This window comes from Oryzias latipes, chromosome 20 (genome assembly GCF_002234675.1).
Source record: "Oryzias latipes chromosome 20, ASM223467v1".
Lineage (NCBI taxonomy): Eukaryota > Metazoa > Chordata > Actinopteri > Beloniformes > Adrianichthyidae > Oryzias > Oryzias latipes.
Genome location: NC_019878.2, coordinates 13,197,078 through 13,441,169, shown reverse-complemented (window position 1 = coordinate 13,441,169; position 244,092 = coordinate 13,197,078). Strand labels below are relative to the sequence as shown.

The following is a 244,092-nucleotide window of genomic DNA, read 5'->3' as shown; positions in this document are numbered from 1 at the left end:
TGGCCTTAATCTGATTGGACAAGACCTGTCGTGTCTGTTAAGTGATTGAATAATAAGTAATTGACTGACTGGCAGCATGCGTGCCAAAGCAGATGCTAATTATGACTTGAAGATCAATCTTCATCACAGTGTCAGAAGTAGTACTTGGAGACTTATATGAACCACTCTGTAGAAAGCAAAATATAAATACAGTTCAAACTTTTTTTTACCCTATTTAAATAAAGCTTCTATAAATGCATAATTAATTTTGTTTCGGCAATTACAAACACTACACAACACAACAACCTTCTAGACTTGTATTCAGAAACACATGAACAGAACCTTTCATGCCTGACGAGCTTTTCAAATGCTCTTCTGTGCATCAAGTATGACTGCATTTGTGACGGTGAAGTCAATGACAAAACACTTATGGGTAATTGAAAAAAAAAAGGTAAACACATGAAGGTTGAGATGCAGTGGTAGTATGTGAATTATCACGTTTATTTAATTAAAATTACTTCTTTAAAAAAACGAGAGAGAAAAAACATCCCTATAGGAGATAGGGCGATCTGTTTTATTTAACTGATTTAACTGTTCAATTCATAATCTGCAAGAAACAAAAATTACTAGTAAAAATGTTCAGGAAAATGTACTCTTAGGAAATATAGAACTTTTTCTAAATAATATTTTCATATTGTTGAATTTCCTGCCTTAAACTTTTTCATGTTTTGCAAAGTTTACATTATTTTTTTTGTTCATCAATTTTTGGCTAAAGAAAAACTGCTTGACTAGCTGCATTTAAAGGCAACAAGCACACAAGCCAGTCAAGCACAGCCACAGTGAAAGGGAATCATTGAGAGACAGGGAGTATGGAGTCCGGGCTGGTCAAACGTGTGTCTGGTAAGTCAGTTCTACTAAAAAAAACATCTTCAGTCACCAAGCCCCACTTTTGTTTTCATGTCATGGCTAAAATTGTTGGTGATGGTAACCGATGAAAAGGAGAATCCTTCCAGTGATTACAGATATTCTCTTTCTGTGCAAATAAGTACCGGTAGTTAATTTTTTTCCCTAATTAAATCGGAAAGTAAAACAAAAATTACAGAAGAAAACATGGTGTGCGGGAATGAATAAGAGACAGAACGAGCTACAGAGAGAATACAGGAGAAAAGATGAATGGGTTTGACAAAGGGTAGATCACCACTCCTCTCCAGCTTATCTCCTCATATCAAAAAGCCTTGTGACTTTTTATCCTTCTCTTTTTCGTTTTCTACATATACTTTCCTGTCATGTCGCTTCATTATCACTTTCTCCCTCCCCCTCTCCCTCATGTCTGTCTGTAGCTGTTTTCATTGTTCCGTGCAGCAACCACACAGTGAAGAGAAAAATCAATACACACTCTCAGTGACATGTTCCAGCTGGGAATATGAGCTCAGGAGGTTGAATAAAAGTGAACAAAGGATTTAATGAGAAGAATGAGAGGCGCCAAATGAAATTGACGAACATGGAGCAGCACACAGGGAGAGACAATGGCAGAAAAAAAATCAGTGTCAGTACTTCAGCATTTCTAGTAAATTTTGATTAGAATATGCAATTAAGTCATATTTCCTATTGGCTAAAATTGGCCATGCTGTTGTCACCATTGTGAATTTACAGCAAACAGACTGCTGCTTCTTTGGCTTAGGGTGTCTAGGAATATTTTATAAGCTCTGCCCTGAACATTCTCATAAATGTCAGAGTGCGTGGGGTTCTCCTTTGTCCTTGGTGATAGGCAGGTGACCTGCTCAGGGTGTCAGGCTTTGGCGCTCTGGCAGCTGGGACTGGCTTCCAGCCTCCCCCCAGGGCTGTTGTTGGGATGAAACAGAAATGGATGACTTGACAAATCGAATGCCATCATAGAAAATACAATTGCTTCAATTCTTGTACTGATTTTTTTCATTGTAGTTGATTTGTAAAGAGGCAATTCACAAATATTAAACAAAGCAAACATATTTTTATAGTAAGATTTAATAATTGTATGTGAAGTGTTCCCTCATTTATTACAGGAGTTGTGTTCTACAGATTACCTGAAATAGGTGAAATCTTTAAAATAGTATTATACTGTAGACATTTTATGATTTTAAAACTCCTCACTACACATTCTAAGTCATGGACATTTTTCTCTCTTCTTTAAACTCTCAAAGTTTAAACCCTCATAGAAAAATAAGTCCAGTAATATATATTTCATTCTGTACAGAAGAAGCAGTACAAAGAAGATTGATTCACAATGTCTACAGCCAATCAGGATGCAGAACACAATGTGCTGTAATAAAAGAAAAAACATGCTTAAAAGAACTAAAAAAAAATCTGCAAAACAGCAAAAGATGAATCGCTATATATTAAAGGAACACTATGATTCAAAAGTTTCACTGTGCAAGTTAGTCCAAATTATTCAAATACAGATCAAATTGTTTGATTCAAGGACACTCATGAACCTGGTTATTTTGTATTACTTAAAGTAGTCTCTGTGGTTTAGTAGGCTTCTCTAAACATAGAGACACAAATTAGTGTGACCATGGAGCAAATCTGCCAAGATTTGGAAACCATTACACCTGCTGAAGTACTTGCAATTAAATGAATATACAGGATAAGATGCTTAATCGAATAGGACATTAAGCTGGGTGACAGGTTTTCATTTATAAATACATTGAATGGAGCCATGCATAAACCTTGCACATTCAGTTTAGGGACACAAAGACTGTATTCAGTCTTACAAAAGCCAACAGCAAGGCATGCTAATACCAGCAGAAGTGCTTCTGTTGCATTTAGCGAAGGGACTAAAAATACACAAATTTGCTCCCATATTTACAAACACACATGCTTTCACGTAGTTAATGCATTGAATTTGCTGAACAGTCATTTTCATTGTGGTGGCCTCCCATGGCACAGTGCAATTACTGCATGTTTACACAAGCAAACAATAGGCCAGTGAAACATATTCTCAAGTCAAACATTCATTAGAAGGGCCAAAAGAAGCTGGGCTGACCTGGACCTGTGCTGTATCTCACACTACTCTCATTAAAATAAAGCTCTGCAAAGTGCAACACAATGCAGTCCTAGCCAATAATCATTATATATCTTTTATATAACGCTTATATATAAGTGTTATAAAGTCAAGTAAAGTAAAGTATATAAAGTCGGGTAAAACTAACCTGTCTCACGACGGTTTAATCCCAGCTCACGTTCCCTATTAGTGGGTGAACAATCCAGCGCTTGCTGAATTTTGCTTCACAATGATAGGAAGAGCCGACATCAAAAGGATCTAAAAACGACGTCGCTTTGAACGCTTAATTGCAATAGTCAACAAGACTGGCTATGGATACCGACTCAGAAATGGGGCCAACATCAGTCACCTCCTCTACATGGATGACATCAAGCTATATGCTAAGAGCGAGCGTGACATTGACTCCCTGATCCACACCACATGGATCTACAGTACTGACATTGGGATGTCATTCTGGCTCGAGAAATGCAGCCCGATGGTGACAAAGAGAGGCAAGGTAGTCCACACTGTGGCAGTGCCAAGCGATGGGAACATCAGGAAGAAGGAACATAAGAAACTCGAGAAATACCAGGGACTCAGAGAAGAACTGGAGAAAGCCTGGAAAGTGAAGGTGACAGTGGTGCCTGTGGTAATTGGAGAACTCAGGGCAATAACCCCCGAGCTGGAGGAGTGGCTACAGCAGATCCCTGGAAAGACCTCAGACCTGTCAGTCCAGAAAAGTGCAGTGCTAGGAACTGCTAAGATACTGCAGGACCCTCAAGCACCCAGGCCTCTGGTAGAGGACCCGAGCTTGGAGGAGAAGGGCGTTTTTTTAATTATTTTTTATATTTAACACACACACACTCACTAGTTGACAGTCCTATTAATATTATTATTTTTTTGATCAACTCGAAAAATGTAAGACTGGTAGCCACAACAATATCATACATATATAGAAAATGACATTATGGCTTCTTTTAACAATAAATCTTACATAAAAAAAATTCTACATGTTAAGATAAAAGAACAAAAACCGCATGTTAAATGTCCCTTAATCATTTCTAAGACATTTGTACCTTAACCCCTCTTTGTTCCTGTTGTTGAACAATAATTCTTAATACTTTGCGCAACACGTTTAATTTAAGTTATTATCTGGTCAAATTAATAAGCAGCAGCCTCGTGGCATCTGTCTTTTAGCTTTCAGATTACTAATTAATTTCTCCTTCATCACACACTGAACCCCAACATTACACATTCACATTCATCTGCTTAACCAAGACGTCAGTCTGATACAAAGACACAAAACACTCCACACTGACAGTCATTTCTTTTTTTTCATCATGTTAGCTGGTGTATAATAAATTCTGGTTGATGTTAGGTGGCTGCTGACTAGGCCTTGCCGAAAAATCGATTGAATGAATTAATTTTGCATTTTTTGTTACGGGCGATTTAAAAAATAACTAAATCAAGTTTTTGTGTAATGCTGCATTTTTGGCTCCCCAGAGCTTCCATAGCGTTAGTTTCACACAGCCGTAAGCGCAAGCGACAAACAACAACATCATAGCACACACGAAACAGCAAGTGACAACATGGCTAGTTTGCTGCCACAGACGGGGTGGAAGAGACCCCACACTGCAACATTTGCCTAAAGCTCATCACAGTCAAAGGCTCTCACTCGCTCTCACGTGGCACGTGCTCATTCCTCTTACAAACACACGCAGCACGTGTATCTAACTATCTAACTTAGTTAGTCAGTTGTTACTGTTATTTTTTAATAAAGAATACTGCATTGAAATTTTTACTGGTATTCATTTGCGACACAGCCGCCAGAGGATTTTATGTGGAGGAGGGTTGAGCGCGACTCCTGCTGCTCATCAGCGCGGTGATCAAAAATCCCACACCGTCACAGCTCTAGTTTATATCTTGTGGGGCACATTTGCACATAGCCAAAGACATGCTACCCATATATACCGTGGAGAAGACGGGGTTTATTAGTTTAAATAAAACCTTAGACCCCAGATATGAGCTGTATTGTTAATCCTTTAGAAAATGGTACTACTTTCAAGGTGAATGTTTGTCTCCTTTAAGTCTAGACTACAAAGTGTGACTTAAAACACAGCTGGGACTTTGATTCCAAGAGTGTGTTCATTTATTTATTATTCATCCCAGAAATGGGGTTACATTTGTCTTGCGTTTGATTAAATCAAAGCAAAATTTGCTTCAAGTTTACTGCTGTTTGTACTTATTGCTTTCCTTAAGTATGGGGGAAAAAAAAATCGGGAAAAATCGAATTAAAAAAATAAAATCTGAGATTTTATTTTTAGGTCATATCGCCCAGCCCTACTGCTGACCTCCCTTTACTGTTTACAATCACTTCCAAAGTGATTGTAGAAGTAATTGTGACTCAGATAGATAATTTGAAACAGTCTTTCGGTAAAACCATTCCCCCGAGGCCTTAAATTTGTTGTATTGTTGTATTGTAATGATTTTTTATTTTTTTTTTATTTAATCACATATCGGTTAACAACAGCCACACAATTGGCCGATCAAACCTCCTCCGTCAACACTTAGCCAATCAAAGTGCAGGTCCACGCTTAAGGAGGTAGATGAAGAAGAGCTTGCTCAAAAATTACAGTCCCATTGTGTCTTAATTTCAAGCTTTTACAATCATGTCGATGCATCTCCTCTGGCCTCTGAATAACTGATTTGAGGTGAGCTATTTTTAGAACGGCGACTGTGGTAACGAGGAGGCGGTGTCCATGTAATACCCATAAACTATCCAGCATTACTCTGCTATGTGAGCTGCAGAGGAATAAGGTCAAACATTTATACAAACAAGTATCACTACCAAATCCATATTACACAGAGACCTTTACTTTTGAAGTTGTGTACCATTTTTCTACTTCATACTGTTTAGTCCTAGAAAATAATGCTTGGTAGACTCTGTCCCTAACATACACCGCAACAAACACTAAAGGCCCCTAAAAAAAAAAAAAGGCAGCTCTAAGCCTGGATAGTTTTGTAAGTTCATTCTCCAAGATTTTCTGGAATTAGTGGACGACATAGTTTGGGTAAGTAGCTCCATAACTTGTTTTGCTAACAGTTTGCGAACCAATTTCCTCAAAAACGCTTTAGCAACTTCAACAATGTTTCAAAATTGTTACTTGCTTGTTCAGGTATTTTTTCCAAAATTACTTAATAATTGTAATACCATTTAAAAAGCTGATTTGATTTCCCTAAAGAAACACAAGCAGCTTCTTAGCGCCAAAGCACAGAGATGGCAGTTGGTTAAGTGCTAAACAACATCTTGTCAACACAGACTCCTGAAAAAGCATCAGTTTCAGTTTGAGTGCAGCCTTTGATGCAGTGGACCAGGAAAAAAAACATCTAATCAAAACATCTGAAAGGTAGCTAAATGTTATCCATTTTCCTTAACAGAAACTGATGGAATGTAGAACCTGTTATAGAAGTACCTGCATTTTTACCACTGATAGTTTAATAGTCAAATTAAATGGCCAGATTAAATGTGAATTAAAGATTTAATTTCTTTAGAAAGAAATGACATCCTTTGAGTCTGTAAATAGCTTTAGCACCACCAGACAAGATACAACTGGAACACCTATATCAACATCTGCACATTTATATGAACTTTATATTATATTTGAATTTGAGTTTGCCACAGGAGGTCCTAGATAAAGAGGATGATGCAGTAAGGCCTTCTCATTTAGTTTGTATGTAAAAGGAAGGTCTGCAAACTTTTTGGAAGTTTCTTACCGACCAAAACCCAACGAGAGCTGCAGAACCCCACTTTACTGTTTAAAAAATACACTTCTTTTTTTGTGTGTGGGCACTAAGCCATTTATTTATAAATATCTAGCTTTGAAATATCCACAATAATTGAATTATAACAGCTTTACATTTATCTATAACCTTTTTTTTTACTTTTAGTTAGACAGCAGCACATACAAGTGTCTTTCAAAATAAAATACATCTGGAGTCTAATAACTAATCTTTTGCTTTTTCAAAGCATTTGCAATTTTCTTTGGAGCCAAAGAGGCACAATGGAGGAATAAAACGACTGCATTTGGCTCCACAGCATAAGGTTGCAGACCCCTGGACTAGGATGAGCTCATCTACTTGAACCTTCTTTTTTTTTTACATTCAGCAAGGTCGCTTGATTTACTGTTTAGTTTGAGTATATGAGGACTGCATTATTTCATTAATGTGTATGATGGTTTTTAAAATGTGCATCTACACATATTCTTGTTGGTAAGAAAAGATTAGCTGATCTCAAATAGGGTTTTGGCTAAAAAGCTATTAAGAAAAAAAAAACACATAATTAAAAATTCTTAGTACTTAAGTGTCTATAAAGCAATGACCATTTTTTTAATGATGAACAGTGACTTTGTGATGTTTAAATTCTACATTTTTTCTTTATTTCCTCTTGATTAGGGGCATTAATCTAAATTGACATCCAGACTGAAGAAGTAAGGTGATGGAAAAGATAAAATCAATTAGATTTGGTTGTAATTATACATTTCAATGTAATACCACAAAGCATGAAATGCTAATTGCAGCAAATTCTACATGATTAGATGTCCTATTTCCTATACATGCAAACTGCAATTAAGTGCTTTGCTTTTATATGAAAATGTAGATTATGACAGTACATAGGTACTACGGGAAAAAAACTACATGCACATATACAACCTGCCAAAGTAGATTAGATTGAAAGCAGCTCTCCAACTCAAACAGAGCTGGAGGCAATACACACAAAAACACAAACAATTAAGTAAATAAGTAAAATGCAATGGAAATTTTTTTTTGTCAGAGCTCCAGGGTGGCATGAGTCTCAGAAAATGACATACTGGATAACATATTCACTCTGGGGTCTACCACATAAGAAAAAGAGGAACCCCATCAAAGATTGCAGTCAGCACTGGCTTTTATCCTTGCAGGAATGTCAATAACTTCTATTTTATTTCAATTTCCACACTGGTGATTTCTTTTAAGATCTGCGTTTGTGTTTCTTTGCTGTCTGATATCCAGCATGCAACGCTTCGGTGACACAGATAACTGGATATTCTTGTGTGGTACAATTTAGCAGAACATTTCTGACTTTATTAGGTCTCAGCCAGATAACAAACTAATCCTGGACTCTAACAGAACATTTGAGATTTAAAACTACAGTATAAACAATATCCCATATTTCAGGTTAACACTCTACTTTTATGGTTTATTTAAACAAGAAACTTAGCATATTAATGCTAAGAAGTATATTCAATGCAAGACAGTGTTTTTTAGTTTTTAATTATATTGATTTTTCATGATATGCATAGAAGCACAATTATCTGTAATTGGAAACTTGGCCATGATAAATGGTACTGTATTTCAAGGCTACAAAATCACCAATGTGATGCAAAAGAAATAAAATGCATGCTGGGGAAAAACAAACACCGTCACGCATGAAGTCCTTTACTTACTGCACTTTGCATCAATGCCCACCCACAGGCAAATGCTCAGCACTTTCACCTTCCTTGAGATCAGCAAGATAACGCCTACAGGCTTGTGCAATGAGACTCAGACAGAGGCCTTATTTCCCAATTCATCATTCCTTTTTTTTTTTTTACTTTTCCTTCCTCGTCATACAGTTGTTTTATCTAGATTAGTGTTTACCTCAGGGCTCAGTAGACAGAGCAGCTCGCTGTCACAGTGGGCTTTGTTGGTATTATGAGGTGAAATAATTTACACAGTCAGAATCACAAACAGAAACATATACCAAGACCCAGATGTATAGAAACTCCATTGTTGGCATGGTGGAATAATTTCACGCAGCGCAGAGTAAAGGAGAGGAAAAAAGATTCAGAGAGACAAAGAGAGGGGATGGAGGTGAGGGGATTTGGAAACAGAAGAAGAAACCTGCTACCTAAATAGACACAAAGGCTGACAGGAGGGAATGAGGGAGAACTCTGTGTTTAGACCAAAAGCAATGGGAGAACACACTTCAGACGCTGGTTGAATGCCTGTGCCTCCTCTCCCCATTATCACTGTCAAACATTCTCTACCTGCAGAGGTGTGATGTAGCGATGGAGAGAGGAAGCGGCGGTGCTGGGAGCATGATGGAGAAGTGTTTCTAATTTCAGTCAGGACCCATGGGAGGAATCACTGCTGTTTGGTTCTCACTCAGAAAAAAAAACAATTAGATTTACTCGGAAGATCACAAGTGGTCAAATCTGGAAATTTACTTGGCAAGAAAATAACAAAGTGATTATTTCAAACACCAAATTGCAGTCGTGGGAATTCTAGACAGTTACTCTTTTTTTTTCACTGTGTCAGTGACAAATTATTGCTTCTGTTCTCCTTGTGAAAAGAGTCAAATAAAACAAAAACAATCCTGAGAGCTTTGTTTTCATTTACAGTGTGATTACACGGTGCATTTTACCACTCCAGTCTTTGACATTAGTCCATTAGCTCTCTGACTGTCTTTTGATCTATTTTCAGTATTCCAAGTGGACTTTTAATTATAATTAGGCTATTTTTGGTCAAAATGTAAGTAGTCCTAGGACATAGTTTCTGCAGAGCTGCAGGAGTTCATTAGAAAATTGCCTTTCTCTAAGTTGTGACCAGAATTGTTGCCTCGGAGGAAGCCAATTTCCCATCATGCAGCTGTCTACAGTCTCTCCTGCTAGCTTACAGCCCCTCACAACCCCAACATAACATTATCAATGCAACAAAAATGGCAAACAATATTGGAGCTATCCAGCCGTACAGTTTTAAACCAGGTGCCAGCTCGGACAAGTAAAACAGAGACGTACATTTTTCTATTTGTCTACAAGTGGATGCATTAAGACTGGAGCAAAGCATTGGGAGCTTGTCGATTGGAGCAGTCACTGCTACAAGCTTTTTCCAATTGCATTTTTTCATCTGCTCCCAATTTACAGCTATTTAAATAGAGAAAATTTCAGAAATTTTAATCTTCATTTTGTTTATATACATCCTCCATCATCATCCTCCATTTTCATAGATTCATCACCAAGAAAACTTATTTTTTTTCTCCATTCAATGCGTGATGCTGACAGCAGCTCTAGTTTTTAAGGGCCTCGGAAGGAATTGAGTTTCTCAAAAATTTTGTTTGATGGCTTCTTTCAAAAAGGAGAAACAGAAAGCACGCGGAGTTTGACAAAAGTTGCATGATACTGGAAACAAATAGTCAATTAAAATGGTTTCTTTTTGCCACATTGTTCTCATAAAATGCTTGGCTCATACCTGGCAGTCTAGTTTATCATTATTGCAAACAGAATTTTAGATCAAAAGGAATATTGCTGCGAGTCTCTGTGGGCATATCAGCACTTGAGTGTGAGTGGGCATTAAGGGTCTTATTTTAGTAAGCCCACTTCCACTGGGACGTATGAGGAAAGGACTAACATTCTGGTGCTTCTGCATCTCTGCAGCTCGAAAAAGAAAAAAAAAAATCAAACAAAAAATCTCAACATGGCTGAATATTAACACCCTAGAGAGGAATTCTTTGTAAAAATGAATTAAAAATAAAAAGTTGGCATTTTATCTTTGAAGTGATTTTTTGTGAACTTGAGTTCCAATTAACTGCTATTGATGGGGTCAAAATTTTCTTTTCAGTACCTTTGCTTTTCTTAATCCCGTTTTAATTTAAGCTTATGGTCATTATTCAGTCACAGCAGGTTCGATAACAAGTGCTTAAAGCCTAATTTCCTGCAAGCCGCTTCACGGAAAGGTCAAGATCCCTCTTCTGCATTAGAGATATAAAACCCACTGACCTTAACTTCACCATCCTCATGGAAGAATACGTCTTGTGCAAAGGGCCATTACAGGATACTTGACATTATTTACAGGAGTGGTTGTTTATGAAAAATAACTCGAGGCTTTCCATAAGCCTTCGATAGAAGAAATGTCGGTACAACCGGTACCCAAATTTTAGGCAAAATGATTTAAATTATAAAGTGATCAATGCACATTAAACTGTAGAGTCCATGTGCAAAGCAGTACACCAAATACAAATAGGAATTTTTCAACTGTTTCAATTCTAGCAGATGGATTTCTATATTATCAATAGAGTTGTTTCTGCCAGTGTGCCAACACAGGCAGATCTGCAGAGTGACTGAGTTGGTAAGCTTTAGAAGAGGGGAAACGTAATGAGATGTGGTGAAAAGAGAATATATACAGTATATCTGCTGGGCTGACATTTTCCCATAATCCCCCTCAAACGCTACTGGTGGCAGCAGGCAGAGCAGCACACAGACTGATGGAGGAGGAGGAGGAGGAGGAGGAGGAGGAGAAGGAGAGATGGAAATCCTCTATTCGCACAGATATGTTGAGTAGCTGCCAATTTCGCAAAATTTTTACTTTTACATTGAGGTTTACTTGCTTTTGTAAACTGTGTTCAAGTAAAACTGATCTAAACATTGTTGTATACATATATTGTACAATGACAACCCTGTGACTGTTGGCTTTATTTTGTCCGTGACCGTCCTTAGATCCTCATTTTTAAAATGAAGCTCTGTGGCATTGAAGACACAGAGACACAGGTCTGCTTTCATCTCAAGGTCACACACACCTACCAACACACACACTCACAAACAGATAGGCCACCTCAGAAAAGGAAAATAACTACAATGGGCAATTTACCCAGAACAGGCAGGGATGACGACCAGGACACAGATGCATGTGAGCACTCAGACACACACACAAGCAAGCACACAGCTGTGCCTCAGGGCCAAGGTTCTGGCAATGCATCATTACCCTCCCTTGGAGGTGATTTCATATCCCAGCATGCATTTCTTATGTGTAGAGGAAATTACCCCTGGGCCGCGCTGAGAGCCAACAGTGTGTGGCTCCTTTCCTCCAACTGTCTCACCCTTTCCCTTTCTTCAAATCCCTTGTTCACCATGACTGTCACAACCCACTCCCTTCCTTACTCTCCCTGACTCTGTCATGCAGTCGTCCACAATATCCTTACATCTCAGTCTTAGTGAAACTTTGTTTTCTTTATTAATATTTTTTTCACTAGAAAAAAAAATTGATAAGAAAACACTAAAAGCTAGTATTTCCTATTCTTGTTTCAGTTCTGTGAATTGGACTTGGGGAATCAAGGGGTAATTATATCATTCAACATTTTGAATTGTGCTCCAGACAGGGAGCTGAAAGAAAAGAGATAATAGTCTTCTCCTTACTCATAATTAAAGACAGTGATTATGGCAAAAAAAAGTTACTTCCTCATTTGTTTCTCTCAGTAAAAACATAAATTTATCAAAAGTGGCTATGCCAGTATAGGCACATACTTCTAAGATAAATTAAAAAAGGTAAAGAAAATGGCAATACAAAGGAGCCTCTTACTGTGTTGAAGAAAACTGTTATCCTACAGAAGAAAACAAAATGAAGTAAGGTCCCCTCAAATATAATTATTTACAATAGTACAAAACTATAGAAAAAATTATACAAGACATCAGATAACAACACAGCATTAAAGTTAGATAAAATAAAATTTAGGAAACAGCTAAGCAGACAAAAAAATCAAGACAGAAAAGGAGGAACAGAAGAGCCCCACATTCTGTCTCTAGTTTCAATTATAGGTTTATTGGTTCACTGTCCATTACTTCCTTATTATCATAACCAAAACATGTTTGTCCTGGAAAACCTTATTGGGATGTTTTGACTGTAAAATGTTGTCTCTTCTTGGAAAGAGAGTAAAAAACATGCATACAAGTTCACTTTTAGGTCTTATCCGAAGATGTTCTTCCAGGCTCCCCGTGTAAGAAAGGAGGCTTTCTAATCACAATAGCTGCTTCCACAGGATCAATAAAGTATGTCTAGAGCTGCTGAATTTAAGACTCTAATAATCTCATTAGCCATTGATATTGATAAATGCACAGGTTCCGGGTTCTATGAAGCAACTCAAAATCAAGTGATAAGGGACATCAGTCATCAAATCACTTTTGAATAAAATTGCATTCTCTCTTCAAAAGAGAAAATTTTGAATCACATCTAGACACCATTAAAGTAAATAAAAGACTGATATGGCGTGCTTTAATAGAAAAGACAACTTCTATCTTAGAAAAAAAATAAGAAAACACAATTTAGATTATTTTTAAATATGAGAAGACAAACATTATGTTGTTTGGCTGTCTACATTCTAGTTTGGTTAAAAACAAACAACCTCTATATAGTCTTAAACAGAGTAGTGGGTGGCTGATGAGTACAATGTGCAGCTACAGAGGCAGTGCTCAATAGAACAATTGACTTAGTTTACATGCATGCCAATATTCCAATCGCATCCGGACCAAGTTCAGATCCATTTTTTTTTTTTTTAGAATCTGTTTTTTTTAATGGAGTTTTTCCTTACTGAGAAGGAGGGTCTAAGGGCAGGGATGCCAAGTTTAGCTTAGTCTCTTTAGTTTAATTTAGCCATTGCCTTTTAATTCTATGACTTCATGTTCCTCATGATTTTATGTTCATTATACAATTACCGGTATGAAGCCCATTGAGACGACCATTGTTGTAACATTGAGCTGTATAGATAAAATATAATTGAATATCCTGAATAAGATATTGTCATGTACACACTTGTTTTATTCCCTTATCTTGAGAATGGTTATACTAGAAAACCAATAATCAAGCTAAGGGAACACCTCATTCCAAATAACTCGGAGCAACAAAAGTAACATGCAACTCCTCCAATTTTTTTCTAAAGGTTGTATGACTTATTATGGTCTGATAAGTTTATAGGATCAAATGAAAACTTTGTGAACCTTATCAAGCTCTTATTTCATATTAATGGCAGGCTAATCAATGTTATGGCTCCATTTATAAAATCACTTAAAACATGCTTATTATTTTCAGCTTTTAATATTATAGTAAAAATAAATCCTTAAAATGAGTCATTTTTACTGACCAGGATAGGAGTTGTTAAGAAGAAACTACATGCTCAGGTATTTGTAATACAATGGAAATGTACTCATAAATATCCCTTCGTGTGAAACATGATGTAAAGTTGATCTAGAGTATTATCTTATCCAGGAAAAACTATATGTTCTGTCAAAAGATTAGAATTGATTTACAAGGTCCTGGATAAGTCCAGACCTCAACCCAACTGAACTTTACAAGTCCTCTCTAAAAGCAAATTTCCTAAATCTTCATTGTTGTAAAGCAAAACTGTAAAGAAAGTACACCAAAATCCCTTAGGTGTTCTCAGAAAATAAAACAAGAGACTGATAGACAGACAGGAAATGTCATCTTTATGCCAATGCAGCTATAGGTGGACCTACAAGGTATTGCATTATGGAAGTTCTTGCTTCTTTGTAGCTTCATTCTCCTTTAATAAATAATGACACTAAAAAAAAACTCCTATATTAGAGTTCATCTGATGTATAATATATCTTATTTCCAACAAGTAGACCCACCGTAATTAAACATTGATCTTGTGATTCTTATTTTTCCCCCATATAGGCTTTTATGCAATGAGCCTACTAGCAATGCTGAATGCAGCATATGAAAATTATTTATGTTTGGATGCAAATGAACAATGGCTGTTAATAAAGAGCTGTGTCGAAAATTGTTTTTGTTTGACCATGTTAAAATAGTTTAGAGTTTTCCTCTCTATTTATGATTACAACAAAAAAGTATAAGCAAATGTAAACTTTAAGATGAACCCATAGTCATACAAGTAAAGCAGCATTAACGCTCACTGTTTGTCGCTCTCCATGGTGCTGAAATGTTCATTTCCAAGCTTCAGTGCTGTTGTGTTTTTCTCTACTACATCGCACCGTAACACAATTTCACATAATCAAAATGCAGAATTGAAAAACTCAGTTATCAGAAATATTAAATTTTGCAATTGTAAGCTTGTTCTTTACAGAAAAAAAATCCCCAAATTTATATAGGTTTGACATGGAAGCTATATTTATTCATCTTTTGAAGATAAAAGCACAATTTTATTTTTTCCTATCTTTGTTAAAAAGAAGTGTAAATAATTTTGTTGTTTTGATTTACAGTATAGATTTTTATGTCAAGCACTACAAACATTTAAATCAAATTCCTTTCAGTGATATTTCTTTGTAGTTTTGAACCTTTCCATGTACATTTTAAATGAAAGTCCCAATACAGCTGCTTTATAACTAATAAACCTTTCCCACTTTTTTATTCAGCTTAATCTGACCTATATTGTAACTAACATATCAAAAAAATCAATTTGTTTTAAAGGCTGCAATTAAACACACTGTAGTATTAATTTACTCAATAACCATACCTCATGTGTCAGTGCTGATGCAACAATAGAAAGAGTAACCCAACACACAAAGGAAAATAAAATAAACCAACGTGACAATTTTTCCAGCAGAACATGGCGACAATCTTCACAGATAACGGCAAACAAAATAATCCACAAAAGTGGTCCGTAAAATCAAGGACAGACTTTTGTTTCCAACAAACGTCAATAATACAGTTTGTCTCCAGATCACTCGAGATAAATCCTCTGCTCCTTAAAAGCTGCAAACTGTGAGTGTGACTGCATTTCCACTTTGAGTGTTTGAAGAAATCCTTTTTTTTATCTGACTTGTATTGTGTGGTCAAGACCTAAAACTCATCTGCACATTTACACATGTACTCATCAACACACACATACACACATACAGGCTGTTATTTCTTTGCTCTCCACAGCATTTGATGTGAAGTAACGGACAAAGCATATCTAACACACAGCGGTGCACTGATGTAAACAGAGAATGCTCACAAGACAGGAACAAAGGCACTATTGATCTCACTTATAGTTGTACACATAAATAAACCCGAGTAAAAACAGCAGCAATCAAGGAATAAAAATTATTTTACTCTCCGTTTGACTTTTTTCTTTAGACAAACACAACTACATGTCATTGTCTTTTGGAGTTTGAGACACATTGCATAAAATCAGTCACGCTCTACCACATATGTGAAGATCAAGCACATACAAAAAGTACACACACATGCACAGAGTCACCACTGGCCACTTCAGACTTTCCACAGCTCGAGTGACATTTTTGGGCTGTGAGCCAGCAGATCCTGACAAACACAGAGCAGTGACAATGACACGTCAGACCAGATCATATCAAAGTTCTGGAAATAGCAATTTCATGTCAACACCACAATTATATCCAGCAGATAATGAACAACAGGAGGCAGTACTTTTATTTATTTATTTCATCTATTGCTGTCATTACTTTGCACTTCATGTGTTTTGTAAAGGAACCTGTTAAAAGTGGCACTTCTGAAAAGCGGTCATTCAAACTAAGCAAGTCTTCATTTTTGATGTATATATTGATTGAAAGAAATTTAAATATGCATTCTAGTTAAAAAAAAAAAAAAAAAGGTTGGTCATTTTTAAGAGTAAAAGTTTTGTTTAGGGCTGACAACAAAAAGAAAATGAATTCCCACAGTGGAAACAGCTGCATCTTCTTGTCTTTAATCAGTTTTTTCCTTCCTGTCAGCCTTAACTGAAAGCCCCCTGGGCAAAGATATTCTCTCTTTATGATGTTTTGGACCCTCTGAATTACATGCTATTCTCACCAGCTTTGAAAAATAAGCAAAGCCGCCTCCTCTATGCTCCCTAACTCCCATCTCCCCTCAGTTATTGCTCATCATTCTCTCCCTAATGTCTAGCAGGGCCCTCTTCCTTCTTTCCTTTTCAGACTCTTTCTCATGCTTTATCATCTTCCCTAAACTAAAGTTTGTGTCTGCTTTTCTCACTTAGCATTCTCAATTTTCCTTTCATTGTTCCCCGTTCTTTTTCTATTTCATTAGTTTCGGCTTTATCCTCCAGCCTTCTGCACGTTTATTGGTTCAGTTAGTGAGTGCTCATCAATTCACTCCTTACATTGTTTTTAGTATTCATTTTAACAAGGAAACCCAGTGGGACTGAGGCTCCCCTTTCACAGTGACTTCTTAAAGGGGAAGACAAACAACGCTGGAGACAATCATGAGCAAAAGCACTTTTCTGTCATTTCTCTATTTATCAAGTTACTTTTTTTCCCCGTCTGGTTTGGTCCCTTTTTTAAATCTTCCCTGCGTTTAGCATTATTAGTTCGTACCTTCTCCTTTCTCTAACTTCCTGTTTTTCTTCCCTCCATGTTTTCTCTCCTTTCTCACACCCTTTATATGTAAGGTTCACTCTTCGTTTCATTGTCATCCTTTCAGCTTAACAAGCTCCGTCTGCTGCAACTCCAATGGCCTCTATTTCACACATGCGCATTTCTGGGAAAGACGCAAATTAGACTTGCTCTTAAACTATCTATTTGTACGGCACCATCCTGAATAAACATTTTGTTCTTTTTCCTCTGTTCCGAACACACATGAATACACATACACACACAAAACCTCTGCACTCACTTAAAGCGTGTCTTGTCTTTAATAGCTGCTAACTCATTTCGCACTTCATGTTAGCTCTGCTAGATCCAATTACAGCAAGTGAGAGACTGAAGTTTGAGTAGGAGGCCAGTTAACCTTCTAACAAAGAGAGATGTAACAAATGGCTCATGTTCGGTAATATTAACTACACTAAGATGATTGTGCAGAAAAAAGTGAAAGTTTAGACACCCCTTCTGCACACAGCCAGTAAAAGGTAATTTTTAAACTGCTTATTTATGGATACAAGAAAGCATTCTTAGCTTTCCTAAGTGACCAGCTATCAGAGAAAACTGAAAAAAAAAACATTTTAACTGAAATCTTCAGGCAAAGTGGTGTATTCAAAATCACATTTTAATAACTACCAGTGGAAATTATGATTTGATCTAAAATAGCAAAAAATACTTTTGTTTTTTAACCAATACCCTTTATATGTTTCTACCTAAATGAGTATTTACTTTGAAGACAGTCCTTTAACATGAGCTGGTTTTTATGGTAACTGTGAACTTGATAGCAAATTGCGATTTGGATTTTCTTCTTTTTTTCTGAAGAAATTTCATAAAAGCAATACAACATGGGTTTGTTAGATTATTCTGGTGGGAAAAAGTCATATGACATTAAATGTTGCACCTTTGGAAAGCCTGTTTATTTCTTCATTTGTAAGGACCATGTGTTTGTGGTAATGTAAAGCCTTTGGTTTGGTTTTCTTTGGTTAATTTTTATGTTTTCTTTTGTGGTTTTGTCTCAGCTTTACCTGGTTTCTTCTATTAATCACCCACTTTTGTGTTCAGTTAATTCAGTCATCCTCAGGAAACATCTGATTTTTGCTCACTTATGTTTCTTCCAAACTTTAATAGTTTTCTCTACAGATGGTTTTGTCAGGTTTTTTTTTTTGTTTGTTTGTTTATCATATGTTTTTGTGCCAGTCACTATGCCAAGTCTCTGGTATTGTGGGTATAACACCACCACTGCCAGATAGAATAACCTGACCAACTTGGATCCAGCAGGAGATTCTCTGCTGCAGTGGCAATTCTCTCACCACTGGAGTCTTTGCCATGCCAACCCAAGCCATATCAAAAAAAGGCCTTCCTGCGGCCTTGGACCATGCCAGGCTTCTCCATAACCATTTTTGCTGGGGTTGCTCCTGTTCTTAAGAACATCTGGCACCCTCTTTACATCTTCTGTCCCTGTTGAGAGCCACTTATATACCCCTACCACCTGTTTGGCTGCAGGAACCTGAAACTGATTTCATTTGTTGCTGTTTCATCCTGACACTCTGCATAACGTTGGACATTTGCTATGTTTCAATTATTTTTAAATTCTATTCTACACTGCAAAAACAGGCACCTGAAAAATGAGTCAAAAAATTCATACCTTATTGGCAGATTTTCTTGAAATAAGCAAAATGAAATCTGCCAATGTGGTAAGAAAATGGTATTACCAAGGATTATTATTTTAAGTAAACAATTCATGAAGACATGCTTTCTCAAACTGAGATTATTTTTGCTATAGAAATACTCTTCTTACAATTATCTATCCTGCAAGACAAAAATAAGACATTTTTTCTTTAAACAAGGGTCTTTTTACTTTGTGAAGATAAAGGTTTTGCTGTGTATTTCCGGTGTATTTTACTTCCTGGCTTTGGCTTCAGCTTTGTCGAGTCACCACCCTTTGTTTCCCCCCGCTGTATTCATGTTTAAGTTTAGATGTTTTTGTTAAGTCCCTGCCACCAAGTTCAGTAATGTAGTTCAACACCACAAATTTTCAAAAAGCATCAAGTAAAAAAAGGTAAATTTTCCTCTAACTTCTATTTAATAACTACAAAAGGCTTTCCTATCCAACAGGAAGTTGTTTTCTAGTAAACATTTTTTATTATTCTTTAAGATCATTTCTTATGCGATTCTTGTTTGATTCTAGTTAAACATTTAGCATAAAATCCAGAACATTTTAAATGTTTTATCCAAAACGTAATACATTTGTTTAACCCTTTAACTTCCTGCTAAACCAAATGGTAGAGCACATCCATCCATCCATCTTCTGTACCTGTTGCATCCCTGTTGTATCCCTTTCAGGGTCAGGATGCTGGAGCCTATCCCAGCTACTGTTGAGCAAAGGGAGGGTACACCCTGAACAGGACACCAGTCTGTTAGGAGGCTACATTCATACCCCTAGGGACAACTTAGAGATACCAATTAACCGATGCAGCATGTTTTTTGAACTGTGGGAGGAATCTGATGTTACAGGGGTCAACCCATGTATGCACGACAAGAACAGGCAAACTTCACACAGAAAGGTCCCAGCTGGGATTTGAACCAGTTCCTTCTCACTGTGTGTATTATTTTGCCAAGGCAATAAGCACAAGGTTTTGTTTTATTGATTGATTTTATATATGTTTGGTAGGTAAAGGGTCAGTGATATTGAAATATAAATCAGCTATTAGCTTGGTTTTTTTGGTGATATGCTTCATTAGAAAATAAATTCCGCCCATAAAATAGTTATAAGACAAAAATGGTAAACATTTCCCACATTTTCTGTCTGTAAATGAAGCAAAGAGTAAACAGAATAATAAAGGAAAGTGGATTTTACACCAATGCTAAAAACAGGTGATGTACTGCAACATGACTTTTTTTTCTTGTCTAAGTGAAAGACAAATCTGCAAACCGTTTTCAATATTCTTCTCACCTTCTAGTGCAGTATTTTAATTTTCTTGTTCATTTAAATAGGCAGGCTTATTTACAGTGTTTGCACTTGGATGGGCCACTTCCTCTGAAGCAGTGGAGTGTACTCTAACAGAGCTACATAAAGTGTTTCAATTTAGCGTTGCCACTTTTTCAATCAATCTCTCAAAAGCTACCTGTTATATTTCTGCTGCTTCCTTTTAACACACAATATGAAATAATCAAACATGCGAGGAAAGCTTTTATAGGACCCAATGTCACCAAGCAAATTTAGCAACATTTGACATTTTCTCAGAATGTAATATTTTTTTGGCAAAAACACAAAATACGTTTTAAGTAGAAATGTGACTATTTATTTAAGATCTTTGTAATGTAAAAAACCTCACTACCTTCAAAAAATCAATAACAATCATGATAGTATCATGAGTGAAATATATCTTCAGCGGACATTTGTAGGAGGATTAAATATTAATTTGACCGTGTGCATGCAGTTCAATCTTCTTTCCTTTGTCTCTGCTGTTCATTTGAACAATTTTAGTCCTCATTCTTGTGTCCTTTCATCCTTTTCAGGCTCTCCGTTTCCATTCTTTTCTGAATTTCTCTGACTGATAGCTGCTTCTAAGACTTGATCCCATGTCTCAGCCTCTCTCCCTCAGTAATTAAAAGAATTATACATCAAGAGACTTGTGAAATGTATATCGATAGAAAAGGGGAGAGCAAGCTTTGCTTAATTCTGGAGACAAGAGGATGGGAGTGATCACAGTCCAGCAGGGAACTTTTACGCTCAATTGGAAATGTGTATATATATATATATAAAAAAAAAAAAACGCCCCTCTCACCCTCCGCGGGTGGTTTCTCCTCAACGCTCGGGTCCTCTACCAGAGGCCTGGGAGCTTGAGGGTCCTGCGCAGTATCTTAGCTGTTCCTAGCACTGCGCTTTTCTGGACTGAGAGGTCTGAGGTCTTTCCAGGTATCTGTTGTAGCCACTCCTCCAGCTTGGGGGTTACTGCCCCGAGTGCTCCCATTACCACAGGCACCACTGTCACCTTCACTTTCCAGGCTTTCTCCAGTTCTTCTCTGAGTCCCTGGTATTTCTCCAGTTTCTCATGTTCCTTCTTCCTGATGTTTTCATCGCTTGGCACTGCCACATCCACCACAACGGCTTTCCTCTGTTCTTTATCCACCACTACAATGTCTGGTTGGTTCGCCATTACCATCCTATCAGTCTGGATCTGGAAGTCCCACAGGATCTTTGCCCTCTCATTCTCTACCACCTTCGGAGGTGTTTCCCATTTTGACCTTGGGGTTTCCAGCTCATATTCTGCACACATGTTCCTGTATATTATTCCAGCCACTTGATTGTGGTGCTCCATGTATGCTTTACCTGCCAGCATCTTACATCCTGCAGTTATGTGCTGGATTGTTTCAGGCGCCTCTTTGCACAGCCTACACCTTGGGTCTTGTCTGGTGTGGTAGATCTGAGCCTCTATCACTCTGGTGCTCTGGGCTTGTTCCTGAGCTGCCAGGATGAGCGCTTCAGTACTGTCCTGTAGGCCAGCCCTTTCTAGCCATTGGTAGGACTTCTTGATATCAGCCACTTCAGTTATGGTCCGGTGGTACATCCCATGCAGGGGTTTGTCCTCCCATGAGGATCTGTCCTCCAGCACTGTGTCCTCTGCTCTCCATTGCCTGAGACATTCACTGAGCACACTGTCATTTGAGGCCTTGAGCTTGATGTACTTTTTTTATTTGGGATTTCCATCCCAAATATATATATATATATATATATATATATATATAGATATATATAGATATATATAGATATATAGATAGATATAGATAGATATAGATATAGATAGAGATAGATAGAGATAGATAGATAGATAGATAGATAGATAGATAGATAGATAGATAGATAGATAGATAGATAGATAGATAGATAGATAGATAGAGAGAGAGAGAGAGAGAGAGAGAGAGAGAGAGAGAGAGAGAGAGAGAGAGAGAGAGAGAGAGAGAGAGAGAGAGAGAGAGAGAGAGAGATAGATAGATAGATAGATAGATAGATAGATAGATAGATAGATAGATAGATAGATAGATAGATAGATAGATAGATAGATAGAGATAGATAGAGATAGATAGAGATAGATAGATAGAGATAGATAGAGATAGATAGAGATAGATAGAGATAGATAGATAGATAGATAGATAGATAGATAGATAGATAGATAGATAGATAGATAGATATATGACCTATTATGATTCATTTTTAAATATATTGGTCTAATAATATATCATTAAATTAAACATGTAATGTAAAAAAAAGTTGTATATCTTTTTGCAGATGTACATACATGCTTGTCCTAAAAAATATCCTACTTCAAACGCTTCAACGACGATCCTTACCAATTAAAATATGAATAAACCAACACATTTCAAGATGGTGAATGATATGCTTTTTTTTGTTATAGATATTACTTAAAATAAGAGGTTTTCAAGATCAAATAACTCAAGTTGTTCAATATTTATTAAAATAAGATGTTTTCAAGATTGTGAATGACGCAACAAGTTATTCAATATTTGTTCGAATAAGTTGTTTTCAAGGTAAATGACTGAGCAAGTTGTTTCAGATTATTGAAAATTCACTTGTGAGGTAGTTTTGTCTTATTGCTTGTGTAAAAAAACTCTTGGTGATATTTTGTGTTTTTGCCGTGAAAAAGGTTTAAAGAGCTTCAGCTGGGGTGCGGTTGGGCAAAATAATTGAATAATGGCAAAAATTAGCATTCAGTCATGGGATTTAGAGTTTTTAGTCTGTGCAGCCTACTTTACAGCAGCAGTTATAGTGGTCTATCATGAAGTTGCTATGGAAACAGTCATTTCCAAATTGAGAAACATAACACTGAGGCTATTGAAGAAGCTTAGGAGTATTTCTTTACCTCATTAGAAAACTTCTGTCTTTTGTTCCTGTCTTTGACTCAAAGTGTCCGCAAGCTTTAAAGGAAGTGTAATCTCCCAGTTCTGCTGAGGCATGAGTATAAAGTGATGTGAGCAGCATGGAACAGAGCCCAGAAATGGTTTTAGCTTCTTTGTGTAAAAGAGTATAGTTTGGGTAAAAAACTTGACTTAGATTATTCACTACTGGTGTGCTGATGGAGCCAAACTTTTGAATTGCTTTGTACCTGAAGACTCTCTCCTGTAACAGCAATGCAGTCAAATGTCATATGTCTGTTAAAAGTGCTTTTAAGCATTCAGTTATGTCCTGCATGCTATGGTACAATGAACCTGTCAAAAGACAAATACATACAGGTGCACATAATACACTCTGCTTCACACTTTCCTTCCTACCTGGGGTCTTTTTGAATTGAGTCAATGGAGGGTGAACGCTGAAGGCTGCCTTCAGGCGGCAGGGCTGGACCAGACTTGCTATATGGAGACTCCACCACTGACGGGCAATACTGCAGGGTGCGGTAGGGGTCTGCCACATAAGGGTCCGAGCCATATACATCTCCACTTCCGCCACTTCCGCTGGAAGTGTAGCCTGGCCCCACAGTGGCATAGTTGTTGGTCCCTCCGCGGCCGTAGCTTCCTGTCCCCGTTCCGTGACTTCCTGTGCGCTGTAAAGGGGCGGAGTCAACACCAGGGGAGGAGGGTGCTAGGGTAGGAAGGTAAGGACAGAGGACATAACTTAGGTCATGGACCTGGTTGTGGACACGTACAATCAGGTCTGAACAAGAGAGTGGACAGAAAGAAAAGGAACACAGGAAATGGTGCAAAACCCAATGCAGGAAAGGTGAGGAAAAATAGAAGGCAAATAAATTAAACAAGGCCCTTGAAGAAATAAAGCTATATAAGCTTCTATAGAGAGAATAAAACAAGAAATGAAACTACAGACAAAAATGTAAGATTTAAGGTATACTTGAGGTGATAAAAGTTTGTAATGACTTGGAATCTTAACAAGCATATTTGTCAAATCTCTGTTCAGATGAAAATATTACACCTGATATAAATACATAAAATGTAATATTTTACTGAGATATATTAAGTTGTTTTTATCTGGTATATATTAGATATACAGATTTTCTCCCCTTGTTTTTCTGATATTATCATATCGTTTCATCTTGTTCTTTAAACTGAGAGTTTTTAAGTTACTGCAAATAAAAAACAACCTGTTTTTAAGATGTATTTTGTAAAAGCAAGTCATGGGTTCTTAAAAATTACTATTGCTTTTGAACATAATGGTCTTTAAATCAAGGATAAAGACTATAAAATAGACAAAAATACTTGTTAGAGCAATATATGTAGAGGAGAGGAATCTTGACAATTTTAGGGTTTATTCAAAATACGTTCCGGTATTTTAAAGCTCCATAAGTAAATTATGTTTTTGTGTGTTGTTCATCTAAATGTTAATGTAAGAATTGTTAACTTTTTTATAGAAACCTTGCATGTAGGGAAAATGCAGCTTCAGAAAAAAACTTTTTGTTTCCAATAAGCACAATAAAACATGAAAAGAGACACTAAAAAAAAAGAGAAACAATATAGAAAACATCTGTGCATCTGCAGTATTTGTTGGGAATCTGGACGTTTCCTTGGGGGTATAAGCTGCCTTCACACACATGGCTGCTTTCACCTTCCCTCCCAGTTGTGATGAATTGGTGATACATCAAAGTGTTAACATGGCTTTGGGGACCTCATTTTTTTAGGTGTACAAACAGAACATGTCTATAGAGCGGCTAAACCTATGCCCGAAGCCTGAGTAATGTGCAGGCTGACACAAATATATGCAAAAACACTCAGATTCTTTTATTTAAAGCAAAAGTCTTTACACCAATAAGATATCAAACTACAGAATAATGTATTAATCTCATAAGTCATGTTAACCCTTAAAACATATCTGTGAGGATACACAAAGACGGAACTCACACATGCATTTTACAGCCATGCATGATAAATTATGAAAAGCTTGTGAATAAAATGGGATAAAAAATTAAAGAACCATAAGTAGTTTGAGCCTCAGTGTGTGCCGGGGTCGGGTGTCTCATCATCATGTGGCCGACAAACTTGCTCTTTAGCGATGTCTTTAGTGCTGACATTTACATGACCTTCACAACCCTCTCAACACACTCTTTGTCATCCTTCTCCTCCTCTGCCACACTTGCATTGTGAATTGTATTTGATGTAACCCATCGATATTGTAGATGAGAAATACTAAATTATACAATAACTCTCATTCAGTTCAGCTCTTTTGCTCCACTGAGCATGTGAAGCACGCTCAAGAGCACGCCAAAAGGTCTTCCTTGAGCGCACGTTTAGTATGTGGTGTTTACACTGCAAAAGCAGGGAGGGGCTTCTTTTTCTAATGCTATCTACTAGCGCATGTCTGCCACCTACATAATAGGATTGGTGCGAAATGTCGAAGTGGGGTCAATCTCGAGAATCTTGCTCCAGGCTTTTTCTTTCACAGCTCTATTCTAATAAATAAAAGAATATGTGTCATATGATTACAGCTGAGAAAAACCATACTTATTCGTTTCTCCTCCATGATCAAATTTTAAAAGGCAATGACTGTATAGTAGAACTGGACTGAGTGAGTGCGACATCACCCATAGAAAAGGACTTGCTTTTGGTTCCAACAAATTAAAGTAAATTCAGTGGCAATTTTTTCCCAACCTGGCTGTTGCCATTTTGTAGCCAGAAATAGTCAGCAAGCAGTGATTGGTCCGAGTTGGTATGAGTCTACATTTCTATTGCAACCACTCTTGCCAGTCAGGAGTGAGCATGTTAGAAGACCACACCCCTTCCACTGAAAGCAGTCTCGGGGGAATACCTCAACGAAACGCTTCAAGGTTCAGCATAAGGCCGCCTACATTTATTGAGGTATCTGATTGGTCAGTTTACAAGGGCGGTGTGAACGTGGCTTTACATTAACTTCTGGTGATAAGTTGGGTCAAGCAGTTGAGCAAAACAACATCTGTGTATTTGAATATATGATAATATATTTATATATATCTTCTTAATGTGATAAATCTGAACAAAAAACATTTCAAATATTTGCATAAACCTTTTTTTTGTTCAAAACGCATACATTCTCCTTATTTCAATGTATTAAATAGATTCTTTAAATTTGACTACTGTGAAGATTTAGGCAGAAAACAGTTAAAAACAGTAGATTGGAGTTTATAGACCAAAAACATCCAACAGTGAGGGGAAGAAAGGAAGGACATAAAAAGGTAATGAAGCAAAATTACTTCCATTAGAGGAGACCTGCCTTCTCAAGACTCTTTAGATAGTGTCTTTGGAGAGTCTTTCCTTTTTATCGTCTCATTAGTTGCCAAGACTTTAGGCTAGCCCTATGATGTCAGCGTGAGCTCCAAGAGAGACACAACACCCAAACTGGACAAACCTTTGAGCAAGAGGAGAGCATGAGCCCAAAAAAACACCAAAGGAAAGGGGAAATGGAATGACATGAGCAAAAGAGTTCAGATTTTAAAGACTAAAAATGTAGTATTAAATGTAGTAAAATCTTCTAAAAAAATAGTTATTTAACTATTTATATATTTAGTTTTCATTATTTCCTTGTTTTATTTGACTGCTTTCCCTTTTGTCAAATAAATCATATGCTGCTGTATTTACCTTTTGCTCCGGTTATAGTGCATTCTGACTAATGACTTGACCTTTAAGGCCAATTCAGCCAGTGAGCGGAGGTGTATATCTGTATTCGTGCACCCGAAGATGGCTGCTGCTTAAACCCCGGCATTTTACCGTGCCAACAGACAAACATTTTGGTCCACGTGGATGTAAAAATGGGGGTATGGTTACAGCCAACCTAAAACAAGTGTGCAAATGTCAGTGGATAAGTGGTTGAAATGGGTTTCAAATCCATTATGCGATAAACACAGTACGAAGGTATAGCTTGCCATAATCAGTGTCCAAATGTCACAGCTCCAACACAACGTCAGACACACAAAAAAGGTTTTTAAAAAGACCAAGCATTCGTTCAGATTGACATTAGTGAATACTTAAGTCGTAGTCACAACTACATTATGGGTGGATGTCTGTGAAAAATTGACAAATCTGTACGGGGAACGCAGGTGACCCGCAGGAAATTTTAAGACAACCCAAATGAGCCTGTAGGGCAAAAAGGTTCTTGAACATGGATAAGTAAGGGGGAAGTAGATTAGACATAGGCACGTTGTATGTATTTTTGTCCCTTGTGCACAGCCTGGCCGTTAGAACTGAGAAAATGAGACAATCAGGGCCAAAACAACCCAACAACCTGCAGCACCCATACAGGTCAATCCCTCTGCCTTTTGTGGATTAAACATATATCATGTGGTGAAATTCACCACTGGATTTTGCTTGCATTAACAACATTATTGAATCAACTACAAATAGTGCAAAAACTAGAATTTTAATTTATAGGGAAATAAATAAACTAGTGTTAAAGCACATATTTGTTTCTATGAATGCTACAGACAAGACAAAGGCATCCTTTCACTGATCATACAATAAACCAATAGTCCACACGAGGGTTTTACTGCATCTCACACCAAACGCTCCCACAGCATTTGAGAAAAGATAAATAAGCAGGTGTGTCTTTGTATTCCCTTGCTCCAGTATAGAGTAAACAAATCATGGCTTTGCTCCTGCTGGCAGCTTAGCGATGGGAAGGGAAACTCTATTAGTCATCTGACACAGTGATACCTCCACAATTAGCCAGTCAGCTGGGGGAACGCCTCGCTAAAAGCAGGGCTGACTTTCACTGTGAGCTTCTGCAACTAGGGGACCGTTGCTGAATTTTCAAGAGAGAAGGAGACAAAAACAGGGAAAAAGAGGGAAGAAAGCCAATCCTTCAAGCTTTCTGTGTCGATCCTAACACATATTTTCATCTTTGCCTCCATCTCTTTCAGTTCTTCATTGTCAGTGTCACTCTTTCTTTCCATCACTCCTTCAGCTTGCCCTTTTTATCTTTCTTTGCTGCTTTATGTCCTCTCTGCCTTTACCTCCATCCATCTTCCTTTCCATGCACCCCTTTGGAAACTTCCCCTTTGAAATACTGCCCTCCCTCTTTGACAGTGAATTACTCCCTCCCATGGTCCCATGTTTTTTGCTGTCATTCGCTCTCTGTCACCAATTCATTTCATCTCTTTCTCTCTGTTTCTGCCCTAACACACCTCTGTTTGTCTGTCTATCTCGCCGCCTCTCCAGCCTCCATTGTAGTTGTAGTAGACTATGCGATCAAGGCTGAGGACATGTCCTTTCTCTTGACATGCTTCAGTGCTCAGCACGATTACACAAACCCCTCAGTGCGGTCCAAATCACTGCCTCATACAGTGTCTGCTGTCGCAGAAATACCAGAAAAAAAAACACACAAACAGAAATTTCTTGGTTTGCACATTGCTCACATGTACTGAATATGCATGTGTCACATCTTTTTCTAATGATTTTATGTCAGTCAACGTGTGCATGCAACCTTGCCTAAAGTAGTTGTCCATAAAACACTTTGCCAAGGCCAGCACAATGTTCAGATGTGTATAGGAGACTTGATTCTGTTCTGTGTATTCCTGGGAGAGCCAGCATCCAGCTCTTGATGTTCTTAAACTGCAAGTCTTGAAAAATGTACTCACACAAATGAGTGCACACATACATACACATTGCCTTTCTTGAGCTTTCAGTAAATCTTCCATTCTGTTTTGTGGAAGCTTACTTAACCCTCTCTTTATAGGTGGAGTTGCCTTGTCTTTCACAGAGTATTTTACTTATACACTAAAGATGTCGTTAAAAGACCATGATCACATTACAGATGGAAAAAAAGTCAGAGTTCTGGAGTTTTCAGTCCGACTGCTGCAGAAGCCAGATAATAAATTACAGTATTTTCCGAAATACAAAGTGCACCGCAATATAAGCTGCATCGTCAATGAGTGGTCTGTATTCTAAGTTAAGTTATATATAAGGGGTACCGAACTATAAGGCACATTAAGCGAGACAAAAGAGTCAGAGATAAGTCTGTCAGTCAGTCAGATTGCATTCACAATAATTCCAGAACTTGATTGTGACACACTACACCTTATCTGTGTTGGAGAACTAACAATATCTTTAACTCTTAACCTTGTTTGCAATTAATTAAAAACAGACTGATAGCCCATCAATAAAACAAACCTTACTCTGGCTATGCAAACTCCCAACCTTATTAGTAACTTAATAAAAACACAGTCCGATATCACTACACATTAGCAGTGTAAGCACATTCACAATAACATCCAGCCATATATATCAATCCATAATATATAATCCTTATCTATTAATCCATAAAAATAACAAAAGTTATTGTATTAAGAAGTTTAATTTTTAGGGCCTTAAACTTTTTGCTTTGCTGCTGTATTGTGAATACTGGCCCATCTTGGCTTTTAAGAATGCCTACATTATTATTATTTTTTTTTTTTGCTACTGCTTTACATTTGATGTAGGACCTCAACTAAAAGAACTGCTATTTTAATAATAATGAAAATTTAAAGGACAGTTGCGTGTTTTTGTTCCTTTTGTTTGTACTTTTTAAAACGAATATTTTCAAGTAAGGGCAATGCACAGAGGCAAAGCTTTAACATGTAGCGTGCCCTTAGACACTCTGCAGCTTTCAAAAAAAAAGAAATTCTTCATGACAACCGCTACCTGCACAAATATGAGTCTAAATTTTGTTTTGGTTTATTGAATGTAAACACAAACTCCACTGGATTTGCCCAAAGACACTTGCAATAACTACAACAAGGACATCTCTATGCACTCTTGGTCATAAAGTGCCATAAAATTGACTGCTCTGGTACTTTAAAAAGAAGTGTGAAAATCTGAAAAGAGAGAAGAGGAACCAGATGCATTTTCCATTAACATTACATTTAGGTTGAACGTTTTTAGACCAGAATTATACATTTATAAAAGATAAAGTACAGCTATTCTACAGAACTTTCATCTTTGCAGGATGTTAGCTTTGCTTTCTTTATGGTAAAACTCTGATATAAATGTTGCTTTTAAGGCCGTGCTTTTCTTCCCTTGCTTGAGGACATCACTATGAAATACACCTGCATAATAGTAGCCTCCTGTTCAGCTTGGCTTGTCCAAATCAAAGAGTGCAAAATCGAATAAACAATCAAAGCAGACTGGAACTCAGTGGAGGGCAAACCTACAGTGACAGTAGATCAAAGGCTCTCTCTTTAGATTCTTTCTCTTTATTCTCTTTACTCTATTCTTTATTCTATTCCTAAGACAAATATGGGATGCTGTTGTGATTTACACTCAGTGAGAAATCAAGGTGTTCCTTGAATACAACACAGTAATCCAAATAGAACACAGATTTGTATTAATGATTCTACCGTGAAGCCACTGTTTATACTCAAATCTTTGAAAATTATGAGAGCAGGGAGAAAAACAATCACTTTACACAAGAATCTATAAAAGTGAATGCATAAAGAATCCATTTTAAACCTAAAATATTGACAATTTTCTGATTTAACAAGGAAGAAGTCAATGCTGAGTTTCAACAGAGAAAAAACATCCTATGTTCTCTACGGAAAAAGGACTTTAACAAGTACTCCCTAAAAATGTTGTAAAGCACACTTTTGGGGATATTATTGTGTCTGTGGTAAGATGGTGTACGGCCACTCAAAGTCCCTTTTTATTTTGGAAATTGAAGATGCCTCCCTAAGGAAAGAGAAATGTGCTGATTACTTGAAGAAGTCTTTTAGCATTAAGCTGGTAACTAGGTTTTCTGGGCCTCAGCAAAAGCTCACTGTAAATACTGTACGAGTTTAAGCCACAGCATAAGATGACGTGCTTGACAGTACATTTAAGATTACAGCCGATCTTCTTAAAAACAACTTTCTGCAGAAACACACTTTTTCTTTGGTGGTATATCGTTTTGTTTCCTGCCTTAATCAAGCGAAGATTGTTGATTGACCTTCAATCAAGAATTGGGTGCAGCAGTATTTAACCTGTGCAGCTATTTGCAAAAAAGAGTAAGCATGAGGGAATAAGAAAGGTCAGACTTACACCTTTACTAATTTAAATCAGCCAAATCAGGGTTTATGCATGAAACTTTCAGAAGTCTTCATCTAAAACTGATTTTGGTACAGTAAAGAGATTCAGGAGAGGCTCTAGAAAAACTAATAATCTTAATTGATTCTTTGAGGTAACACAAGTTTATATAGTATAGTAAGTTTATAAGTATAGCACATTTCATATACAAGGACAATTCAATGTGCTAAATTGTATACATAAACCATAAAAATCTATGTAGATAAAACATTAATAGAAACTATTAAAAGACATTAAAAGTAGGATCATTGAAAAAAAATTTAAAGAAAGATGTTGGAACTGAATTTAAATAAAGCTTAAAGTAACCGCCCAGATTTACATGTTTGAATATAAACTAATCAAATGCAGCTGATAACATGTGAGTATTTAACCTGAATTTAAATAACCTCAGTGGTTTAGCTAATCTAAGGCTTTCTGGAAGTCTGTTTCAGATCTGGGGAGCTTGAAGATAAAACAGTACAAAAATTAATAAACTGCTTTTCCAGAGCAACGATTTTGCTTTGACAGCTAATATTGACCATCTTTCTACAGATATTCAAGAGACTTATCTTTATATGAGTTCATCTTCTAAAGTATAATATATTTTATAATGTTAAATCTCAATATTAAATACGGCTTTAATGTCAGTATAACACATAACCTTCACCAATTCTTGTTTTGACTTTTCATGTGTGAGTGTGTTAGTTTTTTTAATAGCCTAAACTGGTTTTCAGAGCAAGTTTATATGATTATTATATTTTTTCAATTTTGTTACCAAATTAAAGTATTTTTATTTGATTTTTTTTTTTTTTTTTTGGTTTTGAGTGTTTTATTTCATTTTATTTATTGAGTTAACTGTGGATTTTATTTTATTATTTGGGGGTGGCAATAAAATGACTTCTGCCCCGCCACCCCCTCTGCCCTTGTCCATATCCAGCCTTGCTAAATACTTCAACAGCTGGTTTTACTGCCACAAACACTGTAAAACAAGCATTCTGTGTCTGTTCAGCCAGCCCTGAACACTATGAGCCAATCAAAAGACAGCAAGGAAAGAGTAGCCATGCCCACAGGGCATTAAGCAACTGAAAAAACACCCTGTATTAAAGAGTGTGGGTGTGTGCCGACAAGGTGGTTATTCATTCCGATGTAATGGAACAATAAGATATGATAGATTTTTAAAATAATGATCTTTAGTCAGCAAACCCGACAATCTCTTCATGTTGAAAATGGGTTCAAACACAGTTTTGTCAGTATTTCTCACTCTCACATCCATGCTTGAAGAGTTGAGCCTGGCTGTCTAGGGGAGCAGTTCAGCAACACAAAAGCCCAAGGGTGGAAAACTGCGACAAAAGGATTGGATTTGGATCAGCTTTATTTTAGCCTATTCCGATCTGTCATGCCTGGATTGGCCCCATCCTTAAGAATGGCTCAAGGCTTCTTTAGTGATTAGAGGTAGAGGTTCTAAATGTAGTGTGGTGCAATGAATGCTCTGATCCTTTACTGTATTGGAGAATGTATTCATTATTTTGCCATGCGCAATTCTTTAGAACCGGCCTTGTTTTAATTATAGTTTTGATTCACATTTTAATGATCAATTTACAAATAATTTTAAAAAAGTTCTCAAACTCAGAGCCTTTGAAAAGCGATAAGTTGTGTACAGTGTTCAGGGATATCAGAAGTGCATCTTTCTGTGTTGCTTCCTTTTGCAGCCACTTTTCTCAATCACGTCTCCATGAGGCGAATCTGCCTGGTTTTGTAACTGTAAAATTCTTTTGTTTTTTGCTTACATTGAAAACCAAATCTGTTTTTGGTTTAAATAAACTATAACAAATATCAAAATGATGAAAATCTAAATAACTGATTAAAGATTACAACACTTGCATAATAAAAATAGTAAAAAAAATACATTTTAAAAAAGCCTTCAGAAAACTGAATCTATATAGATTTGTAATAAGAGTAAAGTTGGACATTTACAACAAGTCGATAGAGAATTACTCTCTCCTGAAACCAGCCTCCTGTAGTCTTTGGTGGAACTGCAATATTGGGACATTAGGTCTACTTAAAAAGGGCTTTTCTACCTTTCTCATAATCATATGCACTTCACCAATTACCCCAAAACACACATTTATACTCAGAAACAAAGTGAGTTTCATTGTCTTGGCCGAGGATACTTCAACACATGAGCAGTGAGACTAGAAACTGCGCCTGCGATCCTCTGGTTACCTCTGTTCCACAGCTAAACCCAGACAGATGGTAAATAAATTTCTCACATGACAAACATTACATTTTCTAGAAAAAAATTTAAAGTAAACTTCCAATAACTTAACTAGTATTAGTTTGGAAATATTAAGAGAATTATTCTATGTTTCCTATTTTTTTTGCACACGACAGGACATGTGTCACTTTGGATTGAGTATCCCTCCTCTGCACTCCTTTCAGGAGTCTATCACATTCTCTATTTAAGAAGAAGCTTCTGCCTTTTGGCTGAAATATGTATGGCAGCACACATGCACCTTTTCTGTAATCCTCCTTGTGTCATTTCTCTTCTGGGCTCATTTTTTTTCTCTTCCTCTACCTCTTTCATCTCTCTTTTCCATTCCCCTCACTTCTGCCCCCCCTTCATTAGGATGTCAGATCTCATTACAAAAGAAAAAACAAAAGATTTAAAGGGTAAGGCAGAAGGGTTTGATGATTTAAACCTCTTGTGTTTTTGTGTCTTTCTTGAGTGTACACAGTTGCCAGAAGAGTTTGCGCCACAAGGCTGCAAATACAAGCAAACATAATCCTGCTTCATAGAAAAAATGATAACAAATAAATCATGTCTTTATGTAAGAGAATCTATCCCCTGTCCTGGGAACTGCATACGTTTAGGGTAGAAAAATAATGGGCAATTATGGGACATATGTGATCAAATATTTCAAACTTTTGCAATAAAATAGTTATGCTTTAGAAGGGAGGTGATGGGCCACAGTCATTTATTCATGTGTCATCGTTTAATAGAAAATACAATACAAAATTAAAGTCGCGAGGGAAGTCGAATGGCCAACAGGTGCTACCCATCCTTGCACCCCCCCTTGGACCCGCCCTCACTGGTTATTCTGCCCGTCTTCCAATGTCCCACTGGTCTGAGCAGCACGACAAATTCTTAAAAAAACACTTTTTTCAAAAACGGCTGCTTTTTTGTTGGTTTTTCTCCATAGCAACCATTTTATGTTTTTGTCGCCTGGGGGTGACAAACAGGTCTACACACGTGGTTTTTAGAAGAATCTCCAAAAGTAAACTTTTGGAGTCTCTTGGCAACAGAGGTTTTTGCCAACTACGCCCTTATTCTCAATATGTTAAATTGTTTTGTTCAGCTTCAGTCAATAATCCATGTATTAAGTTTTCACATTAATTTGCTAAAAAATGTGGAGTAAAAGAACGCTACTTTTGAAAGCTCGCCACCTTGATGATGTTAAATATCTAAAACATCTTATTCCAACGTTCTTCCAAGAGGCTTCCAAATAAGGAGTTAAAAGGCAATGGATTGAAATTCTGAGGGGTTTTTTTTGTTTTAGGTGAACTAAGAGATTATTTTGGGGGTGGGGGGGGGGATTCAAGACCTCAAAGGTCAATAGAACTTTGATTTTGGTTGTAGACTTTAGCAGGCGGCATATGTGTGAACTTTTGTGAAGATCATATAAACAAATGTTTTCCCATTCTGTGGGAAATTGGGAAAATCGCCAAATATCACACTTTAACGCAAAATGGTCACCAAGCTGTAGGTCCTGTGACCATCAAATAACAATTTCAAAATTTACTTTGGACATCCCTGACACGTGTGTAATGGTTTCATTAGTGGATATATTTTTTCCGAACCCCAAGAGATTTTGGACCTGTTGATTTTTTTGACTGATGTCATCATTTTCTGGGGGGGAGGAGTCATTCACTTTGTCTAAAATTAATTTTCAGTGGGTACTGGGTGCATGTTTTCGAGTGCGTGGCAGGGGGGAAGTTTTCATGCAAATGTGCTGTAAGAAAGAAAAATTGCAATAACCATGCAGCAATAATAAAATATAAAATCAACTTCTGTACACAGAATCTTCAGTGCATGGCATATTTGACTTGCACAGCAATTGATGTCCTATTAATATAAGAACTTGTCACCTCTGTCTTCCTCCAACAAAGCATTATAATTGTGTTCTTGTTCATCCAACTATTAATAACTATTATAATACATAATAGCAGAGTAAGACTCACCTTCATAACCATCATTTATCCCAATTTATGTTTAGAATATGGAAGATAATGCTTTTAGTTTGCTAAACTGACAACAAACAAAAAAGCATCTTTATTTTCTCAGAGTCATAAGAGTGTTAAAATACAGTAAACCCCTTATCAACAACAATAAATCAAGTCAGACTTGACAAAAAAGCAGTGCTACTAAAATTACCAGCTTCCACAGCCACTGCCTGAGCTGCGTGCAGGCCTAATGTTAGGCTATAAAAGAGAAAAAGAGCCAAATCTATTCCGAGCCACTGGTATTCCCAGTGGACAGAGTCATTAATAAAAGCTGAGATACTTTTCACGAGAGGATGTGCTAAGGCATTGTGCGAACAAAGATCGGAAAAGAAATATGAAAAGTCAGAGAATGAGAAAGAACTGGAAGATAACATGAAGACAGGTTAAAGGGCATTTACAAAGACATCCTCATAAAATAAGTAGCTCATTAAGAATAAGGAAAACTGATGTCTCTGCAGAGCTAAACAAAATGAGCTGTCTTATTGTAAAGCACATCCGTCATTTTAGGATGTACTGTGAATGTCTCTGTGTTACAGAGACACTGTGGCCAAACAGTAATAATCACTTAAAATAGGCCACATTAACCTGCAGTTCTCTAGGGCGCTGGCCTGGTTTCATCTGAGGAGGAAGCACAACGGGCCTCTACCTACACAAATGCATGGTAAAAATCACCCAAAGACACTTTGTTACAGTAAAAGATAAAACAAAAAAATATTCTCGGTAAATTGATTGATTGTTGGGTTTTTTTTGTTGTGGAATTTAACAACGAGACCGAGGCAGCTGACAGGAATTTCTGATGAAGAGTGAGCTTTAGAGATACATTTGAATAGACTCAGACGCTGATGAGGAAGACATTTGAGAGGAAGTTATTTTGAACTTGAGTTTGAAGACAAGGTGTATTGAGTTTATTGAGACAAATAAAATCCTCAGTCAAGATAAAATGACACAAAGGATTTTTCAAAACTGAATTTCTAAAATAGAAAAACCCAAATGTTTTCTCCTCCAGAGACCTAATATGATTTATCTCGACAGGCAGACATCACTGCTCTATAATGAGGAAAAGCCTGCTATTAGAGGAGAAAAAATACAAATATCTAATGTTTCTAATTAACCTTAAAAGGCATGAAGCCATGCAGGTTTGGGGTAAAGTGCATAAGGGGTATCACTGAATGCAAAGTAACTCCAGCTAGTTTTATTTTGATAAATATGGTAAATAACAAAGGGAAATATGCACCTTTTTGAAAAAAATCAAAAACAAATTTATGTGGCAAGAGCATTGCCACATAAAGAAAATCACTTATTTTGAACTATAGTTCTTTGTTTTTTGTCATTCAAAAATAATTCTAACTGCTTTGTGCATGATTGTTACCACTCAGTTGCTTGGTCTTTGGTTTGCAGAGCAAAAGTATTTTGTTTTACACTAACCTGCCAATTTGCACCTAAAAATAAAGGCATCTTTTGTGTTTACAATCTGTTTAACATAACAATTTTCATATATGTTCAGCTATATACACACCGCCCTCTTAAGTGGCGTTCAAAAAGCCATTTCCACTGATAGTCTATGTAAACATGCATTTTAGGCTTCTATGGAAAAAAACTCTTGCATTCATGCATGGCAATGCAAGTGTTATGACCGTTTTTGGGCTCCATGGACAAAACATGTCCATTGAACGCGAAAAGTCAAATCAGGATGAACTTCGACGAAGATTTGTGAGATTTACACCGCTTAAACATTTTGCATCAAGGCCCTTCCAAATGTAGGCGGTGGATTTACACTAGTATGGGGTAGCAAAGAGCCAGTATGAACACCATGGGCTAAATGTGAGTTCAAGAACACACGCCACATGCCCCGTTCCAACACAGCTTCGATCAGACTAATCTTTCCCAATTGTTTCCAATCCAATGCTTTAAGATGTGAGAAATCCCAAAACAAGACACCCAGGGCCAAAGCATCTTTGTATTGTAGTGTATTTGTCCAGCTTATAAACAGTGTATGACCTCTGTTGCTATGATCCTATCATTTGTAGATTTTCTTAATCTTTTAGGTGTTTTTGCATGTTTTCATTTCTTTTCCCCATTATTGCAGTTCTAAAGTAGCCAAAGAAAGAGGAAATCTCTTTAAATGACAGTCATTTAAATTGATTGTCTTGTATCATGCAGCTTCTCATCAAAATTAAGTGTTGGATTAAGTCGAGTAATGCCCTGTTCTCTAAATGAACAATGTGCGCTTCATTTGACTGTCTAGTACAAGCTGGACTAAAATTAGACCAACACTTTGCACCAAAAATAGACCCAGTGACTTCTTCAGCTTGACAATTTTTTGATGTCTATTCCCCACACAAGCATCTCCTTTTCCTTTCCAGAAAAGGAATGACTTATAGCTTAATTACATTGATCCATGCCAGCTTAATGAACCAATAATGTTAGCTTGCCATTGCCAAGAAAAGGCACTATGACATAATTAATGACTTACCGCTTACGTTGTCAGCACAACCCTTATCAGTTCATTATGCACCATCACTCAGTGAATTAAGAATCCTTATTAGATTACTTCACATTCACTTCACATGCTTTTTAGACATAATAGGTTAAACCTTAACTCAGCACCACCATGGTGTTCTCCATGTATAGTCCACTGATTCCCCACTTTTGCTGCCCCTAAAATACCACCATAGTGTGAATATGGCTCACACTGATACTCTGATAAGACATTTACTTGCAACAACAAAGGAAACTTTATTAAAACTATTTATCAGAAGAGGATACTTTAAAAACCTCAAGTGCTACATTTAAACGCTCACAGCTTAATCTGCAGCCCATCGATTTTCCTGGCTGCAGGGCAAAGTCTTTGCGAGGTTTTTATTTTTTTATTTTTTGTCCTGTCTATTAAAACTGCAAAATCTACCCTCAATGAATTTTAAACATCAAGGCTACTCCACGTATTCTGCTTTGGAACACTAACATCATTTATTTCTGCTTAAAAAAATGACTGTGCAGCAAGAAAATGACTGACAGAATTTTAAAAAAGCAATATCCTACAAAACAAGGCAAACTTTTCTCCGTTTAGGTAAGGTAAATGATAACGTCAAACATTTGCCTACAAGAGCATATTTACTGCCACCATTCTGACCCAAATGATAATGATAGCTATTAAGTCTGGTTTGTTAATGACATGTGAATGTAGTGTGACCAACTAGCGTGTTTTTATGTGGGCATGATATCATAATGGGATTAAGATGGCGTACCTAAACACACATGGAGATAAGGTCTTTGAGGCTTTATTTAAACACACTGCCTGCAACGACGGAGGTTCAGAAGCTGATGGGAAAACATGGATCTACCGTAATAGTTTTGGTTTGACAGGAAGAATGTCCCAAAAAGAATAAAAATAAAGACATTTTCGGTTTATTGATTTCATCAAAGGACACAGTCATAGTTGTCTAGATAAGCATAGATGTAAGCATATGATTCAATGACATGGAAGACGCTGAGCACATTTAAGCAAGTAGACATGGTCAGGAGAACCTGCTGACATTCAAGCAAACACTGAAAAAAATAAAGAGGTCACTATAATGACTCTGAACCTAATATGGCTGATGCTGAAGGGCATGCTTTCCTTTTCTTTTTTTTTATTCTGACCTTGTCATCAAAGAGTCAAAGCAACTCTGAGTAGACAACATTTTTCTGTCCTACACTTTGGTGGGCCTTTGTGAACTATAGCCTTAGAATCCTACTTTCATCAGTCTACTCCTGTCAGAAAAAATAGGGGGATCATTTAGTCATCTGCTACTGCAACACATCTCCCTCGGGTTTGATATGCCATACACTCAAAGACTGACTTGTTTGTATTTAACTGCGATGAGCGGTTTATGTCGCTATAACCTTTGCCCAGTCCCCTCTTTGGCATTTAATGTCCCCAAAGTGTTTGCATAAGAAAATTGCTATTCTATGCATGTTTCTTTTATTTCTTGACTCATTCTGTAAAAATTCTTTAGAGGTTAGTCCATGAAAATCACAAAATATCTTTAGAAAACTTTCAAATCCTCTTGATTTACAGTAGAGATTGGACTCTTTGGACATTTATTGACACAATTCTGAGTGAAAGCAAAAATATATTATTATTATTATTATTATTATTATTAGTATTTATATTACTACACTCATCTATCTTCTTCCATCCGGGACCGGGTCATAGGGGCAGCAGTCTGAGCACAGATGCTCAGACTTCCCTCTCTCTTTTACAAATTTGATATTTACTGATGTATAGCTGTCGATAAAGGTTTATTTATTGTGGGCATTGTATGGGTTTTATACAAATATTTGTGTAATGTCTTGCCTTTGTTTGCAAAATTTGATAATGTTTTTATGTAAAGCACTCTGAGTAACATGAGTTGTAAAAGTGCTATACATACAAATAAACTTTGATTTGATTTCCTCATTACAGGCGTGTTACTTTTATATATCTTAGTATTTGAATTTTGCTTCATCAACATTATTTATTTTGCTAACATTATTTTCAATATGATCATAAATCCCATTATACCCTTTCATTTGTAGTTGTTGTTGTTTTTGTGTGTAGTTTTCAGTTCTTGACCAAAAATGTGACAAATATTGCATACTTTAAAGGGTATCTTTGTGCTTAGTTGTTCAAAACAGCCGTTTCTACAGTAAATTTTGCAAGTTAGCACAGGATGTCATATCATTTTATTTCAATATTACCAACACACTAGAAAGATTAAAAGTAAAAGTCCTTCCTGAAATGAATCAAGCAGTTTTTCATCAAAACAAAGCAAAACGGCATAAAATTAGCAACTTAAAAAAAGGACGAAATTGAAGACCAAAAAATGTTGTCAAACACAGCTCGGGAAATTTCATCAAAAAAAGGAGGAGAACAAGCTAGGTATGAATTTAGGCTTTCATTTCCTCTGATGGGCTTCAACCAGCTTCATTTTTATGTTATCATAAATGGAGATCTGAAAAGGAGATAAACTGTATGATAGCTTCCTTTAAAAGATGACACAATTTCCCTAGGTATTAATAAAATTTCGGCGGCACTTTGTAACCAGAAAATAGCAGAGGGGGAAACTGTAAAAAGCATCCCCTTTCAATGATGTTGTTGCATCTCTGCTCACAGAAACTGGCGTCTCACTTCACCCCACCTCACTTCACCTCAGCTCTTCAGAGACACAGAGGATTCAGCGTGGTTTGATGTTGAATGGGAAAAAAGATAGAGAAGCTGGACTATTTAGCCTCTAATGCAGCTCTGTAAGATTACATAACTCTGCAGATTTGAAGCCTTATTTTCAGAGCTGTATGGCACCAAAGCAAGTCAATATCTTTAATTTTGCTTGTACCTATTCAAATGTCTAACTGAAACATTTGCTGTGAGTCTAAAAGCTTTTTTTTTTTTCGAAGAAATGCACTACCAATTTATAGAAAATATTAAAAACAGTATAGTGTAAGTTATTTATTGAGATTTTAATACCTGTGTTGTTCCTAAAAGGCCCAGAGTCTGGTCCCTGGCTCTGACTGAGACTCCTCATGGTGCCCTTGTTGTGGTACACCCGTTCCTCATAAATGGGATCTATGTGGTGCTCTGGGGACCCCAAGGGACGAAGGGGCTCTTGACTATGCTGACTACTATAGGAACCACGTGAACCTAGAGAAATGAAAAAAAAAAAAAAGCAAAAAGTTCAAATGGACAGGAAAAGAGGATGAAAGAAGAACAGTGTGAGAGGGAACGTGTAAGCGGAAGAAGAGGAGGACAGGCGTTGAGGGAGTAGGATGCAAGATAAAGAATAAAAAGCATCAATATTACAATCATAAAAGCATGTTTTAAAGACATAAAATCCAAACAAAAAGAAGAAAAAACTTCAAATATAATAAAAAGGTTGAAAAAAATGATTACAAATTGGATTCAGCAATGACAAACTCCCATTATTGAATTTGTTGGTGTACCTGTCTGTTTTCACCTTGCGCCTTTATTCTGCTGACTACAGCTCTGTTTGTTTGTAAGCATGTTTGTTTGTAAGCATGTTTGTAGGACTGGCAGCGGGAAGGGAGAGTTACAGCAGCACTAAATCAGGGGCACAGAAAAGAAGTGACAAAAAATACAGACACACTACAAGAAGTAATGAGACAGGATGAAATACGGCTCGGCTGAGGGAGACAAATAAAGAGAATAATGCCTTTTTTTTTTCAATCTCAATGAAACACATTGCCGTTCATCAGCTGGAAAGTAATGAGATGCAGTGTCCTCCCCCCACAATCCTCTCTGCTTGCTCTGTGTTTGGCAGGAATCCCGCAGACACAGGAAAAAGGGGAAAACTGACAGCAGGCACTTGTTCATAGCACAGACGAACAAATGTTAGGCAACGGCCTTCCCTCTGAACGTGCAATCAGGAAAATTAGGATAGGGCAGAAAAAGGCCAAGCTCTGGGAATAACAGACCAGTCAGAAGGGCTTAGCTGTTGGGATATAAAATGAACTCGCATGCAAGGACAAACCTAGAAAGCTTTGCGAAACAGGGATGGTCTAGCGGAACTAATGTCTTATCGTTTCATATTAGGTCTCAGTCAACTGCAAATCGTGTCCCAAGGATTTTCCAAAAGCATAAAGGGACATTGCTCTAAGATTTTATCATTTCAGCTGCAGCTGATCAATTTTGCTCCAACTTTCCAGCAAAACACTGATTTATAGAAAGCGTTGCAAAGAAAAAAAGGAAATCAGGAGGAAAACTCCAGTAGAAATATAGAGCATGATTGTCTTTATTCTCTTTTTATAAAATACAACTAAACAAACAGCCTCCATGGACTGTACTGATATTAATGACAACCCCTTTAACTTTGTTGAATTGTGGCTACAAGGTCACACATTTAAAGCCTGATGTTTTCTCACACTGCAGCACCATGACAGCAAGAAAGGTGAAAACGTTTGTATTTTCTAGGAGTTTCTGACCTTTTTTTAAAATTAGAGTGATTTTGTGGGAAGAAAAAGGAAACAGGAAAAAAACAAGTATGGTCTGAATATGCATGGAAGAGACACAGAAACACCCAATAATAGCATTACTCATCCCAGCACTCTGGTTTTCCTCTCATGTGTTTTCATATTATCAGTATTGGTGAGATGGTTTTATTCCGTTGTTTTGTTTTTTTTGCATTCTCCAATTGTTCAAACCCGACTCGCTTGTAAAATATACTGACCTCATTTCAAAAGAAAGAACCTAAAGAAGAGAAAACATAATGATGCAAAAAAACGGAAAATAAGGCAGACATTTTCACTCCTGATGTTTCACAAGTAAATATTAGATCAAAAAGGAGAACAAGAAGTGTATAGTTCAATTTGAAAAAAAGAAATAAGAAAAGGAAAGAAGAAAAAAAGACAGAAGATAAAGCATAAAAACTGTCAGCAAGGTAAAAGGGATTGGTAGCTTACTTCATGTACTTTACTAACTGAGCAATATTTATTATTTATCATTTTATTGGTTTCTAATGAACTGTTTTAGAACTGTTAAAACCTCAATGCTACTGATGGTATTAGGGAGATTTTAATCATCATTTCCTTTTGTACATCCAGCAAAGGGAGGCCATGCCCAAGTGGCATTTTACAACTGTGTGAAAAAGCTCCATTGTCGAAACACTGCACTAAAAACAGCTTTGATTGGTAATGGATCCCATTCAGATTCAGTCAGTTTAGATTCAAATTGTTGATCAATTTAAAGAAACACACCTCCCTTAGACCTTAATTTTAAATATACGAGAATGGAAAACATGGTATTAAATTATTTTGTGAAAAATTATACATTGCCAGTGCCACCAATTTGTTCCATTGACGTCAAGATTTAAACAGAAACGTTTAACTTTTCTAATTTGTTAAATCTCCAGTCAAAAACAATGATTTCTAAAGTTCAACATTTCTAAGAAAAACAATCTTTACAAGCAGCAAGTCAACAAAATTCACATCAACTTCTACTGTTCAATGGTTTATCAAGCTGTACTTCACCTTTAACATTTGCCATTTCAAGGCTGACATTCAGCAACTCGGTTTGGAAGAGACAAATGGAAAATTGACTTCCTTGTCAATTAAACTCCAAGAGAAAAGTGCGAAGACACATCAATCCTATCCACCTGTTATCAAAACAGAGTGGGTGAAGGCGGAACCTTCCAGGTTTGTGAGGAAATTTAGCTTGAAGTATTCAGATATCCACCAAAATCAATTCACTAATCAATGCACCACAACTCATTGGTCTCTTTTTATCAACACAAGAAAGGAAGAAAAAGGATTTTTGGAGGCTTAATTTTCTCTCTGAAAGAACTCAAAGCGCCATTGATTTTAGGAGAATCACACATAGTTTGGGTTCACACATTTCTGCAAAGACAGACTGATGGGTGAAAAAATGTAAACTCCCACCTGCCAGACTTCCGGGTCTCTGCAGTGTAGCAGTGGCGTAGAGCTCGTGGGAAATCTTGTACTGGTCAGAGGCGTGGTGAGCTGCCAGACGTTTGGGAGACAGAGTGGCATAGCTCCCTATTCCCGAACTCATCTGTAAAAAAAAACAGATTTTCTTCAGGGTGTTTAGAATGTGCTGTAAATGCGATGGCAGTTGCAATAAAAAGCTTAAATTGTTTATAATATTTTGTTTATCGGCTAACAATGAATGTGCCTTCTTTTTTCAGATATAAGTTGACATCGTGCTCAAGGAATCAGGTGATGTAAGCACGTAGCAGTTCCTCTTTTCCATGTTAGTTTCCTAGTAACTGCTGTAAAAAATCTATTCAATCTGTGCACTTTTGATTTCTGAAGGAACCTGCGTTCAGCTGCACAGGAAAATCAAAAGTGACAAGAAGTCAAACACAGCAGGGAAAACATCAGATCGATTTTAATTAGAAAAAACACAGAAAATGAAAATCTATGGTTGCATAAAAAAATAAAAAATAAAAGTCACTATATGAAACTCATCGCCGGTAATCCCAAGAGCAAACAAGCAAGGACAAAATGAATCATTAATACCGTCTTCAAGCAGTGATGAAGAACCAGGAAATAATAACCGTGTAGAAATACCTTTCAATCCAAGAACCCTCATTTTACGTTATGAGTGGAGTCAAAAGTCAAACCACCCTGTTGATACTGCAATCCTATAGAGGAGCTAGCAGTTATTTAGAAGTGGAGGACATTCTCTGTCTATTCTGAAATTTTAATAATTATACGTTAAGGAGATTATTTTTATAGTAATCATCCAAAATATCAACAACTATTACATCCATTTGCTTTAAAAATGTTTTTTTCTGAGTGTCTTTGTCATCCGTTAAAATGTGTATGATTAAGTTTTAGATATCGGGGGGGGGATAAACAGTTTTGATCAAGTGTAAATCATAATTTCTTATGCTGTTCAGCTATACATGCTCTGAGCACAGGTGCAGTTTGTTATCTTGAAAGCAATTATTGCTTGTAGAGCTTTAAAGTGAAGGAATTTCTGTGATGCTTCTCTTGAATGAAGAGGATTTTTGCTTGGTGTAGTACAACATATCATACCTGATGGAGTGGGGATGAAGATGAACTGCCCCCCACTCCTGATGCTGATGAGTTAGGTGGAGATGCTACCCTTAAGGGTGAGCCACACCCTCCCGCTGTTGTCACAGCAACTGTAGTGCTAGGAGATAAAAACAGACAATGTGATGGTAAATGTTAAAGAAAAGTAGCCTAATAAAAATCCACTTTACTACACAAAAACTTCTGAGTGCCAGTCATTAACTGTTTTATAAATATTGCTGATCAATTATTTATTTAAAGATTATTTTTTTTATTATAATAAAATTATTAAAAACAAACAACTCCAATGCACTTACAGTTACCAAAACACAATGTTCAACATACATAACAGAATACATTTATTCAACAAGATGTAAAATAATTAGAAAGACCACATTTATTTCTTTTTTCACGAATGTACTTCTACATTCACCCCTGGAATCCAAGAAACCCCAGTATCAAGCTGTGAAAAAGAGGAATACCTTATTTTATTGATTAAATACTAGGGCTGCTAAGCTGAAAAAAACAAAAAAAGATTTGCAAAACAATGACATGCCGTTCATAATTTACATCACAAACCTTGTGATTATGTAGAAAATAAGATTCATTGAGCCTCTCTTTTTTATAAAGTTGTAGTGCCAATAACGTTCTAAATTAATCAGTGTTTAATAATAATAAACATTCTTGTCTGATACAAATATTAAATCTTATTTCAAGTTGTAATGCCACTAAAAAACTGTTATTGAGATAATTTTATTGCTAAGTCAGCACTTTATGTAGACCTGTAAGTACTTTTGCTTTAACTGTTTAATATTCAACTTTGCCTCCTGGTTCATACTTTCCATTAAGTTATGTTAATGTTTACAAAGTAAGTGCAAAAATGATAAGTCAGGTCCCTTTGTTATGAACTACTGTAAAAAATAAAATGTTGTCTCAAAAAGTAAAAAAAAACTTCCTGTTTGAACAAAACACTTGTATTTACCTGTATGACTTAGCAAGTCGATTTAAAGAAGACTGTTTGCTGGGGGAGGATGAAGAGGAGGAAGGCAGACGCTGAGTTGTAGAGTGACCAGCAGCGTCAGAGGCCGATCCCAGACGTTGGTGTTTACTGGGGGAACTAGATCCGGAGCCTCCTCTTCCAGTTAGAGGCGAACTGACGCGCTGGGAGGGCAAGGTGGAGCTGGAGTAATAGATACCTGGAATTTGAGATTAGAAAAAAAATACCTAAAATTAGGATTCTTTGGTGAGGTAAAGTCAAAAGAAACTAGGAGCTGCATTTCCAGAAGAAAATGCAGGGTTGAATGTTGCTGAATGAAAATGAAACTTAAAGGGTAATAATCGTCAAAAAATAAAAAATAAAATAAAGAAATGATCAAAGTTGACCACGGAGCGTAATATGCAACATGGTAATGTTGCAGGTTTGATTCCCGCCTTGCCCGCCCATGTGTCGAAGTGTCTTTGGGCAAGACACTGAACCCCTCCTTGCCTCTGATGGAAGGTTGGTGCCAGCACCAGTGTGTGAATGTGTGAATGTGTTTGACTGGGTGAATGGGTCTGTGACTGTAAAGCGCTTTGGGCCTTCGAGGAAGGTAGTAAAGCGCTATATAAGTATACGCCATTTACCATGAAGAAAGTGAAAACAGCGGTAACAAAAAATATATTTTTGTGAAAAATGCGGGCGCTTGGTGTCGAACCAGCGAGCTTTCAGCCCCACAGAAAGAAGCAAAGGTTTTCAAGGATTCCCCATGTATTTCAATGAAGGCAAAAATCCTGGAAATCCTGGAATATCTTGAAAAGTTCAAGGATTTGAAGGACCAAAAGTCATAACTGGAAAAAGCTGAAAGAGCTGAACATTTTAATAGTTGAATGGTTAAAATAGCTGAAAAATTGTAGGAGTTAAGTGCCAAAAAAAAGCGTTAGATACTATAATAAATAACGAGAAACAGGAAAACAATGTGTTAATGCTTTATAGAATTTAACCAAATATAAAACTTGAATATTTTGTGTTCTTGTGAGCCTCTTCGGACCCCTTATCTCACTAAACCAAGTAAAATGCTCTGCTACCATAGCTCAAGAAATAAAGTTAAATATATTATAGGTGTCATGTTTTTAGAAAATTTAAATTATTTTCTTAAAGAATACAACAGCAACATTCCAGTGAAATGTGTATTGTTATTGGTAATAACAAACCTTTTTTTTTTTTTTTTTTTTTTTTTTTGCAGCAACAGCTTGTTCTTTAGACTTCAGGACTAAAAATACTTCCCACTAGTAAATAAAATTGGGTTACTTTAAAAAAAAACCTGTTGCCGAATAGCACTTTTTTTATGTGAGTCATCAACCTAAGGAGTTTTGGATTTTTACCATTTACAATATTTAATGCACTACATATTTGGGATGTTGTTTGATGTTGAAGAGATGCTGCATTTTTTAAATGATTTACTATAAAGAACATGTACTTTGAAAAGAAAAGAAAGTAAGTAAAGGAAGAAAATGGTCAGATCATATCCTCACCTGACCCTGCCCCAGTTTGTGATGGTTGCTGCTGGGCTGCACGATTGGACGTCACCTGAAGAAATACAGAAACAAATACAAAAAAATAAGTAAGAAAAATAAAACGATGGCAGAAGGAAATCTATTTTTATAATGTGTAATTGATGGAGTACCTAAATAAAACAATACTGTTTATAAAATGTTTCAAAGTGGAAACAATAAGCAGTGAATCTATAAACCACTAAAACTGTTCCCGACAGGATTCTACTTGACCTGCAGAACAGCTAAGTCTTTCACTGATTGTGCCTAAAATCATCACCTATGGAGAAAGGCTGCCACCTATGCTACTTAAGATGGTTACAGTATATTCATCTTTAAATGTCAATAATCTGTTGTAATATGAACTCAGAGTTTAAAACAAAATTATTTAAATAAATCTGTGTGCATTTTACTATCAATTGTCTTTTATAGGGTAATAATCCATACTAGGAACTCAACAAGAGCCATTAGTCTACATTTGAGCTATTTTTTCTAGTGTGAAGGAGTGAAACGATCTTCAAATTTTGACTCTACCTCTGCTGTGTACCCCCACATCTTTGAATGCAGCAACTTTGCGCGGTGTAATCAAATGATTAGTGTGAGTTCATTTAAACACAAAGCCTAGCACATTACAATACAAATGAAATAAAAAAATGTTTTTTGCTAGATTAAGCTTCAGTTGTAAAATAACAAGTCGTTCAAGGGTAAAGTCACAAAAGCACCGTTTGCTAAAATAAAGAAAAATGAAAAACAAAAACAGAAATATTCTTTAAAGTTTTTTTTTTAATGTTTTGCCATTTGTAGGCTACTGTTTTTGCACAGCGATAACAGTTTTCCTCTTTTTGTGAACAACATTTGTTGTAAAGCATTTTGAATTAACTAAAATACATAAAAACAACAAAACACAAAAGGTTTCAATAACATCAACTATTGATAGAAGAAAAACAAACATACTAAAACAGAAATGAGAGAAACAATACAAATTAGAGCATGTTTATCATTTAGCAGACTTGGTTATATGAATTACTGAGCGGGTTTGTATAAGGAAAGAGATCAGAGAGTTACTGCAAGTCGAGATAATTTAAGGACTCAAAAATGAGCTAAATGTGCAGGACGCCACTGGAGCGGTGAAAAGATTACTACAAATCTTGCCACTCAAACTTGCTCCAGTGAGAATACAACCAGCAGGGTTTTGGACATAGAGGCACAGGAGGGACAACTATCAAATCCTGTTGTACTGTAATTTGTTCAGGTTTGTGTTACATACATTTGTAAACGTTTTCGGTGGTGAATCTGCTGCTGTTCAACTGTGCAGAAACATGAGTAGATAAAAGCATGATGGCTCAGCAGATCTACCTGGGATAACTGTAGTGGAAAGCAGAGACAAACTGTTTCCCATTATGTATTTGATAGCTTTTGCCTGCTTTCCAGTAGGCCAGCAGTCTGGATATCTTTTGAAAACAACAACATAGAACTTTTGAAATATCTATAGTGCATTAAAGAAATGCAAGTTCTGATGACGAACAATTTATGAAAAGATTCTATACTGACATTCAGTTAAAAAAAAAAGAAAAAAAAAAGTCTGTACCTTAAAAGCAGATATGCTGCTGCGTGAAAACATTTACTACCTGAACTAAAATATTAATTTATAATATTATATATATATATATATATATATATATTTATATATATATATATATTTATATTGGATGCACCCCACCCCTTTCTATTCACTCCTCACCCCATCACTGAATAAATATATAAAATTTTAACAAACCACCAAACTTTATTTGCATTTTTTCCCCACTGATAGCATTGTTGTAGCATCATATTTGTCATAAAAACCAGAGAAAGGATAGATCAAAGATACCCTAAACCTGAACTAAAAACTGAATCCAGGAATTACTGTAATTACAGGCATTTGCCACCGTGTGCAACAGTGCACCATCCAGGTCCCAGCGACACCCGTGATGATGTAGGTGTTTCAGAAGAGTGCTAGACTGACTAAAACACACTCAGGCAAACAAAAGATATTTTTAACATACCAATTGTTCCCAATGGCATGTTTGTCATTGTTTTGACACCAAGGCAAAGATGGAGCAAGGCAAGGATAAAGCCTCTCAGCTCCTCCTTTCCCAAAAGCAGGGCGTCCATCAGCTCTAGGACAGACTTTCTAAATCCAGAAAGCTCGAATGTGTACGTCTCTCTGTCTTTGTTTTAGGGGAAAAATTACTTCATTGACATTCAGACCTCAGGTCAAGGGCACAGCTATGCACAAAAAGCCAGTAAGAAGGATTTTAGTGTATTTGCTGGCAACCAAAAGTGATCCTGTGGAAGAAAGAGCAGCTACTTTAAATTTGTACTGCAAAATTTAAGGGGACATTTATTCCAAAAGCACCCAAATTATATCCTATATGAGGCCATGGTGAAGCAGGAACGAGAATTATTCACCCTAACTGCGGTGGATTCGCAGAAGTGAGCAGAACCCACAAACCACGACTCAAACAGCGAGTTACCTTTGGGACTTAACCCATGTTTAGCCCGGAGCACTCCTTTATGAATGTCTTTCTTTGCCTCCGATAGCCCTGAGTTTATACAGAGTCAAGGCACACTGCCAAGTCTGGATTTTGATCGCTTCACACTTCCTGGTGATTCACTGTTTGGCAGGGATACTTGAGCTTCTGCGCAGACATTCATGGCAACTCCCACTGCGCAAGGACATGCAGCCATAGACAGAGAGTGGTGGCTGGGTAAATGACTTTTCATCTACACCCAAATTACTTCTTTAAAGAATTGAGCCCCAAAGTAAAAGTTTAAAAACAACATGGTTACCTCAAAACGTGAAAGACAACATAATTTTAAGGCCAGCTATTATTTACTGCATTTTTTTAAAAAACGTTAACATCCCCATCAATATGTACAGACCTGGGAGTGTAAAGTCTGTTTTCTGTATTTGACATGTCGCTTTAGAAGCAGTGAGAAGCAGTCATAGATGTGCTCCACCTTTGGGTGGTTTAACCTCAATCCAACCTCTTAATGTTGAATGTTAAACTGGGATGCATTGGATCCCGTTTTTAGTCTTTGCTATGACTCAGTTGTGGATTTAAACCACCAACACCTATGCTAAGTTCACACCAAATACACCCTTAGCAGATAATCTTCACGCTGGCCATCTACAGTTGGATGAGGCTTGGTGCGAAATGTTGAAGCGGAGCAAATCTTGAGAATCTTGCTCTTGGCTATTTTTTTCACAGCTCTGTTTTGATGTATGAAAGACTTGGTCTTGCCGGGCACAAACCACAAATATTAATTTCTCCTCCATGATCAATTTTCGAACAGTTTTGAACATTTCTGAGAGTTAAAAGGGATGCCATTTAAATCCGAGTCCCAGACTGGTCAAAATTCAAACCTGTTTTAACTTTCAACAGGCATTCAATGGCTGCACAGTTTGTACGTAGAGCCCCAAACCAGTCATAGAAACCTGTGTAGTGACCCGTGAAATGGGGGAGCTTTGAACGCGGAAGCCCAAAACACAAGTTTACATGTGTTTACATCAACTTTTCATTGGAAGTAGACACTTGAATACCTGCTTAGGAAAGTAGTTTGAGAGTGGGCGCTACGCCACTAGGACACTGAAAGGTAGAAAGGAATGTATTCAAGTAGTGATGCAACTCCACATACACTTCCAAAACGTTTTAAACCCGATTCAGAAAGACATGTATTACACTTGCACTGTTACTTACTATAAAATACGTTAAAAACCCAACAAGACAACATTTTGCAGATTAAACCTTTGTATTGCTCATGAAAACGTTTCTTTAAATGTATATGTGTATGTGGTATTTTGAAATTTCAAAGTGCTTTTGAGCTTGACCCTCAAAGCTGTCACATGTGGATACCAAAGGCTGATTGAACTGAGATCACTAAAGTGTTTGTCTAATGATTCTATTGATCTTGAAAGCTAATTTTCTTTTAACTGCTTATAAACTAACAAATGTGGACTGATAACGAAATGGGATCGTGAGACTCGTAGTCTTGATTAATGGATTTAAAGACAGATAAGTAAAAGGATGTGTAAATAAGTGATGAGTAAAGGATGAATTGCAGGCTGAGGTGAATAACAGAGAGAAAGCCTTATACACTCTGTGAGGGAGTACACTTTCTTGATTCTGCTGTATGTCACCCTGTAGTTCTGCCTCTTTTCTCCTCCAGTCAAACACTGGGATGTTTGAGGTGCCATGTATCCATGCATTATTAAAGCATGGCCTCTCAGGGTTATAAATATCCTACAAAAGAGCACCAACAAGCCAGCTATTAGATGGCTCTCTGCCTCTTCTCCAGTCATTCATTCCAACTTTAATCAAACGCATTGACGTGGTCACTTGAAGAATGCATGTGGAAACCACTCCTCGCGCACACCTAGGTTTACAAAGCAGCAAACACACCACACATATGTGCATATGCAGCACATGTATGCAGGCTAGACCTGCACATCTCACAGTGCTGGCATGCCCAAAGCTATTCATGAGCAACAAGCCTTGCTGACAGCAGTAGCCCCATTACACTGACAAGCCCAAAACATCAGAGGAGAATACACACAAACAGAGACACAGTCAGTGGTCAGAGATGATGAGTGGAAAGGACAAGGAAAGAGGACTGGAAACACAGAAAAAACAAGAAAGTTCATTGTTCTTTACTTGTCGGTATATCGTTATATCTTTTTGTTTTTCCGTCTCTTAAGTTCAAGTTGTTGAAGGAAACAATGCAAGCTTTTATCTAAAACTGGTTCTGCTTGGTTTTCATGCAAATAGACAAACAAAAAAACATTAAATGAAAAGCAAAATATCCCCTCTTGAAAACGCAACCTTAGGGGGAACATCGCCTTCTTGCACAGGTGATGAGGAGATTTTCAAGAGGTGTAATCGAGAGCGCTTCTTCTAACTTTTAATTCATAATCCTCTTTCACAAATGGAACATTTGTTCCAGACACTGGAAATATTTTTAATGAAGCACTGCAGCTGCTCACTGATTAGGCAGATGTGTGGGTGTCTGCTAGTCCATGTGTGTACACGTGTATGTGTGTTTGCAGTATGCATAGTGCATCTGATATGTTAGGGACCTGAAAATTAAGAATAATTGGCTGAAGGCTGTATAATAATTACAGGGGTTGCCTCTCTAGTAACACACTGCTGTGATTAATATATCGCTTTGCATCCAGCTTTACTTGTGAAGTCCTTATGAGGAAGATGCTTTGGTGAGATCTCTCTCTGTGCTTCCTTCCCCTCAGTTTCTGAGCAGTTCTCTTCCTCTGAACAAGTCTTCCTCTGTCTTTCACCTCATTAAAATGGAGGCAAAATGCAAAAAAGCCAGCTGCTGCAACTGGACTTAAGCAAAGCTAATGATTAGGAATTCTTTAAAAATGTGTACTTTGACAGTTCAAACAGCCTCAACAGCTATGATGATAAACAGTTCCACATGCAGTGACAGTGCTGGGAGTTGCTTTCACTATGTAACATCCACCTAGTCCTTACAAGGTAAAATCAAGTAAATTTAGACTCTCACTTCTGTTTTTTTTATTTTACTTTATTTTTTTGTGAAGGCTTCTGATGACAGTTACCAGTGTTTTTTACCGACTCAAACTTAGTACGACTGCATGCTTAAGTTCATGCAAAATGCCAGTTTGTTTGTAATTCTGATTAATCTTCCTGACTTAGGCAAAATCTGCATACTTATTTTCTTTGCATGCTGCTTTTTTTTTTCTTTCTTACCTGATTGTAGCTGCGCACGGCTCCTCCAACCTGCCCGCTGCGCTGATGAGTTGCTGCAGAGATGCTGTCGCTAAGGGCGAGGGTCTGGTTGCTATGGTAGCTGGCAGAGTACTGAAGCGAAGCCTCCGGGGTGGAGTTGAGCTGCAAGGAACTCTGGGAAAGAAGAGCCGGTCCTACCAGTTGAGACAGGAGTGGTGTGTGGTTGGTTTAGAGGTGGGGGGGGGGGGGGCATGTTAAGTTTGTGTGTGAGAAAGAGAGAGTGAGAGATTAAGAGTGAGAAGGAGAGGGGGTGTGAAGGGACGGGGGGGGGGGGTATTGAGAAACGAAGAGTGAAATAGGGAAGAGAGAAAGAGCAGCAATTTAGAGCAGATAGTGCAGCAGTGCAGCACTCTGTGAGTTGAGATGGCATACATAATTTATTAGCAGAGGAAGGGAGAAACAGAGGAACACAGAGAATGAGAGGAGGAGGAGCAGGGAGATGTAGAGAGAGGGAGAAGGAGGGCTCAGAAGAAGAAAATCGTGATGGATAGAAGTTTTAACAAGTTATACAATACCTCCTCAAACGTGTTGATTTTACAACAGATCTACGTTTGACTTTTTATTTTCACATGTCAGGCAAGGAAATGGATTGAGATGCTAATCAATTAGCAGTCTCTCATTTTTTTGTCTTTTAATGAGCACTGCGCGTTAATGGAATTTATTTCATATACCCTAATAGGTTAAGCACTAATAAACTTCACGATGTGAAGAAAATGTGCTTTAAACGGCGATCAGGATGCATTTAACTACATGCACACGCCTCTGGTAATTGAGTTTAAGAACCGCATGCTCCTACCACCTGATTTAGCTGCTGCTGTGTCAACAAATAATAATCCCAGAGCTTGCCGATTCCTGTGCTGTGCAACTCAAACTGATGATCTGGACTGAGAATCTCGGAGGTGCCTTTTAATATGAAACATCTTAAAAGCATATTTAAGGGGTGATGCAGTAGTTTGAAGGGAAACACTTGTATAGTGTTTAGTTAGAGGTTTGGGTTGCATGATATTGTAAGGCATCCAGTGGCAGAGCTAAGGGGGTGGTAAGGGGGGAGGATACTTTGTAGGGGTGGCCAAAATAGTAAAACTACAGTTCTTTTAGCTGAGATGCTTTTCTATTGTAAATTTGCGTCGTAAATGAATACAATTACAATGCAGTATTCTTTATTAACAAATAACAGTAACAACTAACTACTACCTATCTAACAAACTACTAATGAACTAGCTATATAAGTGTTTTAGAATGACTGTGTATGTGTGTCAGCGTACTGCGTGTGTAGGAGGACGGAGGGCGCACAAGTGTGTTGGGCGTGCGTGTTGATTCTTCTGCAGCGGGCCGGTCTCCAGCTGCACGCCTGGCTTCACCTGTGCTCTCTGGTACAGACATCTTCTCAGAATATTATATTATATTATAAACGAGACTACAGACACTTTGTCACCTTTTCTAGCAGCCATGAAGCCTGACACCCATGAAGAACAATGGGCAGGAGGCTCTGCCTTTGTTTATACAGACACGTAACATTGCGCTGCACAAAATAGTTCCCAAACAAAACATGTAGTGATATTCATCGCACTCTAACAGTGCACGTTCATGTTACAGAGTGAAGGAGAACGGTAATAAACCCCTCCCAACACAAAACCCTCCGGCGGGCGGCCGTGTTGCGCACTGAAGAACGCATGCAGCTTGTAATGGAAATGAATACAATGGAAATGAATAATTAGAACACAGGAAATTTGTTGTATTTCATCGCGAGACGGAAACTTCTGTTGTAGAATGAGAATGTGTTTCTGAAACCGCGCGCATTTGTGAGAAGAGGTCGCGCGCCGCGTGCAGCGTAGAGGCAGTGAGAGCCGCGCGCCGGCAAGAGGGAGAGAGAGCTGGCGCAGTGAGTGAAGGAGAACACTTATAAAAGGTTTACCCCAGAAACCCTTGAAGTCTGAGCACAGGACTAGCAGAAAAAGTAAATTATCAGTAAAGATGAATGTGTTTAATATGCTTATTATAGTTCCAATCACAAACCATATGCAGAACTTAAGAAAATGCGGTTATCGTCACACTCCTACGGCAAATAAACAACAGGGGTGAAGTGAATAATTTGTGGGGCTCATAAGATTTCATTCAAAATAATACTTTTATTTTTGCAATGCTTAAAAAAGCTTATACTGATGATTTTTTACCCTCTGGAACAAATACTGCTAATATTGATTCATAAATTGGGGAGCAAGTCTGGAAACTTTTTGCTGAGGGGGGGGGGGGGTCCCATTGCCCCCATGGCTCTGCCCCTGAAACCATCCATCTACACCATCTGTCTTTTTTTAATAAAGATGTGTCATCAGTCTTTTCTCCTTTCCTTATTCTGCTCACCATATTTTAAGGTTTGCTTACCTGTAAAAAAAATAAAGAATAAGGGAAAATTCATCTTGTACTTGCTTCTTATCTTTTCTATTGCCTCCACATTGCTCTTCTTCTCTTACCTCAGACACTTTCCTTCCCTAAGAGTCCGTGTGCTGTGAACCAGGATCAACTCCTCTGCCTCTCGTCTTTACAAAAGACTTGCCTTTTCTCATCTGGATTCATCTCTTGCTTTTTATGAATTATTAAACAACATTTTTGTGCTGTGTTTTGTGACAGAGCTCCCACACTCATCATCACTCAAACTTTGTTTGTTACTTTGCGTGTGCTTCGTGATTGAAGCAGTTTATGTGTCTTTCAGTCAAATTATTAGGTTGACTATAGCTACAAAGCTTGAGAGAACAGTTAAAAAAGCCAAAAAAATAGATTTTTGTTTTTGTTTTATTTGCAGGTAGAATTGATTAGAAACCCCATTTAAATAAATGAAAAAAGTTCCAAACATTTGGGTAACTGAAAATTGTAATATCTACAGTGACGTATGTACTTTTAAAATCAAATTATCTAACCCTGCATATTTGTTTTCCTTAGCTTTACATCACCTTTGCAAAAAGAGTGACCTACAGCTTGGTTGGTTTTCTCACATGAGCATCTCACCTCAGAACTCTCCAAAATGGCCAAAGGACGGCCAAAGAGACCACAGATGTTAAGACACAAAAGCTCTTCAACATACATGGAGAGTTCCATCCCAAATCCAGTATACTGAAACTGCATGCTAGCCGCAAGGAAGGAGGCCGAGGACTAGTGAGTGTGGAAGCCACTAACCAGGATGAAACATCCAAGATCCATGAATACATCACGCTCAAGGCCCCAAATGACAATTTACTCAGCAAATGTCTCAGGCAATGGAGAGCAGAGGATGCGGTGTTTGAGGACTGATCCTCATGGGAGGACAAACCCCTGCATGGGATGTACCACCGGACCGTAACTGAAGTGGCTGATATCAAGAAGTTCTACCAATGGCTAGAAAGGACAGGACTGAAGCACTCATCCTGGCAGCTCAGGAACAATCCCTGAGCACCAGAGTTATAGAGGTTTAGATCTACCACACCAGACAAGACCCAAGGTGTAGGCTGTACAAAGAGGCACCCGGAACAATCCAGCACATAACTGCAGGGTGTAAGATGCTGGCAGGGAAAGCATACATGGAGCGCCACAATCAAGTGGCTGGAATAATATACATAAACATGTGCGTAGAATATGAACTGGAAACCCCAAAGTATAAAATGGGAAACACCTCCAAAAGTTGTAGAGAATGAGAGAGCAAAGATCCTGTGGGACTTCCAGATCCAGACTGAAAGGAAGGTAATGGAACAAAGGAAAGCTGTTTTGGTAGATGTGGCAGTGCCAAGTGAAGGAAACATCAGAAAGAAAAAAACTTGAGAAACTGGAGAAATACCAGGGACTCAGAGAAGAACTGGAGAAAGCCTGGGAAGTGAAGGTGATAGTGGTGCCTGTGGTAATGGGAGCACTCGGGCAGTAAGCCCCCAGCAGGAAGAGTGGCTACAACAGATACCTGGAAAGACCTCAGATCTCTCAGTTCAGAAGAGCGCAGTGCTAGGAACAGCTAAGATACTGCGCAGGACCCTCAAGCTCCCAGTCCTCTGGTAGAGGACCCGAGCTTGTGTGAGTAACCACCCGCGGAAGAGTGAGAGAGGAATTTTATTTAAGCCTTGCTTATTTGGAGTTTTTAAAACGCGAAACAAATAAATAAAAACCGATTACAGTAAACCCTTGTTTATCGCGGGGGTTCCGTTCCAGAAAGACCCCGTGATAGGCAAAATCCGTGAAGTAGAAACCTCTATTTTAAAAAAAAATTATTATACAATTAAATACTCTATTATACATTGAAAAGAAAGAACAAACCATTTTACAGGCTCAAGCATTTGTTTCACAAATCAAAGTACTTTAAAAACGTTTTTTTTTCAACAAATAACTTCTGTACTGTACTGTCAAACAATAATTTTAATCATCAATTTGAACAGAAGGCTTCAAATCGCGGAGATTAGCCCCGCCCACTGCGACCCGAGAGTAATTGAATTAAACGGGAGAAAATTTAAAATGATCATGAAAAAATTACAAAGTACAAACGGACAAATAGTGGCTCAGGTGTATTTCAATGCTCTTCAGTCTGAGAAGCTGCAGTGTTTTCTCCTTCTCAAGCCCGCGGTGCAGCTGTGTGTGTTTGTTCGGGAGAAGAACATAGTGATTGACAGTTGGTGTTGGTCTTTTTCTATGGGTTTTAGAGAAACTTGAAATTGCAGATGATTTGCATGTACGTAATTTGGAAAGCTGATTTACGTACGTGTACATATTAAACTGCAACATTATTGACGCACAGGTAGAGAAGAAGCGGAGTGACTTTTTTAGCCAATCAGAATGCAGAACACAATGCACGATGCAAATCCGTGAAGTAGCGAAACCGTGAAAAGTAAACCGCGTTATAGCAAGGGATCACTGTATTAGCTTAGTATGTGTTTGTGTAAAAGCTTTGAAATCACATGAGTTGATCTTAGCAGGTCAGAAAATTTAATAGGTTCAAATTTAAGCTGCTCAACATATGATTCCTATTCCACAGATCACTGATTTTAATTTATCTGAGCTCCAAATCCTTTTGATTCAAATAAACACATTGCAATACTGGATCAAGAATAAATGAATACTCTTTTCTAAGAATGTATTTGATGATGCTGATTTTTATGTTAGGAACAAAGACAAGAATACAATAACAGCTTTTCCTGACTATGAAGGACAATGTACATTTGGTCATAAATGATCATGAATATTTAAAATAGCCCCTCTGTTGTAAATGTACCACACAGTTTAAGATGTCTCAACAACATGTCCATGTCTTACAGGGAGGAACAACAAAAGGCAAGATGATAACAGAGCTTGCACTTGTTTCATTTGCAATTGTAAGCATGCTCAGATGAAATAAACACTGTGGGGTTATAGCATTATCTTTGAACATTTATTCATGAGTTCTATTAGTCTGCACTGACAACTCACAAACAAGCAGATCATTTTAAAGCAAATGCTTCCTGATATTTGATATTCTCACATCTTATTTGATTATTGCTTGGCAATTTACAGTGCACCCATAAATCATGCACCCACATGAACGGTACATAGAGGAAATGTCAATTCGAGTTCATCTTGGTTCACAAAGTGAATCATTTGCTACACAAGAAAAGCAGCGGAATTTGGATTATAAAAGCAACCATATTTCCATTGGAAAAGAGAAATTAACTAAAACTTTTACAAGTACAATTAAAATTTCTCTTATTTTGAAATCTCACAATCTTTGTCTTAGAAAAGCAAACAGCAGAAGCTAATTAGGCAAATATATAAACACACACACACACACACACACACATATATACATATACACACATATACACACATACACACATACATATATATATATATATATATATATATATATATATATATATATATATATATATATATATATACATACATACAATAAATGCTTATTGTGCAACATGTAGAATCTCATCTTTGCAGACCATCAAACAGAGTCCAAGTTTTGAAAATGCCAGCCATTACAGCAATATCAGCCATCAAAAAGGTCAGCACACAATAAGTGAAATGGGAATGCAGTGTTCCAAAACCAATGACCTGAACAGAAAATGCCAAAGACCTCATACAGTACAGTCTACCTCTCAATCATCTCTGGAATTTGTTTATCAACAGCCAAAGTTCATATCGAATAGAGAAGTTGCCAGGAAGAAAAAAAAAAAAAAAAAAGAAACTTCAGGAGTTTTCTGTTGAGTTGGATTTAATTTGGCTTTGTGCCTGAGTTTTTTTTTTTTTTGCCTTTAACACTAAAAAACAATAATGATCCATCTGCTAAGATTAAAATTAAGAAAGGGACTTACGTTCTCCACTGTCGAGTATCCCTGATTCCTGAAGGGAACGAATACAGGAGTCCACCAGCTCCAAACCTGTGGTCAGCTCATCTTCAATGTCCTTCTGTCCATCTGCTGCAAAGACGAATTGGAACAAAGAAGGAAAGAAGTCAGTTTAGTGCCTTTGCATGTTTATATGCAGTCTATAGGCTGGAAAATTAAAATGCTTAAATCCCACTATGTGTTTGCTCTGTGCACACATGCAGAACAATTTGACAAAGTCACAAAACTCCACCCTGGGTAAGTGTTTTTGGGGTCTCCACATCATCTTTTGATTCATTCAATATACAAGTACATGGATACGAATTCCCAAAAAGTCAATGGCACACAAGCTGAAAGTGGTGTTTAGAATTGACAAAATCCATCAAAAATAAGACTGTCTTTTCAGTCACTTTTCCAATAGAGTCATAAAACACTACATGCACTTTTAAATTCTAAAAAGGCTGAAGGGATAAAGTGTCAGCACATGAGTAGATTGAAATATCTGTAATCTGTATATTCTTGCAGAATTTTACCTTGAGAGTTCCAGCGAAATTGGTCATCTGTTGAACTGTAAGGCAAAAAAATAATATCAATATTGAAAAAATAGGAACAATGACACTAAAAAAAAATTCGGAAGTATTGCATAAAACAATATATGAAACAAAATACAATCTTTATGTAGCCCCTTAAAAATGACCTGTGTCACACTCAAGGGCAGATAAAGGCATGGGCAACGCCACCCATAAACATCATGACTGCCCTTCCATATTTGATGGACTAAAACGATCCACAATTAACTAAAAGATTAAAAATTACAAATCAAAATATTTTTAAGAAAAACAACGCGCCAAAAAAAAAAAAAAACATAAACAAATAAATAAAAAACGATAAAATGTAAGGTTGGATGGACAGAGAGAGAGAAAGTGCAGCCTCAACAAGGCACAAACCAGTGTCCTGCTTGTGCCTGTCCCAAGCCTGGTAAATGCAGAAGGAAGAGCATTCGCACATAAGACATAGAGAGGTATACGAAATCAAAATAATTTTGCAATAAAAATTTAGAAACGCAAACTGCCTGTTTTTAAAATTGGTGCATTGGCAAAATGCGACAATGTTTATGTTTTAAGACTTGAGACTTGACTTGAATTGAAGTGAAATGCAAAGACTTTGGACTTAATTTAGACCTACAAACAAGGACTTGTGAGCATCTTTTCAAGACCTTATCAGTGAAATTCAGAGAGATTCTGTTAAGCATGAATACTTTTGATAGGTTCAAATTTATCCCACAAAGGTTATGTTGTATGGTATGAATGAATGTTTCCCCCTTTTGAGCTTCATAACAAATGAAAATAAGGATTACAATACACACATTCATACAGACCCCCCTGTAAGTTTAAACACAGATGCACCTGCCATGCTGCCACCTGACCGACATGGACAATGAAAGAATAAACCCCAAAACAATACTGGCACCTTTTTCCTCAACAATCAGTTCCACTTGTCAGCTGTAATCTTTGTGACAGCATGTTAGCAGTTTATGTTTTTATTGTGTCAACTCGGCTGAAGGCTGTCAAGCTCGAGAAGTCCGTAGCGCTGCATGGGAGTTTAACCTGAAGCTGTCTTTTTGGGTGCAGCTGTGTCGTCTTTAACAGTCCCAGTCATTGTGTCTACATTTTGCTGGAAATATTGATTTCACACCTATTAGTTAGAACAAGAAAAAAGATCTGTACAGTCTAGGTGCCTGACATCGTCAGTTTAGTAGTTTCCTTTGACAAGTAGGAAATTAGGATAAAATTAAGAAAAAGTATAAGCTTTCGAAATTTTCTTGGCTTCTCATTTATTAAAGCCATCCAGTTTAGCTTGATCAAATATGCTTGATTTATTAGCTATCATCAGATTTTAATATAGCTATGCAATGATGAATTTTAGTAATGAACTAAAATAAAAATGTAAAGAAGAGCGGGTCAAGGTGGATCAAAGCTACTCAATCATGTGTTCACAAATACAGCAGTTTCCATTTGACTTAAGTTTTTACTGCAAAAAAGACAGGAGGAGGGAAAAAAGTATTAGTCTTTTAATTTTATTGAAATGAAATGATGTTGTTGTTGTAACCCTTCAACTTATCCCTTCAGGGATCGCCACAATTAATCACCTTTCATTGAATAGCACAGGTGGTTTTGGCAGAGATGTTTTCGCCGGATGCCCTTCCTGACACAAACCTGTATTTTTATCTGGGCTGGGGACCAGCACAGGGGGACCCAGACTTGGCGTGTAGGGTCTTGCCCAAGAACCCACAATGGATGAAGTCCATCGTGCCCCCCTGAGAAAATAACCCTGGTTTCTCATGAACCAGACATTGAGCCATCCAGCTGCAAAATCCCCCCTAAAGGGACACGGAAGTAAAAAAAAAAAAAAAGTTCCGGTTTCTTGTGTGCACAAGAAAGTATCTAGTGCAGACAAGAAACTAAGTGGTCATTTGACCAAAAAATGACATTATGTTAGAAAGTGGCGATTTTACAAAATATTGACCAAGTTGGATAGAGGGACAACAGTCTATTTAATGTGCACTGCTTTCTGGTGAGCACCAGATACTTTCTTGCGCCCATAAGAAACTTTTTTGTGCTCATTAGATACTCTATTGTGCGCAGGACAAAGTAGTACTATTTTTTTTTAACTTATATTTCCCTTTACTGGCTCCATAATTTAAATACCTCAGAAAGATAGTGAAAAGTAAAGATAATGATGTAAATATAAACATCAATAAACTCATCCGTATTTCACTGTTTTTTGGAAAATGTTGGATTTTTTTTTTTTTTTTTTTTGCGATTCCAAAAAATAAACAACATTCTGTCATTTAAGCTTAAAATGCTAAACGGAGACGTTTCCAATTATGTAGTAATTAAAATTAGCGTTTTAAACAGATGAAACATGTTTGGATTTGTGGATGTACACAGGCTTCATTTAATGTAATTAATTATATGTGATTTGCTTCATACAGTATTTGTGTGGCATATGAGAAAACAGCTTAAAACTCTTACATAGTTTTGCAAAGACTTTGGTAAAGAACAAAACACTTTTCTTAGATAATTTTACTTCAAATCAATAAAAGTCATTTTAGATTAACATGGCCATGGTCAGACTGTTTAACTAATTAGGTTTTATTAACTACCACAAGAAAATCTTCTTTTGGAGAGAAAAGAGAGTGTCTGAAAAAAATGTTTCCATAGTTTACATAAATGAAACAGGTCAAAAGAGGGGCATATTCAAATACCAATCATTCAGAAAAAGTGATTATGCTGTGTGGTATTGATCCCTTTGTAAATGCCAGATTTTTTTTCTGGATCTTTGCCATTATAATTTTGCCTAGATTACATGCATAGAAACACACATCCATTCTTTCAATGACTGTTCATAAATTAGTGAATGAACAGGCAAAACGACAAAGGACCATCAATGACAAATTCATTCATGGGAAAATCAATGACAAATTCATTCATTTAACTTAATCTGCACTGCCAGTCAGTTTTCAGACAATGTTCATTTGTGCCATTTAAACTGCAAGACTATAACTGACTCTTGAATGGATGTTCAGCCTCCAGACCATCCAGCTTGTGGTGTTGTCACTGTCTAAAGTTTTAAATATGCAATTTCAAGTTTTTACAGACAAGAATTATGACTGTAAGCAACTCAAACTCAACTACTCTTATCATCAAAAAGATTAAGGTTGCTATTTATATATGGCTTAAAAGGCCTGATAAGGCTGACTTTTAGGGTCTTTTCCAAAATAACAGTATTTTCAAAACAATGAATAAAATTATTATTATTATTTACTTTTTTGTCTTTTGAAGCAAAATTAATTATTTGTAATTTTCTAAAGACTATATGAATTCAAACTTAAAAATACTAAATTAAATTTCATAAAGTAAATTGGAAACTTGACCATAGTGCAAAACAATTTCAATAGAGTGATACTCTACAAGAGCCAGAAGCCAAAGAGCTGAACCGCCATATTTGTGAAGGTAAAGCAGAAAAACACAGTTGCAGCAAATGCTAAAATATTTGGTTATATTGCTGGTTACAGTGGTAGAGCAAAAGACGCATGAGTGGAAGAAAACTTTGCATACGATAAAGGTGACAGACATGTGGCGGAGATTTAATAAGAGGAGCATTTTTCAATAACATTGCACACTCCCAGCTCTAAAGGCTGCAACAGTACACACTTTAAGGTTGTGTTTGGATTTTAAGACACCATATTTATGAGAGGTTTTACAATTTTGTTTACTGCTCTATGTAAAGTCCCCTGTTGTTCCTAAAAGGAATCTACATACAATGGGGCTAAAAATTATTTAGTCAGCCACCAGTTGTGCAAGTTCTCCCACTGAAAAATATTAGAGAGGCAATTTTCATCGTAGATATACCTCACCTATGAGAGACAAAATGAGAAAAATGAACAGAAAATCACATTTTTAAATAATGTATTTGTAATCTATGGTGGAAAATAAGTATTTAATCAATAACAAAAGTTCTACATACAGTACATCTTTCAACATAACAATAATCCCCAACACACTGTCTGGGTAACCAAGGAGTGGCTTCATGAGAAGGTCCCGAAGTGGCCTAGCTGGTCTCTAGATCTTTAACCCCAGAGAAAATTTTGGGAGGGAGTTGAAAGTTTGTGTTGCTCAGCGACAGCCTCAAAACATCCCTGCTCTAGAAGAGATCTGCATAGAGGAATGGGCCAAAATACCAGCAACAGTTTTTGAAAACCTTGTGAAGACTTGCAAAAACGTTTGACTACTGTCATTGCCAACAAAGGGTATATAACAAAGTATTGAGTTGAACCTTTGTTATTGACCAAATAATTATTTTCCACCATAATTTACAAATAAATTCTTTAAAGATCAGACAATGTGATTTTCAAGATCTTTTTTCTCATTTTTTCTCTCATAGTTCAGGTATATTTATGATGAAGATTACAGGCCTCTCTCAATTTTTTTAAGTGGGAGAACTTGCACAATTGGTAGCTGACTGAATATACATGTACATAAATCCCCCCAATGAACAAACTAATCAACTGTAAATGTATTATTAAATGTGTGTATGTCAATGACAAGAATGATGCACTTTAAAATATATATAACTTGTGTTGAAAGGTTTTATTATTTTATGATTAGAAAAGAATTTACTGTATATGTTTTTCTTTTTAAAGCTGTTGCTCAGCTCTATGCTCAACCTTGCTTTAAGCTGCTGCAAATGCTTGTTTTTGGTGCTTTCTAAACTATCAAACCATCTAAGCATTGATTCCTCCAGCCACATTCTGCACGAGTCATTAGGCCTCAGCTTTTATGATTTATCAACCTCCTGACTTTAAAGGGGGACCACAAAAGGTTTTGCTCCAGTCCTGCAGCTGCCTCTCCTCTGAAGACAGTAACGATAAAGAGTGCTTACATGTGGGGATGAAGCTGTCAGCATGTTCATGTGTTTAAACTCAGTGAGCACATGCACACCCGCCCCTTGCTTTCACATAAGAATGGACATTAAAGCAGTAACTCCACAGGCAGCCCGTTTAGCTGCTGCTTTGACGTATATGCACAGTTTGGTTACTTGTAAATGAACACATTTTCGCACTATTCATCAAAATTAGCTAATCTGAAAATATTGCATTATTAGACTTGCAGAACATGATGGACAGAATTTTACTGTCAAAGTCTGCTAAGAATTTGGAGAAAATTGTCATAACTTTCAAAAATAATATAACCAGTTTGATTTTCATTTAATATGTCTGCAGGAACTTAATGAAATATGTTTCAATGGAATAAAACTTCAAATTTAAGCGGTTCTTAAAATAAATGACTCCTGTTCATCTGGACTGAATAGCATTGACGCATACAATATTGTATTATTAGAATACCATACTACGTTGCAAGTCTTTATTTCTTTTTTTTTATTTCTTTTTTTTTTTTTTAACTTGTTCTGTCCAATAGCTGAGCAAACAGATTAGAGCTGAAGGCTTTTTGTGTTGGACAGGTTTTACTATCACAAAAAGAGGTTATATAGCTTCGAGGAAACAGAGTGTAGATTTGTATAAACCCCTTTTTGTCGTATTTTTTTTATTTTATTTATTTGTTACATTTAGTGTGTGTGGGGAGGGAGAGGGGAAGAATGTGAAAGGGGGGGGGGGGGGTGGAAGAGAGTAAAAGGAAGAAAGGTGAAAAGGTGGGGGATACAAGCACTGATTTGAATAAGTTATTATTTTAAGCTGTAACAATTATACCAGATCTGCTGGAAAGATAAATATTACATCAAAGGTGAAAATCTGACACTAAGATGAACGAAAAATATCTGTCCATCTCTACACTGTAGGTAAGGAGGAGGGATGAAGCAGACAGGGAGCAGTGTGGTAGTGTGCACGTGCACGTGGGGGTGGAGATACATGCATGCTGCCGACGTGAACCGTGTTTTCACAAGGGGAACCAGATCCTACCCAGCCAGACCAGCCAGACCGGGAGAGGGGAGGAGAGCCCCCAGGCCAGGAGCCCCCCCAGCATCCGGACCCAGGCAGCCCGGGAGGGGGGGAGGAGGGGACCGCCCACCCCACCAGCCAGGCACAGAGAAGGCCCCCCTACAGGGGCCCCCCGAATGCCCAGAGGCATAAGCGAACCCAGTGTCCGGCCCCCAGGCCACAGGACAGGAGCGCTTGGCCAGGCGACCAGGCGGCAGCCATGGGGGCCACCGGACACCGAGACAAGGGCCAAAGACGAAGCCAGGCCCCCCAGAGCCCATGAGCCGCCCACCACCCGACCGGTGCCCCGTCTCCGCAAGCCAGCCCAGGCACGCGACCCGAGCAACCCAGGGATCGCCACGCACCCACAGCCACCCCCCATAACCCTACGACCCTACACACTACATCCCCCCCCCCCCCCGCCATTATATCTGAGCCCCCTCCCCAACCCTCTCAGTGCCCTCCCCGCAAGTCTTTATTTCTAATTATTGCTTTCATGTCTGTAAGTGCAACCAACTTCATAGGAAGGAAATATTCTTTTCTTCACTTAAACCTAATTGCAACCATAACATTTTTTGTGAGTAGCAAAATTATATAAAATTAATTATGCATTCAGCCATGTAAATGTACCATAAACAGTGTTTTGTTTGTGTCATGAAATAAACATTAACAATAAAAAAAAGGGCATTACAGAGGAGGCATTTTAGTCTTTAACTATTTAGATGAGCAATTGTAAAAAGCTTGCAGCAACTCCAATCTTTCAACCCGCTGTCAATTTTGTAATTACCAATTATTTGTCAATTAGCATCTTCCGTTGCTGGGAGGAGGATGGCCAAGCTTAAAAATAAACATCAAAAGTAAAAATAAAGGTCAGTCCTCCTTGCAGCCTGTGCAGTTTGATTTCCATGCAAACCATTCAACTGATTCAGCAAACTGTCTGTTTATGCCAAAGGTTAAATAGTTCTGAAAGAAGAGTTGGAAAGTTCAAAGAAGGTTTGCCTTGGTGCTGTCTTTCTACAGCCTTGAAGAAGACATTTGACACTGTCAATCATCAAATTCTTGAACTCTAAGGTAATTATTTTTAATTTTTTAAAGAGGATATCCTGTTTGGCTCCCAGAAAATAATCCATGTGCTTTTATCTATTTTGTAAACCCGCTTAATCTACCATTAGGAGTGAAAGGGTTGCTGGAGCCTATCCCTGGATGGTTCGCCAGTCCACAGCAGGGCCAAATCCTCTCAGGACAATTCTCGGTCTGCTGTTTTTATTTTTACATCTACACATCTGCCCCTCTAGCCCTAACAATTATTTTTCTAGCCTTGCTTTTTAAATACCAATTTATCAGTGTGCATGTTTGCAAAGCAGTAGACATACAATTTGAATAGTACAAGTGCAATTATATAATTTTCTGTATAAAGTAAAGACAGAGTCTCTCCCACCTCTAGCTGTCAATATCAATAACACTATCTTGCATCAGTATCTTAGCATCATATTCAATTTATGGTCAAATAAAATATTTAAGGTCAACAGAATGAATCGAGTTGTGGCACCAGTAGTTGAGCGTTTCATTAGAGGATGCTTACAGATATTATTGGCTGCAAAGTGAGGGGGAAACCATCAAGCATCAATCAGGAGTATTAAAAAAATCACTAAATCTTTTAAGAACATGACCTTGTCAATACTCAAGGACACAAACAACTTTATATTTATCCAAAAATTGACAAAATTATTCTTTAAAATGGTAAGCAAAAAGCACGTATGATGTATTCAATCAGTTTTATCCCTAAAAAACAATGGTTAACTGGCTGAACTAGAAGACATATGCAGTAAAATCCAATACAGTTTGTGATTATGGCATTATCCCATTTGGACTTGTGTAACAAAAGCACTGAACTCTTTCCTTCGGGGTTCAGCAAACTGTTCATGAGTAAGAAAAACAAGAAAAACTCACAGTAAACCTTGACACACTAGTTACGCTCTGTTCCCAAGAGGGAAGCTATCCTTCCACCCACTGAGACCATTACTGAAGAAATTCTTTATCTCCTACAGATTGAAGGCAAACCTTTGGCTCACTTTGGCAGAAGTTGAAACCAGAACTTTTCAATGGTGTTCAACAGATTCCTCTTAGTGAGAAAACGCCCGCAAATACATTTTTGATTGATTTAATTTATAGCATAGACAACTAGTAATTGTCATGCTTTAAGAAAGCAGTTGCACTCCGTTACTGTCAGATTGTGTGACTTTACAAAAAGAATGTGTCAAGGCAGAGAGAAAAAGCTTCTGTTCTGTACAGGTAGTGATGGGTGAGGAGTGTGTGTCTATGATAATGTTTGCATTTGTGTGTGCGTAACAAAGAAATATTATTACAAGTACGGAAAAATGACATTTTTAAAAAAGGATAGGCCTAAGTCAGACTAACAAGAATATTTCAGCGGATTAGAAAACATTTCTTTGCAAAGTGGATGCTTGAAAACATAACTTCTGTGCATATCTGCATATGCGTGTTTGTGAGAGAGTATTCTTTTCAGAAAATGGTCTTTTGTGATGACAACAAAGCTGAGGACAAACTTTTGTGGCGGTGACAGCAGAATGACAGTCCAACAGTTGGTGGAAGACAAAGAGGAGGCCTTAAATAACTTCTGATGCTCAGGTTCTGACAGCTTTAACAAAGCCTTATTTCTATGCAAAAAAAAGAAAAGAAAAAACTAACAATGCAACAATATATTGTCAACTCAAATAAAAAATAATAATTTGAGAGTAAGGAAAAATAAATAATTTAATACTTTGTGAAAACTCAGTGTTTTGAAGGCTATACAGTATTTCTGGCAAATGTAGACTTTTCCAGAGAAAAAAAAATACTTTGACAAAATTGAAAAGTGGATCTTAGTCAACTGGTTAAAACAATTTTTTAGCTGATCAATTTATGTCTATGCGCCATAACCGAAAACTGTATCAAAGGCACACTCAGTTTATCCCTAATTATGTGTAGAAAAATGGAAATTGCCGGCTAAAAGAAGAGGTGGGTTGTTTGTGCTTTGCACCACAGCTAAATGGATAATTATTTAGAATAAGAGGTCCTAATACACCAAACAGGATAAAACAAGATTTAATACTTTTATTAGAAATTTGTTTAAAAAAAACTGAAAATATCTCTAGCTCAAATTAGAATGTCAACTTAATTAAAACTTAGTAATAATTGGTCATTTAATGAGTGATCTATTTCAGCATTTTATAGCCATTTGCAGTAATGGCTTTTTATCTGCATTTACCTGTTCTCTGACAAATGCTTTGAAATTTATACTTAAAAGGTGTAAAACAAAAGTTTAAAAAGTTACTATTTTGTATTCTTAATAACATTATTGTTGTTATTGTTGCCTGTACAAGATGGAGAAATTGTCAACATGGAATTTAACAGCCTCACACAAGAAATTCATTTTTGGACTGGCACATCTTTAGAAGCCACATCAGCATTCTTTTGACAAAGCAAAGAATGTTACTGGTTTCATTTAAAAAAAATGGTAAAGAAGGTTAAATTAGACAGATTAGATTTTAATTTAGAGTGCTAAGTTTATTAGGAAATTATTTTTAAAATTATTCCTTTATTTACCTGGTGCAGACATGTCTATGCAAATTTAAGAAACACGTGTACGGCAATACGATTTTTTACCAGGGGCAGTGTTTAGTTAGCACATGAACAGGTGTGGGCATGTATTTTTAAAGCAGAAACCATTGTCCATGAATTTATGGAAGGTTTGTTTTTGTTGTTGATTGTTCGAAAGGAAAAAATTAAATTTACTAAGAAATTCTTATCCATACCCTGATCAGAATTTGCAAAAGTTGATAATGTTGTGTTTTTTTATAAACAAATATTAAGTTAGCAACTACTTTCCCCATAAATATTTTACAGAGAATGAAGATTCTTTCAAATAAAGTTGTCAACCAGCTGAGGATGTTTCTGAACTGAGGACACTTGTAAACGGGACATTTAGAATTTTTTCCTACAGAAAGGCTGAATAAGCCAGGAATTTTCCAGTTTTTAAATGCGACCCTGATAGACTGAAAAACCTCAAACATTTATTCAAATGTACATTCTTCCGGGGAAGTGTTTGATTTGTGGAAGAAGCTAATGAGGGCTAGTGGATCAACCTTTCATCTAGTTTTCTTGGCAATGTCGGCAGTTGTCCTGGTCGTGTTTCTGTTGTGTGTGTGTGGGGCACAAACAGTTCCATGTGTTTTATGTTATGTAACTACAGTATGGGAATTAATTTGAAGTGAGAATTATATATTAATTACATGCAGATGTGCCACCAATCCTCAGTTACTTAAAAATATATGACACTAAAATAGTTAGACATAATTTGTTTCCCGGACCCTAACTTCAAGGATTTTTTTTCTAACTTTAAATTTTAGTTGAAGTCCCATGCTTTAGAGTAACCAATTAACCTATGAAGAATGTTTTTGGACTATGGGAAAAAGCCACCTGAACAAAACCCAGGCATGCACTAGTAAACATGAAAACTCCACACAGAAAAGCCCCAGCTGGGACTTGAACCAGAGCTTTTTCACTGTAAATACAGCTGAAATACCTAATTCTCACATAAAATACATTTAAGTAACTTTTATTCAAAGAATGCAAAAGCACTACAATTCCCCAAAAGGCATGTCAACATAACAATGACTAAAAACAAAACTCTAAAAAGATTAACTTTAAAAAATAAAACCTGCTATAATATGTCAATAGTTTGACCTTTTTCTTGAATTAAATTGTTTGCAAATGTGAAACTTGGACTTGCTCATAACAAAGCTGAACAATGTTTTCCCAATATTAAACTTTTTTTAAACAACTAAAAAGTCCAAACAGCCGAACGAAGCAATTTGAACCAAACATTCATCTTACAAACCAATCTGGTCGACATATAGTGTTTTTATTTTTTAAAGTAAGGGTTGACTGAAGTTCATAAATCTAGCATCTTCTTTCTGATATGTCACATTTACAGAGTCATGACACACTCTTGTTCAATGTTCTAGTTCTTTATAGATTTTTTTTTTTACCTCTTATCCTCATCGGCACATAGTGTTCCTTTAATCAAAAGAAAGAGGGTACAACTTGTTCAACACACGTTCAAGCAATATTTCTAGAACACAATATGCAGAGTAAGTCTGCTTGCTTCTGTCCGGGAAGCAAAATAAAATGACATATTTTGCAAACTACTGTGCACTAGGAAATGCACGCATGCGCGTGCACAAACACACAGTCAAAGCAAGTTTAAGGATCTCAAATAGAAAACCAACTCTAGTAATGTACTTTGTCCAGTACAAAATAGAATTTTAGGAAATGACATTTGTTTTTAAACATCATTCCAGCTCTTTACACAATTGTAACTTTTTGTTTTTGTCTTTTTTATGAGCAACATAGTATATTTAAAAACATATCAGTAATTACTCTTTGTCTTTTTCATCGTAGAGTCATAACTTTCATTACTGTACTAGGAAAATTCCATTGGCAAATACTTTGATCAATACATAATAAAGTAAAAACGAATGGATCCATGCACTACTAGCCAAAAAGCATTATGCATGATGGTAAAGAGGTACCTTCATATATCCCAAACACGCATGCTTATATTCATTACATGTAAAGGTATTTATGCATGCTTGAGGCTGATTGGTAAAAATGTTCCAGTGTGACACAGAGGGGTTCCCTGGGGTTGGAGATGTATTAAACTGGTTGCTTAATCTTTGGCTTGGAGATCTACAATGCACACACAGACACATTCACAAAGACCATCTGGCTACTGCAGAGCACAGCGAGCTTGTGAGTGATTTTATTGTTTAAGTTGTTAACCCTCAAAACGTTGCAAACTGTTTTACCCTTCCTACATGCAGGTAGGTTTAAAATTATACATGCAAACACCAAGCTGTGACACAGACTGTATATGCTTCAAAGGCTTACAGCACTGCACATCAGCAAAAGCATCTTTTACGGCATCTTTATCCTCTTTTTTTTTTTTTTTTGCTAGTTGTAGATATTATATGTCTAATCAACTTATATCTCACTTTGGTGGTGGAGTTTTATATGAAGGAAAGTGCATCCAACATGCTTTTGTTATTGGTCACTTTTCCTAACCATCTCTACCTTATACAACATTTTTCTGCTAATTATAGAAAATAAAATAATAGAAATCGAAATTTCCTTCACAGGTCCCTGAAGAGAATTTTAAATATTTGATTGAGCCAGACTGAATGTTTCCAGAATAATGGACTAAAATTTGGTGACTAATCTAATAGTAAAAGATAAGAAAACATTCATGATTCTTTAAATAATGCTTTTGCATCACATTTACTTTACTGTTGTACATAAAGTTGAAAAACATCACTACCATCTACAATCATGTGTGTTACCTTGACTTAACATTATAAGGTAGCCCTTCAACTCATGTTTTTATGTTGAAACGTTGCGTTTTACAGTGCAGGAGTGCGCTTAGTCCCCTGTTCATACTTTTTATGGACAGAATTTGTAGGTGCACTTGGGGCCAAAGGAACTCCAGCTGTTAGGAGTGTAGGGTTTCATCTTAACTTTTCGTAGGTGGTCTTTTTTGTTGAAATCATTGAACCAGGATCTTCATTGTACACTGGGTCGGTCAAGTGCAACAAAACGGCTGGAATGAAACTTAGCACCTCCATGTGGGAGACCTGAGTTTTTGACCAATATTTAGAAAAGTGTAGAGCTACATGAGTTTGAACAAGTTAGTAAGCTAATTTAAGTCTAAAGCTATGTAAAACCTTGGTATTTGGCGCAGGTTCAAAAATGCGCTAAACGTGGGTTCTTGACTGTGCATTTAGACCATGGTGTTCACACTGGACAAGCAGGGAATGGCTTTTTTACATTTCCAACTTTTTACTAGCGCATGTCCACCAGCTACATGCAATGGTAAAATGGTAAAAAGTCGCACAAATTAGGCTTTTTCTTTCAAAGCTCTATTCTGATTTATGAAAGACTTGATGTCATATAATTCCGGCTGGGGATAAATCGTAATTACTAATTTCTCATTCGTAATCAATTTTTAAAGGGTTTGCACTTCCGTGAATTAAAAGAGATGGCATCTAAACGTCTCTACCTGGTTTAACTTTCAATGTGCATTCAATGGACACGCGTTTTATAAATAGAGCCCGAAAATAGTCTTACAGCTGTCTTACAGGGAAGGATTGAGCAGGACTCAACCCCTCAAAGCAGAAGTAGAACTGCTCCTCCACATCAAGAGATACCAGAGAGGGCTCGAATATCTCTTTCAGATGCTTCCTGGTTGCCTTCTTCAGGAGAAATTCCTGATATGTCTCATCAGTAGAAGTCCCTGGGGATCCTCCAGGATGCTCTGGAGGGTCTATGTCTCTCCTCTGGCCTGGGAGCACTTTGGGGGTCACTCCAGCTGGACAGTGATATCTAGACTTCCCTTGGAAAGGGAAGTCTAGACATAACTGCTAAGACTGCTGCCACTGCAGACTGGCTCCAGATACGAGTAAGATGATGGTTAAACAAACTTATTTTTGAAAAAGAAAACTTTATGCAAACAAAACTTTTTTTGGCAAACAAAACAACTACTGAATCATTTTGAAGAGATGTTAAAAGCTTCAATAGAAATATATTTAGGGTATTCATTTATGTCTGTTTATGACCTATATCCTGTTCATCAAAACCTATTATGAGAGCTCTATGGAAACATAAATATATGTTGACACTCAATGCATGTTCTATGTTTATTTTTAAACTCCTCAGGGTTTATTATTCATATAAACATCAAATCATTGTGGTATTCCTGTCAGGTTTATTGCTGATAAACATGTCCATATTTATAGCAGTATTTTACCAATGTATACAAAGTTTTACATATAAAAAAACAACCTGTATAAGATGAGCGCTCTTAGCATTCCTTTGCTCACAGACAATGACACAGACAGTTCCCTTTCCATGAGTTTAAAGCCTTCTCCAAAGACAGCTCCAGGCGCTTATTTCAATGGCCTCAGGATACGCTGCTACAAAAGCGCAACCTCTCTTAGATTGTTTCTGTTGCACCTCTCCTAAAAGTCACCCCCATTCCTAGGTAAAGGTTTGGACGTCCGACCCTTATCAGACTATCCCCCATATTATTTTGGGTTAGTCATAATAAAGAAAATAATGTTTCTAAATCATGCATTTTACGTTGTTACGACCCCTGGTAGTGTCTGCTTTTTTTGGGTGTATGTATTTGTGTTCTAGCTCCTGCAGAAGTCCTGCTCCTGGACAGCTACTGACTCCGCCCACTGTGTAGTGCTGATTGAGGCTGCTACCAATCCCGTGGCTTGGAGGGAAGCTTTAAAAGCTCCCAGGATCCTCTGCTCCAGTGGCGGCTGCATTCCTGAGTGGGAATTTGTACCTTCAGCCTGCCCCTGCTGTCTGCCTGGCCTTAGCTCGTGAAAGCCTCTGGTTTCCCCCCTTAGTTCAATTCTGGTTTTGAACTTTTGTTACATATACTCTTGTGGTCTTTTGTTTGCATTTTGAGTAATTTGGTGTCTTGCTATAAAACCTTAAGATTTAATTTTTACCATTATTAATTTAACCTTTGGTGTCTTGTTGGTTATTTCCCTTTAGTTCCCTTTGATTTTTATGTGTCACCGAATAAACGGCTGTGTGGGCAACCTTAACCAAATCAAATGCCAAACAATAAAAAAACAAACCAGTATTTCTTTGAAATGTTCTTTATGTCTTGACTTTTAAGGTACAAGTTTTTTTTGTTTTTTTGTCAGGCACTAATTTTTGCTAAGATCTTTGCATTTGCTAACATTAATTAATTGGTGGCACAAACCACCTGGATGAATAGCTGGATGAGAGGAAAAATTGCTAACTTTAAATTCGTCAAACAAATATCCTCTTTATTCTCGAAGTGTGAAAACAACAACACTTCTTGTCACTGTGTTGACAAGCAGAACTCCTGCTTAGTTTTTTTTTCTTTTGTTTCACCATTCTTTCTCCATTTCTCTGGCTTCTTTCCTTCATGCTTTTTTTGTGCATGAGCGTTGAGTGGATTCCCTCTTCTCATGTCTTCAATCGCTCATCAGCCTACACATCTGTCTACATCCTATTTCACAGCCTCTTAGCATTTTAAATCAATGTGCTCACTGCATGTCAGTTACACCTGCCTCAAAGCTAAATTCCCCTTTTCACTTGACAAAACACAGCCTGTCTTCAGTGCACTTTCACTGTAAGACTAATACCCTTTATCTGTGCAGTTTGGTTCATTGTTTGTTGGATATTAAAAAGTAAGCAATTTATCAAGAAAATATAAATATATAAATGTACAAAATAAAATATTTGCCATAAAAAAGTATCATTCGTATTTAGTAGCTGTAAGTTCAGCACTTTGTCTGGCTCAGAGGGTCCCATAAAATATATTTCTAGTTTTATAAAATATCTTCTTGAGCTATTGAGTAAACAAAAAAAGACACAAAAATGACAGTTTTCGCATATCATGTAAAGAGATTTGCCCTCAGGCTTCAACAAACTAATCATATCTGACTAACCGGACAACAATAAATATATGAACAATTTCATCCAGATTCCCCTGGAGGCCAATCAACAGAATATTCATCACCTTGTTCTGAACTGTAATTACAGCCTAACCCTGGACAATCAAGCAGCAGCAAGATGCATCACTTTTTTTTAACAGTGTGTCACAGCGTGATTAGAACTGTCTAACGAATTACTGACAGGAAAAACAGAATGAAGGTGTAATCACGGTGAGTTTCTCCTGGCTCTATGTAAAAAACAAAATAAGAGAAAAAACAACTGAAATAACCCCTTTTTTGTAAAAAAATAAAATAGAATTCCTACAAAGCTTCTGTAGAAACCATGAAATCCACAAAACGCCTTTTAGTAAAACAGCTGACATATTTAACACTTTCATTGGTACCACATTAAGATGCACAGTTTAAGTTGTGCTATTACTGCTTCTGTTTACCAACCTGTCAATGATCAGGTCAGAAATGTGATGAAGGAATTCATTTTTTCATATATGAATATGTTATCAAGAGTGGACGTTTGACCTATAAAAGCGCTGGTTTATCATTATTTAGGACCCGCTTTGCTAAAATTGTGTTTTTAACATGTTATTGTGGCATTTTTATCATGACTGAGGACATATATAAAGAAAATTAAGCTTAAAATTGTATTTCTGATTATTTCTTTCATTTAAATTGCTGTGAATCTGGAGCAGAAAAAAAATGCAGTTTGAAAAAACTTGTCATGTCATGTTGAACTGGGAAATGGGGGAAGGCTTACTTTGTGCCAATAGCCCCACCTTCAACTCAGAAGGAAATTTGTAATGAACTCCTGGTGCTCTACAAAAACTTTGTCCTAGAAAACAACACAGTTTTTTTTTTTTGTTTGTTTTAGCTAAAATTGGCATAATCATAATTAAAAGACGACTGGGAACTCTTTCAAATAGTTTAATATATTATTGGAGTGGGACTTCAAGCTCACAAAAACCCTGTAAATTAATTTTTTGAATCTAACATCACGGTGTTATTATTAGATTCTAGCATCATAATTAAGTGCTAAATATAAATCTTTTTTGTCACAGCTCACCATCTTTCTTTACCTTACCAACTGTCTCAGATATGTTGGCCGTTTCATATCTATCCTCCCCACTATCTGCTGTAAGTGAAAGATAAGCTTGCATTTGCATGTTTAATGAACCAAATACCCTCAACACGAGCAAATGCACACATGCACACATACAAGGGTGTACATGCATGTATTGCTTTTGGCCCTGAAGGCCTCTGTCTCCTTGCAACTGACACAGAGAACAAAACATGCTGGAAAGATGAATAAAATAATAAATAAAGGAAAATAACCTGCTGTGTTGCCAAGAGGAAAAGAGGAATGGTACTTACATTTGAATTTTGAGAAATTTATTATACATTTTACTAATGTTTACATACTTCCAAAAAAAACATCTATTCCTTTTAAAATAATAGTTTTAATATTTTGTAATGGTTTATAGTTAAATGTAATATATATTTTTTTAATCAGTCATAAAAAGCACACAGAAATGGCGAATCTGGTTGGGTGTGCAGTGTGAAGACAATTCACCCTTTTTGTAAAAAATACAGGTGTTTCAGGAGCAATGGGAACAATGTGGTTAGAAAATGATATGCATTTGACTTGATGTGGTACTTTTTAGCATTGCTTGATATGATGCATGTAGGAGTGGGAGCAGTGGACGCTGATTAGAAATCTAGACTTGTGGCCCTTGGCTTCTAACAACCCTGACATTGGCAGCCATGGTCTATGTTGACTGGCTGGGAGATCATAATGTGCCCAAATAAAACATGTACTGTCTCTTCGGCTTTCAAAACAACACATTATGTTATTTTTCTTTTTTTCTAATACCAATAAAATGTGAAATAGAATTAATTTGATCTATTTTACAATGTGTTTTTTTTCCTTCCTACAATTTGAGAAAGTGAAATCTTGACAAAAGAGACAACTTAGCACCACTTGTAGTGACACACTGATCTTGGAAGCTTACAAACTTACTTTTTTGGTCTCATTTCAAGATATGATATTTTGAATATCTTATTCTGCCCAATTCTCCTGTATAGAAGTGCACAGTAAAGGCTGCCAAACTCTGCAGAAGCTATTATAGTGTAGAACAAAACCTATTAGACATCACAGTGAATCACAGCTACAACAGTGGATCTGACAGATGCAGTATAAAGATTAAAGAAATACTTCTAACTGGAAAACATGCTTCAGATTGTGTGAGAGAAGGCCATTGGAGATCAGCTTTTTGTTCAGATAAATGGTTTGAGTAGCTCTTTAAGCAATCTTTCATTGACAGGACAAAAAGATTTAAGCTTCTAGTCTACTTTGGCAGTAATTCAATGTCTCCTTAGAACAATCAATATCTAATCCTAAGTCTCAAACTTTAGCTGTTCTGTTGACTCTGACCTCTAATGCGTTTGTTGACTTTGGTAAGAAAAAAGAGCCAATTTTTATCACGCAAACCAGTCAACCGGTTTTCAGGTTTTTTGCTACACAACAGGAGCAGGGCTTAATGGTGGAACACTTAACTGATTAAGCTCATTTTTGAATTCACACTGTCTTTAGACAGAAGTCGAAGGATGTATTCTGTTTCTGTGAGGTTTTAAGGCAGCGTGATAACCTGTCCAGGCAGTATTGGCCCCTCCCTGACTGAGGAAAGCTGCAGTCTTTACTTTTCTCAAGGGTCCACTTAAGGTGCTGGGACTCTCTGAGCCAGACAAAGGGCTGAACTTACAGCTAATAAATATGAATCTTACTTTTTATAACAAGTATTAAAATGGATTGCTATCACAGGCTCCAACTGGTAAAATCAGGTCTTACAATTAGACATTAAAAATATGAGGTAAGGATAGTAAAAAGGTTCACATATAACCCATGATCTTAAAAAAAAATGGTGGCAGGATTCTAGTCTTAATCAGATCAATGTTTCAAGGTTTTGGCATGCACAGCATTCCATAGATCTCTATTCTTGTAATAATGCTCATTTTATTTAGCCATACGAGCCGGAGATAACACTCATTTTCCCTATCTGTGCATTTTCTTTATGTTAAAGGGCTTATTGCAAGCTTTCAAGTTGCCATCCTATTTGTGGACCTGAACCCCAATTTAGGCCAACTATTGATCTTGGACTTTCTATTCATTTGTGTTTCCTCTGGTTCTGGACCTCCATTTTTTCCCCATCTCATTTTATTCAAGAGAAGATGCCCCTCAGCCATTTCGACACTATTATCAGCTGTAGCCATCTGATGCTTCGCGGCTCTGGAGGACTTAGTTTCTGCTTCTTAGTCCTGAATTTTTTCCAGATGAACAAATGGCAAAATCTTATAAAGAAACTAAATATCACATTTAAAGACATGCTTCATCCTTTGTGTTTGGGTCTAGAGATTCTCCCCTGATCCAAGCGAAGAACCTAAGACCTTGGTGCTGATCACATTGCAATACAGGTCAAAGTAAAAACCGGTACTTATAGCAAAGGTTCTGTTATCAGCCTTACAAATATCATCATCCTGTGCATTAAAATTGTACCTGCTGTCCAAAGGACAAACCAAAGACCTTCACCTTCATTAGGTGTCCTTGTTCATTTGACTTCTTGCCCTTTCATCCAATCTGCTATCTCCATCCCTAAACTGTCCTTGATTGGCACTAACAGTTGGAATCGTGGGCTATATTTCACTTTCAGTGGAATTAAATGAATCATAGTTCGTTTTTGTTTATTTATTAAATTGTACCACAGTTTTCTTGACCAATAGGTTCTTGGCTTGCAGTTGCTATTTAGAGCATCATTTAAAAAAAAAAAAAAAGAAAAGAGAAAAAACTCAAAGGTGGACTTTTCCCACACCCAGTGAAATGGAGGAAACCAAGACATAATTTAAAAAAAGGAAGACAGATGAGGGAAAATCTGAAACAACACAGGGAGTCACAGCAAAAGATTGACAGTGAGGGTGGCCACGATGTGAGAGATGTTGCCACCTGCCATCATTTTTTCTCCTCTCCTCTTGGAAATGCATCATCAGTCATTAGCAGAGAGCAAGACATGTAGTATCATCATCACTCACACAGACACACACAGGGGCACAAACACAAGGCGTATTTTAAGGTATAATGCAGTATCCTATAATTTGAGCTCTCTCCATGCAGAATTTTGCTGAGCTTATAAAACTGCTTGCAGCTAATGGTGTGATGGATCCCTCTATTATCACCCAGTGCAGGAGAGGAGAGTGAGATATAGTGAGATAAAGGAATGTAATTGAATTGTATTTTAGTTGTGGCAAAAACAGCACAGTGGTCAGGAGAAAAGAGCACAAAAAGCTGTAAAATGATAACAACCTGATTAAGTCAAAAAGCTATCCACATAAGATGAAGCTCAACAATAAATTCACACTAATATTATCTGTGCATTAAACTGCTAAACATTAACTTCCAATAATTGCAGTAGAGTTTACAAACATTACATCCATAACCCTATCATTTAGTCTTAAATACAAAAGACACATGTGGCTATTTTTAAGTTAGTTGCTAGTTTTACAAGCAAAGAGAAGAAACAACTAGACCACTTTAAGGTACTTGTTAAATTTTCATTTAATGCACACACTGATGATGGGTTCCTTTGTGAAATTTGTGTGTTGAATTTGTGCCGGACGCCATTTCCCGCTATAGTCCGAGGAGGGAAAAAAATAAAATTAGAAGAAGTTTTAATTATTGTCGCCATACAAATAACAAAAGTATCTTAAAGTTCAGGAGGAGAATGATCAGATTATCCTCTAAGTTTTTTAGGCTCCACTCGCCAAAGCTGGATCCTTGGTTGTTTGATGTGATGCGTCTTCTTTGACAAAGTCCAGATTTTTAACTCCACCCACCGCAATGCCCAAATTGTGCTGCTGCCAGGCCAACACCCCCCGATGCTCCGGTCAGGACATCTGTTTGCGCCTGTACATTGACCTAACATTGAAACTGGACGGCCCAGCCCTGCGAATCACATTCGGTGTAAATGCAGGAGACACCAAAGTCTGATCATCTTTTATGTGTTTGACATATAATTTTACAAAAACCTAGGGTGTAATTATGCAACATTGATTGAAACCGTATTTAAATGTAATTACTGATGAGTTACAATCAAACATAATAAATCATAAAGATTTAAACAAATTGATTGCTGTTCAGGGTTCAATGCATTAGGGAGATATTTCTTTACTCTTTCTCTGTCCTGCATTTCTTTCTGTCTCAGTCTCTCAGGACTACAGACAGCAGAATCCTTTAACACAAAGCATTACCAAACCATGAAGAGCTCCTTTCAATACAAACTCATCTTGCTTTATTATCTGCAAACCAACTAAGGGACTTCCCAACTCAACTGTAATTGCTGTTGTGAACACATGACCTAACTACTTTGAAACAATTAGCCAGTTAAAACAGCTATTTGACTGCAGTTAGTCTCTGTCACCATGCATTGTCTGTTCTTAAATGTACTAAACTGCAGCAATATCCAGAGCTTATAATGCACAGAAGCTAAATAACCGGATTGATAGTAAAAGTGCTCTTATGCAGGTTACCACGAGACTGAAAACACTTGGTGTTATTTTTTTATTAATATTATTGTGTCAATTCTTTGGATAAAAAATACATGTTTTTACAATTTACTTAGCTATATTAGATATTACATATATCATGATAGTATAAATCCAACATTTTTGTTACATTTATGTATCAGGGTACATACATAAATGCAGCCAAAAGGGGGCACAGTTCAGGTCTTCTATGTATGTCCAGCTACATGCAGAGGGCATCCAATAAACCAAAGACAAATAAAAATGTGAATCATGAAAGGTCAGGGTTACAGAAACTACACAGAAAAAACGTAATGAGTCACACAGTGGAGTTATGGGCGAAAGAGTAGTGGAAACTAGGCTGAGGTCAGATGTAAGCATTTATGCCATGCAAAAGAAGGGTACCACAGATGTTGTATTTCCTTTATATATGCCTCTGGTGAAGTACAGTGAAAGTCGAAAGAGTTGCATTGTGTCTTTGTATAGAAAATGTTTATGAAAGTGAGCAGAGAGAGGAGAGAGTTTTGTGTGTTAGGAGTGATGAAGAGGAATAGGATCTGGAATGAATTGATCAGATGACAACTCCTGATAGATGTTTTGGAGATAAATGCAAGAAAGCAGACTGAGATGGTTTGGACACGCTCTGAGAAAAAAAAAAACTGCGAATATTTTTGTAAAAGGATGCTGAGGTTTAAAATACCAGAAATGAGGCCTAGAGAAAGATTAAAAACAGTTTTGTAGAGGAGGACATGAAGGTGGTAAGTGTGAGCAAGGAAAATGCACAGAATAATATTAAACTGAGGCAAATGATTCACTGTGGCAACCCCTAAAGGGAGGATCCAAAAAGCAAAGATGATATACACACACATAAAAGATATGCAACAAATGTAGTTATATCCAGACCTGCTACAGTGCTTTATTTCAGCCTCTTGTGCCTTATTAACAAAAGCAATCAATACTTCTGACCCCATATTTGCATAAATATTTAAATATAGCATTTTAAGGCCACAGTATCTTCAGTTACTATTATTGTAGTGCAAAAAGAGAAACACTGTTTACTGTCTCCATATCTGCTACATGTGTTGTGTATGGGCTAGATTTCCCTTTCACCTGTATTTTACATGAGCAAAAGTGGTTATTGAACTCCACTCTTACCTTTTCCAATCCAAACACTTGATGAATGAGTCCCACAGCAGGACAGAAAAAAAAATACTTCGAAGTTGCATTACTCTACGGAGCAAAAGGGGGAAACAACCTTGATAGGTGTTGCATGTGCACGTAAAGCGAAGTTACATAATGGGGCAGTCAACGCTGCTGCCATGAAAACCAAGATCACATATCCATCATAACAGTGGTTTATGTGTACAGGTGCACATCCCACAAGCATGACGTGCATATGAGAACTCAAGCATCCAGGTTTGGATGCACACTCTACAACTCTTTAGTCCTACCTGTGACTTTTGTACCACTTCAGCAGATTATACATAAACACAGGCGTTTTAAAAAAAGACAAATACTTCGCATTTAAGTACAAATCTGTATATTTTAACATTGATTAGGAAATCTCTCTCTCTCTCCATAGTTATGCTTACCTGATGCTGCTCATGCTTCCTGCTTCTGATCCCAGCTTGCATCTCTCCAGCTGGGTGGCAACAATCTGACGCTCAGCTTCAAGTTCTCTTGTGAGGCGTTCAAATTGAAGCTCCTGATGTGACAAAGATAGGAGACAAAAAAAGTGCCAATGTTAATATTAAAACTGCTTTAACCGCCTTTTTTCGTTTTTTTTTTTCAAAATATTTAGCACCTTATTGTGTTGGACTTCAATTAGCTGGGACGGAGGGATAAAGTGTACTAAAAACTTCTAAAGGTAGAAGTCATGCACTTGATCAAATTAACAATGCACAAATATTTCAATAAGGAGAGATCTTAGAAACGTGAGCAAAGATTTATTTTTGATACAAAAAGATTTGCATGCAACAAGTCTATAATCTTTGGCGTTTGGCTCTGTGACAATAACATATTGCATGCTTGGGATGAGCTCGGACCAAGTATAAGTAACCCTGGAACTTAGACACAGATAAGGACCATGCCACAGCATCAGTCTTGGTGATTAACAGGGTGAAGGGGGGCCGGCAAAACACTCTAGAAAGCAAAGAGACAACCACAACAAATATGATTGTGATTGTTTGAGAAGAAAAGGCGGCCAATTTTGAAATTAAAATGAAAGCCTAAATAATGATGGTAGATTGAGTAAAGTAATAATCTAGAATACTGGGAATTGAAGTATATCCTCCTTAGTGACTCTGAGGCTTCACTTACATTTTTTGGACTTGCTTTTGGGATTTATATTTGAGAATATAATGTATTTCTGCTTCATACATATAGTTTTCATACCTAATTTAAAGGTTGATAAACAAACACCAAAAATATAAAGTTCAAGTTGAAGTCCTATCAGTTGACATGCACCTAGGTGTGTGAAATCTTCTCTCTGTATTTGACCCATCCCCTGGGGGCGCGGTGAGCTCCAGATACAGTCACGCTCAGGAACCATTTGGTGGTTTAATATGCTATATATGTGTGTCTGAAATCCATTGGTAGAATATTTTAGTTATTAGGTTTACATTAAAAACAGCTAAACTCCTCCTATACGTAAATGCCTATGAACAAACAGCAAATATTTAGGAAACTTTATCTCAAGATTTGAGCGAGACGAGCGAGATTAGAACGTAGGAATCCCTGATTCCAAGTATCTTGCGTGCTCGTGTATCTGTGTGCTTGTATTCCCTTTAGTAGCTGACACACAGAAGCAGATCAATACTGCAGTGAACTCCACCCCACAGAAGATATTTTGGATGATGACTGAGAGCATGTGTGCAAAGATGAGAAAAAAGGGTGTGGGTGCAAGTCGCAGAGAGAGGGAGCGTGCTTTGATTGGTTTTCTCAAAGCCATTTGAAGCTCTGAATGAGCTCATCCCCAGTCGCTATCTCAAGGCTCCAACCTCAATCCTGTCTCCTCCCCAAAACGACACAGCACAATGCTATCCATCTCCCTCTCTCTCTCTCATCTTCACCCCTTTTCTCATGCATTCTTCCAACAACAGCTTACCCGTAAATATGCACTCTCCCTCTTTCCCTGTCTTCTCTCTCAGACTCTCATGTTTTTGCCAAAAGTAAGCCTTAGACATGTACTGTACATTGTACACAGTGCTTTCAGAAGTAATTCAGACACTCACAGTGGGAAATTCCTTTATCTTTAAAGAATTATAGCATGTTATGATATTCTCATTATAAATCTTATCTGCTGAAAGGTTACGCAGATCTCATTAAGAACAAAGACTGTTCTGCACTTCTCAACACCCTTTCTGCCAGTTTTGTTCCATTTCATCAGTTACTGTTTTAGTCCCTGCATTTCGCTAAATTTAAACAAGATAAGTTTCTCATAAATGTGTGATTAAGTAATAGCCATCTATATGATTTTATATGAACTTGCCTGCACTCTATTTTACAAAGATGTGCCCTGCATCAAAGCTTGAAAACAGACTATTTTGCCCCTATGTTTGCCACAGCTTTAAATGGTTTAACCCATCAGAACTCAGACCCATTTCCCCTTAAAAACAAAACTATGTGTATTTTACCACAAACCAAGTGGACACCGGAATCCAAATCTGCTATTTTTCTGTCACACTGATTTCACCATGGGTTCCTATGGGTTAAACCCTAAAGGTGTAAAAATGCAAATCCATTCTTCTAAAGTAGCTTTACGCTAACAGTAATGCCTCGATGTCAAGGTGCCTTAAAAGCAGTTTTGGATAATTACCTCAGAAAATGAAAAGTAAAAATTGATTAAAAATGGGAAAACTCTTTAAAGGAGATATTTGTTCAAATTATGGATGACACTTTGACAAAGGTTTCATAATAGTGTTCTGTTCATATGTTATTGCTATTAAAATGGTTAAGGAAAAGATGAAGAACAGTTTTATTGATTTCTTTTTTTTAATGAAGTGTCTTTCAGAGAGCAGATACTGCAAATGACTTACAAATATGGATCCTATGGGTGGACCTCTTCTGACATAATCCTAACAAGAGTCTGGAAATGATATGTGTTTCTCCCTGACTGTAGGCCGTATTGTAAAAGAGCTAACAACATCAGTCATATTGTTTAAAGGAAAACCCTGAAGGATTAGCCACAAGTGAAACAGAGCTGTTCAATGAAATCTGACTGACAGCTGTGCTTTATTGTGATCATCAAAACAGAAATAACAGCTTGTTGAATAAGAGTTTTGCACAATGGCTAGAGCCATAAAAGCATCTCTAAACTGGATGACAAATGCTTTTATTTCCATATGGTGTATTTTAATATACCTGTAATGTGCCTTTGACATAGAAAATGATTTTTCTTCTTCTTTTAGGTTAAAGTGACTTGATTTGGATAGATGACAGAGTTGTGTGATTATTGAAAATGCTAAAAGTAACATCATAAAGTGAAATCAGAGAATGAATAAAATCGTATTTCAATGTGTATTTTAAGATTGTGTTTGAGTCTTTTCTTGTTTGTTTTTTTTCCTTATAGATCTAATAGCAAAACATTTTTGTTTGAGTCATTAGTCATAGGAATCCAAGCAAAATAAAAATTAATTTTAAAAGAAAAATAAACTTTTATTTAATCAAGTTTTGTTAAATCAGCCGACAAATTGAATTTGAACTTGTGAATTGAGATGGAATTAATTCCATGGTTTGGAAGGGATGCCCAGGACTAGTCTTATGGGTACAAGAAGAGCCGGAGGAGACAGCCACAGAGGTTTCTATGGCAACTACACAGCCCCTCCCCCCTCCATCCACCTTTAGACATTCACATACCTGAGAAGCTCTCAAAGGAATATCTGTTAATGCTTGTAATCGTCAAAATAAAACAAACACTTATGGGTCTGCTAAAGATCCTTATAACATGGTCAATCCTCATACATTAATGTATGGTGTGCATATATTGCCTATATATGATGCATCTATTCTTGCTTTAATATATGCTGATACCAGAACCCAGTAAAAAATTGTCACAATTAAGTAGTTTTACTGCAAAGACATAGTCTAAACTCCCAGTGAAGAAGAGAAAGGCTAAGAGAAACAGAGAAAAAAGTCATTATCCAAGAGCAAGTCTTTCCCTAATTTAAACTCAGACGAAGTACAAAGATTAAATTGAAAAGGAAAATGATCCTAAAACCCTACTTTAAGATGGAAAGAATTAATATTTATGCTTTGGATTTTTTTTAAACTGTGGTTTTATGCACTGTTGCTCTTTGCCTCCATGACTGTGAGATGTGATGCTCACAACTTCACTAAAAGTGAATCATCTGCAACTTATCACTAAAGTTTTATTTCAAAGATTGGCCATCTCTGCTGTTAGTTTAGAAGCAGCAGTTCTATTTCACTTTCTTCATTTCTTTTTTTAAACACCATTAAGAAACTCAATGTTCTTTGCATATATTTCGTGCAGACATAAACACTGCAAGTTTGGGAACTTAAAGCTGCAAGTAAAAACAAAAAATAAATAAAAAATTATTCTCTCTGGACTGTTGGTGCAGAGTAAGCCCGCCCACACTTCCCATCCCCAATCTGTTTACACATTCTCCTCCTATCTTACAGACCATCATTGCCTTAACGTAACATTACCTGTGCAACACAAATTGCAAGCAATATTGAAGCTATCCAGTCATAGAGTTTGGAGCCAGATACAAACTCAGACTAAGTCGCACATGGATCTAGTAGTCTACAAGTAGATGCTTAGAAATAGAGCGGAGCAGGCAGCTTGTGGCCTGCCAAGTGTAGTTTCTACATCATTACAAGCTTTTTCAAATGGCTTTTCTCTTCTGCTTCTGATCCACAGCACTTTGAATAAAGAAATTCTAAAAAGTGCAGTTCTAATTTTCTTTTTCTACTTTTTTTAAATCTCTATTTTAACCTCTATTATGAGAAAAAATGTACATGTTATAAATGTGAAAATTACTAAAAACACGATTTTCATCAGAGTGGGTCTTTAAGAAACTTCTATCCTCCACACGTTATATGTACTAATGGCACCTGTTTGAACTATATAAAAGACACCTGTCCACAACTCTAAAGGATCAAACTGCAACCTCTCTATCTTGGGCAAGACCAAAGAGCTGTCTTAGGACATCAGGGACAAGATTGTACACCTCAACAAGACTGAAAGAACCAATCAACCATAAGCAAGCAACTGGGTAAGAAGAGATTAACTTTGAAATAAACAGTCGATTATTGACTGTACATACTTATTGTATGTATGCATGTAGCTTTTTTTTTTAACCCTGCTGTTTATTTGTATCTTTAAAATTGAGTTGATGTGACTGTAATTGACATCTGAAGCACAGTTTCTGTGTATTTATTGGTAAAAAATTAAAAAGATTGTTTTCCTGAATCTCTCACTTTTGAGCCCTTTTAACTTTCAAAGCATGTTAAATTCAACCCTATCAATATATTAAGCTCTCAAACACACAACTCCATTAAATCAGATAAAATGAAGAATTACATTTTTTAATTGATATATTATCCTGGAGTTTGAAAACTAATTCCTCTTTCATGCTAGCTGTTTAGTCTTATGCAAAGAAACAAATCCTAGAAAATGTGTGTTCCTATCATTAGATATGATAAATATTATAATATAGGTGTTTCAGTGTTACTTTAGAGTACTGTAGAGAATTGCACACTGCGACAACTATCCAACACAGATCATTCATCTTACACTAAAAGCAACCATTAACACAATGAAAAAAAAAACACGCAGGACAGTTTAGTTTCTCTGTCATATTTCCTCATTAATATATGTTGTTTTGAATAATACATGACTCTCTTATGTTGCACTAAAGAAGGAGAACTCAGTCCTGCTGCAGTGATGAATGGCCTAATCGGTAACAGCAACACCTAAAGGGTGCTCTTTAATTTGATTAGGAGGAACAACAGCTGCACAATGGACAGCACATCAGAAGTGATGATAACAGTAAGCGCTTCCCCGGAGGCGATTAAAGCTCATAAACAGAAATACACAACCTGCTAATAAAAGAAAGGACAGGAAAAGGAATACAAGAAAAAAAGGAGGAACAAGACTATTAAGGTCACATGTGTAGCAAAAAAAACAGGAAGGAGAGCAAAAATCAAGTAGAAAGAAATTAAGATGGAGTAAAATAATATGGGGGGAAGGTTATAAAAGGAATGAGATTAAGGAAAAGAAATAACATAACTGTTGGAAAAATATACTTAAAGTATACTTAAAGGATGGGAAAGTTCAGTAAAAACAAGAACAGAAAAAAACGAATTGCAAATAAACTAAAACATAGTGAAAAAAAAACAAAGTGGAAATACAAATGTAAATAGGGAAAAAGAAAAGAAGATGAAAACAAAGGAGGTTTCAAATAAAATAAAAAAAATAAGGTGAAAAAAAATCTAAGTATTAGGATATAAAAAGAGATAAAACATAAGGGATGAAATAAAATGGTCAATATAAGGAAGTTATTGAAAGGGTAGGAACTACAAAAAGATGGTCAATACAAAGCAGCACCTGTGAACTTCCATTAAAATTCTAAACTTAGTTAGAGGTATGGACTGATTTGACTCACTCCAAAGGAAAAAAAAACACTTACAAAATAAAAATCGGAAAAAGAAAACAATTTCTGAGAAGACCGAAAGAACCAAAAAAAAAGAAAAACCTTGCTCCTAAAATAGCAGAAAAGCATCTGAGAACCATGGTATAAACACTTTGGGGGTGTAAAAGTGATTATTAAACCTATGACAACACCTTTAGATTTTTAGACTTTTTTTTTTTTTTTTTTCAATCGGAGCTGACTTCCTCAGCAGAAGCAACATATCTTACTGTTGAGATAGCAGGATCACAGACCAGTAAAACATTCCTGTTGTTTCAGACAAGGTTGCAATTAAAACAATATATCTTATTACACAAATTTTTATTGCAACTTATGGTGGTGATTGATGCAACACACTCTCTGTTGTAGAAAGAAAGATCAGGTATAAACTACACACTTCTGGTTCATAAAAAATGAAAAAAAAAAATTAATGCAATTAAGCAATAAAATCCCTCATCAGTAAAGAATCAGTTTGCCAAATGACAGTTGTCAGTCATTTTAAACAATACAATTTAGACAAGTGACTACCAGTTCTGACAGTTTAAATACATTATAATCAATGAACTCAAATGTTGCTTGATTCTTCTCCTGATTTCTTTACAGACATGCCATGTTAATCAAAGCAAAACATTCTGCCAACACGTTCAACCACCAACCTTAAACATTTAAGAGCCCTATTGTTACTTGAATTACTTGAGAAAAGCTTTGGTCACATCTAAGAATCTAGATGGTAAAAATAAACAATCAAAGCAGATTTACTCTAAAGCATAAAGGGCCTTTTTTAAACAAACTGTAGATCGTTTCCATTGGGTTTGCAGTTTGCAGGTTGCGCTGAGCTCGTCTGACTTTCCATGTGACCTGGCCCTGTTTCTCACTGAGTGCCGCCCTGATGAAACGGGCACAGGTGGGCATGGATCATTTGCCAACTGCCTTCTGTGTATGTTTGAGTGTCTGAGTGACTTTTTAAAAGTCTAAGCGGCTCATCGCCTGCTGAAGAAATCTTCTGCAGGCGAAAAAAAGGGTCACTGCACTCAACCTCATTGACTGACTCGGACTTCTCTCTGCTGACAGAACTTTCTGGCTTACAACCTCATAATGCAAAAACCATACCTTCTTTTGTTGATATAAACCTTAAATAAAACTGCTACTCAAAGCTACGCAAACAAGTCAATGTACAACGACAACTACATGTAAGACTACATCTAAGGTTATGTTGCTTATTGTTTTTTAATTTTTTGTTATTTTAAGTATTACACCTGAAAAAATTCTCAACACAATTATATAAACAAAAAACATACATAAGCATAAAACTTGTTAAACTAGCAAAGTATAACGATAATTATGAAAGACTTCCAGGTGTTTGGAAAGTTTTTAAGTTTTTCATCCTTTTTTTCCCCGTAACTAAATAGTTGCTATTGTAGTGGAGTTTTTTTCTGTTTTCATTTTTAAACAAAAATGAAAAATATAAAACCTTTTCTGATTTTTAGTATAAGACCTTATGGTTGTATTGCATTTAAACATTGGGTTGTATTGCAAAGACAAATTATGTTAGGAAGTGTATATATTATAGTGTAAGAATATAATCATACTTTTTGGTGCATTTAATCAGCATTTGATTAGTGCATTTGTCTTGTAAATAAATCTTTAAATCAGATGTTTTGAGGAGATATTAAAGAGTAATGAACAAAAAATGTCCACCCCACATTAATGAATTTATTGAATGTATTTATGCATCTTTTTTGTTTGCAATTATATGAATTAAACTGTGTGGATTGTAAAGCATCATTTGGAACACTGCTGAATATACTTTATTTTACGCATGTCACTTTGATATTTTCATCTGTCCTTGTTGCCCTCTGGCCACTTTGTTGGAAAGATAAATCATGTTGATTCCAGACATCCCAAAATTTTGTTTATGTCCTGTCGTGTGGTATAATTTAATATTACTTTGACCGAGCCAGTTTAGAAGGAAGCCTATTAGATTATAGCTTTAAATGTTGTCAGTTTAAATCTTTAGACTACCAAAAAAGGAATTAAATACTTTCATGGATGCATAGAATATGTGTAAAGCCATAAGCAGGATTGCCTTGAATCGTTGCTCAAGATGTAGAAGACAGCTTGATTAGGTCCGTGCTCAGTGAGCTTAAGCTGAGCCACAGACAAAATGTCATTTGGAAAATGTCACTGCCTAAATGCCAATGCAGCTTTCTAGGTCTGTGTAAGTGAAAAAAATGGTGCATGCTCACACAAAAGCCAGAAAGGAGATATTCTGCATATTTGATGCAGATCAATTGGCAGAATAAGTAAGGGATGCTGTTGTTGTGTTAAAAGTGTTACTACAGATTTTCAAATGAACCTCCAAAGACTACTGGATGAAAGCTAAAAAAAAAAAATTGAGTTCAACTACATGCATATATGTGTGTAACTTCTTTAGTTGCAAATCCGCCATGCATGTTAAATTTCCATTGCTGTGATGCAAATTGGATTTCTTCAATTTTATATTCAAAAGACAATTCATTTAACTTAAGGTGGTCTCAATAGCCAAAAGATTTGAAAATGGCTTTGACTAGAGGGCTCCAATTTCAAATTTTCTTAGATAAGCTGAAAAAGTCAGAGAAAATTAAACGTATCTACACATACTTACCTGAACACTGACTGCAAGTGCACCCTTGAGCAAAACATTTGCTTTAGTTGGGATAGCTGGAATCAATACATTTAATAGCAGCTGACTGGCTGTAGTGGGAACGCTCTAGTGAAACTGTGCCAAAGGCTTTTTCCTTGAAGGAGGCTGATATAAAAAAAAGCAGCTCAGCAAAGGTTCTCCATGGACAATGGATTAAAAAAACTCAATTATTCTAAGAATCTTCCTGACTTCTCTGTCAGCTATTTCTCTATGTACATCCTCTATCTCCACTCCCCAATGTGACAGGGGACACTGGAATGACCCTGAAGGTTATCCATCCACTGCAAGTCACAAACACTTGTTTTGATAGATTAGCCTCTGTGAGCAAACCCTCTAGGGCCACTAAGACCCATCTACGCAGAAATATGCAGGTGAAGTATGTTTGAAATGAACTCTCTGGATCAACTAAAATAATGGGTTAACAACTTCTTGCTATATTAAAAGTATTAAAGTTTAAAAATATATTAGATAATAGAAATCCAGAAATGCATTTTTGATTAAGTTCCCTGATTTGAAGCCAATTTGATTAAATTCTTACTGTACTTTCTTGTTATTTAATTTAAAAACTAGGACATTTTTAAGGAAGGAAACTAGAAGTGGAAATGCTAAAAGGAAATGTTGGCAGATTATACTGATTTGAATATTTTATGTAAAATCACATATTCATTTTTTCAAGTTTCTCGTGGAAACCATTTGTAGATGTGGTATTACCCTCTTGCCCCTCTCAGCTTTTTATTCTAAATTACGAACTTTAATTTTTGAATTTTAAAGGCCCGGTTTTTTGATTGGCAGGTGGGTTTATAATCTTTTGTGTTTAAGATCATCTGTCCAATGTATGAATATGCTTGTATATATGTCTGTTGGAAACATAAAGACAATCATTACTGCAAAAAAGTATTTGCTAGTTCAGTTACATTTTTTTGTTAATTGTTAATCTTTTTATTTTTTTTTACTCTGTCGGTCAGTTTCCATATTAACAGCTAGTTTTAGTCAAGCATTTTTTATTAAGGGAAATATCTATGCAAAACTTGAAGAAACGTTTCTCTTTTCCTTCCATTTTAAAGTTAAAATGAGTTGTTTCTCTGGATTTTGAGCCCTTTCTCTGAGAATTATAAAATTAGACATTGCATTGAAATCGCTTGCATTTTCACTATTGTAATTGAAAGTTTCCGTATAAAACATAATCCTTTTTATTCTAAACTCCGTTTTAAGAGATCGCCAATTAAACTTTATTGAACTAAACTGCAGGCGGCAGCCATGACTTTACTGTGTTTTTAAGCTGAGTTATTAACATATTTAAGCTCCTGACAGCTTTAAAACATAACCTTTAAATTCCCCCTTCAATCATCCTCTGATCTATTGTAAAAGTGTTCCCAGTGGCCTTTTAATCATGTTTTTGCTGTTTTTAGCCAACAATCAAAATACCTGTGTCGTTTTCTAGCACATAGTTTCTGCAGAACGGCAGTAGCAGTAGTTCATCAGTAACTCGCCTCTGAGTTGGTTATTGGAACGGAAAAAGCCTTCCCTCATCTCCCATCATCCCTTTGTTTACTCTCCCAGCAGTTTACATTCCCACACAAACTCAACCTAACATTACCAGGGCAACAAAAATGGCGAGCAATATCACACGCACTTAGTTTTGTGACAACAAGTGCCTAACTGACAGCCAGTGTTAATAGAGGACCAGCTACTTCTCGTGTGGCTGATTCATTCAATGTGTATGACAGATACAGTACGTAAATGCTGAAGCATAAACTGGAGTATCGAGCATGAGAAGGATAATATCACAGACAGACCCTTCGGCACATTCTGTGATGGATAAAGGGCTTAACAAGCCTCTCTGCCAACTCTTTCATTTGGAGATAATTCATACAGCTAAAATCAAGCATTAACAGATTCAACAAAGCACAAGTGTGTGGCCCATTTATTGTGAACTGAATCGACAGACACAATGCCAGACATGTAATAAGTGACATCCAACATCAAAAGGTTCTCTGCAATTTTCTAGTGGAAAAGATGAAGTAAGGGGCTTCTGATAAACTCTGTGATTGGTACAATCACCCTTCATATGGCTTTTTCCTATTGCTTCTTCGTGAACACCCCACTCCATGTGTGGATAATGGGATGGCTCTAAGTGCTCCTCGTTGTCATAGTAAAAATGTGTAGTGTTTTCAGTCAGAGGCAGCAGTGACGCAGACATTTCCGTGTAAACTTAAATGTCGCTTGAATCAAGGTGGACTGTTGAGAGACTGTTTTTTGATTGGTCCAGTTATTCTTGCTATAATGAAAGAGAAGAAGGAGACATTTTGAAATATGTTGCTTGATTTTTTTTAGTGTCCTTGGTATCATCCATTATAGCTTTTGATTCTTTTTCTTTCAGATCTGTTTCAACAGTTCAAACACATTTTTCAATGTTTTTTAAACCCCTTAAAACATGACAAGTTTTTTTAAACCCTGTGAACCCCACTACATCAAATAAGTGACAGAAAATTCCATATTTTTGGAGTTAAGGTGTATTTTAATCCTTTAATGCAATCCAGTAGAATGATGAACTACAGGGCAGAAAGCATGGACCAAGTTATATACCCCTTGTGCTTTCCTATGGGGTCCAGATGACAATGACGTGTTCTCCCTACCATGACCAAGGTGGATAAAGGTGAAGAGGATTTCATGTAATCCATGGACACCAGTGAATATCACAAATCATTGTAGAAAAAAAGGTTTAGCGCACTGTCTAGTGGGTCTAGATGACCCAACTCCCAATTTTAAAGTGCCTAGGGTAGCACAAGGGTTAAAGTGTGTTTTTAGGGTGGGTTTGGATCATATCAATGAGTTAGGGGTCTGTAAAATGCACGTGACATCTGGCATTGTTAAGATTAAGTGTGTTTCCTAAATTTTAAAATTTGAGCAATCATGTTTATTTTGAAGTTACAGTATTCCCCTCGTATTTGCAGAGGTTAGGGACCAGAGACACCCGTGAATACGCAGAATCCACGAGAACCACCCCCACCAAGAGCCCGTGCCTTCTCCTTCATCAGTTTAGTGTGAGAGGGCATCTTCTTCCAGAAGAGGCCAGTTTTATCCATATTAAACACCTGCTCCAGATGATAATTATTTTCTGCGATTATCTTCGTCAGGATATCAGGATATTTTCCGGCCGCTTATGAGTCAGCTGATGCCATTTCTCCATGCAGGGGCACAAACTTTGGTTATAACAATTCAGGAAATAGCTGCGAAATATTCCTAAGCAGCCTGCAAGGAAGCCGACATGCTCGTAATCTACGCTCCCCTCCTCCCTGGAACACCTCCTATCAGTGACGTGCAGTCAGGAGAGGCAGGTGAGGCTGTGCCTCACCTGTCATTATGGGAAGAAAAGAGAAAAAATAAATTCAATTATTATTTTTTAATCAGTAATTTGTGCTTTGCAGTCATTTTCCATTTAAATGTACCATTTTTGGGTGGTTTTTTTTTTCAAAATCGCTGAATTTCCGCATTTGCCGTTCAGATTCTAAGAAGTGACGTGCGATGAGGCACCAGCCAGCTGAGCCTCACCTTGGATTGCCCAATACCTATGCAGTCAGACGGTACTGCTGTCTCTCTGTATGTCGGTTCAATCACTTGTACTATATGAGCTGAGTTTACATAATTTAGCAAATGTATATGATGTACAGTGTTTGTTTTTATAATTAACTGTATGTGAGGGACGTGTTTCTTGTGCTGAGCGCTAAACGCCGGCGAAAAAGCCGCTGGGTGAGGCCAGACATTCTCGTGCCTCATGTTAGGGGGCGCCGGTGAGCCCTGAGATTATGACGCTAAAAAATAATAGAAGAAGTGATAGCAAGCGGCAAGTCATTTTCTTCAGAAGGAGCGGCATATGGACTTTATTTACAAGTAAAGGTAGGATGATAATAACGTTTGTGCTTTTTTGTATGCTGCAGTTTGTATAAGAAAAAAAAAACACGTTGAAATGATATTTTAAACAAAACACGTTAACTGTTGTCAATCAAATGGTGAATAAGTTTCTCAGTATGGTTCATATGTTTGTAAATCTGACTGATGACGGCAGTGCCTCACCAGCCATTAACCTCACCGCACGTCACTGCCTCCTATGGACGCTAAAGTTTCATACAAGCGTCTTGATCTGCGAATACGTGAAATCGCAAATATTGAAATGCAAATACACGGAAGAACACTGTATTACAGAAAAATGTTATTTTTACAGGCATAACAGTCTAGATATGTTTACCTTTTTACTTTATACTTTCTTTTATTGCAGAGATAAATGCAACCCTTTTTATTCCCTTATGGCAAACAATGCCAAGATAAAGATCTCTACCAGTTTGCTTTGTACTGGCCTTGGCTACATGAGGTGGCACAAATGTGACCATTAACCCTAAAGAAAATAGGTGTGAGGAGGAGGAAGAGCACCTGCACAGCACGTTAAACTGGCAGAATAAATGAGTGGGTTATTTCAAGAAGTCCTTCTCATAGCTATAAGGAGACAAGACAAGCTAAAAAAGAACAAGCCCCAAAGATATCTATTTATTATCATGTGAAGGATCTATACATACACATGTGCATACCAGACCTTTTGACCTTTTCTGTGGGATTCCTAACTATTTTCTGCATGCCAATCATTTACCCACAACGAAGCCCAAAGCAAAAACCCTCAACTACTGAAAATATCCAGATAATCTGTAGCTTGTGCTCTTAAACAGCCAAAACAGGAAAGGTTCAGATGCTATGGACCATGGTCTGAATGGATAGCAACACAAAAAGGCGCACACAGTATTAGGTAGACTGTCATCATGTCATTGATGAACAATATGAGAGTATGTGTGCATGCAATATATCATGGTACATTGATGTATGTTCTATTGTGTGCCATCCGTTGACCCTTACAGCAAACTGTCTCATTTGTGGCTTTTGCAAACAAACAGATGTAATATCTGAGCTGCTGACTCCACCACTAATTGGCAACAGAGAGACTGTCACTGGGAGGAAGAGGAGGACCGAAGCCATGTCATCTCATTAGAAAGAGTAAGTGAGGAAAAAAAATGCCTGGAGAGTAGGTAGGGGCAGAATGAAAGCAATGACTAAGAGCACAAAACTGTTTCTGATGCTGGACTCTGCTTTGCAAACAAAAAAGCTGCCATATCCCACATGTAAAAGAGACCTCTTAAACAGTTAGAAATACAAAGACTTGTGCACTCCTATGTCAAATATGAGCATAGATAAAAACAAAACGTAAATGTGTTTAATATCAATTGTTGGGATGTATTTAATATAGTTTCCTACACAATACACACAACCTCCAAATCATTGGTATTATTATGTAAGAGCTGCCTCGAAGACAGCTATACCCCGGGCAATTATTTATTTATTTGAAATAAGTGGTTTAAATGTTTTATTTTTACATTTAGCTGTCTAACCTATCAAAACCCAGACACACTGGTTCTTAAAAATAAAATTATGTCTATTTTAATCAAACCTAGAGGACCAAAGAATCCATTTCTGATCATTTTCTGTTACAGTGATGTCATCATGTCTTCTTATGGGTTAATTACAAAGAACAACAAAATCTGTTCTCCCCCCATAAAAATTGCAGGATAAATATCTACGTCCGTGTGTGTGTGTGGGTGGGTGGGTGGGTGTGTGTATGTGCCTGTCATATCATTAGGTTGAAACATGGCTTGCAGCCCCCCTTTGAGGAAAGAAAGAAGGCAAAAGGGAGTGACAGGAAAAGGGATAGAAGATGACAGAAAGAGGATGATTAAAAAAAGAGGAGAATAAAGGGGAGGAAAAACTGCAGTGGATGACAGCCAGGGAGTCATGCAGACAAGGTGCAGGAAAGAAAGGTGCAAAGAAGTTTAAAATAGACTAGGAAACAAAAAAAAAGATATGAATGGCAAAAATAACCTCAAAACAAGTAAAGAAAAAAAGAAGAAAAATAAATTGTGTTTTTACCTTTTTCTTGCTTGATTATTTTATGTTTCAAATGTTTAAAATGTAAAGAGAATTTGGTTAGCTTGTTTGCCTTAAATCTGCAAAACAGAAGCTTTAAAGAAGCCCCAAAAATCTTAGAACAGTTTACTAATTTACATTGAACTAGTTTTTTGAAACAATTCCTTGGACATGTCTGTTATTTTAAATGCTCCTCTGTTTAAAAGAGCAGGGTAGCATTTATATAACATGGCAGGCAATTTTGCAATCTCAATAAAGTATTGAAGAAAATATGGAACACTAAACCACCTTAACTGTCATTGAAGCTGAATTTAGAAAAAAAAAAAAAAAAACGCCATTCCTTATGCACAACAGAAACACTTCATGATGTTAGAGTCATCATCTATCGCTAATAGCCGAGAGGATGAGGCTCTGTCAGTGGTTGTGGAGGGGTTGATGAGTCACTGCCATCTCTTTCACACGCAGCAACACATTACATCTGTCTTTCTGTCATGCTGAGAAAAAGCAAGGATAAATAAACAAAGAAATGTGAAAAACAATGTATTAGAATAATTCTTCTCACGTCATAACGTATAAAAATTTAAAGTCACATGAGAGGATGAGACAAAGATAGACAGAAAAGTGGTGGGAGAGCCCCAAAGGTGAAAGTTATACTATAAAGAATGCCTGCTTTCGGATGTCCCTTAGATTTGTTATGTGACACCATCCCTTATACTCAGCACTTTCAGCAGAAAGGGACAGCATAGAGCCTCTACACGAGCAGAGTGTAAAGAACATATATACACCCAAGCAAACACAGGAATGCACACGCAAACAAAAGAAGAAGGCACAATCTGTCGGAGTCTTTCATTTCTAGCTTTCTATGAGGAAGGTGTAGAAACACTGAAAAGATATTTGGCTCCCTAGATGCAAATTTTGTACTTTTGATTTTTGATATTTCTAAATCCAGACCTGCTTTAGGGCTTTAAATCAGCCTCTCGTGGCTCATTAGCAAAAGCAATCAATACTTCTGACCCTTTTCTCAGAAATCACCAATTTCTAATTTTATCTTAATCTAGCTCATAATAGCAGGGCGTAAGATACTGGGAGGGCATGGACAACCATTAGTCAGAGACTGCTTTAGTGTACAAAAAAATCTTTGAGGAGTACGAGCTGGAAGACCCAAGGTCAAATTTGGAACCACCTCCGATGATAGCTGAGAATGATCAAGCTAAGATCCTGAAGAAAACCCAGATACAGACAGAGAAATCATGATGGAGAACAGACCAATGAAAGACCAGTAACCTGGACAAGAGAACATCAGAACATGAGAAAAATAAGAAATACAAATAGCTGAAGCACAGCTGGAAAAACCATGGAAGCTGAGTGCAACAAGGTAATTGGAGCATTTGTGGTTGCGACCCCACACTGGAAAAACTGCTCCAGCAAATTTCAGGAAGAAATCTGAGATCTCTGTCCAGAAGAACAGCTAACACAATGCACAGGACCCTCAAACCAACTCATATTTTACTCAACTTGAAGGGATTTGATGGAACCTCACGGCCAAAATGCCCTCTCTCATGCTAGAGATTGTTCCAATTTGAGCAAAAGCATCTCACAAGAGTTATGTTTGTGTAAATACTCTCTTTTGTCTTTTCACAAGAAGCCAATGACCTTAATACTGCTAAAATGTTAAGTAGAGAGTGAATAGACTATACAAAAGTATTCATTTCTCATCTCTTAACATTTCTCAAATAACCTTAGATTTGAACAAAAATGTGGGCAATTTAGGTAACTTTATTATTTATTAAATGCCAGATTAAGATACAGAACTAAGTGAGACCAGCTTAAAAAAATGAACACATGCAGCATATTTTAGAAATGTGGGGGTTTCTAAAAAAAAGTCAAAATAAGAAAAAAAAGGTGATCTTGCAAAATGGTCAAGGCCAACTAAGCTAAGGTGTGCATGGAGAGAAAAAACTGGTCCGTGTGATCAAATCCAGCAAATTAGTTTTGTAGCTAAAACTGATTTTAATTTCACATCCCACTTATTGGAGAAATAAAAATAAAACTAAGAAACATAAACTGTCAAGCACCTTATTTGTTTTGTTACAATGCTGAGGTAAAGTCAAGATTATTGGTCAAAGCTGTATTAAAATTATGCATACCATTTTTTCAATGTACACACATTTTTACAATTTTGTATATAAACCCAAATTAAACTATGTAATAAACCAAATATTTTTCAACTATATATTAGTTTGAAGTTTTTGCATTTGTGCAAATGTGAGGATGTGCTAATATTTTCAGCACATCATCAACTACCATTCCTCCTCAAGAAGATAAACCTCAAAGACATTTTATATGCAGTGGTCCTTCAGTAGTCTCTTCAGAATGTAGTTTCTTCAAACAGTTTGGTCTGCAAGGAGTGGGGATAGAATTTTATAAATCCTCTCAAAATTAAAATGTGAAGGAGTGGATATTGATGAAAGCAAGTTAATCCTGCTGTGGATAGGGACAGGTGTGGGCTGTGGAAAGTACAAATAGTCTCTGAGTTAAGACACCGTCCACTGTATGCACAGTACGCTAAGAGCTACTGTGTAAACAATCAGACAAGAGAAAGACAAGTACACACTGTCATGCACACCATTAACCCTGTGCAAAAACACGTGTGCTAGCTCACCAAATACACACAATTTAAGATGATGCTGATAACCAGACAACTTTAAATTGTTAAGGTACAGACACACTGGGCATGTGTCGCGTGTTCATGAACATGCATTTAGCCCACTGTGTTTACACTGGACACAAACGGAGGGAATTCTTCTTCTTTTTCTCCTGCTATCGTTTTCTAGCGCACGTCCACCACCTACAGTTGGTGCAAAATGTCAAAACAAGGCAAATCTTGCTCCTGGCTTTTTCTTTCACCCCTTTATTGAGACACTTGAATGATTTTTGTGTCATACAATTCTGTCTGGGCACAAATTGCAATTATACATTTTTTCTCCTTTATCAATTTTCAAATGGTTGGTACTTCCGGGAATTAACAGGAACTCCATTCTTATGTCACTACAAAATCAGAGTCCCTGATTGGTCAAAGTTCTTTTTTTTTTTCTTTTCTTTCTTTCAAAATTGTTTTTATTGGATTTTAGAGCAGCAATATTAAACACATGATAACAACAATGATTACACTTTTTTTTCCCTCCCCCCCATTGAAACCTAGAACAAAAGCAAAAAAAAAAAAAAAAAAAAACCCAAACAGAAAGGCAATACACATCCCATCACTAAGCCTAATATACACCAAAGACTTACAAAAAAAAAAAACTAAAAAGGGTCTTCATAAATAGAGAACAAATAGTTCAGGTCAGTGATATTTTAAAGTAACAATGAGTGAGCGCAAACGAAATAATCGAAATACCTAAAAGTATATTTTTTAGGAAAATGAGAGCCAGCTAGGTGGGTATGTTACGTGATTGTAAGGTGTTAACATGTCCAAAAAAGGGTTGCCAAATTTTAAAGAACTTGCCCGTGGCACCACGTAGAGTAAACTTAATCTTTTCAAGTTTACTATAGTGCAAAACATCCTTGATCCAGATTTCTAGCGTAGGAGGACAGGGAGACTTCCAACACAACAAAATCCTGCGTCTTGCCAAAAAAGTGAGAAATGCCACAAAATCAGATTGTAGTGTTGGCAAGTTTGTCATATTGGGGATGACCCCAAACAAGGCAGTTAACGGCTCAGGTTTGAGGGGCAATTTGAGGGTCTGCGATAAGAATCCGAAGACATTAGTCCAGTATTGTGCAAGTGATGGACATGACCAAAACATATGGGTAGAAGAGGCGGGGGAGTGGTGACAACGATCGCATTCAGGATTAATATCTGGGTATATCCGAGAGAGTCGAGATTTAGTCCAGTGTGTTCGGTGCAAAACTTTACATTGAATCAATCCATGTTTAGCACACAATGAGGAGCTATGGACACGCTTCAGGATTTTGTCCCAAAGGTCGTCCTGGATCACAAAACCCAAATCCTGTTCCCATGCCATTTTGACCGTCGCAGTTGAAGACATGCACATAAAACATATCCTCTCATACAGACATGATATCATCCCTTTTGATAGTGGTGGTGGAATCAGAAGATTGTCAAAATCATGGTCGGGTGGTCTGGCTGGAAACTGGTGAGTGTTTTCCTTGACAAAACTACGGATTTGTAAGTAGCGGAAAAAGTGGTTCTTTGGAAGACCGAATTTGGAAGTAAGTTGTTCAAAGGAGGCAAACGTGCCCTCAATATAGAGGTCCTTGAGCGATCTGATACCCAAGGAGACCCAAACGGAGAATGCTCCATCCACTGTTGAGGGCCGAAATGAAGGGTTCTTTGCAATGGGGAATTGTAAGGAAAGAGATTTTATTTTAAAGTAACGTCTAAATTGATACCAAATTTTCAATGTGGCTTTGATAACAGTGTTATCGTGATATTCAGGGCTCGGTAATTGCTTAGGAGCATAGATTAGTGATTTTAAAGAAGACGAGACACAAGAAGAGGCCTCAAGGCTTAACCATGCTGGGGCACTCTCTAAGCCATCTGCCTGTAGCCAATACCTAATGACGCGAAAATTGCATGCCCAGTAATAAAACATAAAGTTTGGCAGGGCCATCCCTCCTGCACACTTGGGTCGTTGGAGGTATGTTTTACGAATTCTAGGAGGCTTGTTGTTCCAAATGAATCTAGACAGAGTCTGATCAAGCTTACAGAAAAAAAGAGATTGGGATAAAGGCAGGGACGCATTGAAAAAGGAAAGAGAACTTTGGGAGCACGTTCATTTTGATTGTATTAATTCGGCCAGCTACTGACAGGTGAAGTAGCGACCATCTGTCCAAATCACTCTTAATTTTGATTAAGAGTGGGTCAAAATTTGACTTAAAAAGGTTCTCAAATTTCCTGGTAACCTTCACCCCCAAGTATGTGAAACTATCTAGTGAAACCTGAAATGGGAGAACGGCAGTTGGATATGCTTGAGCAGCAACATTCACAGGAAAAAGTTCACTTTTCCCAAAGTTCAGCTTATAGCCTGAAATAAGGCTAAACTGGTGAAGAGTTGAGAGCAGAGTAGGAAAAGAGAGAGTGGGCTTCGAGATATAAAGAAGCAAATCATCAGCATATAATGAAATTCGCTGTTCCATTCCATTTCTTGTTACTCCGGCAATCTGGCAGTTGGATCTAAGTGAGATGGCCAAAGGTTCTATAGCAATAGCAAAGAGCAATGGCGACAAAGGACATCCCTGCCTCGTACCTCTAAAAAGAGGAAAAAATTCAGAGTGAGTGTTGTTTGTTTTGATTGAGGCAAGTGGGGAGGTATACAAAAGCCTGACCCAAGAAGTGAACATTTTACCAAATCCAAATTTCTCCAAGACATAGAAAAGGTAATCCCATTCAACTCTGTCGAAAGCCTTCTCAGCATCTAAACTTATGACAAACTCAGGCTCGATGGTGTCTGAAGAGTTATAGAGAACATTAAACAACCGTCTGAGATTGGAAAAGGCATATCTCCCTTTCATAAATCCTGTTTGGTCCGGACTGATCACTGATGGCAAAATTCCCTCAATACGCATAGCTAGAAGCTTGGCAAGAATTTTATAATCCACATTTAATAGGGAGATAGGGCGATATGAGCCACAGGATAAAGGATCCTTTTCCTTTTTCAGGATAAGGGATACAGTTGCTTGTCGGAGAGATAATGGGAGGGAACCCACTTCCAGTGAATGTTTAAACATATTAAGTATTAAAGGTGCCAATTTAGGCATAAATTTTCGGTAGAACTCAACAGGGAACCCATCCCGTCCAGGACATTTACTGATTGGTCAAAGTTCGACCTGGTTTAACTGTCAGTGGCAGCGCATTTTGTACGTAGAGCAAGAAATTGTTGTAGAAACTTGCACAGCTACATGTGAATGCAAGAGTTTTGAATGCAAAAGCCCGAAATGCGCGTATAAGTGCATTTACATCTACTATTCATTGAAATGCATGTTGCAGAGGGCGGTGTAAACATAGCTTTACATTAACCATACAGAAAACCTGACATCCTGATTCAATAGTTTGAACAAAAGTGTTGTAGTACATTAATTGCGATATTTGTCATAAAAATATTGGCAAGAAATCAATTTTTCTTTTTCTAAACACACCATGACTGTTTCATCATTCAAAAAGGAAACCATTTCCACCGTCTTAAAAAACTTGGCAGCACTCTGTGTAGCACTATAAACTCCAATGTTTTCAATTGGTTACGCATTGGCATTTTTTCTAACTATTCCAGTTGTTCTGTTCTCTGATTGTTTAAAGTAGGTGGTCTGGGTGTCATTGAGTTGTAAATATGTGGTAAATTTAATCTGGTGAAAATTTACAGTCATGGTTGTTTGCTGAAAAACAGACCAGAGGAACCTGTTCTTTGCACAATTTTTCTGATTTTAATTTTACTGTACACTATTTGCATTACTTATTAGCATTACTTTTGGAATAAAAGTGCAGAAGTATTGGATGCTATACATATATAAGTTACCATACATTTAGAAATCTTAAAAAGTTAAATCTTCAAATTCAATATCAGTGAAAAAGAAACTACTTAAAACAATACTGGATAAATTGAGGGCTCCACAACACCCTTGCCTCACAACAAAAAAGGCTCTGGTTCCAGTCCCAACTGGGTTTTTCCATGTAGAGTTTCTATGTTCTCCCTATGTGTGTGAAAGTGGGAGTGTGTGGTTGTTTGCCACTGCGTTGCCCTGGCATGAACTGGCGAGCTGTCCAGGATGTTCCCAGCCTTTACCCTTTAAAAGCTGGACAGGCTCCAGCATCCCCGTGACCCAGAACAGGAACAAAGCAGGTACCAAAAATGGATGCCTGGATGAATAAATTGACAACTTTATATGGTCTTTTTTTCTTCACCTCTTATGCAACTATGGTGCCATCTGTCCAGAGCTACAAATCAAAGAAACAATGCTATGTTTTATTGATTATTACAGTACAAGTAGAGGCTGTTTTACAATGGCATGTAATGGTTTAATGTAGACTTTATCTTTACCCACTGGTCACAATTTTTAATTAATGGCTTAAGAAAGAAAGATTAATGGCACACTTACCAGACAGATATAGGACACTTGTTGAAGAGCAAAACCTGATTTAGGAGTCACTGATGCGGTTATCCACAAACACACCCCCTTTCTTTTCTTTCTATGATATGAACATTGTGTTAAGTGGTGTCAGGTGCAGAAGGGAAGCGTTATGGGCTCTTTTATCTAATTTACAAAAGGAAGCCAAGCAGTTTAGCTTTTAGAATTTCCTCTAAAATGGAAGGAGGCAATAACAGCTGGAGATGTATCTCACTGCATCCAAGACAGAGCAGCAACCAAAAGCCCCTGAAGGGGAGGCAGGAACTCCTGCTTAGTATAGATTTAACCCTTGTGCTATCTTGGATGACCCCACCCTTGCATTGACGTGTTATCCCTACCATGACAAAGGTGGATAAAGGTGGAAAGATTTCATGTAATCCATGGACACCAGTGAGGTTCACAAATCATTGAAGAAAAAAGGTTCAGCGCACTGTCTAGTGGGTCTAGATGACCCAACTCCCAGTGTTAAAGTGCCTAGGATAGCACAAGGGTTAAAAATGTGCTTGGAAAACCTGAATCTTGGAACACATGCAGACATGCCACACCGTCCACACTGCAAGCTCCCCAACAATGGTCACCTCCCTTCGCTGTGTTTTTTGCTTAAAAAATGCTTGGCAAGGGTTCAAATGACACACCAAGGAGTCTGAGATCTCCAGCCAGCCATGACCACTTCAGCTATAAATCCTTGAGGATCTAATGGAGGCAAGTTGTATTCACATAGACCCCTCAACCCACAGGGCTTAAAATATCTATTCCTGACATCTTGGTGTCAGATATCAAACCACCCTCAAATGTTCAGGTAAAAGCTTTTTGGTGCTAAAAGGAATGGAATCAACATAGCTGAGCAGGTTCCCACAGGTGTTAATATCTCTGAAAATGTACCAACAAATACATTTCTAACAATCTAACAAACTCTGCTTTCATCCAAAATTGTCTCATCAGGTACATTTTTACTTAAGATTTTTTCCTTTTTTACATCTGATTTGTTAACCCCTACCACTTAAAATCCCTCTCATAACTCCTTCCATATTTCCTCTGCTACATTGGAAACCACCTTTTACACAGTTTCATTTTTAATTCTTCAAATACTTAGTTGCTAATATTTTCTGAGCACATTTACACAGTGAAAGAATATGTTCGGGTCCAGCTGGAAGATTTTCTTCAACAAAGTTTATTCAGAAGATTATCCAAATGTAAGCAAGGGGGATAAGCCACAAAAAACAGATTGAGAAAATGAAGAAGTAGATCTGTTTGTGTGTGTGTCAGCATCCATTATGGAGAACAAGCCAAAACTTAAAGGACACCATAAACAAGAAAAGGCGAGTTCAGATTAGGAAAGTATGTTGGTCCACTTCTTTGGTCTAGAACCAGTGTAAAATCATTTTTTCAATTTGATTCCTTTCATATTCTAAAGTCATTTTCTGGCAAGCGAACAAACATTTGTGAAAAGAGCCATGTTGGTGGTAATTGATGCACCAAACGCTAAGGGAGGCAAAGAAACTTGTGTTTTTGAGATAATCATTCTTTTGGTTAAGATTTTTGGTTAGGTTTAATCAAACCTAATAAGGCAGTCATGAAAAGACCCTGAATCACAAAAATATGAACATTGTTGTATTTAGACACCCTTACATACCAACTTTAGCATTTGAATTTAACAGAAAAATATATATATATATTTTGCGTTGAAATACTTCAAAAGGAAATTGTGAGTAACTGCAGTGTTGCACTCTCAAGTACTGCACACAAGTACATCACAGAGAAAACAAGTTAGCCCAACATACTCTGGCTGGGGCTCTCATTCTCCAGAAATAGCTTGTTGTTGTTGTTGACAAAATGAAGAGTGACACAATGAGATGTCTGCTGGTTTACTTTCGGTTAGCCAGGCCCACGGGGTGAAACACCGAGTCTGTCCCTCAGTCTTAGCTTTATTTTCTTGTTTTGGTAGTCATCTCTTCCACTTCTCTTGTCAGTTTCTGGATGTTTTTTCTTCTTCTTTCCCAGACTTTTTTTCTCTCTCTATCATCTCTTTCTTCTTTTACCGTTTTGTGGCATCAAAAATTTCTCACAACAAATTTTGGCTTTTTCTGCACTGCCTTTTCTTTGTTATCCTTTTTTGTTGCTATATTGACCAATATTTGTATCTCTCCCTTGTGTTTTTGTTACAGTTTCATAGCAGCCTCTATTGTGGAATAGATCTGGTTCTTTAGAGACAGGCATGCAACAAGACCCCATCTGTTACAATGCCATAAGATATTTTGACATTCCTGTTGCACGTGTGTTAAAAAAAAAGACAGAAAAGACAAAACCAAAAGCAAAAAGAAATGATCAGGACAGGAGATAACCTCAGGCATAAGAGCAATGACAAAGGAAGGTATGAGAAAGGGTGAGGACGAGACACATGGTGTTGACAATGGTCTCAGGTGTTAGAACCACTCTTATAATGCATGAAAGACTTCAGATTAGTTTAGGATCATTGGGTTTTATGTCAAAATGGTCATATAGGTGAAATCTGTGCACTTTAATGTCGAAGATGTGAATCTTTTCTGGCAACATCAATACAAGTCAGACAAGAAGAATGATTCACCTTGAACAGATCCTATTATTCCATATGGCATGCAACATAAATAAAAAAATAAAGAAAGGCTTAACTTAAAGTCCACTCTGATGACCTTGAATGTTTAAATCTGAATCATCAGTCACTGATTTATTGATGTGATTAGAGACTAAAAGGGAGTGTGGAAAAAACAAGAAATACACGAAAAATAATTTAGACTATGGGACTTTAAAAAACTGAAAGAAAAAAAACACATGAATGCTGGTGACTAAAATGAAATGTAGGTTGTATTATTTTGCCTTCTTCAAAGGAACAACTATTGAATCCCTTAAAACAGCAGTACTCTACTCATCTCTTAAGCTACATTCATACTCTGCAACATGCATTGCCGCTTTCAATGAAAAGTTTATGTAAACGCATGTATACGTGCATTTAGGGCTTCCGCAATCAAAACTCTTTCATTCCCACATCACTATACACATTTTTAAGACTGTTTTTGGCCTCAATGCGCATTGAACACATGTCGAACGTTAAACCATGTTGAACTTTGACCAATCAGGGACTTGGATTTGGTAGCAACAAATGGAGGGCATCCCTTTTAATTCACATAAGTACCAACCGTTTGAAAATTGATCAAGAAGGAGAAAATAATAATTGCGGTTTGTGACAGACAGAATTATATGACACCAAGTCTTTAACATATCAGATTAGAACTGTGAAAAAAAAGAAGGCAGGAGCAAGATTTGTGAAATTTGCACCACTTCAACATTTCGCTAGCTTCTTCAAACTGTAGGTGGCAGACATGCGGTAGAATATGATAGCAGCACTCCAGTGTGAACACCATGGGTTAAACCCACATTTATGAATGTGGGTTATGGGTGTTCTTGAATGCATATCACATGCCAGTTGTGAACTTACCATTAAACTGCCCTCCAAGTAACATCTGGAACAATTCAAAAATCCAGGACTCTGAAATTTTGTTACTGAGACTTTTTTGATATGAGGTGAAACTAGAGGTACAAAATGCAATCATAACTGTTTAAATTATGATGGCTTGGCTTAGGGTAACAGAAATGGTTTTACTTCTTCTACGTCCGCCATATGTGCAGAGTACCTTCAGAGAATTACATCAGTCTCAGAAAAAATGACAGTAACAGGATTTTATTTTTCTCCCTTGCCATTTATCCTTACCCCCTGACATGTCTCTCCTCATCTCCAGTTCTCCCTTTTCTTTATCTACTTCCCTCTGTGGTTTCCTTGCCCCAGACAGCTAGCTCCATTTCCACATGTAGAGCAATTTAGAGACTGAGTTTTAAATGTTTAATAGTATGCTAACAGACACAGACCCCCACAAACCCCCCAGGAGGACCAAAACAGTGATGAACTTCACCTTTGAGAGACAGAGTACAGATGCTTACAGACGGTGATAAAGCGCTCCAAAAGGTGAGGGAATAAATCTTCCTTGACAGGAAGGTTGTGTTAGCCTTAACACCCCCATACTGCAACAGGGGTGAAGGGGCCAAAGCTGGTCTGACTCATGCCACCTGAGGGAGGAAGTGAAGAACAACGAAATTGGGTAAAAAAAAAAAATACAGAAAAACTATGTGGTAGGCAGACATCATGGGAGAGAAAGAGGAAGACTCGGTGGATGGTAACAATTGAAGTCACAAAAAGGCACCAAAATGAAACAGAGACCGAGGCATTAGAGACTTTGAGTGGGCCAAATGCAAAAGGAAGTGGGAGGCTATGAAAAAAGAATCAAATAAAGCACAATGAAAGAAATGAGGTTAAGTTGAAAAGAAAAAAAGTTACTAGAGTGACAATTGACAAGCTTTTGGCTGCCCCCTCAAGCACAGTTGTACTATAGAGACATCAGACAGACGGAAAACAGCAAGCTGAAGGGACAACAGAGTGGGAGGTGAAATAAGCAAAAAGGTAAAAGGGTTAAAGAAGATGCTGACGGGATGGAAGTAAGAAAATAGAGCAACAACAATAGAAGATGAAAGAAGGAAAACAAGGAAAATTAGCACCAGAAAATAGAAAACCTCCATATTTTTTGAGAGTGGGTGAAAAAAGATTAATAAAGAAAAGATTAAGAAACAACCAACACATGTGGAAGAATGGTAGGAGAAAAAAAGTGAAGTGTAGTAAAAGAGACAGAAAAGTGTCGTTTTTTAAGATCTCTGGTGACAGCTGCATTTAGGCCAAACTGAGTAGATGTGCTACCACAGGCACATCCCCCTGACAATTTGACATTTTCACCCCAACTTGGTAGAGGAAGAAAGACTAGCTAATTATGCTTAAAACCACTCTGCTTTTAAAATATCCAAGTTCTGGTTTTAAATGGAATTTCGCTATGATACATTTTTTGTTTTAAACAATTTGACCATTAACAGAGAAGAGAAGCAGAGAAAAAAAAGCCCAACACGGAAAAATGATTATTGCATCGCACTGGTATTTTTGCTGCTTTTTTAACAAGAAATACACAGTTTTTCCAAACATTTTATTAGTTACAGTATAATTTTATGCACTGCTTTTAAGCCAAAAGGAGCTTTGCACAAAGCAGTAATAGGTGTATGAAGCAATAACATTTCTACGGATAAATCTACTCAATACACTCTAGTCTTGCAGCAACACCACAACTTACTTTACCGTAACTAATGACGGCTAAAAACACAAGCAAGCTCGTTAGAGATGGTTAAATGCACATCCCTAGCTTCTGCAAAGCACTGTGGGTATGTATCTGCATGTGATTTTGAGAAAAACACGATACATTGGCACAGCAGAACCTGATTGTTTTTTTTCTCTGTGCAACCCAGAAATGAATGATGGGCGTAAGAGAAATGGAGCAAAAAAAGATTATACATGAAGAAGATGACAATTGGAACTAGTAAAGTGTGACAGAAAGAGGAAGATAAAGTGATCTGTGTTACTTTTGAGACGAATTCAGTGATGGATCCATTCCTCATTAGCCAGTGTGTCTTAACAGTGTATGTATCAACCCTATCAGTCAGACAACCACAGAGAAGTGTGATCATAATTTATCTATTTAGAATGTGGGGGGAAGGAAGGCTTTGCTGCCTGCAAGGCTGTTAGCTGAGCTTTCCTGCTGGGCTGTGCAGCGTAGTGTGGTGACATATTATACCCAATGTGACTGTTGAGGTAACTGAACTCACAAATTCCCACAACACCATATGTAGATGTAATGTTGCATACAGTTTGCATAAAGCCATTCATCAAGTGCTGGGGTAAAAATGCTATATTATATGCCAGGAGTGTCAGCAAAGGAACGCCTTGTAAAAACAACTGCGAGTGCAAGACAGATTCAACTGCTGTCAACAGCAACACACAAAGCAATAAGACAAGCATGAATATGAGTGGCAACGAGAAATTCTACAAAAGAGATATGGATATTTTTCCTTTTTTAATCAAGTCGCTTTTATTAACTTAGGTTAAAAATAAATAAATACATAAAAACACGTCTTTTTTTTCTATCAACACCTATAGGATTGAAAGGCCATGACCTCCAGTATGTCCCGCACCGCACCCCATTATGCCCATTCCAGCACGAGTACCAAAAAACGTAAATGATAAAAGGTTACTTAAATTGAGTTTTTCCACTTTCTTTATGTCCCAAATCCCCCTTTCTTCCCCATCCATTCACCAATGACGGCAGTTTAGCAGCACAATAAGAGGTGGAATGTGAGATAGGTTCTATTAAGCATGATGGCTAAAATGGCAAAAGAGGCAAAGACAGTGGTGAGAAGTATTTTTGGAGTTTAACTGTAATTTTTGTCATTTCTTATTGGCATAAATGGTGTACCATTACATCCAGCTTGGGATAGGCTTTCACAACACAACACTATTTGCAAAGTAAATGCGCCTTTTTAAGGTTGTCTTTTAACTTTAAGAAAGGCATCTCAATGACCAAACTGTAGAAACTCTTGCGGAGTAATGCAAATATTTTGTGATCATTTCAGTGGCGTGTGTCATAGCTATATGTTGTATGAAAAATGTTGCAAAGCTTTAGTGTGACATCTTCACAGTTGGGTTTTAAAGCCAAAGCTACTATCTATGATTTTTTTTCCATAAGAATGCATTTTCCAGACTTGTAGCCTTTCTCCCATGACACCACCTGGATCAAGACGGCATCCTTCACCTAGATGGGATAACAACACAGCGGCATTGCATTTGTCTCAATTTAAGTACATGTACAGCTAGTTCAGTAACCAGTCACTTTTTTATTTGAAAGCTCCATTAAATTCAATGTTTAACCGTTGCCATGGTAACTAATTGCCAATGATGGCAGTTCTAATTATTATTACTTTATTTATTTATGTTTTGCCAAAACAAATTTGCTTCTATTAATGTTCTGTTGTTATAATATACAAATGTTAACTATACTAACCTCTATGGTAACAATCTGACTTTTTGGCCTTTATTCTAAGGGCTCAGGTCATAAATATTACACAGATGACATTTTCCAGCATGCTATGCAGCAGTAATTGACTTGTTGTGCAGTTTCGGCAGCTTTGACTGTGGGATGAATTATGGAGTAGGGTTTGAGGATTCTGTTACAACGGTCAGCCAATAAAATATGACTACAGGGGATTGGACAGTCCACCAAGTTTTACTCTTCAGTAAAATGAGTTAGTTCTAAACTAAAACAGAACAGCTGACGAAATACATATTTAAGTACCTTAACAACAAGTTATCAACTCCCTTTAATGGTGGCACTTGAGACCCTTGCAGTCATGTTCTTGAGCCCATTTGTTCCAGCTGTGATGTGTCTTTTGTACTGATTAAAAAGATGGATTCGCTAAAAGGAATGACTCATTAATTTGGTCCTGCATAGCACCAGAAAGGCCAGATCAACTTCTCTACTAATGAGATGGACCAAATTCAAATATGTGCTCAGTTTCTTGTCCTCTAAACATGAACAAAATGTAATTAGACTTAAAACGTTGATATAATTCAAATGGTACAACTGTTTACAATCTGAATAACAAAGCAATCATAGGGGTGCCAGGTGTCTTTAAAGGCTGATAGTAAATATGATAGTGCAGCATTCATTTATGTGCATTTGCTGCATAAAAAAGCCTCTTATGCAGTGACATTTTGTTGCAATTAACTATAAATTTTACAGGAGCTCTTTAATTGGAGCAAGTCAAGCAGTAGATGCACCACCTTCTGACAGCATTTAGATGCAAACACATTTTAAATGGCAAAGCCCTCCATTCTCTGGGTTAACAATTTAGTAGTGTGGGATGGATTATAAAATGAAAACAAAAGTTCCATTAAAACAGTCCGGTAAAAGAGGAGGTCTTATTAGTTCGTTTTGTAGGATTTCAAACTGCATGACCCAGTAGCACAAGTAGATGATGAAGTGGAGGATTGTTTAAAAGGCTTTACATTTCTTAGATATATAAAGCTAGTTAAATGACAAATACACAAACCTCCCTTTTTAATGAGTCTTTTCGTCACTGGCTAATCTTTGCACCTCCTCATGTTTAAATCAATAGTCTCAGTGAAAATAAAAATCCTGCTTTCTGTCTGAAACTTCAGGCACAGGGTAATTTATGTTTTCAAACCATCTCAGCCAAACCAGAGAAACAGATGAAGGGGAACCAAGAAATACATCTTCAAATTATAAAGCTCAAAAAACCCCAAAAGGGTTTTCTCTGGACTAAAAAGAAAAGTAGCAATGGCTGGTTTAGGGGTACACATAAGAAAAATAATAATCTCAAAAGGCTGAGTTGTAAAGATGGTTGACTCACAGATCAGATGGGTAAAAACCACAGGGCTTGCAAATTAAAGGAGTGTGGAGATTCTGTTATGACATCCCCCTTTAAAAAGCTGTTAAACAGCATCCACTGTGCTTGTGCTGTTTGTGTGTAAAGAACAAAGAGAACAAAGAAGCATCAGAAAGTATTGGGCATGCCTCTCACCGGCTGTCTTGTGTGTTAAGCATGGAAAACACAGATTTTCTGTTCTGCACACATGTTAGCCTGCTATGGCGTGACAACCAGCTGTGCAGTACAAGTTTGACACATGAGTTTAAGGTTTTAAGCAGGTTCTCTGCCATGTGATCATATAATTGGCTATCCTACTATTAAACACTTTGTCAGAGTTAAATTATCCAGTTCTCCTATTTGTTTCATTGAGCATCCTTCGCTGTGATCTAGCTCTAAGTGGCAAACTGCGGTTGAGTCACTTAAGCTATCGTTTTGAGTTTGCCAATCCAGACTCAATGAAACTGTTTGCTAATGCAATTGTAATGCATGTTCTTTTTTTATGAAGCAGATGTGAAAGATTAGAGATCACATATTTCTATTTGAATAAACAAGACTTTTTGTCTGCTACTAATTGAGATCATTATCACTCCTGCTGTACCTTTAAAATGTTGACATTAGCATTTATGCAGCAGTGCTACCTCTGATCAATTTGAATCAATTATTATCATCATTAGGGATCAAGGTTTTCACTTTGCTTAGACTATAGTGAAATCAGCATTCAAGATGATGATCACAGGTTGATTAGGATGCACTAGGGTTGCGAGCAGGAGCTATATTTAAGGTTCAGGTAACATTTGCATGCAGGTGGTGGTGGGTCTTTTGTGAGGATGCAGGGTGCAAACAAAGTGATTAGCAAAGAGAGGCTTAGTTCACATGTAGAAAGAGCAAGGGGTTCTCTAGTATTATTAAGGCTAATGAAAGAAAAAGACGTGACGTGGATAAAGCAAAGGAGGAAGTAGAGTAAGAGAGAGTGCTACAGATTGATGAAGCTCTTCAGGGCTCGAGGGTACTTTCTCTCTATGGTGTGACTAATAAAAATTTTAGGTCATACCAGTGCGCCCAGCTGTTAGGGGTATAATATATATAATGAATCCCCTTCTTACCCTTTGAGGGCAGTGTGTCACCAAGTTTTGCAGAGGCCTGGGAGCTTAAGGGTCCTGTACAGTATCTTTGCTGTTCCCAACACTGCACTTTTCTGGACTGAGATGTCTAAAGTCTTTACATAGATCTGCTGTAGCCACTCCTCTACTTTGGGAGTTACTGCCAGAGTGCGCCAATTACTATAGGCACTACTGTCACTTCACCTTTCAAGCTATCTCCAGTTCTTCCCTGACTCCCTGGTATTTCTCCACTTACTCATGTTCCTTCCTTCTGATGTTGCCACATCCAGTACAGCAGCTGTCCTCTGTTCTTTTTCACCACTACAACAGCTATGCATTAAGTCCATATCATGGTCAAAACCAGTCAGGGTTAGAGTTAGTAGATATAGTAAAAGGCATAACCCCACCTCTGATTGGTCATTTCCAGAGTTTCCTGTATGTATATGGGCTCCATTTGCAAATGTTGCAGTCAGAGTGGCAGTGGGTACTGGTAGCTAGCCATATCTAGTAAACAGAGTGGATGAGGCCTCAGGAAATGAGAGCAGAATAAAAGAAACAATGACAACCTTATTGTAAAAATTGTTCTAATCTGTACAACAATTTAAGAAGACTCTGTCCCACTTAACATGTTTGTTGTGCATCTGTGTGTACTCACAACAATGGCACTTTGATTAAATATGATTGTAATCAGTCAGAGGAGATCCCCTGAAAGCCCCACGGTCCAGTCCAGAGACAGACAGCCGCACTCCAGCTGCAGCAAGCAATCTATTGTGGTTCTCATTTTTCAGCCAGCTGATTGTTGTAAGATACAGGTTATTCCACAAAACTGGTAGGTACTGCAAGATCCCAAACATGGACCGAACAGCACTGAGCACAATCCCATTTTTGATATACAAACTACAGAGAAAACATGCCACTCCGCGAGCCAAGACACAAGTTTACGTGAATGTGATTGCATTAGAGCATTAGTAAAAGGAATAGAGGGACTATCTATTACCCACAAAACAGTTTGAGGTGTAAGCTTGATGACAGACAACAGAACTCCACATACAGTCATTAGATTCAAATATTTTCAATGAAACCCTGTTTTCCTCCCTCAAATTAATATTCTTCTTGAATAAAAAAAAACAAATGGATCTAGGTGAGAGAGAAAAACATTCATAATATAAAATAAATATTTTGCTGTGCAATAGTATTATATTTGGTGACATTTGTGTTTTTGACAGCACAAACAAAAACGAGACAGAGGATGAAGTGGCTGTCAATGCAGTTTGAGGGTCTGGAAAATGTAGTTGTTTGATATAATAACTGCTGTATTTTCTTTATTTAATTGTAAATAAATAATTCATACATTTATTTTTATGCGAATTTTAGTGCAAGGAGAGAAGACACTAGAAAAAGAGGGAGAAAAAACACAGATTCAGATTCAAAAGAAGCAACAAAAATAATTGGAATGCTCATGATTAAATCACAACCCAACTTTTTGGTTTGTTTAGTAAATTATTTGGAAACTTTGCAGTAGCGCAGTCAACCTCTGATTGGAAGATCGCAGGTTCAGATCCACCCATGTGCTGAAGTGTCCTTGGTCAAGACACTGAACCCCACATTGCTCCTAGTAGTTCTAGGTTGACGCCAGTGTTTGGCAATGGAGCCACTATCAGTGTAAATGTACAGTATGTGTGCACCCAAAAGCGTTTTGGGCTTTCTAAGAAGGTAGTAAAGTGCTTTATCAGTTAACGCCATTTACCATAAGTAGCAGTTCTTACTTTGACCTGCTTTACAATGTGATCAGGACCAAGGTTGCAGCATCCTTGCTTGGATCAGGGTAGACATCTGGACCGAAACAGGGAAGAAGAAGCGTGTGTTTAAATGTGGTGTTTAGTTTCATTATGAGATCTTACTATTTGTTCTTCTAGAGAAGAATCGGGACTAACACGCAGAAACTAAGCCCTCCAGAGCAGTGAAGCAGCAGATGGTGTCAACTGATAGCAGTGTGGGAAGGGCTGAGGGGTACCTGTTCTTGAAGAAAAGGAAGTGAAAAAATGGAGGTCCAGCTTGGGGTTCAGGTCAACAAATGGGTTAGCAACTTGAAAGCTTGCAATGAGCACTTTAACAAAAAAGTAATAAACTTGCACACGTGGAGGAAATGCTGTTTTATGTTAGGTTTGTGTATTTACAAGTCAAAAAAAATGGTTCGACTGTTTTCTTGGACTCAGATACAGTAAAGCTCATAATGTATTCTATCAATGTATAATCAATTTTCTATACTTGCTTAAGGTTCTGGGTTCTGGGGTTCCTGGAGCCTACCCAGCTATCGTCAGGCAAAGGTGGAGTAGACCCTAGACAGTCTATTTGCCAGTCTATCGCAGGGCCTTATAACATAATGCACTACGTTTATTGTAAAGACTGTGTGTAGACGATGGCTGGCTGTAGTGCATTTCTGACAGCTTCTAATACAGTTTGAGTTGAAACACTGAAAAAGCCCAATGCATCTATAAAACACATTTCCTGCTGCGATAAATGCACCACCCAAGTGTCCCCTCTCCCTCTCAACGGCCAGCAGCAAATGGACAGCAATTTAAGAACAAAAAAGTGACCCTGTAAAACTGCAAAGTTAAATGGAATGTGGCTGAAAATGTGGCTGCTCCTAACATTTGTGCTGGTGCATCTAAAAATAAAAAAGTAAGGCAGACTGGTGTAACAAGTGCAAAAACTTAGTCTAGACCCCTCTAACATGATCGTAGGCCTTATAATCAAAATGTTAGATGGACTTTTCTCCTCTGCAAACACAAGCAAGTATAAACACAGCTTGGTTAAATGATTTATTTTAATTATTCCAGATAAATACAGAAAACCACACACGCAAATCTCAGTACTGATATTTTGGCAGCAAATGCTGTGTTTACAAGTGGATTTCAAGCAAGGTCTCTGTGATTAAAAATGCTTTAAAGCATTCCTGACACTCTATTACCCAGCATGCCCTGCGTAAGGTGGGATTGCACATATTGATTTCACACCTCATTAGACTCCCTCTCTAACAATTTTATGTTTTTTTCCTGGTTCTACAGGCTTCAGCGTGGTTAAGTCAAGGCTAAGTCTGGGAGGAGAAGCTGGACATGTAACAAATGTGCACATTATTGTAGGAAACATCAACAAGTAAAGTTTTGTAAACTTCTCACCCAGTTTTCAGTACAAGTTCAAAATGAAAAACAGCTGCTGGTAAAGCAAAAGCATAATTCCATAATACACTGTCAGTACAAAATGTATTCTCCTCTGTTTAAACTTAGACTTCAAAACTGATAGTAGCATAGTATTAGTACCAAAGAAAGGTGAGAATATGCATAACACAAAAGATGAACATGTTTTTCGCATTGCAGGACACAGGATTATAAGCGCACAGTCAATGAATGGTTTATTTTTGAACGTATGTCATGTAAAAGGCGCACCAAACTATAGGGTGCATTAAAGTCCCACTCCAATCATCTTTTGGTCTACTGAAAAAGCCTTCCTGGTGCCCTTTTATTTACATTTATGGAGTTACTAGGCAAAATAAAAAAAACCTGAGTCATTGTCTAGGACATAGTTTCTGCAAAGCGGCAGTAGTTCATCAGAAATTTGCCTCAGAGTTGTGGGCAGGACCATTGGCGTGAAGTCCACACGTTACATAACTTAGAGTATTCACAATAACAATCAACCTTGTCAACCTTGATTCAACATTTAGATAGAGCACCTCTCAAAATCACATTGGTGAACACAACCAGAATTAGTCCACCTAAAAAGGCATTCTGAATTATAAGGTGAACTTATAAATCACAAAACTCTATTTTCAGGCCATTGAAAAGAAGGTGCACGAAATTTATGTCATGCTGTTGTTTAGAGAATATTTGCTAACCATTTTTGTAGATTTTTTTTTTTTACTTTTTCAAAGTTTCAACCAGGGGAGAAAACTCTCTATGACAGTGACTTCATGACAACGGCTATAAATTCCTGGGGAGAATCAAAATTATTTGTTCACGAAAATGTCTCACCAAAGTACCAAAGTGAAGCAGGTAGGGAAAAAAAAATGTTGACACGTAGAAGACCTGTGTGTTTAAGCCTGCCAGAAAGACAAAAGCAAGAAGATACTTTTCCAACTTGGGTAATTCAGTTAAGTAGCTTAGAAGGCTGGTTATTGAAAGAAGATGGATCCACCTGTGATGGTGGCTAAATTATAACCTAGATTTAACTAGAAGTTTTATTGAGATCATAACTCAGATGTGGAGCAGCACTGTGTTTTATTGTTCATCTGTGTTGATGATTTGTGTGCGTTTGTGTACTTTTTCTCAACTATAAAATCCTCTTAAATGGAAAAAGGAATTGTAAATGTACGTTTTTTTTTCCTATTATGTGAATTATAATAGACTTTGTCTAAGTGTTGGATGGTAGACACCAAGTTGCAGACTTAGGATTTTCTGTTATTGTTCTTTTTGCAAAATAAAATTTTATAATTATCTGTTTCAAGTATAATGTTACAGAAGATCCAATGTACGTTGAAGATGGCACAAAAAAACAACACAATTTCTGTTTTAACATCATTAACAAAGCTTTAGGTCACTTTTGATAAGAATATGCATAAGCACAGTGAGATCAGGAACAGACTTGAAAATCCCCAACAATTTCTTCCCCCCAAAAAAAAAGCTATAGCCAGCCAGACTTTTAAGGATGAGTGCAACAAGGATTTTTTGCTCTTTACTTGTTATTTTTAAATCCTGCATCACTTTGTCTCCATCTATAATTTGTATTTGTGATGCATCAAAAAGGCCAATTTGAAATCAACCAGGAAGTACCAAATGTTGCAGTTCCTTAAAAGACTACTGTAGCCTGGTTTTAACCATTGATTGTTGACTGAAAATGTATATTTAACACAAATCAGTGGAAAATAAAGTTGACTTAATTTACCTTTTTCTATTTGATCAAAATTATGACAGGCGAGGCTGTGCCTCACTTGCCTCACCTGACCGCACGTCACTGAACCCCTGGCTGCTGTAGGAAGTTTTTGAGTAAATTAAAATGTCAGTGGCATTAACAGAGATTAATAGTCAATGCATATATTTAGAAAATAAGGATGTTATTTATTAACCTTTTATGGTTTGTGAAGAGGTGCTTGAGAGAAATCTGACTAATTGGACCGAATCTGGCCTTTCCCGCCCGTTTCTTCATTTTCTCCTTTCCTTTTTTTCATCCCCACAGTCTTTCTCTGACCTGAAGCATGGCACATGCAGTTTCATGTAGACTGGCAGCTGCCAGCTATGATGATGGTGATGGAGACAGCAGAGTCAGTTTGCAGGCTGGAAAATGTTGACTAAAGGGAACACACTGAAAGGGGGCATAATTAAGCTGTACAGCAACACATAACATGTACAATAATGGTGCCAAAGTGCAAAACAGCCTTTGGGCTGACTAATAACGCTTCCCAAACCACAGTACCAAAGTGAAGCAGGTGAAATACATGTTTTTATTTTTGCACAAGTCACCCACAAATGCTCTTCGTGAGCATTTAAAGGGTAAGGGAACAAGGCTACAGGGACATACCTCCTACTCACATTCGCCTGAAAGCCACAAGTCTCAGCAACACTAGGTTTGGAACATTAAAACTGCATCTGGCATTTGAGAGTCAATCATGTGTGCTAAAGATTGCACCAAAAAAAAATAAAAAATAAAAAAAACATTAGAAGGCTGAATATCACATCCAGTGCTGCTCTAGAACTGACTAAATGAATGAATGACTCAGAAGGAAACTGCTGGAAAACTGTTTCACTGCATATCATAGATAGACTTGGCTTGGGGGTGCAATAAAAATGTTAGTGTCTGTGTGAGCACGCGTGTGTACAACACATTTGTGTCTCTTCCCCGATGAGCCTGTTTACTGGCAGAACGGAGACAATCTCTTTCTTTCTACCTAACAAACAACCCTCTCTTGGAGTATGGCACATTTGTCCAAATGATTGGCACAGTTTTACACTTTCAGAGCATGGCAGCCTTTTACAGAACCACAGGGAAAGCACAGGCACAGTACAGAAAATACATATGTGCAATTACACACACATTATACAGCCATTGAGTGCCTGCCAGCCAAGTGATCTGCTTCCACATTGGCAAAGAGAACAGGACAAATGCTGAAGGACACTGAGGATAAACGTTAAGTGGAAGTAGCACCAAACTCAGTTTTGGGCTAAAACCGCTGGCAATGATGCTAGCAGATCGGTGATTATTAATTTTGGTGTCTGCAAGTTTTTCTTTTTTTACTTTTTAAGACTATAGACCAAAGAAAACTGACACAAAGAGATAGCAATTTTAGTACAATCTCTGCTAATGTTAAACGGAGGGAAGCATATACAATATGGACATTTAAAAAGCAAAAGACCAGTAAAACTTAGTAAAGGGGCATTACTGAAAGACTGTTTTAAAAATAAAGTAAAAATCAAGCCACCCTGGAGGACGACCAGCAGTTTAAAGGGCAGAATGCATTACCCCTGTGCCAAAGACCTTGTTTTATTCAAATACACAAACAGCTTAGACACGTAGCACTTAACAACTCAAGAAGTTCATGAATACTAATATAATAATAATAATATAACTCATATTTAATGTATTCGATGTAAGATGAATCTACTATAATCACACACTATTTTTTATTTTCGGTAAATGTTTGTCTCCCCATGCAAATCTGCTAATGAATCAGTCCAACAGTTCAATGTCTTTAATAAAAAAAGAAAAAAGCATATATTGGATCCATAATGCATTTATTCAGCCATGAAACTGCCATTACAACTCCAGCTTTCTTTTACTGCATTCTTTACAAGAACTGTAATCCATAAAATGCAAAAGCTGTGCCAAAATGTATAAATTATGCATTATGACATATATAATAGATTGCATTTCAGTGATTTATACTGTATATAACACATTAAATGGTGCCTGCGAGTATTATTAAATTTGTGAATTTAATTGCTGATTGAAAAATGAGATTAGAATGAAAACAATCTGAGCTCTCCAAAGCAGTAATATAAGTATGGAATCTGGTAATTACAATGAAAATCTGATAGATGGATTTTTTTTTACATCATATCTTAAAGAAAACAGCAAGGGAAGAAAATTAATGAAAGGAGCGCTGGGCTTTAAGAAGATGTATAAACTATGGAACCCCCTGCATGCCTTTTTCATGACTTATGAGTCAGTAAGTCACCCATTGGCCCCTGTTATTGTCTTTTTTTAGTGCATTTCATAAAACTACAGTCTAAAAATAATAAAATGTTATGCACAGACAGATGGCAAGATTTTAAAATGAGGTGCTGTTGAATACAAAAAAAAAAGACTGAATTTAGGAGTGTTTCTTCTCAAATAATTAACAAACTGCTGGGAGTTTAAGGCAATAAGTACTACTGACTTAATAAAGTACAAATCAGGAAAAGACACTATTGTAAAAAACAGAGAGCAGTACAGCAAGACAGAGCTCAATTGTAAGGGCTTGTTCCAAAAGCAAAGCAGGACATGAGCTCCAGCTAAGTTAAAATTTGCAGAATACTGACGGATTGTGGCGCTAACAGCAAATTGGTCTCTGAGGAGCTCTCCTCAGGCAGGTTGAGACGTGATGCAACATAGTGTAAAATTCCCCAAAAACTCTAATAGCTCCACTTGTAGCAGCGTAAAAGTTGTTTAAACTAAAAAAAAAAAAAGGAAAAAATTAACAAGGCAGATAACCTGCTGAACCGCATCAGGGGATGTGGGGGCTTTGTCTAAAGATTTCCCATGAGGTTGCATTATTGGGCATTCTGTTCAAAAAATTGCCCTTTTAAATAAAAATTAAGAACATTAAACCATAGATGTATCTTTCATTTTATTAGTATAAAAATATTTAAAAAAAAATAAAATAAATAATAACGAAATGTATTGTTGGTTTATTTTCCCTTCTAGACACTGAAAACACTTTGCTGCGTTTAAAAAATCTGCTTATTTTCTTTATTTAATATGAGACAACTAAATCAATTCAAAGGCAACATATTTAGTTAAATGGTAATTATTTGGGCCAAAATGGACTAAAGATGGATAACTTCAACTGTACTGCACACAATTAAAAGACCTTAGACATAAGTACAAACCTATTAGTGCACTAGAACTATATAGGAAACTTGTTTTAGGGTTGGTTTCTTTTCCTTCACAGTAGTTTTATTTTATTGAGTTGACTATTGTAAAATTGTCAGCATATGCTCTTGTAATCCCTCCTAATATTAAGGTTTTGAAAAATGTATGTTGAAACATGAAACTCTATGGCAACTTTATGAGGATTCTGATTCATACATTTGTGGGTTTTTTTTTACTCACATCTCAATCTAATCATATGATTGGAAATTGGGTTGATCGCATAGTTTCAGGTTTGATCGGAATCAGATTATGTATCCCAAACAGGGATTGGATATATATTTTACTCTCATTCTTATGATTAGCGCTATATATTTCAAGTTTACTATTACAGGTAAATACTCTAATAGAAATCTGCATAATATGAATGGATCACAACATTGTGTTGCAGAATATCACAGCAGAATAGTTTGAGCAGAAGGCACCAGTTCAGTAAAGTTAACAAAATATAGAAAGATTCAGAAAACTAGGCTAAATAACTCTTTTAATAAATGTTTTAAAGTGGCAGTAAGTTTTTCTTTCATTTTGTCTTAAGTCAAACAACGACCTAAAACGACATCAAAATAAAAAATAAAAAGTTTTTTTTTTTCTTTTTTTAATGAGAATTACTGTCTCCGTGCTGCCGACAGAGAGACTGCAGTGAGACGGCTGCCAAGGGACCGTCTACAAGGTGCATTTCCGGGAAAAGTGTTTATAAAGAGAAATCCTTAATCTCTTAAAAACAACTGAAAGAATAAATGGTTACATTAATACGAGCTGTTCATGAAAACTCATCATTATATTCATGCTACAAGGATTTTGTAATAACGCCATTTTCAACTGAGAAATAAATCACATATGATCAAAATTGTTCAATAGTTCTGAAGATACTAACACTACAGTCTCCAAACTTTCTCACACTAATCATCACCTACTTTACTAGTTATTAGTTAAATATTTTAGGAGCTGTTTTACCTTCTTTGAGGTGTGAATATGCAATCTATTAATTACAGATATACTACAAATCTTGAAAAAAAAGTAAGGCTTTTATAGATTATTCTGAGAAAAGACCAACACTTTTCACCAAAGCTTCATCACAAATCACCTAAATTCAAACCTCACAGATTGACAAATTAAAAAGAAGCTTTTGACTGATGTTGTAGTAACGGACTTGTGCTTCCTTTTTGATATGGAATGTCCATCTTTTAATTACCTCTCTGTAGGTCACAGCACTTTGAAATACAATGAGTTTACCAACATGAATCCAGTGCACATCAGTTTTACTTAAACCGCTAGTAACACAATTACGCATGTACACAGGAGTAGACAGATGGTGCCGAGTGAACTCCAAGCCATGCATGCATTGCTCACAGGTGCACATCCTTAAAGGAGCAGCACGGCGAGGGACGTGCATGTGATGTGTGATGATGCGGCGCACTGGGAGCAGAACTGCAAGGTTACTGGAGCAATATGTATCCAGGGAACAAACTCTTAAAAAAGCAAACACACCTAAACAGAAAATGTCAGCAAAAGCAGGGAAAGAGCATCAATTCCATCTGTTATCTTCTTTTGATGCTGTTTAGCTCTCACATTTTTAATTGTATAGTGATTAAATTACAAATGAAGCCTCAGAAAAGCACAATCACATGTTTGATATGAAGGCATGTAAATAAAGTTTAGACAATGCCAATACTTTCGTTATCAAGTTTTTAAAACTAACGACTGCCATATAAATAAGATATTTAACAGCAGTGGTCCTCAACCTTTTCTGCACCACAAATCAGTATTATGTTGTACAAAATCTAGATGGACCAGCCTTTACGAGGCTAAAGTTGGCATCTATTTATTAAGCATTTCTTGATGTAAAGGTTTGGGGAAGTCTACTTGTCACATTAAAATGATCCTGCATGATATCTAGTGTAAAAATAGTTTGAAACATTCTGTAGATATTTTAAAGAAGATGAAGATTCAATAAAACAAAGTTTTTAATTCCTGAAAATTAATTGAAGGGTAAATTACTTCTTTTTTTTAATACAAATCCATCTTAGTCCAAGTTCTCTGGCTTCAGCCTCATCCCACTTTCAAAGTGTGGTGGATAAACACAACTATGTAAAATGATATGCCATAAAACAAATGTAACAATAAAAATGAATCCACCATTTTTCCAACTTTATTAGCAGCATCCTCATAAAATTAGTCAGTTGCCACATATTTGGGCTTGGTGCATGGAAACTACTATTGCAATAAATCCAAGTTTTGAATAAAAACTGTTAAATGCAGCTTTCTTTTTCTTTGATGTTAAGAGCTCTTCTGTTTCCGCATTGGCTCTTTTCTGCACAAAATAAGCATTCAAATATCTTTAGTTTTTAAAACTTTGCAAGCTTGTGGGTTTAAATTTAGATGTAATGTTTCAGGCCAGGGATGCCGTTTTTACCCTCGGGATGCCTGTTGATGCAAATTTGCATCAAACTACTTCACCTCCAAAATTACCTTGATTTAGCACAGAGGTGGGCACTGAGGGCCGCAGTCCTGCATGTTTTCCAGCATACCCTGCTCTGGCATGTTTTAATTGGCTGGACACACCTGAACCAGGTAATCAGCCATGAGTAGGGCAAGATTATTGGCTGGACACACCTGAACCAGGTAATCAGCCATGAGTGGGGCAAGACTATCTGGAAATCATGCAGACACACCGGCCCTCGAGGCCTGGAATTGCCCACCCCTGATTTAGCATCTACATTAAGGAAATGTGTTCACCTTTTGGCATAACCCTTCAGGGATCGCCAAAGCGAATCAGCTTTCACTGATGCATACAGGTAATCTGGCAAAGAATTTTAGGCCAGATGCCCTTCCTGACACAACCCTAAATTTTATCTTGGCTGGGAAACAGCTGGAGGGACTACGTCTCTCAGCTGGCCTGGAAACATCTCGAGGTCCTCCCAGTGGAGCTGGAGGAAGTGTCCGGGGAGAGGGAAGACTGGGCATCTTTGCTTAGACTGCTGCCCCCGCGACCCAGTCTGGATGAAGATGGATGGATGGGGACAGGCACAGGGGGACAGACTTTGGCCCCCTTGTGTCTACATATTAGGCAGCAGCGCAAAAGGTCTTGCCCAAAAACCCACACTGGATGAAGGTCATTGCACCCCCTGAGAAACAAACCCAGGTCTCCCATGTGCCAGTCCAACAGGCAGCTAACTGAGCCATCCAGCCACTTATCTACATAAAAGCAAATATGCAAGTGAATTTTTTTTTCATATGAGGAAAACATTTGTGTTTGAGACATGAGACTGAGGCGAGCGACTTGACATGCATCAAGGGTAAGTCTTAGAAAAATGTGGGGGAGAGAATCTGGTAGTTTTCCAAAAGAATATGCAGTATACAGACTCAGATATTAATAATCCAAGTTATGTATGAATAAGTTACCAAGTGACCAACAGAGCAGTACCAGTTTATGGCCCGATGGTCAGGAACCCCTGCTTCACAGGACACATTTTTACAGTTTTTTACAGGTCAATGCAGGTGCCAAAGCAGTGCCAAAAAAAAGGAAATAGGAAACATATACCTACAACTAAATTGATACATTTATCCTTTACTCCAGGCGAACATTATAACCTGAAGACATTTGAACAGGGAAAGAAAAGTCTGGTTTGACCAAAGAACATGGACCAAGATTGACAGCAGCATTAAGCTATACAATTCTTATTTCAGGATTGACTTTAGAAAATTATCAAATTAAAAATAATATAAATATGTAAGGTGAAATGTCACTGTAAAGGTTGAATAAACTGGCTGAGCAGCATGCTGCCTCTTAAAGCAGGAGTGATGCAGACCCACTGACAGGGTAAAAATATATCAGTATATTCTCGCAGTAACAGCAGGCTTCATATCCCATGTGCCTCCGTAAGATAGCCCTTCATACCGGATTGCTTTCTGATGACTGTATTAATTTTAAATTTTCTAAAGCGTTTTTCTATCATGGGAAAAAGTTTTCAGATACTTCAAACATCAAAGGCAAATAAGACATCAGCCACAGCTGCATTTCTATGATGCTTTTCTACTTAAGCAAACTCTGCTACATTTACTCTCCTGAAGAGAGACAAAAATTGTGGGTTCAAATCTGATCTAGTGCATGGATAAACATGGCACGCCTCAGTGATTCAAGTAATGTGTAAGCACTCAGTGCCGTTTTTGGTCATGCAAAAAGCTGAAACGGATGCCATTGGTAATGGAAAAAGAACTTAAACTGCTGTGAGCACTTGCCCTTTACTCTGTAAGGGTAAGTGGACTATTTTGTGGCGTTAAATTAAGAAGGTCTTCAGAGTCAACGTAGATAGATAAAATGATAAATCTCTGGCTTATTGTGTGTGCTGATGAGCTAACTCAAATGAAGCAGGCTGGCACTACAGAGGAAGTTGAATGCCGCCGACTGAATTATTGGTTAGATTTTAAAATATATTCTTTTTAAATTGCAAAAGCAAGGCCAGCATGCATTATTTCTGCCTCTTTATTTATGCCTGAAACAACTATTAATTAAAAACAAAATGAAGGATGTACTGATTCATTTTTATGAGGAAACAACCAAACTCTGCTGAAACACTTTTGCCACCTCTTTTCTTCACTCTGAGGTTGGTTTCACATCATTAGCTTGGTGTGTGCATATTTATTTTGTTCCAGTTTTAGCAGATTGACACTTAACCTTGTATGCATTGCTATCACATTTGATACACACATTTTTAAGACCCCTATCTCATTAGCATAATAAAATTTTCCTTAAAACATCCATTGTGCATAACTTGGTGCATGTTCCCTGCCCTGTAGTACATCATCAATCCAGTAGGGGCAGTAGAAGGGCTTTTGCTGCTCATTTCAAAATGGCTCCTGCCATAAAATCTAAAAAACACTTTTGGAGGGAAAAGTTTTGCTAATTTTCTAATTATGGTGAAAATAACTAATCCATTGTTACTTATTTTTGTAAAAGAATACTTGCTGTGTTCAAAAGATGCTACATTATTTAATATTTATTATTTAAAATAGAGTTACACCAAAAAATGTATTGAATTTGAGACAGTAACAGGTGCATTTCTCCTGAACACTCATGTCAATACTTTTGCGTCTTAAACTAACATTGTAGCAAGCTAAAACGTACCAAATCACACAGCGTATCTTAATTGAGAATATCTTTATCTCATTAAAAATGATTTCAGAGCAGTTTTTTGTGGGTTTTATCATAGAGTTTAAAAAATATCTTAATTCCCCCCAAATTAAATTTTCTTTCAATTATTTGATATAGTGGACTTAACAGGGTTAAATAAGCATGTGCATCACATGCTTTGTACAATGAAGGGTTTTGGCATGATACTCATGAATGTGTGGGGAAAAAAGCTTAATTTTATGAAGGAACTTATTTTATTTTAATTTGATACATTTTTGTTTTCAAATTACACAAGGGCAGATTTAATGTCTTTACTTTCACTTTTAAATAATCCATGGATTAGACAAGGTACCACTATGGAGCAGCTGTTTCGCAGCATCAATGTACCGCAAAGTTTGGAGGTGAGAGTTTAATCACAAAGTTTATTCATAGCGACTGAGAAAGCTTTTCAGCAAGCAAACCCTATGCATATATTTTATTCCAAGAAGTAGGAGACATGCTGTCTTACGTCAAATGCACAATTCCATGTGAATTAATATAAAAATAAAATGTACAAGTATGACTTATTCAGATTAGTGATCTTCAGCTTTAGTTTAGTAAAGTAAAGTTTGTGGTGAGAGCTTATATCATGCTATCAAGCATGTCTCTTTCTCACAGAGCTTCAGGGCATAACAAACAAATCACACATTTCTGGCTGCTCAGCAGGACTGGTTTTCTGAGGATACAAATATGAAATCATCGTGAAAATAGCTAATACGATTTTTCATAGGAATGAAATCCATTTGTGGTAGATTTCTCACTCTATGTAACTCATATAGTTAGAGCTTTGAGGTAAGTTCATAAAGTTTGAACTGCTCCCTGATGTCTGTTTCAAAACAATTGTGCATTTCCTTTTGTTCACGCACGGCGGATATCTGCTTTCCTCTGCAGTATACTCCAGCAAATCAAAGTAACATTAGCATAACACTGAAACTGTAACTTCTGCTTCTAATCTTGGTAAATTAGAATTACATGAGAGCTGTAAAATGCATAAAATGCTTTGCGTTTGTCCCAGAAATCAGAAGATTTTCACACCTTCTTTGCTGTGAACCTCCACACTTACATCAGCCTGTTCTCTTTCAATTTCTTAAAGACTTGTTCTGTTTTTCCTGCAAAACAGAAGCCAAACCACATATGCTCTCTACACTGGATTGACCAACTAACACTCAAAGTAATGACACGCTGACCTAAACAGACTTTTAAAGTACGTCTACATAAAACACCCCAGCATTTTCTGTCACTTGTATCCAGAGTCTCAGTGTCAGTCATGGTTTCTTTTGACCATTTTAAAGAGGCCAACTGCTAATTTATAGAAAAATAATGACAGTCTCTTGACTGGTCTTAAGGCAAGCTGTCCATATAGTTGTGAGGCAATATGGAGAGCAATGGGAATAAAAATCCAAAGCAAAAATGGATCATCCAATCAAAATAATTTAATAAAAACACACAAGAGTGATAATATAAGGCAACACTTGTACCTGTTCTTTTACAGAGGCGAGGATGGAGGAAGTTGTCTCAGCTTCAGATCTATCACCATTGGAGCCTGGCATGACAGGAGGAACCATGGCCCCCTTCTCCTGCTCGGCTGGCTGGTCAGGAACCGGCATTGCTAACAGAGAAACACAAAGGTGGAAATATAAAGACAAAATATCAGTGCTCAGCTTTATTATATAGAGAGAACGCTCTTTGCACAACTGTCCAATCAACTCCACTTTGATTTCAAGATACAAAGAAGAACCACTACAAAAAGATGAAGGACTTGAACGGCTACCCTCATGATTGCCTCTTTAGAGTACCACCAAGTTGAAATGTGGGCACCATTCAGGTTGAAACCTAGTCTATGACGGAATGATAAAAGTGTCCAGTGATCACCATGGTGCATTTGAAGTTAATGATCATCATCACCTATGGTCCTCTAACTCTCAGAAAATCTTTCATCATTGACAAATTAAAGAAATCTTTACTAATTCACTAACTTACACTGATCAAGTGCAGGCATTGTTATTCTTTATCTTTATCTATTGTCTGGGAAATAAAATCTCACTCCATAACTATTTGTCTTTAGCCAACTGCAACCTTGATTCCAACAAGTCTGTGTTGAACACCATTTTTAGGTCATTTTTCAAAGCTCGGTCAGAGACGTCAATCTATGATCATTTTCTTAGGTTTTGTTAATATATTTTTTTTAAACTCTAGGATCTTTGTTTTCCCTCATTTGCCTCTCAAGTTATGGAAAAAAATATTTTCGCTGGCTGGACTTCAATGACTTTCTCCTGTTTTAATTTTATGATTCTAGTTTTTTTTTTTTTGTGGATTTGGTTTTTATTGAACTTGTGAAGCACTGTGTGGTCTTATCTGTGAAGGGTGCCACACAAACGAAATTTTCTAACTTCATTACTTACCTACTGAGTGTTTTCTGTAATAAACATGGTGGTGTTTTAGAACCCTTCTAGTCTGTAATTGCTTCCTGCCACTCAACCAAACGCACCAGCTCAATGAGTTCTACAGAAAGCCCCTCTGAAGTCCAATTTTCACATCAAAACTGCTGGGAATTAAAACAACCTTTTTTTTTCTCTTAAGGATTAAAATGTTCATATATTTGAGATTATTTATCAGTTTTTTGAAGGTTTATTTTACAAAACTAGCTAGCATTTACAGTAATTTAGTGTCATTCCTCTTCTCTGCAAAATAAATCAATAAAAAAAACTCCTGCAGTCCTGCTAACATACTGTAAAAAGCAGCATGTTTTCTTTGCACGTATTTCACTAATACTGTTAAATAAACAAAATGTTTACCTGTAATAGAACATAGTACTCTTCAACATAACAGAAATATCTAGGATCTTACACAAACTTGAAGGTGTCTTGGAAGGGAGTAAATTGGAATGACAGGTGTGTTACCTGCTGAAACTAATCCTTTACACGTCATTCAAAAGCAGTTAGTCAGAGTTACTCCTATGCTTGAGGCTCGATTACTGTGCTTGCAGACTGAACGTGGTGTGCAAACAAATACTAAAAGAACTGTTGCCAGTCAATACTTGTTTGCTCTTTATCTAGATAGATATGTTCATGTTTCATTCAGAAAAATAGCCATAAAAATTGTTACAAAAAAGTGCTGTTTTTTTATTTCATTTAAAATTTGGAAATATGATAAATGTCTGTTTTATTTTTATTTTTTTGCAAAACAGTCTATTTACAGACTTAAACTATACCAGTGTTTGTCATACATAACTTCTCCATCTATGGCATATCAACTCATATTTTCTTTCTGCAATACTTTTTGAAAATAAAAGTTAAATGACAAACTTTGGTGCTTGTTAAAAAACACACGTCCATGGAAAGTATCAGGTTTACAGTAATATTGATATGTAACTTTAACCTAAATCCGGTATCTTCAACCTATAATGCTAAAAGAGCCCATTTGGGGCATGTTTTTGACAGAAAAAGAACAACGAGAGCAGGAAAGTCCCACCTCCCCATTAGGAAAAATGCACTCATGTTTCTGTAGCCATTAAACCATTTCTTTATAACATGCAGCTTAAAAACATAAAAATAAAGTGTAACAGTATTAAATGTTTCTACATAAATTGAACTCCGTTTTACTTTTAAAACAAGTCATGGGACCTCCTTTTAAAATAAAATACACCTAGTGTCAAATAATTATTGCACTGTCCATGGAGCGGACCTGGGTTACATTTCACTACTGGTTGTATTTGCTAAATATAACTTTGTATGTGACAAATAAAAGAATCTTGAATCTTGATAATACGTCACATTTTCTGGAATTAAATCAGCAAAACAGTCAAGCATGATATTTTCTATCATTATGATTTTAGTATGCCTTCAACCTATTTCTTTTTTGCTGTCAAATACAAAAACTGACAATATTGGTGTAGAATCCAAATTTATACATGTAAATGTATTTTTTAAACTCTAAGAAGTTTGCCTCTGAACAGCAACAAGACGCTGTTGTGCAGCAAAATATAAAAATATGAGCTTAAAGCTTAATCTAATAATAAACCACTCTGACAGTACATTTAGTATATCACTACAAATTTTGCTCACTGATCTAATATTTTTAACAACTTAACATAAATGACAAAATGTTATTAACCAAAGCTAAATCAAAACTACAAAAACACTATTTATTCAAGTTATCAACATTTTCCTTAAAAGCTAATGAGTCACAGTGGAGGGCAAAAAGAACTGTATGTGGCTCTGGAGTCTCAGGTTGCAGACACCTGGTCTAAATGATCATTTATGGATATGTTTGGATAAGTTTTGTTTCTTTGTATAAAATGATGTTTTACAACTACAGTAATGTTAACATTTGTCTAAGCTCACTGTCTTTAGCCTGGTATTAGATAAACAGATACACAAACTGTCACCTTGGCTTAAAATGGCAGCGTGGGTGTTGAACTACAACATAACAGTCGGACAAGCCATAGTTTCATTTCAAAACTGAAATAAATTAGAACAGATGCTGCAGAACCCTTAAAGTGCTATTAGGTTCAAAGAAGCTGGTGAAAATGTCAACAAATTTCATCCTACACAGTAATCAGAAATACTTCCATTATTTATATGCACATAATAATACAATTATTTATAACCCCAACTCATAGAGAAAGATAAAGATAGAGAAAGAAATGGTTTGCAGCTCTTAAATGAGAAAACTTGACTAATGGAAAGGCAATTTTTCCAAAAAAATAAATTAGGGTAATCAGTCTAAATTTCATGGGAAATCCCATGCTTAGACTTTTAGGACATTATGTAGAAAAACCTTTTTTTCTGATGTTAATGTCGTTCATTTATTCTTTGCTTTAGAAGCAAAGTTAACAAGCCTTAGCAAGTGTTTGAGCTATTGATGTAAAGCAAGTCCGCTCTTTAAAGTTTTTAACAAACATCCAGTCAGTTTTTTTAGCCAGCAGACAGACAGCCGGCTAGACAGGGTGGTGTTGGTAAATAAAAGATGCTAGTGAAATGGCCTGCAGATGGTAATTTTCACTCTCACTGACAAACACCACTTCTGAGTCTAGTATCTCCCCTCCTAAGTGAAGATGAGTCACCAGAGTTTGGCTCCTGAGCAACTGGAAACCCCTACAAAGACCATAATAGACGTGCTGGCTGACTGCCGCAAATCTTTTGAATGTGAATGCCAAGTTGAGTGAGCAAAAGGGGGGAGAGAAAATAAATAAGTAAAAGTTGAATCCCTCTCCTCATAGACTCCTGCAGTTGTTCTCCACATTACAGACCTCTGGCAGTAAACCTGAGCCTTCAAGTACCAGAGAAAATTGAAGAGTCGCTCCATCATTTCACTTATATGTGGCTTTGTGGCAATATGTATTGTAGCAGTTTACCTGTTATTAGCCACCCTTTCTAGTCCTATCTGAAAGCTATTATAGTTCAAAATAAGCACAATGGCCCTTTGTACCTCATGACAGGAAAATCACAGGTGTGACTAATAACATTAATGCTCCTTTCATTTAAATTAGCGGTGCTGGTAAACCAGCCTGAATAATACTGGAGCTCTGGTTCTGGCACAGATAAATGAAATCTGTTTTTGAGTCACAACTGTTTTGGCAAATTAAGGCTGTTCACACGAGATTCAGCATTTTAATTATTCAGAAACCTGATAGCATGTATAATTACTTTTAGCGAGCAAAAGCAGATCTGTCTGAATTCAAATGATATCCTTCAGGACAGATGAAGAATGAAATAAATAAAATAACACATTGGCAGAAAAACCCACAGGAAAAACAACAAATCCCTAGGATGACGGGGACATCAGTCTTGGTGTTCAGAGAATAGCAAAGTTAGAACCCTGTTTATTGGCTACTGCAGAGATAATCCCTGTGCCAACAGATTTACCATCAAATGTCACATTACCTGAGCCCAATACTCTTCACAGGCTTCTGTCAGCAGGCACAGCTAAGCTGCTGCTGCATAGGTGTGTTACTTCCTACGGGGTTCAGTGTTACAAGAACCTGGGCTTAAATGGGGCTTTTGTAGCTCTGGGGGTGCATTTCATTGAAGTGCATTCGGACTGATTAGAACAATGTGGAGCTTAAATTTAGGAGGACTGATGGTTTGACATTTTGATTGGCTAAGCCCCCGATAAGAGATGGGAAATGCAGACAAAGCCCTTAGTTTTTTAGCAGAATCAAAGCAATCCCAGATTTTAGCTGAGTTTCTATGAAACACAAAATGTAAACATTTAAACAAAAGACTCAAACAAGAAAAGGGACAGTTTAAAGTTCGTCTTCCAGTTATAATCCATTTAACTGTAATGCAAGTGTATGCAGTGTTCCAAGGTAGAAACACTTCAAGATTAGCCCAAAAACTACTGTTGAAACAGATGTTTTCCATTTAAAATCCTAGTCCGACCGTCTTTTAAACTATTACAAAACTGTTCCCAGTGGTCTAATAAATACAATTATGTCATTTTTTAGCCAAAATCAAAAAATGTGTAATTTTTTTTAGGACATAGCTTCTGCAGAGCGGCAGGAGTTCATCAGAAATTTACCACCGAGTTGTGGGCAGGACTGTTGGGGCAGAGTAAGCCACAAGAACCTGTTAAAAACCCAATTTTCATTGAAGTGGGTCTTTTAACTCCGTTGAGGGCCATCTTCATACAAGCAATGTTTCAGTGGACTTTAAGTAAACCCTTTTTATTTCAAACAAATGAACTGGAGCCAAACACTTACCATTACACTACAATGATGGTAATGTTCCATCCGAAGGCGTCATTTGAAAACCAAAGTTGGAAGATTTTGCAGCCATCAATAATAGTTCTTAATTATTGATTCATAGGTAGTTGATTTTGTTTCCAATTGTCCTGTAGACTCAAGATTACAAGACTAATCTGACCTTTAAAGCAGTCATCAGACTTGCAGAACTTAAAAACAAAACTGAATAAAGACGCAGCACAACATCTCTACATGAGGAAAAAGGTCAAGGATCGACACTAAAATTCTTGTACTACTGGAAATCAGTTTGCCATTTTCAAAAGCCAGGAAAAGACATGCCAGTCAAATCAATCCTCACTTTGTGGACCAAATGATCAATGATTGGAAAGTTTAGTTTGCTACACAGAGGATCATCCCTGTCTGAAGCTACAGACACACCGGGATGTGTGCCCCAAACGTGGATTCTTGAATGGGCGTTTAGCCCATGGCTTTCACACTGGACAAGCAGCTGCTTCTTTCTTTTTTTCTTCTGTTTACTAGCGCATGTTTGCGTGTCCACCATTTCGCTTGGCGTGAAATGTCAAAGAGGTCCAAATCTTGTGAATCTTGTGAATCTTGCGAATCTTGCTCCAGGCTTTTTCTTTCACAGCTCTATTTAGATATTTAAAAGACTTGGTATTATAAAATTACGGCCAGGCACTAACCGCGATTCTGCACGTACATCGTGCAAATAGGAAAACTTTTCACAGATATACAGTATGCATTTTAACCAAACTAAGGCATTTTCTGATCGATAACATCAAAAGCAATATCAATAGCTAGAGACTTCCAAACATCTCAAGTTAAAGTAATATTGTCACTTTTCCCGCACGGCACTAAATACGTTTTATCCGCATGAATGACGGACACCATCACATCACTGAGGCTGCAGCCAGGATGCCGAGCTGTAAATAAGTAGAATACACTCAGCCCTCCAGTCCTTTCAAAATAATCCCTGTTATCCTGCAGATCGACAATACATCTTCAAACTGTCAGAAGACTTTTAAAATAGCCTAACCATCACCAGAACAGACGTCCAATGGAAAACCTGTTTTCCAAAAGATATTTTTTGTAGATTCATCAGGGATGCATGGAGATTGCATAGAGACAATAGAGCGTCTAGCATTTCATGGCCTTTTAGGGCTGACTAAGGGGATACCTGTGTGAAGGAACTGCTGTCCATTAGGGTGGTACTTAAATTTCTAATTTCCTCTGAAAAAGCTTTCACAAAGTTCTTGATCTAAGTGAAATTAAAGATAATTGGATCACTTCCAAATGGTATGAAAGTGTATGATCTTCTACTGTTCAGTCTATCTCTCAAGGACAAAGAAGAATTTGGGTCAGTGCATCCACCTGTGTAATGTGCAGAAAGTGAACTGACTAAAGCTCTTTTTATGCCCAGAAGGTTGGTCAAAGTTGACCTATTAGCTGTAAAAAAATGTTTGATTTCCTGCAGACTCTGTTATTATTGCAGTTTTAGCACTTCAGTGTTCAGATGTTTCACATACTGAGATGGAGCTCCTGTGAAACTCGAAGCATATTCCTGACCTATTTGTTAGATTTGCATTTAGTGAATCCCACAGAAAATCATAGTTAAAGTGAGACCTATACTTTCTGCACTTCCAACACCAACTCCAAAATAATTTTCAAGTTCAAGAGCTGAATGTACCAACATAAACCACTCAGACTTCTATTTCTGAAGAAACAAGAAAAAAACCACAAGGTTGTAATCAGTAAAATTCTCAGGAATAGCTGCTAACAAGGCATTTCTAGCCACCCTTCCATTTTCTGAATCTATCGAATTCCATCCGATATATGGGGTTTGTGTCTTCATAGACCCTCGCAGCGGAGGGCTAATCATCCCTAAAAGAAACTATTTTGGACATCCCTACCCCTCCAAATGCCCCTACAATTGGAGGGGTAGGGAGAAGCCATAGGGGTAGGGGAAGAATTCTGATTTGCCCTAACAGCCCAAACCCAAAGAGCTCCTCAGGCAAATATTTGTTCAACAAACATGACATTTTAGATGGTTATTAATTTTGCCGGGTAGTAAAAAAATCAGCTTAACTTTATTGTACATGAAAAAACACTTTGAATAGCTTCAAACACTTTTATATTGCCACCCAAGAAAGCTAGTTCTCTATGATCTACAGCACTGCCAGGACACTCTGGAGCCTGAACCACACTCAATTAAAAAATACGACTGAAGAAAAAATTTGTCTCCTATACCCGTCCTGTTCCTTTATTTTCTGACAAACAGAGAAAGAGAAAGAGTAATTCTTTATGACATTGTTTTGTTATTATTATCAAAACATACCAACCCTTTCCATTTCAGAGAATGGAACCTAAATGCAGGCTAAGCAGTGGCAAGATGGCTAAAACTAAATAGTTTATTTTTATTTTTAATAAAATTATGACATACAAATTAAATGGATCTAAAACCTGGCAAAACCAAAATTGCTCCAAAATTGCAGAACAAAAATAAAAAGTAAGAGAAGGGAGAATAGAAAGTGATGATAAAGGCAAACTGAAAACAATTGACCTAAATAATGATCAAAGTCAATGAATGGGAGGCAGTTTATACTATTGATTTTCAATCAAGTGAAACAAATTATCTAAATAGAACATGTAGAGGTGGGATACAACAGTAGCAAGACCGATAAAGTAAGTAAAATGAGGAAAAACATAAGAAGAAAGCATATGATGGAACCTGGCATCATCGACTACTTGTGTCAAGAACTTTAGATACCGAGTACCACAATCCTGATTGGAGAACTAAATGTATGAAAGTTGAAGCTGTGAGGGTTGAGGTCAAAGATTAGAAATATGGGACAAAGCCAAATGTGCTGCAGCGCACACATCTTGGGTAGAAACGGTGTTGATCCACCGTTCACACTGAAACCAATATGACAAGCTGAGAAAGTGACCATTTACACCTCTGTGGTGGGTAAAGTCCATGTACAGTCATTTTACTCACCAGCTCACTGACCTGTCCAGGGTACACCTTGCCTTTGGCCAACAGTAGCTGCAATAGGCTCTGGCAGCCCATTGACCCCAAAAGGTAAACAGTGGGTTAAGTAAATGGATGTATCAATGGACAGACGGACGGATGGGCTAGTTTACTGAGGTTTTACAGATGAACATTTACAGACTAAAAAATTAATCCAGTGTAATCTAACCCTCCACCCACTTGAGTCAAACTGTGTGACGTATGAATTTGTTGTTTGCTACTTTCTAGAGAAAAACAGTATTTTTAATAAAAGTAGTATAATATCCACCCAAAACAAAAACCACAAAAGCATATTTATCTAAAAAGAAACCCCCTTTCTTAAGGTGTGTTCAAGCACAATAGAAATTTGACATTTAGTCATAGTTCGTTGTTTCGTCACTGTAGGATATTTGGGGTAAAAAATAATTATGACACAAATTAATTCCATTCAAAGAAGTCGTGAGCCACTTTCCACTTCACTGCACTAAGCAAGCACCAAAGTACAGGAACAAAAATTGGATCATGGATATTTTTAAATGTTGATTTGGTTTGTGTTCCAGCATTGCTGCCTAATCTAAAATATCTTCTAATTAAATAAGATTTCTGAAACCATTTGCTTTAGACATTATTTCTTTTGTGTTAAACAATTATTTTTAAATTCTGTAAAAACATACAGCAATTTTCCGCCATATAACAAGTTTAAGTTGATGTTCTCTGTGAAATTTGACACATTTATATGCAAATCTCTAAATCTGCTGCTCTGACTTTGGAAAATTGTATTTTTGGGGGTGTGAGGCGCTTAAGTGATGTGTGTGGGCCTGAGTGACTGTAAAGCAAATAACCTTTTTGATGAGTGGCTCGAGATTGTACATTAATATTTATACCAAAAATGCTACCTGATTGGCTTGTAAATTGCATTTGAGGGTTGCGCACAGAGAGTCTGAGCTCAACCTTCTGATTTAAATAAAAAAGGCTACGGCCAGAGTCCCATTCACCTGCTTTAACTAAGATGGCTAAACAGTTATACCATGGTTTTCTTACTAGACATACCATCAGAGGGAAGCAAGATCATATTTTAGTTTTAACTGTTGTTTTCTAACTACGCAATCCTTGATGAGGGATAATTCAATGTTATCTTTTAGTTTTAATGTAACTTGCTTTTTGTTGAGGAAAGAACTTTTTTGCTGCAATGTTTTGATTGAAGAATGAGACCGAAAAACTGATATTTGTAGTTTGTTACCGTTTTGGAGCCATTATCACAGCAGAGCTGCCACACTGCTATCCTTTCAGAATAGATCATTCCGACCAAATCTAATGTTAACCTTATGCATGTGGTTATTTTTAATCATGCTTATATTTTAAAAAAAAAAAAAAAAAAAAAAAAAAAAAAAACAGTCATTATATGACTATCAGTTGGAGAACAAAAAAAGCATCCTGGCAGTTCCACACTCTCCTTTGTTTTTGCTAGTATTCCTCACCTTTTTTATTATTATTGACCTCATCTGTGTTAGGATCCTGGGCTCATCTCCACGCCTGCCACCCATCATCTCATCAGCCTGCGGCCTTTATAAGGAAGCACCACCCTACAGCCAACGTCAGTCCGTCTGCTTCACGTGGTTGAGTACTGACTCCTTAAGCCAAGTATACGTCTCGTGCTTTTGTGCTAAGTGCCTAGTGCTCTCAGAAATCTAACTGTCTTTATCTCTGCCTCTTCAGGAAGTTCCATCGGCTCAACCTTCACCCTTGGTCAACATTTGCAGTTCATTCCACCCAAGCCAAGAACCTTCACGCCAAAACCCACCAACGCCACTGAGGACTCAATAAAACCCTCTTTCCTCATTCATCCTCCAGTCTCTGTCCTGCTTCTGGGTCCAGCCTCACTCATCCTAACAATCTGGCACAGAATCATTGTCCCTTTTAACATCTAAATGAAAAACACAAAACAAAATTTATACCACGGCCATCAAAAGGAAAACCAAAGCAATCTGACTTCTACTAAAGCATCATTAAAAAAACCATACAAAATAAGTCAAAAGAAAATAAATCAGAAGTACGTCCTTTCTGTATTAGTTTTAAACGTTAAAAGAAACAAAATCAGCAAATTTGCATGACAAATTTTAATAATATGACATTTTACTGCCTATTTGTGTATATTAGACATTTTCAATGTTACAATATCCCTTTCTAGAAGTTATAGTTAACTTTAGAATGAGTCATTTCCCTCTTCATTGCAGTTATTATTTTAACCAAAAAAATACCACCAGGGGAACCATTTTAATTCAAATTTTGAAGATTAAAAACCAAAAAAAATAAATCACATGTGCACCTGTAATTCTGTCATTTCATGAACAACCTTTGCCTTTACAGCATGTCTTAGGCATGTGCCATCTTAGCTATCTCATGTATCAATTTATATTCAGGATCCTACAGTTCCATTATCAAATGATGATCACAAAAACTCCACTCTTTAAGTTTTGGCTTCTTTGTACAATTCTGCTTTCTGTTTTTTACAACAGCATAATGACAAATCTATTGCAATGAAAACTATTGCAAGGATGGAGGAAATTCATCACTTTTTCAAACTTGCAGGATGGTTTTAATAATCCTTCTATTGTAAGCTGATCAGGAGGATCAACTCCTGTTTTCTGCTCATCTAACCTGCCATAGAAACATATTGGTAACAGAACTGCTGTATATAATATAGTTGTATACGTAGTTCCACTTTCAGCGTATAGTGCCAGGGGTTGTCACAGCGAATCAGCTTTCACAGATCTGCACACTTGGTTGTGGCAGAGTTTGTTACGCTGGATGTCCTTCCTCACACAACCCCTGGGAAACGAACCCTGATTTCCCACACACCAGTGATATATGCAGCCAAATGGGCCATTAAGCTGCTTTGTATTTAGTTTTATATAAACTGCAAATAGAGTAATCCTTGTACAGGCCATTCCCATTTTCATTTTGTAAAACCCAAATTGTTTCCGGAATCTTTCTTGTAATCCTGATGAGTATACCTCAAATTCATTGACTAAACTTAAGAAATTAGCTGATGCTATTTTTTGTGTCCGTGCAGCATGCTTTTTTGATGTTTTTGCCACACTTTTCTACATTTAATTATTATAATTTGCCATTTACAAATAGTTATCAATTTAGCTCAAGTCACAATTTGCCGGTAATTGGTTAAACAGTGAATTGGCTCACCCCTAGTTTCTTGGACCGTTTGTCCATTTCAGTGTCATGTCTTTTGCAGCAGAGCTGTCAGACTTGTGATGCCATGTAAAGTGGTAACTCGTGTTTATTGCTCACCCTTTCTCAAAATTTTGAAAAGGCAAGGAACATGTCAATTAGATTTGACAAAAATGTCAGCCTTTCCGCTGCAACTCATTAGCTGTATGCCCCTTTCCAGTATCCTCAATGGCACCAAAACAATCATTCCTAACATTTGGCTAATAATGCTAATGTCATCAGAATGTAACAAAGCTTGGAAAATGAGGAGATGATAATTACAATTTCCGTGCTCAATTTCCCCAGCCAATCACTTTTGACTTCCATAGGCAGCTTTGCTGTTCAAGAATTATTCCCAAAGTCTTGCACATATGAATTTCTTGGATGATTGATAGATCTAATTTACCTCCATGTAACGTCTAATATTAAACTCTGAATAATGCATAATTCAGTTAGCACAGCTCAGAGACGAAGAGGGTGTGTTTTACCCACATATGACAAAAGTGCATGCACAGGCATACACATAACACAGAAACTAAAAATAAAAAGCCATAAAGCAAACAGGGATGGATGCCTAGAGTTCTCACTTCCTACTTCTTAATCAAATTCAGCATAGGGCCTTAATCATACCAATGGATCTTCTCCACTGTGGTTTGGTCAAATGGATTGTGCATTGTGAGAATATGTTCACTTTCTATTTGAGGTGCTTTTATAACACTGGGCCTTGCGGCTTTCACAAGTGATCAGTGCCTCATTTAAGAACTTAGTGCAGATCAGCTGGGGACACAATCAAGATAGTTATTCTTGCGAGTCACCGGCAGAAATAGGTTGGAACAGGGGAAATTAGGTTGAATTTGATGTACCTCAAGAGTGGGAAGTCAGAGCATAAAATCACGTTATTTCCTCTATGATGTGCTTGATATATAAAGTGGGAACAGTGACTGCCATTAACTCAATTTTGTTTTTATTAAAGTGGAAAAAAGAGCAACAAAATATAACTGTCCAGCAAATTCCCCAAAAAACAAGATTTGGTGTAGTGCCTGTGTGTAACGAGCTTAGCTCTTGACAAAAAATTGACAGTTTAAAGCATTTTAAACCACTGTTTTAAAATGCTGTCCTTGCTATCCTATTGGTCAATATCATAACCCTACCCAACAATATCCTTGTGTGTGGAGAGAAGAAATTATTTACATAAGTCATAAGGTCCAAACACCCACTCCAATAAAAATTGTGTTTTTGGTGTTTGTAACATGTTCTTTTAACGTTTTTTCTAATGATGGAGGACACATATAATGAAAGTTCAAATTAAAACTGCATTTCCAAGTGTTTCTTTATTCAAATCGTGGTAAATCAGATATCAGTATATGAAGCTTTTCCAAGAGGCTAAGGCAGCTTCGCCGTCACAGCTACAGAAGATCATTCTTACCTCACTCCATTGGACCTTATAACTCATCATGCTTTTGCCATAGAAAAACTTATTCGATGTTTGCTGTTCTAAAAGCTGTTATCTGACTGACTGCTTCTCTGATTGTCACTTATTGTTTGTTTGTTATTGAGCTTGCATCTGAATTTCCCAAGCTGGAATCAACAAAATATCTTTATCTTAATCAGGATCAGACTGAAGATGACAAAAGAAAACCTTGTATTTATGACGCAGCTGCTACAATTGGTAATCCACAATCTCCCTGCTCCACTCCATTTTGATGAATTCACCTGCAGAAGACTAAATCCATGTAAGTCTTTGTTTTCCTTTCCTGACTTGGCATCTGGCTCATAACTGTATGGCTAGATAGCTCGGATATTGCTCAACATTTTGTTGCACTAATAATGTTAGGTTGAGGTGTGAGGAGTTGTAAGTTAGCAAGAGAGTGTGTAAACAAAGGGATGATGGGAAACGAGCTACTGCTAAAAAATTCAACGATTTTTTTTTATTGGGCTAAAAATATAATCATAATTAAAAAAACACTGGGAACGGTTTCAATAGACAATTGGAGTGGGACTTTAATAACTGTTGCTTTAGGTAAAAGTAAGCTTCTTATAGTTCGATAGCCTTATACTGTATATGCCATAAGCTAAAAAAATATAAAATTTATTGAAATATTAATCCGGTGCACCCTATAGTGCAGAAAATCTGTAATATTAATTTAGATTGATGCATGGGTTCTTCTTTTAGTTACCATCTGCTCAAAGGTTGACCAACTCTATGAATTTAGCTTTTTTTACGTTAAAGCAGTGTTACATTTTTAAATCTGCTCAATAACAATAGTGTGATCTCCTCGAAGCATATTTCTACAAAACGCATTGATTTACTGTCAAAGTTGTATTAAAGAAAACAAAAAACTGAGACCAGACGATCACACACACAACACCATGTCTGCCTCCAGACAGAACTGGGTGTGGCTCCAGCAGCCTTCATGATACAAGCAATGCTCACACCTGTGATTCAACGCCAGAGGCCTCCTCTGCTCTGCTCACTTTAAAAATTCCCACTGCAGGCAGTCAACAGAGGCAGCAGCATTGATTATTTCAGTCAATATCCCAAGCTAGTTCCACTTCAGTCTATCATATGTGTAGCAGCTTTACCAAACAACACAAGTTCCATAGGATTTTACCAAATTAATAAGCAAATACGTGATAGATTGAGCTTTAATGAGAAACATTCATGAACCTTTGGAATTTTTGTTCTAGCCTCCAGTGGTACATGCTCACACACACATGCACACAGTTCAGCCAGGCAGCTGGGAAGCAGTGCGATGGTTGACCTAGATTGGGTGCTGAGTTTGAAGGCAGTAGAAACCATCTGCATACAAAGTCTGATATCTTTAGGCCAATGCCAGAAAAACCAAGAAAATAGGTAGAAATAATTCAAACTTTTTCCTGCTGCTCAGCATATTCTATATATTCAAAATGTTCTTAATTTTTAAGTGTTAAAAAAAGAGGAAGGGTAAAGGACTGGAAATAAATGTAGACATATATAAAGACACACACAAAAAACAAATTATATATATATATATATATATGCAAACACATATTTATTTCAATCAACAATTGTTGGACTTTGTTAGGTCATGCTGACTTTTATGGGCAGGATATGTTGCTTGCCTGTTTACCAACAACTGGACTCAGTGTACCAGCCTAAAAAAAGAATACAATTCTGAAACAAAATAAAAGCATCCATATGCACATGATAAATGCAAATGTTCATTGTACCTTGAAATAAAATCTATTACACAGGTTCTGTGGACCACTGGAACAGTTTTCACCTTTCAGAGCTGTCAGGTGTGGATTCTCTGGGGAATTTAATGTCACCTCTGGAAAAAAAAAAAACAATGTGGGGCACACAGGAAGTTAAGACAGTTCTCTATAAAATTATTATAATAAAAGGAGGAAGAACTCAAATGTGTTGGCAACCTGTTCATTTAGTGCCCAGCCCTCTGCATCATCTGTTCACCTGAATAAAGTGAATGGGCTAATGGATGGACGGACAGTGGAGGCCAAGTGTTTAAGAGGATCAGGGGTGCAGTTAAACTAGATTTACACCCGGGGTTAAGGTCTGAGATTGGGACAAAAATAAACATCGGGAGTACTTGGGAGGTATTCAGACATATTAGCTCCCAAGTCTCTATTCTTTATTCACACCTCCCTAGTGCCCCTTTAACTCATGTTAGAACATTGTGCACCAGGCAATTCTCTTATGAGCGATTCACAACTTCATACACACATCCATCCAAAGTGACAGTTTCTTTTTTTTTTAAATAAAAATCAACATCTTTGCTCAATTTTTATTTTGTTGTATACATAAAATTAGAGTTTGCTTCTTTTAGTGTATTATTTTAAATATTATATTAGAATAAGAGTGAGGTGATTAAAGGAGGAAAGAGAGCGAATGGTGATCTCCTGGAAAGGTCTCAGGCATGCCAATGAGAGAGCTCAGGCCTTTTCAAATCATAATCAGACATCCCGCTCTAGAAAGCTCACATCAGTGTCAAAAAACAGAGAAAGCTCAGAGCAAATTGAATTTCCCCGCTGTAAGTCAGAGGTTCTTCCATTCTGTTTTGGAAGAGCATTACATCTACGCCAGTGTTTTTCTTTGTGAATCATGTGACAGCTAATTAGGCCCTCAGGCTTAATTGGCCTTCTTTTCTTTTTGTTCTTTCTTGGAGCATTCTGGGAAACAGATTTTGTTGACTTGATGATGCTTCCTGCCAGGCAAACTGCCCCATATGCCGTCTGCGAGGCAGCGGAAAAAAGTGGATGTGAAATAAACATTAATAATAGTTATAACAACGAGAAGATTCCAGACTAGCAAAAAAAGGAGGAAACACTTATGCTAAAAAACTTTATTCATATGTACTATCCAGTAAAAATAAGTTTATTTACACTACAGACCAAAAGTCTGGACACACCTTCTCATTCAAATGAATGGGAAGGCGTGTCCAAACTTTTAGTCTGCACTGTGAATGTTAAAATCCATCAAACCATTGTTGTTTATACAGGAACTGCCAGGCTATATTGTTGAGTCCTAATGAAGTACAATTTTTGTATTAAACTAAAATTAATTGATAAGACCAAACACTTTAAAACACTCATGCTTTCTTATGTTTTGGTTTGTAAATTATATATTAATAAACAGTCATGAAAAAGGAGCAATGTGGTATAACTACATAGCATACATAGCATGTCACACGGCAGAATAAGCCTGGAATCATTGGGGGAAAAAAAGTCTGAAAATATGTAATAGTAAAGATCTTTTTAAAGCATTTTATCACATCACCACTTTTAACAAATGTTAAAAATTTCAACATGGTAATAAGTTTATCTAAAATGCCAATGCCAGATGAAAATGACTGTGTTCTTTAAAATTCTCTGGAAAACCTACTTTTAAAAATCTTATTAAAATTTGTGATTTATAAAATGAGAATTTTAGGGGGTTAGGTAATTCATACCACAATGCAGCAACTGAACTGGGTTTGAAAGCTCTAACCTTCTACATTTAGTGTAAGGGACGTAGAGCTATCCATGGTGCTGAAAATAGATTCGCTCATTGTTCGTTATTGGTCTCCAACAGTAAAGATATTTAGAAGTTGCAGTTATAATTAGACCTTTAAATTAGCATTAAAGAAAATATCTTGCAAAATGTACATTTAAAGATTTATCAGTTCACAGTAAAATTGAGTATACTAAATAAAATCTGTTGTTTCCCTAAAATTCAGAAAAAACTCGTCTTCTGAGCTTTTTCCCCACATGCACTTGGAATTTACAATGTCAGCAGACATAGCATTTTGAGTCATTACTCACCAACATCTGCAACATTATGATATGACTTACTGACTTTCGTAAAACAGTAATCTGCTCATGTCAAAGATGAAATGCAGTCAAAGTAACTCTGACAAGGTGGATGAAAACTGGGACAAAACTGAGAGAAGTGATTCTAAAAGCAGCACAGCCACATTCTATCTTAAACACATGATGGCACAAAGAGGACAAGAGAGAAAGTGTGCGAATGAGAGACAGGCATTACAGATGGGAAGAGCAAAGAAGGTACACTTGGTCCATTTGATAAGCTTGACCACGGTTGTCATCATGTGCTTCTGTGTATGCAGAGATAATGATTGGCATTGAAAGAGCAACAGTACCAACATTTACCTGAGTGTTATCTTTGAGGCGACAGGCCTCAGCCTGTGATCTACAGAAACAGATAATTCCTCTCTGCCTGGGACACAGGACAAGATACAGCTCTGAAGAAAAAGAAAATAAAAAGGGTGACCATTTGATATTGGGATGTGTTGAGATGTATTTTCTGTTGTAGACATGAAGCGAATCTTTGTAAATAGTCACAAAAGTTGGTTTTAATAAACCTGAAGCCTTTACTCATTCTTCCTGTCTTTATAGCACTCTTAAAAGTGAATTAGGGAAGAAATCATTGAAAGTTGTAGGAAACAAATAGGGGATAAAATGGGGAAAAGAGCAAACATTAAAAAAATGAGTCGTTTTAAAAAGAAAACTAAAGCAACTAAGGGTTTTTTGCATTCATAAAACGTGATTAATTTTTTCACCCCAAATACTTTCAGTTATATTAATTATACCACACAGCAACTTAAAGATGAAAATATATATAATTTATTCAATGATTTGAATCTAGAGAAAAACAAAAAGAAAATCTGAGCTTGAGTGTTTCCCTTATACCTTTAGAATAAATAAATAAATATTTAATAATTTTATTTCATTAAAAAATATATATATTAAACGTATTTACAATCTTGTTCCCAGGGAACCCACACTAATAATTATCACTACATCTGTTACTATACACTCTATACTGTAATCACCTTAAAAATGGCACTGTGCAATTTTTAACTTATCCAAAATTCAGACATGTGGCACAATTACCTATTACCGCTGCAAGATTGTGCAAATATGTGATACATATTTTATTTAAATACTTCATCCTGCTCATTTTCTCTGAAGTGTAATGCTGCAACATGAAAACATCCTCACTGTGTTACGGGGGGAATGGGAAGTACCCAGGCGCAGAGAGGAGAGGAGGCAGGAGGTTGCAGGAGAACGGGGTTTAATAACAAAACTAAAGACAAAACCAAAACCACTGCATACGGCAGGCTAGAAACTCGAAACACTAAAAATGCACTAAGCTCGAAAACCGGGGAAGAATACAATATGGACCAGCACAGGAGGAAGGGAAAGACGGGACATAAGTACATACAAGGCAACAAGACACAGGTGGAAACACTCAGGACAGATGGGGCAAGGTAAAACTCAAAACGACAACAAAACAGGAAATACTACAAAATAAAACAGGAAGTTAACTCAGAACAAAAGGAAACAAATCACAAGGGCAAAGAAACAGAAACCGTAACACACTGTGGGATAAATAAAGAGTTATCTTTTCTTATCTTATCTTACCTGAAGAATCCATCCTCTGTCAGGAGTCATGGGTGAGGGACCTGAGAACCTCAAACTTTAATAAATAACCATAAAACAAAGATGAAAAAGGTAAGAAAAGTGACAATGTAGATGACCTGCAGATGACCAGGCTGAACAAAAACACAGACACCTAAAAACACTGAGAGATCATTAACCTTATTGAAAACAGCTGTGGATAATCAGCAAATGAAACTAGGTGGGACTGTGACAAAGAGAAAAATAACTTGAAATCAGAAAACAAATTGAAACAAAGGACACAATCCTTGAATCCATGGCAACTATTTGCTGTTTCACCATGTTGCCTCAGCTTACCACAACCTAAGGTTTGACTCTTCACATCCATACAAGACACCTCTGTGCTTTAGAGCTCATTCAGAGGGAGGGTGTATGAAGCCATCATGCATGGGTTGTGTTGTGGCATGAAATGAAAAACCTGAGATAATTGGGGACTGTGGCCATCAATGTCAAGTATTGACAAACTACATTTTAGTTATTAAATGCTGGTCTCTGACCCTAAACTAAAAAATAATCAATCTATTTTTTAAAAGTCCAGATTATGTATGCTCTTTTGACCAGTGTGCACATGCACCAACAGGATTACTTCTGTTCAGTTCTCTCAAATGTACACAACTTCAAATATAGAACAGAGCAAGTCACATAAATGTTTGTTTTGGAAATATAATAAAATAACTGTTAGACAAACAAAACATATTGGTACCATATGAAGAGGTGACACCCGTGTGAAGCAGTCACACAGCAGTGGCTTGGATGTTATTTTCATGATCTCCCAGCTGCTCTGAGCTGAAAGTCTGCCTGCTGCTTTTGTTTGATCCCACTGAGATGCCGTACATCTGTCAGAGATGGGGAGATCCCACTGGGACTCTGCTGCCTTAGTCTAATCTGCATGGCGTCATTCTTCCACTAACTCACTTCTGCCTGTTCTTTCTGCCTCTTGCTTACTCCCACAGTATTTCCCTCCTTCTTTCCACCAGCCTGCATCACTCCTTTCTGTTCCCTCTTGCCTTTCTTTGTTTCTGTCTTTTGCGCACCACTGCTTGTGTTGTCCTTTGAGGAAAAACATCCCCGGCACACAGTCGATTCCTGCAGCCTTCTGTTGTTTTGCAATGTAAAGGTGATGTTATCTCAGTTATAATTAATTCTGTAATTCTGCCACACCCTTTCCAGAGAGTTTTTCCCTTATTTGAAATTCTCAGCATTATGGATTTAGCTGTTATATAAATATCCTCAAAATACTTTTAATCAATATTTAAACATTCTCCTTTTATAAAATGCATTTGAGTTATTGACTAGTATTTTGTTGTTTATTTGTGTGATTATACAACTGGTTCTACTATGTAAACTATAAAGTAATTGGCAATGTGTGCTGCTATATATTCAAACAAAATCAGAGCAGCCAAGTATGAAATATGATAGATGTCAAGGTTTTTAGCCACTGTGACTGCCAACATGTGTGTTCTATGTAAGCATCATGCATGTAAAAGATGAAGCTCCTGCATTGTGTTTGCTATATTGTTGCTGCCTTATCTACCCTTAAACATGTGCCTTCCAACTAACAGTTAGTGTTTTTTTAATCAAAAATAACACCAATGTGATTACATGAAAAAATGGATTAACATCAAAGTGAATCAAATCCAACTTAAATAGGCCTAAGTCATGCAAAATTAACATTTTAAACTCTAAAGTGTATTATAACGTTAATTCATCACAATAAAAAACCCCAAAGTTGGATTTTTGATCCATTCAAGCATAAATATTCCTCTAAAAACATGCGCTCTGGGCACCAACCCCTCCCAATCCATTAAAATGAATTGGACACCGAACCCCACCTAGCCTGTGGTGGGAATTGGCACCAAAGTTTGGCAGGGGAGCCGCCATTAGTGTGTGAATGTGTGTGTGAATGGGACTGTGACTGTAAAGCGCTTTGGGCCATCCAGGATGGCAGAAAAGCGCTGTATAAGCATGATTATCTTGCAAGAAACACAAGGAATATGGGAAACTTTACCTGTACTGTTCAGTAGCAGGTATTTATCTCTGAGTCACACTGGTTGAAGTTTTGACTAAAGATGTCCATGATCCATTTTAGTTCATTGAATCATATCATTCAAAATGAACCAATATCAACTGTAAATCGGACCGTCAACCATAAATTATAGTATGAATCTACTCCTTAAAATTAATTGTTACACTTCTATTTGTTAGAAACATACGTTGTTCCTCATCTTCTTCTTGGTAAATATTGGAATTTATTAGTTCGATAAATGACCCAAAAAAGTCTCAGCTTGCTTTCTATCCTTAGTCTTGAAACTAGCACACTATTAACCAGTTGTGTATTTTATGTTTTATTATTCCACAATATTCTAGTTTTTTTCTTTTTTTGTATATTAACCAATCTTTTATCTCAATAATTTAAAAGCTTGCCAAGAAACAACAGCACAAGGATTTCCAAACAGTTTCATCATTTGACATGTGTTAGCGCATTTACATTGTTTGCTTAAACTCGCTCCTTGCTAGTTTTATAAATTTGTTCATCTAATTTTAATAATACAGCATGCACTGAATACACCTGATGTTGATTTATTTCCTCGATAGTACATGGAATAACATTTCCACAAATTATCCATGCAACTCAGGCTTGGGGGTGATTGGCTGCAGAATGCTCATTAAACGGCTTTAACATCCAATACAACCTGACACCTTTAAATGGATGCCCTTTAGAGATTCTCATTGATAAGCAGATGGATTTTTTTCTTTGTCTTTTTTTTAGGTACATGTGCAGCAGACAACTATCAATACGCCTCAAAGACGATTTTTTATCTGATTAATTGTCTTTACATGGGTAACCTGACATTTCATGCCATTATTCATCTCAGCCACAGAGTTGTTTCAGAGGTTTGCAGCAATTACAGGTTAAAACTCTGTATTCCCTTCATTACCCCACATGACTGTATGACAGGCTTCTGCCACAAACATTAGTTTTATATTCACAGATGCCCTTTAAGTTGTCATAGCAATCCCACTTTTACAATAAATCAGCCCATTCATCACTTCTGTATGTGTTGAAGCCCACACACACATGAAATTCCTTTGTTACATGACTAAACATAGATAATCTGGAAAAAAAAGCAGATACGTCGGGGAAACACGGGAAAATAAATACAAAACAAATATTGTGCCTATGATCAGTAGAAGAGCAAATATGCAGATCCAAAGTCAAACTCTGATCACCTTTTGATCTATTGTAAAAGTGTTCCCAGTGGTCTTTTAATTATGATTCTGTTTTTTTAGCAAAAAAAAAATCAAACAACCTGTCGTTTTTTGGGACATAGTTTCTGCAGAGCAGCAGGAGTTCATCAGAGATTCAACACTGAGTTGTGGGTGGAACTGTTGGCATGGAGTAAGCCTTCCTTCATTTCCCATTATCCCTATGCTTGCATTCTCTCTCGCTTGCTTACAGTCTGTCACACCCTTAACTTAATGCTCCGGTCAGACCGAAACGCGAATCAAATCAAATTCCATCTGCCACAGCTATTTGGACACGCTATGATTTTGACACTTGTCTAAAAGTGTGTTCATGAACTTCACACCCCAGACGCGTGTGGGAGGAGCTCCCGCCAAATGTTTTTAGCCTGATCGCTACATGGAGCACTGCATGGAAGACATGGATGATGTTTAAAGACCAAATTGATTTATTTTAAAGAGCTCCATAGAGTCTCCATATCTGGGTTCATCAGTTCATCCAGAGACTCTGCCAGCATGACTGTCATCCCCTGCTGCGGGAGCTGTGTATAAATGACTGCTGCTTTTAACAGTTCTTCTGTCGCTCTGTGATCCAGTTTAATGACTTGCTGTCCTGCATTAGTCAGAGGAGCAAAAAAATAGGACTAAAATTAGAGGAAGATTTTATTATTGTCTTGATACAAATAAAAAAAAAAGGGCGAGAACGATCATCCTCTACGTTGGTTTTGGAGTCCACTTGTCGTTGAACAAGTTTCGAGCCAAAATTGAGTCCCTGACTTGATGTGACACGTCTTCTTCTCTGGACTTCGGATTTTTAGCTCTGGCGCTCAAATCCTGCCGTAGGACCTCTGATCGCATCTGTTTATTGACTTAACATTGAAACTAGACACCCCTGCTGCGCAAATCAGGTTCGGTGTGAACGCACCTTAACATAAAGAGCTATCCATCCATACAGTTTTGAGCCCTATGTCAGCTTCGGCGAGGAAAACGAAAATAGCGGATGCATCAAATGGAGCTTAGTACGTAGCACCTACCTCACTGCTACAAGCTTCCTCCAGAGCTTTCTTTTGTCTGCTCCTGATTCACAATGATTTGAAAAATGAAATACTCAGAAAGGCAGTTTTAAGCTTAATATTCTTTACAAACTGTATGTCCTCCATTATAGGAAAGATCCCACGAGAACGTGTCAAAAACATGATTTTCATTGGAGTGGGTCTTTAAAACATCTAATCCACTCTCTGCGTTTGACTATTGCAATAAATTACATCTGTCTCGTCAGGGAAACCTGAGCTGTCATAGCAACAAAAGCTACCAAGCTAAAAACAACCAAAGTTTGTCCATAAATGGGGACTGACGGCTTCATAGGCTCTTGCTGATAACCTGCTGACCCTCTATTTACCCTTCGGTAACAAAGACAGTGGGTGTGTATTTTCTCAAATGTTTGCACTGGAGGACATTCACATTCTGTATGTTTGTGTGTTTTTGCCAGTGTATCGAATAAACACTAACTATGTGCGTGGGAGGCAGCACGCAGCATGGAACCATCTCCACTCAGCCCACACCAGCCACCTAACAAAGAGCTTCCAACAGCTGGGTATAAGGCAGAGGGCAGTAGGTCTCTGTTGGAGAAGCTGGTGAAGACCTCTGTACAGTCTCTGGCTTCCTGCTGCCTTCATGAATGCGCCCTAATGGGAGAAAAGCAGCACAGCCTGACTTCCCATGAGCAAATGGAAATTCAATTCCCTGCACAGTATGACGGCAGAACATCTCATGCTGCTTACAAAACGTTCGACATTGTGCGGTCACTATGCGTGCGCAACTATACTGTATTTATGTTCTTGTTTCTCCGTTCCAACATTCGTGATCTATCAGGATCACTGTTTATTGAGGAAAGAGGAAAAGATTTGACTTAAATCAGAGATCCCTGCAGTATTCTCCAAGTAGACATAGTGATGATGTAAGTCTTTGAAATGAAGCTCCAAAAAAGCTCAAGCATTACTTTTCCGCGTCATAAGGATTTAAGATTTTAAGTGCTGTTGGGCTACGAAACTCCAAACATCAAAGTCAGACACCTCACTGTGCTTTTGGGTTTTTTTCTTGTGATCCCCCGATTGTGCTCCATTTCTGAGCATTTTTATTTAAACATTTTCTTCTTTTAAACAAGCTGGGTACCAAAAAGTAAGAGGAAGTAAATCAAATCCTTATGTGGTCACAAAACGTTACTTTCCTTCCAGCCTATCTTTTTTAAACACGATTGTAATATCATTTAGATCCATCAATGAGCCTTCACCCCATTAAAAAAATTGCAGTTTTTAAATGTGACCTTTTCTGGAAACTCTAATTCTATCTACTCACAGGGGATAATAGTATAAATGAGGTAACCTGACCTCCTAAAATATAATCCTCTATTTTGCTCAATCCCTCCTGTGGAATCAATATTTTTTAACTAATAGGGAAGGAAAACTATCCCATTTTAAAAAGAAAAAAAAATGTTAGCCAAAGGTTTCCCTGTGGGAACACCCTCCATCTACTAATGTCTTCAGAGCAGTAGAATTAGCCAGACTTTATATCGCATACATGCACTTACCTCCCCAGTCTCCACACTTTTATGCACTCTACAATTAAAACCGATTTTCATGCATGAGTGCAGCATGCATGTGTGTGCAAGTGTACTCAACATCACTCATCTCTGAGTCTGAGGTTTGAAAATGAGAGTCAGCTTCTCAATCTGCAGTACACAGAGGGGAAAAAATGGTAGGAAAGGGGAACAAGAGTGACAGAAATGGAGCCTTTGTGCCTCTCTGAGTTTTATCATGTCTGTGTACTTTTTGGGAATCAGCGAGGCCTTTTTCTCTCAATCCTTTTCAAATGGCTCCCTTTGACAGAAAGAGACTGTTACTGCAAATTGCTGCCACAAACCTCTCCAAAAATTTGAGTCTAATAGGCCTAAACAACATGGAGTATCTAGACTTTACGAGTATTTTCAAAAAAAGTCATATTTGTCGAAAACAAAAAGAACTATAATAATTAAGTCCAAGTTTGCCAAGCTTTCAGCAGCGGGAAGTTTATTCAGCATTGCAAAGAAGCTTTCTCTTAATAACATGTACCAAAATCTCTCAGCTTATTTATTTATACTTGTTAAATATTTATTTTTAATTGTTAAGCAACTGAAAAAACTCCAACTCTAACAAGTGGCCAAGTCACTATTGCTCATCGTTGTGCTGCTCTGTACATGACGATAGAAATTCATGAGCTGCATATAATCGAAGTTAATTTATATGCAGATAATATCAACCAGTGTGATGAATTATACATAGCAGATGCAACCAATGCAAAGCAGATGAGTGAGATTACAGTTTACTTTTATTTGTGGAGCTTAGCTGTCAATAATGTGTCTGTAGCACACAGGGGTAAGACAAAAACAAAAAAAAGATAAGAAATCTAAGCCCAATATAATATTTATCTTGGATGGATGACAATCTTTCAGAATGCTGGTAGCAGTTATCTTTATTTCATATTTATTTGAGAAACAGATGACAAAAATAGCTTTAAGATATAGAACTTTAATCAATCAATAAATGAATTCATTATTTGTAGAGCACTTGTAAAAGCAAAGGCAACCAAAGTGCTGAACATAAAATGAAATATAAATAAAATCACTAATTAATATAATAAAATAAAGAAACAATAACAATAAAATCAATTGAACAACAAAAGCAATAAAACAGTGTGAAAAAATTAACAAAATAAACAAGCTAGATCTGCTCGCTGGAGTTAAAAACCTAAGTAAAAAGATGAGTTTTTAAAAGTGTCTTAAAATCACTGACAGTTCTGGCGGACCTCACAGAAAAGGGGATTCTAGAGTTACCGGAGTCACAAGCATAGTCTTGGGAACCAATTAAAACATTTGATCTTCAGATCTTTGGTTTCGACGTGGACGATAACTTTAAGCTGCATTTGGAATTATTAGCCTCTGCCACATAAAATGACAAATTAAGACATTGAAGCATGAATTTTTAAATTACATTTTAAAAAATCTAAATAACTGCTGATTAGAAGGCAGGAGAGTTGAAATAAAAACTATTATAAAAAGACCCACTCCAATGACAATTGTGTTATGGGTGTTTTTAACATGTTCTTGTGGCATTTTCTGATGATGGATGACATTTATGAAGAAAATTAAAATTAAGGCTGAACTCTGAGTATTTCTTTATTCAAATTATTGTAAATTTCTTTTAATCCTTTAAACTAAATCTGATCCTTTCTCAATACCCACATACCTTTTCCTTCGTTTTCTTAAATTCCATTAGATTTCATCTGAGTTTAAGAAAATAACTAGAGAATAAGAGATACGATCCTGTTTTAAAGTTATGACACTATAAACAGTTCAATTGTTTTCCCCTTATTCATTTCCCCAAATTACCGACTCCCTCTGGTCTTCTCCTGTTTACGAATCCAAGTCTTTCCAAATTCTTCTTGTTTCTGAGAGCAGCATGATATATAATTCATAGACCCCAGCGACTTAAGAAAACATGCCTCTTATATAGCATGACTTGTTTTTTTCTGAATAGCTTCATGTTTTCATTGTTATCCGCAGTTCATGGGAGATTTATTTGCACCTTAATCTGAAAGCATTCAGAAGAATAAACCTGTTCTCATACTGCTGACTTCAAATACATTACTTTGTTGTCAGGCGAGCAGCAGAAAATAGCCATAAATGCCCCTTGAAAAGATGGAAATAAATAAAAATGCTGAATACCCAAACAGATTTTAGGCACGTTGTCCAACCACACAGTAAACCTACTTTTGTTAGCTCAGGCACTATAAAATAAAATCAAATTTTGTGGACAGCAAAAGCTGAGGACTTACTATGGATGAAGAACTGTCAGCACACACCAGCAAGAACTAATTACATACATTTATGTCAAATACGCATTATTCACCTTTTATTTTGTCTTTCCCTAATAGTGACCACTTCCTCTTGGTGCCTCTGTGTTCAGAAAACATCTTCTTTTCTTTCTATTCATCTTTATTTTTTTTAACCATTGATCCATGCAGACACAAATCCACACCAAGATAAACCCATCCCACCAGGCCAGTAAACCCGAGGTGGCCTAATCCATAAACGGGGCCATCTTTTTCCATTTCTGTCACTCCCATAATTTCCATCAAATCTACGCCTGGCTATGTGAAAACAATTTGATTGACTGATGGAAGTGGCCACACCAGTAAACAGCTGATGAGGATCAGCGAGCGCTGCTGATGGCTTTCCGGTTGTTTTGGCCACAGGCATCTGATAAGTCATTTATTCCACCTGAGAGAAATGAAATCTTTGAGATACAAATGAGACTGTCTCTGATATAAACCCATAAATATTACATTGGAATTAAGAAATGATGAAAACGTTATGAGATAAATGCCCAGAAGAAACCTGTAAATATTGACTTTATCAATCACAGTATTTCACCCAAGAGTGGCTAGGATAGGCTCCAGCAACCCAGTGACCCCCAAAAGGGATTTAGCCAGTAGAGAGGATAGATAGATAGATAGATAGATAGATAGATAGATAGATAGATAGATAGATAGATAGATAGATAGATAGATAGATAGATAGATAGATAGATAGATAGATAGATAGATAGATAGATAGATAGATAGATAGATAGATAGATAGATAGATAGATAGATTAGATAGATAGATAGATAGATAGATAGATAGATAGATAGATAGATAGATAGATAGATAGATAGATAGATAGATAGATAGATAGATAGATAGATAGATAGATAGATAGATAGATAGATAGATAGATGTTTCTGAATTCAGAAAATTCCTGAATCCATGTTGGCTAATTCAGGTTAAAATTGTGCAATATTTATCAGGGAAAAGAAATACACATTTATTAAAGATATATTACTTTTGACAGGAGTTCTTACACAGCTGTCAGATGTGGATGCGCGTGTGGACAGAGCAGAAAAATGCAACTGGGAGAAAAAACTGATACGTGCAAATTGCTAACACGTATGCAAAAATGAGATCCGAATGACAAGTAACAGAAATTGACATACAAACTGTCTGCAAAGCAAACAGTTTGTCTGTGATTCTGATCTCATCTGTGCTGATATGAGACTGCTGAGTATCTGTCTGACTTGTAAATGTCAGTGTGCCACAGAATGCTGAGGTTCCTGAGAATATATTTGGTTTAAATGCAACGTGATTCATTCCCCCCTCTGCCTCTGGACTCGGAAAGAAAAATAATCCGTGAAATAAGTCATAATATTCTCCTAGTGCATTAAAGCGGGTGGATTCTGACATAAAAACTTTCCCAGTGCTGCTCTGCATACATTTGGGATGTCGGAATTCACTGCCTACTCCTACTTTTAGACATAAAGCAACCCTTTTACATTGTTAAGAGTGACTAAGGTCTGAAGATACGTCATTCAGTGGGCCATTCAAATGAAGCAGTACCCACTTGGAGTCGAATTATACCATCTCCTTAGCTGTATAACCACCCACAACTTCCATAGTGCTGCATCTGCATTCATTAAAAGCTAAAATGTAAACGTTTTGCTTTTACAGTAAATAAAACCATCCTGGGTATTAAATTAAAAATTCCTCTGGTGCAACACCCATTTGTTGTGTCAAATGCTTTGGCACAGGTTATCGGAGTGGTTTTGCATTCAGTGTGACAAACTTATTATCTGATGCATCACAGAAATTACATGAAGAAGACTGCAGGCCACAGTCCTAAGGTAAAAACAAACACCTCAAACCTAATTCCTCCAAAATAGAAAACCTGCCTCCATTCCATTTTGCTAAAAATATGGTCATTCAGGCATAAATGACACCCAAAAAAAAAAAAAAGGGGTGTGGCTGTGTAATTTTACTGTGTTTTGACCGATATTTCCAAAAATGTCAGGAACAATAATGTGTGTTGTGTGTCTGCATACTTCTTATCATGCCATTGACAACTCACTTCACCTTATCTAATACTGAAATGTTTGCATATGCTCGGCTTTCCCTAAACTAATTGACGCAATTTTTGACAAGCTCATCTCCACAGTGGCAGCAAGGTGAATTGAGTTATTGTTATTTTAAATTGTTTGTCAGAAGCTGATGCTTTTTGAGCATTTAGATGTGAGACGGAGAGCTAATGTGAGCTGAAAGGAACGGAGAAGAAACAAAGGCAAACATTCACACAGTCAGACGCAGGTGCTTATATCTCATGAAACATATGATTACCCAGTTGACCAGCCAGAGAGAAAATACTATGTTGCTATTGCTGTAACTAGAGATTAATCCAGCAACACAAAACCTTCCTCGTTCCAACCATGTAATGTGTAATTATGCATTTTTTTCTCTCTTGTTGTACACTTCTACCCCAGCTGTATTTCTTTTCTGTGTGTAGGGTCCTTAGAGAAAAGCACTTATTGCAGACCAATTTTTAGTTTTAGTGAAATTAGACCAGACAGCAATACTGACAAAGGCGTTTAATTATTGCCAGACAAAGAAACTCTCCTGAAAAAGGTCAGAATGCAGGATTTTAAAAAACAGAAGAGAAACTAGTGGATATTAATCAGTATTTATGCAACATAAGGAAACAAACAGCCAGGAAGTGATGCAGAAAAGTCAGGCCAAACAATACCAAAAAAAAAAAAAAAGCTAACTCTGTAGCAGTGCTTCCACATTCTTGTGTTCAACCTTGGAGAACATTTGAATGTAAATACAAACATTCATGCATGTGCTAATTATTGTCATAAACACCAATCCAACATGCACATTCATGGCAGCTCTGGGCTTCATGTTTGCCCAAAGAATCGGGACGATCTGTGCTTCAGCTACAAATTCTGTTTGATGCTCAATTAACTCTGGCAGAGCCAATTATTAATTCAGATTTGCGAGTACAGAGTGGCACTCAAACACTGTTTCATAGCAAGACCAGCCATGCCATAAGGTCAGGAAAAACATATACTGTATTTTCCACACTTTAAGGTCATTTAAAAGCCAAAATAACAGTTTGCCTTACATCTGGATTAATTCTGGTCTTGTTTACTGATGTTAAAGCTATTTTGAGTGCTTCAGAGCACCTTATCAAAATATCAGTTTTTTTTATGAGTTTGGGTGTTAAAGTGGATGTGGTAACGCCACTAACATGTCGCTGTATCGGGCGGTATCTTTTTTTATGTGTTGCAAACAGGGATGGGAGTTGCAAATACTCTAACGTGGCTAATGTGTAGCGTGTCACAAAAGTCTGACTCACTGACTTATCTCTGACTCTTTTGTCTCACTTAACGGTCCTTATGCTGCATTCACACCAAGCATTCTTGAATGAGGACTTAGCTCATGGTGTTCAAACTGGACTTCTGCAACCTGATGCATGTCCGTCACCTACAGTTGGCCTGCTCCAGGCTTTTTCTTTCACATCTCCATTCATAGATATGAAAGACTTGGTGTCAAATAATTCCAGCCTGGCACAAACAGCAATTATTAATTTCTCCTCCATGATCAATTTTTCAAACGTTTGGCACTTTCGTGAATTAAATGGAACACCATCCATACGTCACTGCCAAATCCAAGTCCTTGATTGGTTAAACCTGGTTTACCTTTCAGTGGAAGCGGGTTTTGTTCGTAGAGCCTGAAAACTTTTTTAAAAAACTTACGTAGAAAAGTATGAACGGGAGAATTGTGAACAGAGAAGCCCGAAACCTGCATATATGGGGGTTTACAAAAGCTTCTCATTGAAAGTGGTTGCTCGAAAGCGTGTTGCCGATGACTTTATAGTTTGGTGTGGCTAATGTATGACATAAAATAGACCATTCGCCGGATAATCCAGTGCACCCTAAAGTGTGGAAAATACAATATTTGAGCTTTAAAATGCATTCTTCTTTATTTTTTGACACTTCATAGGAGTTTCATGATTTTCCTTGTCACACCCTCAGTGTGTGTCCTTCCCTTCACACTTCTTTGTCACTTGTTGAATCAATGATTTCTGATCTCTCACTCAAAGCTCTGTGCTAGTTTCCCCTTCACTGTGAATGTAAGCCTCTTTCACTTCCCTCTATCTTTGCACCCCACCACCTCCCTCTTTAACAGTTTACCACATCCGATGAGTCCCCTATCGCCTACATCCTTACAGCTGACATCCCCCCCAGGGGGCTTCTCTTTCTGTCAAATCACCTTTCCATTTATCCTCCTTTACCCCTCTTCATGTTTTTTATTTTATATCTTTGGCTTTTTCATCATACCAGCGAGTAGAGGGACGGGTTGGGAGGAGAAAAGGAAGGCAGTCCCATGATCAGTAAGCCCATTAGAGGATGTGAGGAGGGCCCGCTCAGTTTAGCAGACATCCGCCCATTCCCCACTCCACGTCTCTCTGTCTCTCTCAAACACATATTGCTTCCATGCTGGACTCGTTCTGACACTATGCTATCCCCTCCATCTCTCCCTGTCTTATTCCTGCAGCCCTCCACAATGTCCCGCTCTCATTTATCACTACGAAACACAACACACAGCAAAGCAATGGGTTTAGCTTTTACCACCTACAGCACCAGTGCTATGAGGTCGTATATTTTTACTACATGTGGCATCAATAAAAAGTGACACGTAAATCCAAAGTTTTCTCGAAACTGAACTATCCCCATTATCCTTTTTTTGCAGTAAGAAAGTATGATGCGGTCCTGACAGGATGATTGAAAGCTCATCATGCCTTGCATGAGCTGCAGGCCTGCATGCTGCCTCAGCTTGGCTGAGCTTTTTCAGGCCAACAGATGACATTGAATATGAGGTTTTCCTAGGCGTTTCATGGGAATTTCCCATCTCTGTGAGTCTTTTTTTCCAATATTTTTTTTTTTATATGCCTGACTGGTTTCAAGCTGCTGGGGTGTATGTCTTCATTCACCTTTAACGTTAAGGCAAATGAAAATGTTTTAATGAAAATGTTATTAAATTCCAAGCATACATCGATGAAGCAGGCAAGAATGAAAAAGGGAGGTTGTGTCATATCAATAAAAAAGCCTGAAGAAGCTTTCTGCGGCGCAGTTTTGCCAATGTGTATTGAAAGCCAATGACTAGAGATGCAACCCCAAAGGAACAGAGACACAAAGGGACGCTTTGGGGGTTTATTGCATTGATCAGCATCGGTATAAAACCTTGATTAATGATACACTTATACTCTCCAGATAGGATTAAGATGAGCTGGGAAATCTGTCAACGATGTGACTTTGCGTTCAAAAATAATTTGGCTAAAGTTCAGATGCAGATCGTACAGTCCATGAAAGATTTACACATCAGTGTTCGCTTATTACAAATGGAGCTGCAACATTGCCAGTCAAGCAAGTAAGTTTGCACATTGTTTGATATGCATGTCACCCAGCAGGGTGCTGGATGCCCGACAGTGAATTCAGTGTATACGCTTGGCAACGCTGTTTGCTCTGCACAAAAATAAGATTCGGAAATTAACTGGATTTAAAAAAAAATCAAACAATAAAAGAGGAAAAAAAATTATTTGAAGCATTAAACTGATTTGAAAAAATGCCCCCAAGCAGCAAACTAAGTAAAGTTGTGTTTGCAAGTTAAATTCTCCTGGAACGGTAGATGCATCCTATCAAGCAACTGCAATGTTGGCAAACTTTTTTTCTTTTCAAGAAGAGCTGGCATGGCTGGAGAGGAGAATGTAAACAGACTTGTGAGGCAGTCATAACTGTGGTTTGGCCAGCTGGACATTTAGGAGAGATCCAGAATATTCCTCCATGCACCACCATCAGCTGGCCTCCGTTCATGGTTTCTTGGATGCCCAGATCATACAGTTAACCTGCTGCTCACTTACAGTAGGAAGAAGTTGACCCCAAAAAAGTTGTTTATCTACTCCGCACAAGGAAAATCAAGCAAATAAAATAAAGAACAGGTATGAGGTACTACTTTTCTTTGTCCCTACTTTTCTATTTTTGAACAAATTCAAGGATTTAAAGTTGGAAAAATAAGGTAGGGTTTACTTTAATTACCTCTGATTTAATTTTACTTAAGTTAGATTGATTAATTTCTGGGTGAGAGGCACAACAAATGGAAAAATAGACTTTTTTTACTGCAAGTTGTATTATTAAATCAAAATGTTTTATTTATTTATAGCTAACATAATAGTTTTCTTATTTTTCTATGGGTGAAGTTAGACATCGTGGCTGCTGTTGGGGTTTGACCAGTGAGAAATAAACCCAAATGGCTCTTCAAGTGTTGATGGTTCCAGACCTCTGCTTTAAACAGTTTGATATATCAACCTACGTTTTCCCAGATTGTTCTACAATTGTTTCTACTATTGTAGAACAACATGAATTGCAACTCTTACTCTCAAAATAAAAAAACACCAAGAACCAAATCTAAAAATCTTGGGGACTAGAAACTATGACAGTGAGATTACCACTAATAGCTTACAAAATAAAACAATACCATTTGTTAAGTTGGGAAACTTTTACAAAACTACTGAAGTCAAAGAATATTATCTCTGACCTAAGTATTATGAGTGAGAAGAAGAAAATTGCATAACTTCATCTCTGACCCCACAGGGCCAAATTGAAACACAAAGATGATTATGTCGACCATGTTAAGTGCACTACGCAGCAGCCTTGAGGAGAAAAAGAACACTGTAACAAGTTTAATGGTGTAGAACGTGTGTGTGATCTTGTAACAATTCAACTGTAATGGCAACTTTGTAAAACTGCCCATTAGCACATCTCATAAGCATGCTATCATCAAGATGAGCATCAAGCCCTCTGATTGATGGCCACACTGTGACAGCTAATTAGTCCCTACCCTCTCTTCATGAATATGCAATCAGTGAAGTTCCACATTTGCTGTCAGACTCAAATGTTCACAGATAGGAAAATATGTTTTTTCTTTTTATTTTATGACTAATGGCAAAAATAAATGGTTATGGTATTCCATTCTGACTTGTTAAATAAACTTAAACCACAAAAATCCAGTTTTATTGATTATATTGAAATCAATGTGGTAATGTTTGAAACATGTTCCTTCATTCTTGGGATTTTTTTTCTTTGGTTTGGGTTACTTGAGTTACCCAAAATGTGTTTTTTTCAAGGTTTTTCACTTTTTTTGTTGATTTTAAAAAGGTTAGTCCCTTTTTTATGTTGGAGTTGTGTTAAAAACAACCCAACTTGGGTTATTTTTAACTGTGGAGTTTTTAGTGTGTTGTCTTTTTTCCTTCTTAAATCAGACCCACTAACAGACAAAACAACAACATCAGACTATTGGGATGTCAATCCAGAACAATAACCCTTATTTCACCACAATTAAAAGCACCCATTCATAAAAGTCTTTTTTTTATTCCTGACCCACAACTCCAGCTCCAACTCCTGCCCTCACATCAGCATTACTCTGCGCATAAAACAACTGCCTGGCAAGCTCATCATGTCAGCGCGTTGGACTGTTGTCAGCACTCCATCCTGTGGATGCCTGCCAGTATCCTCCCTGTCTGATCAATAGGCTCCGGCGGCTAGCTTTCCCCCTTTGCTCTCTTTCCCTCCCTTGTCCGCCACAGCATTAAGACTGCTCTGTTCTGCCAGCACAGCATAGTGATTAGGCATTAGGCCGGTGCTGCTGTGTGAATTAGCTTAATCTGTGTCTGCGATGAAGGACGAGGCTTTTCATGCCCACTGGAGACGTTTGCTGGACATAAAAGAAGCTAATCTTTAGGAAATTTCGAGAAAATGGTGCGTGGGTGAAAGAAGGAGACTACCCAAAAACCTGAGGCAGTTCTTACATTGATAGGTCCCTGGTAACTCTTTTTATCATGTGAAAATAGAATAAAATAATCTTGCTGAAGTTCTTGAAGATGTGTGGCTCAGGGGTATGAAGAGTGTTGCACTGTCATCTCTTCAAGTACATAAAAAGTGGATAATGCGCTGGTTGAAGAAATTGAGCAGCTGTTGTCTGAGCAAAGGCAAAAAAAAGGGTTTCAGTATTCATCCAGCAGAGGTCAGTTTGAGGAGAATCACATGGGGTTCGGTTCTGCTTGTCTACCAGCTGCCCGTTCCTGGCTTACAGAGGAAGCCACCTCGTCTGCAGTCTTGGCACTCCAAGTTGCAGAAGGATCTGATGTGATAAAGATCAGGCACTAAAACAGAAAAACAGCTTTACTTCTTGTACTTCTGTGCCCTTGCTGTCCATCATGAACATGCCCCATGTGCTGACATGAGGCAGGTTGAACAAGTACTCGCAGCATGCCTAACAGGGGCCAAGGCCTCCTTCTCTCCTCTGGTCATCTTCTGAATATATTGTTTGCCCTTGACAAACTGCCAGCCCTTCATTCCCCTCCTGGAAATGTTTATTGATCAACTTGGTTGTGGGAAAGGTATGGAGTCTCCTGCTCTAATCAACCAAACACATTTAAAGGGAGCAGCAAAAACATGATCATCATGACATTTCTTTGTTAAATCAAAAAACTTTTTTTCTGGTTGTGAATGGGGTGGTCAACAAATCCAGTAATCGCTGCCCCCATTTGTTTACAAAAGGACTTATGCATGTTAAAGTACTTTTACGCACAAGAAATGGTGGATTTAGGCCAGCAGTGATTTGGAGCCAATTATCTTTTGAGAGCACATGTCTCCAAAAAGGCCGTTTAAGGAGCGTTTCATCTAAGAGCAGAACACTACCTTAACACCATCATCAAAAATCCTTTCTTCTGAATGACCCCAAACATGTCCTGCGCGTGCCGACGATGCGTTTATCCATCTGTCACCCTCTTTCTTCTTTGCGTACAGAAGAAGAGCGGCATGACTTACCGAAATGAGCTCCTGGGCAGGCTCCTTTCCGTCCCCCTACTGTCCGCCTTTCTTTCAGGTCAACCCGCAGTGTGTTGAGATCAGATCAGAGCGGAACGCTGCACCTTCTCGCCGCGTCCTGCGTCCAGAGTTCCCGTGGATGGAACGAGCATTTGCCGGGATGCTGTGGCGGAAGTGCGCGAGGCTGAGGCATCCGCAGGGAGGAGGAGGAGGAGGAGAAAGAGAAGTAGGAGGAGAATGGTGCGGGAAGGAAGCCTGAGGATGAGGAAGAGGCGAAGGTCGTGGTACGAAAGCGAAGAAAGAAAGAAAGGCTGAGAGGAGAGAGGAGAGGCGCGCGGCACTGCAGCGACACGGAGACAGCACGACCGGGAAGGAGACAGACACGCACCTCAGTCTGAGTTTGGAGTTCATATGGAGTCGTGGAGCGACATCTTCAGGTGAGAAGCTGTTGGAAACACCTCGTCTGTAATTGTGCTCAATTGTGAAGACAAGAATGATGGAGACAAAGTTCATTTCTTTAATTGAAGTCTGGTATAATTTGAATCCTAATCCCATCATAATAAAGATTAGGCTATTGCAAAAGGTGCATTCTTTATTTATTTCAATATGTTTTCACCCACTGCCTCCACCCCCACCTTCTGCTGCTGTCCACTCACGTCCCCCCAACCCCCTCCCAAACAATCCATGGCAACCGGATCCCCACGGGGGCTGTGATGGTGATAATATCACCTGACCTGCACTCCATCATCTCTGCAGCCTCCTCCACCTCTGGATTACTTTAGTTCTCTGTCTGACACACACACACACACCTGGGTTCCCAAAGATTAAGCTCGCTCATCATTTAAGTGTATCTTTGTTTTTGATTTTTGTAAATTCCTGTTCTGTCTATTCTTCATTGATTTCCTAAATATTTGTAAATGGCTTTGATTTCCAGTCAGTCTGATTGCATTCCTCTGAACAACCATTCTGCCAATTTGAGCTGCTTACAGTAAAAAATGAAAAAAGAACTAAAAAAGAAGAACTAGTGTCTCTTTCCTATCTAAGGTAGTTATTTAAAAAAACGGTGTTGATTGATGTGAAACATATTTAACTGTTTAACAATTCCAAAAATATCATTTACTAATGAAATAAGAGCCAAAATGTGTCATCTCTGTGTCTGTTTCTATTTCTAGATTAAAAACCCTCTCCGATCATCTCTTGATTTTAAAACTGTTCCCAGCTGTCTTTTAATAATGATTATGACATTCTCACAGGCAAATTTTTAAAGATCTGTGCTTTTTTAGGACATGGTTTCTCCAAAACGTCAGGAGTTCCTTCAAAACTCTCTTGAGTTGTGGACTGTTGATGCAGAGTCAGCCTTCCCTAACTTCCCATTATCCCTTTGTTCACTCCATCCTATCTTACAGCCCCTCACACCCCCAACCAGCGGTGCAACAAAAATGCCGAGAAATAATGAAGCTATCCAGCCGTACAGTTATGAGCCAGATGCCAGCTCGGACAAGGAAAACAAATATGTACATGATCGTCCACAAGCACACATATTTCTATGTAACAAAAATTATCTTTTTAAAAGGGAATATTTTGCATCTGCTCTTAGTTCACCAAGATTTAAATAAAGACCTACTCAGAAATGCTTTTTAAGCTCAATTTTCTTTACATACAGTATGCCCTTCATCATGACAAAAATGCCATAAGAGCATGTTACAAACCCAATTTTTATCAAAGTGGATACTTAAAGAAAAAGTTTTTTTATATATGTCCAATGAAGGCATTCCTGTTCCTTCACCACTGGTTCCTGACCTGCAATCTTTGTCTTTTTTATGGTTTTAATTTACGTGGAGCAACAGACCTACTTTATAGTAATCCTTTGAAGGCTTAAGTTTTTTTCATGTTTTGACAGGTTTTAGGTGGTTTTCTGACAGCTGTGGGTTTTGGTGCTATTTTTAAAAACGTTTTTTTTTTTTGCGACAGTGTAGAAATTGTCTAATTCTTACCCTTAATATTATCTACTCATTCTCTCATTCTAATATTCTCTTGAGTTGTATAACTCTACTTTGAACTGAGCGAGGCTAGACAAACCTGTTTTCCTTGGAAAAAAATCACCAGCAACATCAAACAGTTCTGTTCTTTTAGTTTGCTATTTAAAGGTTAACTAACTCTTCAAAGCAGTTAGCTCTTGACTTCTCCCTCCAAACGTAGCACATTAGCGTCCAATCGTTCATTCAAAAAATGAATTCAAAAATCTGTTGAAGTCCAAAAAACAGATTGGTAATAAAATCATCCATGATCATTTATGCAAACAGACCACAGCTGACAGCAGCATGATAATCTGAATCAATCAATATTCACTGCAGTCAGTGTTAAATCACTGAATCACCTAGGAACTCATCAACCTGCTAATTAGATAGCAGCCAGCTTCTTCAAAGTGAACAATTATGGTCAGGGCTGATAGTAAGCCGGTACGATTCGGTATTAGTACCGGTAGAAGATCTGGTGGAAGTACGCCACACTGGCTGGAAGATCAGTTGTGTGGCAGCTCTTTGCTGCTTTAACACTTATTCAAAAGCAGCTGCAGGCGGATGCCACTAAAACTGTGAACCAGGCAGCACTTTATCTCATCATTTAAGCAGCCCTGTAGTTTTCAGTGTCTTATCATCGCTAAAAAAATGTGATCTACATATTCCGTCGCTTCCCTAAACAGTAGTTATGTGTCGGTCACGAATGAAAAGAGCCGCTGTTTGGAGTGAAAGAAAAGAGCCGGCTGCACCTGGCTGGTCAGTACATAAGTGTTTGCATTAAGCATGCAGGGTTAGGGGTGTGGTGGCAGCCCGTGATCTGAGTATGAGGGAGACAGAGGGCGCCAAGGGTAACAACACACTACATCCACACAAAAACAAGAGAAAATGACACTAGCCACTGGAAATACAGCAATATCTAGAAGTATTTCACTTTTATTGATGATACAAAGGAAGAGTCAGCAGCAAAATGAAATAATCTAGAACCGGGTCCACAAGCAACCTGTACAGACACCTGAGAGAATCTTCTGCAGAACTGGGCGGATCAATATTGATAGAAGAAACCAGATCAGGTCCTCAAATCTGAGACATACGGTTTTCTAAATGTCAACCTTTGCTGTGAATAAAGGTCTTATGTGATGTTGTTTATTTTGTTTAATACATTTTAATGTAAATTTAATGTTAATTTTGTGTTGTGATTGCGGTGTTTTGTGTTGTATTGATTTTTGCTTTAAAAAGAAAAAGCTTAAAATTTATATACCAGTAGTTAAAAGCTGTAATATGGCTGTTTTTTTGTTTTTATTATTTATTTGGAACGTTTTATCTTTATAATAGCAAATACATTTACATATACACATTTGATTTGTTTTCCGGGGTCACTCAATTCAATCAGAGTCAAGTAGGCATATTTTTATGAAAGTCGGAGATTGGTTTGTTTGCAGCGTGACAAGAAAAACAATAAATAATTGCAACCGTTTTCTGAACCCTTTTGTGATTGACAGTTCAAGATGGTAGAAGTGAGACATGCAGCAAAAAAATATTTCTATTTGAAAAAGTCATTGAAAATAGAAGAATGCAGGAAAGATTGTCCAAGAGGAAGTTTGCAAGTGAGGATGAAGACGTACAAACTTAAATTAAAAGAGGAGAAGAAGAAAATGAAAAAGGAGGAACATTTTCTGCATTTATCAAGTTCTTTAGTACAATTTTCAATTTAAATAGTTTTTTCCACATAGCCCCATTTACATTTTTATTTACAGTCAAGATTTTTTTTTAATGGATTTATCTGTATTAGTGCTGTAACGATTCAATTTAACAATGATTCCAGTCATCAAGTGTAAATTAAATATATGTACAAACAAACAAGTAAATATGAATTAATGGCAAATCCACTCACATTTTATAAAGTTCAGCTCACTGTTGTTTTTCCAGATGAAAATAATCCAAAAATTGTGTTCTTATTGTTGAATTTTTGAACTCATTCTTAAGCTGCTGCCATAGCTTTAACCAGAATCAAGAGAACACAGCATTTTGTTTTCAGTTCTCCACTATCCATCAGTTAAACAGAGAACTGCTTTTTTTTCTAGTTTATGAATTATTAAGAGGTGTGGGAACCTAAACAATGGTCAAATGCTTAAATTTGCGCCAAATTCTTCCACATTTAAGCAATATTTTCTAGCCATATTTTTGAGCCAAAATGCATTTTAATAAAAATCACAAGGCATACACCACAAATAAGGAACAGCCTGAAATCATTCTTATCCAAGTGTTTCAAAAAATAAACAAAAAGAAAAGAGTCGTTTATGATCCTTCAGGTTTCTCAATGTGAATCCTGGGCCTGTTTGGATGAACACAGAGCTGATATCCTAGAAATGGTAAATGTTTTTAGACCAATTAGATGAAATTGAATAATTTCCCATGGCACACTTGTGGTGGTTAAAAACTCAGATTTAAGCCTAAACTCTAAACAATGCTTTTCTAAATCATAACTGCACTCATGCAGTTAAATTTCTGTTTTTATTTCTTCTAGTATAAGTTAAAAAACTTGAATGCCTATGTTATTTCTATAATTTCTGAATAGATGGCCAGCCATGTTGTGGTTTCAGATACAACATATACAGTAGCATACATGTAACCCTTTACTTGGGTCGATTTTCATGAAATAACTTTGTGATTATAAATTCAGTACAAATTTTGTAAAGGTTGTTTTTATTTTTTATTTCAGACTCACAATTCACACAATTCATTTCAGGAAAACAGCAAAAGTCTAAATCCCTACATGAATAAGAATCAGTGAATACTGAGGATGATTAGATTCTAATTTCATCTAGTTTAACTGCACAGATATCAGAGTATCCAAACAAAAACTTAACTCTTACCATTGCAACAACACATCATCAGAAGAGTAAAAGTAACCTGTCTCATGACGGTCTAATGGGGTTGCTTTGAAGGATGCTGAGCTTCTGGCAAAAGAACAGTAAAAATGGAAAACCCTTGTTTTTTTGGTCTGATAATGATGATGATATCAGAGTCTCCAAACAAAAACTTCATTCTAGCAATAAAGGGAAGATGTAATAAAATAACTGCAATGCAATCCCGTTGTATATCTTTTAATCCTTAGTAGCCTGTGGCCTTTTTGGTTTATTATTTTTTTACCTTACAATTTTCTCTAATATTTTATCTCTAAAACTGTTTTTATGGTGATGCGTGATATGAATCTTTTTAGTACGACCCCAGCTTCTCTTTTTTTAAATATTACACAATATTTTCAATCTGAAATAACCAAAAAGTCAAATCTGAGAAGTCAATTTTGTCCTTTTTACAACAAAAATCACAAAAGTTGAGATTAAACATTTTTATGTCTGTCCTTTTTTAACAAAATCAAACATGTGTTAACAACTTTAAAAATCCACAAACTAAGCAAACACAAGGTCAAAACTGTTCTGTCTAAAAAAAGCTTCACTCAAAGATTTTTTCCAAGGGAAATAACAATAATGTGTCTAAATTTTGAATGAAGATTATACTAATAGGGTGGTTGTGTCCGTCCTATATAATTGTAAACAGCTGATGTTAGTGGCAAACTCGCTGGTGAGCTCAGAGACTACTGAAGGTTAATAAGGAGGTTTTTTTTTTACATTAACATAGTGAAATCCAACTTTTGTCTCTGTTTTTAAACAAAAAAAAAGATTACTTTTTCCATTGTATTTCCTCTGAAGTACGGGAGGGTGTGTGTTCTTTAAATTACTCCCACTAGATGGTGGCAGTGGGCTAAAGAAAAGCTTTAGTTGAGTTTCATGTGAAAAAGCAAAATTTGGAAAATCTTTTTAAAAACATTGCATTGGAAATATACATCCAATATACAGATTGATTATACAAAAAGGAAGTTTGTACTTGAATATGGTTACAGTTGGGAAAAAATAGCTGTCATCAGGTCACCTGGTACTGCCTGTCTGAAGCATTAAACACTCGTTTTTATTCTCGATTCTACTCATGTCAGTCACAGCAGTAAATCATTTCAATCACTTGCAAAACAAAAATTAAAAATCACTTTATTCTTTTTTCCATTTGCTTTCACATATTTATGTTTTATATATTATTGCACGAAATATTCTGAATAGTAAAATAGGGGTTTGTTTGGTTTGATGGTAAATTTCTTTTATTCTTTTTTATGTTCTGCCTATTGGCAAGGTCATCGATGTCAAAGAAAGTTGCTTCCCAGTTGACCAACTACAATAAAAGAAACGGTTCAATGAAAATAAAAAATATATATCAAAGATGTGTCCCTAGAGATCTATAATACAATTTATTGTTTTTCTATATTTCATAACTTTAATTTTTAATTTTGTTTAATTAAATTTTCTGGTTTGTTTTTAGTTGCCCTCATTCTGCACTCACATTTAAACACATTTTTATATAAAATATCATTTTAAATGAATGCATGTTTGGGAATTTGAGCAACTTAAAAAGTGACATTGACATGTTCTGTTATCTGAAAAAAATGTCTTGAAATCTTACATTTTTCCAGAAATTTTTCTGAAACCCAAAAAAAAGCGTTTGTTGGTTTTAGCTTGACAAGACAGACTGTCTTCAAGCAAGTAATTTTAAAGACCTAAAGGACAATCTGTGCAGAGTTGTGACAGATTGTTGTGCAAGTCTGACGTGTCTGGGTGGATTTACAGATAAATGCAAATGAGGACAGCATCCATGACAAGAAGCACCAACCCAAAATATGTTTTGTACATTCCTGCACGGCAAAAACAGGACACTTAGAAATAATTCAAAAAGGGTTACTCCATTAATATTTTCTTTAAACGACCCAAAAAATCTGCCAATGGGGTGAGAAAATGTTTTTGCCAAGAACTTTTAAGAAAAAAATTCTAGTCACTAGGATCTCAAGTTAAGATTATTTTGCTAATGAAAAACTTACTCACGCAATTATTTTTCTTGCAAGACAGAAAATATGACAATTTTTTCAGATTCATTTTTTGTAGTGTGTACTGTCAAATTTGTGTATTATTTTGAAGACGCTCTAGTTCTGCCACAAATGTATTCAGAAGAATGCATAGATCGTTGCAGTAGACTCGCTGTTCAAATGCCTTACAGAATTTGTAAAATATTTCTTCTGATGATTAATTTTCCTTTCATATACTTTGTTTTTTATTCCATTTTAACATTTCAGGAAAATCCTGCAAATAAAAGAAGCTGAAGTCTCTGAATTTAGAACACATAGGGAACAGAACAATGACATCCCTATTTTGCAACATTTTTACCGAAAGTCAGATAAATCTATTCCATTCATAAAATTAATTGTGACAAAACTTTTGGGAAATTGTCATGGTGTTGTCGTTCATTTCAAGATTCTTATGCAACCGTGAATTCTGGGAACGATTCACCGATATATCTGTCTTCATGTCACTTAAAGCTGCGAGAAGAAAAATATTAAAGTACAGTTTGTTTTTCTTTTTTGAGTTTGATTGTCATGATAAGGGTGATTTATGGAGGACTGTGGTATAAGGAAAAAGAACAAGAGACCACAGGAGTGATGACAGAAACTTGGATTATTTAACTAATCAAGTACAGTAATCAAATGAAATTGAAACGCAAACAAAACAAAACGCAAGACAAAATTAATCAGATAAAATGAATCACAACACTAGAATCATAACAAGGGAAACTTAAAAATATGATAAGACACAACATCTTATTCAGTAAAACTGAATCAGCTGTAACCCTTGTGCTATCCTAGGCACTTTAACATTGGGAGTTGGGTCATCTAGACCCACTAGACAGTGCTCTGAACCTTTTTTCTTAAATGATTTGTGAACCTCACTGGTGTCCATGGATTACATGAAATCTTTCCACCTTTATCCACCTTTGTCATGGTAGGAATAACACTTCAAAGTAAGGGTGGGGTCATCTAAGATAGCACAAAGGTTAAGCCAGGCTTTTCCAAAGTCTGGCTTGTGGGCCAAATCAGGCCCACATTCAAATTTTCATCGACCCGCAGGCCCCCTGTCATAAAATCAACAATATACCCCCCAACTTTCTAAGAACTGTGATTTCTTGACTGTTGTTGACCTTTCAACATATTCATTCAGTGATCGCTTCAGCTTTCACTGCTTTTTGCAGGTGACCTCCCCTCTTTTTTGAATTAACCTGTATTTTATCCAGGCTGGGGACCAGCACAGGGAAACCCCTTTTAGCTACTTAGATAAGCAGTAGCACAAAGGGTCTTGCCCAAAGAACCACACAATTTCTTCACTGTGATTGGCTAAATTACATTATAAGCCGTTTTAAACATGTGGCTACTTGACCTTCAGAGCCTGAAGGGCCAAACTAGGAAAACAGGTTATTTGGTTTCTGTAATCGAAACCACAGGGTTTTGTAGATCTGAATCAGATGTTACTAGTTGTGTTGTTTTCCTGTTCATGATTTAAATTCAGAAGTTTACATCAGGCATTTGATCGTTAATAACAGGTTACATGTCATGTGAACCCAGATGTTGAAAAAAGGTTTTAATCCAGACAGAATTTACTTCTTCAAAAATTCAGAAGATTGCTGTAATTTTGCTAAAAGCTTATTACTTTTATTTCTGTTCTATGAAAGTATCCCATTTCTGGAAAAAAAAAGAATTTCATTAAATAGTTCATTTGCATTTAACGTTATTGAAAGGGTTCAAAGAATGCAGGTTGAATGGTTGGCCCCTCACTCGTTTTTACCTCATCAAGCCTGCCCCCTTTGTAAAACGTTTGAACATCCCTGCTTTAACCCCTGCATGGCTGACTTTATATTCAATTAAATTAAAAAAAATATCACGTTTTTTTTTCCATTTAAGGTGATGCAAAATTAAGCAGAGTCCAAGATTTAATGGTATGTTGTGAATTAGGGACATACGGCAATGAAGGGGTTACTAGTGTGATGTAAGCTTGTCACAGGGGAGATTTACATGGAGGCACAATCAAGTGCGGAAATGCTTAGCAGCAGCTGTTGCATGCAAGCACATAAATAAATGCAACGACGCGGAACAAGAAGTGGGGCTTTGTATCTTTAAAGGAGAGAAGTGCAGCCCACCGACAGACTGTGGGAAAGCCACTGGTCAGTTGGATGAAACTGGAGACTGACATTTGAGATCAAACTTTGGAGCCCAGGCTCTTAGACAAATGTAAAAGTCCAGAAATGGTGTTGGGGTATGAACATATTGTGTATTTCATAGAGCTCATAGTTTCCCAGGAGACCTCTGCAGAAAGGCAAATTAAGGAAGAAGGAAAAAAACAAACATTTGGAAGCAACAACAGAGGAACACTGATGAAGAGTTAGGCCCCGCCCAGTGGAAGATGTTTATGTTTCCTTTGTAAAGTCAGCTTGCTTCCTGCTGAGAGATCATGGTATAGCTGACTAACAAACTGGCCGCCCCGGCTGGTTGTAGTGAGTTCTTAAATAGAAACGATGGGTGAGTACAGATCTAAGAAACGTGACTTGACATTGCACATTTTCTGGGTTTGATTTTATGAAATCGTCGGGAAAATAAGTGATGACTGGCTGTTGTATTTTTAAAACATTTAACTAAACTGGCCTGTCACTGTTTAAGCTAGATAGTGGTAATGATTTGGTAAGTTTATAAATCTGTCTTTTGTGGTTATTCTGGTACTGGTGGCTTTCCTGGACTAAATGGTTAAAGAACAAAAGGATTTCTGGCTATTTTTTGTATAAAAAAATAGTTTAAACTCTGTTTTTATTATGTTTTCTTATCTTGTTCATGCCATTGTGGAATAGCTTAACCCATCAGGGAAACGTTTTGCCTGTCTTGCTTTTTTCTAACCTATCCGCCTCTTCATTCTATTTCACTTTTTCCATCATGTCCTCTCTTTTTTCACTTAACATCTCTATCTTGTACACTGGTGTTTGTCATGACAATAGTTAGGGTAAACTAGTTGTTGGTATTGTGACTGTTTGCAGCTGGGATAATAGAGACTTGTGTTTTTGGAGCTGAGGGTATGTGTGCAGATAAGTGGGGGCGGTGGGAGGGGAGTTGGAGGGTTTATGGGACGCTGAAATGCAGAATCGTTGGCCTAACTGAACAAAAACACAGATTTTTTTTAGAAGTGCTCAAATCCAAGAAAATTAATCTGTTTTTTTATCTAGGTTTACCAAAAGTTTAATAAAAGAAAATTATAAGTCCTCCAAGTCTTTCAATCGTTTAAGACCTGCTTAAGTCTTTGAACTAGTAGACATCTATTACATCAGCAGTGTAACATGGCGGAGTATCATCAGCATAACATGAAAATATATGCTGTGCTGCCTAATAATGTTACCTAATGGAAGCAAAAAGAGAGACCAACCACAGAACCCTGTGATACACCATGACTCTGCTGAATTAGGAAGACTCATTGTTGATATGGACAAACAGGAATACATCAGATAAAAACAACCAGCCTAAAGCAAAAGCAAAATATTATGACTGATCATTTCAATTGCAGTGCTGAGGTCTAAAAGAGCAACTACAGACAAAAATTCATTATTCACAGCCATTAGGAGATTTTTGGTTGACCTCAGCATAGGTATTTCAGTGCTACGAAGAACTCCTGACTGAAACTTTTCAAATACATCATTTTCTATTGAAATGCTTAATTAGTTGATTTGAACGGTTTTCTAAAGTAACTTAAAAAAGAAAGATGCAATTTAATACAGGCATGTTATTAGCTAAAATGTGTTTATCAAGAATAGACAAAATATTAAAGGTTTAATTTCAGCAAACTTAAAGTCCTGAGGAATATTTATGTCAATGACGACATGCTTATCAGGTTTAAAAAAAATACATCTTAATTACAGTGAACATTTCTGTAGGCAATGGAGTTGAATTGGATCCAAGAGACAAGTTTAAGATTTATGGGGGTAGTTTTGGACGCCACCTCTGAAAGCTCAAGACAGATGAAGTAACTTAAGAGCTATTCGGATCAGCAATCATTGAAGCCATAGAGCCTGATAAACTATCAGCAACAGTTGATAGGTTGCCCTGAATGTTTTATCTGATAGCATTTTTTTAAATTTGTTGAGAGCTTTGTGAAGTCGGAACTTCTGAGATCATAAGGAATACATGTCTCAACAAAACTTTGACTTTCAGTCAATCTACCCACAGTACTTAAAGTAATAAGAAGTGTTAGCATGTTGAAGGACTTTCTTATTAATCAGCACACTGTCCCCCATTATAATTATTTGTAATTATTTAATCTTATTTTAACACATTTTCCGATCAATAGAAATCAGAGAATGAACACAGAATAAGGGCCAAAAGGCTCTGTGGCCTTGTGGTACAGTGTTCACCCTGAGAGTGTGAGGTCATGAGTTCAAAAACATGGTTGAGTCATACTAAAGACGGAAAAAAATGGGACCCCCCCTGCTTGACACTCACCACCGTTAGATTTGGAGGTTAAACCACCACTGTGTCTGCAGCTCACCGCTCGCCCAGGGGATCAGTCACAGATGAGTCACCTGTGAACAAATTTCACAGGTGTGTGACAACTAATTGAACTTTAACTTTAAGAGGACAATGCCAAACAAAAAACATAACTATCTGTTTGATTTGTCTGACATATACATTTGTTCAAGCTAGAGCTAATGTCAGAAGTCACCATCTGAGTGCACTTCATCTCCCAGCATTCCCTGCCACACACCTGACTCATTTGCAAGCACTCACAGCATACTTAAGTACTGCACTGAGCCTCACTCAGTGCAAAGTATTCTTTGTGTCAATCTGCCTGCATTACCAAGCGTTATTTCCAGACCTGATCTTCTGATTTCCTGACCCTGTTTCATCTTTGACACCATTTGCCTGCCCCCTGCCCCAAATCTCACCTAGATCCTGACAACTCTGGTTTCCTTTCTGATGCTCCCATGCTCGTTATTGATCCCTGCCTGCCTGTCCCTGATTTAGCTTTGTGAACTTTTAACTGAGCTAATAAACCTGCTGCATTTGGAACCAGCCCTCTGCCTGTTTTGTGACAGCTATCTTCTTCTTCTGACAGTTTTTGGGGATTGTTTAAATTGAAATAGCGTATTCTCCCTACTGCAGCCAGGTTTCTGATTGACAGTGGTTTTAATAAGACAGATCTTCTTGACCAAGTGAAATTTCTTTCTTATTCCCTTTATTATCCCTTTTGTTTTTTGTTTTGTTTTGATCCTTTTATTTTTGCTCTGTGTCAATTATGATTTTGTGATTATAAGACAATTGGGAATTGAAAGGAGGGTCCATATTAATGAAATTTAAGTTGTTCAATAAATGCCATTTAACCTGAGAAGACCGGGGCTTTTCCAATGGCTGATACAGCCTAGATTGTATTCTAGTCACTAGCAAACAGCAGTTTGCTAGTGACTAGACAAGAACAATGCACATGGCATTGCCTTTGTAAAATCACAGAAGCAACATTAACATTGTCATTACTACAGACATCAATGATCACATCAGGATTTTTTGCATTTTTTCTTAGCCAGGGGTTTCAAATATGATTCAATATGACCCACTCGGGCCCAAATTCATTTTTATAGGTTCATATTTTAAACTCGAACATCTTAATAAACCAGCTACCTGATACAAGAGACCTGGATCATAAGATCTATTTCAAAGCTGTCATTGATGAGTAAACAGATGTAGACAGACTTATTGGTAGCCTTTATCTAATGACATGAAAAGCCCACAATCATCCCTGAAATAACTTGAAAGTAACACATTTGAAATTTACCAAAATGTAACTAAGAAGTAACAGATATTGCTTTTGAATTAATGGACAACAGAACCTCCCTTAAAAACAAGTCCAGATAAAAATGATGGTTCTTCTAAAAAAGATGGACACTAGTGTGACCGTAAGGAGATTATTAACCACGCTACAGTATGTCTTCTAACTTGCATCACTAATGTCTTCAAACTGCTAGCAAATCAATTGACCTATTAAAAGGGCAACATGTCTCATTTCCTGCATCTACAAAAAGCAAGAACAGCAATAATTGATATAATGAAAAATGTATTTTACGTATACACTAGAATGCCTGCAATTTTATTTAAAAAAGTAATTCTGTTTGTGCCGTCAAAACAAAACTATAACAATTTATTAGATCTGTATGTCTTTTAATAATGTATCGACGGTTCAGATTCTTTGTCTTATAACATTTATTCCCAAGTGTAGTTTTAAGCTGTAATCTTCTTTCTTATAAAAGTATGATTTTTTCAGGTTGACTTACATATTTTACTTATTATTGACCTATTTGTAATTTAATTTGGTATTATTTTATTGTCCCATGTTTTTTTTTCTTTATTTACCTATTATATCTTTTTTTTACAGTGCATTTGTTTTAAGATGTACCATAAATAGGCTTTATCTTCACTCAAATTCTGGCAATTATCTAAACAAAAATATCTATGTGTGATATCTAACATGCAAGGTTACGGTACACAAAACATCAAAGAAAGATATTTTTTTACACTTTATTCACATTTAAAATCTGAATAAATTGTGCAAACAGGAAACAAACTTCTGCTCTGGTATGCAGAACTGTCTAGCAATCCAAGCTTTCACGCATGTTTAATTTCTAATTCAGTAAACTGGCTAAACAGTAGGTTTTAATCACAGTAAAAAAATAATGGGGGCAACTGTCTCAGAAGTTTTCTTAAATGGTTTGTACTTTTCATAAAAAGAACATGTACATAGAGTACTGCATGTGTGACTTGACAGCATTCCTGAAAAACCGCATGCCTGAAAAAACACCTCACAGAGGTTATGCAGGATCATTTGTCACACGTGCCTTTAAATATGCAATATGCAGTAAAAAGTTACAAGTAAAGGCGAGGAAGAGCTTCTATTTGGGGACAGGTTATAACTACAGGCAACAATAAAGTAATTTAAAAAACCGTTAATGATCTTTATGTCGGAACAGCTCACACATACTTCCTAAATGACTCATCACACAGCAGGAAGAAAGACAGATGTTGCCGGGAAATTATCTTAAGCTTGTTTGATGGGTGCCTAGGTTACGTCAGTTTCAAGTGTTGCATTTTTCTCGCCGACGATGTCACAATCTGATGGATGTCCTCAAATGCTCGCGACTCTTCTTTCTGCAACAAAAAGATTGCTACATTCTTATACACGCAAACCGATACACCCATTTTGATACTTTCTCAGCAATATCATAAATATGATGAAAAATCTCAAAAAGATCATATCTGATCTGGAAAAAAGCAGCATCATTTCTCTAAAAAATGGTGTGCGTTATTAAAGAACAGACATACAGCATTTCGGCATCTACGATCTGTTGCGTTGACCCTCAAAGACTTTGTGCAATGCTGAAGAAAAATTTGCAAAATGTTCCTAAAAGCAGCACCACCAAAGACAGACTGAATTCCTTTCTGACATCAATATGACCAATGAGGTTTTTTTTGTGTGACAGCAACAAGGATAGAGGTAAAATAAAAGTCGTAAGGCTTTATTGTTTATTTATGAACAAAGTATAGAGAAGTGTGTTTTCGTGCCAGCTTAGAATTCCAGTCATTTTTTGGAATTAATCCACTATAAACACGTAGGATTCAACTGTAACCTCCTGCTTCATTCTAATCTTGAGTAAAAATAAACATTTTCCATGAAGGTAAAATAGTCCACTAGTACTTTTGCTGACCTTAAAATGTATTAGAGAAAATGAGGTTTGCTGTGAGTCAGCACAAAGAGCTAGCCACGTCTTCAGTCCATATATGCGTGCAAGCATGTGACTAATTATTGTTTATAAACTGTTTATATAATTTGTGCTAAGTTTATGAGCCCAGTGTGCAGACATCATTCAATTTACAATATTAACAAGATTTCTCTACATTTTTTGCAGTGCAAAAATGCTTCTGTAATTCCTACACATCTCTATCCATTTTTCTAGGTCTTCTACTAGTAGTCTGCTCCCTCAGTTCTTTTTTTAAGGAACATACATCACTAGAAGCATCCCTGCATATGAACCAATATTAATAATTGCAAATAAGTCAGTTGTAAATTATTATTTATTAAATATTTTTTTTAAATGTGCAGTTATTACTGGTTCACTGTTGAGCACAAAACTGAATGAATGTTGATTAACACACTAAAGCATAATTTGTTGCATGACACCCTTTTCACATTTACAGTTTAGCACCATTTTGGTAACAGCCCCAGTACCCCCACTGATCCTGATCTGAATGGCTGCTTCTAATACCAGTTAGGGGCAAGCTCCTTACTTAATGGTATTGTTACATGCAATGAGGGTACAGTACAAAAACATGGCTGGATATCTGTCCCTGCAAGGTTTAATTCTGTGGAAACCTGAATTGACTAATGGTTTTAAAAGACAAAAAGTACTCATACAATAGAGAGAGAGAGACTTGTTTTAAGGACTTTTATGAGCCCCATGTTGATGCAAGTTATTAGCATTTTAAAGCTGACATTACATGTTGTTATGGATGTGGACATTTTTGTTGTATTTTCTATTTGAGTTTTTTTTCCTCTTTTTTTATTCTTTATTATTAATAGCCTGTATAAGACTTCTTTATAGTTTCCTCAAAATGCTTCCTTAACCAAATAAAAAAGGGAATTGGGGGCTCGTCCGGGATATTTGTCTAAATCTAGATTTATATATCGCGTCCTGTTGGAATCTTTTTTCTGTTTTCGATTGTTTGTGCTAATAAACTAGATTTTTAGCAGTTTTCTTTGTGTATATCACCATAGCGTATGACAACACTGTCACTCAAACTACCTTCAATGGATTTCTCCAACTAAAAGATCTCCCTACTCAAAAAACTTTTTTCAAAACATTTTCTTTTTACAAAACAGCCTTTTTCTGAAATAAACAAAGTTGTTTTATAGGAATATCGTGAGCTTGTTGAATGATGCAAGTTGTGTCATTAGTATTTTGAAGCCAAAATTAATATGCAGCTTTTTTTCTGTAAGGCTCTGTTAACCTTATTCCATAAACGTTTTAACATATTTTATACGGTCAAATTTTGTTAGATTTGTATGAGTTTGTGTTTTTTTAAACTTACTTATATAGGTCGTTGTTCCATATTTTTATTTTATACTGTAGTATGTCAACTTCTATAGGCTGTGATAATAACTCAAGTCATTTTATGATCAAAGAAGAGAAGAAATAATACTGTAATGTTAATATAAAAATGAGTCCATGAAAATGATCCAGAATACATCTGAGGTTTTTGATGCCTTTTTTTCCAATGCAAATTACAGGTGTGGTCGAACTTAAACCAAGAGCTAATAAATGTCAACTTATCTCGCAAAGATAAGCTAGTTTATAAATAACATTTATGTCAAATGCATGACATTTTCAATGAATCATACACTTTTTCTTTACAGAATATTAACATCTGAAGCAGTTCATTCATTTTCAGTTTTGTCATCTCAATGATGCCTGGTAGAGCTCATCTTTTATCCCTTGTCCAATCCTATGACCCCACCCTTACATTGACGTGTTATTCCTACCATGACAAAGGTGGATAAGGGTGGAAAGATTTCATGTAATCCATGGACACCAGTGAAGATCACAAATCATTGAAGAAAAAAGGTTCAGAGCACTGTCTAGTGGGTCTAGATGACCCAACTCCCAATGTTAAAGTGCCTAGGATAGCACAAGGGTTATGGGAGCCAATTTTTACTTTTCCCCTTTGGTCAGGTTAATCATAAAGGTGTGCAGAGACTAAGGTGATGCACAACTTTTATATTTATGTAGGAGATTAGCAAGTCCAGCCCTGGAGGGCCACTTATCGTCTTGTTTTCCAGATATTCTTTCCTCTACATGGCTGCTAACACAGATCATGTGATTTGTTTTTTCTTTATTAGTCAATCAGAAGCTGCACCTGCACAGTTGGATAGCAGGCCCTAAAGCCAGGAGGTGCCCATTAAAGATCTCCATTCTCCAAGCAATAGGAAACAGAAAGATCCCCTGTTGACAGGTGAAGAACAAAGACTAAGCATTTTGAAGAAAAATCCCTCAATTTCATGGGGGGACAATGCCAACTCCATAAAATGGTGCAGCCATGATATTAAGACAATATTCTACATTATGATATTGATCCATACACATATTGTGTATTGTAGACACGCCTTATTCAAGAAAATTAATATGTTTAAGTAGAGTGACACAAAGGATGTTAGACAACGGATGATTCCAGAATCCAAAGAAAAAACCTTTTGTTCCACTTAAAGACAGAAAAGGAACAAAAATGCCATTAAATCTCTTTAAACTGGGGCAAAAACTAATTTTTCTTATACTTTTCACCTACGGAAGATCAAATTTGAGGGATTACCCCCACATACATTCAATGCATCAGGCCGAAACAAATGTGCACTGAAAAATATTAAGTCCCACCTCTTATAGGACCAATTATAAAACTTCCATTTATCTCTTTACAACATCCAGAAAATATAACAAGACCCAACCTTATCATGCGGAATTTCAAAATATGCATACAATGTGTTGATGTATATTGACTCCTTAGTTGGTGACATGAAATACAATAGTCTAGCAATTTCACATACATCAACTGACATTGATTTGAATTTGATTTGAAATGGTTTATTTCAAGCAATCAAATAAGAATAATACACAAAAACAATACAATCATCAGTTATACATTCATACAATAACTAATCAAACTTAGGATAATTAGACTTATTCATAAATATTGCTTGAAAGGGAGTGGAAATAAGCAAATTTATATAATCCCACCCCTGTTCTACCGGAACCATTTTTTACATGATTTATCATTATCCGGTTCCTAGCTTTTATCAGACAGAATTAAGAATCCTGAAGTATCAATAAAGCACATGACAAAGATGAATTACTTAATTATTATTTAAAAAATAACTTTTACAAATCAACATGGCAAATGCAGATCAGTTATCCAAAATATATGCAGATTATTTTACTTATAAAAGTCATTGATATGATTTAAAAAATAATACTATATCAGTAAGATGGACAAAACACAGTTTCAGAAATTTTCATAGCAAAATTTGATCAAGTATCAAAAGCTAAAAATATGTGCAAAATTATGTTACATTAGGAAAAAATTATGAATCAATTTATCAATTTTTGAAGTGAAGTAATATCAATAAAAGTCAATCAATTTAACCATTTTCAATAATTGAAAATGGTATAAAACTATATATATATATATATATATATATATATATATATATATATATATATATATATATATATATATATATATATATATATATATATATATATATATATATATATATATAGTTAAGTACTGAATACTTTATTTAACTCAAACAGCTGAAGGACAGTTTTATTACAAGTTAAACTAAAAAAAATTTCACTGATTGATGAGGTCACTAAGCACAACCACAATTCACACTTATGCTGCACCCATTATGAGGTGGATCTTCTATATTTAACCAATTTAAGGATTTTAGGAACACCCCATGAAAAATACAAAAGAAAAAAAAGTGAATTAGCTCTGATTTAAGTTTGCTTGGTCAGATTTGTACATTTCTGGCTGAGATGCACCACAAAATAAACTGTTTTTTGTTTGTTTTATTTTTTTTTTTTTGCTGATTTTACTCCACATACTCTTTTGTTTCACTGAGACGACCCCATGTAATCCAGTGTCTTTTAGTTTGAAAGGAAATCCTTTAAACATCTGTCTAAAAGCTATAAACTACTTCATGTTTTTTTAAAACGGTTTTTCTTTCTGTGTTCATGTTTTATTTAAACAGCAGTTCATGTCATGATAGTAACATTAATACACATCAATTTCTTACTTTTTTAAATGGTGATGTTTGACTTTGTGGCTCCTCTTGGGTTGAAGGCTGAAGACTCATGGGGCTATGGCAATTCACAAATATGGCATGCAAAGCCTTAGATTTTGGGAGTTGATCCTGTTTATATACCAACATTTGACAAAAAGCTGCACCCCCTGTCTGTCTGTCTGTCTGTCTGTCTGTCTGTCTGTCTGTCTGTCTGTGTGTGTTTGTGTGTGTGTGTGTGGGTGTGTGTGTGTGTGTGTGTGTGTGTGTGTGTGTGTGTGTGTGTGTGTGTGTATTGTATGTGTGCATCAGGAGAGGAGGTGCTGCAGCTGCACGGGAACTATGACAACTTGCTCTGCAGAAGCCAGAGGTTTCGCCTGCAACAGCCACTCCAAGTCGTGATGTCAGCAAATAATATTCTGTTTGGAGGATGAACCTTATTCTTATGGCAGTAAAGTTCTCTATTGGAAAGGACGGAAGTCAGTCACATGCGCACTGAGGAGCTGCGAGATGCAGATCGTGGGAATCGGCTGTAATTCAAGTGCACATTGGAATTAGTGGGTCGCTTCTTTTCAATTTTTGGAAAAGGACAGAATGTGAGCGGCAATGAAGACAAGTCCACTGGTGTCCTGTTCCAGCTTTAGCACGCAGTGACTATGAATGAAGAATGACCAATGGTAAGTATGGCGTGTCACTCGCACGGGTTCATGCCTGTCCTGCGAACCCCTTTAGCCATGACGCACGGACATAAGCGATCATTTCCAACAAGAAAACACATTTAAATGAGCGCGGACGTAAAGTTAAACTACGAGATAGAAAATAAGAGACTAATGCACACCCAGAAGCACGCGGAAGCAGACTTGAAACTCACCGGGAACGCGCGCATCCGTCTCCTTGCGCTCTGCGTCGAGCGACTGGCGCAATTGTGGACGTCTGGGGACTTAAATGCTTTCTTCAAACAGGGGAATTCCGTGTGGAAAACTTCCCATCTTGTCGTTATAAGGAAACTGAAATAAGGTTTAGAGCTAATCGGAATTACTATGGCTTTACTGGAATTAGCCTACTTGTCGGAGTGTTTCAAAGTCCCCTGCAGTTGGGCTTCCCGTACCAATTGATATTTAGATGAGTGCCTTAAAAGCAACAATGTGGACGGAAATTAAAAATTAAATAATAATAGCTAACTGGAGGCTGGCCTGTGTGAAACGTGCAGCTTAGATAACATAAAAAGGCATGTTTGTTTAATTATCATGGTACTTGTGGGGACACTCAGCTCCTTTTTAATAAAGGATATGGTTACTATTATTACCAATGTTTCAAAAAGCAGTCATAAATCAATAATAAATAATAAAAGCATGAACATTTGTTTTATTCAGAGTTTCAACTATTGCTTGCTGTGAATAGAAATACATTCATTTTCAGTCTGACTGCAGGTTAAGTGGCTTTAACTCTATCGATGTCAGTAGTTTGGTACTGTCCATCAGGTTTAATTAAGATAATGACAGCCCATCCATCCAACAGTCCATCTCTTGCATTGCAGCGTTGGTTGCAAATGAAGCAGCAAGCTGAAAAATCTTAGACTTCAAGTAATGTAGGGAAGTAAAGGCCTCCGCTTGTATCAGATTTCCAGATTGAAAATAATTGTTGATACATGAACCTGTTAGAAAATGTCCATTTCCAGATGATCACTGAATTTTAAGCAGCCAATTTGCAATTTTCATGTATATGGTCTTTTCTTTCCTTTGGCTGATATTTTTGTTTTTCTTCTTTTCCCCACATTGTGACTAAACTTCCAGCCTCTTCTTTGCATCAGTCTACTTGCTCTTCTTTTTCTACCTCCTTCTCTGTCCTGCAACAGCAGCAAAGCAAACGTGCTTAGAGAGAACTTCAGAGCAGTTGGGAAAACACTTTTGGACAACGCAGTAAGTAAGACACCCTTTGTATTTACGTGTTTGCTTTTGACATGTTTCACTTTTTCTCTCCAGGAACCAAAAAAAAACATGTCTTTGAGGTGTAGCTGATTCATGGCAATGATTTGCAGGAATGTTCACTACACTTTAAAAGCCTTCATTTTAGTTACTGCACCCTTATATAAGTACTTTTGTGTCTCTTCACCAAACAATTTTGTAATATTTGTCAGTTTTCCTTTGTGGATTCAAGTTAGGTTGTAGTTTTGAGAGTAATCATGCATCTTTTTTTTTTTTTTTGAAATATATAAATTCACAGAATAAGCATTTACATTTACACACTCTGCATGGAAAATGACGGCTCAGATTTGAACAGGGAACTTCCTCACAAACTGTGAAGGAATTTGTTTTATTATTATCATTGCTTAAATGTATTTGGTTAAATGTATGTTTAAATGTTAACTCAGATTGACCTTTTTACCTCTTCTGAAAACAGTTGTGTGTTTGTTCATCTGCTTCTCATCTCCCACCCAGGATGAGGGGTTTACGACACACTGTCCTGAGCTGATAAGGGATACTGTTTGAAGTTAGAATCCAACCAAATTGGTCATTTGACGACACCCCCTAATGAACTTTTTGTTTTTGTCTTGAATTGTTACCTCCCACTTGTGTTCTTAATAAAAGCAGCACAGGGAGGGGCAGACCTTTGAGAAGAGAAACGTGGTGGACCTTTTCCAACACATTTGCTCCTCTCCCTCGTGCATGAGAAACTTGATTCTTGTTGTGGTTTGTTGTTTATAATTGTGTTTTTCTTTAATGTCTAGATGCATTTATCTGACACAAACATTTCAAGATCATTTGGGCTTTCTGGAGTTTAATCCAAGCTGGCTTTAGGCAGCAGCTGAGTAGGTCATTAGTCTATTACAGAGCCACATTTGGAGGAAAACATTAAAACTCTCAATACCAAAAAACCCACTCAGGAAGCTCAAGTTAACCTTGAAGGATAATGCAGACATTTTATTACGACGACGTCCATAAAAAATGTATGCCAAAGACCCTAAATCAATCGTTTCCCTTAATAAAAGAAAGAATAAAGAAAACTGTTAAAGACAGTGTACAAATTAGATTTGTTATGGCGTATATTTTTATACAGTCTGTTTGCAACCTTGGTTTAAGGCCTAAAGCACTTTGAAGTCACAGTCCCATTCACACACTGATGCTGCCCCTAATGGTGGAAATTACGATATGTGTGACAATAAAAGCAGTAGCAACTTTTCTAGGTCTTTTATTTTCTATGTGTTTTTCTACAATGTTACCAAAAGCCTTCACTGTGCCACCAGATTGATAACCTTTTATGTGTTTTCCTGTTTATTGATTCAAAAGTTATGATTTGTTACGAACAAAATTACCACATCATAATTTTTAAGTATTGTCATTCTTCGATTCATTTAAGAAAAAAGATATCAACGCTTCGTTGTCAGACTTCTCCTGCCTATCCCTGAAAAAAAAGCTACCAGGCTGCACAGCAAACCCAAATGAAGCAGTGAGTATGTTTTTTCTTGCCTCAGCACTTATTTAATGCTTAAACAACTGACTGTATATGAGAAGTGGACTGAGTGTTGTATATCCAGACCTGATCTTCTGATTGCCTGACCCTGTTTCATCTTTGACACCATTTGTCTGCTGCCTGCCCCGAATCTCCTCTGGATCCTGACTATTCTTGTTGTTTCTCTGATGCTCGTTATTGACCTCTGCCTGCCTGTCCATTATTTAGCTTTGCGGACTTTTAGCTGAGTTAATAAAACCTGCTGCAGTTGGAAGCAGCCGTCTACCTGTTTTGTTACAGTTTGAAAAAAAAACATGTTCTTGCTGACCCTACATTTTACTTTTTTTTTTGTAGTGCAAATTGTGGAAAAAGGTATGTAGTCTTGCGTTGAACGTTTGAAGCATTTGATTGGCAGAATCTCCTGAGCCCACTTTTAAGTTCATTCCTGATTGGCCAGAGTTGCCATAGAAATGTTGACTCAGAGCGACTTGAACCAATCACTGCTTACTGACAATTTCTGGTCCGACATGGCGGGTTTGGGACTGAGTTGACTTGAGGAGTCGGCCGTTTTTCATGGGTAACATCACGCTCACTCAGTTCAGTTCTCATGTACAGTCAATCACAAATGTTTCCTGATAGCATTTAGTATCTCCAAACTCTTCTTTTTTACTGTACAGAGTATGGAGACAATTGCATGTATAATTTATTTAAATACAGTGACCATAAAAAAATAGTATTTATAGTATTTTGCAGCATAGCCTTAAAGACCCACTCCAATCAAAATCATGGTTTCGGTGTTTTTAACATGTTCGTGTTGCGTTTTTCTTACGATGGAGGATATATAAAAAGAAAATTAAGCTTAAAAATGCTTTTCTAAGTATTTCTCGATTCACATCATTGTGAATCAGTAGCAGTCGAAAAAATGCCGTTGGAGAAATTGTGGTGTAAAATATACAAATCGGCAGACTACAAGCTCCCTGCTCCGATCCATTCCGATGCATCAAGTTGCAGACAAATAAATTTTTGTACGTCTTTGTTTTCCTCATCTGACCTGGCATCTGCCTCAAAACTGTACAGCTGGATAGCTCTAATATTGCTCGCCATTTTTGTTGCACAGATAATGTTAGGTTGGGGGTGTGAGGGGATGTAAGCTAGTGGGAGAGAGTGTAAACAGACGGATAGTGGGAAGACAGGACAGGCTTACACCACCCCAAAACTCAAAGGCAAGTTTCTGCTCCTGCCGCTCTGCAAAAACTGTCCTAACAGGCAACAGTTTTTTTATTATTATTATTATGGCTGAAAACGACAATCATAGATAAAACGCTCTAGGAACGCGTTGAAAATTGATCAAAAGAGGATTGGAGTGAGACTTTAACTTCTGAACATCTTTCAGTGCATAGGTGTGGTGCACCGACTGTCTGCACTGTCAGATGTTCCATTACCAGCATGAGCCGTGTTCAGGTCACTGCATTTCAATATAGATACTAGTTTCCGTGGCCAATAAAGGCATACAGAGTATTCCTAAAGTGTTGCCAAAGGACTCATTTACCTTTATTCTGCAGAACAGTGTGAACACCTTGCTCATACTTGCCTGCAAAATTCAGAATTTAGACCTTCCTCAGACGAACCTGCTGGCAAAAACCATCCAAGGGTCAATCGACTGCCCATGTCCTACTAAGAGCCCGGTGAGTTTTCTGCACCTGTGGAGGCACACTCAACACAGCGACCACGGAATGTTTGAAAGTTTGCAGTGTGGAAAGAGTAAAGTAGTTGTTTCAGGTTCTCTGAATGTGCAACTTTAGGAGAGGAATGTTGGCAGACTGTAACTTCCTTCTGTCGAGTAGTGGGTGACTCACTGACACAGCCAGTGCTCCAGCAACACCCATGGTGCTGCCAGTGTTTTCAATTGTCAACCTGTTTGTTTGGGGTTTGTGTGTGTGTTACCAGGAGCTTTTGACAGAGCGAAAAATGTGCTTTTGCTGGGTAAAGCTCACTGTTACCATAAATGAAAGTAAATGTGGTTTCCTTACATGCAGTAAACAAATTTTAAATGTTTTTCCCCCCAAAATGTTCTGGATGACATCACTGGAAACCGTTGCAGCTTCTCCGCAAACACAGTTCTCTTATATTTGAGTAAAATCAGAAAGGGAATTAATAAATCAGACTCATAGCTAAAAGCTGAGTCATTCATCAGAGCTAACCTTAGACCTCATTATGAGCCACATCAAACAAACAGAGCCGAATAGGCCTTTCACACAACACATAATTGACCTTAAAGGGCCTTTTTCACGATGCAATTTATATTATATACAGAGTTGACGTGTGCAAATGTAATACTAATAACAAATATCTGTTCATTTTCAAGGATAGACAACATATTACAAACCAAGGGAAGAAGAAAAGGACAAGACGGATGAGCGGGAGAAAAATGAATAGAAAACGCTGCAGGGCCATGGCAATCCTACAGAATATGACACAGTGCTATGAGATACTCAACAGTTTGTCAATGGATACCTGAAACTGAGCTCAAGCATGGCATGAAGGAGAAGGGAAAGGAAAAAAAAACACAACTCCGTGCTTCAGTACAGTGCAGGCCTTGCTTGGATTACGCAAGAAAGAAGCTTTGGTTTCGTTTAAGCTTTCCCGTCAAGTACCTGCATATCTTTCCTGCAGCTGTTTTAGGTGTTATGTGACCCTACTGACAAGCTTCCAAGCTGGACAATAAGAAGCAATAAAGCCAAATGGAAGAGAAATGACTTTTGCACTCCTTGCTATGGATCGGACGTGCACTCTTGAGTGCTACCATGAAAAAGCCTCAAGGACAACATCTGCAGAGGGTGGATGATATAAAAAAACATTGAGATGGTAGTTTATTTGAATGCATATTTTTGAAAGCTAAAATATATATATACCAGTACTTTTTTTTATAAAGAAATGTCGTGAATATGCTGTTGTTTGCATGCACTTAGACCTAAAACTATGAAGGTGCTCAAATGCAATTTAGATACAAATGATTGACTAACCCTCACTTACTTCAGTTATCATGGCTATCTAAAATCAGATATTTTAAACCATGTATCAAGCTTACGGTGCTTCCTTCCGTGTCACTCTTGTGTGTGATTGATATGTTAAAAGTTCATTCTGCCACAGATGGCTGAGTCTGCAGAACAGACCTTATTGTGCATATGCAAGACATCCGAGCTCATCCTGTCACATTTTTTTGATGCTGATTAATGGGATTCTTTGTAGGAGCATGGGAAAACAAAAAGGCATCAAGGAAGTATTTTATTCTGAAGGTCAGATTTTTGTTCACTAGAAATGCAACTTCATTCCTGCAAACCCCTTCAAGCGCTGTGGTTATTTTCTACTTCTGTCGCACGTTATTATCCCGCTAATTAAAATACGAGAATTAAGAGGATAGTAATGTTTATAACACTGCATGTATTTATAAAAACCTGAGAAATTAATGCTGTGCAGAGTTAAGTTAATTCTACGACACAGGTTTCTTCACAGAAGTTTATTGGTGATGGATATGGATATCATTAAGTGCATGACGGCTGTTGTGATCTGAAAAGGGAAAACATCAGTCCAGTCTGTTCAAACGAATACACTTTCTTTTTCAGATTGTCATTTAAAAAAAACAAAAACAAAAAACGTATTCAAATCTCGGCCAACGTTCGGACGACTTCAAGATTTATGACGTTCCCTCAGGAGAGAATTTTCATAGTCAACCCTCTTTAAGAACCCTTACATGGATTAAGCAGAGACTTCAACCAAAACCAGATTGGGAGTGTTGCCCTGCTTTCAGACTCCTACAAACAGTAATGCATTAAGCTCAGACTTCATCGATTATTATTTCAAGAAAAGCGTGTCAAAATCACACTCACCCATTTGGTTCTGTAAGATGTCAAATCAAAATGTAAGAAAATAGGCAGTCGTTCAGTCAGTTAAAATGAAATGGAACAGGAAAATAAATAGTTCATTGTATAAAACAAAACAAAGGCTACATTTGACAACAAGAGTCCTTTGAATTTAGTCTGTGATAACAGATGACAACGGGAGCACTGAGAGCACGATCGTTACCTCTCTAAGGAATTATTTACTGTCAGAACAAGTTGGTGAGACAAAAACAAAGAAAATGCATTCCATTTCCTTTTGAAAAACATTGCTTGTTCAGTAGTCAATTATATTGCACTTTAGTGAGAATGCATTGTTCAAGAAAGTCAACAGGATCAGTGACAGCATTCAGATTAAGGTCAAATCATTGAGGAAGTTACACCCATCTTACATTTCTTGACTGTTCAACAACCTAACTGTCCGCTCCTCTCTCCTCTTAAGCTCCAGAAAGGACTAATCATCCCACTTAAACAATATTTAGTTACTATTTGCTTATTCCTAAGTTCATATATACACTACATCTTTGAGTTTCAGTCATTTCCAGCCCTGTTGCTAGCAAAAGAAACCTTGGTAACCATTGTGCACAAACTTCATGAGCTCAATTCATCTTGAATAGCTTGTGGAAGTGATTGAGTATTATCTTAAATTTTTGACAGCTTTAGACTTTGCTGCTCATGTCAAAACTCAGCACTGCTCAACTGGCAAATATATTTATATATTTAATAAGTGGAGAAATAAAAACAGAAAGGATAGAGTTTGTTTTTTCCTTCAACCCTCATCAGTTTGGTGGAGTGATCTGCTCTGTAACTGTAGAACCGGCGCATCCCAGCTTCCCCGTGCGCTCATCCGATACACATCCTCCTCACCCCACACTCGCAGCAGAACTTTGCAGATTCAACGGGGTATTTGGTCCCACAGGCGTGACAGAACTTGCTCTTCATTCCGCCATTGCCAACTTCATTTGTGCCATCCACGTCATTCCTGGGAGTTTGACAAAAATGCGGAACTAAGATCCAAAATGATAACGTTGGTATACATTTTTCTACAACATGTTAACATGTAAACACTGTAGAAGTATATATAAAAAAAAGAGTGGTAGGTATAATAGAGTTCAAATTGTACTGGATCTTTTGTGAGATGTTGTTTTACCTTGACATGAAAGAATCAGCCTTCTTCCTGTTGACTCCTGCTCCCGGCTGGAAGTTCCTCGCGGATCCGTAGTTCGGTGCACGGGTCTTGTTTCCCACACTGATAGAGAGCAAAACAACACCAAGCAGACACAAGGACAGGCCAAATGTAGGTCACTGTCACAATCACGGATAGTAGGTTCACAATGTAGGTCAGAAACAGATTTAGGACGTTTCAACCCTTTTTTTAGACATTTGCTAGTCAAGGCTTTTCCTTTTGTAATAAGGAGATAAAAGAAAAACCTGGGGATTTAAATTTTTTTAGTTCATTGAGTCAAAAATAATCTGACTGTTTTTAAACATGCAATTATTTACAGTGGAATCACAGCAGAAAAAAAACAAAGGTCAAATTAGATATCATGCATGGGTTAAGGTTGCTGAGATCAAACACATTTGGTATTTTCTCACCCTGATGGAGGACTTGTGATGCCGGAGGTATTACTCTGGACTGAACCTGCTGAAGGGGCTTTATTTGAAGGGATTCCTTAAAAGAAACACGTGGAAAGAAGAAGAATATCAGTAATGTAAAGGACCGGGGTGGGCAAACTGAAGCCCGCGGGCTGGATGTGGCTGCATGTTTTGTCCAGCCCACTGAACAATATCAATCAGAGACCCATGTTTTTTTGTTTGTTTTTTTAATCTGGCCACACGATCAAGACGTGACGTCTTATTCCCCCCTTCTGCAGTCTTTGTCCCGATCTGAAACCCTCTTAAAATCTCTGTCAAACAGAACAGAAGACAGTCTTCACTTTCTACGTCGCAGTTCATCTTTCCCGGTTTAGCTCATTCTTTTAAAGCGATCATGATGCCTTTTTTTGAACAGTGCACCCTGCTCTGTGTCCTGATTGGCTGGAGACCCTGTCAATCAATCTCCTCCGTGGCGTGTCTCCTGTACAGAAACGCGAAACTCTACAGATCAGAAATCTTTGATCGGTCAGATCTTTGTTTGCATTCTAAGATCCCGGACCTCATTTCTATGAAGGTTTAAGAATTTAAACAAGAGAGAAAAGGGTGAAAATGTTCATGTCTGTGTGAGAAAAGTGTATTTAGGCAGTGAGGAGTTTTACTGCCATAAAACGTCTGTAATCAGACTCTGTGGATTTCACCGATTACGGGTTATTTTTAGAACGTAACTCCTGCAATAAACAAGGGAACTCTGTACTGGTGACAAGGTAACGCAGATATATGCATAGCTGCAGCAGAAAACGTAGAAAAGTGCTTTTTGATAATTACTGGATGAGAAACAGACGCGCAGGACACAGCGCAGCTGCGCAAACTGTGAGACGTGTGAGAAGCTGCAGCCCTCAAAGACGGGACAGGATAGACAATTTATTGTTTTTTTTGTTTTTTTTTTAAATGTATCAGTATATTTTTCAGTATATTTTTCCTGAAAATCTGCAAATCTGTTCCAAACAAAAGAAAAATCTTTTATGTCCCGCTCAGATGAAAGTCTTTGGTCTTTTTAATGTGTTCTTGTGGCACAAAGGAGGACATATGTAAAGAAAATTCATCTTAAAATTGCACTTCTGAGAATTTCTTTCATCAAATTGTTGTTAAAATGTTAATTGGAAAAATCTTGTACTTGTTAAGTACAAACTTGGAAAAATGAAACGTCGTCGTTTTCCTCGTCCAAGTTGGTATCTGGCTCAAAACTGTCTGGCTGGATAGCTACGATGTTGCTCGCCATTTTTGTTGCAGGGGCTGTAAGCTAGAAGGAGAATGTGGACAAATGGATAAGAATAATAATAATAGATTGAATTTTTCTGTGCTTTTCCAGAAGCTCAAAGTGCTTACAATGTGTATCCGTTCTTCACTCACTCCTCATCAATTCCATTTAATTTACATTGCCTAAAATTACAACAATAGTTGTCCCGCTGGGCTTCATACCGGTAATAGTATTGAATCTCCGCCCCTCAGAAATTCCCGCAGCACTTTCCTCTGACGCTAAAGTTTTATACAAGCGTACTGAAGTGTCTGAGATTTTGTGAACCATGGTCACATGACTAAAATAAAGTCTGTGAATAAGTGAACCTGCAAATAATGGAACACGAGGGGAACACTGTAGATCAAAGGATGATCAGAGTGGGGCTTTAAGTGTGAAATTATGATAACATATGTCCCGTCTTACCGGTGGACTGTCCAAGGCCTGACCTCTGGGGTAAACGAGAAGTGGCTGAAGGAATGGAGGACGCCGGAGACGGGTTGGTCTTCTTTACAGAAGCAGGAGGCTTGTACTGACAAACGACATTTAACAAACACAGATGTGTGAAAGAACAGATTTATTGTGGTTACCAACTTGATTTATGTAATAACCAAAAATATTGAAGTAAAATGCAAGCATTGCAGACATAAGGAGGAGGAAACTGGGGGTACGGGTTTAAGAAGTGAAGTTTTTATCTAAAAAGAAAGCGTTTTTTATTGGTGAAGCGATAATGCCACCTTTCAAGTGGGTTCTCTAACCTTTAATTTTGCTTTTTCTCTACAGTAAAAAACTAAATTCTAATTGTTTCTAGATGACTAACATGTATACAGAGAAGAAATGCTTTCTCCAGTTCTGCAAAGGGGAACCCCAAAGCACTCAAAGGCCACCTGAGACATGTAGTCTCTTAAGCGCGTCTGGTTGACATGCCCTGAAAGCCTCCCTAGGAAAGCCTCCAGGAGTGATCTAAAAGAAATTCCCAAGCCACCTCAACTAGCCTCTCTCATTGTGGAGGGGCAGCGGCTCCATTCCAAGTTCTCCAAAATGCCTGAGCTCCTCAACCTGTCTCTAAGGAAACTCATTTCCGTCGCTTGTGTTATCCTTACCATGATAATAGTTGGGGTTAGAGGCATCGATCAAGAACTTTTCCTATAGGCTCAGTTCCTTCTTCACTACGGTACATTGGATCGGTTCAGTTGTCGCATTACTGCAACCGCTCCTTCCTTCCTCATGAACAAGACTTCAAGTTATGTATACTCCTCCATTTGAGACAGGAAATCTGTATCTTCACGTTTTACTGAAAACCTGAAAGTACTGGTCCAAAGAAGCCGACAGAACAGCATCATCCGAAAAAAAAAAAAAAAAAAAGTCTAGATAAAACTCTGCAGTCCTCAAACCGGACTCCAGCCTCTGGCTGCTCTTACAAACTCTGTCCTTAAAAAATATGAACAGAATTGGTGACAAAGGGTAGAAGAAAAAAAAAACAACAAACATGCACTGGAAACAAGTTCAACTTGCTGCCGGCAACACAAACTCCTGCTCTGGTTGTAACAAGACGCCGGTTTCTTTCTTGTTCAAAGAAAAACACTTGATCTTGCATTGCAGCATGTCTGTGTCATTATTCATATGTGGCCCTGGGTGGAGCTTTCAATAATTCGTTAACTGCTAAAGTCATGTAAGTTTACAGGTCACGTTTCTAATGCAACGACTCAAGTGACTATAGTGTAGCCAAATGTCTTATGATTGACGAGCAACTGTTTTTGTTTTCATCATGGAAAATGTTTAGGTATTTCTGTAGAAACCTGCTCCACAGATGATCCCATGTGTTGACTTTTTATGATCAGTTGATGCAAAAACATCTCAAAATAAAGTGTTGGTCAAAATGTGAAGAACAAAAATCAACAATAAAAAAGCTTTGATGAGCAAACTGTAGAAATAGTGCCCTCAGTTGGTCAACTTTACATACTGCAATTTTTTTCTTAAACTGGCAGCTACTTTACCTTAAAGTTCTTCAAGTTTTGGTTCTTTCTTCAGGAAAGTGCTGCATCAAATCACGAAAAGAGAGGGACGAATAGTGAAAAGGAAGTACAGACTGCCCTGCAGGAGCATGGCATATTGGGTGCATTATTTAATCTGCTCCTCTTATCTAAATAAAGGCTTTACCTAGGAACAGAAAACTTATCCTGTCACATGACCCGTTTTCTGTTGCTCAAGGGTCATTTCAACATGTCTTTCCTGACTACAGCTTCTCCCTGAAGATGATTCTTCTCTTTTACTCCTCTCCAAAGTGTTCATCTAAATGCACTGGACAGCCTCTTTAGCAGCTCAAGAAACCCTATGTGTTGTTTCATTTTCACGATGCAGACCATGTGACAACACACGAGTGATGCAAGTTCCTCCCGCCTTTCATTGACTTACTTTGAAGCCAAGTGAATAATTCCAACTCACCTGGTACAGGGGTTAAAAAAAGGTGTGGCTTGATAGTCTGTCAGAGCTTTAATTGTTTTACTTTTGATTGGCAATCATTGACAGTTTACTATTAGAAGTATTTTGTAAGGCAGCCAGAAAAGGGAGGAGCTTGCTGTTGACGGCCCCCTGCATGTCTGGTATTGTCACCTCTTTTTAGGTCACATCATTTCATTCCAGGATGCCCCCTGCCTTCGCCCACAAGTGGCCGGGATAGGCTCCAGCAGCCCCGTGACCCCGAAAGGAAATAAATGGAAGAAGATGAATGAATGGCTGAATCCTTTCATTCCAGCAATGTAAATCAAAGAGTGATTTTAGATGAGTCTTTCCAGGCAGACCTTTCCAATTTCAGGGTCTCTGGAGAGTTCCTAATCATTGGATTTATGCTTTGCATGGAGGAACCATAATATGTTTGGCATTGAAGGCCCTGGCCCGACCGCCCTGCCCGAGGTGTGAATGTGCACGAGAGTGTATGGTAGGGCTGCACGATATGAGGAAAAGTTGCGATATACGATCTACAAATAGCAAAAACAACCTTCCCATTTCATTGCAACAGTTTAAAAAAGCTGTGTGGAACAGTGGAACAGTGGACCAGCTCTACACCCTATCTAGGGTGCTGGAGGGTTTGTGGGAGTTCGCCCATCCAGTCCATATGTGTTTTGTGGATTTGGAGAAGGCGTTCGACCGCGTCCCCCGTGGCATCCTGTGGGGGGTGCTCTGGGAGTATGGGGTCCGGGGAGCCTTACTGAGGGCTGTCCGGTCTCTGTATGACCGGAGTAGGAGCTTGGTCCGCATAGCCGGCAGTAAGTCAGACCTGTTCCCGGTCCACGTTGGACTCCGGCAGGGCTGCCCTCTATCACCGGTTCTGTTCATAGTTTTTATGGACAGAATTTCTAGGCGCAGCCAGGGGCCGGAAGGGATCTGGTTAGGGGACCACAGGATTTCCTCTCTGCTTTTTGCAGATGATGTTGTCCTGTTGGCTTCATCGAACCGGGACCTCCAGCGTGCATTGGGGCGGTTTGCGGCCGAGTGTGAAGCGGCTGGGATGAGGGTCAGCACCGCTAAATCTGAGGCCATGGTCCTTGACCGGAGAAAGGTAGTTTGCCATCTCTCGGTCGGTGGGGTGTCCTTGCCCCAGGTGGAGGAGTTTAAATACCTTGGGGTCTTGTTCACGAGTGAGGGAAGATCGGAGCGTGAGATTGACAGGCGGATCGGAGCAGCGTCCGTAGTTATGCGGTCGCTCTATCGGTCCGTCGTGGTGAAGAGAGAGCTGAGCCGAAAAGCAAAGCTCTCAATTTACCGGTCGATCTACGTTCCAGTACTCACCTATGGTCATGAGCTATGGGTCATGACCGAAAGAACGAGGTCCCGAATACAAGCGGCTGAAATGAGCTTCCTCCGCAGGGTGGCTGGGCGCTCCCTTAGACATAGGGTGAGAAGCTCGGTCACCCGCGGAGAGCTCGGAGTAGAACCGCTTCTCCTCCACATCGAAAGGAGCCAGTTGAGGTGGCTCGGGCATCTAGTTCGGATGCCTCCTGGACGCCTCCCTGGAGAGGTGTTCCGGGCATGTCCCACTGGGCGGAGGCCCCGGGGAAGACCCAGGACACGCTGGAGAGACTACGTCTCTCGGCTGGCCTGGGAACGTCTCGGGGTCCCCCCAGAGGAGCTGGAGGAAGTGGCTGGGGTGAGGGAAGTCTGGGCATCTCTGCTCAGTCTGCTGCCCCCGCGACCCGGTCCCGGATAAGCGGAGGAAGATGGATGGATGGATGGAGTTTAAAAAAGTATACTCTTAATGACCTTCGTCTACATAGGAGATGAAGATCTAACATAAAAGAGCTCTATCCGAATGGTCAAATGCATAAACTGATATATTTGATTCGTGAAAGACTTCAACCTGCCATAAGATTGTTTTAGCACATTTACCATTAATTGTCGTAAATTGTATTTATTTTATTGTTTTCGCCGTCTTTTCCGATATTCGTATTGCACAGCTTGATATCGCGACGATACATTTCCGATTTATTGTGCAGGGCTAGTGTGTGGCCCTTAAGCAGACTGGCGACCTTCATCCAACCGTAGCTGGATTGGGGATTGGATAGATGGATGGATGGATGAATGGATGGATCTCAGTAAAGTACAGGTGCAGACTTTTTTTTTTTTTTTTTAAAAGCCCAAAGTCAATGTTTTTCTGCAGACAGTCACATTCTTTACCTGTGTGCGACCCGGCGTCTTCTTGGGATCGCCTAACTTGCCTTTGGTGGGTATCCGGGCAGCTTGTTCCTGACAGAATTTAATGTGTCTGTCGGCAGCACTCTCATTGAACCTCCGCTGACAGTATGGGCACTGGATGTAATCTAGAGAGGAAGAAATATTTCATTTAAAAGGTTTGCAGCACAAGCAGAAAAAATATCTAATTCTAATGGAGAAGTGAAATTGAAAATTGTTAGAAACTATCCCCAAAAGCATCTCCTACCTGGGTCATACGAAGGGGGGGGAGGTGGGGGTAAGGGCCCCCCCTCTTTCATGACTTGAGTGAGTGACTTGGCAGCCCGAATGGTGGCGATGAAGTCCTCGTGCTTCTTGCGCCAGTTGGACGGCTTCTTCGGTGGCTCTGCCTGGTAGGACAACATGCCACAGCAGATTCTGCTGACAAAGTCTGTTTTCATACAGTCGGCAACTCCAACGACCCTGACAGTGACTAAACACAACCCGAGTGGCCCAGTGCCAGATTGAATGCTAACATTTCAAGCTAAAGACTAGACTCTCATATATCCGCGAGGGAATTTCCATAAACGGGACGCTTGTTGCACTTAATGAGGTGGTTTTGCCTCCAAGCGAAAGCTATAACAGATCTAAACTCTCCCACCATCAGTGGGGACAGCTGAGTTTTACATAAAGCAGATATATTATATTATTAGGGCTGCACGATATGAGGAAAACTTGCGATATGCGATATTAGTGATCAATATTGCGATAACGATAAATTTTCGGTAAATAAACAAATAGAAAAATAAACAAAAACATCATTCCCATTTCATTGCAACAGTTTAAAAATTATACTCCAAATGACCCTCATCGACATGGGGGACAAACGTCAGGGTGGCTAACCCTGGTCCTCAAGAGCCTCAACCCTGTCTGTTTTCCAATTCTCCCTAGACTGCTCGATAATGATAACCAAAATCAGGTGTGTTCAGTCAATCAGGATGTGAAATCAATTGAGTCAGCCAATCAACAGCAAGCTGGTTAAGGAGAGCTGGAAAACAGGCAGGGTTGAGACTCTTCAGGACCAGGGTTAACATAATAGGCCTCCATCTGATTGGTCAACAATGGCAAGGCGTCCATCTGATTGGTCAAAGCATAAAGGGATTTATTTGATTCGTTAAATGCTTCAAGCTGCTAGAAGATTGTTTTAACACATTTTGGGTTTGCGATTTATTGCGATATTCGCCGTCTTTTGCGATATGCATATTGCAGAGCTGGATATTGCGATAACGATAAATTTGCGGTATATTGTGCAGGCCTATATATTATATTATAATATTCCGTCTTAGCGGTCAGCTTAGCTGACTTTCAAATCCCTTCTTCACAGTTGAAGTCTTTAAAAATACTGCTTTTCAGATTTTATTTCTTATAGCTGTCAAAGTCACAAACAGCGGTGTCATAATAACTGAAAGGAGGAATCGGGTTTTTCAGAAAAGAAAGTAGAAAGCTGTTATATTGGCAAAAAGAAAAAAGTACAGTGTGTGGATGACAGGCAGAAGAAAAAAAAATAGACTAAATCTACTTACTTTCTGACAGCCAGCTGAGCTTTGTGACTGAAATACAATTGAAATAATGTACATTTTACAAAAAGGTGCTGTTACCATAAAACACTGTATGGCTACTCAGGAACAGCAAATATTCATATAGGAGGTGATGACAAAAAGGAGGATCATTACTCGGAATCTTCCAACAGATGATTTATTGCTGTTGTTCAGTCAAGTTTGCTAAAACTTTTATTTTCTTGTAGCTTCTGGCTGGAAAAACAAACATTGAGTTTTTTTTGGGTTTTTTTGTTAAAGATAAAAGGCAAAAATCTGAAAAAATACTTTATAGAAAAAATGTTTTAATGCTGTCTAAAAGACATAGAATATTAAAATATGATTATGATTAGCAGATGTCTTAATTGGACATTTTATACATTTTTGTAACATAAAAAGAAGCTCTATTTGAAGTTTATAGAAGCAATGTGTCAAAAGTGTGAAAAATAAAAAGAAATGTCTGCTTAAAAGAACATATATATATATTTATTTTAAAAAAAAAACATTTATTTAGTGAAATTTTCTACTAGGAAAAAGTCTTTGAAATTAATTTAAAAAAATAAAATAAGAGGATCAACCTTAAAAGATGTGAAATGGAAAGAAGGTCACCGGCCTCCCAAAAGTTGCATCCACAATTATAGAAATCACTGCGGAAGTTGATATTTTTAAGCAAAAGAAAAAACATGATACAGTTTTATTTAAGGGGATCAAATTCTGGATATTTCAAGCTAAATCCTGTCATTGGTAGGATTTCCGTAACTTGATCGGGCTGACCGCTTACCTTTGGTTTGATAGGCTTGAGTACGGGGATGTCTGTACCCTCTGCCCTCTGTCTACTGGAATCAAAAACCTTCCTCCTTTTAGTTGCTGTCTTTTGGCAGATTTTTGCATGTTTTTCCTGTTGGAAAGGAAAAGCAGGTCCAAAAACAACAACATATGTCAACCATCATTATATATTTGACTGACTTTTATCATAAAAAACAGTTCAACCAATCAAAGTCTCAGGATTTTTTTGTGGCTTTTCTTTTACATAAAACCATATTTTTGTTATAGCATCGGTAATGTGTATTCATTCAAATTATTACTGTAAATTGAATTGTAAAACTCAAAATTAATAATTGAAATTAATGTGAAAAGTGCTCTGAAGCCCCTTTTATAAGTTTTTGCATATTAATCTTTAGTTGACTAGATATTAGCGCTATGTTCTTACAAACATGCTTGGGATCTAAGATCAATACTGAACTTCCGTAAACAGTTATAATGCCCATAAATAATAAATTTTAAGTGATACTGCAATAAAAAGAAGAAACAAATATTTTAAATGTGTTTAATTACCCCAAGTAGAATAACGGGGTTTACCTTCGCTAATATCCAAATGAGTATTTTTCTCACTTCTACAAGTCTTAGGAGTGTTTGAGATGTAGTGTTGGGAGTTTTTATTACAATAAAATGTTGATGTGTGTGCTAATGCAGTAGTTTAAGTAATTACTTATCTTTTTATGTAATATTTTACTTTTTACTTGTCCAGTAGTTTTGGTCAAAATAAAACAAAGTCTATTCATTTTTATGTTCTTGTACTGTTTTTTTTTTTAAAGAGCCAGTATCACTTTGTCCTGTTCTTGTAAAAAAAAAAAAGTGAGATCAAATCAAAATGATTTTATTTTGAAGGTTTTATCTCTCTTTTTTTGTGTGTGTTCTTTTTTTTAAGTCAAACAAGCCTCTACTTCTCTAATTGGTCTGTTTCTCATTGTGCTGCTGTATTTGCATTTTATCCGATAAACTCATAAAAACTGAGCATAATCCAATTGAGCTTTCTGGGCTTTCACCAAAAACAATATACTTGTTAAAAAAATAATTTCTACTTCCTCATATTGTTTTGATTTCAGCAGGTATTGGAATGAATTTAAACAATGCGATTACAAGGGGATACTTTTGAACAATAACAAGTGATATGTGATGCATTACAGCAAAAGATAGTACACTGCACAACACAGATGACATGATATTAGTTTTTCTTTACCAGAACTTTCGGGAAGAAGCATCTTTTGCAAGTATTACATTGGACCAGTTCACCCACAGGAGGAGCTTCAGCATCTGCAGAAAAAAATAAAGATTATTTAGGAAAACAGTCAAATGTGGATAGAAATAGATCAAATCCTTATTTTGACTGACTAATAGTAAATGATGTGTTAAATAAGTTTCTAAGGCTACATTTTCTATACATTTCTGTGCATGGGGTGCGTTGTTAAGATCAATTTTCGCAATATTAGACTAACAACAATATGTCAGAAAATCACAAAAATAAAATAATGCTATAATAATAATGTAAATATAAATAACTGGCATAAAAATGTCTCTAAACGTATACAAGTACATAATTGCACCCCTGCGAGTATCTACAACATTTAATTTAGCTTATTTCCCTACCAGGTTCGTCAGTTAACACCCAGTTAATGTCTTTTTATGCTAACATTAGACAGCCGCTCCCTCAAGGAATCACACCCATGCAGCCAGACAGCTAGCCTCATCTTTAGCTCCAACGTTACCTAGCATTACTTTGGCTAAATCCCAAACAAAAAAGAGCTCCCTATGGGAAACGGCTTTGCATTAAAACACAACCTCTTCGAGGTTTAAAACTGCGACGATTCAAGTTTGAATGCACCAAAAAATCCATTTAAAATAAAGCACTGGACTGAGATTACCTTCAAATTCTTCCATCCTTAGGTTATCCCTTGTTTGATGCTACTGTTATTTCCACGAGCAAATTGTAGCCGGGAGGAACAAGAGGAATCGCTCCAAATTACTTCCGGTTTCGCCGGAACAAAGAAAGTCGTCCATAAATTGTGTTTGATTTAGTTTGTAGACACACAAATGTGATAGATAAATATACATTCCAGAAATGTTAAAATTTATACAGCAGTAAAAACTACTACAATAGAAGTTTTTGTTTAGACATTTGTTTAGGCCTCTGTTTGTGTCATGTTGATGGTACCTCCACTCCCAGGCGATAACCTAATTTGTTTGCAGAGTTCGGTATTGAACTGTCTTGAGTCGATTTATCTTTGGCAACCAATGGCAACTCTCAAATATTTTAACTTCCGCATCTTTTTTTGTTTTATTGCAGAATGTATCCTAATGCGAACAGCAGGTGGAGCACAACATGCACATTTTTTAAGGGAATATTGACGTTTTGTGTGTGTAAGGAGACGCAAAATGTGTCTTCCTTTTAGGCTAAAAAGTAGAAAAACCTAAGTAACATCATTATATCCCAAAAGTCATTCATTGTTTAACTAAACATTAAGCGATCTATTAGTCAAAATGACTCCATAGCATTGTTTACAAAACATATGGGGGTAACATTTCAAACGTGTGACCAACCACATTTAAACAAAGAGCCTTTTTTGTCGAGACACTTAAAATAAAGTGCAAACACTCCACAGATATGTTTGCCACAAGGACAGCATGTGTCACATGAATCCACAGACATCTGCTTTGTGACAGGCCGGTCCTAAAAGCCCGCAGCTGGTTTCATGACAGGCGTTCTATTCTCTCGCTGACTGCCCTCTCTGTGATCCCTCTTCTGCACAAGCACAACGCTAATAGTATAAAATAATAGTCCTTACTTGTGTTTTGTGGGGGTCTCTAAGTAAAAAAATAAAAACAAAATAAATCATACTTGAAAAGAAAAAAGCGTTTTATTTTGAAAACGATACCCGGAAGTGGAATTTTCCAACTCTCGCTTAACGGCGATCCCACTAAACCAGACGGGGATACCAGAGTGGCAGAATTCCATCTGATGGGACTGACTGACCAGTGCGAGCATAGGGAGATTATTTCGCCCAAACAGGTACTTTTCCTGATCAACGTTATGATGTACAAAAAAAATGCAGAATTTACATATTTATCTGTGTAACTTAAACAATAATATCGTGCAGATGGTGCTCACAGGCACTGACCTACCACTGTGGGGGTCTTTGTCATCAGAGAAACAAATGGCTGTTAATTTATGTGAGCTCAGCCTCGAGGAGCCAGTTATTCAAACAGTTTGTAAAATGAACATGTTTATGATAACCCCCCCCCCCTTTTTTTATTCATTATTTTTTTATTAATTTTATTTAACGTTTTTTCTTCATAAAGCAATAATTTCTCTTGAGGTGAAGGTTAGTAAGCTGAACAAAGACCGATGTCAATTTTAAATTTGCTTTGCTTTTTCTTTTAATCAGACAAAAATAAATGTGATGAAAAAAAGAAAAAAGACAATAAAATAAAAAATAAACCAAACGGAAAAAAATTAGACATAACCAAATTGAATTAGAAACTGAATTACTATTAACATGAATAAACAAATCATAACGTAATCATGATGCATTTTTCTTTTCATAGCATAAACATATAAAATAAAATATAAACATAAAATAGTTGGACTACAATAGTTTTGGGTGCTCTAGAATATATCCAGTCTTTGGTCATCTGCTACTCTCATCAATAATTCCAATTTGGTTGCACAACTAATGAAATAGCAACTCAGAACAGCTATATAGTGAGCTCATCACACATTTACAAGATTATCTGAAGTCAGGGTTAGCTACATGCATGGTTTTATGTCTATATGAAACTGAATATATAAGGGGGGAAAAAACATGTAATATGTGGGATTTCAAATGAAAATGTGTTCCATTTAAGGGGTTTATGCCTAGAAATGTGCACAGATATCTTGCATATAGAATGTTATTAAAACAGTAATAGTTTTTGTTTTTTTTACAGAGAGCTGTACTCTTGTATTTATTTATTTATTACAATTTGGGTAGATATTTTATTAAACTAAAACAAGTAAAAAAACAATATGTAACAATGTATATTTAGGCATGCAGTAATTTATCTGTCAAATGAGTTTCGGTAAGGTCAGGCTATTGATGCAGTTTTTTGTAGACATTTATCATCATTGGTTAACAGATTTTAATGATCCATCTCAGCTTTTAGTCTGTCAGTAGAATAGGGATGATATAGTTTGTGTCCATCTTAAAAAAAAAAACACTTGTACGAATGGCATCAGAGTGGGAGCGTGTGCTGAAGATGACAGAAATGAGGCATTCAAAATTAGACATGCTCAATAATGGATTTCATGGCCCTAATTAAAAATGATGGAAGCTGAAGCCATTTTTAAGTTTTTCCCTGCCGGAATTCATCGTTTCCATAAATTAAACAAAATCTTGTTTACAGGTATTTTTGGTTTCGTAACCTTCAGTTTTAAGTGTGTGGGAAAAAAAACAGATTGACGTATTTTAATTAGTGTAAATGGGGCAACCCAGTCTGCACTTGCCCAGTGCTGAAGGGCAGCCTCATCCAGGCAGATTGATGTGGAGCACTAAAATGTCAACAGAAGGGTTTAACCTAAATCTCAGAGCTGCACTGCTGATCATGGCCATACTCATGCCGCGCAAGACAGCAGCTCTCTTCCTCTTTGTGTCACAATTATCCCTTTAACTTTTTTTGTTGTTATTCTTTCCCCTTTGGTTCTCCGAAATGTTTCCTCCCCAATTACTTGCTGGGAGAATTCCTCTCTCTCTCTCTGTGCCTCTGAAGTCATTCCAACACTGGATAAGATTAATATAGATTAATGAGGGATTAGGTTGTAAAATAAGAGGATGTGGAGGTGCATTGGACAATAGCATGGGGAGCCCACTTTCCTCCTGTAGCCGCTAATGTTCAGGTTGTGTTGCTCGCATGCTTCAGAGTAGCTACTTTTTACAATTTGTTTCTGTGTGTTAATGTTCTCTTTAGCTTGTAGTAAGCGTCTTTGAAAGGCAGGGCTATGCTGAGGCGTGTCAGCGATGACGGATGTCGAAGTGAGCTTTGAGGACTTCATCGCTTCCCGGCGGTCTGGCCGCAGAAATGCCATCCATGAAATCCCCACAGAGAAGCTGCAAGGATCCATGGACCTGTCACAGAGACTGGCACAGCTCACCATCAGCAAGAGCGGTGAGACATTTTACATAAACAGCTGCTTGTCTGTTGCCTGTAAAGATTTTTGTTCCTAAAACTGGTGAAGATGTATGTAAATGATTTCCTCAGCATGCATGACAGAAGGCACTGCATCATGTTACACAACAACATGGCTTTCCTCAAAAATAGCTTTTAGTTTTACACATTTTTGGATGATTGAAAAGCAAAAAAATGGTTATTTGCTTTTTTCATCTACCATGTGCCAAACACCTTACCAAGACTAAATCATTGCATCCTTTTTTCAATATTTAAATCAATTATTGAAACTAAAACTATTTTTTTTCATTATTAATTTGTGTATTTATAATTCATTACACAAACGTTTACTAAGAGTCAATAAAAATGATAGATAAACAAAACTCTTCTGGCTCATTAATTCATACTTGTTAGTTCTCACGCATGTGTGGAGCCATGATTACATTAACAGCTTTGAATTGAATTGTGACATTTTGCAAGCTTTTATTTAGAAAATTTAATACTTGTGAAAAATGAAAACTTACATTTTTAAATGTACTGTTTTCAAAAAAGGTTATTAACTCATTAAACTACTCTTAGTACTTTTTTTAATTAAACATTTTCTCATAAAAAAAATATAGAAATAAATAACAATTAACCTAAGGGTCAAGGGAAAAGTCTGTTCTGTTAATCATGGAATCAAATATTTGATTTGCAACGCTGCATCTTTACTTTTTCTTTCACAATATTTTACTTAATAATTTCTTAATTTAATTCCATTCCATTACTATCAAGGAGCATCCAGAAAGAAAAGGTTGTCAAAACAACGAGCCAGATTGTGTGAATGTAACTCGGCCTCCGTGACCCTCTTTTCTGTTCGTTAGGGGAAGAACAGGGAGACTCTGAGAGCAACCAGGACTCTTCAGCTAAGGAAGAGGAGGCTCAAGCTGAAGGCAGCTAACCTGCAGCGATCCTGTGTATCTTTTAGCAGTATAGTGTGATTTCAGTCCTCTATGCACCAAAACCATAACTATGGCAACTACGCTGCTGTTTCCTTCAATTTTCTTACCATCTTTCATAATTGACTCTAACAAGCAGAACCAGGCATTACTGGCAGAGATTCTAAAAATGAAGAAAAGCATTTGAGTGTTTTTATTTTCGTACGTTTACTGTCTATTCACAGTCTCTCAGTATTTTAGTTGCATACTTATCCTGTTATTTAGCTCAGAAAGTTTACCTTTTGGTACAAATGATTTCACAACCGCATTCAGTGGTTTTTGGGGCACACTGTCAGATTCTGTCCATATATTTGTTTCATTTAAAATCGAGTTCTTCTAACTGTTGAATGAGTTTTAAAGGTCAGTGCAAACACAGTGTTGCCCATTGCTGTGTATTTGAAATATTTTTTTGACTGACCAAAGAGCTCCTTCTTATCAGTTCAACATGAACAGTTGGAGTAATTGACTGGTCATGACAGCCCTGCTCTTTTTAGCAGTCTTTTACTTTACTTTATACTGAAGTGCAGTTGGGAATCTCAGAGTGTTGTGGTGTGCAAGACAATTGTTGAATGCATATAGTCCCGTTTTCAACAGTGTCTTTTTAATATGTCTTCTAAATTGGTTGGTTTTAGTTCCTCTGGACCAGGGGTCTGCAACCGGAGGCCCTGGAGCCATATGTGGCTCTTTTACCCCTTCATTTTGGCTCTCTGGTTAAAGAAAAATAAAAAGTTTTTCATTTTAAAAAGTAGCTGTAAAGTAAAAAGTAAGGTAGTAAGCAGTGACAGATAAAAGAAAAAAATAATAATTTATGGATCTTTCTGCGAGGCTCCTGACTACATTACCCATGATGCTCCAATAATCCATCACCCGGTTCAGCTTTGACGTTCAAAAAAGTCAGAACAAGACATTTAGATGGATTTTTGAGCTCTGTGTTCACCAAAAAATTCAACCTTAGGTCTGGAAACACAACCAGAATTCCTATTTATAGCAGATTATCTATTTTTTTAACAAAGTCAAGGATTTTAGGTGTGCCTGATGGTTAAAAAAATATGGTAGAGGTCACTTAATTAGCTGTGATTTAATTATTGTTAGCTAGATTTACAAATTTCTGGCTGGATGCACAACAAGTAGTAATACATGTATATAAACTATATAGTACTTTATATATATACACTACTAGGAAATCATGTGAACCTATGTCTAACATTATAAACTATTTATTTAGGGGGGAAAAAAGGTAATTTTCTTCTTATGTATGTTTTATTTATGACAAAAAACAAACATTTATTTATATTTATCATAATACCAATAACATAAATAAATAATTTTTCTAAAACATGAAGTAAGGATTTGTGGCTCCTTCTGGGTTGTGGTTGGTGAGACTTGGCCCCGAAAGTGTTAAAGGTTGCAGACCCCTGCTCTAGACTGTCTCTTGCACCTCAGACTGCACTGTTCAAATATAATTCCAAGATTAAAAGTGTTACAAGAAAGTCAAATTTTTATTGTAGAATTATTTTCTGGATTCTTTTTTTATTTTTTTTATCTGTACATTTTCATAAAATGTATTTATCCAAACAGTACCCACCTTTTTAGGATGCAGGAATTCTTTTCTAAATTCCTGAACACTGTTTTTACAGTATATTCAGTTAGTCTATTCTTCCCTACATCCTTTCCAGATGGGTGTGTCAGTATGATCAAATAAACTGTGATTTGTAAGTTTCAGAAGACAATACGTAGTTTTGGATGATGAGAAAAACAGCACTATATAAAAGACGTTTATGTGGTTATTAATCAATTTATGACCAATGTCTGCTGCAATAATTACTTGGGTGGTTGTTCATATGTCTTTTGAACCTTTTTTAATAAAAAAAAAATACATTTGTAACTTCTGGCTTCTAGTGTCTGTCTGGTGGTCAACTGACAACACAACAGCAACAAAAAGGTTATTGGACTGTGGGTGGAAGCTATAGTGCCAGGAGAAAAGCCACTCATGCAAGAGAAGAACATGGAGGCTCCACACAGAAAGGACCCAGCTGGGGTTGGAACTAGGGCTGTAAAAATGCCAAACTTGAAAGTTAAGCTAGAAATATTCCTGCTGTTTCTAGGCACTTCTGTCTGCCTTCTTAACTAACCCCATGTTTTCATTTCTTGTAAAACTATTTCTATAAAGTTATTCTGATGTGAAAGTGAATAAAGTCACTGAGAATATCATTAGTACTGGTACCTTAAAAGTCAGGAAAAAATGATACAACAATGATAATGTGGGTCCCTTCATTTAAATAGGAAGAAATCAAATCAGTGAGCATGAGATGTAATTCATTCTGCAGGTTTTAAAGAGTCATTACTTTAGTCGAGAGGTTTAGAGGCTTTCACATCAAATAATGCCTTATTCTTAAATGCATCTTGTAAAAGCAACATACAGCATGAAGGAGCACGGCTGCAACATACTTTGCAACTTTGACTAATTAAAGGAACTTCCCATACAACTACATAGATATAATAAAAAGGAAAAATAGCATTTTACTATTTCTACAAAACACAACTCTGCATAACTGTATAAAAATTAAAGAAAATACATGTTCATGTATGTGTTTATTTTTGGTTAAGAATACAATGATAGCAGAAAATGTAATTTGTTTAAAAAAAATTAATGAAAATTAAAGTTGAACGTATAAAAGCAGGTCAGGTATGTTAGTTAAAAAATGAACAGAATCCTGAAAATGCAGGCACCATATAAATACAGGCAGGAGAGGCTGTTCTTTACCGGAAACCGGTTAGTAGATAGTCCTGACACATAAATGGACACGTCTTTTTGCTTTTAAATCTACAAACACTTGCTCAATTGGTGTGTGGAATGAAAAATCCATGCATGTCTCGGTGAAGCTCAGTGTTCACATTTGCTCGAGCTACTTCTTTAAAATTTCTGCCATCGAGGATCAGGATGAAACTCGACTGACCCGGTATACAGTTGATGACGGAGACCAGGACGACTCCTACAAATAATACATATGAATTACAATTAAAAGAGAGCATGTCTCTCAAATGATTCCTTGAAACGTTCAAAAAAGCGGAACTCACCATCATCCTCTGACTCGCCGTTTGGTCTGGGGACAAACACCGGCTCTGAGGGCCAGCAGTTTTCTTCACTCCAGTGAACCATTTTTTTGGTTTCTGTGTCAAACTTTGCAACCTTATGTAAATGACAAAAAATGTCAACAACCCAAAGATACACAAAATAAAAAAATCCCATTGATAAGGTAATAATCACAAGTTACAGTCAGTAAAAAATAAATAGACACAGCATGCTTAGCTTATCTACAGTAAAAGAGCTCATCTGAGTCTGGGCAGCACTTTGCCCCCCCAGCAATAGCTGCACCTGAACTATAAAAGCATTTGCAACTGTTTTCAGGGTCATAAACATGCTCAGCCAGGGTTTAAAGTGGCATAATAATAATTGTCCCTCTGCAGCAGTTTTATGAATTATTATTTTATAAATCCTTACCTATAGGGTAAAACATCGAATAACTTCTGTACTGGTACACGTTTAGATGACGTCAATGTCAAGAATCCAAATATTTTGATAAGAATTTAAAAACTGCAATCAAATTTAAATGTCAAAGAAATATATTTTATATTATATACATTATATTTACTTGGAAAAACATTACGCTTATCAAAAGCACTAATTTGTTCATCCCTCACTTCCCAGTAGGAACAAATGATTATTTTCTGTCTTTTTTTTCATTTGTCAGGTTTTACCAAAGAATCAAATGAAACTGCTTTTTTTTTGTTTTTTGTTTTTCCAATTTAGTTCTTTTTTTCCATGTTTTATCTGTCTTCCAGCACTTTTGGAATAGTTTTCTCTTTGCCTTTTCCTCTTTTAACAGAAAGGTTTTGTGTTTACACCTCTTGGTAAATAAATCCCATGTTGGACTTGTGACTCCAACATGTACAAATAATTCCAGTGTTGCAATAATCTTCTACAAAGCCGTACTTTGCAGCAATCAAACACTTTTTAGAGGTTCAGTTACAAAGGTTATCTGTTTCTAAGGATTTCATAACCCTTACTGCAATTTTCTTGTAGTCACAAATGTGGTGGAGTCCAACTAACCAACATTGACTTAATTGTGCCTTACTGACGAAAAGAAAGAAATCAACCACTCTTAGCTTATTGACACTTAACAACAACTCATGTCGTAAGTGGATCTTGGATTTAGATCAGATCATTTATCTTTATAGGTTTTTGTCTTCAATAGATTCACAGCTTCCTCTTTGCCCATGCTATAAACCTTGGTGCCACAATGTACAAATAGACCCAATGGAGTCATAAGGACTCTTAACTATTGTTAGAATAATAGATAGTTATAAGTTCAAGGTGTAAAGCGTATTGTTTTAGCCAAACTGTATAGCAGCTTGCTTCCTGTGACTTTGAAACGTTGACGTCAAAAAAAGGATTTCCTGAATTCTCAGACCTTAAAGGCTTTGGTCTTTTAGAGTCAACATCTTTTAGGAGCCTCCTGTTACTTATTTGGTCCAAAGTATTTTAAAACACATGTTCTCACCACCTCAAACTGAAGAAGTCACAGAGTAGATGAAAAGCAAAAGTTACCTGAGTTGACAGTACTGATTCTTCCACGATGTTTCCATAGACAAACTGGTGCTTCTTGCCATTGAAGTCATAATTGATGCGAGGCAATTCAAAACCTGAAGAAAATATTCGATTTGAAAAAATAGATTTGTCTGTGCATTAAAGGATTCACTTCCCCTGTAATGTAGGTAATTATAAGACACTTCTTCCATTAATTTTATTTACACCTTGTGTTCATTCTCCAGTGCACAACTATCGGAAAATCTTGCGAAAGCATTATAAATAGGCTAATCCTTGACCAGCCATTCTTAGCCTCTGTTCCATATTTGCTTGTGTGCTAACACCTTGTTAAAAACAAACATTACCAAGCTGCAGTTGTCAAATAGTTTTCTTTCAAGAATTCCATGGTACACAGAATTTTAAGCTAATACAGTGACCGCTGTTCCCTTCACATTCTAAATTTTCTCAGCTTCATCCCAAAGAATTACAGTTTATTACACTTTTTAGATACAAAAAGTATGAGCGGTCTTGTGCTTTGTCCAAATGTTGTTTAATGAACCTCATCTGTCATTCTAGACATGTTGAAGGAGAGCAAGCCTTTTCCACGAGCCTTCATTTTACTTTGTCATGTGCCAAAGAATTCAATATGCCTAATCAGGTCTAAATATTCTGCCAGATTTTGGAATTTTTTTCCATTTTTATATTTTTATAAGCATGAACCTACTAATAGGATTACATCCATTGCGTATTTTATGCTTTTCCAATTTTTTTCTTATTTTTGTAAAAAAAATCTTCATAGTTTTGATAAATGTTCTTTAACATTCCCGGAATTTTGTCAAGCATCAGTTTTTTTTAAGACAATAATTTTATTTTGTGAGGCACATATTTGAATACTTGGATTCCAAAAATCTAAGGTAATGGTTTGTATTTGTGAAATTGCTTTGGTTTCTCCATTCTTGATAAGGACCTGCTAGATTATTTCCTCATTAAAAAAAAGGTTACATTAACTTACAAACCTGTAAATACCTATAGGACAGATATACTGCATATAACAGGGTGCTGTCCAGGATCCAGAATGAAACATCCAATTTGTATAAATACATCATGCTCAAGTCCCCAACTGTCAGTGGGCTCAGTGAATATCACAGACAATGGAGAGCAGAGGAAATAGTGCTGGAGTAGAGCTCAAAACAATCCACCAGTTAACTGCAGAATGTAAGAAAGCATACATGGAGCGCCACAATCAAGTGGCTGGAATAATATACAGAAACGTGTGCAGAACATGAATTAGAAACCCCAAAGACAAGAAGGAAAACACCTCCGAAAGTGGTAGAAAAGGAGAGGGCAAAGATCCTGTGGGACTTCCAGATCCAGACTGATAGGATGGTAATGTGAACCAACCAGACATTGTAGTGGTGGATAAAGAACAGAGGAAAGCCGTTGTGGTGGATGTGGTAGTACCAAGTGACGGAAACATCAGGAAGAAGGAACATGAGAAACTGGAGAAATACCAGGGACTCAGAGAAGGACTGGAGAAAGCCTGGAAAGTGAAGGTGACAGTGGTGCCTGTGGTAATGGGAGCACTCGGGGCAGTAACCCCCAAGCTGGAGGAGTGGAAAGATCCCTGGAAAGACCTCAGACCTCTCAGTCCAGAAGAGCGCAGTGCTAGGAACAGCTAAGATACTGCGCAGGACCCTCAAGCTCCCAGGCCTCTGGTAGAGGACCCAAGCTTAGGTGAGAAACCACCCGCGGATGGGTGAAAGGGTTTTTTTACATCTATATTTAATTTTTTTTAAGTATCTTTTTCCAACAATCTTGTTAGTTAACAGAGAGTAAACAGGGTAAACAAGTTGTTGTTAGTCTACCTTCACACAGGACTTCGGCCTGGCATGTCAATTTGCCTTCTTTCTGCTTCACAGCGGTGGCAGTTGTGTATCTGAGTTTCACCATGTTCTCCCCCACTGCAATGCCCTGCAATACCCAACAAGACACATGTATGTAAGCAAAAATACCTTAAATCATTTGTAGACATCTTTTTTTTAATTTCTCATGAACTTTGTCATAATCCCCCACCTTGTCAGACCTGATAGGAAGTACAAATCTTCTGTAGTTTGGTTTGGTGTAGCCGTTGCTTTGGAAACTAATATCTTTCTTCAGGCGGCTCATGTAGAACATCTCATAGAGGCTGGTATCGTTGTAGGCAATGACATCAAGGACCACATGGCCATCATCCTCAAAAGCGTTCACGTGATGGTAGACCACCAATGATCCCGTGTGGTACTTCATCTCAACCTTTTTGCCAGTCTTTTTTTCTATCAGGTGGATGAGAGTCTAGAGAAAACAATCTAATTAGGGAAACACTTTAATCCTCTAGATTTTGGGATAGATGACTCTTTAGCCCCTGCCATCTTCCAGAATAAGCCAAAACAAGGAAATCTTACATTTTCCTCAGGGAAAAACTTCATGCAGCTTGCCCAGTTCACCCCTCTCATATAGGCAGTGGCCATCTTGAGGATGTCGAGCTTGAAAGGCTGTTCAATGAAGATGATGTAGTTTTCAGTCATGCCGAAGCTGTGATAGTAGCTGGGACTGAGAAGAGAGTGGCAGGGAACTGTGCAGATCACTTTCACTTTTTTCAGTGCAGGGGTATTCTTGTCCTTCTCTGAAAAGGAAAAAAAGAAAACTATTACAACTGGGGATCGCACAATTCTCATTTAAAATGAATGAATGAATGAATGAATGAATGAATGAATGAATGAATGAATGAAGCGTCATTTGCAACTCCTTTAGGGTACCAAAGTGCTTTACAATAAAAGAAGGACAACAGAAAGTTAAAAATAAGGGAGATTAAGAACAAAAAAAATCGGAAAAAAACAGTATAAAATTACAAAAAGCAATAAAAGACAGATAAGAATACAAGAAAAATTAAATTAAATAAAATGCCACCTACTGGGTATTCAAATTGTTGCATCCCTTCTGCATATGTTGGTTTATGTTGAAAGTGTCAAGCAAGTGTGTTGTCCAAAAATTAATGTTGAATGGTTGCCATACAACATTTAATGTTGTTTCATTACATTACACCAGGGTTAGTATAAGCTAACAGAAAGGTTTTTCTTCATTTTTACTTGCTTATTTGCAAATAGAGAAAAGGATTTTTCAGAATTTTTGGTTTATTGCAGTTGTTTTGTGATACACAAACCATATATTGAACCAAAACAAACCCATTATCCAAAAAAATGAAGATCTCAAATCACAACCTAGTTGCACCGATGGATGTTGTTTAGGTGGTGATAAAAAAAGATCTTTTTTTTTCACTTTCCTACAGGTTCTGATATATCTCATTTAAATCTCTATAATTGATTGTGAGAAACAGGATTGACAAACTACACATACATGTGTTATAATGACTCCAAAAATATGCCTTAAAATACACAAGGACTTTTCTATCTAAACACTGAACTGTTCATATCTGTTGTTCTAGAATTAGAGAAAAACATTTTTAGTCAAAAGAGATACAATTGGTAACAAAGGATTAAAATGCAGATATGACTTTTTCTGTACCATGCTAAAAAAAAAAAAAAAACCAGGAATTGATGGGAAAAAAAGACTGCTTACCTTTTTCTGTAACAGCGGGGATTTGAAAAAAAATGTACTTCGTCTTTCCCTTCTCAGCAATTGAAGTACCAACATTATAGACATTGCCCTCCCTGTCATAGTGTGGATGGGATGAAACCAGATTAACAGGCAGGAATTTCATGTAGTCCACCTAAAAGAAGCCGTTTCAGATCAGTTTAAAGATTGTACTGTCCTTTTTATATATGTAGACCAAAATCAATACCTTATCTTGAGTTTCCAAGGTGAAAGGATCAATCTTGCGAATGTAGTTGGTTTCAGAAGTGGCATAGTAATCATTCCCATACTTGATGATGTTGCTCGCAGCATTATCAGTGAAATCGGGCACAGTGTGGTTGAGAAAAGTAATTGCCCTGAAGAAAATAAGAAGAAATGCATTGAGTTTTCTTCTATTCAGGGTCCTGTTTCACCACATGTTACTTGAATTCTAAATAACATCATGATTTTTAATTCATGCTTTTCTGGTTCACACTAGCTCTAAAATCTAAATAATTGTAATTATTATCAAAAATGTCCAAAAAGAAAATTAAAATAGTTCAATAAATTTTCTAAGGCTTACTTAAAAATGAAGTTCTTGCTCGGATCTGGATAAGCCATAGTACCCATCTCGGAAACAACAATTCTGTTTGCAGCCATGTTTGAGTTGTAGGTGTCACTTCTGAGGAACCTACTTCTGTGAGTCACTTTACCTGAAAAATAAATTAAATGCAATCTCTTAGACAAGAATTTAATGAAGTGATTTAGCGTTTGTAAAAATGTGCAGCTCACCGTTTTTGAAGGAAAAGCTGTTTAGAAATGACATCCCGTCACACCAGTGATCATAGCTGGTCTCCCCCACAGAGAAGAGCCCAGGGCCGTTCCGCACCAGCGTGCCTTGCAGCCAGTCAGGAATGCTTCCTGTCCCAGAGAAATAAAATAATAATAAAAAAATGCTGATTTTATAAGGAAAAACACTCAAAAATTACTTATATTTAGATGCTTACCCACAACCTCTGCATTGCAAGGCTCTGGTCTTTCCGTAGCATTTTTGGAGAAGTCTACAGACATGCTGGCTTATTGACAGACAACGGACTGAATGGGACGTGGCAGTAAACCACTCCTTTTAAAGCTCTATGTGACGGAGTTCAACAAAGAATGCATTATCTTATCTGCAAGTGCAGGAATCACCAATCTCCTGGAAGAACTTATGAAAACGTTGAGCATGTTTTTTCAGAATGGGAAAGGAAGAATAAACTGGAAATCAGCTGGGAATGCCAAGTACCTTCCATTTCATTGTGACTAAACTTTTTTCCTGATAAACACAAACCTAAGAGTAAGCTTTACAGTTTCCCCCTGTCAGTTCCTGTTTACTTTAGCACATATTGTAAAATCAATGACCACGACATAAAAATGTTTAATTGCGGTAGCATGTGTTCCTTCTCTACCCACGGACTCATTGACCTTATGACAACTGCCCATTCTATCTTTCAGGGCCATTGCCTGTATTTTCATCACCATAAGGGTGTCATAATTTCTTTATGACCAGTTTAATAGAAAATGTGTTATTCAAGTTGTTTTTGGCTGTGAAAAATCATATTTATGTTATATTACGGCACATACAAAGCTCATGCAAGTTACAGCGCTTTGCTCCACTGTAGCTGGAAGTGTGAATTACTTTGTGGCTAAAAGTAACGGGTACTCGTTAGGCATTTTCCATACATATAATATAGTGATGCTTTTGTAAGGTTTTTTTTTCTGCAAAGTGTCAGTCCCAAATAGAAAAGTATGAACTTTAGGGAATTGCCAGATAAAATCTTATAAATTAAAAAAAATAAAAAGCTTATATTGAAGAGGTTTTATCAGGTTAGGCATCATGCATTTGTCTTCTACAGAGAGAAAAAAAAAGTTTAAATGAACAAGAAACATGAGAAAAAGGCAGATATGTAGATGCTTAATGTTAATATAAAAAGAAAGTGAATGTTCACATTTTTTTACATACAGGCAGACAGTTCGGAACACAGACCCGGAGGAAGGGTTAGGGTTTGGTTAATATGTGCGACCAACATTTAGACTTGGATGGACTCAAAGTATGTGCAGGAAAGGCAGCAATGTGCATCTTGACCACAGGTACTACATTTGGCCAACAGGAATTTGCACTTATATATATATATATATTTATATATATTGCCCGGCACATCAGCCAAAATTAAAACATGAGATATTTAGTCCATACCTAGTGAGATTTACTTAAAAGAACCAGTGAATGTATATAAATATAAATAAAATAAAAAAATCTTGACAATAATAAACTGAAAACCAGACACTTAAATACACTGAGGTTGATTCACTTAAATCAAAACAGCTGTGGATAATCAGCAACTTGGTGTAACAGTGACAAAAACACAAAACCTGAAAACAAACGAATGATAAAAACCTAGAAAACACAACTGACAACAAACAAAACAACAACAAAAGTACAGGACATACAATCCTTACAAACTGATTCTGTTCTATTACCAAAGATGTATAACATGTATTGCTTTCTACTGCACTAAATGATTAGTGGGTGGGTGAGTGTTTGCACTACTTCTTAATAGCTAAGGTCATCAAACAGTATTACAGGGAATTTAAAAGTGAAGACAATGTTTTTCTTCCTGAATCCTTTTTGATTGTCTAAATGTTACTATGATTTATTTTCTTTTAAATTTCGTGTCACACATACAGAAAACACATGTCTGGGGGGGAAAAAAATCCAGTTTTTTCAAACTGAAATGTGTTGGAAATCAATAAAAATATATTGTTTGTATCAGTAAAATTCTATTGTGTCACAGCAATGACTCAAAAAAGAAGGATTTAAAATCTTTGAGAGCAATATTTTCTAATTCTCTGAAGTTCATGGTCTCACCTAGAAATCAGGTGATCAAGTTTGCCTGCAGGGATCTAATTTGTTACTGTTCTTGCACTTTGATCGCTGCGTTATGACATTTGGGAAGATAAACTTTAATGGATTGCAGTAACTTGTTTTTAAGTGTATTCTAATGCCAACAAGCTCCTTTAGGAAGAGTCTTCGTATGACATGTTACATTGATAAGGAGAACAGAAACATTATCACAAAGTTTTTAAAGATATGTACAATCTAATTGGTGTTTTTGTCACTTTAAAGGCAGTAAATGAATTATCTGTTGATGATCTCCCACTAACTCATTAAGTTCAATGTAGGGGTCTACAGGAAAACCTTTATCTGTTACCTAGAATTTGTATCTTATCCGGTTTTTACAGAATGATAAAAGTTTCCAAGTCCACAAAGTCCAGTAATCCGGGATGAAAGGTGAGGAGCTATTTGGGACAACTTGGACTCCTCTCTCTCCCACCTTAGAGTCAGGATATTAGAGTGTTTGTTGGTTGCTTTCCTAAGCATATAGGTCAGGGATTGCCTTCTGACTTTGCCCCCAACATCCGTTCAGTTTCCCCAACCTCACTTGAATTACTGCAGGGGGTGCTAGAGAGTAACTTCTTTAGGGGTTTCTTTATTTTGCTGGCTAATTTCAAGGGTAGCTTGAGAATGCAATGGGGTAACATACCCGAGCTATCCTTTGATTTTGCACTTTTGCAATGTGATGACCACATGTGCACGTGACAATAGTCAGACGTTAGACAACTGGCATTAACCAGATCGCCAGCGAACTGTCTGCCTGTCATGGCTAAACTCTTTAAACTTAATCATGGACACTGCAGCTGACAGAGGCAGCACAGCTAAGAAGGAAGCTTTGTTTTGTAAAATTGTAGGTAGAGGAGAGGTAAAGAGGGGTGTAGGAGTAGTAGGAGTAATGTAGCCTCTGCTGAGGGTAAGCCTCATGTGTAGAAGCGTTTTCAAAATGAAAATACAGTGCAAGTGGTGACTTTTATTGGGGATGTTGTCAGCGGTGGGAACACTTAAAAGATCTTCCCAAAGAAACTTTCAATTGAAGAAGCAAGGCCTGTAAATGGACCATTCACACTATATGAGAACTGGAGCGAGTGAGTGTGACGCATCAAACACACAGAGAAAATGACTTGCCTGCAGTTCTAATAAACTCAATTCAGTCACCATTTTTTTGCTTTCCGTCTGCCACTATGTTGGAACTGGAAATCTTTAGTAAGCAGTCGGTCTGAGTCAACATTTCTATGGCAACCAATCTGGCCAATCAGGAGTGCACTTGTTGGAAGTCCACACCCCATACCACTTGAAAGCGCGCTCGGGAGAATCTGTCAAACGTTTCCAATGTTCGATGTGAGACCAGATACTTGCACTATAGAAATAAATATTATGAAAAAAATAAGGATTAGCAAGATCATGTTAAAAAAAAAATAGATGTTTATTTCTCCATAAAAGTGTATGGATATTTGGCTTCTTGGAACCGGTGGGTACTTGCTGTTTGGAATGCAAGGGGGGGAGGGTACAGTTCTCATATACAGTCAATGATATGGACCTAAGGACTAGACTACCAATTGTTGGGACTAAAGTCTCTGAAGTTGATTTATCAACACAAAAAAAACAGACTAGTTTTATGTTTTTGTTTGTTTGTTTGAATAGTGTTGGACTCAACTCACAGCCCATTCATCACAAATTCCATTTACAACTATCACAAACTGTTCTCTATACAACCAAACAGTGGAAGAAATGTTAGCTTCCATAGCCATAACTTTTAGCTTTGGGTGCAAGGATTGCACTTGAGCGTAAAACAGCCTGCATGAAGCTCAGAACCTGCTCAGCCATCTAGAAAAACATAGATCCTCTATTCCTCCATACCAAGAACCAGGGAAACATTAGTCACAAATGTCACCAGACGGTTATCCAGTAAGGGAATTTTGAGCACGACTGGGATGAGGGTTGGATGGCAGACCCCAGACATAGTGGAAGGGAATATGTCTCAGCCTGCAACAGCTCGGTTTCCCCAAAGTAGAGCTGGAAGAAGAGGATGGGGAGAAAGAACTTGCTAATCTTCACCAAAAAGTAGTCGATTTAAGTATACTACAAGTAAACATAGTCTATACTTGAAGTTAACTTTTTATATCCTTTTGTAAACTTAAAATGTACCAGTTTAGTCTGAAGAAGTATTCAGTTAATATACTTTCTACACCACATGTACTTGGTCTTGAGAAAATGCATACCAAGTATACTTAATAAAATACTTAATAAATACTTAATAAAATTAACTTCCAAGTTTTTGATGAGGGAAGCAGCTGTTACATCTGCTCCTGTGACCCAAACCCCATAAGAAAAACACAATAAATATAAAACATAGTTCTTCACCATATAAGGCATCAGTACCAGGAAATTAGTACAAAACATTTTTCTGTCTGAGCAGTTGGTCAAACATAAAGAGAACAGTACTGCCCTCTAGTGCCTGACATCAGTCCTTGAGTGACTCTGGTCTCTTCGTGGTTTCCAAGCTTATCTCAGCTAAAGTTTTCCAGCATATAAAATGGTTTTTATTACTTATGTTGAATTACACTATCTACTCAGAAGTGCAATATTTGTTACACATCATAAACATGTTACTAGTAAACTTTAACCTGTTAAATCTCAAGTATCACAAAGATTTGCTTAAAATATCACAAAAATCCTCTAAAAGGTGCAAAAGAAAAATACTGGTAATTCAAGAAATATTGGTGTTTGTTTTTCTTTAGATACGTTTTCCAAAGTTGTTGTTCAACAAAAGTTAATTTGTCAAGAGATCATGAAATTTCAAATATATTTTCTATTATATTCATAAAGACATTTTCTCATGCACTTCTCTGAAACAAGGTTAAAAACATTAACAGTTAATGCAGCATCAGTTTTCCGTCATCAAACAACAAATCATTTGTTTTACATCATCTTGTTGGAATGAACGAAAGACAACATAACACATTTTATGCAAGACGCTTGTAAGATTGATGTTTATTTGCACCGCCCATGTTGCTATGAACTGCGCCGATTCATTTTTCAAGTATTCCCTCAATAACAATTTCTGTGCTGAATGTTAGATTACATCTGATTTATCATCACATCATCATCTGTGGGTTACGTCATGTAGCACAGTACAAGAATAACGTTTAAATAAACATTATATACATGTACTTTGAAAAAAGCAAAAGAAAGAGTAAACTTGGTCTCATAAGTGTATATGTTATTTTGCTTACAGTGCAATCCCCATGCAGTTCCACATGCAGTTACAGAAGGTGCTTAAGACAGTTGTGTTGACCATGCTGGAGCTTGAACAAAGACTGCCCCTGAATGCATCAGATGGAGCCTGATGTCCAGAAACTGTAGCATGATTTCCGCTTTAACCCCAGCGAAATATTGGCAGATGAGTTTTTTTCTTCTTCTTCACAGAGAAAATAGATTTTTTTTGGGAGGTCAAATCAGCTGTCAAATACAAAAATAAAAAGCGTTTTGCAGGAATAATCAAACATTTTTCACATTGCTGAAACATGCCTAACTGAACAGACTCTTGTCATACTGTGAAAAGTTTCAAAATGAGAAAAGAAACTTTAAATTAAACACTTAAACTAAGAAAAAAATAGGAAAATCCAGCATATTTCATGATGCACTTAATAGGAAAAAAACACTGGCAAAACAAAGAAACAAAATCATTACTTACTTTAAAAATGCAAAAAACCCAACAGTCACAATCTACAAGTATTAGATTTTGAGAAGAAGAAAAAAATCAGAAAGGAAATAAAAGTTTTTAACTATGTGAGGAGATGGATTCAATGTTTTTACTGTGCAATCATGTTGTTCTACAAAGGCAACAAAATCGAACTCTGAGCATAACAAGGCATACGTTAAAAACAATCCTTGTATCCTGATTTTGTGTGTCGATACATATGACAGAAGCTTTTAATGAACAGCCCCAAAGAAAAAACAACAACGAAAGTTCAAGTATGAATCATAAATTATCGCTGGATTGATTTTTTTTAAATTGGACGTGTATCATATTTAACAAAAGCGTGTTTACTCAACGGTTTGTGTTCATTGTTACAAGAAAAACAAAATACTTTGTCACCAACATGATGAGAACCTTAAAGGTAGCAGTTTTCTAATAAAAAAAACAAACATACTCCTTCACACAGCAATCAAACGGTTAAATCAGAAGGGATCTGGAACTCATACAGCCTTCCCGTCACATCAAATCATATCTAAAAGCTATCATAAATACATGTGTAAATTTGAGGTCTCAATGAGACAAGACAAAGGAGCTGATTCAAATCTTGTTTTGTTTTCTAGAATCGACATTTTACCCATCTGCATGCGTGAATGAAATTCGAAAAAATAAGTAAAATGAATTGTTTTCTAAGCTCGACTTGAAGGATCAATAAGCCTACGGCAGCTTCAATCCGTTATCATTTAAAACTTATATCTTGAATGTCTTGTTATCAGAGTTCAAACTCAACCAAAAACCTCAAACTTCCTTTCATGATTTTAAAAGGGGCTTTATACATCCATGTCTCAATTAAAACAGGTAACAATTTATTTGTTTGAAACCAAAAAATACCTCAACTTGTACAAGAGAAAAAAAAAATAATTTCATACAAAACACAGACGCCTGTTAAACATCTTTAATTTAAAAGCGATCGTGCAAAAGGCAACCACAACTTGGAAACAAAATGACTGGCTAAAAGACAATGAAGAACCGAGGATGAGCTATAAAATTCAGACTTTCTCCATATAGGGTAATATTGTCATGTATTTATATATCTGTTAAGTCTTTAGCATTGGACAAACATTTAATGGCACTTACCATCGTTGTGAAATCACTCTATGCTTCAGAGTTCCCTCAAAACCTTTTTTAAATAAATTCATTAAGTTACTTTTTACCATCTTTACCCTTTAGTCACCAGTATTAATACAAAATAAAAGTATGTAAAGGTCAGTAAACTTTTGTTGTTGGACTAAGTCCATTTGTCCCCAAATGTCCTCTTTAGTATCTTCAAACCATGTAAGAGATCTTAAATTGGCCATGCACAGAAAGTATTGCTTAGAGGTCGAATCATGGCTTAGGGAGGACCACTTCGACTGGTCCATCAGTTCATTTCAACTGTCTTTGTTTTTCCCCAAAAATAAACCAAAAAAAATACGGGTTTCCCTCGATACATTCGGACTTGCAATCCTGGGTTTGCTACTATTGTAGCATAAGTCCAAACAATGAGGAAGTCCAAACTGCTACTCACATTGCACTGAACAGTATTTTCACTTTGTCTATTTTGTGGCATTTTACACACCCTGGTTCCCTTAATCCGCCTTCCCGTTCTCCTGAGGTGCTCCAGATTTGCTTCGTTGTGCTGCCCGCAACACCTTGTAGCAGCCACGCGCGATTTTATGCATCCACATAATGTTCATGATGTCCAAGCAGATACTGGAGCAGATCCAGGCTACACGGCCTCCCCAGGGTACCAGGTAGAAGGCCTCGGTCCCGTAGACGGCGTACATGCGACCATAGTAGACGGGCATGACCGCGACACGGACCATGAAAAAAACCATTGCCATGGCGACCCCATTCACCATGTTGGGTCGGGAGGACTTGGGATAACCCAGTACCTCAAAGAACCAACTGAAACATTAAGGGAACAATAGAAAACATTTTAGGGGCTTATCCAAAAAACTTTGATAATTACAATGAACATATGATGTTTTCTGTATGTCTGCTGCTCAGAAAAATGACAATTTGATTTTCTGACTTGATAAGCTTCATATCAATTTGTCTTTTGAAAAGATGACCCAATTTTATTCTACATTTTTTGTAAAAAAAAAAAAATTGTACTTGCAGAAAACAAGCTATGCATAGCAAAAATGCAGCTGACAGTGGATTTAATCAATATAATGTAAAACCTTCTAAATATAAAACATTCTGACTTTGGGATGGTATTTTGAAATGTCTGCTTTAACACATTGACTGATTGAAGGTTTGAATCTAAAATGGTTAAAGAGTTTAAAAAACTAGTAATATTACGGACAGCTGTATATTTCATTATTAACCAAAGCAGGGGTTTTGCAGAAGCCAAAGCAATTTCTAAGCTATAAAATTGTAACATCTTAGATAAAATACAGGGAGTCTGAGATATTAAGCTGATTTTACTTACAGACTATTTATTTTCTCCTCATAATTTAACATCTAACCCTTGCAGAACATTAGTCATTACCAAAATCTAAAAACAAAGTTATAAACTATCCTCCAAATACCAATGCCAACTGCATTTGCAAATGTGTTCACAGAAAGCATCTATTAGCCTTTTTGTTGGGATAAACTGCAGCAAATATGTTTGACTAAACATCCCCAGGGTCTGAAATGTAGATCTTGATCTCAACGCACTAGTCAGGCTGTACTATAGTCTATCTCAGGAGTCGGCAACCTGTACCTCTCAAAGAGCCATTTGGATCAGTTTCCCACTGAGATGAAAGCACAGGGAGCCGCAACACTAGGAGTGTTAGAAAAAATGTTTTTGCCGATATTTGGCGATAGTTCATGGGCAATTCTTGTATTGATTCAAAATGCTGTCAGGATATTTATTTAATTATTTATTTTAATTATTTCTTATTCTTTATGAGTGTGATGTTTCCTTTGATCTTTTGTCCATTTTCCACAACCTTCAACAGACTTTTCCGTCTGTCAAAAACCCAGAGTTAAGATGAGTGAGATGATGGAAACAAATTCACTTTGATGCAGACTCCTTTCTATTTATTTATTTTCTTTAAATCCAGTAAACCCAAAACATTATATTAATTTTATGAATGACAACTATTTTTTATTAGGAAGGAGCTGTTAGTTTGTTGCGGGTCTGGAATCATAAGCGGTGAGTCTAAGCCCCGCCCCCGCCTCTCTACCTGTTTGTAGTTTTCCCCCTTGTGCACGCTGAAGCCCCCCTCCAGCGTGTTTTACAAAGACAACGCAACATACGGTCATCGTAGCAGCAAGGTCACAGGATAGTAGGGGCGCCCCAAGTTTAATTAATTTTATGCGTAAATGGGTGGTTTTAGTCTAGGAGGGTGAAAAAAGGCTTTTTTGGGGGGCGTTCATGTATCCCTAAGAGATCACCACTGACTGTCTTTCCAGAAAAACTTTCCATCAAATTACAAACTCTGGTCGGCGTTCACAGCTGCAGACACACACCCTCCGCATACTCCCGCTGCTCTCTTCCTCCTGTCCGCTCGCACTACCTGATGGTATTAAAGGCACCACGACAATCTTAGAACATGACAGTTATTTTACGAAAACACAGAGGGCCGCAGCACAGGGATGAAAGAGCCACACGCGTCTCCGGAGCCGCCGGTTGCCGACCCCTGGTCTATCTGAAACTAAAGTATTGGTCTTTTGGAGGCTGTGATCGCTTTGGGACAGTCCCTGGGCACCAGCCTTGCAGAGGTCTGCCATGGCATTGATCCCTTGACTGACGGGATGGTGGTGCGGTGATTGTGAGCTGTGCCTCCCCCTAACTGTATTGGCCTAGGTCTTAGTTGTGCCTGGGCACAACAGTAAAAGGAGTTTATAGGTGGAGCCAGAGAGATGGTGGAATCAACCCCTTGTGGCGCTGTCGGCACAACATGGTCAAACTGGTCTTGGCTTATGATTGTAATATCAGAGTCTGGGCGGGTTCACCAATACAGTAGAGGGCAGCATTTACTCTTTTTTTGGTCTCATCAGCTCACAGCATCTCTACCGGTCTGCTCTTTGTTATCTACCAAATGTTACTTTTTGGATTTTCTTTTAGAAAAAGAAAAAAGATCAAACTAAAACAGGAAATGCATACCGTTGGTTCACACATGGTGTAGAAAACTCTGCAAGCAGGCGGAAGTTAGCAAAATAAGGCAACATTCCTTGGCCCTGGAAGAACAAGGTAAGCAAAAAGAGACAACAAAACATGAACAGGGCAAAAACAAGACTTTAGGCCATTCGGATTAGCATGGCAGCACCAGCAACGATGTCATGTACAAATACAGATCTGACTCAAACATCGGGACACCTTTTACCACTATTTCTTCAAGTGGTTTCAAACCCAAAACTTGTCCTGCTCAGGATGATCAGGCCTAAAACAACACGTAGCATAATCAAAATACAATTTAATATGGCATTTAATATGGCAACCGCAACAGGAGACTTCCCCTTTTGAAAAAACACTATGAATCATGAAAAAATTTAGACTGAAGAACAGCCTTCATGAAAAAAAAAAAGGCCAAAATGTCCCAAAACCTTTACCTTGGTTCTCCAGATCCTCAGATGGGCCTCGCTCTCATGCCGCTCGAATTTGGAAGATTTTTATTTTCATTTGCACACAACTTTTCCTTTTAAAATAGTCACACAATCGCTTTCTATTAAAAATTTAGTCAGAAAGGAGAGAATGTCAGACAACTTTGTCAGAAGTTTTCATTTTTTTAAATCTAACTTCATACTGACAACCCTTTATTTGTACAGGAAATGCCCTGCTAATCTCCAGACTTATTTCCACCAGCCCCCAGCTATGTCACTAAACTCAACACCACCAATTTGAAATTTGAAATACCCTCAAACATAAAAAGAAACCCCCGGGAAATTTGTGGCAATGTGTGTTACATTGGTACAGCATCAATAAGCATGATTCCAAGTGAAAATGATGCTTATTATACATAATTTTAACCTCCAAATAGTGGTGAGCAGTTAAAAGAACGAGGAGAAAAGCTAGCATTAAGAATTCTATAAAATAACGAGTCATTTGTTCACGGTAAAGCTTATCCGGAAAGAACTTCAGTTCTCTGCATTAACGTGCATGACTTCTGACTATCTGTAAGAATCGAGTGAGTGTGACATCACCCATAGGAAATGGATTAGTCCAGCCAAATAAAGTCAATTCAGAACGCCACCATGTTGGAGCCAGACGGTCTAAGTCAACATTTCTATGGCAACCAGTCCAGCCAGTTAGGAGTGAGCTTGTTGGAAGGCCACACCCCTACCATTTGGAAGCAGACTTGGGAGAACCTGTCACTTTGAACGTACCATATACTTTTATCGAGGCATCTGATTGGTCAGTTTATAAATTGAATAACTTGCACTACAGAAAAAAATATAATTAAAAAAATTGAGGGTTATCAAGAAGATGTTGAAAAAAGGTAGCAGAATTAGAATAGTTATTCTGACAAATAGAATGACTGAGTAAAAGCGGTTTATTTCTCTATAGGAGTCTATGGGATTTTGGCTTCTTGGAGACAGCAGGTACTTCCTGTTTGGAACATAAGGGGGAGGAGTCACTCAGTCCAGTTCTTATATTATTACTTTTGGAAAAGGTTATATTAAAGTAAAAATAATTAGTGAGGATAAAAAGGTGTATTTAATTTACCTTAGAAGGTGACGTGTTGTAGGACGTGGATGTAATTTTATTCAGTAAAAACTGCACAAAACAGCATCTAGTTTAGTTCAAGTTATAAGAAATGAGAGACTATCATCACCAGCTATTATTAATAGTTCTATTAAGCCATTCAACTGTGGGGGAAGTTATTAATAAAATGCATGAGTACCAGAATAGCATTCGAAATTATTAGAACTTGAGTCCAAAATGAAAAATGTAAAATCTGGCAATCTTCCACAACCTCTTATTGTACTTCTTAATTTATTTAAATTGAACATTTAACACATTTATGCCAGCTCACCTGTTCTGTTTTATCCCAAACCCAGAAATACATTAAACATACAATGCAGTTGTTCTGTACTTTATAACAAAAGAGACAGGACACTGATAAAGAAAACCATCACAGATCTAACACAGATTTTACAAGTAGACATCAAGCCAGCCACTTTTAGGGGGAGCAGTCAAAAGCCATGCAGAGTACAAATGTTGAACTGCCAAACATGTCATTTGTCTGTCTTTGCTAGATCAGGTCCGCTTTCTCCTCCATGTCCTGCCGCTTTAAGCGACTGCTCAATTAAAAATAAATGAAGACATTTTTTCTCAGGGCGTCCAGTCTGGACCTGATCTAACTTGAAAAATGAGTGGAACGTTTCGCAGCACTCAAAGTAAAATGATGGCCATAAAAACATATTTGAGTTATAAACTCTGACTGGAAAGGTGTATTAAGAAGATTGGGTTCTAAAAGTTCGACTCTCGAGTGCTGAGTCAAGTCAGAACGTCAGTTTCACCAAAACATCCACAGAGAACACACAACTCAAGGCAAGCAGTCTGACTTTGACAGCATGTGACTGAATACTTACCACGAGGGCTGAAACAGATGTTGGTCAGTGAAACATACTTACTATGTAACACAAACAGGGAACATCTGCATTGCAGTTTGTGCCCCACATTTAACTCCACCTAGCAACAGAATGCCAGTACATCTAGGAACTGGTAAGTCCATACTGTGACTGGGCATCATATCTGCTCAGTACAACACAACAGCAATAACAGCAGACAAGACAGGAATAAAAGAAGTCCCCAACTAGATCAAGACCTGCTCTGTGAATGCACAAAAACCAGTTTTTGTTAGTTTTTGTATGACCTTGAATGACACAACTCAACTTGATGTTGGTAGTTTTTGCATGTAAGGTTTGAACAGGGGCTGTTCACATTAATAGTCACCGAAGAACACAGACAGAAATATTAGAAGGGAAAAAAAAGCCACGGTAAACTGGAAGCAGTAAGAAGCAACACGAACTGATGAGAAAGCATGCAGCTAGTTAATAAGGTTAGACCTATAAAACAAAGATAGACAGACTGTCGTTCAATACCTCAGTCAATAAAAATCCCAAAAATCTTTTTTAGTAATAAAACTACTTCTACTTTTAAACTACTTTGAAATATAAACTTTGATTTAAACTTTTTACTTTTTTTTAGATACTTGGGAGTAAAACGTTTGACATAAACACATTCAACACATTAAACACATCTACTAATAAGATCTAGACATGTAACAAATGTCACCAAGGACAAAAAAATGAAAATAAATGAAAACAACATTAAAACTGTATGTACATTTACTAAAATATTTGCACGATATTTAAACGTGGCTCCAAGTGCCTGTCCTGCCACTATCCACTGTTCCGTGTGGACATTCAGTCTAGTCTGAGGAAACAGGCATGAGTGTCCAGTAACAGTATGGCCAGCTGAATTGAATTTACCTAAATGCTTCAGGTACATTGTTCTAGAAATGAAAGGCTGGTCTAATGCCTTCCAGTTTTGCAGCCCTCTTTTATTGTCAGTGAGCATTCATAACCTTACAAAATGCAGTCTGAAGATACCGTCTTTAAAAGAAAACGAGGTATCTACGGTAATTGCTGAAATACCACTACATTTATGTTTCTGTGTTGCTATTATCAAATATTTTATAGTAGTTTGCCAATCTTAGATTTGAAAAAGTCAAATGCAACACAGTGTAAAGCAAAAAAAAAAACTGAAGTTTTTTTTCCTTTTTTATGGCTCCTAATAATGAATTGGGAGCCTTTTTTGGCAAAAGTGCAAATTTAGCTAAATTATTTGAACTGAGAGAACAGACCTGAAAACAGACCGACCTATCTCCAAGAGTTTAAGAGGAACAAATAGACAGGTGTAAGAGGCTGCAGGTAAACAGAAATGGTAATTAAGAAAGTTAATTACTATTTTCTGGCATGCACAGTAACAAGAAAAGGAATCCTGTCTTAGTAGAAGGCTTCAGAGCTGCCAGCATGCACACAGTGGTTACAGTTCAGCATTCGGCTGTGCTAAGCTCAGAAAAGTTCAGCTGACATTAGAGTGGCACAATGTCAAAGGGAGAGGGCAGTAAAACAAACAGAAGCACAGAAATTCCCAGGGGTAAGGGGAGAAGGGGAGGAGGGGGAGGGTCATCAGCCAGTACCATCACTGAGCATTCCATGCAAAAATTACCATAGTCATTCATTTCCTGTCATTATGCGACAGACCCTGGCGACCTAGAGGGTACCAGATTGAACCAAGAGTGAACAGTGTGGGCTGGATGTACTCCGCTGGGGTCAAGGCAAAAGGCTAAAAAGCATTGAGGTGATCAAATAGATGCCAAAGATATTCTCAGGGTCTTTTTTTTTTTAAAGATCCATACTGACACTATGAAAAATATTGTTTTTTTTTTCCTGTTTGGAAAGCAGTCATTACCAAACCTGATACATTTTGATAGCAATCTTTAAAAAAACATCCTACAATTTGAAGTAATAAAAGTTACAAATTACTACTAGCAGGTGAATTAACAACAAGAACATCAAGTGGACATCTTTGTACTTTTTAACAGGCAAATAAAACCAGAACAGACTGTCTCAGATAAGCAAATAGAATAAGATAAGGTTTGATGTGATTATAAAGGTTATTTCAGCTGAGTTAACATAAGTTAACTTTACCTCACCTTTTTTGTTTTTTTTAATCAAACCTACATTTTCTGAGACAAGTGGCTGCATGAAAGCAGTTGTAGAATGAGTAGATAACACAAGACCCAACTAAATAGGACACAGCTGTTCACCCTTGGTTGTCTCCTTCCCATCTTGCCTGCACGTTCTGCTATTGGACAATAGGGCACTCACCAGTACATAGTAGTAAGCATACAATGCTGCCAGGTGATGAACTACAAAAAACTTGTCGCCTATCGCCTTCCAATAGTAAAATATAAGCAGCAGATCTGGAAGACAGAGGTAAAAGAAAAGAAGGGGGGGGGAAAAACGCATCATCGATGTGGCCAAGACCTTCAACCATAAACAAGTCTTTAAAAAATAAAACACTCTTACCAGATATGAGGTAGCCTGTTGTGATTGCAACATTAATCTTCACCAGTGTAGGATCTCCCCTATTGAAAATATATATTTATATTAAATAAACATTGAAAAATTGACTTAGTTTTAAGATGCTTGAGTCACTAAAACTTTCAAATTTGGTCCCAAGAAGGACAAATCCAGGACATGGATTTCAGACTTTATCATTTAAAAGGCATGTTCATCAAAGTTTTTCACAATCTGTTGTTTCTCTTTCGACTTTTCCCATCTGGGGTCGCCCCTTCCTGACGCAACCCTCTCAAAGCAACCGGGCTTGGGACCGGCATAGAAGTAGAGAAGGGAACAGGGAGCAGCCCGGAGTTGAACCTGGGTTTCACGGATGGAAGGCACCGCAAACCAGCACGAGCTAAACCGGCTCCCAAAGTTTTTCATATGTTTTCATATATTTCATATGTTTGAATATTGAAATCTAGATTGTGAAAGTTTTTCACAATCTAGATTTCAATATTCAAACATATACTAAACATATTTCTAATTTTGTCCTAGTTTATATGCATGAAAGGGTAATATTTAAAAAATAAAAAAAAAGATTTAGAGGCATCTTAAGTTAGGGTCAAATCTTTCTTGGTAATCACAGTTACTGAAATAACAAATGTACAATTAGAACCCTTTTAGTCGGCAATTGGGCATTTAGGAAAAAAAATGTAATGATCTGCAAGTAAGCAATTGAAATATTTACTTGTTTAATAAAATATATAAAAAACATAATAAAACCATTGTGTTTTAGGAAAGGTAATACTGCCTTAAATGCTTTCTATGAAGCATTTACTGTGCAAGGAAGTGGATACATATTTTTCTCCTGTCCACAACATCTAAAAATAAATTCTGGGACTATGGGGGCTTTTTTAGATTTACAATCCTCTAGGAACTTATGTAACAACTGTATATCACTTTTTTATGCAGGTAGATAATAAAAAAATGGCTGAGCTGATTTCATTGAGATGCAATGTGCCTTTCTCGCACAATACACACTGTGATTTTTGCTGCTTTTGCTACTGCTGATGCTGCTGTTGCCCGGCTTAGCAGTTTTCAGTAAAGCGGCAAAAGAACATTTGCTGAAATTCCTATGGAACACAGAGAACCTCATTTCATAGAAATTGTGTAAATCATTTTGCTGGCGTAACAAGTCCATCCTGGCGCCTAGCAACACCCGACAGTGCTTTTATTACCACAATGCTCAGATTTTTACAGCCCAGCTCCTTCTAGAAAACATTGGCCAGCATTTTTTATGAGAATCTGTTCTTCAAATTATGGTCACAATCACCTGTCATTGCTTGTTATGTCTCCTTGCATAAATGAGTAAAAAATAAATAAACGTTCCAACATATTCTACGTCAGACTGCAGATTTTGCAGTTTAACACAAAAAAATAAACATTTTTTCTTCCAAATAGAGAATGCTTTGGTTATGATCATCCTTTATATGAACCCCTCCCCCTGTCCAATCATAGGATCATGCGGCCTTCAGTACAAAGTTCGGCGTCTTTCTATTGGTTGACTTTGGTCTGGTCTTGTTACCTCATGGTGGGACATCAGCTCTACAGAGAGTGAGGAATAGGGCCGTTAGCAACATCCGTCCGATGCCAACAAAAGCAAAGCCCAACAGACTTCTCAAATAAAAATGTATAACCCAGATGATGGGGTGAAGTTGTAGCAGAAAGGCATTGGTTCAAGATTAGGTGTTCTAATTTTGGCCCCCCTGGTTAATTTTTAATATAATTTGGGGGTATGTGTACAACCTCCTCCACAAAAAGGCTGCCTTAGAGTAAAACATTTGCATGCTTTGATCAACCGAAGGAGGGTACACTTCTCATTTACAGGCCTGAAATTATTCATATCCCTAGCAAATTTGGATGTTAAGATAATTTATTCGACCAGCAAGTTTCTTTTTGTCTGGAACAGACTCAGACGTCTCCCTCGAGGTACTAAAACAGTGTTTAAAAGGCATCATTGGGAGAAAAAAAATCCCTCATAAACCAAAACCTTAAACTCTGCCACACTGACATATTTTTGGGCAGAAAAATAAAAGAATTCCAAACTAAACCCCCAAACAGACCTCCAAACTCTTTACCTTGAACTATTCAACCCCACACCTCTTCATATTGGCCTCATTAGGTTCAAAGTCTAGCAGACCTGTTGGACGTGGGATTGCTTATCTAGGACTACACTCTTGGGCTATGTGCCCAAAACTGACACGCATGTATGGAAGCGATTCTGTAGCATAATAAAAATTAAAGTCAAAACCAGAAAGGCTTTTTCATTTGCCAAATGAGGCTGCATTTTTTGACTCAAAATGAAAATGAAAAAGCATTCCTTCAAAATGCTTTTTCATTTCCTTCTTCAACACGGCTTATTCTGTCACTTAATTAAAATAAGAATGAAAATGGTATTTGACATTTCGTTTTCGTAAGCATTTCCAGCGGGGAGGGGGTTGATGACGTCAGTGCTATCTCCGTGTGTCCGCCTGCTAAGAGACACATGCCAGGAGCAGTGGAGCTTTGTGTTAGCGGCATAATCATAACAGTAATAAAAGCACATTTGGAAGATAGTCTCCTGCAGCTTTGCGCTGATTTTGCTGTTCGATGACAGCTGGAGCCCTATCAACAGCTATAACAATGCTAAACGTTTGCTTGTTGGACCAACACGCACTTAGCACAAAGCTGAGTGCGTGTTGGTCCAACCATCTATCTTCTAAATGTGCTTTTATTGTTGTGATTATTAGTAACCCTTGTGCTATCCTAGGCACTTTAGCATTGGGAGTTGGGTCATCTAGACCCACTAGACAGTGCGCTGAACCTTTGTTCTTCAATGATTTGTGATCTTCACTGGTGTCCATGGATTACATGAAATCTTTCCACCTTTATCCACCTTTGTCATGGTAGATAGAACACGTCAATGTAAGGGTGGGGTCATCTAAAATAGCACAAGGGTTAGGGTCCTGCTCGCTCAAATTTTTTAAATCAGTGCTTTTTTCTTCGCTGCAAGGAGGACCCAAAAAACAGGTTAGCATTAGGCTAATATGTGCTTAAAACATTAGCCGTGGAGGTACTTAAAACTTAGAACGGGTAATGAGCATCTTGGATGTAATATGTGAGAATTACATCATCCTTTATTTTGTTCTGGTCACCACTAGAAACACAAATTCATATGATGGTTTCTCAGACCGTAGCAGCACTTCCACCTTTGGCGATCGGGAGCTTCGGTTCGGAATAAGCGGTTCTTAAGTAGAACTGAAAAAGCATTTTGGCGGATTGCTTTTTCATTTTAATTTTGAGTCAAAAAAAAATGCAGTTACATTTTGAAAATGAAAAAGCATTTCTGGTTTTGACTTTTATTTTTAAATTATGCGGCAGAATCGCTTCCATACACATGTGGATCTAAGATGAAAAAACTCCTGAACATTTAAGAACCGAGTTTACAGCAAAACTCTCACCAGACTGGGTTTTCATTGACCGCATCGTCAAAGACCAAGATGTGGAGACAGAACAATCCCACCAGAAGCGCGTGGAACGTCGACACCGTCCTGAAAAAAACAAAACAAAATACAATCTATTATAGTGATGTCTTCTCAGTTGTGGGAAATAAAAAAAAGGAAAAAAATTAGCAAATATCTCTCATTTTTCAATAAATGAGATCAGCGTTAATCCACCGTTTGGGAAGTGGCAAGCAGTCATAGCTTTTCAGCTAATTACCCGTCATGGTTGCACATATATTCAGACCAATTAGACCAAGCGATTAAATATTGCAGAAGGGTCAGACAGAGTGGCCCAAAGAAGCACTCACAGAGTGAGACAGTCCTGCAGCTCTCAGCAGTCACTCAGTGAGTCTGTAAGGCTGACACTAAGAGAGTTTAAATAGAATCTGCAAAGTCACAGAGCACTACCGAGATCCCCTGAGCTGGAGTCCATGCCGTCAGTCTCAGAGTTTCACTTTACTGAAACCTATGTGTCTGTTTCAGTTTTACAAGTGCTCTCATGAGTAATAAAAGGAGTACAAGGGAAAAAAAGGAAGTCTGAGTCAATCGTAGGTTCAGAAAAAAACAGAAACATTTTTGCTGTCAAACTGTTATAAGTTGAGTGTGAGTGTACTAAAGATAAAGTAGTGAAATCTACAAAAGAAGAACTGCTGAAAAAAAACAAACCACACGTGGGTTTTAAGCACGTTTCCTTCCAACGCTCTACAACTGTGACTTGTAGAGCTAACACTGTAATTGTACAGCTGGTGTAGGTGTTAGTCAGATACACAGGAAGTGTGTGGGCTGCACATCAGTATCTCCTTGTATCCGACAAAATCCGAACCCCACTGTATTCTGAATGTATTTGAAAAGGACAGCCACCCGACACGAGTCAAATTGAGGTCACCTTGAGTTCCACTCCACCCTCTGCTTGTCACTGAGCTGAAGGAAGCCTGGGCTGATGCGTATGGATATCCAGGGGCTGACTCTGTGGAAGAGCCATTGGAAGGTCAGGAAGCTGGTCACCGAGATGGTGAGGATGAGCTGGCTGAATGGGTCCATGGCCATCCAACCCAACTGCAGGGTTGAAAAAGAAAAGAAAACAAGCAGAAAGGTTACATCAACTTCTGCCTCAAACTTATAAGCAGTGAACTCAACATGTGAACATAAAAAAACTATCCTACTATCAGAGCATCCTGTAAGAGAAACAAAAAGGAAAACTTAATTATGGTCCATGGGGTCTTTAGCATCATTGTTAAAGACTCACACCAATTTTGATCTATTGTAAAAGCATTTCCAGTGATCTTTTATTCAGGTTTTCATTGGGTTATTTTTTATTTTTAGCCAAAATCAAAAAAACTGTCATTTTCTAGGACATTTTTTCTGCAGAGAGGCAGGAATTCATGAGAAATTCATCTCTGAGTTGTGGCCGTGACTGTTGGCGCAGAGTAAGTCTGCCCCCACTTCCCATTATCCCTCTGTTGACATGCTTTCCCACTATCTCACAGCCCCTCACAACCCCAACCTCGCATTATCAGTGTGACAAAAATGGAGAGCAACATTGGAGGACATTTTGAGCCAGATCCCAACTCAGATGTGGAAAACTAAGATGCCAGTAGGGCACGTTAAAAACACTAAAAGTGGAGGCATTGCTTTCTAAAAAGCTGAAACCTTGTTTTTAGGTTTCCTTGTCAAATGTCTAAAAGCATCAAATTTGACAGTCATCTGTCAGTCAAAATACTTTCTGTGCATTTCTACATCAAATATAATACAAAATGATGGTATTATCTAGGCCTGCACAATATACCGCAAATTTATCGTTATCGCGAAATCAAGCTGTGCAATATGCATATCGCAAAAGACGGCAAAAATCGCAATAAATGGTTACCTTACATGTGCTAAAACAAACTCATGGCAGCTTGAAATATTGAACAAATGAAATAAATCCCTTTATGCATTTAACCAATCGGAAGGACCCGTTTACGTTGTTGATCAATCAGATGAGCCCTTTTATGTTTGATGTTTGCCTCCTACGTCGACGAGGGTCATTTGGAGTATCATTTTTAAACTGTTGCAGTGAAATGGAAATTATGTTTTTGTTTTTATTGCTATTTGTTTATATACCACGAATTATATCGTTATCGCAATATTAATTACCAATATCGCATATCGCGAGTTTTCCTCATATCATGCAGCCCTAGTATTATCACATGATCTTTCAGTGTAGAGGTTATTCACATTAAATATACCAACAGACAGGGCCATGAGTGAACCTTTTCTGGGCCCCAATGCCAATGGAGACAGTAAAAAGGCATTCTTCTTCAATGTGTCTTAAAATACTTGTAAAAAATATTTTATTATATGAGTATAAACCTCAAACACAGATTAATTTTATGTAATAAACATCATCAGTTAAACAAAATATTATCGAGTAAAGGACTAAATTTAAACTTCAGGAAGAACATAAAAAAGAAATTTTAATACCACATTCCTTATCTGTTTTTTCCCCCCCAAAGACTTCTCGGATCCACCTGCATCAAGTAGTGGGCGGGGTTTAATTTCCCTATGAATAACAGTACTGAACTGTAGCAGAGCAGTAAAATACACTGTGTTTATTTCCAGCAGCCCGGTAAATTGATCCATGTCCTGTAAACCACAGTTGCCCCGTTGTTTGGAGAGACCACATTTATTGATTAGAGTAGGCGTGCTAACACACTGTGGCCATTGGGGGAAAGCGGCGGAGGGTCCTCACACGTCTTGTGCCCCATATATGTAATCCAATGTTGTCCACATAGCAAAAATTATTTCCTGAAACCTGGCTTTTATTGCACAGTTTAATCATTTTACTAATGTAAAACCTGATCTTTTTTTTTTAGTTTCAATATGCTTCAACCTAGTGGTTAAACATGAAAAGCTTGTCAGACTTGCTCACATTTTTAGAATAGACTAGATAAAATGTTTTTGTGTCCTTTAAGTGAAGGTTGGCATCAAAAAGTGAAAACAAAAATAGAACTATGAACGTACAAACAACTTTTATCATGGTGACAGTTTGATACAGAAGGCTGCTCTTAAAAAACGAAACAAGGAACGTATCAGGACAAGTTCACCCAGGAAGTGTTACTGGGAGACCTGGGGCCCTTTAGCCTACAAAGGGAAATCTTTGCATTGTTGTATATATATATATATATATATCCATCTGTGACTGCCTAGGCATTTATATGGAAATATAGCAACTCTATTTAAATATTTGTTTGTTTGTGGACAAAAAACCCCCACAAGCAATAAGGCTTGTAGTGTACTTATATAAATCCTTTCCATAAAAAATGCCTAGGCAGTCACAGATGGAGCTGCCGGTGACTGTTTGTCTCTTCAAGCTTGCAGGAGTCAGCCTGAGAATGCCACTGAGTCACAACCACACACTCACACTGTGAATCATGGACTCAACTGGCAGAGAAAGCAGGACATGTCTAGAGGCAGTGGCTCTACTGGAAGTGGGTTTCAAAAGCGATTTCAGCGAAGTCAGTTAAGGCTTTGGAACAGTTGCCACATCCAAAAGAAGCAGACAAATCTGCAGCGGTGAAACGGGAATTTAGTGTGACTGTGCTTTATATTGTTTTGAAAGATGGCTTAATTTAAGGAGGTAATGGTAGAGAATTGAAAATGACTTGCAGGTACTGTAGTTTAATATTTGGAGGCTAATCTCACACAGTTTGCACAAAGATCAATCGCTCACATAAGAGTATTGAGAGATTTTAAGAACAAAAGCACTAAATGAATTTGACAATATCATAGCAGTGATAGTTCTTGAAGGACTTTCAAGCAAACATCCCATAATTCTGATATGTTTAGCACAGGAACAGTTGCTCCAGAGGGATAGGTACTATGTTGAAAATAAAACAAGAATAGTTTTTTTTTTTACTTTTTAGAAGAGATTTTTACTATCTGCAATATTCTCTAAGGAATAACACAGATAAGACAACCTTTATGCTGCCAACTATGATCTCTTGAACGTTAAATATATGCTAGAAGACACATAATTAACCTCAACACCAGCAACAATTCTAAAAGACTCACAAAACAAAAGATACATTTAAATTTTAATGCCGAGCCTCCGAAAGAAGGCTTTCCAACAAAAAATGTGGGTTGTATGACACATTTTATTGTAAAATATCACAAACATCCTGTGTTGACCTGCTTTTATAGCTAAAGGACTTCATCAGAACATCAGATTTCCTAGTGAGGAGCATATTAATACAAGGTTTTGCTGCTAATTTTTAAAGTTGCTGTCCTTTTCATGTCCTCCACTAGAATAAAATCAGTGCTTACTCTTATGTTGTCACCGAACATGAAAATCTATCATTTTCAAGCCAAAGAACATCTAATGTGAGCTAGACAACAAATTTATCGTCTTTTAATAGGTAACTTTTTGAAATCAGCCTTCTGATTTTTCCAAATAAATGTAAAAATAAAGCCATGTGCACTTACATTGTTCCTGCTCTCTACAGTGGTTTGAAGAATCCAGTGCTGCTCTAGGTAACTGATGTTTCCTGAAGCTTAGACTTGTTTTTTTACAGAAAAAAAACAAAAAACAAAGTTCCTTCGAATCCTGTTGTTGCACAACTTTTTCTGTTAAAACTGTAATGAATGACTGGCATCACAGTTTCATCAGGAACGGTTTGAAAACAGACATCAAGATACACAACTACTTTAGAAACAGCAACACTCATGAGTAAAAAACCTGATTTGTCAATGGTAGCACAATACCATTTTTATAGCCTTATACCATTTTTATACATACGCAGTACAGACCAAAAATTTGGACACAACTGTACTGTACTGTATATGGTCTGTACTGTATATGCATACATACACATATATAAATATTTGGTTTGAATCAATCCATTTAGTTCTATCAACTGCTTCCATTTTTGTCTTGTCAATGTTGCTGCTATTATTTTCTTACTTTCCAAAAATTTGTACTGTGGCCTGTACATCCTGTACATCTAAATCTGGGTGAAATCGGTTCCATCAGTCACAAGCGATCCAATATAATCACCGCCATATGAACTTTGGCTCATGGCCAGTGAATGTATGTCAGGGACAGGGTCAAGTAAAACAGTTTTGTCTCGCACTTGCTTGTTTAAACTGGGCAATAGTTCACAAAAAGCATTTTTAAAAAGACCAAACAGTTAACTTTAAATGAGATTATATAAAACAGGTAATTATCCTGGAAAAAAAGAACATCTAGACTAAAGAATTGGATTTTGTTTTAGCAAAGAAATAAACACAGCTTTACTGAGGAACCGCAAAGAGTCACTAAAAGGCCCACTTTCCCTCCTCTGCTGGTTATCCATTAATGTTTAATGTGGTGTGCTGTAAATAGGCATTCTTTCTCTAGCAGAGCAGCTTGCTCCGCAAATATCTGGGTGAATGTATGGTTACAGAGAGGAGGGAAGGGTTGTTTTTACGCACACACGTGGGGCTCATTGGAGCAGTATGGAGGCAAAGGTGACAAAAGAGGAGGCAGCTGCAGCACCCTGGAGGATAAATGACTATAAATGAACTCAGTGTGGGTATTTTATATTAAGTAACACAATAATTCTGCCTATGTTACATTTAAAGAGAAATGCAGTGTGAATATGTGTCTAGGAAGACATGTTTATCAATGGGAGGCATGAGATTCTTGAAAATAGTTAAAAGGGTCAGAAAAATGATATTAAAATAAATGCAAACTGCAAAGCATAGGAGGCAATCACTTAATTTCTACCAAAATGTGAATAATTGTGAAATATGAGGAGATAATAATGTTTTTTCTTCTTATAACGGCAGACAAATGCGCTTGCGTAACACGGGTGGACCACTTTTTGTCCACCAGAGGAAACGATAGGCCCACGAAAATAACTTATGGTATGAACGCCATGTACGACACGCTGAGCCGTGTCGATTACCCCCCCGAAAAGAGCTCAGCCCAGATAGGGATTGGGATCTGCTTTGAAGTCAAGAGGACAACGCGTAATACAAATCCCGCAAGGCCAGCTCGCGCCGCAGCGCCGCGCATCCAGCTGCTGCCTCTGCGCGTGAGAGGAACCCCGGCGGCCTTGTTTTGTCCGTGGAGCCGCAGTGGATGATGTGAGCGTGGAAGCGGCCGGCGGCTCACCTTCTGACTTTCATTCAGATGATTTGTGTCTCGCTCTCTCACGGCTGCTTATGGTGTCCAGGCTCGCTCCGTGCGTGATGAGTCAGGCGCGCCGCCATGTCCCGTCATTTTTGGTAAACAACAATGACAACAACACGGCCCCCCTGAACAGCTGAAGGGGCTGCGGCTCGCTGCTCGGACCAGACGGATCTGCGTTTACCGGGAGTCCTGACCGACCAGGAGCGTGCATCACTGCGGCGGAGGCGCAGATCGGGCTGCTCGGCGCTCGATTACAGAAACGATGAGGAAGAGGAGGCGGAGTGACGAAGAGGGAGAGTGGTTAGTTCGTAATTGTGAGGTGACTCCTTCTCCCCGGGCTCAAATTACAACTCGCTTCTTAAAGATACAACACAAAAACACAGCCAACGTTTTAATCGTGTTCTAACCTTTTCTGATGATCAGATCCATTCCATAAGCCAAGTCGTTTGATTCTTTTTATTTCGTTTTATTTTATTCTTTATTGTTCCAGTTTAACTGAAATAAGGTACACTCTCAGAGCTTATAAATAAGGGGTGTAATTTTGTCCCAGTTTAACTGGCAGTTATCAAGGGATTGTCGATGGTTAGAGGGAAATGAGCTGAAAGCACAAACATATATTTACAGGAAGTTTGGAGCTTTTATTTTGAAAATTAGGTTGTCAAATGCATTAATACAAAATAGTTTTCCTTTTTTCCCCTTTTTTAAAACACATTTTGTCCCATTGTACGGCATAAAACATAAACATAGATGGGGAAATATTAACATTATGTATTTTTTCATTGTTATAGTTTTTTTGTTTAACTTCTCCTGTCCTGCAGCTAAGCAAACAAATCAGATCTAAAGTCCTCTTCTTGTGTTGGACAGATTTTACTGTTACGATAGGGGTTTGTGGGTCTTCCCACACACGAGGTGTATATTTGTAAAGACCCCTTTTTGTGTTTATGTTGGAGCAGGTTGGACCAGATGGAAAAAAGGAGTGTGGAATGTTAAAAATGGCTTGATGGCTTTTTTTTTTGAAAATTAAATTGGTAACTGCATACGGGGAAAAGGTTTCACTTTCTTTTTTCTTTCTGAGGAATAAAACATGAATATAGATAGAGAATTAGCTACATTGGTTTTATTTATTGTTGTTGTTTTCTTTTTTCATCAATAGCATTGTCTTAGTTTAAATCTGTTTCCATTGTGTAATTATACATTCAATTTACCAAAGGGGTATTTTTAGAGGGCACTCTGGTTTAAGAATTTAAGAAAGACTTGGCCATAAACTAAGATAAAAACGATCTAAATGGATTACTTTGAAAATAAAAATAATTTAAAAAAATATGCAAATAAAAAATAAAATAAAGGACATTCCATCTGTTGAATGCAAAACAAGCAAAGAGGAGTAAAAAAAAAACAAAAAAACATTTGCAATTTAAAAAAAGTGCCAAGTCAAAAATATTCATGACCAAATTCAAAGAAAATGTAAGGATATCTTGATTTAAAGAGAAAAATATAGCTTCAATGTGCATTTTAATTTTGTTTTTTGCCAGTTTGATGTTTTTATTAGTAAAGACACATATTGAAAGTAGAATTCTGACTTTAAAATGTCATTGAAAACACATTCAGAACACTGAAGGGTCCACTCATAATTATATAGTCATAAATGGTAGCATTGATCAATCGATAATTATTTCCCATTAAAAACCTTTATATTGTCAAAGACTTTGTTTTCTGTGTGAAAATATAGATAGATAGATAGATAGATAGATAGATAGATAGATAGATAGATAGATAGATAGATAGATAGATAGATAGATAGATAGATAGATAGATAGATAGATAGATAGATAGATAGATAGATAGATAGATAGATAGATAGATAGATAGATAGATAGATAGATAGATAGATAGATAGATAGATAGATATAGATAGATAGATAGATAGATAGATAGATAGATAGATAGATAGATAGATAGATAGATAGATAGATAGATAGAATAGATAGATAGATAGATAGATAGATAGATAGATAGATAGATAGATAGATAGATAGATAGATAGATAGATAGATAGATAGATAGATAGATAGATAGATAGATAGATAGATAATAGATAGATAGATAGATAGATAGATAGATAGATAGATAGATAGATAGATAGATAGATAGATAGATAGATAGATAGATAGATAGATAGATAGATAGATAGATAGATAGATAGATAGATAAGATAGATAGATAGATAGATAGATAGATAGATAGATAGATAGATAGATAGATAGATAGATAGATAGATAGATAGATAGATAGATAGATAGATAGATAGATAGATAGATAGATAGATAGATAGATAGATAGATAGATAGATAGATAGATAGATAGATAGATATAGACGAGCTACTGCCTGGCTGAACATGGCTGAACATGCAGAAACAGTTCACCTCCAAAGGTGTAGTAACACACTGGTGTGTCAGGTTTTACAACTGTAACCTACAGTTGTAAAAAACAGCACACTTATGTCCCCAAAATGACTGAATCTGAGTGATTACGTCTACAATGGCAGAGCAGCTTGTTTGTACATTATATAATGGTGGATGAAACTCCTAGGGCTACTGAAATGTAAGGTTTCACACTTTACTGCTTGTCATATAAAAGTTTCTAAAAAACTATACTTATTTTATACAAATTTTAAGTGCTTTTTTTCATACAACTAATTAGAAAAGTAGAGAAAACATTCAATTGATCATATAAATTTTAACAATAGGTTAATAGAACAGGTTTAAGAAGGTGTGGGAAAAGGTTTAACTAAAAAAAAAGTGTGATTTTTGCAAGCGGTAGTTTTATTTAATTAGAGATCCATGATATAACTAGTTTTTTTTCAAGATCTATTAGGCGTTTGTGAATATGAGCTTACTTTTAAAAATATGTTTCACATTTTTCCAAATATTTAACATACTATAGCAAAAGCTGATCTTTAAAATATATCTATGCCTTTTAGCTGCTCCACAGCAAATCCTATTCCTCCATCTAATCCTATTATTTACATCGTCCTTGCTCACACCAACCACCCTCATGTCTGCCTTCACAACCCCCATGAACCTCCTCTTTAGGCCTCTTTTCTGCTCCTTCAACCTCAGCATCCTTTCCCCTTCCATCCTCTCATCGTGTTTACACCATCTCAATCCGCGTTTATCTCATCTATCTTATGGATTCTTTCCTGATCCCATCTGTCCTCGTCACCCCTAAAGAGAACTCCACATCTTTATCTCTGCTACCTCCAGCTCTGCCTCCTGTCTCTAAGAGCTACTGTCTGTAAACCAATAGCATGGTTGCTCTCACCAGTCTTTTTCACCTCCCTCTTCATTCTTGCTGATAGTAATTTGTCAGATATCACACCTTGAACCTTCTTCCACCTATGCCAACCTGTTTGCACACAGCCTTTCACCTCTTTACCTCATCTCCTAAGAACTTTAGGTCCTCCACTTTCTTTACATCTGTTCCCTGTACTCTCACTTGTCCACTTCAGTCCCTGTCCTTTGCACACAAACAGCAGTGCTTTGAAGTTCTCATACATGTTCTGAATAATCTTATAGTTCTTTTCTCATACAAACCACAGCTCCTCTCTCTGTCATAGACTTTCTCTAGATCCACAAAGACACAATGCACGAAATCCTGATCCAGAATCAGGTCGTCTGCAAGTGATTTAGCACCAGGTTCTCCACAAACGTGCAGTACGCAATGGGAGAGGGGCGACCGCCTTTGGGCTGCACCCCGTCACCAACGGCTCCCCGCACCGGCCGGAGCCGGCTATCCCGGGCCAACTGATGTTCTTCTCCAACAACATCCTCAAAGAAAGTATTACATCTGTGGCTCTCTTCTTTGG

At 37.2% G+C, this 244,092-nt stretch overlaps 5 protein-coding genes and 3 long non-coding RNA genes across 13 annotated transcripts; 3 read left to right on the top strand and 5 right to left on the bottom strand.

The window, feature by feature from the left end:
* Window positions 1-23,405: 23,405 nt before the first annotated feature.
* LOC101161591 (catenin delta-2) lies at window positions 23,406-164,866 on the bottom strand. 3 transcript variants are annotated; one of them, XM_023949965.1, is made up of 12 exons: window positions 164,395-164,862; window positions 128,944-129,074; window positions 82,819-82,931; window positions 60,139-60,173; window positions 59,594-59,695; window positions 53,247-53,419; window positions 47,461-47,515; window positions 45,932-46,145; window positions 44,953-45,070; window positions 43,831-43,963; window positions 40,907-41,080; window positions 23,406-23,731 (listed from the first exon to the last, which is right to left on the bottom strand). In XM_023949965.1, exons 2-12 carry the CDS (start codon window positions 129,070-129,072, stop codon window positions 23,421-23,423), a joined length of 1,557 nt encoding a protein of 518 aa, XP_023805733.1. In that variant the 5' UTR covers window positions 129,073-129,074; window positions 164,395-164,862; the 3' UTR covers window positions 23,406-23,420. The 3 variants fall into 3 exon arrangements, with proteins under 3 accessions (XP_023805733.1, XP_023805732.1, XP_023805734.1); XM_023949964.1 differs by having other exon boundaries at window positions 59,594-59,698; window positions 164,395-164,860; XM_023949966.1 differs by lacking the exon at window positions 40,907-41,080 and having other exon boundaries at window positions 59,594-59,698; window positions 164,395-164,866.
* A 7,443-nt stretch (window positions 164,867-172,309) lies between these two features.
* LOC105356671 lies at window positions 172,310-181,469 on the top strand. The gene is made up of 2 exons (XR_910768.2): window positions 172,310-173,856; window positions 181,256-181,469. It is a non-coding gene; the product is annotated as an uncharacterized LOC105356671 (long non-coding RNA).
* Window positions 174,164-184,980, bottom strand: LOC110017300. Its single transcript, XR_002292665.2, has 2 exons — window positions 184,065-184,980; window positions 174,164-178,509 (listed from the first exon to the last, which is right to left on the bottom strand). It is a non-coding gene; the product is annotated as an uncharacterized LOC110017300 (long non-coding RNA).
* On the top strand, window positions 183,434-190,515 carry LOC105356670. Of its 3 annotated transcripts, none has more exons than XM_020712704.2 (5): window positions 183,434-183,870; window positions 184,987-185,112; window positions 186,551-186,640; window positions 188,206-188,328; window positions 189,014-190,515. In XM_020712704.2, exons 1-5 carry the CDS (start codon window positions 183,868-183,870, stop codon window positions 189,077-189,079), a joined length of 408 nt encoding a protein of 135 aa, XP_020568363.1. In that variant the 5' UTR covers window positions 183,434-183,867; the 3' UTR covers window positions 189,080-190,515. The 3 variants fall into 3 exon arrangements, with proteins under 3 accessions (XP_020568363.1, XP_023805710.1, XP_011487124.1); XM_023949942.1 differs by having other exon boundaries at window positions 183,435-183,870; window positions 188,266-188,328; window positions 189,009-190,515; XM_011488822.3 differs by having other exon boundaries at window positions 183,443-183,870; window positions 189,009-190,515.
* Window positions 190,275-202,508, bottom strand: zc2hc1a (zinc finger C2HC-type containing 1A). Of its 2 annotated transcripts, XM_004080980.4 has the most exons (10): window positions 202,395-202,508; window positions 201,713-201,786; window positions 200,474-200,590; window positions 199,681-199,707; window positions 198,366-198,507; window positions 198,104-198,246; window positions 193,856-193,961; window positions 192,136-192,211; window positions 191,690-191,788; window positions 190,275-191,521 (listed from the first exon to the last, which is right to left on the bottom strand). In XM_004080980.4, the coding sequence occupies exons 1-10, from the start codon at window positions 202,408-202,410 to the stop codon at window positions 191,383-191,385; spliced, it is 939 nt and encodes a 312-aa protein (XP_004081028.1). In that variant the 5' UTR covers window positions 202,411-202,508; the 3' UTR covers window positions 190,275-191,382. The 2 variants fall into 2 exon arrangements, with proteins under 2 accessions (XP_004081028.1, XP_011487127.1); XM_011488825.3 differs by lacking the exon at window positions 199,681-199,707.
* A 114-nt stretch (window positions 202,509-202,622) lies between these two features.
* On the top strand, window positions 202,623-208,533 carry LOC101163119. The gene is made up of 3 exons (XR_002292664.1): window positions 202,623-203,539; window positions 205,474-205,671; window positions 206,535-208,533. It is a non-coding gene; the product is annotated as an uncharacterized LOC101163119 (long non-coding RNA).
* Window positions 208,534-208,625: 92 nt separating this feature from the next.
* On the bottom strand, window positions 208,626-216,400 carry LOC100125495 (beta,beta-carotene 15,15'-dioxygenase). The gene is made up of 11 exons (XM_004080978.4): window positions 215,853-216,400; window positions 215,638-215,766; window positions 215,429-215,558; window positions 215,075-215,222; window positions 214,852-215,002; window positions 213,678-213,898; window positions 213,310-213,567; window positions 213,102-213,207; window positions 211,258-211,352; window positions 209,727-209,838; window positions 208,626-209,641 (listed from the first exon to the last, which is right to left on the bottom strand). The coding sequence occupies exons 1-11, from the start codon at window positions 215,914-215,916 to the stop codon at window positions 209,487-209,489; spliced, it is 1,569 nt and encodes a 522-aa protein (XP_004081026.1). The 5' UTR covers window positions 215,917-216,400; the 3' UTR covers window positions 208,626-209,486.
* A 4,341-nt stretch (window positions 216,401-220,741) lies between these two features.
* LOC101161349 (transmembrane protein 56-B) lies at window positions 220,742-241,232 on the bottom strand. Its single transcript, XM_004081220.4, has 7 exons — window positions 240,210-241,232; window positions 234,960-235,129; window positions 234,032-234,121; window positions 230,556-230,614; window positions 230,355-230,449; window positions 225,619-225,692; window positions 220,742-223,424 (listed from the first exon to the last, which is right to left on the bottom strand). The coding sequence occupies exons 2-7, from the start codon at window positions 235,118-235,120 to the stop codon at window positions 223,106-223,108; spliced, it is 798 nt and encodes a 265-aa protein (XP_004081268.1). The 5' UTR covers window positions 235,121-235,129; window positions 240,210-241,232; the 3' UTR covers window positions 220,742-223,105.
* Between the last annotated feature and the right edge of the window lie 2,860 nt (window positions 241,233-244,092).

Excerpts from the sequence above, each read along its gene's own strand:
- LOC101161591 (XM_023949964.1), bottom strand. The coding sequence starts at position 129,072 with ATGCCGGTTCCTGACCAGCCAGCCGAGCAGGAGAAGGGGGCCATGGTT. Across the intron at positions 47,516-53,246 it reads CCGTGCGCAGCTACAATCAG|GTGACGTCCAATCGTGCAGC; the intron begins GTAAGAAAGAAA and ends GTATTTCTTCAG. Across the intron at positions 46,146-47,460 it reads ACAAACTGGGGCAGGGTCAG|GTATCTATTACTCCAGCTCC; the intron begins GTGAGGATATGA and ends CTCAAATTCCAG.
- LOC105356670 (XM_011488822.3), top strand. Across the intron at positions 185,113-186,550 it reads AAACACTTTTGGACAACGCA|AAAAAAGATATCAACGCTTC; the intron begins GTAAGTAAGACA and ends GATTCATTTAAG. Across the intron at positions 188,329-189,008 it reads CATGTCCTACTAAGAGCCCG|GATAGACAACATATTACAAA; the intron begins GTGAGTTTTCTG and ends TTCATTTTCAAG.
- LOC101161349 (XM_004081220.4), bottom strand. The coding sequence starts at position 235,120 with ATGGCCATGGACCCATTCAGCCAGCTCATCCTCACCATCTCGGTGACC. Across the intron at positions 230,615-234,031 it reads GTCAATGAAAACCCAGTCTG|GGGAGATCCTACACTGGTGA; the intron begins GTGAGAGTTTTG and ends TATTTTCAATAG. Across the intron at positions 225,693-230,354 it reads ATGCTTACTACTATGTACTG|GGCCAAGGAATGTTGCCTTA; the intron begins GTGAGTGCCCTA and ends TTGTTCTTCCAG.
- LOC100125495 (XM_004080978.4), bottom strand. The coding sequence starts at position 215,916 with ATGTCTGTAGACTTCTCCAAAAATGCTACGGAAAGACCAGAGCCTTGC. Across the intron at positions 215,767-215,852 it reads TTGCAATGCAGAGGTTGTGG|GAAGCATTCCTGACTGGCTG; the intron begins GTAAGCATCTAA and ends TCTCTGGGACAG. Across the intron at positions 213,568-213,677 it reads AGTTTTTCCCTGAGGAAAAT|ACTCTCATCCACCTGATAGA; the intron begins GTAAGATTTCCT and ends TGTTTTCTCTAG.
- zc2hc1a (XM_004080980.4), bottom strand. Across the intron at positions 200,591-201,712 it reads GCTTCTTCCCGAAAGTTCTG|GAAAAACATGCAAAAATCTG; the intron begins GTAAAGAAAAAC and ends CCTTTCCAACAG. Across the intron at positions 191,789-192,135 it reads ATCACAAGTCCTCCATCAGG|TGTGGGAAACAAGACCCGTG; the intron begins GTGAGAAAATAC and ends GCTCTCTATCAG.